The sequence below is a fragment of the Larus michahellis genome, chromosome 12 (assembly GCF_964199755.1).
Source record: "Larus michahellis chromosome 12, bLarMic1.1, whole genome shotgun sequence".
Classification (NCBI taxonomy): Eukaryota; Metazoa; Chordata; class Aves; order Charadriiformes; family Laridae; genus Larus; species Larus michahellis.
The window spans coordinates 4,168,670-4,449,332 of record NC_133907.1 but is presented as its reverse complement, the minus strand read 5'-3'; the positions used below and the strand labels follow the sequence as shown (position 1 = coordinate 4,449,332).

Below are 280,663 nucleotides of genomic sequence, written 5' to 3'. Positions count from 1 at the left end.
CCCTCCACCCATGGAGCAAAGCCGAGCGCTTCAACCCCAGTGCACAAGCGCGGTGCAAACCCTGCCTTGCAGTGCATTTGCTGTCGGTGCTGCATCCCGGAGCAGGGATGGGGATGAAGAGCCAAGGGAGGGTGGGACAGGGGGAAAAGACATGGCTGCTGGAAGGGGAAGGGTGAGAGCTGCAAAGCAGGGAAAGAGGGGAAGGAGAGCTGCGAGGGGGGATGGAGCAGCATGCAAAGCACCCAAAAATGCCTAGAGCAGGGGATGGAGGGGCTGCGCTGCCTGCACGGGCGATGCCGTACCACTTTGCTCCCCCTCCCCACAGCCGGCACCCGTCCCGCAGAACAAAAGCACCTTAACCCAGCCGGGGAGCGGGGTGAAGCACACGGGGTCAGTGCCCGGCTCCGCTTTCCCATGGGACACACACACACACAAAACCCCCACAGCGCAACCCCTCCTTTCACCCTGCTGCCCCGGGGACATCACGGGGAGCTGGTGACCCCCTGGCCCTGGGTCGTCACCAGTTGCATCTGTGGCGGCGCGCGGGGAGGAAGCGCTGGACATCCCTGGGCAGAGATAAGATCGGCGAGCGCGCCAGCTGGGTGACCTCTCCCCGCGCCCTCCTCGCCGGGGCTGGCGTCGGGCGAGCTGGACCCTGGCCCAGCACACAACCTCAGGAGTTGTATATTATTTTTTTTTTCTTTTTTTTTTTTCTCTCTCCTCCCCCCCACCCCCCCCTTCCCCAGTTTTATTAGGCTGGCGGCTCGCCGCCCCCACCCCGGCCCCCGGTTTCCCTTCCTAGCATCCCGCGCAGCCCAGCACCACACCTAGCAGAGGAAGCGTGGCGGGGACGGCAGCCTCCGCTCCCCAGCACAAAGGCGTTTTCCCTCCCTGCCCCCAGCCCGCACCCCTGGCTGCCCATTATTCCTCCCAGCCGGGTCCGACGCCGAGCTCCCACCCGCCTAAAAATAGACTCAGCACCACCTGGACCATCCCAAGGGGTCTCGGGGATTTGGGGGCTCAAAGGGGGGGGGGAGGGGATGGCAAGAAGGTAAGAGCGAGCGTTTCTGGCTGAGCCTGATGGTTATTTTTGGTGCTGATGGCTGCGGGTGGGTGCAGGAGCCCCAGGCTGGGTTAGGGGCTGTATAACCAAATCCAAGGGATTTACCCCCAAAATTTGCATCCAGGTTACAGAGGTGGATGCCGGCAGGGCCCCCGCAGCACAGCAGCAGCAAAGCCCCAAACCGTGTTGGGAAAATTGCTTTTCATTCTCATTTTGCAGAGGGTGCAAGGCACAAGGGGAGCAGCCAACGGGGCAGGGGCAGGACCTGTCCCCGTCCCTGTCCCCGTCCCTGTCCCCGGGCCCGGCTGCGGGCTCTCCACCCTCCTGCGGTGCCCAGTGCCTTCTCCACTCACTCACACGGACCAGCCTCCCTCCTAGATGTGTCCACGCCGCTGACGAACCAGTCACCACGCAATTACTGTAGGGCTGGTGCGCACAATTGGATGAATGAGACATTTCACAGGTAGAGTTTTGCTGTTAATTACAGGTAATAATTATCTCGAGGGCACACCACACAGGGACCCGGAGCGGTGCGGCCGGGAGGGATGGATGTGACCTCCACCAACTCCTCATCCCTAAGGAGATGCCCGTTACCAGGGGTGGCAGAGGGGAGGGGGATATTCCTGATGCAATGGGGGGGACCTGTGTGGGGCTTCCCAGGCCAGCGGTTCCCCCGGCACCCCAAGAGGTGCCCCCGCGCCGGCGGGTCCCGCAGGCTCCCTGGGGACCGGGGCTGCTGCAGCCTTGCTGGAACAAAGGCTTCCCAAAGAAAGGCGCTTCCTGGAGAGCAAAGGACTCAGGGCCGGGGCTGTGTGTGAGCCCTGCCGGGAGGCTGAAGTCATCTGCTGGGAAACACTCCGCGTTTCGCTGGAGCCTCCCTTTTTCCAGGGCCCAGCTCAGCGCCCGGTTTCCTTGTGCACAAATAGTTCAGTGGGTCAGGCAGAGCTGGCAAGCACCGAGTGAGCCGGCCAGGGGCCGCCGGGCGCCGGCAGACGTGGTATGGCATCCGTGTTAGGAGCATCCCGGCAGCAGCCACATGCCTGTGCAAGGGTGACATGTCCCCTGTGCCCCCAGACAGGGACTGGACTCTTTCCCACCCGAATTGGGGTTCTAGGTGGAGAACAGGTGGTGATGGTCAGCCCCAGCCCTGGGAAGGAGGGGAGATTTAAATTGGATATTAGGAAGAAATTCCTTCTGCCAGGGTGGTGAGCCCCTGGCCCAGGTTGCCCAGAGAAGCTGTGGCTGCCCCATCCCTGGAGGGGTTCAAGGCCAGGTTGGACGGGGCTTGGAGCAACCTGGGCTGGTGGGAGGTGTCCCTGCCCAGGGCAGGGGGTGGAACGAGATGGGCTTTAAGGTCCCTTCCAACCCAAACCATTCCACGATTCTATGATTCTATGAATGGCTGTCTCGGCTGTTTGCTGTTCATTTTCTCTTTTTTTTCACTTCTAGCTCCATCCGACAAGTGAAGGGCACTGGGGATATAGTGGAAGGGTGCCCTGGGCCACAGTGGCTCTCTGCCGCAAGAGTGTGCCAGCCCAGGGGCTCGCTGCCACCCACCCCAGCAGGTCCCCGAGGGCTGCGGGGTGGAGTTGGGAGCGCGGTGCCGACCGCGCTGGCCAAGCCCGGCAATCAGGCACCTCATCCGAGGAAGCGGTGAAAGTTGTCTTTCTTTTTCAGCTCTTTTCAATAACCAGAGGTCAACCTTGTTTATACAGGATTATAACTGGAACGACAACAGCCATACCCATTGTGCGAGCAGCGAAACCCACAGTTAACCCGAAAAAGCTGTTCGCTCCATACAAGCGCAGCCTCCGCAGTGCCCCGGGTGGTGGCCCGAGCCCTTGGTCCTCACCAGGGCCATCCTGCCTCCCCTTCTTCTGCCTTTTCCCTGTAACAGCCCCTTATTGCACAGCCCTGGCTGTCCTCCGATGGTCCCACCAACCCAGGGTGCCGCATTTCCAGCCACATCACTCCGTGTTTGCTCCCCCTGAAACCCAGGGGGGCAAGCTCCCACAGCCCCAATGTGAGCAAAACTGCTGCAAATCCCACCCAGGGGGCTTACGGCTGGGATAACGCAGGGAAAAGGCTTCGGCACGACGCACAAGGAGGGCTGAGCGCGGCGGGGCGTGCATGCTCGGGGCGCGCGTGTGCGCGCTGGCTGGAGTCGCTTCCCCGGCAGCTGATTGCGGCAGCCGTGGTTGCTTTAATACTTCGGTTCCCATCACGGAGAGAGCCCAGGCTTTGAGGAAGGAAAGTCTTACACTTCTACCAACTATTTCAAGACTCCCATAAACACATTTTTGGTTCAGCATTAATGAATTACCTCAATGCAGAGCTGCTCATGCCAAATACATGAATACAGAGTGTAGAAAAGCCGCTGAGAAGCAGATTTGGCTGCCGTTCAGCTGCTCCGATCGGCACAATTTCTTTTCTCGATTATAGCAAGAAAAATGCGCTCTGCCTGTGGCACCGCGTCCTCCCAGGAACAGGCAGCTGGCCGACAGTTGGGCTGTGCCGAGCCTGGGCACGCCGGGGTTAGTCGCTGCTTCCATCACTCGAATTGGCAGAAAAAGCTGCTCGCTGGTGTCTGCGCAGGAGACGCAGCCAAGAACCGGGATCCTGCTCTTTCCGCATGCCCAGGCTGGCTGCTCCGGACCGCCCGACCTCCTCTTGGGTGCCGGGGAAAGGAAAACTGCAATTAAGAGGATTTCTGAGCCTGTTTTTTGGGGGGGGACATGGGTCGGGGCTGCCTGTCTGTGGCCTCGCACCTACCTGTGCCCACAATCACCACGTCTGGATGCACCTCCACCATGGCCCCTCTCCATGGAGCAGTGAACCCTCACGCATGGCCTCGGCGAGCATGTCCCCTGCTTTCCTCCAACAGCAACGGCCCTGCCACACTGGGGACTGCCAGGAGATAACGTGTCCCCCTCAGGAAAAGTGCATCCCCCCCTTTTGCAGAAACCTTTCTTACTGGGGATCTCCCGGTTCCCAACCTCCGTGCCCCGCTGGGTGTTTGCTCATCCCTTGCTCTTCGAGCATCGTTCAACTGAGAGCACCAGGGAAAAATGGGCTCGTGCTTCGTCACGGACGAGAATGCCGCTTTCAGACAGGGGAGAGGAGGGGAATTAAGGAAGGCAACACAGCAATCACACCTTCACCGCTTCGCATGTCAGTCCTCAGGGGCGAATCAGCAAGGGCTGAGCCGCTTATTGCGTCTCTGCTCCCAAAAATTAAACTCCAGTGGGAAGTGAACAGGGAAGATGGGGTGGCCAGTTGCACCCCTGCACCCACCGAGCCCCATGACCGGCTGCAGGAGGGTCACCCGTCATCTTCCTCGCCAGGAGAGCTGCTGTAGCAGCGCAGGACGTCTCCATCTGGGAAAGGTTTGCTGTTCTCAAGAGCTGCTGTGGCTCCCGACATGTTTTAACTTAGTGCGAGGCATTACCTCACCGGGCCGCCGCAGATGGCAGATGGCAGATGGCTGCTGGCTGCGCCGCGCTCCCCTCTCCCCTCGCCCGGCTTCTCCTCTGCAGCCCCTGAACCCAGCGCTTTCTGCTCAGGTTTTCCACGAATTGGCCAGTTTGCTCACAGGATCCTGGGGAGATGTTTGCCTGGTTTCTGAGCATCACCCCAGACAGGGTGGAGGAAGGGGAGCCCTTTGCAGCATCCCTGGGGGAAGGGGAGCCCTGCAGCACCCTTGGAGGAAGAAGAGCCCTTTGCAACATCCCTGGAGGAAGAGGAGCCCTTTGCAGCATCCCTGGGATGGAGGATCCCTGGGAGCCCTTTCCAGCATCCCTGGTACCAACAACCTTTGCCGAAGCTTGCAGCCCAGTTCCATGCACACGGGATCTCATGGCCACCTCTCTTCTTTGCCAAGGCTTTCACTGCCCAGCAGAAAGGACGAGGATGTTGCTGAGAGCAACCTCACCTTCACACAGACAGGGAAACCCCCAAGTGCCAAACCCGAGTGGAAGGGAGGAATTTTGGTTCAGAAAGGGTTGGACGCTGCTGTGGCTCTGTGCCTCAGTTTCCCCATATGCAGGGCATGGGGCAACCCAGCCTCTCCTCAGGCCCTTTAGAGACAACAGTCTCCCCCCGGCAAAGGGCAGGATATATCAGGGTAATTTTGACAGAGTGCTTCTTTCCTGAGAGAGAACAATAATAATAATTACAACAATAATACTAAGAATAAAGAAAAGGGCCCGAGTGCTTTCCTTCCCTGCAAGCAGAGGAACAACTTTTGCTTTTTGGTGCTGTACTGGGGACATTAAGGGAAGGAAAATGAGCATGAATGTGCTGCAATTGCAGCTCAAACCCCCAAGAACTGCGACACCCCCCCCCCCATAAATTGGCCTAAAAATGAGGTTTAAAAGCTTGCCATAGGCAGCATCTTTTTCCGCACTTTCTGATTTCAGAGCATCCTTTGTGCTGCAGCCCGGGGAAAACGGCAGCGAGATCCCCCGGCAAAGGAGCTGGGGCTGGGGTATGCCACGAGTGGCTGCGGGGACGCAGGGTGGGAGGAGGAGGATGGCGTGAACACCCAGGGATGAAGGCTGCACTGATGCTGGAGATCCCTGCGGCTGGCGGGGCGCGGGGGGCTGGGGGCAGGAGGGAAGCGGCGGGGAAGGGCTCCAAGGGAAAGGCTTTGTTCGCCGGCCAGCCGGGAGCGTGCAAGGGCCTCCGGGTTCCAGTGTTTCTCCTCCACTTCGCTCCCGCTGTGCGCGGGAGCTGGGCCAAGGTGGAGCACGGCGGGGTGGAGCGGGTCCCCGAGGAAGGCAGGGGACAGGACAGCCGCGCATTTAGCCCTTAAATTGCCTGGGAAAGCGGCTCCATCTTTCCGTCTCCCTCCAGTGCTCTTCTCTCACCCAAACCAAGGACGTTTCCCAGGCTTTTTGCCCCAAACACCTCTGCCCTCCCCCTAACGACCCCTCTTGCACAGCCCGTTCAACCTTGCTCGGATCTGTAAGTGCTTGGGAAGAATAATCTCCCAACGGAACAGCCCTCCGTGGTGTGCTCGAGCTGGAGAAATAAGGTTAAAGGCTCTTATCTGATGGAGCCGCAGCCTTGCCAAAGCCTGTTGCTATCAGCTTGGGACACATGTGTTATTGGCAAAGCTTCGGGGACACAATAATACAAACAGTTTTCATTGTCGAGTCAACAATGATGGGAGAAGGAGCCTGGTGCTATTACCGGTATAAAAGGCGCACTGTAGGAAAGCTCAGGACAGGAGGATGCAGTCGGGATCAACAGCGGGGTTTAGCAGATTACAGTTATATTTGTACTCGGGAAGGAGAAACCTTCCATCCCCAGTGGGCTGGAGCCAGAAGGATGGAGCCGGGAAGCGGGGCGGGGGGGGGATTTGGCTGCAAGGAAAAACTCTTTGAGCAGCACTGCAAGGAGTTGCAGCAAAGTGCTGATGGCAGCGGGTTTGGGCAAGGGCAGGAGGCAGGTTTGCAGCGCAGCAGCCCAAGGTCGTGCTCTGCCGGCTCGTGAGAAGGGAAAAAAGTGGTGTCTGCCCATGACTGAGCAGGGGTTGCAGGGCGAGGGAGGCTGTGGCAACCCCAGGCTTTCGGGATCCCTCTACACCCTCTCACGGCAAAGTCCGTATATTTGAAGAAGCCCTCGCCGGCGTGTGTGGGGTGGATAGGCGATTCGGCACACGCTGCACCCAGTCCCTGCTGTCATTTGGGCAGATACGAGGACAGTGGGGAGAAGGCTGGTGACTCTACAGGGGCTAGTCCACGGGGGCCATGCAGTACCTGTGCATTTTGGAGGGGGAAGCATCCTTCCAACACCCATGTCACATCCCCGACGTTCCTCCTCAGTCTTTCTGGGCCCCTGTAAACCCAAACGGGGGATTTCTGGAGCACACACGCTCCCGGGCTGGGTTGGATGTGCGGGTGGATGTGTGGGATGGGAGGATGAGTGGGATGGGGACACCATCCTGCCCTGCAAAGCAGCGCCCACGGGGCTGCCACATGTCCCTGGCTCTGCCTGCCCCGGCCCCAGTGCTGTGCCGTGCCCCTGGGACCAGGCAAGGTCCTGATCCGCGATGCCACACACCAGTGAGGGCACAGGCTTAAGGGATGTAGCACCCAAAGTGCAAGACGGAGGGTCTCCAGCCACCCGGCTTGCAGAGGGCAGGGAAGAGGTGGTTCAGCAGATGGGACACCGGGACTGAGGCACGGTGCCATCCCGCACCCTTGGAGCTGGATGGTGAGGTGACGGGGAGCATCGCCTCGGCCGTGCCTGTGGCAGTGAGGAAGAGGAGGCAGGTTTGCCAGCTGTCGTGCCACGATGGCAGGGAGACAGTGGGCACAAAAGCCCCCACACCACGGCAGGGCTGGACCAAGCTGGAAAGCCTGGCAGGAGGTCAGGAACTTATCGGATGCTGTCAGGGACCGAGTGGGGCTGGGGCGGCCATTCCCACCGGGAGCAATGATGTCAGGCGGTGGCCGCGGCCAGGAGGCAGGAAGCCCAACGTAGCCAGCGAGTCTGTCCTTCCCGGCATTCCCCTTGTGTTCTCGTGAACAATGCACCCCCGTGGCAGGGACGCCCCGAGGCTGGCCCTCCCGCACCCGCCAGCAGCCCAGCGTGGCCACCTTGGACCCGTGCTGAACCCTGGCTGCTGCTCCGCGCTGGGTGCTGCCCCTCATCCATGTGGGATGTGGGATGGTGCTGGTATGGCACCTTTTGCAGGGGGACTTACCCAGCTGGGGCAGGGTAAATACCTGCCTCGAGCATCCAGCTGTGCCTGCCTGGTGTCCAGATATTCCATCTGGAAGCAGCAACAGCGATTACTCAAATGTGCCGAGGGAAAGCTCCAGCAGTCTGAGGCGCCCAGTGATGCCGTGAGGGGCACCCTGGGCTGCATCCCCAGCAGCGTGGGCAGCAGGGTGAGGGGGGGATTCTGCCCCTCTGCTCTGCTCTGGGGAGACCCCCCTGCAGTGCTGCCTCCAGCTCTGCGGCCACCAACAGCAGAAGGACACGGAGCTGTTGGAGCGGGTCCAGAGGAGGCCACGGAGATGCTGGGAGGGCTGGAGCCCCTCTGCTGGGAGGACAGGCTGAGAGAGCTGGGGGGGTTCAGCCTGGAGAAGAGAAGGCTCCGGGGAGACCTTAGAGCCCCTTCCAGTCCCTAAAGGGGCTCCAGGAAAGCTGGGGAGGGACTCTGGATCAGGGAGGGGAGCTGTAGGATGACAGCTAATGGTTTTGAACTGAAAGAGGGGAGATTTAGACTAGACATTAGCAAGAAACTCTTTAGTGTGAGGGGGGTGAGCCCCTGGCCCAGGTTGCCCAGAGAAGCTGTGGCTGCTCCATCCCTGGAGGGGTTCAAGGCCAGGTTGGACGGGGCTTGGAGCAACCTGGTCTGGTGGGAGGTGTCCCTGCCCAGGGCAGGGGGGTGGAACTGGGTGATCTTCAAGGTCCCTTCCAACCCAAACCATTCTGTGATTCTATGCAGAAGAGCATCCCTGGGCTGGGGGTCCACTGGGGTGAGTGGAGGCACGAGTCCCATCTCCACCCTTCCAGCCCAGGCAGCCGGGGCTTGGTTTTGCCTCCTGGCCCCATGAGCAGCCCCCTGCACCCAGCAGGCACTGGGAGCAGGCAGAGTGACGGCGGCCAAGCAGGGGGCTGCGAATGGGGTGGCTGGGACAGGGCAAGGCGCCTGGTCGCGAACACCCAGAGGGAGAGGAACTTCCTGAGCACAGCCAAGTGAAGGATGGCCCCAAGGACTCCCGCTCGGCCTCTCCCTTCACCCCACCCAGCACGCCCTTGTTTTCGCAGAGGTGCCTCCGCGCCGGGGACGCAGCGAGCTGCGTTTGCCAGCGGCTGGCAGCAATGTCCGTGCTGGTGCCGACAGGCCGGCTGGCATGTTTTCCCCCAGGGAGGCTTTAGCAGGAGGCTGTGCATTTCTGGGAATTGTGTCAGGCAGGGAAGGAGGTTATTGTTCGAGCTGCAAGTGTGCGGCGCGCTGATGAGATCAGGGCTCGGTGCTCAGCGGTGGGGCAGCTGAGCCGTCTGCAGCGCCGCTGATGGGGCGATAAACAGGAGAAGGCTCTGATCTGCGGTCCCATCACCGCAGGGAGAGCCGGAGAGGAGAGGGCATGGCAAAACCCTGGGGACCTGGCTCTGTTTGGCCTCGCCGTGCAGTTAGGGGGGGTTCAAATGGAGGGATGGAGACAGCAAGGCAGGGAGTGGGCTCCCTTCACCCTCCAGCACGCCGCGGTGCAGCCACTCACCCTGCTGACTTCAACCATGCAGACTCTTCCTCCCAGTTCTCCCAGCTCACCCAGCTGCCCCCTCAAGTACATGAATCCTGGCCCTAGGAGCCCTGATAGCTTTTAGGTCATGGGCGTCCTCACCATGGGGGGAACCTGCCCCGCAGGGCTCCCTGCAGCCATGACGAAGCAGCTTTTGCTCCAGCCATGGACGGAGGAGGCCGAACAACGCCTGTTCCCTGCCTGCATTTCACACTCTGCCTCGCTGGTAGGGAAGCAGGAGGTGTGTGTCCGTGCAGCCACTGCGTGGGCACCGTCCTTGTGTCCCCATGGTGTTGGTGATGGAGGGACCACCACGGCCACCAGCCCATGGCTGAAATGCCAAGACCCTTGTGCTTTGGCAGGGCAGCACAGGGGAGGGTATTTCTGAGAAAAGGCCCCTCTGTGCCTCAGCCTCCTCAACGAGCCTCTTCTTCCTCCCTCTCTGCCAGTTGATCCCTGTATTCAGCCCCTCTGAGGGCTCTGTCCCAGCCTTGGCTGCCCTGCCATCTGCTTGCTCCTTTGCAGACAGGATACGGGTCCTGTCGATCCCAAACTCTGTGGGAGACAATATCAGAGCCCTGTTTGCAAAACCACTGAGAGGAAGGGGCTGGGGGGTCAAACCCCTTTGCAGTCCTCTGCTATTGGTAAGAGAGAGGTACCACATTAGCCCATGAGAAGCTAACCATCCTCCTCCTCCTCCTCCTCGGGAGGATGCCTCCCTCCACGCGCCACTGCTTTTGACACAGAGCAAGTCACGAGAGCTCGAAGAGGACAAAGCTGCTGCCACCGAGGGGCACCGCCATCCGGAGAGCTTCCCCAGCGCCCTGGTCTGGAGATCGCGCTGGTGAGCAGGGACAACATAGGAAATGCTACATGGGAAAGCCCTGTGTGAGAGCCCAGGAGCCCCTGCCTTCCCACAGCAGACTTATCAAGGCACCAGTTCAGAGTGGCGCTTTCCATGGGCCAAAAGGGAAGTGCATACACACCAGACTTCTCGGGGTCAAGGATGCTGGGCAAGCAGCGAGCCGAGAGGCTGCAGGGGGCAAGGGAGGGAACCGGGGCGTGGGGAGGGAGACACAAATAGCAAAATGAATGGCTTGAACTTCCTATGTTTTATGGAGGCGAATAAAAAGAGACGGCGAGGGGGAGAGAAAGGAGACCTGAGCACTTGCACACGCTCTCACGCACACACGGACCAGCCCAGACCCCAGAGCCCGTTGGTGGCTGGTGTGGCACGTCAGCCTGCACCCACTTGGCTGGCATGGCTCTGGGCCAGCTGCTTCTCTGGCCCCGCGTCCCCTGAGAACACCTCGCGAAGCGTGACAGGCTGCTGCTTAGCACTCATCCCTCCCCCTGTCATTATTATTTTGAATGGCAGCCAGTATAATTAAAATCGTTAGAAGGAGGAGATTTAGGGAACATCCAAAGTGCCTCGGAAGAGCATCTGCAAAGCTGGAGGTCCAAACTCCACCCTGGTGCTTGCAATGAGCCAGGGCCCAGGGGAACCATCATCTCCTCCGTGTCCTCCCTTCCATGCTCCCTGTTTTGCAGGGTGGCAGAGGCTGGGCTACCACACGGGGTGGTCCTGGCCACATTCCCCTCCATGGCTGCTGCCTGCTGCAGCCAAATCCTGCAGCCCTTCCTGGTGCAGGACTTGTCCCAGGAGGTCCAGATGGTAGTGTCCCCAGGCATGGGCTGCTCACCAGCAGCGCTGGGACAGATGCGGTGGGAGGCTGTGGGGAGTGGAAGACACGGAGCCTCTGTGGGCTGCTCTGCTGAAGCGGCACGGATGGAGCCTGTGTTATCTCCTGGGAGCCATGGAGGTTTCTGTTGTGTTAGGAGGGCCTGCGCCACAAGACAAGGAGTGGAGAGGTCCTTTGACTCCTTAGAGGAGAAAACGGGATGGTCTGCAAGACAGAAATGCAAGTCACCATTCAGGCCAAATTCTCCAGGTTTCTTAAGTGTTTGGATGGAGCATTTTGGCTTCCAAGGTCAAATGTCCCTGATGCCAGGGCTAGGAGATGAAGAACTGACAATTGCAGCAAGGTGGGGGCCAAAAGGCAGGATCCCTGCCTCTATTCTAGGGCTGGCACAAGCTCGTGTCTAGGGGCTTGGTTCCCCTGTCTCTCTCCTCCTTCTCTCCCACGTTTCACCTGCCCTGGGGTCAGGGAGGAACAGCAGAATAACCATCCCCAGGGAGGTCAGCGCTGGGAAAGGCTTGACCACCAGTGCAGGAGGGTGGCTGGCTGTGGGCATCCTTGCCAGCAATGCTTGCAGGCAGCAGGAACCCCGCTGCAGTGGTTGCTGGGCTAGGTGGGGACAGCCAAGAGCCAAAACCAAACCACCCAGCAGTACCAGGAGCCCTTGGCTGCAGCCAAGGCAGGCTCACGAGGGTGAAAAGGAGGGGACATGCGTCAAAACCCACTCCCCAAACTCAGCGTTGCTCTGGCAAAGCCTATGACAGCTGCTCCCATCTCCTGACTGGCATTCGCGGTGCTGCATGAGGGCTCAGGGTCTACCAGCTATTTGCTGCATGGGGTCTCTCGCTACCAGCTCAGAGACCTGGTATGTTGCCCAGGGACAGCCAATCTTCCTGTCCCTACCGTGACCCCAAGGCTGAGATCCTGGAGACCTGGGCACACCTGAAGTTAGGGGGTGTCTCAGGACAGCGCTTCCCTGGGGGTCTCATGGTGGGTAGGTGGGCAAGGCTGGGCCCAGAAGGGCCTCTGGTCTCTGCTTTCTCCAAAAGTGGACAAGATTGACCCTCTGGTGGTTGGGAGCAACAGAAAGGGGGGGGTTTGGTGGCCAATCTCCAAACAAATGATGGTGATTTGAATCTGCTGGGGATACTGGAAGCAAAAAAAGCTCATCTGACTTGATCAAGCCCATCCGCCGGGTCACTGTAGCCCATGGGAAAACCAGGTGAGATTTTGTGGGTTTTTATTTCGCAGCAAACTCTTGGCTCCACCAGCTCTGCCTGCCAAGGGGAGCTGCCAGCAAGGCACCACGGACGGAGACTTTCACGGTGCCTCTCAATGTGCAGGGGTCAGATAAAGTCCCCTCCCGACCTCTCCCCCAAGCACAGCTCCAGTGACAGACTCGCCCCGCTCTGTTTTTAGCACATTCAAGTAGTTGCTTTCACAAGAGGTAAAACAAAGTTCATGGATCCGTTGACAGATCAGCCCAAGCGGGAATTTCTCTGGGAATTCCTGCAATAGCAGGTTGGCTCCCGCGGAGGTGGAGTTTCCTCTGGATCTACCTCCACCCAGGCTTGGGGAGCGCTCCGGCCACCGGCTCCACGCTCGGGGGGCTGGGCTGAGCGACGCCACCGCTGCTTCTCAGCCAAGGCCAGCCAGAAACCCTCCCCGCTCTGCAAACGCCTGTCCTGTTAACCCTTGGGAAGAGCGGAGCCGCAGGCTGGCAGGGTTAGGCTGCAGAGCCGGCCCGTGCCCGTGGGTGTGCAGGGGCAGGGGGCATTTTCCACTCCCACCCTGCAGGCAGCGTCCAGGGCTGCTGGCGTGAGGATTTCATGCCTTTGTGTTCCTTGGGGACCTGCTGCCAACTAGGCAGTCGTGGGGCCTGGGCGAGGACGGTCCGCCGCGGCAGGAGGCTGGCGTTGGCGGGGTGACGGGTTTCTCGCTCAGAGGCAGGGAGCGACGGGGTGACAGCGCTCGGCATCGGTGACTGTGCTCTCTGGAATCTGAGACACGTCCCCGGCCATACTTGTGGTCAGGAACCATCTTCGCGTTGCAGCGATACAAACCACATTCACAGTGGCAGCAGTGTCGCTCGAGCGCGCCTCTGACGCCAAGGACCGGCGTGACCCGACCCCACACACGGGACAGGCAGCTGCCCGTTTCCAAGGACCTCCAGAAGGTCCCCTTGTTGGGACTTGTTTCCTCCTCCCTCGCAGAGGTGGGCCTCTTCAAAATGGCACCCCCTGACTTCACGGCCAGACCCTGCCAAGGGATGGAAGCTTTCCAGATGCTGCAGAGGCTCCAGACGGCGGGTTGGAGGGAACTCGCGTTTGCAAACATGGGGCCAAGCCAAGAAGTTTCAAGGTAGCTCCAAGCGTCATGCCAGGGAGTGGGTCTGGAGCTCAGGTTTGGTCTGGGGCCACCTCTGCTGGTTTGGGAGTGAATCAAAACGTGTCTCACACATCTGGGGAGCAGCTCTTGCCTGAGGGGATCCCACAGTTCTGTCCAACTCCATGCGAGCTGCCATAAAGAACAGCAAACCGGCAGCTTTAGGTACCTAACAGGCGGTTTCGGGGGACAGCCACCCAGCAGAGTTTTAGCAGTGATCTGTTCAATACCCGCTACTTTTGTGTCCTGGTAAAGCTAAACTCTGGCCTCGGTGACTCAGTTGCCACAGGACAGCGCAAGGTTGGAGCCCTGGTTCCCAACACCTAATCCTGCAGCTCGAGGCTGCACGTAGCACATCTCTATGCTTTTGCTAGATCTCCAGCCCCGCCGGGGCAGGACACGGCCGCTCTTTACCAGCACAGTCAGGGCCTTCTCCAAAACATCCGCGCTTGGCGAGGGCTGCAAAGCCGGCTGTGCAGGAGGAGGCATTGCAGTTCTCCCTCTGCCAGGAACCAGCTGGAGAGAGCAACAATATTCAGCAGCGAGTCCCAACGCGCAGCTCCCGGGGGACGTGCCGCCCTCGCACAGAGTACGAGTGCCACCTACAGGGGGGCTCCGTGCCCTGGCCTGGGCACCCCCAAACCATCCGTCTGCTCTCTGCCCTTCTGTTAATTAGTCTCAAGTCCCTAAGGCCATGCTGGCCTCACGTCTCGGTTTAGCCAGGCCAGTGGGGCTAACCGTGGCGCCGAGGGCAACCCGCTGGGGGATTGCAGCCAGGGGTGATATTGCTGCCGTGCTCGATCGCTGCTGGAGCCGCTTCCCCGGTTGCTGACTTGTGTCCCCTTTCAGGCAGTGCTGCTGCCTGGGCCGCAGCGGCTCCATGGGCATCAGCCCACCTGCAGCTGGAACAGGGGGTGAAGCGAGGCCCACCTGTGACAGGGGACGGGCAGGTTATAAAGGTCAGGGCTCCCCCTTCCCTGCTCCCAGCCAGGTTGGGCTGTGTGTGGGTGACCACCCAGGGCCCAGCTCAGTGAGCCCTTGGGGAGGGGGGAGTCCATGAGGGATGGAATGGCCTCCACCTTGGGGACACTGTGGGGGAGCCGGCCTGGCTCAGCCGCCACGACGACAGATGGGGACAGGCGTGTGGTCTCCGCTGGCTCGGGGAGACCCTCAAACGGCACCGCGGGAGGGAGAGACCCCCGGGCCCCGGCGGCGGGCCAGCGGGGCGGCGGCCTGCGAGTCCCGAGGGGACGGACTACAGCCCCCAGCGTGCCCCGCGGCGGCGCGGGGCGGGCGCGGGGCATGCTGGGAGTTGTAGTCCTGCCGCTCGGCGGCGCGCAGGGCAGAGGCGGGCGGGCGCCTGGAGGACTACAACTCCCGTCGTGCCCCGCGCGCCGCCCGCCCGGACTGCGGTACCGGGGGCTGTGGTGGGCACCGGGCAGCTGCCGCCAGCTCCCCCCCGGCCCTCCCCGGCACCGGCCGCCGCGGGGAGCGGCGCCATGGGCGGGGAGGAGGAGATCGTGCGCATCGCCAGGCGGCTGGACAAAATGGTGGCCAAGAAGAGCGCGGTGAGTGGCGGCGGTCTGGCCCCCGCTGCCCGGTTGGGCTGAGGCTGGGGGGGCTCCCCCTTCCTCGGTTTCTGGTCTGGGCACCCGGGGCCTCCCTCTCCGCGGGGTCCCCCTCGGGTAGGACCCTCCTGCCCCTCTGTTGTGAGGGGGCCTCCCCCTTCCCCGGGGAGGGGGGGCCTCCCGCTCCCCCATTTTGGGTCCCTCCCACTCTATGCAGCCGTTATGGTGGTGGAGCAGAAGCTTGCCCCCCCACCCCCATCAAGGTGGGGTTCCCTCCCCAGACCTGGCTCGCAGGTCCCTCTCCCTTCCCCATCCGTTGCGGTGGTGTGGGATCCACCCCCTTCCATCCCACTGGCCGTTACTGGGGGGAGGGTTGGGGCTCCATGTTCCCCCCCTCCTCCCCACCTGCGCCCTCCGCCCCACGCCTCACCCACCCCCTGCCCCACAGCTCGGCGCCCTGGGGCTCACCCTGTGCGGCCTGCGGGGTTGTTCCCATCCTGGGGAGCATCCTCAGCCCCCCTCCCCTGCCCCCCTTGGGAGCCCTTTAGGGAGGGGGATCCTCACGCATCCCCCCGCCGCTGGCCTGGGGCTCTGTTTTGCCCCTAGAGCAAACCCAAACGCTTCTGTATTTACCTCCTGCATCCCCATCCCATGAAAGCACCACTTCTGCTCGCTCCTCCCCGTGTGGAGGGCTGGCCTTGCTGCTGTCTGCACCCTGGGGGTCTCGCAGGGTGGGTTGTAACCCGTGTGACTGTCATGGGGGGGGCAGTAGCAAGTATTTGCCTGCCTCGTGGGGTATGTCAGTTGGTGCTCGTATGAGTACACGCACCGTCACGCAAGTGCGAAGGCAGCGGGCTGGGTGACAAGGATTTGCGATGGAGGTAGGCTGCGTTTTTTGGGGTGGGGGAGAGGGCTTTTGGGGCCGGGGAGGATGCGGGGAGCGGGAGGTGATGGGCGAGGAGGAGAAGGGGTTCGGGAGTGTGGTGTTTGGGTGGTGGGATGCTGGGTGCAGTTGTCATGTGAACTTTTGGATGCTGTGGATAGGGGTGAGCACTGGCACTCTTGCAGCTGTTGTAACAACCCAGGAAAGCGTCTTTGGGCTAAACCGCAGCCTGTGATGTCTGTTCCCACTGACAGCAGGTTTTCAACGCCATTGTTGAAATAGGAAAGGAGCAACTTTGCAGAATTTGCTTCCAAGCTTCACTGAGAAAGAGGCAGCTTCTTAAATGAGCGGTATGCAATGTTTCCTCTTGGTTGGCATTTTGTGTGGTACTGAGCCATCCTGTGATTGTGTATTGGCTAATTTGTGAACTCTTCCTGCAGGATGGTTGCCTGGAGTACCTGTTTGTTGCTCTAGCTTTTTCGTGGATCCCCACTTACTGCCATTGTGCCAAGTGGCTCCGTTTCTGATAATGGAGACAGGAATCACACGGTCTTTTACTATGTTAAGGGCTGGATTTAATGGAGTCCGTTTTGCTGTTGGAGAAGCAGAAAGGTGTGAAACTGCCTGAGTGGGAAATCGCTCATTCTGGGTATGGTAATGCGTGGTTTATGCTGTTGTGAGTTGCTTGTGTGCACACTGAAAGCTTTGACTCTGCTTTGATTTGGCTTTCTCAGCATCTGTTCTGTAGGGCGGCACTGGCAGCTGGATTGTGTCCCGCGATGAATCGGAAACGGTCCTTCTGCGTAGGGAGGACGGGATGCGAGGACAGGGTCTGTCAGTGCAGGCTGCTTCGCTTCTCTACAATCGTAGGCTCTATAGGTCTTGTGCTGCAAATGGGCTTGGAGTGGTTGGTGTTTTAAATGAGCTGTTAAATGTGAACACTAGAAGGCCTTGTTTGATAGAAGGGGGATGGGAGGAAAGAGCCAGCTGAATGGAGAGGGACGTGCTCCAGGCTGTGTGCTGCTGGAGGGAGACTAGTGCTTCTCAATATGGGCACCTCAATACGAGAGAGATCTCGAGGTGCTGGAGCGAGTGCAGAGGAGGGCAACAAAGCTGGTGAAGGGCCTGGAGAATAAATCTTATGAGGAGCAATTGAAGGAGCTGGGACTGTTTAGTTTGAGGAAGAGGAGGCTGAGGGGAGACCTCATCACTCTCTACAACTACTCGAAAGGACATTGTAGAGAGGTTGGTGCTGGTCTCTTCTCACAGGTCATTAGCGATAGAACAAGAGGGAATGACTTCAAGCTGCAACAGGGTAGGTTTAGACTGGACATTAGGAAAAAATTCTTCACAGAGAGAATGGTCAGACACTGGAATAGGCTGCCCAGGGAGGTGGTGGAGTCACCATCCCTGGATGTGTTTCAGAGTCGTTTAGATGTGGTGTTGGGGGATATGGTGTAGGGGAGAACTTTGTAGAGTGGGGTTGATGGTTGGACTCGATAATCTCAAGGGTCTTTTCCAACCTAAATGTTTCTATGGTTCTATGATTCCGTCCATGCCATTTCTCTGAGTGACCACCAATTTTAGGTATTTACAGACTGCCTAGTTGTTTGGTTTTTTTATGGATCTGGGTTCTGGGATGCAGAGCTGATGCAAGGAAGCTTCATATAGTGAGTTTCCAGTGAACCGCTCTTCAGCTTCACTGCTTGATGGCGTTGCTCCTGGTATCAGCTCTTGTCCTGAGCACAATGGGGTATTAATACGAAAACTAGGAAACAGCTACGTGAAGTTTCATGCTGTAGAAAGAGGATACTTTTGGCTTTTGCTCTGGACAATTATTTTGAACTTTAGGTGTGTGACTGAAGTTCTTGCAGCTAAGCTAAATTGTTCTTGTGAACTAATATCAATAATCAGGGTCCCCAAAATTGTGAGTTCGATAGTAGGATTACTCCTGCAAGCCCAGTGGTGTGCCGAGGGGACAGTTGTGGTTCAGAGTGTATTTTTCAGGTGTTAAAAAATGTTAAGCTTGCCAGGTAAGGATAATGAGCTAATGCTGCAGTTGTACCATACACCAGCAAAGATCTGTGGCACTCCAGTACTCTTCTGTTTTGCCCATTCCAATATCTCAGGTGCCTCCACGTCATACGATCTACCAACTGTCCAGAACAGCAATCCCAGCAGTAATCGTACTGACGTTCTAGGGAAGGCTCGTTGGTGGTTTTTGCCTTTAAATTCAACTTTATGAATTTATTCCCAAGCTGTTGCATTTCTTTGCTAAAAGCTGAGGCACTCATTCTGTTTCACTTCTCTTCTCCAGGATGGTGCAATGGATTTACTGAAAGAACTGAAAAGTATGCCTATGACTTTGGACTTATTGCAGGTGAGTTGCACAGTTAGGGTGAAAAGCTGAAGTCTGCAACTGGATGGGTTCAAAATGTCTGAATAAACTTAATATATTGATTTCCTCTCACTTCTTGCCTCACTCAAAGCATCAAAATAAACTTGAAATCCAGAAAATAGTACTCAACCAGGGTTTTTGGACTGGCAATTAAATAGCTCTGGGCCACCATGTGCTGCCTGAAATTTGTGCGCAGCTGATGAGGCAAATGTGAGTAACTGCTCAAATCCTTTTTTAGGCTTCAAAAAGAGGAAAGACCAGATTAATGTAGCAAACACAAAGGGCAGTCATGGGAGAAGTTCTTTAAGTCTTTGTCATGGTGATATTCAGGACACAGGGGAGGTGTGAATGGAATTACAACTTAGAGATTAAGATATGCGTCTTGGATTTTTTTTTCACTCTGAGCTTGAGTGTCAGTTATAAGTGTGTGGAGAAGGTATTTGTGGGTGACTGCATGTCTGGATTCTGATTGGTTTGAGTAAACTGGAGAATGTCATTTCGCTCTTCCAAAGTTGTAAGGAGATAATAATTCTGCAAGTCCTTGAATACTTCATATCTTGCTCATTACTTTGACTTTGTTGTGCTTATTTCTGATTTCCAGTTAGTAACAAATAACGAATCTGTTCCTGAATGATTCATTTGAATGTTCACTTGCAGTCCACCCGCATCGGGATGTCAGTAAATGCACTGAGAAAGCAGAGCACAGACGAAGAAGTGATAGCGCTTGCCAAATCCCTCATCAAATCTTGGAAAAAACTTCTAGGTAAGAAAATCAGCATGTTCCTGTCAGATTCAACCTGTGAAGGAGCTGGCTTCAGCGAGAGGCTGGGTTTCTCAGGAGAGCTTATCTATTGATCTGAATAGAACATTCTAGCAAATCAGCTTTTACAATTGCACCCTCTGTCTTTCAAGTTTTGTCTCCTACCATGCATTCCTCTAGATTTAGCTCCTGTTTTTCAAGCTCATCCTTGAAAGAGCATTGTAAGCTTCAGGACTATTCTTAACGTGTACCTGTCCATATAATAATTAGCGGTGTTATTTGCAGAAATAATATCTACACTCTGAACCCTCCGCCCCCACTTGTGTTATGTGACATTAGTACAGCATGCGCTGTCAACCTTGTGCAACGGCTCGGAAAGAGAAGTGCTGGAATGCATTTTGGGTGATGAGTCGGAGAAGGACCTCAGTTTAACACCTTGTAGACAAATTTACACGGGCTGTTTCCTGCTGGGAAGACTTTCATGGTGATGAACACTGAGAAGCAGAAGCTTCTAATTCTGTCTGAGGAATTTTAATGCTGATATAGCACAAACTGATGTCAAATTAGGGATGACAAATATGGTCTTAGAGGTTACCTTTGTGATAAAAGAATGAGGCATCTGCAGCGCTGAGGTTGGAAGGGCAGCTCTGCCTGTGTCCTCCTGCGAGGAAGACTGCGTGTCTCCCACTCTGCTAGTGCAAAGTGCCCCAATGCAAAATTCAAACACTCCTTATTCTTTAAACAGATTTTTTTTTTTGGGCAGCTGTGTGTAAAAAGAACAAGAGCAGGTGGTGTTTGAGGCAAAGTGAACTGTGCGGCTGGCTCTAGTCTGCACCCCAGGGCTAAATGAGTGTTAGAAGCACTGTTTTCCTGCCCTGGCCGGCCTGTCACTTCCAAGTTAGGGTGGATGTGTATTGCCTAGGCTGAGACAGTTTACCTCTGTGTCAAACTTGTTCTACGGTGTGATGAAAGTCCTCTCCAGGGTTGTGCTATTGGCTTCCAACAGCACTTGGGAAACACTAGAAGTTGTATTCCCAGAAGGACTAGCCCGTACTGGCCCTTCGGGTGTTGTTGGCTGGAAATGCTGCTTTTAGTGGTGCTTTAGAGAACTTGATCTAACCTGTACCCGGCAGCCAGGGTGTCTCTGAAAGAAACTTTTGTGATGGGGCATGTCTTGTGAGGAAGTTTATCTCCTAGGCAGGGAGGGTGATTGCTCTTTAATGAGGAAAGCTTTGGTTTGAATTAGTTTCTACTTCGAGGTAAGGAAAAGGCCTGTTGGAAAGCATGGGAGGCCATAAAGGCGTTCTTTCTCCTGATTCCTTTTGGGCAATAATAACTTGCCTTAGGCCAATGCTGCGTAGCTTAAGACATTGATTATTGCGTGCAGGGTTGTAGCATAAAGACCAGTTCTGAACCCTTTAGCATCCATTTCTCTTCTTTTGAATATAGATGCTTCTGAGGAAAAAAGTGAAGAGAAAAAGAAAAGCCTGTCCTTGCCAACATCTTCCTCGAAGGAGACTGGTAACTCAAGAGACCAAAGGTAACTTCCCTTTGAGCAAAGATGATACTCTTACAGAATTTGAATTTTCTTAAGGCATCTGATATACATTTTTATTTTTAAGTGTCCGAGTTGGAAATTTTGCGTAGTCATATTCCTGGTCAGAAACACCAGAAGTGTAGGCTTCTTCAGAGGTGATCTGTGTGGGGTTTTTAATAAACTCTAGTGCAGAAATATACATCTACAAAATACGATGGCTTTAGTGAGTTTTTTGATTTTATTCACATCTTACTTCGTGCTTTTCTACTCTTGGTTATGTGTTGATTTTTCTATTAGTAAAACATTCATCTTTTTGTGTGTGTTGCATTTTTATATGATTTTTTGCTTATTTCTAACTTTGAACTCCTTAGAATGAAGATTATTTTTGGCCTTTGCAATCTCAGGTGATGGATGGGATTGATTCATACATCACTACAGTAAAACTTCCATTTCTTTGTCCTTGACAAGTCCTGGCAGAAGTCCTCTTTTTCCCTCTGGACTGATGTCCACCCATCTGGCAGGTCTGCTGCACGCTTGCTTCTTGCCAGGCCTTGAACGGTCCTCTTTCCACTGTCTGCGGCTGCGCTTGCCAAGCCGTGGAGTGGAGGCGGTGATCAAAGGGGAGGGGGCAAACGCGATTTAAAGCTTTGTTCCAGAGGCGAGAGACTTCTCTCAGCCTCACATCCCAGGAGGGTTTGTGCTTCATAGGTTTGACCCTCAAGTGATTTAGCCAATTTCCCAAGTTTGCCAGAAGATTTAGAGTATTAAGGCTATAGTCCTGCTGGCTTGCAGGCTCTTCCATGATTGCAGTGTGTCTCTGGTCACTTTTTTGTCACACTCCACTTTGCTTTTCCTTTTTTGTTCAGATCTCTCACGCTTTGGTGTGAGCCTTTGCAGTTCTACACAAAGCTGCTGCTGATGCTGAGCTACATAACTTTGACAGGCATCTTTGATTGTATGTTACTTCCATAAAATATGAAAAAGAACTGGAAGTAGTATTGAGGAGACTTCACAGCCAGAATTGAATTTTGTTGTGCAACATGGGAGCTTGGGCTGTCTAGATTTGTGTGTATGACACATCCCGTGGCGGTCTGGTGTGTGACAGTGGTACAGGATAAAAGCAGTAGGATGGAGTCTCCCCTGTGCTGTTTCCTTTTGCCCTGCTGAGGAGAGCTGAGGGTTGGAAGCCAAAGAGCAGTCAGTGATAGGAGAAGGGATTGCTTTGTAAGCTGAGAGTTGATCTGAGCAGTATCACCATCCTTGTGATGCAAATACCTTCTCTTCATGGTCCTTACACTCTAAAGTGCAGACTGGTGCTGCCTTCCCCAGGGTGTGGACACGGGGAGGATCAGTTGTAGGGCTGATGAGGGTAGGAACTGAATCAGTCATGTTAAAGATGTCCCTGCTTACTGCAGGAAGGTTGGACTAGATGACCTTTAGAGGTCCCTTCCAACCCAACACATTCTGTGATTCTATGGACAAGAGCCTTTGCGTGTGCCCTTACTGGTAAGGGGAGGCAGACTTCCCTCCAGGGTCAGGGCAGAAGCCTGTGTGGAGGTACTTGTTGGCTGTTCCTGGTGGGGAAAGAAGACACGTGTTACTGACTCTAGGAAGTAGTATTGCGGTTCAAAGAAAAAGGGAAGCTTCTGTTTTAACCTTTGGAAAATTGACCTTGGGGAATGTGGAGCCTGGAGGGAAGGAAGTGTGGGGTATTCCCTGGGCACAGTGGCAGTAGATACTTCAAGAACAAAACTAGCTGGTCCTGCTACGACATCTTGTTTGAAGGCTGAGGCTTGTAGTGGTTTCACTTGGAATAGGATCCTGGCTGTAGGTAGACAGGCAACACCTCATTGTCTCCTTGCTTTTGGACAGTTATCAGGGGGTATGTAGAGTGGAGCTTTCTGGCTTGGGCTGCTAACCCTCCCCTGTGCTTTGAGGATGTGCTGCAGCTACTGCAGGTTTGGTTTTTTCCCTTGTTGCTCTCGCTGTGTATTCAGCCTCCATCTTCTGAATGGCAAAGCATCCCCTTGGTTGTGCAGGATAAACAGAAGCAAATGGATTAAATCGCCTAGCATAGACAGGCAGAGGTGGTTAGCTGCTGGTGTCAGTCTGTTGAGCCAGGCTCTCTACAGAGACAAGAATGCTTATTCTCCAGTGCTGCAAAATAAACTACTAATCTTGCCTTGACAAAAAAAAAATATAATTTATTAGCAGCAAAGAGTCTTTGTTCTTCGACGCACGGGCTGTGATGAAGGGAGTCTGACTAGCTGCTCAGTGTGCGATAGCTGGTTCAGATGAGGCTGCTCTCAAGACACCAGAGAGATCAGCTTGTATTCAGATATTTCAGCCACTTAGTCTGATAGGTTTTGGCTAGGCCTTCCTCTTCTGTCAGGGAGAAATACTTGAATAGCTCTTGGCCTGAAACGTCTTGCTTTCTGGAACACAGATGTAGAAATCCCTCTGTAGTGACTAGAGAGCGAGCACTGCGAGACCTGAAGGCTCCGAGCCAGCCAGCGTGGAGCTGGCACCTGTGTAGTTACACACTGCATTACTGTAATCCAAAGCATATTCTGTTGTGCTGTAGTATTTTAGACCATTAGTGTAGTACATTTTAATGGGCTATGTCTAATGTTTCTCTGTCTCTGGCAGCATGAGCTTTTTCTTTTCCAGGATACTCTAAACTGCCTTTATTAGGAGGTTTTGGATCTGTGGCCTGAATTCAGCTCTTCCGTGGGATTTTCTTCCAGTGCAACCCTGAGTTCTGCTTGCAGTCCCTGGCTGTTGCTTTGCCACCATTTTGTTCCAGTGTAGCCTTTTTCACGTATAAACTTTTGCTGCCTGGATAGATTTACAAGCTCTTTCTCCTGTTGAACAGGAACAGTGTGAACCACAAGGATTTCCTGAAGTAAGCCTTCTAGGTGTGTTTGAGGCCTATTTCCCAGCTGTTCTAATTAGAAACTCACTTCTAAAGCTTAATAAATAACTTTCTGTACAGGTTTTGGAATGGCTGAGAAGTCTGTTTCATCTAATTTGTGAGCGATCAGTTGTCATCTCAGGGCATGTATGACATGTATGTGTATGTGGGCGAATATGTCTTTACTCATCAGCTAACAGAAGTGGGATAACCATGCATCTTGTCTAACTTTTCTTCCACCTCTGGCAAATAAACATACAAATATTTAAGTCAATGGCATTTGTAGATAGAACCTTCCAGAAAATGAAGCGTTACCTGTGCAAATATTAGTTTAAAGAGCTGATGTTAAGCATTGAATGTGACGGTCAGTGTTGAGGGTTCACACGCAGTGCTTTGCTCTGGGAGACCTTAGTGTCACTGTTGCTTGCAAAATGAGATAAAAGTTAAAGCGGGAAGAGCTCTCAGGGAAGCTTCTCCTGCCACCCCTTCCCAGGACAGCACAACCTCTGCCCAGGCTCTCCCTGACAGGCCTTTCTCTAAGCTCTTTTTTGACAACACCAAAAAACCGCAGGGTAAGACATTTCCACAGCTGCCCTTGGCAGCATCTTCTAATTCATAACTCACCTTTACAGTTTGAAACTTGCTCTCAGTCAAAACCTGTCTTGCTAAGACCATTTCTTCATGCTTTTGTCCTTTAGGAAGTATGGAGGATGTTTCCCACTGTCCTCCTTTGTAACAAGTTTTGCAGTATTTCAGGACTCGTCTCCTCTAAGCCTTCCCTGCTGCAAACCACTCCCAATTCCTTCAGTCTTTCCTTTTGTTGTAGGTACGTTTTCTAGGCTTTTTGCCTTTGTCCTTTGGGAAGTCTCATTTTTCCAAAAGGTTTTATGCAACATGATCAGCTGTGATTTTTTTTTTTAAATGAGTTATTCCTGTGTTGTGTATGCTTTGCTACGTACACCCCCGTGTGCGCTGCCCGGAATCTGTGCATAGCTGCTTAAGCACAAAAGTACCTGATGGTGATTTGTACATCCCAGATGGGAGAAGGTCATCTCGTTGTTTATTTGCAAGCTAAATTCTTTCTTTTTGTAATATGTGCAATGTAAATCCTATTGAATGTTTTGAGCTGCTTGGACACAAATCTATTCCTTAATAGCCTCCTGTAGCACTGACCAGTAAAACTAGCTGCTAAAGAGTGTTTTTATTCAGCTACTGGTCAAAGAGAAACACCGTAAGCTCACAATATAATCTCTCTCGTAGAGTGCATGTATTTTATCTGAGCAAGAAATTAATCGGCTGCTGCAGTTTGAGCCGAACAATTTTGAAGGTGCATTGGTGGGTGCTTCTTAAAAGGGCCGGGGGAGATTTTGAACTGTGGAAATCCGGTAGCCCTAATGGCGATCTACAGGCTTTGAGGCACTGAAGAGCCAGACTGGATTTGAACTTAGCAGCAGCAGGGTCTCCCAGGATAAGCCCCCGAAGTTGTCTGGCTCAGTTTGTACAGCAGCAGATTCGGAAGGTTTTCAGCTTAGCGCTGTTTTTCTGTGGGCTGACTAATCCCTTCCAGGACAGTGTAGTGGAAGTGCCTGTTCATAACAGATTTATTTTTGATGGCAAAGAACTGGCAGTAGTGACCCAGCTTAAAAGCAATTGTCAAGCCACTTGGATCTTAAAGGAGATGTAGCCAGTGTAGCATGGGTGAAATATCAGGGTTTCTTCATTATTTTTTTTTCCTTGGTCTCTTACTGCATTCATTTTACCAGGCATTGGCCATAAATACAGTGCATTTTATGGCCCAAACACCAAAGTCAGAGCAATCTCTGCTGAAAAATTTGCTGTTCTGCTGCCTAGATTTAAGGAAAGGGGTGGAAAAAAAAAGCTCTATAAAATCATCTGGGAATCATAATAGCCCAAATCTTTTACCGGCAGTTTTTGCAGGGCTAGCTCTATGCGCAGATGTTAGGCTTTGTGGGCAAGATGTCTTCAATGCCGTGGGTGTACACCCAGCTGAGCTGCTCAGTGAGGTTCCCCCTGTGGCACGCAGACCCCGCAGCGGTGTGTGATTCTTCACCTTGGGTCTCTGCAGCCAGCTCCCCTCGCAGGTGACCCGACTGAGGCAGCCACAGCAGGCAGGTGTTTGCATTCCCTTGCCTGTGCCTGTGATTGATTGCAGGTGGAAATGAAGTTATTTTTGTGAGTGAAGCAGTATTTATTAGTCCTCTGGCAGCCTGGCACCTGTGTGAGCCATGTGTGGCTGCATAGGGGTGATCTGTGAGATGAATAATCAGAGAGTCTTGTCCAGATTACAAGAAAAAGGAAGATCCTCTCAGGTGTTATGCTTTGTTGTTGGGGTTTTTGTAATATCAGAGCTGAAAGAGCCATTTTCTTTCTTTTTCTTAGCACGGCAGTGCCTTCTTCTGAAGGGGCTAGTGTAGGCTCCTCTGATTTCTGCCCCAGAAGGCAGCGTGCTGCACTCCTTGTTGGCTACAGAGAGCTAGAGTGCTTTTTTGTTCTCTTTCCTGATGATGACATCTTGGATGAGAGATGAAGAACCAGCTCCAGCACCTGCTGAGATTGACCTTAGCGGTGGCTTCTGCTCCCTTTCTGCTGAGAGCGGTTATGGACTTTGCATCTGTAAAAGTACCAAGCATCTGTGTGCTGCGCTACGCTACCGGGCTGAGAGAGTGCTGATGGTCTTGGGAAGTCCTGAGTATATTTGAGTTACTGATGGTGTCCAACAGCTTCATAATATTTTCACTTAATGCCCGGTGGTGCAGCAGCTGTGATATGTGTTCGATAACAGAAGTTGCTTGGCAGGCCCGCTTCGTGGATTAACCCTCTGATTGCAGCCAGCAGAGTCTGCAGGAGAGCTCGTGTCTGGGTTGATGGTGTTGGTTGCTGTATTGCACTATATGCTGATTTGGGGCATGTGTCTTTGCACTGTTTTCCTCTGACTGGTTTTGTATTATGATTAACAGGATGCTTGGCCACATACCTGCTGATCCCTTCTCTGCTCTCAGTGACCCGAACTGAGACATTCTGACAGGTGAAGTTTCTCTTTTAGCTCCAACAAAAGGCAGGAGCCTCCGAAGACTCCGACCACTCCCAAAATCACCACCTTCCCTCCGGCGCCCGTCACCTGCGATGCAGTCCGCAACAAATGCAGAGAAATGCTGACAACAGCTCTACAGGCTGATGGTGAGCGCTGGGGGAAACACTCCATTGCCTGAAGGGCTGCACAGCTCCTGGTGTGTTCTGACAGAGACCTCTGCCTGTAGGTCAGCGCCAGTTCCTCTTGGACATGCTCTTCTGTAGGAGCCTTGTCAAGGGATTATTGCCATCGGCACGGTCTTGCCACTGGTCACCCCTTTATCAGACCAGGCGGTGTTGCAGTGTTTGTAGGCGCTTGCTATAAAGTGGCAATGTGTCAGGCAGTGGCTGTTAAGGACGTGGGGTCTTCTGCTCTGCAGCCTGTGGTGGTCTGGCCAGAAGTTTCATCTTCAGGTGTGCAGGTATTTGCTTCCCTTTCTAGGCCTCAGTCTTGTCTGATTGCTGGAAAACAAAGCTGTAATCTCTGCTTACCCTTAGGGCACAAAATGAAGCTGTAACTCAATACTTGGAATTTGTCGGTAGTGGGGCTTATGCCAGTTACCATCTGCTCCTACGCTCCCCTGCCTTTGCAGGCTGGAGCCCCTTAAATACCGTGGTCCTCTGGATCTGGGGTGGAATAGGTCTCTCTTGCACTCAGACTGTGCCATCTCAAATGAGAGGCAACTGCAGGTGCTCAGCATCTCTGAAAGTCAGATTTTAAACACCTCAAGCTGAGCACATGCTTGTGTCCAAGTTGCAGATCCCTTTGGAAAATTAGGGCCGAAGCACTGCAGAGTTTTTTATTAATTTGGAGCCAAGGAATGTAGACAGCAGATGGAGAAGTTCACAAAGTCTTTATTTCTAGCCTTTCTGTGTGTGCGCATGTGTTCATATATGCTGCATTAAATACTTTGTATAACTCTTAGAAAAAGCCTTTCCATATGAAGTCTGGGAAATAGTCCCCGTGAGTCTTTCGCAAAGCTTATCCCTGTTCCCTGCTCTATGGTGTTACCATACCCGGTGTCCAAACTCATAGCAGTTATGGCATTCTATATGATGCTGTTTAATGGGCAAAAAGAAGCATGTGAAATGAGAGGGGAGGGGAAGAGTCCTGAGCTGAGAAGAGAAATGAAGGCTTGACTGATGCCGTTGGGCCCTGCCAGACTGTTGGTCTGAGTAGAGCTGCTTCTCATTGACGTGGATATCTGATGAGACTCAATTCCTGCCTATGTATGTTTGATTTCAACTATGCCAAGAATATACTGGAAAACCGTGTGTTCTGAGGGCTAGGTTCATGTTAGCTTTGTCTAGTGCAGTCCATCTCCTAGAGAGGCAGAGGGTATAGACTGGTTGGATGGGTCTATTTTCATCACTGCCCTTTTCCAAAGGGTCCAAGGATAGCTAGAGCCAAGGCCAAGATGCCATTTGATGGAAAGAGCATGTAAATCAAAATAGCAAACTATCTAGATTTGTCTCTCAGAAATCCTGAGCCTGGGGACCCCTTGCCTGGTTAGAAGCTGTTGACCTCCTGTTTCTCCTGTCTTACAGACGACTATATTTCCATTGGCGCCGACTGTGAGCACATAGCAGCCCAGATTGAAGAATATATCCTTACTGTACGGGGCGTCCTCAAGGGCCTGCAGGCCATGAAATTAATGTGCTTGGAGGAAAAAAATGGGACAGTCTTTCTTTGTATGAATGTTCTGCTGCACCTCCTCTTGTCAGGGTTCTGGGTCTGGTTCCAGCTCTGCTCGGCTGAGTCCTGGGTCACTAAGGAACCGCCGGTGTGGTATTGGGAGCTCAGGGCACACCCCTTGCTGGTGTGATAGACACGGTTATTTCCTCCTTGTTCACGCCGTAATGGAGTGTAATGCCCAGTTTGTCCTTCCCGTCCAAATGCTATTTCCTGCGCTCATCTCTGCTTCCAAATACATGCAAATTCCTTGTGCCTCCCCGTTGAGGAGAGTGTGCTGATAAAGCCAAAAGCAATGGGAAGGGTGGCGCAATGAGGATCAAGCTTTATGTCCATTTGAGATAAGGCAGGAGTTTGCTTGGTTTGGGGGCTGTGGGGTTGGAGGTGCAGCTGGCCTCTTAGTGGAGGGTTTTGTGGCTACCCGGCTGAGAGAAAGAGCGGGTTGAAGAACCTGAACATAACAAAGTAAAGATTATTTCCAGCAGAGTGAAAAAGCCAGAAGTGAAAGCCCCTGGGCTCTGGGATTGTATGCGCCTGCTCTCAAATCCAGTGTTGACCTCCCAGAGCAGACACTGCCGTTGGGTCCCGGCACCCTCACCTGTGTCCTGGCAGCGGGTAACGCTCCCCGCTACTCACAAGCAGCGTAGAAAGTGGTTGGAGGGCTCTGGGTTGATTGCAAACTCCTTGACTGCCGTGTACGCATATACCAAGATGTCAAGAACACCGACATGAAATACAAAAACCGAGTGAGGAGCCGCATCTCGAATCTGAAGGACTCCAAAAATCCTGAGCTGAAAAAGAACGTGCTATGTGGGGTGATTACCCCCGAGCAGATCGCGGTGATGACCTCGGAGGTGAGGAAACCTGAGGAACCGGGTTTGCTTCTTACAGGGGATGTGTCCTGTGGTTCAGCTTGAAGCAAGGGGCTGGTCTGCTGCCACGGTCACAGGTTTCTCAGCAGCCGCTGCCACAGTGCACGGGGAGCGAGCTAGCAATGGGGTTTGCGATGTGGAGAGTAGTCTGTTGGGCCTTCAGATCATCATGGGGGCCTAGTTATGAACCAGAAACCAGGAATGAACTGCTTTCTGTAGTAATACCTGTCTGCTAGGCCACCCTGTTCTGTTAACTCTTTCCATTGTAGTGGGTGTGGTGGTAAAACTGGACAGATGTGACTTTATTGCTTTTTTTGGAAGGAAATGGCCAGTAACGAGCTGAAGGAGATCAGAAAAGCCATGACGAAAGAAGCAATCCGGGAGCATCAGATGGCCAAGACAGGAGGGACGCAGACCGACCTCTTCACCTGTGGGAAATGCAAGAAGAAGAACTGTACCTACACCCAGGTTAGTCTTCCTGCTCCTACAGCCTCCGCGCCATTGACCTCTGCAGAGGACACGATCTGCCATGGTCACGCGCTCGTACCGCTCTGTGACAGGCCCAAATTTTGCCACTGGTGGAGAGAACCTTTTTGTACACTCGAGGCACTCTAAAATGTGGTGATTTTGCACACATCTTTCCTTGGAGCTTGTGTAACTTTTTTGTGGGCCGTTTGTACAAGAGCAGGGGTTGTGCGGCACCGAGGAAGCTTTCGAGCAGCACATTGAAAGCAGGTGCTGGGAATGTGGGGATTCAGACAAGAAAGGAGTGGGTGGTGTAGAGAAGAGAGACTGCAGAAACCGAGGCAGGCACGTTGATGGTATTAAAAGTGCAAATTCAGAGTAGGTAAGCTGTGGCTGGACAAATCCCAACTTACTTAAAATCAATCAGCATGAAACAGGTGAAACATGAGGAATAAACGAAGCAGTGATGTGAGCAGGCAGAGGGGATTTTTCTTCTCAATGGACAGCTGCTGGAAGCCTTGCACATTACCAGTGCTTTTTAGTTCCCATGTTTGCACCAGGCATCTGGAGATAAATGTGCCTTTGCTGTGAGTCAGTGTTTTAGAATGTGCAGATACCCAAAAATGCAGCAGCAGCCACACAATTGCTACTGAGTGGGTGTGCACAAACTGCGTGTGCAAGTGCCGAGCGAAACTCCTGCATATGCCTGGATGGGACATGCAAATGCAGATGAGAGCCAGGCAGCTGACCAGGGATTTTCCTTTGGCTCAGCCGCAGTCTTGCATCCCGCAGGCTGGCTCGGGCGAGAGGCCTCGCTCCGCGAGTGCCTCCCAGTAAGTCAGCTGGAAGCACTGCCTGGGCTGTCTCACTGGCCTCGGTGGCACGTGGGTCCCTGTCTCCACCTGCAGTGGACTGGACTCCGACTGTCTGGAATTGGGGCAGGTGACGGCAGCGTCTTTGAAACAGAAATATCAGAGGGTTTTCTCCAGTTTTATTAGTTTTCCAGTGAAATCACTGTTTGGTGACTGAGACGTTGTGCCAAGTGGATGAACTGGCATTTATGAAAGCGCTCGAAGCCAGGCAGTAATGTCGTGTGAGAGTTACAGAATTTAGCTATCCAGCATGCTTGCAAAACATGCTTAATTTGCATCATGCAAATACTGTGACCTTGCACATTGGGTAATTACACATGTAGATCACCGTAATTACCCCTTGGCATAGTTCTGCTGCCTGACTTGCACAGGGAGTGCCAGTATTTTCAGCATAGATCTGCCTTGTGGTATTCAAATGCCATGAAAACCTGATATATTTTTTTTTTAGCAAAGTATGTGTTTCTGGCAAGAGCTGGTCAGAGGCAGCAGCCACATCTGGGTTAAATATCAGAGTTTCTTAATAGCTCAAATACAAAACAGACTGGAAATGTGCAGAACCTGGTAACCCAGAGCATGTTCCTGTGAGGCCGGGACATAGGACTGGACTGTAAAAGAGCATGGCTTGAGTGCTTTTTTATATGTCGCTGTGGAACACGTGCTTGATGGGCTGAGGGTTTTGTTTTCCTCACCGCCAGCTCTATCCCTTCCTGGGGGACAGCACGGGGAGGGACCGGCTGTGGGTATGTCCACCTCCAGAGCCACCCATAAGGTTTGGGCAGCAAAGGGGGTGAGGGGGGGAATCTGCTGCCCCAAAACATGTCATTCCAGGTAGTGTCAGGCTAGAAGAGGGGTTTTATATATATTTTTTATATATATATATATATATATATATATATATATATACACACACAGAGAGAGAGAGGTGTATATCTGCGTGTAAAGCAACCAGACTCATTTTACAGGGAAGCTCCTTTTGCTCGGTGTCTCATTGATTTCTGACAATGTGACCCCCAGCATGTGACTCCCTGGTGGCCAGAGGGACAAGGAGCTCCCCGTGAACCCCCACGGGGCTATGCGCGATGTGCTCGGCTCTCATTTCTCTCGTGTCCTCCCCCAGGTGCAGACGCGCAGCTCCGATGAGCCCATGACCACCTTCGTCGTGTGCAACGAGTGTGGGAATCGCTGGAAGGTAGCACACCAAGGATATTACTGGCACTGAGGGGTGTTAGGGTGCTGCACCCACGATGCTGCAGATGCTTAGCTGCTGCCCTCAGAGGGGCTTGCCAAACGCCGACTGGCTCTAGCAAGTGATCTTTCCTCCCAGCGCAGAGGGAAGAGCTCCTGGGTTCATCCCATCTCTGCAGACAAGCTGGGGTCGAGTCTCACTTTTGCATTCCCTGCCTCCCTCCTCACGTCCCCTCTTCTGCCATGACCAGCTTCACAGTGCTTTCCCTGCTCCCTCTGTCCCCCGGGAGATAGTGGTGATGACATTCAGGATTTTAAAACTGCTCTTTTATGCTGGGCACAGAGCTCGGGGGTGAGCAGAAATCTCCCGGTCAATGGCGAGCAGAAATGGCTACCAAGTGCCAAAGAGTCACAGCCGAGAGATTCCGATGGGAGCTCTGTTTGCCCCCTGCTCCAGGGGCTGAGCCCTGCCTCTGCAGAATCCCCAAGCCCTTGCCAGCTTCAGAAACAAGACCATCACCCGGATAACAGTCTTCTAGGCAGCACACGCATGACCCACAACTCCCCTTGGCAGTTCTAAACCTTCTAATTGGGGTTTAAACTCCCTTCTCTTGCAGTTCTGCTGATATGTGCCGTGTCCCGAGAGCGGCAGCCAAACGCAGATCAGACCGCAACCTCCATACGCCAGCACCCGCGGCCATTGTGTATTGTGTCCCAAGTGAGTTTGCATTGTCACGCGCTGAGCGAGCAGCGGCGGGGAGGCCTCTCCCTCTCCGCCTGGGCCTCGGTGGAGAGCCACAGCGGTGGGCTGACAGGTTGGCAGGAGAGCTCACTTAAACACACTTAGTCGTTATTTTCTCATCTAAGCAAGTATGGTCACTTTTTTTCTTTCAAAACTAATATTAAACATTTTTGTCAGTTTTCTGACTTTTATTTGAACTGTGTGCGTGCAGCGCTTTGCTTTTGCGGCATGGGAGCTTGACGGACGGAGAGTGTCCAGATGGAAGAGGACTGAACAGTGCCTGGACCACCAGAAAGCGAGAAGCCGCTTGTAGGTACCCCCTCGGTGCATGATGGCTTGTTCTTAGTCAACTCATGAAATCTAAAACACTGGGCTGGCTGGGTGGGCAGTACTGGTCTTCCTCACCTGCCTGAGGAGACCTGTTGATGGAACATGGCTTTTGGGGCCCAGATCAGATGCTGCTTTCCATCTTGACGGCATTGATTTGTTTTCGCAGGGGCGTGCGCCTTGTTGTCTCAGGCCTTTAAATGCCAACAGCACAGGCTGCTGCGAGATGAGAATGTGCCACCCAGGTTGTAAGAGGCTGAACGCAGGGTGACACCAGCCACAAAAACCCGACCCAAATGGTTGGTTTGGGGGAGCAGGGCAGGGAGGAAGGTGTCCTCGGCCCAGGCAAGGCTGATCTTGATACAGGGAGAAGCCATCAATAAAAGAGGTGGAGGGAATCCAGTGGGAGCATTAAAAGGGGGTCCCAGGTGCTTTCCTGCTTGTGTGTGCTCTGCTCGTAGCTTGGTGGCTGAAAGGCAGCTGGAATTTTCAGAGGGACATGCCAGAGAGGCTCAGGAGGAGGGGAAATGCTGCAAATACAGGAAACTTTCCAGAGGCTTGGACCTGGAAGAGGTAGGGATTACAGATATCAGTGGCAGCTGTTAGCATGTAGCTCCAGAAACAGATGAGGTTTGAAGTGAGCTCGGAGCTAGTGCTTGGAAGGGGCGAGATAAAGGAGCTAGTAGCAAAGAAAGCCTCAGTCGCCACCTCTGCAAACGTGACCCTGTGAGGGGGACCTGCAGGATCAGGCTCGTTCTGGGAGGCAGCTAGAACCTGGTGGAGAAATTCTGCCTGTCCTCGCAACAGCTTTCAGCCTGAGACTTAAAATCCCTCTTCTTTTCTTTTCCTAGCCTTTAACTGGGGTGGTGCGGCATTCGGGGGACCCCAGTAAGCCTCTGAGTTTGAGGCCGCTCGAGAGAAGTCCTCTGCACTGCAGCTCTTGCGCTGACAAGCAGCGCAGGAGCATTTGCAGTCACATCTATGGCATCGCTCCCCTGTTCCAGAGTGAAAAACAAGTATTTCCACTGGCTTTTCAGCATGCCAGACAGCAGACATTCAGCAGAGACCTTGGAGATGTTTAGAGAGGAGTAAGCAGCCACATGAAAGCAGCAGGGAACGTGCTCGCAGCCCCTCTGAGGGCTGTGCTCCTCCGGAGGCAGGGATCCCAACAGCATCCTTCGCTCAGGGCTTTCACTTTACGCGGTGCAGCCAAGTCTCCCAAGAAGGAAAAGATTCAAAGACGCTGACAACTCGTTTAAGCCTCACGAGTTTTGCGGCGAAGGGGATTATTCAAGCCAGGCTTGGGAGGGAAGAGTGAGTGTCCTCGCAGTCATGCTTAAAAGAAAAAAAAAAAAACAAAACCCTTCAGGATCTGGACCCCGAGCTGGCCGAGGCCCACCGCCTCGTGTGCTGTGAACAGGAGCCAGCTCAGTGCCAGCTGCTGTTGCCTTTCTTCTTCTGTAAGGAGGGTAACTGGGCTTGGGTACCGTTTGCTGACAATCCTGAATTTAGGAGAGTCCCGAGCAGGAGCAGCCCCTCAAACCATTGTCTGTGCCACTTCCCGGGGTAACGGCAAGGAAGAGCGAGTGAGGGGAATGCTGCTGGATAAAGAGGTGTCTTGGAGGCACAGATTCACTTACAAGGTGTGTAAAAAATGCTAGGATTAGGACTAAGAGTGCATTATTAGATGGCAGTGGGCTTCCCTGGGCTGAGGTGATGTGCAGAGAGGCTCTGACCCGCCTGTCTCGCTCCTCAACGGCTCCAGGGATGCTCAGCCCCAGCCCGTGGGACATTTCCTTTCCTCCCAGAGCAAAGCGAGCACCCACAACCGAAACCTCCCCGGTGCAGGGTGGGGATGCTGCGGGGCTGCGGTGGTGCAGGCTCCGCACTCGCGCAGGGGTTGGCGGGGGGGAAACCTGCCAACAACCACCAAATAATAACAATACCAGCATTCCTCAACAAATGACTATCTCTGGTCTCTCTCAAAACTACATTTTCTTGAACTGTATTTCCAGCGTGGCAAGCAAAACTAAATTTACTGACATGGATTTCCACACAGTTGTGCCACAACGAAGGAAACAACAAAAAAAAAGAAGCTGAGAGAAATTTTTGGGTTTTTTTTTTTCTTTTTGTTTAAAAAATATCTTCAATAAAAAGAACCAGTGCTCGCTCTTTTTCCTTTGAAAGGGAGGAAGAGAGAAGGGGAAGGGGGAGATAAATAGGAAACCAGGGGCTGCTCTGGGTGAGGAAAAGCAAAGATGAGCGTTGGTTTTTCTGCAGCAGGACCCCGGTGATGGCTTTGTTTGACTGTGGAGGACAGGAGCTGCTGGCGGAGATCACAGAATCATGGAATTGTCTAGGTTGGAAGGGACCTTTGAGATCATCAAGTCCAACCGTCCACCTAACACTGACAAAAGCCATCACTAAACCATGTCGCTAAGCACTTAAATCTGGGTGCTGGGGCTCCAGTAAACCATTCCTTGTGCCATACAAAACCACACCGATGTTATAGATCTTCCCTGCGATGTTTCCCAGCCCGCGTGGAGCCCTGCCTGCTCGGTGCCAAGCTGCTCCGGAGGGACCAGGGCAGACCCCTGGGTTTGTCCCCACTGGTGGGACTGGCATGGGCCAGCTGGGAGACTTCGCTTTTGGGGTCCTGGTGCCTGTGGGGTCTCTGCAGGAGGACAAATAATACCTGCACGGCTCAGACGTGTGTTTTCCCCTTCCTTCAGGTCCGTGAAGTGAGGATACAGGATGCTCTGGGTTTGAGGTGACAACCCCATGGTGTCCCAGGGCTGGAGCGGTGCGATGGGGACTGGTGGAAGAGGCAGCAGTCGGGTACCCCCTGCCCACCCTCCGAGCACATCCTCATGGCCCCACCGTCCCTTCTGGCCCCCCCACAGCCCCTCAGGCAGCTTTGGAGATGGGGGGGGCTGAGTCTCTGCTGGGGGCAGAGGGGTTGCCAGCCTTCTGCACCATCCAGCCCCAGCACTGTCCCCCCCGATCCGCTGGGAATACAAAGGGGGCTGCACCACTGCCCCCTCTGCCGCCCCCATGGGCCACTTCAAACAGACGGAGTGATGTAAACCTGACGAGTTTTTATATGTACAGAGACGCTTGTCAAACCCCCCCTCCCGCCCCTCGAGTCCCCCAGTAAAAGCCAACCAAAAAAAGCATTTAAAATAAAACGTTAGAAAAAAAAACAAAAAAAAAAAAAGGAAAACAACAACAATCGACCTCCCCCCCACCCCAAAAAAAAACCCCAACCCAGTCCCCAACTGGGTCTCATGTGGGAAACGGGGACGTGCCATGTCCCCAGGTGTGTTGGAGAGGGGATAAAGTGACCTCTTCAAAATGGGGTGCGGGTGGAGCCGGGGAGGGGGAGCCGGGCCCTGGGCGCTCTCCCGCGGCTCGCTCCGGCCAGCGGCGGGGACGGGGCAGGGGTTCAGTAGTACGAGCCAGCCCGGGCTGCGCTGCCGCAGTGGCACCAGCCCCGAGGACAGTCCTGGAGGGTGGCCCAGAAACCGGGGTGACGGTTCACAGGTAAAAAGCTAAAAACTTGGGAGGGGGCTGGCAGGGAGGGCGGCGGAGGAGGCACCGAGCCCACCACCTCCGCCAGGCCACCGTGTCCCCACCGGCGTCCCCACGGCCGGCGGGTGCCCTTAGGACTCCGAGGAGGAGCGGGAGACGCTCTGGAGCAGCGATTTGTATATGGCAGAGTTCAGGAAGCGAGGGTAGGAGTCTCTGTGCATGAGCGTGTAGATCTGGAGCTGCGCGTCGTCGAAGGTGTGCGAGGACGGCTCCTGCATCTTCCGGTTGATGACCTCCCGCACCCGCGAGTCCAGGCTCACCTGGGCGGCAGGGAGAGAAACAGGGGGTGGGGGGGGTGGGTGAAGGACTCCCAGCCACAAGCCCCAAACCCCGACACCCACCCCTGTGTGCGCTCTCCCGGGAAATTGGGTACCAACGCGACACCGTGGGAAGCCCTCGGTGTGTCCATCCCGGAATATCGTTGCACCGGAGCCAGGGTGTTTTGCAGGGAGGAGCAGGGGGGGGGTCTCTCCGGATCCTCCCTGCGTCCCCTTGCTGGGCAGAGGGATGCGGGTCGGGGGATCCCACCCTGGGGATGCTGTGAGCCGGGATGCGGCACCTCCTCGGCCCGATGGTGCCCTCCTGAGGTTCCGGCCCCGCAGCACAACCCGGGCCCCGGTCCCGCTGCATCCCCGGGGTGCTGGGAAGGGGTGGGGGGGCATCCACAAGCACGAATTGAACCCATTACCCTCCCCCCAAACCCATCCCCAACCACTCACCCCATCCCCAAATTGCCGCAGGGCTGCAGGAGCAGCCGGGAGAGAGCCCTTTTCCTAAGAAACATCCCACCCACCCCAGCCCCCCAGCCCCATTTTAGCCTGAGCCGCCCCCTGAGAGCCGCGGGAGGGGCTCTGCCCCGTACCTCCTTGGGCGAGAGGATGGAGATGTAGTCCTCGTAGATCATCCTGGCCTTCTCGTCGATGGTGTGCTTGTTGCACTCGTTTTTGAGCTCCTCGCACGCCAGCCAGAAGAGCATGTTCTCCTCGCTGTACTCAGTCCGCAAGAACTCCCGGAAGACGTTGCGACCCGCCGGGCTCTTCATCAGCTTGTCGAAGGACTGTGCCCAGCCCCGCACCTCCTCCGGGCTGGGTTTGGCGCTGCCGGGTCCCCGCGGGTGAGGCAAGGGGACAGCGTTACCGTCGGGTCCCCGCCGCGTCCCTCCCCGCGCGGCTCGGCCATGCTCACCCCTGGTCCCAGAGCGACCGTGCCCCAATGCATCCCCCCTGCTCACGCCGAGGCCGTTCCTCCTCGGGCTCCGGTTATCACGGAGGCTTTCGGAGGTCGCTCGCAGGGTCTGTCCTGGCTCCGCATGGCCGGGCTGGAGCCTGGGCTTGGTTTCAGCTTGAATTTCCCCAGATGAGATGTATTTTGGTGCTGGCTTTGCACAGACCCAAAAGTGAGCACAAGCCCTTCCCTGGCGGAGTGGCAGCTCTGAGCCGCCCCGGGAGAGACCGGCATCAGCCCGTCATCCCTCACAGCTGGGGGTGATAGCCTGCTTCCTAGCAAACACTCATCACCTGCTAAAGCAAGGCAGGAGCAATCATTGTCCGTGGCTAATTAGCACGTCTGACCCCTAACCCTGCCGTGCCAGGTGCTGCAGGGCTGGGCTGTCTGCGGGGGTCGTGCTCGGCCCCCATGGAGTGGGTGCTGGGTGCGGAGCGTTCCTGGAGCCGGGTGCCTGCCCGTTCCCCTCCTCCCCGAGTGTAAATACGCTGTGTCCCGCTGTACATTTACGCTGCTGCCGCCTCCGCTTCTTTTGCAGAGCTGAACCCCCCCCGGACCAGCCTGTCCCCTCCTCTCCCTGTGGCTATAAGGTGCCCTCGGCAGCGGGTCTAACGGGCAGGATGAGGTTCTTGTGTGCCTCAGTTTCCCTTTGCAAGGGGCTGCAGCCCATGGCTCCGGGTTCCTTGTTCCTTGGTGGGAACCAGGGACACACCGCTGGAAGCGGCACCAGGAACCCCCGAGTCCTGGCGCCCCGATCCTGTTCCCTGTGTGTGTTCCGGCAGGCAGGATGCGGGGCTGGGTGCCATGGAGGGTGGCAGTGGGGACCGTGCCGTGCCATGCTGTGCCAGCCCCGCCGCCTCCTGCCCCTGCACTCACCATGCTTCACAGTTTGGGATGGTCTCCAGTTTGGTCTCCCGGGACGCCCTCCACGCTCGCTCCCGGTCCTCGTTCCTAACGGGGAGATGGAAAGGTAGTCAGGGGCGTTGGGGACGCACCCAGACCCCACCGTAGGGCCCAGGGATGTGGCCATCGGGGCTCAGCACCGCGCTGCGCTTGGCCCCTGCGCCCGATTATCACCATCTCCAGCCAGTGACACCCTGCCGGTGGCCAGGGTAGATGGAGAAAGGCGAAGGGCCGGACCCTGCACCCCCGGGACACCCCAGCACCGGTCCAGCCTGGAGGCTGAGTGCAGGATGGTGGCACCAGGGCTCAGGGGTGCCAGTGTCCCCTGTCCCCCCATCCTTTGCCCCCGGGGGTGCCGGCGGCGCAAAGGGCGAGCCGCCTCCAGCCAACTTCCCTCGGGCCCTTGAATTTCGGCGCCTGGCGCCAACCGCAGCGTTTCCTGCTTGCGACACCGTCCCTCGCCGCCCGCGCAAGATTAAATGTGCAAACTTCTCCCCCGGCGGCGCGGGCGAATGGGGTGGGTGAAGCCGCGGGCACGTCCCTGCCCGCGCCTGCTCCAGCAGCGGGGCACAGGGGGCATCTCTGCCCTGTCTCAGCTCCCGGGCTCTTGCAGAGACGAAGGAGGGACCCAGCGAAGGGTCACCCTGCCCACAGCTGAATGTCACCAAACCCATCTGGGAGGGTCCTCCCACCATCTAGGTCCTCCCATCGAACCCGTCCGGGAGGAAGACGGTCAGGGCAGGCTGTGCGGGGTGCTGATCGCCGCCCTCGCTGCCTTGCAAATGCGAGGAAACGAGAGGGGATCAGGCAAGATGGGGCGCCGAGGACCCAGTGGAGGGTTGCACGGGGCTGACATCGGTGCTGGGGACGCAGCAGGGCTCAGCTCCAGGGTTTGCTGCTCCTCCAAAGCTCGGCATCGTCGGTGGCTGTGAAGCCCAAAGCTGCTGCAAAGCCCGAAGCAAGCCATCAGCAATCTCAGAGTGGGCTGATGCTGGGGATGGAGAACAACAAGCGGGCTCTCCAAAATCCGGGCTATCCAGAGAATAAGGAGCTGGGGATCCTCGGAGAGGATGGGAGATGCAGCCACAGGCAAGGGGCTGGTTATGTCCTTGGTTTGGGCAGCGCTGGGAGCCCAGGGCCGGACTCTGCACCCGCTGCTCCAGGGCAGAGCTGCTGGGAAGGCTGCCACGGATGAGGACCATCCACCACCGCAACCATGGGAAGGCAGCCGCGAGGCTGGGCAGGGAATCCCAGCTTTCCTCCTGCCTGAAACAGGCAGCAAAATCCTCCTGCCTGTTGCTGGGGAGGGTGGGCTGGGGAGTCAGAGGTCGGGCAGCTTGGCCCAGCGCCGCGCTGTGCTGCCGGCGCTGTCAGTGGCTTCCCTGCGCGGCCCACCTGGGGACGTCCAGCCCCAGGAGAGCCAGAGGGCGGTTCCTGGTGCCACTTTCTGCTCTACCTATTTTAAAAGATTTGGCCGACAGGACGGAGTCATGGCGCACTGAGGCTCGGCGAGGCTCGGGCTCACCAGGCTCCGCACGGAGGAGAGCAACACACCGTGGCACCACTGATGTCCATCTGCTCCAACCCAACGTTTATACCCTTTTCTAACTGCGGCGCCGGTTTTCCCCTCATCTCCCAACGCAACCCAAGCAGCCCAGCAGCCCGGAGGCTCGGCTTGGTGAGCGGGGCCGGCTCCATCCCAGCTGCCCTCCCGCCCCCGCTGCCCGCAGGCACCGTCAGCTGCACCGCGGGCTGCGGAGCACCCAGGGATGAGTCTCCCTTGAACCCGGGATCCTGCCTGGGCAGCAGCCCAAGCGCTTGGTGCCGCACCAAGCACGGGAGACGAGCAGCACGTGGGTGACCCTGCCATCTCCCATCCAAAGGGGTCCCTTGACTATCGGACGACGGGACGTACCATGAGCAACTGCAGCAGCAGCACCAGCAGAAGCAGCAGGCGTTGGGGCGGTGGTTGCTGGCGGGTTGCACCGTTGTCGGAGAAGTCTCATGCCGGGACATCGGAAGGGGTGTCTCTGCGGACGCGGGTCCTGCGTACTGAAAGGCAGGAGGGCAGGGCGCAGGTCAGCGAGCTGCCCATGATTATCCCCTCCACGTGCAAGAACTCGGAGGTAAAGGAGGGACACCCTCCCCTCCCCCCCCTCCCCGTCCAGTGACTTGCTGTGATTTCTTCTTGGCTCCCCAGATGGTCACCATCTCACCTGCGTCCCAGCCTCATACACGGTGGACGGGGTTGGGTCGTGCTTCGGGGGCTCTTCTGCTGCTCTCTGCTCCTCCCAGCCCCCGGCTGAGCCGTGCCGCCGAGACCCCCCGGCTAACGTCCCTGCCGCCTCCTGGATGGAGCCTGTGGGGAGGGAGACAAGCGGTGCTACGTTACCTTTGCAGCGGGACCCCCTGGCTTTGAGTGGCTTTGGGGGGCGGGGGGGGGCTGCTCCATGGCAGGGAAAACCCTTTGCAGGCAGCAAGCTGGGGCATGGCGGGCGGACAGAAAGTGGGCAAGAAAAGGAAGTGCGAAGGAAAGGAGGAGGGGAGACGCGGCGGCAGATGCTCTGCCAGCCCCACATGTCGCCCGGGACCCCCTCCCACGCTCCCATCCCATGCTGCAGGGTGGGTACAAGGCTCAGGGCCGGCCTCATGCACCCCTGGCTGTGCCCCGTGCCGTGGGGAAGCGCAGCCGGAACCCCCTGTGGCATGTTCGGGCCTGGGATGGGGAAGTTGGATCCACTCCATGGCATCATGTGAGTGGAAGGAAACGGGGAGGGGGCAGTTTTCACAGCTCCCAGCATTAAACCAAAACTTGCCCCGTGCCAAGTGTTTGGCTGAGTCCAGCGCTCTGCACCGCTGCTGCAGAACGGTCCCCCTGTGCCCGCAGCCCTGCCTGTCCCTGCCTGTCCCTGCCTGCCCCTGCCTGCACCGCTGGCCCGGCACGGAGCAGGGATGCTCCTGCGCAGGAGCGGTGCCGGGGCTCAGCACCCACCTCGGTGCGGGGTGCTGGTAAGGGTGTGCTCACGGCCGGCTCTGCCCCGCCAAGGGCAGGAATGGAGGGGGGGGACAGCAGGCAGGGAGAGCCCCCGGCCGCCTCAGCCCCACCACCCCTGTCTCGAGCTGCTGCAGGTCTCATCACTTTGGGTTTGAGTCCTGTGTGGACTCAGCGAAGGGGATGGAGCCAGGGTGTAGGTCCCAGCTGGGGACAGGGCTGTCCCCAGAGCCCGCCCTGAGCCCACAGCTGCCCCAGTGGGTGCAGACCCCCCATCCCCGGCACAGCCATGGCCCAGCAGTGCTCCCCATGAGCAACTCTCCCGGGCCCTCGCAAACCCTCCCGCTGGCTCCCATCGCTCCCGCAGGAACGAAAAAGGAGAGAGTCTGCGTTTCACTCCCAATTGTCCCTATTTATAGCCCCGAGTGCTGGCAGGACGGCTGTGACCTTGTCACCCGCCTCAGCAGCAGGCTCCGCTCCCTCTCGCTACCCTCAGGTCCGTTTAACCCCCGGCTTTTTTCCCTTTCCTTCCCCAGCACCGACCGTCTTCCACTCCCGCTGGCCGCTCTTCCCCCTGCGCACCCCCGGTGCCATCCCGTTGCCAACCCCACCTGCCCCACGGTGCCACGGCCGTGCTGCCGTGCCTGGGGGGCTGCAGCCCCACACTGCTTGCCGGGGGGAGCCAGGCTCCGGGCACGGCTCCCAGCGGGGTTGCGGCACTGACTGCAGCGAGCGGTGACGAAGCTGTGGGAACGGGGGGAGCAGAAGGAAAACCTGAAGGCTGGGAAAACCCTGCTTCCAGCCAGCCCGCCCCGGCTCTGCTGCAGTCCTGGGGTGCAGAGCAGGCGGACGAGGGGTGGCCAAGGGACAGGGACGTGGGGACAGCGTGTGGCATTGCCCCAGGAGGATTCCCAGGCACTTTGCTTCTGCAGCGGGTACTCAACCTTGGTCGGAGCAGACCCTCAAGCAGCTGAGCCAAAACACCCGGGAGAGGGAACGGTGTGGAGCAGCATCCCCTGGCGAGGAGCATCCCGGCCCCACGCCCGCGGGGTGCACTCAGCATCCCCCAAGGAGGCAGGATCAGCTCTGCCCATCCTGGGTGCTGTGGCACCCGCCCGGGGACACCTCGGCTGCCTGGACCGTGCTGGCAGGGACACGGAGGAGAAGGGGAGGTGTGGGGCTGCAAAGGACCCCCTGGCCCACGGTGCTCTGGATTCGCACGGCCGGTTTCCCCACCCCGTGCACCCCTTAATGCCCCCACAACAGCCCACCCCACTGTGCCGGCGGGGGCCATGTGCCACGGGGCTGTGGGTGCCGGCGGATAAGGAAGCCCCGGTGGCGGCGGAGCCTCTGAGCGCCGGAGGGAAGGCGAGGGTGTGTGCGCGAGGCTGCGAAAAGAGGAAGGATGACAAAAAAGGGACATTTCCCCAGCAGAGAGAAGAGACGCCCCAAAAGCCGCCCTCGCCCCAACCCCGTGAGGTCCCCAAGCCCCCCCTGGGAGTCTTTGCCATCACTGCCTGGTGGCCGCAGCACCCAGCCTGGGAGTCCCCGTATGCTGGGTGTCCCCGGGCCATGCCAGCTCACGCGCCCATGACGTCCCCACCGAGCCTGGCACCGCCCCATCCTCTCCCTGAACAGAGAGGGGACCCCCCCACGCAGCTGGATACGACAAGCGCTCCCCAAAATGGTTTTGGAAGGGAAACCTCCCCTTGCACCGGGCTGCTCCTTGCCGGGGCGCTGGGTCAGCCCCGGCCCATGCAGCCGCACACGAAGCGCCCTGTGCCCCGCTCACCCCGGGCAACGCAGTCGCCAAAATCGCCCTGTGCCAGCTGCCACGGGAGATGTGGCATCGGGGTGCCCGGGTGGGTAAAGCCAAGGCGATGGCAAATACTGGCTACAGGGGTGACCCGCCTCCATGCACCCCACCTTCCCCAAGCGCCCTGGCCATGGACAATGCCCCAGGCAGCGTGGCATCCCCCTCCGGCCACCCCTGCCTTTGCAGAGTGGGGCACAAACCGGTGCCCACCCCGATGCGGGGTCACAGGCTGTGCCGAGCCCCCGCCGTGCCTATCCGACCCCGTGCCACGGCTGGTGGGAGGACCTGGGGGGGCACGGGGGGAGCTGCCGGTGTTGTGTCCCTACCTGCAGCCTGACCATCGCGGTGGCGGCGCCGGGTGCCGGCCAGGATGACCCCGGCCGGCTCAGGGGGCGTGCGGCATCGCCAGGATCACCGGGTGCGAGGGCAGGGAGGTGGGAGAGAAAAGAAGAGAGAAAGAGAAAAGAAAAGCGGCCGAACACATCCTCTCACAGGAAAGGGAGTGGTAAGGGAAGTGGCAAACTCAACCGAAGAGTTCAGACCTTTTTTGGGAAAGCCCCGGCAGGGCCCGGCTCCTCTCCTTGCCGCTCGCCGCGGGGCCGGCTGCCCCGACGGGGCAGGAGCAGGGCACAGCGATCCCGCCGGCGACCGAGCTGGGCCGTGCTCCTGCTTCCCACCCCTTGGATGGATACGGCGGCCGCCGCAGGCACCAGAGCAGCCGCACCAGGGCTCCGTGGCCGGGATGGGCACCTGCTGCCGTGCCGGCTACGGCCGGGTGTCTCGGAGACAGCCTGGGCACAACGGCACTGGAACAGCCCCGTGGCCAAGGAATCAACCAGCGTGGCTTCCCCCAGGTGGAGCGCTGGGCAGGATATGTCCCCAGAGTGGTCCCTGGCACCCAGAGAAAGCCACTTCAAAGGGACGGTGCTTTCCGCCACAGGAGGTGGCCCTGGGGCTCTGATGCTGCCCGCTGGGGGAGGACGTCGGCAGCAAGGGAAGGGGGCCAGTGCCCGAGGGTGGGCTGAGCCACAGCCTCCCCCCGCGCAGCATCGTCCCCAAAACGCGGGGCTGCGCCAGCCCCTGCCACGCACGGCGAAGCCCGGCTCCCTCGGCCAAGAGTGACTCACAAACAAAGTTGGTTGGGTTTTTTTTTCCCTCTTCAGAAAAAAGAAATAAAAAACAACAACAAAAAACCCCAACAAAAACAAAAAAAAAGAAGAGAGAGAAAGAAATCAGATGCCCAACCTCGTTTCGTTGATTAAATTTGCCCTCGGCACCGCTGCGGGTGGAGAGGGCTCCAGCCCCGGCACCACACCAGTGACCGAAACCAGTTTGTGGTCTCCGCCGGTGGCTGCCCCATCGCTCGTGCGGGCTCGCCGCAGGTGGAAAAGGGGAGAAAAGGGGAGAAAGAGGGCGGGGCGGGGGGGTGCCGGCACCCCCTGCATGGTCCCCCAGGGCCGCGGGACTGGGCCAGGCGCCCGGCCATGGCATGTGCCCGTTATCAGCCCGGCCCAGTGCCCGGCCCGGCTGCTTCCCTCGCCTTCCCCGGGGACGCCGAGCTGTTATCTCCTCTCTTCCCAACGCCGCACACCCCGGCACCCAGAAACCAACGCGGTCACACCGCCGCCGTCCCCAGCCCCCCCCGCCCCCATCCGCATGGAAACCCTCCGTCGCCCAAAAGTCACCCTCCGCTTCGGCAGCCCCTTCTCCTGCTGGCGCCCACCCCACCATCGCTGCGGTGCTCAGGGGCACCCACTGGGGCTCAGCGGGGCTCTGTTCCTCTCATCACCTGAACCTACTTTATTTTCCAGATGGTTTTCCAAAATTCCCTTTGCCGCTACCGGGCAGGGCCAGCTCCGAGAGCCGGGGGCTGCCAGGATGTGGCCACGTTCCCACCGGGGAGCCCCCAGCGCCCCCAGCTCGCCGGCCTTGGGGCACCCACCAGCAGCGAGGATATTTTTATCCTCTGGCTGCCTCCAGCCATGGTATGAGTTCTCCACCCCAGGACGGACCTTCCCTTCATATTTTATGGGCCAAAGCCAGGAGAGCAGCTTTGCAGAGATCACTCGGCCGGGGGCGATGCACAACTCCCCCCCCACCGGTGCCGAGGGAAAGACCGTTCCCAGCCTGGCTGAGCCCCCGCCGCACGCCAGCAATGCCTCCGGAGCAGCGCCGGATCCGGCCCCTTTCCGAGCCTTGGAGGAACCGCAAAACACCCGTCACCTGTGGGACGGGCCGTGCTGGCTCAGTGCGAGCAGAGCTGGGCAGCCCCAGCCGCCCGCATGCCACTGCGGGATTCTCCAGTGTCTAATAAGGGCTGAGTCCAGCCTGCAGCTTCCCTGCCTTCTCCCGGGAGGGACCCAGCACCTCCGACCTCTGCCAAATTTGGCTGAAACCAGCCACTGAGTGCAACCAGACTTGGGCCAGCCCCACAGGCAACCCGGGCTGGCGATGGGGGGCCAGCACCCCCCCGGGCCCCCCTCTGACGGGGTTACCCCGTGGGCAGGCACTGCCGCTGAGCCCCACAGCTGCCGCCCGCCCCCGCAGCCTGCCCCAGCCACCTGCCAGCGGCACAGGAAGTTTTAGGAGCTATTTTTAGACCCAGCTTTTCCCCCCCCTTCTTTAGCAATCTATTCAAAAAAGACTAAAGAGGTGAGGCTCACGTCCCCCCAGCTCTGTGGGGACGGGGCTGGGCTGACCCCCATGCTGCCAGCACGGGGGTCCCATCAGGACGAGGGGACGGCGATGCTCACATGGCTGCGCCCCGGCTGCCTCCCCGCCGAGCGCGTGTCGCTGATAACGCCGGCAGATGTGCCCGCGCACGTGGTGGCGGAGGTGGCAGCGAGCGGATGCCTTTTGGGGAGCTCCTCTGCCCGGCAGTGATTTTTCTGCCATTCCCTGAGACTGGAAAGGCAGGTCCTGCTGATGGGAACCGGGAGACGCTGCAGCATGTCCCAACACTTCCCTGGTCCATTCGCACCGCGAGGGCCAACAGCCCCGTGGGTGATGCTGGGGTCCTTCTCCGCACCGGCCATCTCTGCTCCCTGCCCCTCTCCTCGCCTGTAGCCGGGGTGTATTTCTGCACCGAGCACCCCCCGAGCCAAATCCCACTGCGAACCCTCCCGAAAGGACCACATGAACCTCTCCAGCACCTGCTGGGAAGAGGTGAGCAGACCTGCAGCTCTGCCCCGGCACGGCCACCACGGCCGAGACGGCCACCACAGGCTGCCGGGTGGCACGATGGGCACAGCACTGCCGGCACCCGCCCCTCCGGCCCCAGCTCTTGCACTGAAACGGAGTTAATTATTTCATAGCGTAAAAATAGCACCCGCCACAATCAGCTGGGGGATTTAATAAGGCAAGCCCTGACAATTATGTTTCTATTAGTAGAGGTATCGCGGCGTTGTTAAGGCAGACTCCTATTAAGCATTTGGTAATGATCCATGCGAAAGGAGACGAAAGATCACGGTAATCAATACTCAGCAGGGGCTAAACCATGCGGACGGAGCCCGGCAGCTGACAGGAGGGAAGGGAAGAGGAACGGGAGGGATACGGATTCGGCGTGGCTGGGGGGAGAGCTGAGTCGGAAGGATGGTGGGGTGCTCCTCGTCCACGGGGTGCTGCCAGCCCAGAACCTCCTCATCCCCATCCCAGCACATGCCAGCGTGGGCAGCACAGTGTCCCTCTGGGGACATTAGTGGTAATTTGGGGGACAGGGATGCTAGGAGGACCAAGGATAAGAAGACAAGAAATTGCCCTTTCTGAGGAAACAAGGAACCAGGCAGAGAATCAACCCTGGATCGGAATGAAAAGGAGGGACCGTGCATCACAGGGAAACGTGGGATCAAAGGGGTCTCTTACCACGGCTCCGAGCGCTCCCCAACGCAGCCGAGGGGCGATTTTCTCCCCAGCCCCAGCACGAGACCAAACCTCGTCGGCTGCATCCAGAGACCTGCACCAGCACGGGAGCCACCAGTCGGGCACAGGGAGGAGGTTTGGGCAGGAGGTGGGTCTGTCCGGCTGTGCTGAGGACAGGTCTGGCCCTGCTTCCAGCCACGCTCCCTGCCCAAAGCGCGGCATTGATGTGGGCAGGGCAGGGCTGAGCCCGGCAGCCGGCTCAGCCAGCGGCAGGACCGGCCGGGCCGGGGCCATGCCAGCACGACGGCTGGGGACAAGGCAGACCATCCCCCAAACGCTGCACCCTGGGCACGTTTGCCCACCGCGGTTTATTCACCCGGGCGGCAGTGGGCCCCGCTGCCTGCACGCTGCCAGCCCTGACGGATGGCTTTTGGGGTCTGGCTTCAGGCAGATGTCACACCTCACTGCTGAGCACCCAGGGACTGGACGTCCCCCCGGCCCCAGACCCAGTGCCACCATGGGTCCGGGGACCAGAGCTTGCAGAGCCGAGCTTTCGCTTGCACCAGTAAGAAAACTTCGTCCCATTTTAGACTTTGGTCCAATATTAAAACAGTGAGGGACTGCAGGATCTCCCAGGAGTCTGTCCTGTGGGCAAATACACAGGACAAGGGGGATGTGGTGACCCTGTCCCAACTCTGGAGCATCCCAAGGGACATCCGTGACCCCTGTGCTGCGGTCACCACAGCCTCGCCGGTGCTGGGGCAGCAGCGATGCTCTGCCCTGCCCCTGTCGTGACAAGCAACGGGGAGCTCTGCGAGCAACTCGCGTCCTCCGAGACCAGCCGCGCCGGTTATTTAAAACCTGACCAAAGGGGAAGAAAGACGGCGGGGTTCGGCTCGGCCATCCCCGGGGAGGAGCTGGCAGTGCAGGGAGGAAGGAAGCGCTGTCACCCTGTGTGGCCCCTGTACCACAGAGGCGGACCCCAGCCCTGGGGCCGTGCCAGGCAGCCGCAGCCGCAGCCGCTGCATCCCGCTCCGGCCGGGCACGCTGCTGCCGGACAGGGCTGTGGGAGCCCGGCCACAGGTGGATGCCCACTGCAGGCATTCGGGGCTCAGGCCACGGAAGGGTCAGACTGGGGATCTCAATGAGATCCGCGATGTGACAGGCCACGGTGACGCCCTTTGCCGAGCCCCCGGGATGCTGCAGGGCTCGGCTGTACCATTGGGGGACACAGCAGCTCGCCTGCCACTGCTGTCATGGCAATACATTTCCCCAGCCCCAAATCCGCTTCGCGAGCTCTCTCCTCACGGTGAAACCCACACCGGACTCCCAGGCAGCATCTTTCCTTGTTTTTTCTTGCTTTCCAAGGCTAGCCTGAAGCTTTCCCTTCCTTTTCCGGGGTTCCTGCCCGCTAATGCCAACATGTACCTATTTGCTCTTCTCCTGCCCTTTGCACTGAAACGCTGCTTGGGCATTTGCCTTCTGTTGGAGGAAACTACTTTAGCCCCAGTTGGGTTCATGCCTGCAGGAGGGGGAGCAATGAGAAAACCCAAACCCTTAACCCCAAACCCCTTTGCTGGCTCCCTGACCCCCTCTATACCGAACCAGCAGTAAATCCGTCCCCGGGAGCGGGCTGCCAGCGCACCCTCAGCACGCCAGCGCGCCCGGAGCCACGGCCACACGCGGGGACATCACAGGCTCCGCTCACCCTCTGCCCGTCCTGTCGCTGCCCCGGAGCCTCCGGGATATTTCTGCCTCCGGAGCAGGCAAGTGCCAACAAGCAAGTCTGGAGCGTGGCAAAGCTGGGCCCCCAAACCCAGCGTATCCTCAGAGTCTGAGCAAAGAGCCTTCAAAAGCTCGACTGAGGCTGTTTCCAAGCGGTTAGAGAACTGGAAGGGCGGCTTGTTATAAAACTCTACCATACATTTTCCTAATGTCAGGAAACCCCCTTTTTTCCATGTCTAAGGTGAATGTTAAACCTGAACCCCAAAGGACTTTGTTGTTGTTTTCGTTGCTGTTGCTGCTCCACCCTCCCTCTGGTTAAATCTCTGCTTCCACGAAATGGCCAAAGGCAGGACGGGCGAGAGGCAGAGCGCTCCCCGCCACTCCCGGTAAACTCATCTGGGACGGCTGGACCCGGAGGAGCCGATGGAGTGGCCTGGCGCATCACCCTCTGTGGCCACCCCAGTGGCCGGGGAGCGGGGGAGTCACAGGCAGGAGGTCCCTGTCACTCGTCTCCCCGGAAGAAGGAACCCAGTGGATTTCAAGCCAAAAATAACAGAAATCAAAAAGTACTCCGTGCTCCCAGAGAGTGCTTCCGCAGAAAGGCGAGGGTCGATCAAAGCTCAGGGGCTGCTGCCTTGTTTTACACGACGCTCTGGATACAGCAAGAGCCAGGATTTTGCCTTCACTATAGTTTTAGCCCAAAGCCACCGGTTCCCGTGTCCCCAGGTCCCACGCAGCGCCCAGACGGGCCGGGGGGCTGCGCAGGGGACTCACCCCGCGGCTCACCGATTGGCACAGCCACAAAGCAGGACAGCGGGGCCGGCGGCTCCTGCAGCACATACCCAGCAGCATTGAAGGCATCCGATCCCTGCGAAAAGTTACGGGTGTCCCGAAACCCCTGGGCACGGCCGGGAGAGCTCGACGGTGGAGTTATTTGCCGCAAACAACGCTGTGGCTCAATGCTACAGTTGCGGGAATAAGGATTTGGGACTTTCTGCAGGTCACCCTCCCTGTGTTGCATGGGGCAACCCATGACGAAGCAGCTGGGGAAAGAAAGGGGCTGGCCGAGCCCAGTGCTGATGGAAACGAGCTGGAGGAGGCTCGTGCGGCGCTGGGTGCAGGATGGTATGAAAAGGGAGATGCTTGTGGGGCTGGATGCCCATTCCCTGAGCTGGCTGGAGCAGGGGCCATGACGGCCACCACAGAGCAGCTTCCCGGTCTGCGATGGGGTTACTGAAGTCCCCACGAGCTGGTGAGTTCATCTTCTTCCCCTCTTACACCACAGAAGATGTCGGACACTCTTCCCCCATCCCGTCCTCCCCACGGGCAAAACCCACGCTGTAACACACGGGGGGATGAAAATAACAGGTGATAACGTCCAGTATCTTTCTTTCCCCCCAGATTAAGAGGCAGCTGTAAAATAATGCATACAAACAACTGCTTTCAGATCTACCCCTCTCTGAAGAGCTTTTGTAATGGAAATGCATAGAGAGATGTGCAGAGACGAATAAGGAACTGAGTAATAGGAAGTCTCGGCGAAGGCCGCGGGCACCGGCTCACCCGGAAGCCGCTGTTATTCCAGGCAAGAGCCCGAAGCGCTGAACCCCGCGAGTGCGTGGCACGGCGGCACGAAGGCAGCGATGCCTGCCGGCCTCAACCTGCCGCGGCCGCTCTGCTTTTGGGGTGCTCAGGCACCCCAAGAAACCGGCCCAAGGGGCAGGAGGAGCAGGAAGGTAAAGGCAGGGCACCCCATGGGATGGCTTAGGAGAGGCACCGGCACCGAGCACAGCTCTTACCTCCCCTTGAGCTGACTTTCCAAAATAGTTTTATCCAGAGGATAAAAATTTGGGAAAAAAAGAGGAAAAGCCACAGCAGCTGAAGCCCGTGCTCTGCGGAGGTCAGGCAGCGACACGGCGGCCGCTTTGCCACTCCGGACCTGTTGCTCACAGGGAAGAGCCCTGAGCCCTGGGCTCAACCGTCCCCTTTGCACGAGCCCGGTGGAAACTCAAGATTCTGTCGCCCAAGTCCAGCCTAAAAGTGAGATTACAACCAAAGATAAGCAAAGACAGGAGGGGATGCACCTCGGGAGGTGGCAGAGATGTGCTGCTCCTGCACCGCGGGCAGACTCAGCATTAATTATTCTGCCAAGATATTTTTCTCCCTTACCCTCTCTGGATTTGAGTTGCATTATCTGATTATCTGCCTTCGGTTCCTTCTTTTTTTTTTTTTAATAACAATATCAAGATGGGCACCCACACCCTGATTGAGATATATTCATGTCACTAAATTCCTGCTTCTCCACTATAATCTTATGAGGTGGAGTTTGTTTAATTGCTCAAGAACACGACTGTATTTTGATTAGCGGCTTGAGTCATTTGTGGGGAAGGGCTGACGCGGAGGAGCTAAAATCCTTGTAGGGAAATCTGATGTGGCGCTCTCCCTTGGGAGATATTCTGAAATATGTGCCCACTGGGGCGACCCATTTTCCCAAAGAAAAACGATATCCATCAGGCCAGCAAACGCCACGGGCTCCGCTCATCCAGCGTGACACGGGATGAGCGTCTCTTATCGACGGGGATGGTGGAGACGCATCTAGAGGGGAATGAACTCCCCTCGCAGCAGGGAAATCCCTCCCACTCACTTAACACTTTTTGTTTAGATTCTTAAATAAGGCCATGGATCTGTGCCAGAGCAGCCTCATGGAACCGGTGGGGAGAGGGAGCTTCCCGGGGGAACCTCTCCGTGCCCAGAGACGCACCGCGATCCACAGGCGGAGCAGCTGCGGCGGCCGCGCCTGGCCCTCTCCATCCCTTGGCCGTGGGGACACGATGACGAGCCGTGGCATCCCACGACGCTGCCCACGTGAGGGGCTCGTGTTGGGCGACAGTCGGATGTCACATCCCTACGAGGGAGAGCCGTGTTCCCAGCCACCACCGAGCCAGGTCCCTCTGACCAACCCTTTGGCCGTGCCGCTGCTGGAGGAGCTGGCAGGGATCGGAGCCCGCCATCACCCTGACCTCAGCCAACCTCCCCGAGCCCCGGCGTTCCCTGCCGCCTCGGCTGGCCAGGTCGGGGCTCCCCATCGCTGCTGCTCTCTATGATGAGGCATGGCACCCCTCTGCATCGGGGGCACGGGGAGCGCATGGGGAGGAAGCCGGCCTGGCCGAGCCAGTGCATGGATGCTCCAACACCGCCCTGGCACCCACCTGTGGGTGCAGGGAGGGCCGGGGCAGCCCTGGCCGGGGAGGCCTCTTGGGGGGCGAGGGGGGAAAGAACCTCTCTGCGAGTTCCCCCGCCTTGGGCTGGGCAAGCCCTGCTGCAGCCGGCCCTGCGGCTGGAGGGTGCCCCCCTCCTTCCCCCTCCATCCTCCTCCTCCTCCTCGCAGGAGCCCTGCCCTCCCCCGGGGTGATGCGGCGGGGAGGGCCCCCTCCCTCCTCGGTGCTCGGGGTCCCCCCGCCCCGCCAGCCGGTCCCCACGGAGCATCCCGCTGTTCCCCCCCCCCCTTATCTTCTCCCCCCCCCAGCCCTCGCACATGGGGCTGGTGACAGGCGGCAGCCGGACACACGGACGCACAGCCAGACACACACACACACACACAGCCCGACCTCTCCATCAACCCCGCCGCTCCGCGCTGCTCGGTGCGTGTCCGGGACCGGGGCGGGGGGGGGGGGTGCGAAACGTGAAAAAGGGAGGATGCCCGGGGCGGGGGGCGCATGCAGAGGGGAGCCTGCAAAGGGCGTGGGGGGGGTGGGGGGGTGTGCAAAGCGGGGTCCGCCCGGGGGAGCGGGGTCCGCCCGCAGCCCGCCGAGAGGGAGGTTCGGCACCGGGCGAGGGAAGGGGGGGGCGACGGGCCCGTGTCCGTGTGTCCCCCCCCCCCCCCACCTCCCGCCCCTTCCTCGCCCCGCGGCATCCCGCGGGCGGCGGCGGCCCCGGGGCCGGGGCGCGGGGTACTCACGGGCCGGGCATCCGCGCCGCCGCCGCGCAGCGCCGTCCGCGGCCGCCGCTGCCCCGCCGCCCCCCGGCCGCCGCCTCTGCGCTGCCTCCGGGCTCGGCACCGGAGGGAGAGGGAGAGGCAGCGGGAGCGGAGCGGAGCGGCGCGGCTGCACTGCGCAGGCGTCCCCCGGCCCCTGCGATTGACTTCCTAAAGCAATTGCAGCTTTGGCACTTCCTCACGTCAAAACACACACACACGCACACACACAGCGCCCAGCACCGGCACCCAGTATGGACACCCAGAACCAGCAGCCAGGATGGGCACCCGGCACCCTGCACCAGCACCCAGTATGGACACCCAGAACCAGCACCCAGGATGGGCACCCGGCACCCTGCACCAGCACCCAGTATGGACACCCAGAACCAGCACCCAGGATGGGCTCCCAGCACCCTGCACCAGCACCCAGTATGGGGTCCCAGCAACTGCACCCTGCACTGGCACCCAGTATGGGCATCCGAGACTGGCATCCTGCAGCAGCACCTACTACATGCACCCAGCACCAGTACCATGCACCCAATAGTGGCACCCTGCACCAGCAACATGCACCCAGTACTGGCACCCTGCACCAGTACCCAGTATGGGCACCCAACACCAGTACCATGCACCCAGTACTGGAACCCTGCACCAGCAACAGGCACCCGGTACTGGCACCCAGTACCAGCACTGTGCACCCAATACTGGCACCCTGCACCAGTCCCCAGTATGGGCACCCAGCGCCGGCACCCTGCACCAGCACCTATGACATGCACCCAGTACTGGCACCCAGCTCCATGCACCTAATACTGGCACCCAGTACCAGCTCTATGCACCCAATACTGGCACCCTGCACCAGCACCAGGCACCAGTACCATGCACCACATACTGGTACCCAGTACTGGCACCCTCCATCAGCACCCAGTACCCAAGACTGGCGCCTTGCACCAGCACTGGGGGTCCCCTCTGCCCCCACGGGCTCCTGGCCCATCCCCGCAGCATGGGTCAGGGCCGCCTGTGGACCTGCTCCCGGGAATGCTTCCCTGCCAAGAGTCCCTGCCAAGGAGCGGCTTTCCCTAAATCAGTGGTTTCTCCATTTGTTTTTTTTTTGTTCTTTTTTTTTTTTTTTTTTTTTTTTCAAAACGGGGATTATGCATCGCTAAAAATAAAGGGTGATAAAACTTTGGGAGAGAAAGGAGGCATAAAAATTTCATGATCTTGCCAGCCAGGGAAATTATCCCACTTTATTATTTAAAACCTCATTAAAAACCATTTCCCTGGGAGAGACAATGATCAAACCACCGTCTATTTCAATCCTCGAGACGTGCACTCTGCTACGTGGGGAACGCGTTTAAAATAGTCCCCTACATGCGACTTCTCAGCTGAAAACACCAACCCCGACCCCCGACCATGCGGGAGGATCGCACGGCACCCACTGCACCTCCCACCGTTTCAACCTGCTCTGTCCAATACTCCGGATTTTCCTCTTTTTACCCATCCAGCTCACTTCAGCGGGAGCCACACAGCGCCTGCCCGGGGAGGATCTGCCCAAGGACCTCAGTGGACGAAGCAGGGTCCTTCCTCTGATTGCAACTTTTCCAAATCTTCGGAGCAGCTCCAGTGCGGAGCCGTAGCTGCCAGGCTGCTCCCTCCCGCCGTGCGACTGGGCTGCCGGCCCCTCCGATTTGCTTCAGCGGTTCATTTAGCTGGAAGCTCACAAATTCCCGGAAAGTCTCCAACATCTTCAGGAACTGCTTTGTAATGTGTGTTTGAGATTTGTAAGAAATCCCCATGAACGTTTGAGCTTGGGATTCCTTGTGGTTCTAGAGCGAGTCTGTCCCTTCGGATGGTGAAAAGACCGTGAGTGTTTCGTTTAAAAGAAGTCACCTTTTTAACAAGAAAGTGTGGATTGCGAGAAAGAAATTGGAGCTCCTAAATCACCTGCAAAGTAGTGGTGTCAATGAATAGCCAAACTCACAGCAGTTTGTGCTCACAGTGCCACAGCTCGGCCTAGACACCTCCTCTTTAAATACACACACTGGGGAGGGAAGCCCATCTTTTCTATCTATTGCAAATGCGCCGATAAATAGCCAGGAACACCGCTCCGGTTCGGCTTTGAGGTTGGAAGCTGCTTTCCCCCAGTGCCAGCCTGGGCTGGGAAGCAGGGATGGGAGCAGGAGCTCCTGGGAAGGACAGGCAGCGTCCTGCCCGCACTTGGAGGCACCAAGGAAGGGACCGACAACCTGGCTTGAGCTGTTTCTGTGCTAAATGGTGACAGTCGGTGGCAGAGGCGCTGCCTGGAGCCCCCCTCCACCCCGTGCCGGTCCCGCAGCATCCTCTCCGGCTGCGCCCCAAGCTGTTAACACATCCTTGGGCTCTCCCACCCGAATCCTGTCCAGCCTTTGCCGTCTCCAGCCGGTTTCCAGCCCTCCCGCCCGGCTGCAGTAGCGGGGACCGCCCGCAGGTGCCGCCCGACTCCGCCGGGAGAGCGGCGGGTGCCCCGGCCCCGGGCCCCGGCTCCCGGCGCGGGGGAGCCGGGCGGTCTGCAGCCAGCGGAGCCTCCGCTGCCTGTCGCAGAGCAGCTCCAGCACAGGGGCACTGGGGCAGCCGGGGCACCATCCTGTGAGGTGCTGGTGCCGCCTCCGTTTGGTACCCGACAGGCGTTTCCGAAGGGAGGGCGTGTGCCCTGAAAGCACAGAGCAGGGCCTTCCATGGGCTTTGGCTCTAATTTTCTGGAGGTGTTGCCATAAGGCAGAGCTGGGTGAGCAGGAGTGACCTCTGCCTGGAGACCACAGGCAGCAGGGAACCGAGAATAAGACAAAGCAAGCACCTGAAAAGCATGTTTTCCTCCTTATGGAGAAGAACTCCAGTAACAACTACCTGAAAGGAGGCTGTAGCGAGGTGGGGGTCAGTCTCTTCTCCCAAGTAACAAGCAGTAGAACAAGAGGAAACAGCCTCAAGTTGCGCCAGGGGAGGTTTAGATTGGATATTTCTTCACCAAAAAGGTTGTCAAGCATTGGAACAGGCTGCCCAGGGAAGTGTCTGAGTCACCATCCCTGGAGGTATTTAAAAGATGGGTAGATGTGGCGCTGAGGGACATGGGTTAGTGGCGGACTTGGCAGTGTTGCGTTAACGGTTTGGCTCGATGATCTTAAAGGCTTTTTCCAACTTAAACGACTCTGTGATTCTGTGATAACTCCAGGCAGGGTGCTAGGGAGCAGGAAGCCTCTTTTGATGAATATCTGAGAGGAGTCAGCCTGTGTCAGGACTGAGATACAGCAAGGCTCCCCCGTGGGTCTGCAAAGCACCATTTGGTGGAGAAATCCTGTCAACGGTTGCTCAATATCCATCTCCAAAGCACTCCGCAGTATCAGCCTCGCTGGTGCGACAGAGTGGGCTGATCCCTCCCAGGGTGTTCCCAGTTAGTGTGCTCCTCAGGAGGCTGTCGGGTAACGAAACGGGATGCGTGGAGGCTGGCGAGGTGTTTTACTTTAAAAAACCCTCTTTCTCCCACCAGCTACCTGGGCCTTATAAAGCTTTCTAAGCAGCAGAGGGTAGTTTGACTGGAATGGCAAAAAAAGACGCACCTGGGACTGGAGCCCTGAGGAAGCGACAGTACTTGAGCTGCTACAGCCCAAGTGGGGGTTACAGGAGAAGCAACTCTCGTCTGTCACCCCACAGGAAACGCTTGTCAGAGCTGAGATTGTAAAGGTTGTGTTCGTCCTGTCCCTGAATATGCACCTCCTGTCTGCCGAGGGCCGTGTCTGCAAAGTGCTGGCACGTGTTGGGGCAGGAGGCAGAGCTGCCCTGGAGACCAGCCCTGCTCCGGGGCAAAAAATCCACCCCCTGTGTCTCAGTGCAGAGCTGTCTTTGTAGAATACCTGGTTTGGGCCGTGCAGTCCCACCACAGCTAATTTATTCCCTTTTGGGAAAGACATGGGCACCCTTTATAGCCTCTTTACTCTCTTAAGGCCCAGGGAACGTCAGAGCCGCATTTCCCATACTGATCTCTGCCTCAGGTGTGCCGCAAACCTGCGTATCTCCATGGCTCCCCATGACTGCTTGCTCACGTGCTGACTTAAGAGTCATTCTGGATGGGGTCACGTTTTTCCCACAGGGGCCTGAAGTGTAAAAATTGTCTCTCCTGTACTCAAGCTTGAAGATAAAGCAAGAATTTGAAGTTCTGAAGTGTGGCTCTCTGCAAGTTGTAGAGCAAAGTTTAAAAGGGGCTTTTGCACTACCAAGAGGAACACAAGTACAAATTCTATCACATTTAGGGGGAAAAGGGTCGATTATTTTGATTTCCTAATGTAACAGAGCTTGTGCAATCACATTGTATATCAGCACACTCGTATTCTTCCAAATTCTTCTCTTGAAAAACTTTTTAACCCTTTGGCCAGTTTTATCCAAAACTGACAGAGGTATAAATCTCAGTTCCTGCATTTACAAGCAACTGGGTAAAGAATGACCCTGCCAGGGCTGCAACTGTGAGAAAGACCAACACATGTTGTCAGACCTTATTAGACACTAGAGAATCTGCACGGAGCTGGCATTTGACTGACGCCCAAACCGTGGGAAAAGCTTCAGTCAGAATTTGTGCCCTCTCAGGCACCCAGGTCAGTCCCCCGAGAGACGGCAGCCTGTTGAAAGCCAGACTCCGCCAATTCTGCAGCGCACAGAGCTGTTTGTTTGTTTGTTTTTTTAATGCCAAGTTGGGAGGGGGCGGGCAGGGAGAAGGAGCTTAGCAGAAGTCTTAGCCAAAAGGGCTAGTGCTGGTGTTCCAGGATGGGACAAAGAGCAGCACGGCCACCGCAGCCCCAAACCCTACCTTTGGTATTGTAGCAATGTCCTCCTTGAAGGAATCACTGCGTATTATCAGCTCTGATAATTCGGGTGCCGGGTGGTAGAAGCTGACAGGGCCCTGGGGGCACTAATTCATGTTACCACTATGGTTTTCGTCAATGATCTACAGACTTTCCCTCAAACTCTGAGCACTGTTTGAGAGATGGCTGAACAGTTGTTATGAAGCACATCAGAAAAAAGTCAGGAAGCGGTGACAATAAGGACAAAACTGAGGTGGCTGGACTCTTCTGGTTACTTTCGGCTGAAACCAAAGCAGGCAGAGGAGATCTGGACAGCTGTGCCCTTTCCTCGATCACAAGATGGACAGTGCGAAAAACTGGACCAAATCCAGTCTGTTCCAACCTCTATCTGCTGTGATAGTTCAAAAGCATCTCTGACGTTTTAAAATGTAGGAGGAGTTGAAAGACACTTTGCAGACCCTCCACCTGTGAAAACAGGCACGGTTTGGTCTGGGCTCTGCACAAAGTCCGCAGACAGGTGGAAGAGCTCCTGCTGGTATTATGGAGAACTAGTGGAAATTCGCCGCTCTTTGGCTGCAGGGGAAAGGTGATGTAGATGATTAGAGATGGGAAGAGTGAATTTGAGGGGAAGGTTTGAGAAGTCAAGGTCAAGTGTCTATAATGAGAAGAACATACTTTGCACAAGAGGGGAAGGTAACGATATTCTTGGTTGCGTAATCTAGCCTGAGAACTATATTCTCTGATTTTTATTCTACTTGCATGAAAAGCATCTCTCCATCACTTCCTCATCTCTAAATTGTTTGGTAGACATGATTCATTAGAAATTCTGCTCTGTTGAATAGCAAAGTAATGAATCTTTGTGCTTTCCATTTCCTCCATCTGAACTGGAAAGTGTTTTTCTCACACAATCTCAGTCTTGAGCAGTAATAACAAAACCACAACTTCTGTTGCAGTTCTTTATTTGCAGGTTAGATTCCTCTGTGGACACATCTAAACACAAGCGTACACGACCTGCTGGCTACAAGACAGCAGACAAAGAAAATGATGGTTATGACTGTGTGAAGAAATATCATTCTGGTATTTCTGTTTTAACATAGCAAGGTCCAGGACTCACTGTCAGGAAAAACTGCTCATGGTTTTGAGGTTTCTCACTTAGATGCTAAGCTGAGAACAACTTCTATATGCAGAACAATGATTTTTGTATGCGATTTTTGGTTTAACGCCATATAATCCCTATTTCTGATTGATCAGGTGGTACCGAAATGGGTAAAGCTTTGATTATGGCTTGACTTATGTGCATGCAATTCCAGAGCAAACACAATCAAGTCGCAGAATTTATATTAGTAAGAGATCCTGGGCTAGCTTGTGTGGCCAACCTGCCCGTTCCTTTGGCTCTTCCACACTGCAAGCACTGAAGGCCCATCTACTACAGCTGAAGCTGTTGCACAGGTTTGGAAACATTTTTTTTAACTCAGTAGCTGAAAAATCTGGCTATTCCTGGTCCCTCGTCCCAATCCATCAGCTGTCTTCAATTATTCTAGAGAGTTCCTCAAAGTTTCAGCGTCTTCTAATTAATTTTCCACCTCTCTCATCTTCTAGTATTGCCTTTACGTGACTCCTCTGTAACACCAAAGCGATGTGAGATGATGGAGTAAAGGAGAGCAGGGTGCTGTGCACTGAGGACATGTTGGCTTAGATGCTAGTTCCCAAGTTACAGCTGTCAGCGGTGGATTCACCGCAGTCCAGGGGAATAAAGACAAAAAGGAATATAGATGTTTTCTTACTTTCCTCTCTTCTTTCTGTAATGGCTGTGGGACAGAGGAAAGATATTATTTGACATCGCTGAACTCTTAAGATGTTTTTCATTACAGAAGTGTCACAAATAAGAAACTCACCCCTGCCTTAAAATGCTCGGTCCAGTGCGGGAGGCACTGTTTCTGAAGGGAAAAGGTTTATTTTTTCTCAGTCTTGAATCAATCTTGGCTTTCCCTGCTGTGACTGGTGGAGGAGGAGGGGAGGGCTGGCAGGCTCGTGTGTGAGGATTCATTTCCTCCAGGTCACTGAACGACCATCAGCTAGCGCTAGGGTTCGGCTGCCATGGGCCCACGCCGAATTTCAAACGGAGGCCCCATATGAAATCCCTGCAGCCCGGGGTGTCGGGGGGAGGCACCCCTGCCCCGCTGCTTGTAGCAAAACCCCCACCTGCTTCTCCTGCTGATGTTAGGAGAGGTCTGAGCCCTGTTGGAGCACAGATCTTCTCACTTTCTGTTTTCCAAGACCTGTGCTGGGCACAGACTTAAAAGTATCCCTAGAACAAATTGACTGAGGCATCCTCTTTCTGACACGCTCCCGGATGAGATGAAGGGAGCCCTTTGCTCCCTCCCCTGCCCCTTTTCTCGGTGACACAGATATAGGCCATGCAGCTCTTCCTCTGTTTTGGCGAAGGGAGGGGCAGTTTCCTGTTTTTCTACAGAAATTAGATTGATCCAGGATGCCTTTGTGCCGCTGCTGGCCTTGATGCGTGCAGACGGGCTAACAGTGTACGTGGGCTCTGTGGCTTTTACTGCAGTTTTCCTGTTCGCTGCTAGTACCAAGCCTTCGCCCCTCCCTGCACTGCACCGTGGCTAGATCCTCGGGGTTGGGATGTGTGGAGGGACACCCCTTTGACCCGTGCAGGAGGCTCCCAAGCACCAGTAACAAGCTTTTCCTGCAAAAACGGGGTTTGCTTTTCCAGTGGCCCTTTCCAGGGTGTTTGCATGTTCCCAGCACAGTAGTGCAGCTCCATCCTGCTCCAGCCAGGGGACTGCTCGGCCAAGGCCAGGGCTGTATCTGGCATTAACATCCCAGGAATCTGCTCCAGGCTGGCAGGATAAAGTGGAGAGACATGTTTACAGCTGCTGGGGGAGGGCAGGTGGGGAGCACAGGCAGGGGGGCAAACCCAGCCCAGCCTAACAGTCTCACGGTCTAGCTGTCGCTGTCAAGGATTTGGTCTTGAATAAGGAGAAATGGAAAGCAAGCAGCAAATTGGCTTTGCTCAGTGCTTTGGCCACAATTAATAGGGAGGGAACTGGGCAAAGGTAGGGTATAATTAAGTTGGCTGATAGCAGAGTTCTGTCCAGAGCAGGAATGCGTTGCATGCTGTCACGCTATAATTAGCAACATTTTGTTATAGTGCTTTTCCTTTCCTTGAAGGATCTCAAAAAGCTTCACAAAATGCACTCGGTTAAAGTTGCCAGCTCCTCTCAAGGAGAGAGGCGCCACGTCTGCAATGCCCTGATCCTGCGCGGTGGGATGGCGGGAGGCAGGCAGAGGGAGCAGGATGAGGCTTTTCCTCCGAGCTGGGGGACACAGGGTCTCTCTGCCTGGGGTGACCAGTGAAATGGGTGATTTTGCCTGTGAGAAAGCTGGAGCAGGGAGAGGTGAAGTGGCTTTCTAAGGTCAGCAAGTGAGTCATGGGTAAAGCTAGGAATAGAAGCCAGCAGTCAGGCTCCCAGCTGCTGTACCTATGGTTATTTCTATTTATGCTCTTCACTTCTCTTGCCCATGGTTTACTGAGTGCATTCCAAGAGTAACTTGCCTGCCAAACTTCCTCCCCTTTAAAACCAGAAATGGACAGATAAGATAGTAGAAGAAATCAGTTTAACTGCTGGTATGTGCACAAACATACCTGAACCCTGTCCAAGTCATCAGCCTCTTTTTTTTTTTTTTTTCATACTCTTTTGGGGCAGGAGAAACCCCTCCAGTCTCAAAGTGCCTATAGCAGTTTGCTGGCAGGATATCAGATGATTTATTTCCTTCGCCTGTGGTCAAAAGAAGAAAAAATTAGAAAAGCAAAAAAAATAAAGAAGGCAATCATGTTAGACATAGCAAAACCCGGTCAAGTGACTCCAATATAAATCCCACGAAGGCAATGGGAGAATTGTGGCTCTGGGAATTAGAAGTTTAGACTGTAAACCAAAATAAAACTGAAACCCCAAATAAATGCTGCATTCTCCCCCAGTAAATGCCTTATCTCCCGCTGAATGCCTTATCTACCTCTCAGTGAAGGCATTGAGAGTTTCTTCCATCAACTTTAGCTGTAAATCAGATTGGGCCTAAGGCCAGAGTACCTGAAAAGCCCTAAAGCCAGGAGTAGGGATTTGGCTCCTCATTATTCTTGGGGTGAGCACAATTCGACTGCTGTGTCGACTGGTGTTCAGAGGCGGGCATTAAAAGGTTAATGCAGGTAGCAGGACTGACTTGAAGTCAGAGTGTTATATCAAATGGAAGCCTGGTAGCAGCATAAGCAACCAAAAATGCTATGCTGTATCTGCTATCAGTGTGCTACCTGAGAGCAGGCACTGAGGATGGAGCCAGGCTTGCCTCCTTCGCGACATGAGCTACCCAAATTCACTCAAACTGCCCTTAGTCGTGGATCAGCGGATGGGCTGCCCATGTACTTTTGCATCCCAGCACAGTATCCCATCACTTCTTCACACTACTTGGCGCTCTCTGCCTGGCTCTCCTTTCTCCTCTGTTTTCTTCTTTTTGTGTTTCACCCTTTATTTTTCTATTATTTGCAATGTTTTAATTGCAGTCTTCTTTTCATTTCCTAACTCGAGAGGTGATCTGCCACGTAAGGCACGCAGAAGCTACTGCTGCTGGCGCGAGTCCCCTGGAAGGGCAGAGAGGTGCCTCAGGCCGCCGTCTGAGCCTCAGGATGCAGCCGTGAGCTTTTCCCCCAGTGATCTGCAGCGTGGAAGCAGGGAGCCACCTGATCTTTGACCAGGAGGGATTCAGCACTGTGTGTTTTTTGTGTTTCTTCTGTTCTCTACTTTTCTGGATTCTTCCCAGCCTTCTCTGGGATCGTTGCAGAGGGATGAGACTGCAATAATGTTGGTCTGGTTCCCAGATACCTTTTATGCACAGGCGATCCACTTCTATGAGCTGACTTTTGCAGAGTGTCCCAGGTGTAAAAGCTGACCTCTCCCCTCTGCCCTTGCGGTGATTCCCTAATGCTGGAGCTGATGAGCAGTGTACAACCGAGCTCTCCCTCCTCCTGCCCGTCCTGGCTCTGCACACTGCAGTTCCAGGTCCTTTCACGGAAATTAACATTTACTTTAAGAATTAAAATAAACAAAAACAAATAAATCTCCTAACAAAATAAGATCAATAAAAACACAGCCAAGTGCTTTGTTTTGCTTAGAAGATGCATCTTTGTGCATATCCACTTGCGTGTTGCCAAGTTTTGGAAATCAGCAAAGGCTGACATTGTTTACTGCAAATTAAAGACCCTCTGGAGACACTCTGTCTTGCTTTCCAGTATAGCCTTGGGCGGGGGGAGGCAGGCAGTTGGACAGTAGCATAGAAGAAACCCTGTTCCAGTGTTGCTAACTATAGCATTAATTTCAGAGTCATAAATAACTTCAGTACCATGGTTACAGCACTAGCCAAGTATGATATCATTTAGTTTGGGATTAGGGAAAAATATCTTTCTTGAGGCTGCGGCTTCTAAAATAAGCAACTTTTCCAGAATGGGTTTTCTTCCAAAGACTACACAGAGAAACTCCAGCCTGTAGCTGTAAATTAGAAGGATTACTTTGCTAAAACTGGCTGGATGAGAAGTGTCAGCAGGTAAAACAGCTCAGAGGGTAGATTCTTCTAAGTTCCTCAGTGAATGACAGCCTGGCACTCTGTCGGTTTTCTTAGAAAACAGCACCTTCTGTGAATGAGAACAAGCATAGTCTTTTCCAGCCCGGCTTCTGTACTATGGAGAAATGCAGAAGATAGGTCCCTTCAGAAATCAGACGCCACTAATGGCCGTTAGAAAGATGGATTGAGAGATCGGCGCTGACAGTTCCCATGGCTGCGTGGGCAACAGTATAGTAACTGCGCAAGCAAATGACAGCTAGCGTGCATCCATTGGTCCAGTCGAACAAACAACTGTGATATTTGTATTACAAAATTTACACACAATTACATGCACATACAATTCTGCAGGACCATGCGAGCAACAGCGAAAAGCTGATCCTGAATATGTTACATATAGTACAACAAGTAACTCAAATGGGTCAAGGGGCTTACGTTTGGAGGCATAACAAGAAAAATTTTATGGGAAACAAACCCTTTAAACATTGCAAAAATGGTCATAGGTTGGTGATACAGGAAATCGGGCTCTAGGGCTCCTAGATACAAAATGCTAGACCACACAACCCAAAGCACTGATCCCATTCAAAATTGTTCAAAAAGTTATGACATTAAGTCTGTATTGGTAGGCTTTATGCCAGATTAGATATTGTCTTTCTTCCTGCTCCCGGCATAAAGCCAGCATAAACGCCATATTATGTACTCTGGCTAATTCAACAGAAACATAATTGTGTGCCCAGGCATGATCTGGATTGAATTTGTCCTGCTAAATGATCCAGTAGTGCTCAAACCTGGTATAAAGGACCATGGAATTGTGGTACAAACGTCCATTTCAAATATCATGACTTCTCTAATGTAAGGCAAGAGAACTTTGCCACATGCAAACATCTATAATAATTGTTGAAATGCTTTCCCTTAGTTTAATGCCAATTCACAGCACAGATTAGAGGGTGCCCCCGATGAAAAGCATTGGAGAAACTTGAACACATGGAGGAAAAAAAATTTACTTTTTATTTCTGCATTTCCTTTATGATTCTTCCATATGCTCATCTCCATTATGGTTCTAATCATAGAGAGAATATTTGAAAAGTGACATTTGAGGATAGGCTGAACAAGTCTGATACACTGCGTTCATTAGCCCTGTCCCTCACTGCTACGGCCTGATCCCCGCTGAGATCCCCTCTGGTGGCTAACTTACCCCCAGCTCCTGACAGCGGAGTCTCAGCTTTCAAGGCGATTGCAGGCTTCTGCAGCTCTGAGCAGGCTGAAGACCCTGGCCTCTTTCTTTTGCTCGTTGTCTATGCTAGGCTTGGCTTCTTTGAAAGTAAACTGTTATCCATCATGAAGATGTGGGAGGCCAGCATGGTTTTCATTTTCTCAGCAGCGGGCTCAGCAAATACCACATACCTTGCCCTCTCTCAGGCTGTGTTAGATGGAGGGATGCTTTTGGTTTGGGAATAGTCCTCTGTGTGTGTGAATCTCTCTGTCTTGAATTCATTTTTATTTCAGCTGAGAATTGGAAAGCAACCTAAAGGGGGGAAAAAAAGAAGACGACAGGAGAATTATATTCGTGTATGAAGACAGAGGTTTCTTGAGTTATCTGGTATACTTTACAGGAAAAAATATAAAGGCCATCTGGCCAAGTGAGTGGCTAGAAGAGATTTCACTGACATTAGTACTAAATTACAGTACCAATAGTTTCTTTATTATGGACAGTGAAAAAAAGTATTGCTTTTAGGCTCAGAAGATGTGCAGCTTGCTGACCCATCCTGTAACTCTAGCAAGATCAAATCTTTGTCATTTCTCATACTATGCCTGTTTTCTCCACACTGATTGCAGGACATCTGTTCCCTGCCTAATAATACAGGACCCTGACCTAACACTGGGATTTCTACCACTGCATAGGGCATCATGACCCAGTCTTATTTTATCAAGGTTATTTAGAGGTTCACTGTTTTGTTCAAATCCTCTGCTGTCAGGGAAAAGATTCAGGTCTGGGCCACTTGAGAACTTTTGCAGGTAGTTGAGCTGCAATATGCCAAACAGCCTGGTCTGTATTTGGGATGGGGCCTGGATAGTCCAAGGAGCCCCCTCTTCTGTAAGGAGAAACCATCTGCCAGAGCTGTGTGTGCATCTCTACTTGGAAGCTACTGGAAGCTGTTCTCAAGCGTAGTTTGGAAATATGCAGGCAATTACATATCACTGCTGTTGTACTAATACTGCCAACCGTGGGGTCAGGTTGTCCCCTTCGTTTTCCAGTAATTACTATTTTTAGTTCAGGTTTCATTCGAGTGTAATGTTTTTAGATGAGCCCAAAGATCCTCTGGCTGTGCTCTGTACAGCTTCATAGAAGACAGATGGGGCATTACAAACACAGTGTACTTAGTCCCCGCCACTTCATGAGATTCAAAGTCCAATTCAGTTCACTAAAGAATGATGTTTTCAAGTTCTGAGAAAAGCCGACTCTGGATGGAAGCAGAATATCCGCAGCAGAAACACAATTTAACAGGGAATAATTTCACCGATAATTTCACCTGCACAATAAAACAGGAAGATTGCAAATGTTCAAGGATCACAGGGAAAGTCTGCCATGGCTTGTGTTTTGTTTTAGTAGCTTGGGCCATGTCAGCTTGTCAAGTGCATCTTGAGAGATTCATGGCCCTCCTCAATCCCAAGGCAGTCTGTGACCTAAAAGAAACTGAAATCCAAGGAAGGAACCAAGCGGCCAGGCACTGGCCAGAGTAAGTCAGCGCAGCTCCACTGCGGAGCTGGAGCAACCCCAGTTCACATCAGCAGGGAAGCTGGGCTAGGCAGCGTTCCTGGAACTGCGGTTCAATCTCAGTCCAAACGCCGAGGTCACCAGTGGCCGTCCCAGCTGCAGCGTGAGCTGAGGGCATGAGTCAAAGCCACAAAAGGCTGACACGACCTTGCCAAGTATTAAAAGCGCAAAGATGCTAGATACTGCCTTGCGTGTGCTGATTACTTCCGGTTGAAGGTGATGGAGAACATACAAGCCACAAGCCACTAAATACTTGGGCAATCAAGAAATCCGAATACATCTGTTGTTCAAAAAGCATCATATATATTCTAACCTTCCACGTACATTGACCAACTGATCCTTAAAAGAGGCCTGGGAAGATCCCAAGTAGCACAATCCTAATTTTACTGAGGCCACAAAGAGTAATTAGCTGACTAAAGACTGCAAACATTGGCATCCATATTAAAATTGGGACTCGGAGAATTCTTACGCTCCTCGCCTGCTGCTGCTGACGTGTACCTGTAGCATGGCAGCTGGGGAGCACGGGCCAGAATCCCGATGTTGAGAAACCACAGCTCTCGAATAAAGGATGGCCACACAAACACAGGGGTCTCACATTTAGGATGTCGTCATGACAGAAAAGCCCAGACAGACGGGGTTAGGTCAACAACTTCTGAAAACAGTCTGTGTAAAACAGAAACTACTGTTGAATTTAGCTTGTTGCTACCGAAACGGGTTTCTTGGAGTCATACCGGTATTCTAGAATAAAACCTGAAGTCTAGCTGCTGGTTTCAGCTCTCAGTGTAAAACATAGCTGACTGCAGATTAACACAAGGCAGCTAATGGCTGCAGGTCAAAATTATACTAATGGTGGATTAAATACAGATATTATGGCTGAAATGTGGCAAGGTGCCTTCCGGAGCCGAAAGGTCTGTGGAGAAGGAGTCCAAACCCATGGACGAGCAACGGAAGCTGAGATTGTTTTTCACCAAGCCGTGTGAACCAAACCTGTCAAGTTTCACACGAAGGGCAGCCCAAGGCATACTCGTTTAGTTCTCAGAAACTGGAATTTGTGCATAAATATGTGACAGCCTGTGGTAACCAGAAACTATTCTTATCACAGGAAATGCTGTTGGTCAGGAGCAACAAATGCGCTTGGTCCCCACAGTGCTAACAAGCCTTCGACTTTGCCTCTGCTAGACAGATCCTCGGGTTTATTTCATTGGCAGTGTGCTTAATAACAAGAGATCGAGTAAATTGGTTTGACTCAAAGCAGACAAGCCAACAAGACACAGAGAATAACGTGTTCGGAGCAGAGGGATATGGTGGAGTCTCAGCAGTCTGCCTTTGCCTCAGCTGACTTCTCCTTAGATTGATCTGTACTCAGGTGAACATGACTAGCAGGAAGGTAAATTGATTTAATTTGCATATTAATACAAAGTTTAGGGTGTTTGGAGGGTTTATAACACACAATAGAAGGTGGGTGTCAGTTTTAGTGAGACTAAAAGAATCTAATTGAGTGTAAAGGAGGTTAAATTTCTGGCAAAGCTCAGTTTCAGGAGCTGCCAGAAGATGCCAACTTACCTCAATTTAGGACCCATCAAAGTAGTATTAAAGTTTGGATTTAAGCATTGAGTAAGCAGCTTTACGTGCCTGTGGGAGGGTGTGATATCCTAACAATAGTAGGAATGGTGCATGGTGCATGCAAATTACTCTGCTCTTCACAGTGGATTTTGGATGAGGATGGAAAGGAAATTAATTTCTTTTTGAAATAAAGCCCAAGATGTTTGTAGTTATTAAGATCAGTAAGTGATTTCAGTGAAAAATTGGCTCTTGTGCATGCAATAAAAAATTTGCTGTGCTGTATCTCAGAAAACATATTTTGTAACAGAAATAGTAAATTTTGGGGTTTCTGTGTTAACAATAACTGTATTTTAAAAAAAGGCAAACACAAAACAACAAAACAAAGCAACAAAAATCCAGGAAAAGGATTTTGACTGTAGGGAGAAATACTCTGAATTCCAGGGAAAAAAAAAAGAAGGAAAAAAAAAGGAAAAAAAAAAACAAAGAAAAAAGAAAACCTGTCAGAAAAATTATTTTAAAGAGGGGGTTTGTAAGCAGATTTAAAAGAAAAGCTGCTAAAGACAGAAAATGGCTTTCTATAAATGAGGAATCCTTTCATTTGTACTGCTCTTACAAAACAATGCAGGAAATCACACAGGATGCTGCTGATGAGAAGGAGGAAGTGGTTTTAAGGATGACATTGGACTCTGCAAGTGGGATGCCAGACATATCGAAGCGTACGTCTTTCTACCGGTTTAATATACCATGAACTGCTTCTGCTTTCTCTGCCTCTGCTGCCAGAGGAGCAGCGCACGCTACAATGAGCAACTCAGGGAGCTCTATTTGAAGCCTCGGTGGCTCATGACTAAACACGGCCAAACTGTCTCCTAAGCTCTTGCTTCAGGGTGGTGGTGTTACAAAACCTGTTCAGGAACCGAAACTTTTGAAGCCTTACCGAGCTGCCTGGTGAAGGCCCCACCTACTCTGAGTCCTGTTTGACCCACGACACATCATGTGGGGAGCGGGCAAGGCACGAGGCGGCCTTATTATAGAAACAGGGCAAAGTACTTGACTTCTGCAGAATTCAAGGCTGCCTTTGCCATTTTTAAGCAGTTACAGTAAACAAGATAATCCATGTTTATTGAGGTCCTTGGTGTGTTATTTTTCTTCTCACTCTTGATGTGGTGTACAGGTTCAAAGGCACCAGTACAATACCTCTTTGCCTCAACAGAAGCTGCATGAGGCGGTTTCTAAGAAGGCTGCATGTGCAGAGCCTTGCGTGATCGCTGTGATAGCGGGTGCACCTACTGTAACTGCAAATGAAAACAGTTTCAGTTCTAGTTAGTCATTTGCTACAGTTTTGAATACACTTAAAAATAACTATGCACACAAATAATTCATACGGATGCACCTACAGAATTTGTGTACACATTTGTGTGTGTATTTATACATATATATTTGGCAAACTTTCAGTGAAGGTGCCTGTGTATTTCTGTATGCAGTCTATGATCGTGCCTCTTTTACTGTATACGAAATGTAGCTCAGTTTATTTTCAGCTAATCTATAGCTTTTAAGCAGTTAAATTCAGGTCAGTAGCCACACGAAGCCAAAAAATCTTCAAATTCTATCAATCAGAGCCGTTAAATAAATCCAAACTCAGAGTAAAATAGTTATTCACAAGGCTTGCTCCTAAATGCTTCATTAAAATGTTGTATTGGCGAGCCTGTAACAAAATGCAGGCTTTCACCTCTGTGCTATTTGTTCCTCACAAACTGAAATTCAGGAGACTGACTCCACAGTACTTAATTTAATCAGAGCCAGTGCAGATCTAGCTGCCTGTTCATGTGTCCTGAGTCCCAAACACAGCAATGCATCAATGCCGTCAACTCCTGCTACAAAACCGAAATACATTTTCCTGCTAAGTGTCACCTAAGCATCAGAGGGATGAGTCTTAGAAGGGACACCCCCCCTCAGCTATGTGGCTCAAGAGATCCCTCGTTCAATGATCAAAAGATCAGTGGCATCTGCCCCACCTGTCCCCATGCACGTGAAATGTGCTGTGAGCCTTTGTCTTCCGTGCAAAACGTGGCTTTATTTCCTGACTTCTGTAGTGAAGCAAGAAACAGCTTTTTCATCACTAAGAAAATATTATGGACAAGACAAATAGGAATAAATATAGTCACAATTTAAAATGGCAATTTATAAAATACAACTCAATTTCAAATCTGCTGAAAAAAATGTACCTTTGCCTAATAAACAAGGCCCACCTGCAGTTTGGCTTTTTAGTTTCAAGGTTTCTCTTTGCTGATGGAAGTGGCCTTCATGTGGGTTAAAGCTCTATAAATGGTTGCACACTGAGGTTTAGCGCTTATCCAGTTTATCAAGAGGTCAGCCCCCGCTATTCATGTGGTCCAAGGTAAAACAACATTGGTTTTCATGATGGTAGAAATGAGACAAGCGAGGTCCTTGTTCTACAGCACTCTAAAAGTTATCGAAGAGCCCTAGAACAGGAAGACCTGAGGCTGAGGTTATCCCCACAGATGCCTTTCCTGAGCTAGTTCCATTCCCTGGGCAGAAGAGTGGAGAGCCTGGATTGCTTCAGTGCACTGCCTTCCCAGATGGAAAACACTTTTGCAAATGAAAGAAAGGTGGATTTCCCCCAAAACACTGTATCGCATTTCCTAGGGCAGTGCAAAATACGTCCCAAGACAGTCTGGATCGCTGCTGCTTCAGTGTGGTTGCAGTCACACAAGCTCAATCTGAACACGTAAACTCCCAACGTAAGTATTGTGGCTGCCTTGGCTCCCACAGCTGGATTTTCAACCTGGGGAAGTCTCAGGGTGAAAACGTCTTGGACCCTGTGAGGCCCTGGGCATTGCCTGAGTGGGTGGAGGCCCTGTGGCCTCACAATCTGGCCCCACACAAGGCTTGATTTTCAGAAGAGCTCAATTGCTATCTGCATGCTTGCTTTAGCAGCCACACTTTGGAAACAGCACAGCTCCTCAGAGATTGAACTGTCAAAAATCTGGTCAGTTGTGTAACAAAAGGAGCTGCCACACACTAATTCATAGTCATTTGATCTCCAAGAGAAGCCACTTAGCAGATCTGGACAAGGGCTGACGCTGATAAGGAAAGAACTCATTAAACTGATAGAATTAAAGATTCTCCCCGGCCTGTGATTTGCCACCTGTCACTCACTCTGTTGTTTCTGTAACTCAGAACAGTAGGTTTTAGGAGCAGAGATTGTGTGTTCCTACATCTTCTTCTTAAGGTTCTTTTAACATTACGTAATTACCAATAATACAAAGGGAATAGGGTATGAGAAGAGAGCTGTAGATATCCAGTTTTTGTGATGTTGCTCTTGACAGCAAAAAGCCCCTTCTATTTCAAGAATCCTTTATAGGAAGTATGTCTCCTAAATAAAACATAAGACTCAAAAAAAACCAAAACAAACCAAGCAAAGCTCTCTAGAAAACCTTTGTAACTAACACATTGCTAGAGCCAACCACAGGCAACATCACGGGCCCTTCTGTTGACTCAGACGATGCTAACTCTCCTTGAGAACAACATCAAGAGCAGGCATTTGGGTTCAAAAACCATGAGTGCAATTTCCCATGAACACTGAAGAAATAGGCCTGAAATACATATATATTTTTAAAATGATCTTTTTCCCCAGCAAGGCTCGGGAGAAATCACAGATTGAGGAACACAGCCTGGTTTAAAAGCGTTGGGGAATTACCTTTTGAATCCTGACATCGCAAAGTCCAGTGTCCTGGGAAAAGGCATCCCAGGGACATCTTTCCGCTACCAGCATTGGGCTGAAACGCTGCGTAACTACAGAAGCTGTTGCCCACCATTATATAGATGATACATTTATGTAAAAAGAGACAAAAAGGAAGCTCCTTTTCGGGGATGGAACCTGTCGCCTCGTTAGCAGCATACCTGGACACCCCTCCTCACCACACCTGCCCACCCCAGGGTGGCAGCTCTGTCTGAGACCTGTGTCAGCTGGCACGGTGCGGCCCGGGCCGCCGTGGCTCCCCACGCCCTGCCTTCCCCACACACAGATTTGGGGTTTCCTTTGAGGTCTAGACACTGCAACAGCACTAGCGCCTTCCTGGCTGCTGCACCGCGGCTCTCGGCAGCCTAGGGCCCGGCAGCCCCTGGCCCCAAAATGATTATTTTCTGTCAGGGTTTTCTCTCAACCCTCCCCACTCTCCCATGCTATTGCTTCAGGGCAGTGCAAGGAGGCCTCAAGGCCTCGGGGGCGGCAGAGGGCCGGCTCTACGCCCCTCACGGTGACCTCTTGTCCCGCCGGCCGGTCCTCCAAGGCCGGCTGGGGGTGTCGGTGTCCCCCTCCCTGTCCCCGACGGACGGCTCTTACCCGTCGCCCTTCCCGCCGGCGCGACGGGCCGCGGCCTGTGTACGGCCGTTGCCATGGCGACGGCGCTGCCAGGCGACGCGGTCACGTGACACCGGCCGGGCCCCAGCCGGGAGGTGGGAGAGCGACGCCGCCAGGCGGAGGGGCGTATCCGAAGGGCGTGGTTATACGGAAGGGGCGTGGCCTGGGCGGGAGGGGGCGTGGCTCGGCGTTGCTAAGGGGGCGGTTGCTAGGGGCCCGGGGGAAATGGCGGCCGGGGAGGGGGGGGGAAATGGCGGCGGGGCGAGGCCTGGGTCGTCCGTTTGTGGCGCCTGCTCTGCCAGCATACCGCACAGCCCCCAAGGCTGGTCCCTCGAGCTCCCCTGGAGCCTTTGTCATCATCCTCATAATAATATTAATGAACATTTTGGGCTTGAGCATGGCAGGCTGCCCCTCTGCGCTGTGCAGGCCTCAGCATGGAGGCCCTGCTCTTGTCGGGCCTCCCTTGGCACTTTGCAGCAATAATATTTCATAATTATCGTTATTTTCAGGGGCAAACTCATTTGAATTTTTCTCGTCTATCACTCTCTCCGCCTCCCTCTCATCGCCAGCAGAGATACGAGCCGCTTTGCGTGATTTAATTTACTGTGTGCTGGAGTTTTTTAGAGAGGTTTCCACTAGCGGCTCCTGCTCGCAGGCCTGGGCTGTATTTAGTGTTCTTTACTCCCTGCTCCATGTCCCAGCCATGGGCTACCTTTGTTAAGAGGCTCTGGAGTCTGTGTCTGTGTCAGGCAGCCTTTGTGCCCCTGTGGGCAGTTCACAGCCATCTTGTTTTTCCTTTGTATATTAAGAGTTGGAAGCAAATGGCTTGTCTAGCAGAAGAATTAAGGTTTTTTTTTATGTTAGTTAAGTGCTTTTTTATATTGGGAAAAGGCGTACAGTGAAATCTCAGTAAACGCGTACTGAAGCACACTGCTTCATGTGCCTGGGTTTTTTTTATTTTATTATGAAGACAAGCACTTTCGGGAACTCCATTTTTGTTTCCCAGCTCCTTTCATTTCTTTTGGCTGGGCATCATCAGCCAAATAGGTATAATAAAACCATTGAAGAAAGCGAATGTACAACAACCCGTTTTACCTGAGCAGATGTAAAATTGCACTCATTAAAGAAACACATTTAGGAATAAAATGCAGTTCAAAAAAACTCTTTTAAGAGCTTCCACTAGGGAAAAAGATTGCTTTGACCTTCAAAGATTGACGCAATGTGCAATGTTTATTAATCGTTTTAGCAAGAAAGTATCTATATGGGGGGATGTCTTGCCTTTTATTTGTCTGATTTTAAGAGTGCCCTTACCATTTCCTAACTTTCCTACTGAATAGGGTTGATGAAAAACTCCCCTACTCTGAGGTTAATGACTTGGCCACTAGCTTCTGCTAATGTCCACCAGAAGATTTCTCTGTGCCTCCGATGATGAGAGGAGCACCGTAAATGCTGCAAAACCCTGGGCTTAATCCCATTCACTGCCTTTCCAGAACAGGGAGGCGGCTGTGGGGCTCTCGGTAGCGCTTCTGTGTATGAGAAACGCTCTCTGAAGCTTAAGGGATTTTCTTGCACTGGGATTCACTCAAGAATCAAAGAAAATCAGGACCCCACCGGAAAACGGGGTGCTGTGGGGCCATTTTTAGGATAGCAAAATGATGGGAGCCTATGGCTGATTGAATCCCGGGGAAGAATTTTGCCCTCAGGTCCTGCTCCCACCCCCAAATATCCATCAATCCGCTGTCAGGGTTTCTAACACTTCCCATGCTTCAAGCTGCTGCCGAGACGGACGTGAGTCGTGGTGCTGGATTAAGAATTCGCAGCACTTGTGCCGTGTGTGATGGGGCAGAGAAGTGCGAGGCGTGTCACAGCCGCTGCTTATAGCGGCGATGAGCCGTCTGTGCTGCGTCGTGGCGTGTTTAATGGCTGTCTGTCACATGCAGGAAACAAAAATGCAACCTGAAGTCGGAGAACTCGCCATTGAAATTCTGCTGTGAAACGTGTTCCAGGGCACAGGGCTTTTGAAGCATCCCCGTCCTTCTCCTTGGGAGATGCTTCCTGCCCTTATGGAGGTTCTCTACAATCAAGATTTTCAAGATCTGCTTTCATGTTTTTGCTCACCATTTCTCATGGGTGTAGTTACTCATGCTGAGGGTCTTCCTTTGAACACCACAGCTCAAAACCATCATCAGCAACACAAACCGGTCTCTTTGCTGTGGACATGACTTTCAAGGGTCAGAGCTGCTCCATCTAAAGCAAAGATTACTTGGATTTTACCACACCATCCATTTCTTTTTGTTGACAAGACTCAGCATAGCCAGGCCGTAAGGAATAAAGCTGTCAGAATACTGTGACTCTCAGGTCTTAACACTCAGATTCAGCAAAGCCAGGGCCTGGGAAGGGTTTATGGTGTGAGTTTTTGCTGTCAGTCAGAGCAGCGGTTTGGTTTTCCCCTTGCCCAGCAGCCTCTCCTCCAGCCCAAGTGAGCCTGCCAGCAGAGGGAGCGCAGCACATGGGCTCACAAAAATAAGAGCGTGCTTAAAAAAAAAACCCAAACAAACCCAAACAATTAGCAGAATGATTATGGTCTTTAGCAGAATAAACAAAATAGTCAGAAGTCAGAAGCCTTTCCCTGGCAATGAGATCCAGCTGCAGGCTGGATGGGGAACAGGCACTGCATCTGACAGCGATCGTGTTCCTCCAGAGGGGAAGTCCCCGTGGCGAGGGTGTCCCCCTGTATCGCACAGGGCACTGCCGCTGGCAGGGGTGGACCCCGGTCCCTTTTTCCACCCTCCTAGGTAGATCCATCTCTGTAATTCTCCATCAGAGCGCAACAGTTTTAGATAAACCAGAATGGAGCTTCCTCTCCCATGGTGCAAGTGGGGACGATGGGCAGGGTGATGCTCTCAGACCTGCTGTGGTATCGTGTGTGCTCGTGCTCTGGCCGTGCTTCAGTTTTTGTCCAGAAGCTGGGAAATTTGGGGCTTGCCTGTGAGCAGGGTAGTTCCTGCAGACAGTGGGCTGTGCTCAGCATGGGAAGGTGGAAGTTAAACCGACTGTCTTGTTTGGGTTTCTCCCCTGGGACTTTATCATCTGTGGTTGATGCTACAAATGGGCTTTTCCAAAGGGCTGGGCTGGTGATACCCTGGGGAACCTGGCTCGCCCGCAGTGTCCCCTGGTGTGTGGGCATGGAGGGACTGGCAGGGCTACTCCAGCTCTGGGAGCTGAGGACCCTCTCCAGACCATCCTGCTTCCTGCGCAGATGGAGACCACCTGGACCCAGCTGCATCTGGAGAGCATCCCAACAGTGCTTGGCCATGTTAGTAGGCTGCCAGGTGCTGCGGGAGCCCCATGCTGCCCCTGTTAAGTGTAGGGGAAACAGAACACGTAGGATGTATGGCTGTTCTGCTTGCGGGGCGGCAGCAGCAGTGTGTCCTGCTGAGAGCATTTAGCTCTGGGACATGCTTCTCTCTGCCTGCACTCACTGGGGTGAGAGGCAGCTCAATGATTTCTGCCAGCATCTGGGCCCTCTCCACCAGAGTTAATGCTTGTGCAGTGTCTGGAAACAGGAGAAACTGCACGTCCAGACTCTGATCCCTCACCCAGAAGGAGGGGGAGTTTCGGTGGACTCACTTCAGCACAGCTGTGATGCAGCCAGGATCCGAATCTGGCACCAAACCGCTTTTATAGCAGGTTGATCGTTAGGAGGAGCTCAGTGTTTGCAGGGTATTTCCATGAGAGCTCTGCAGCCCTTAAAATGCAGCACATTGCTTTCATTGTGGATTAAAAAATGTAGTATCCAGCCAAGCTTTGGTAGTTTAGTTTTTAACAGGGATTTAAGCATTTTAAATCCTTTCAAAGCTGTAAGTAAGAATCATAATTTAAACTCTTGCAGACAGATGTCATGGGAAAAATATGAAGACTATTTAAAAGGCAGCCTGCCTGCCTGTCCATCTGTCTATCACCTTCTAATCTGCCTGACATGTGCAATCGCCTTTCTCTTTCAAAACACTCCAAGGCCAGGTCTGCACAGGGACTTGCAGAGTGACCTGAGGTTCCCTTCCCCGGGGTCCTGCTCGCTGCCGGCCAGCTGATGCTCGGTCTTGCTGCCGAGGAGCCACAGAATCATAGAATTGTCTAGTTGGAAGGGACCTTTCACATCATCGTGTCCAACCATCAACACGGACAAAACCCACCACTAACCCATGTCCCTCAGCACCATGTCTACCCGGCTTTTAAATACCTCCAGGGATGGCGATTCCACCACTTCCCTGGGCAGCCTGTTCCAATGCTTGATAACCGTTTCAGTGTGAAAATTTTTCCTAATATCTAATCTCAACCGTGCAGGCTTGCCATAAGGGTAGGGTACCACCCATGAAGCAAACACCTGCAGATTTGGTGGAGGAACTTAGCCATCCAAGGCACTCTTCCCTCTGAAGTGAGTGGGAGAAGGGAGGATATTTAACTTAACCACCGGATAGAGTTTCTTCCCTACTTGTCTGGGGGTGAGCCTGACATTTGCAGAAACTCTAGCGCCCTTTGGAAACAAGCAACACACCATGATATTTCACTTTTTTAGGTGACCAGATTGTATTTTGCCTTCCCCCTGCACCCCCCTCCCCCGCCTCGTTGTAGAGAATTAAATGATGCGCAGCCAAGTAAATCTCTTACTTGGTCAAGCCTTTCCAGCTGTCCTTCTCTGGCCGGGGAACGGTTGCCTTGTATGGGAGCCACGGCTTCCATAGAAACCCGCTCACTCCGTTGCAGATGTTTTTGAGGGAGGCAGGAGGAATCAGCAGCTCGGGTTGACACACACACATCTAATTCTGGCATTACAGAGGAGGTCAAAGGGGATGAACAGCACGGGAATGGCACATCTGACTTCTGAGGCTGGATTTAAATGGGTGAAAAAAATGCAGTCTGATTGCTTGCCTGAAAAAGTTTGGGAAAAGGGTTTTTAAGGGGTTTTTTTTGTAGATAAATGAACTGAGCCTAATTCTGTCTGGAGAAAACCATCTTGGGGCTGACTGCTGAAATGCCCATTGTGTCAATGGTGGTTTGAAAGAGAACCTGAGTTTATTTGGTGAATTTCATGAAGGGCTGAGGGATCTGAGCAAGAAAGTTCATTGCAGAAATTCCCAAGGCTCCATCATCGTGAGCTGCCGTGGCCGGAGGAGCATTTCCAGTAACTGGTCTGGTGTCTTTGTGCAATGAGAGGTGAAAGTGCCCTTTGCCTTTAGCTTATGAAAAGGATTTGATTGTGGTGCCTGAATAACGTTTCACAGGAGTAGGTAGCTGTATAACATGGCAGAGTGGGGCTTAGGACCAACTTCTGGATGCAAAATGCGGATGAGTTCAAATTAGAAATAAGGCAAACATTTTGAATAGCAAGAGGTTTAACCACTGGAGCACTCTGCCAAGGGGAGCGGCGAGTTTCTTTACCTCTTGATAATTCTGAGTTAAGGCTGACTGCCTTTCTGGAGGTGCTTTTATCCATCGCAAGTTCTTGGGCTCAGCACAAAAATAACTCTGAAGGGGGAACTCGCTGAGAAAATGTAGCGGTTTCTTTTGGCCTTAAGGACTTGAAAGGTTGGAAAAGGCAAGGTATGCTGTAAACTTGCCGTGCGTTACTGAGATTATCGAGAAAATGGTCATTACTGTCCAGGCATTGCTACTGACTCCCTGCCGTGCTTTTTTGCTGACTGCGGTCCGTGCCGTAGTCGCTGCAGCCCATCCTCGGGGCGTCGGGAGGGTTAATCGGCATTTGCAGAGCGCTCCGGGTGAATGCTGTGGTGAGGAGGGAGGGCATCATTTATTACTGCAGAGATTGGAAACTCCCTGATGTGATTATAACGTGTAGTGATGGAGGCTATTTTTATTGTATGTTGTGAATATTTCCTTGTATGGAATCACAAGGAGCTTGCTTGTGACTTGTAGCTCTGTTGAAAGCTCTAGCGACGACGTTCCCGAAGTCTTTGGTGCGTTCCCAAGCCAGTGCTGTATGCAGCAGTGTTAATTAGCCTTGGGGGGGCAATGCGTAATAACAATGAGATAACAAGTAACTGAAAATGCAGGAATTCCTGCAAGGCCTCTGGCCTCCACTCTTTGCAAGGGGAGAGGACAGAGTATCACAACCTCCTCTGTGTCTCAGTACCTGGCGTCTTGCACCTGGAGCGAGTAATCCCCATCCAAGTGGGAGGAAACTCTTATTTCTTGTTAGCGATCCAGACTGCTGCGCGGCAAATCCCTTCACCATTGGAGCTGCAGATATGTAGCTGTTAACGAGTTGAAATGGCATTAAAGAGGAAGTCAACCTTTTGCACAGTTTCCTCTTGGAAAGTGAGTGTTACTTCTAATTATAGCGATTGCAGTTTTTCAAATGCTCTCCCAGGGACCAGAATGCCGGGGGTGGGGAGGGACGGCTGGAAATGCAGACGTATTCCTCCTCTCCATTGATTCATGTTATTTATCTGAAATGGGAGCAGAGAGAAACAGTCTCCTACGATACCATCTTGGCCATTCTCCCCACGCTAGCCCCGGCGTTGAGCACAACTGTGTCCCTGGTACGTATCGGCCTTGATTGCAGAAACATCTCCCCGAAGTTGTGGTTGCTTTTCAGAGAAGCTCAAACGGTCTCTTTTTCTCCTCTTCCTCCAGCACTTCGATGCTCTGGCTTCCTTTTGAGGTGATGGGTTAGAACTGCCTTACCAGCGATTTTGTCCCAAGGCCAGACCCTCCTGCCGAAGAGCCATCATCCATGGACGAGTTGAGCCTGCCACCTTCTGGCCAGACTCTCTAAGACTAACCACACCTTGGGGCACAAAGCATGGGGGCAGAATGCTTGGGTACAATACAGAGGGCACCATGTGCTCCTTTCTTCCAACCCCTGCTTGGAGGGGAGGAAGAGATGGCTCTTCCAGGTCCTGAAGATCATGGAGGACATGCTGGAGGAGGAGGCCAAAAGGTCTTGGTCCCTCCATCAGCTCTGTTCCATATGAGGTTTCTGTTCCCAGCCAAGTGGCGATGGAGCTGCTGTGTCTCTTCACAGTTGCCTGTTTCAGCATTGCTCTGAGGTCCCTCTTGCCCCCTTACCCTGACCCCATGGCTGGAGCCACTGGTCACATCACTCTCCTGGGATTTGTCCTTGTGGCTCCCCTGCAGGGTGTGAGCATGGGGTTCCTCCTGTTTTGCAGAGGGAGGACTGAAGCTCAGCTCTGTCCGCTTTGAAGTGCTTGAATTTGGTGTCTACTTGTTTGGGGACCAGATTTCCCATGTGGCCAATGCAGAGGAGATGGACATCTTCTGAAGAGGGCACAAATCATGCTTGAGAGGTGAGGCAGGACCACGGCTGTGGTCTGGCTCTGAGCCTGGCCTGCAATGTGCCCTGGGTTTAGCCACATGTTGTCCCCCTTGGTGGCTAATGGCTGGGCTGGTTTTGGAAGCTCTTTTGCCATAGGATTTCACGGAGCTGTGTCCCTCCTTCTGCGCTGTATCTCTGGCTAATCTCATTGCAGCTACAATCAAATACCATCTCTATGGTGATGGCTCAGAGGCAAGCATCCCTACTCCAGGCTGTCCTCTCCCTGTCCAAATTCGTATCTCAGAGGAGCTCTCTGACATCTCGTGAATGTCTCACCACCCGCTCAAGCACAACATGGCAAAATCAGAGCTGTTAACCTCTCCTTCTCAGCTCAGTGTTTCCCTGTGCTCAGCAGTGCGAGGATGCTGCTTCTCTGCCAGAATCTGAGCGCTGTCTTCATCTTCGGCCTCCTCCTGTGGCTTCATATCCTGGACACCTCAAGGGCTTGCGTAACCTTGCTAAGCCTTTCCTAAAGCTAGACCTCCTACATATTCTTTCATCACATCCCCCTCCACTTGCTACAATATCCCTTTTTTGGCCTCAACAAACTCGCTGTGGGCCAGCTTGCATCTGCTTGGATGCTGCTTCAGGCATTGCTTTCCCACCTCTTCTGCTTCTCCTGCCTCACCCCTCCGGGCTGCCCTCATGTCCACAACCACCTGCTGCCTCCCCTTGCTTCGTAGGATCATAGAACCATGGAATGGTTTGGGTTGGAAGGGACCTTAAAGATCATCTAGTTCCAGCCCCCCTGCCCTGGGCAGGGACACCTCCCACTAGACCAGGTTTCTCAAAGGCCTTGAACACCTCCAGGGATGGGGCAGCCACATCTGCTCTGGGCAACCCGGACCAGGGGCTCACCACCCTCAGGGTGGAGAATTTCTCCCTAATATCTCATCTAAATCTCCCCTCTTTCAGTTCAAAACCATTACCCCTCATCCTACAGCTCCCCTCCCTGATCCAGGGTCCCTCCCCAGCTTTCCTGGAGCCCCTTTAGGGACTGGAAGGGGCTCTAAGGTCTCCCCGGAGCCTTCTCTTCTCCAGGTTGAACCCCCCCAGCTCTCTCAGCCTGTCCTCACAGCAGAGGGGCTCCAGCCCTCCCAGCATCTCTGTGGCCTGCTCTGGACCCACTCCAACAGCTCCGTGTCCTTCTGCTGTTGGTGGCCCCAGAGCTGGAGGCAGCACTGCAGGGGGGTCTCCCCAGAGTGGAGCAGAGGGGCAGAATCCCCCCCTCTCGCCCTGCTGCCCACGCTGCTGGGGATGCAGCCCAGGGTGTGGTTGGCTTTCTGGGCTGCCAGTGCACGTTGCTGGCTCATGTTGAGCTTCTCATCAACCAACACCCCCAAGTCCTTCTCCTCAGGGCTGCTCTCCATCCATTCTCTGCCCAGCCTGGATTTGTGTTGGGATTGCCCTGACCCATGCGCAGGACCTTGCACTTGGCCTTGTAGAACTTCATGAATTCAACATGAACTTCCCACCAGGGCCCATTGCCAGTGCTGGCTGTGGCGCTGCAGCCCTGCTCAGCCCTCATGTCTTGGTACCACTCAGGTGTACCCTGATAGTTGGTCATTTTATTTCTTAATTGTAAGCTGTTGGGGCCAGAGGCAGCAGCTTTCTTTGTTCCTCTTCTCACCATCTGTAGACAAAAAGGCCGCTGGTATTTGGGCCTAGGTCCTATTAAATAGCAAAAATGGGAAAACATCTCGCTTGCGAGCAGGGAGGAGGATGGTGGCTGGACAGGACAAAGTATTTCCCCAGAGTCTTGTCTGGGATTTGGCTCGAAGGCTGCCCGGCTGTGCCCGGTGATACCTGCTCGGCAGACTGGGAGACACGGGGCTGTTGCGGGCTGCTGGCAGCAGTGTGCTGTATCCCGGCCAGCCCGCCGCGCCGCCCCGGCCTGGGGGATACCAGCAAATGGATGGGATTCAGCAAATGGATGGGATTTCAAGTGCAAATAAACAGCCCTGGCTCTAAGCACAGAGAATGCGGCTTTTTCTTACAGCTGCAGGAGTGCAGATACCCCGGAGGCTAAACAAGGCACTAAATGGGGGCTGGTACGGGAGACTGCTTCAGGGGTGCGAGCCGGGGCTAGACCCTTTGCCTGTTAACTGAGCAAGGCTGGGATGACAGCTTCTGCCCCAGGGTCTGTGCTGTCACCAGGGGCTTGCTGCACTGATGGGGGTTAATGAAGTGATGGAGGGGCCCGGAGCTGGCTGGGCTCCCGCGTCTGCTCCCCAGGGTGGGCGGTGAGGAGGTTGTTTCTACCAATGTGACACGTGCTGCAGAACGGTTCTGGACCAGCCTCAAGGCAGTGTGTTGCAAAGGGGGCACTGCAGAATCAGGGCAGAGCTGCTGTGGTGTCCCAGAAAGGTGTCGGCAGAGCCCGTCTTTGCAATTTCCCTGCCAGCTGAATATTCATTTAAGCAATAGCAGAAAGCCCTGATGGGCCTGCTGAGATCTGCAGTGCCTCTGTTCGAAAGCAAAGGCTGTTCTCTTTCCATTAATTTATTGATGCTGGGCTCCAGCCTCCTCTCTGCTCACACAGAAGGATGAAAGCGGCTCCGTGTTCTCTTCTGGCAGGAGCGAGGCAGGTGTGTGTCAACGGGAGTTTTATGTTGAGATGTGAAGAGCTTATTTCTAAAGCAGCTCATCCCCGGCTCCGCCGTGCCGGTGCTGATGTGCATCCCTGTGAGCGCCGTTCACGGCAGCTCTCCGAGCCCCGGGGCCGGGCCGAGCTCATTGCAGCTCTCGCAAGAGCTTCCCAGATGAGTAATCCAGACAAAGGATGGTTTTAATGTGGCTGCAGAAGAGGCACGTCTACACCTCTTGCTGTGATCCTGTTTTCTCCCGGGGAAAGGTTCAGTTCAGGAAGGTCTTATTGATTTCTCTGAGATTTAAGGGTGGAAACAGTAACACAACCTTACTGCTGCCTTGCTGCACTCTTTCTCCATTCCTCCCATGCTCCCAGCTGGGATTTCTCCACTTTTGCTCTGTCTTCAGTGGGTTTTAGCTATGGCACTGTGAAAGCGGCGTCAGGTGTTTGTTTTTCCTGGGAATTTGTCCTATGGCCATGGCCTCCCTGGGGTTAAAAATAGCTGCTGGGCCCTGGGCAGTTTGCTTTGCAGCACATAACACAGCACAGCTGCTGGGGGACACGAATTGGTGACACAATCCCGATTTCAGAGAACTTGACTTTGGACCACATGATGCTACCCCAGAAGTTAATAAAAATGCTGGATGGGAAATCCTCATACGTTCCCAAATCCCCGTTGACATTCCTGCAGCACCATCCTGGAGGGATGCTGCAGATCTGCCCGTCTTTGGCCAGGGAAGGGTAGGTACCATGGCGTGGCCAGGTGCCGGCGTGCTCTTCAGGTCAGCTCTGCCTGCCCAGAGCCGCCCACACCTGAGGTGACCTGGCTGATCAGTGCCAGGCCAACTCAAAGAATCATAGAATCATAGAATGTGTTGGGTTGGAAGGGACCTCTAAAGGCCATCCAGTCCAACCCCCTGCAGTGAGCAGGGACATCTTTCACTAGATCAGGCTGCTCAGAGCCTCATCCAGCCTGGCCTTGAGTGTCTCCAGGGATGGGGCCTCCCCCACCTCTCTGGGCAACCTGTTCCAGTGTTTCACCACACTCGTCGTAAAGAACTTCTTCCTAATGTCTAACCTAAACCTGCCCTGCTCTAGTTTAGAACCATTGCCCCTCGTCCTATCGGTACATGCCCTTGCAAACAGCCCCTCCCAAAGAAGCCCAAGACAGTTTGGATGGGGCTTTCTTGGCCATCTGATGGTCTGCGCTTGAAGCATCTTTAGTGATTACCTGAATCAATAAAGTCTTCTCATTTTCTCTTGGCACATTTACCTCTTCTTTACTAAAGAGGCCTCGAAACACCCCTTTACTTTCTTAGGTAAAGGAGAAATAGGCTCATGGGCTCTCATTTCTGTCCCCACCTGTCAAAGCTCTTCTCTTTCCTGAGAAAACAGTAGGGAAGTTTCTGCTAATGTTCTCCAACTTCCTAATGCAAAAATTGCTGCAGGATATTACTTAGCATTAGCACCTCATTCACAGATGTGAGCACTCAGTAAGAAATGTTCATCAGTCACAAGAGCCAGTTCTGCTGCTCAGGGTACTAGAGTGAGTCAAAGATGACCTGGCTCTTCTGACACATAACACATATAGTAATGATAAAAGAAGCAAGGTTCCTTGTTAAGCATTACATTATCTTCCAGGAAGGTGCACTGCAGTCTGCAGGCAGTGGCTTTCTCCTGCTTTGTGCGAAGGCAAAGCAACGCGAGGGAAGAAACCAGTTTGCTCCAGAACGGCTCCCGCTGGTCCCTGTGCTCTGCCCCTTGTAGGGCAATTTGTGGTTCATACAAAAGGACAGGGCTGCATGTGGAGAGCTTCTCCTTGTCTTTGTGTTGTTAGGCTCTTGAGCAAACAAAGAAGATCTTTCAAAGCCAAGAGCCACATTGGGCATGAACGAGGGCTGGGATACAGCTTGGCCAGAGATGCTGTGTGCAGGAAGGATGGCAAATGCTGCCCGGCAATGGGGAGGCGAGCAGGGTCCATCCATCCCCACGCACCTTCCAGCCAACGCCATGGACAGTGCGGGCTCACATGGCTTGCAGAAGAAACCAGACCTAGGAGGGGGTCAGAGCCATCAGGAAGGTGCTGGAAGGAGAGTCTGGAGGTGCTCAGCACGGGAAACCTGCTCTGCTGTGCTGGGGGACCCAGCGCTCAGCCCTTGCTGAGTTCGCCCTGCCAAAAAACGAAGGTCTTGCTGTTTCCACTGAAATGAATCCTTATGGGAATCTGCTCTCTGATGCAATGCTCTGCAGGAGATTTCTTTTTCCCATCACTCTGCTTATTTCAGCTCGAAAAATAAACAGCGGCGAAAAAGCAATAGGCGGTAAAAATATCTAGGAGCTGCTGGAAGAGTTAAGAGTTTGCCATCTGTCCATGGGGAACGCGCCACGCTGGGTAACGCAGAATGCTGACTCAGCTGCCATACTTCAGCGATGAGGGCGGAGGGAAAGACTAAACAGTGCTGCCTCGTATTTTGGCTTGGAATTACATTAGAAATAACAAACATCTGAGCTCTAATTCTCAACTGACAATATCTCTAAATGGAAGGGAATGTACGGGATGGGAACCAGCAGCGGATGGCCAAAAGGAGTAAGCAGCTACTGCTGCGAGCAGAGAGAGAGAGTGGAGGGGGGGCACGGCCGGAGAGGGCAGGGGAGGGGACTGCTGGGGGGCTGGGGGTGTCTCAGCTTATGGGGTGGGGACCAAAGGAGCCTGACGGAATGTGTGTCCCCCTAAGAATGATGGGGGTTGCGAGGTGGAGGAGGAAGAGGACTGTTGTGTTGCTTCACTGCTCCATATCTGGGGATTATCTGAATTCTGGGCTCAAGCTTGAATTAGGGTCCAAAAAGTGCTTCATGTCCAAAGTGCTTGGCCTGAGGTGCACAACCCAGCGAGCTCTGCTGGCATCAGTCCTCCACCCACAGCAGGAGAGGGCTGGTGTCCTGGGGACTGCGGACAAGCCCTTGTGAAGCTGCGACAGTCTCCTGGGTTTGCACTGCAGCTCCAGGGCTGCTCTTGGGCTGCTTTGCTTTGGTGTCGCTTTGCTTGCCACCATGCCATCTCTCCCCGACCTTTGCCAACCCAACACAGATCCCCTTCGTGATGAAGTCTGCATTTGAGAGACCTTTTTGAACTCCTCATCTTGGGAACAGCAGAGTAGAGACGAGTGAAGAGCAGGTTTCCCTGTTCAGTGGCTGAACTAAAAATATTCAGGGGAAAAATGCATTTGGGGTTGAGCTGAGATCTAAAATATTTGCTGTGTTTTGGGCTTTTCAGAGAAAATGGATAACAACGTTTTGCTGTAATTCACAGCGGCTCCCAGCTTCCCAAAGGAAGTGTCTTGTTCCACTTGGAGGGTGATGTTGTCCTTTTTTCTCCCTCTTTCTGTTAAACCGACACATCTTTTTTAATTGGGAAAGATCATTTCAGTATAAACGGGTTTCAGTGCCATGTTTGACCATTTCCAAGTTAATTTTCGGGTTAATTTTAATAATACTGAGGATGAACCTTCCATCCCGGGTTAGGAGAGGGTGGTGCTGCCCATGTGGTCCTGCGAGACGCAGGGTCCCTCGCATCCCGAATGCCATGTGCAAGGGATGAAGTGCTAGAAATGTCACCTTTTTTGTCCCTGTTGCTTCAGCAACCTGTGTGTGCTGGTTGAGGCAGCTCCGTTTTGCCCTGGCAGCAAAATGCCTCGTGTCTCAGCTACGGCAAGCTGGAGGTGTGTGGTGAAGGGGCTGATGCTTGGGGACTAAACATAAAAGGGGCCACTTTCCCAGTTGCTTTCCCTGTGCTCTTTTCACCTTTCCAATTTGCTTTTTTTTCCCCATCTCGGTCATTATTTTGCCATTTCTATAGGGCTAGAGGCTTCAATATTTTGTTTTAAGGCTCTAGAAAAGAGACCTGTTTTGCTTGGAGGGCTGGATGGAGACGTGTGGCTCGGGTAGCATTCATGGGACAGTGTTGTTGCACGTTCTTAGTGCCTTCTGCTCCCCAGCTTCTGCATGCCATGCTGGGGCCACCCTTCGCAAAGCACGTGGTGCTTGGGACAGTCCCAGCCTCTGGAGATTGGTGGCTTTGAGCTGGATGACGCCGAGGTGGCTGGTGCGGAGCCAGGTTTCCAGTGCCTCCTTGCGTGTTTCTGCCTAGTGTGTGGCCTCTTGGATGACGAGGATTTTGCCATTTTTGAAGGCAAGCTGGAGGCTCTGGGAGCATCTGTGCTGGCTGGGGATGTCAGCCCAGCCTCTCTGCAGTGCTTCTGGGAGTCTGCAGGAGGCAACGTGCTCCCCTTGCATAAGCCTGGAGCCAACTGCTATGGCTCAGCCTTGGCTCTTCTCTGGAAGGATGGAAGCGTGAGAAGCATGCAATGGGAAAGGGTCCCTTTGGGTGTGCTGAAGAAGCCACATGAGCCAGCTGAACACCTCCAGGAGCTGGTGGCTGCTGGCCTGCAAGGCTGGGCGACCTTGTGCCTGTCACCAGCCCTGTGGCTGACTGGTGTGGGAGCGCTGCTCTGCCTCGCAGCCCAGGAGGAGCAGCTGCCCATGGCCACAGGAGCTGACTCAGCCTCTCTGTTGCTTTTTCTTCTAGGGGTTGTCCCTCTGAAAGCTAATTATTGCTCTTCTCCATCTCCCTCTTGTCTGGAGAGTTCATCCTTCATCCTTTGCAGACCGTCCCTGGTCCTGCTTTGAACCAGATGTATCAGAGGGGCACCACGGGGAACCCCCAGCAGTTTGATGTGCGAGACCAGAGAAGGCAGCATCAAATTTCCACGTGAGATCTGATTTCCCAGGGAGGGAAGAAGAGAGAAGCTCTGCAGGTGTTTGTTGGCTTCAGGATGGGTAAAACCACAGATCCAGGCACTCAGTGTGCTCAGGATGGGCACACCTGGGTCCCAGCGGTGTGCTGGGCAGTGTGACCTGCAACTCCGACGGCAATAAATGCGAAGGCAGAGCAGGCTCACCTCCATCTCCTCCACCTTCCTGGCTGTAATTTCCTGCAGCGAAGCAAACCATCGCTTTGATGGAAATAAATGCATAGCAGGCACGTCTCTAATCTGAAACCTGATTTATCCTTGGAAACACTGAGAATGGGTCCTTGGGCCATCTGTCTTGTCATGGGGATGCATGAATAGACCCATTCAGACACAAACACAGGGCAGGTATTGCTTCCTAAATATGGCTCCGATCACCAAGAGATGGATTCCTAATGAAATGAGCTCGACGAGGCAGGCAGTAGAGCACACGGGAGATAATAGCCTGAGTGAAAGAACTAGCCATGTATAGGAATTTTAATTAAACCTGACAAAGCCTGAGAGGAAAAGGGGAGAGATTGAGGCCAGCTGGCATAAAGATGCTGAACGAGCTGAGTTTGGTGAATACTGTTGACCTGATGCATTTTAGGAGGACTTGCACGTCTCTGGTTGCATGGGCCAGGGCCAGGGGGACAGATCCTTCCACTTTGCTGGGTCAAGAGAGATGCCAAAGTGAGCTGTAATCATCCTGTGCTTTGTACAAAGTCATTAGACCTTCCTTGGAAGTAAATTAGTACCAGGAAGCTCTGCCCTGTTTCTGGCAGCACCGGGAGGACAGGGTGTGAAGGGAAATGCTGGCGGGAGGATGGTTCGTGCTGCTGCAGAGTTTTCTGCCACCTCCTCGTGGTGCGGATGGGGTTGATCCACCCGCTGCAGCCTCCAATTGCTATGGTGCTGCCAGGCAGGTTTTGGGACCCTCTGCCCTTTGCTGTGTGCCCAGTTTATACTCCAGGGGGAATGAAGGGCCATGGAGCAGTCCTGGCACCCGGAGCCTTAACACTGCACAGGGCTTTGATAAGATTGGCGTTAAAACAAGAAGAGCTGCTGTCTTTGCACCCAACCTCCCAGGGACGTGCAGACCTCTATGAGCCAGAGCTGAGAGACCAGTTCCACTGTCAGGGCGGGCAGCTAACCCGGGCCAGCAGCTGGCTGCAGCGTCAGCGAGCTGGGAATAACCCAAGGAAGGGCTGTGCGAGCTCCCGGCCCATGCACAGCGCCTTTGCTGGGCTCTCTGGGGCATTTGACACACGAGCCGAGCCAGCTTGAACTCCCCTTTGGGCTATTAATGCAAACCGACAAGGCATTGGTGATACGTTTTTGTTTAGCTAGAAAAGCCTTCAGACTGATGCTGAATAAGTATTAAAAGGCCATTTCATTTTTATTTTTTTTCTTCTTTTGCAAACACAAGGCAAATTCAAACCAGCTGGCAGGGCTGGTGGTTTAGAGCCAATTGCAGCAGCCCCTGGGATTTCCCTCTCACGCTGGATCTGCCTGGGGCGGGAGACTGGGATGAGCCAGGTAATTTGGGCTGTGTCCTGGTGGTGTTGCCAGCGGGGGCGGCTGGTAGGAGGCTCTGCTTTCCCCTGCCCTGCACTGAAGCCCTCCACCAAGTGCAGCGAGCATCGTGCTAAGTGTATTACCTGCCCGGGGTGAGGGTGGGTCCCTGCCCAAATAGGGGAGCTGAGGGAACAGAGCTGAAGAAGGCAGGAAAGATGCTGGAAAGATGCACAGATCCTGCCAGCAGCCAGATACATCCCCAGGCATCTCTTGCCTCGCCTGGATGCTCAGCATCTTTGTTTGGCTCTGCTGTTCCCCTGCCCGGCCAGACCCAAACCCTCCATCTCTCTCCCTTGCCCGAAGGAAACCCGCTTTGATATCCTGGCCCGGGGACCAGCTGGTTTTTGCCAGCCCCGTGTGTGTGGCTTTGTGGCTCCTTTCCTGGCTGTTGAAGCCAGCTGTGAGGATACTCTGGGCATCGCTCCCACATCCTGCGCTGGCCGACAGAGCCGGGAGCCCAGCCTGCCCCAGCCCTGCCGTGCCCTGGATCCGGCCGCCTGGTACTTAGCCTGGTTTCATTGCACCTCTCGATGCTCCCCGTCCAGCAACTCACAGTGAGATGTGTCTCACTGGTCCTGAAATACTTTTTTCCCTAAGTGCAGAGTAATCGCTTCTTTGTTGCGGCTATTGTACTACGCAAAATAATAAAACTCCATTAATTAGGCACAAAACGAGAGCTGGAAAGAGGATGCGCGTTGAACAACGGCAATATCCCATGTAGGATGCCATGTTTTGCTGCCGCTAGCACTGCCCGCAGGAGAGGTCGAGGCTCAGCTTTTTCTGCAAACCCCCCGTGGGGGTCTCCTGGTGTCCCCCAGCCCTCCCCGTCCCTCTGCCTGGCACTGAGCTGTGTGCGCAGAGGAGGGCACGTCCCTGGCGCGTGTGCCAGAGCCCATCTTCACATGCCTGGAGCACTCTTGAAATAATCGTGCCCCAAACATTTCGACTATGAGCCTTTTGCTCTCCCCTCCCTGCTAGCATCCCAGCTCTGCGGCATCCCTGGAAAATGCTGGCTGTCGCTGTGGGACAGGCTCTCCTGCCTGCTCCGCCAGGCGCCGGTTGGTTCAAATTAACTTTGCAAGCAATGCTCCGTCTCATTTTCTTCTGAATCCAACAACCTCCAGGCTGCTCAGCGCCTGTGTGGCCTGTCCCCCTCTGCGCCTTTGGGACAGATATAATGAAAATCATTCTGGGTTGAAAATCACAGCCTGGGAGACCGGGTTTCTCCTCTTCTCACTGGGAACGCGGTTGGAAAGCCCAGGCGGCTGAGCGGAGGAAACTGGTTTTGGGGACCAGGCAGGGATGGGGAGTAGGGATGGGTACAAGGCTTCGGGAAGCGTGGCTGGGACAGGGAGATCCCCTGCAAAGCCGTGCAAGGCCTGAGCTTTTCTTTTCTGCAAACCGTGAGCGTGGGACAGATAAGCCAGCTGGAGAGGCCAGGGTGCAAGTAAAGGCTTGAAAGCCCCTTTGCACCAGAGCGGGCTGCAACCACCTGCAGAAATTACCTAGCAAACTTTCTGCCTAGGACAGACAGGGGCTGGAGGGTCCCAGTGCATCTCGGGTACCTGCAGGGATTTTAGGGAGAGCTGGGACATTCCTGGGAAGCGTTAATTATTGAGTGCCACACACGATGCCTGATGGTCTTGCAACGCACGGGTACCAGCCTGCTAATTACCCGTCCCTACATCCCCACACCCCAGCCCTCGCTTGCACCAGTGTGGCCGTGAGAGCAGGTTCACTAAGGAGAAGGATTTCCTGGCTGGAAAACCAGCAAAAATCCTCAGTCTGCAGGGACACGGTCGCCCCTCGGGAGGGCAGCGGAGGCTCCTGCGGTCCATTTGGGCAGCTCAGTCGTGAGCATCCCTTCCTCTGCGGCGCTGCAGGCATGGGTGGACACAGGACTGTAATTCCATTTCCCATTGTTTTGCACACACTGTGAAATTAATGCTTCTGAAAATGAGGGCTAGTTTCGCTAGAGAAGAGCTGAATCTCAGCCTGGCAGAGCCTGGCCTGCTTTCCTTGGTTTGGCCGAGGCAGCAAGGTGGGGTTAGCAGAGCTGAAACGCTCCGTGCTCCGGTTTAGTGAGGACAAGCCGAACGGGCTGTGCCAGCTCCAAGCTACATGCCCGGCATCCAAGCAATCCCGTCGGTGCACAGGCTCACCGTGGGACATGTCCCACTGCCCCGCCAGGCTCTGCAGCCTCCTGAGGAGGAGGAGAGGATCGGTTGGCATCACAGCAGTTCTCCTGGCTAACGCAGAGAGCGGAGATATCCACAAGCTAGAGCTGATCTGCGAAGTGCTTTGGCAGCGCCCAGCGTATCCGATGAATTCAACCCCCTCCGGGCATCTGGCTGCCTTTCCCAGGGGAGAGGGTGCAACTGCGCTTCAAGCAGCGGGAGGAAGGAAGGCAGGAGGGTGGAAAGGATGCCGCTCTCTCCAAAGCTGGCTCCGGAGCTGGCTGGGAGGATTTCTTTCTGAAATGTTGGCACAAGTTGCAGGGGAAATCACTCAGAGAGGAGAGGCTGGCTTATTTCTAGATTTCTCCTGGGTTTAGGTAGCTCCCGTTTATTGGCAGCCACTCAGGAGAGCGTGTTCATAACAACTCCACTCTGCAAAGAGCGGAGCGTGGAGAATTAACCAGTGTGTGTCCTCCGCGATGGCTCTCAAGGGGGAGAAATCCACTGTCAAGCACAGCCCAAAGCCCGGAGGAGCAAAATGATTTCACTCCTGCATTTTCATCTCCTTTCTATCAGCGGAGGACTGGAAGCACCCACGATGAACTTGTCGGTGATGAGCTTCGGGAACAATTATTTCTGCACGCTTTTCTTTCCAAAAAAAAAAAAAAAAGAAAAAAGTAAAAGCTTCTCTTTCAATTTGCTGGGTCAGCGCTTTGGCTGCTGTTGGTTATTTCAATTTATGCTTTTCTCCTCGTTAAACCCTGCCCTCTGCGGAAATGTGTGAGCTCAGGAACTTTGACACACTCGGTCCCTGCCAGGGCCCTGCCACCGAGTCTCCTTGTGATTGATTGCTGCGCAAAAGGGTCTGCAGATGCTGTGGTTACATGTAACGACAGGGAGCTGGTTTCCGCAGGCCGGGAAGATGCTATCTGCCTGGCATTTGCCTTGGATAAAGCCCCCCCCCGCCAAGGCCTCCCCTTCAAGTTGCACAACCAGCTGAGGCCACCCCAGATTTGGCTGTTCCTTTGCATAAGCGCTAAATGGAAGCAAACATTTTAGCAAGCCCCTTTGGACGTGCTGCTCGGATTAAAACTGGGCAGGAAAGCCAAAATGCATGTTGGCCGCCCCCGTGCAAGGAGAGGGGTTTGGTCAGACCTCCCTGGCTCCGCAACGCCTGAATTGATGGAGCCATTGAAAAAACTTGAGCCGCAGAAAAGGTGAGCACTGGCCCCTTGGCAAGGGGAGCTCTGGATGAATCAAGACGTGAAGTGGAGCAGTTAAAGCATTGGGATGTCCCCCACTGGACCCTGGTGGCTTGCTGGGCTGAACTGGGTGGACTTTGCCACTCCAGACATGACTTCTGCGGGGCTGTATGCATCAGCGTCTGCCTCCTCCATTTTTAGCTCTTTTCTTCTTCGTGGGATGTGGTCGAGATACAGATTTCCAGTCTGGGGCCTCATATTTATGTGCAGATTGTCTGGGCAGGAGCTTCCCAGGAGGTTTTTCCCCAATATGCCCCCTCCTAAACACACAAATACGTGAAAAAAACTGTTGGTACTTCATAGTGTAAATCAACCCTGCTCAAATGTGCTGTGAAATCTGGTCAGTCAAATCTTCCCTGCTGTAAATGACCGGTGTCTGCCGCAAGATACTTTCTTTTTCAATTTGCAGTACCTGGACAAAACAGTCTTCCGGGATTTGGTGAGATACGCTGCCCATCCATCAGCTGCTGTCGCCCTACACGGAGTCAAGCTTTATCCCAGGGAATCAATCCTACCTAATGTATAAATATTAGATCTGGAGTCTCAGCTGTAGAGGAGAAAGCGGAGCTGTCAGATAAGCTGCAATTAGTGCGTTTATCTACTTTATTTTCCTGTCGTTTCCCAAACTCCTTTTGCCTGCCTGCTCTTACTGCACGTTATTAAACCAGCACTAAATATTGATTAAAGAAGCAGAAATCCCAGGTGTTTGTTATCTAACGCTGCTGTGAGATGCGCGCTTCAACTGCCTTGAGGAAATCTGAGTTTTTTGGGGTTTCCCCCCACTTCTGAGTACATTAACGCCAGAGAAATGGCTTTTTAACAGGGGATTAGTGGGTTGTCCTTCTATTTTGCCTTCTGATTTGCTTGGCTTCACCGGAGGGGCGATGGGTCATGTCTTTGCAGTCAGCTCTGCTCTCTCGGAGAAACATTTACCCCCCTTCGCCAAGGGCTCCAGAACCTCTTTGAGCAAAACGCTGCAAAAGAGATAGATATATTCTTATTAGTCTTGCAAGAGAAACCACAGCAATCAATCTCAGCGCTAGACTAACTCCTTCCCTTTGTAGTTTGGATGTTTAGAAGTAATTTGGGGAGTAATCACTGCGAATGGCAGCGTGGAAGTAAATGCCTGCAATAAAACATTGCGGGGGTGACTGTTATCCTAATGGTGTTTCCAACAAACACTACTGAAATATGTTTTCTTCCCTAAAAATGGCAACAGAATTTTAATGCTCTTAGCGCTGACATGGAAATGGCGTGAAAATTAGCCCGCTTGCTTCTGAGATCATTATTCTTTATTATTGCAAGGGTGAGGTGGGTTCCCCCCTTCCTACTGCCCTGCTTACCCAGGAGTACGGCATTATTCTCTGCTCCATGATCTGCTCATGTTTTATTTCATGTTACGAAGCCCCTTTCCATTAAACCAATATAAATAATCGGTATATTCTTTCAGAGAGTAAACACGAACCTTGCAAGCTGGCAATAGCATTACAGAAAAAAGCGGCTGGCCTGCTCCCAATGGCCTTTCCTCCTTTTTTTCCAGATGGGTTCATCTCTTATTCTTTGTGAATAATTTATCCAGGCATGCCTGGAAATGTTCTTTAAAGAAATTATGACTGTCTTAAAACATCTATACCGGTGCTGCCTGTTGGTGCTGGGCGAGTAATTCTTTTCGCCCTTCCACCTAAGTGGTTTTCTCTCCGTGTGTGAGCAAGCCCATGGTGCTGGGATGCACTGGGATTTTGGGAGAGCAGCCGGGGAGGGTCGGGAGCTCGAGGTGGGTGGTGATGGCGTGGGCAAGGCGTGTTGTCCATCCAGCCCTCATCTAACTGCGACATGGGAGGGTGGCTGAGTCGTGCAGGATCCAGTTTGGCACTGGGCAAATCCTCCAGTGCCTGTGTGTCCGGGTTGATATAACTATCTAGGCCACTTTTCGGGGATCTCCAAGGAAAACCTTTCCTGTAGACAAACATTACCAGGGGAATTCAGTTGTATTTGTAAAATTTGCCCTGTGAAACCAGGGCAACTTCAGCCTCCGCATATTTGGACCAAAATAAATCATAGAATCATGGAATGGTTTGGGTTGGAAGGGACCTTAAAGATCATCCAGTGCCACCCCCTGCCCTGGGCAGGGACACCTCCCACCAGCCCAGGTTGCTCCAAGCCCCGTCCAACCTGGCCTTGAACCCCTCCAGGGATGGGGCAGCCACAGCTTCTCTGGGCAACCTGGGCCAGGGGCTCACCACCCTCACAGCAAAGAATTTCTTCCTAATATCTCATCTAAATCTCCCCTCTCTCAAATTAAAACTGTCCCCCCTTGTCCTATGGCTCCCCTCCCTGATCCAGGGTCCCTCCCCAGCTTTCCTGGAGCCCCTTTAGGACTGGAAGGGGCTCTAAGGTCTCCCTGGAGTCTTCTCTTCTCCAGACTGAACCCTCCCAGGTCTCCCAGCCTGTCCTCACAGCAGAGGGGCTCCAGCCCTCCCAGCATCTCCGGGGCCTCCTCTGGACTTGCTCCTGCGATCCAGACAGCTCTGGATGCTTGCTGCAGTTCAGTTGAGTACACAGAACATCAGAGCCAAGAGTGCGGGGCTGCAGGTGGACCTGCCTCTGCCTTCTTTTGACGGATGGGTGCATTTTAGGTGCTGCTGTTTGCAGATGGAGCCCATGGTGGCCAAGTCTTGCCAGCCAATTGCTTCCTGTTATTCAGCGTTTGCAAAGCAAAGTGGAGTGGATGGAGGAGCGGTGCCAACTGATGCTCTTGTGATCGTGTGTCTCCATCTGGCCAAACCTACCAGGAGGGATTGGAGGCCAGAAGGGAAAAACTCACCATGCTCATAATCAAAGCATCCAAAATCCCAGGACATCGTGAGCTACGGAGAACACAAGGCGGGGGAAATTTGGGGGAGGCTTCAGACGTTTGCTGTGCCTGGTGCTCCTGCTGGGAACACAGCCAAGCTGCATCCTCCATCAGAGGCACAGCAAAGCCCTACACAGCTACACGGCGAACACCTACCAATTAAATGCTGCGTAAAATGAAAGACGGTGTGTTGTTCAGCCCTCGTCAGCCCCTGCCGAAGGGTGGGCTGCTGTCATTAGCGTGTTAGCAGGACTCTGCTGCTCCCTAAGAGGGGACCTGGCTCTTTGCTTGGTGGCTTGTAGCAGCTACTGGTGTTCAGGGCTGCTTTTTCCATTGCATGCCGCTGTCAGATGCAAAGCTATTGAGGCAGGTGATGGTGATTGAACGCGATGCCTCTTTATTGATCCTCCGCTGCTTCCCAGAGCCAGGGCTGACGTTATCCTCTTTGGATATTCATAGTGCGGCTGCTGAGAGTTAGCTTGGAAATCCTTCCGGACAAAGGTGTTAGCAGCCGTCTGCTGCCTTCTGCAGCCCTTTCCGCTGCCAGGCTCCTGCGCTGAGCTCCTCGGCACAGGGGGGACGCGGGCTTTTGCTCGTCAGCCTGTGGACGATCACGGTTTGACCCCAGGATGGTGGTACATGGTGAGGAGGACGCATCCCGGTGTTTCAGCCTGCTCTGCATGCGGCTCAGGCTCCCTCCGGCTCCGCGCAGATGGGATGCTGACGTCTTCCTGGCGCTGGATGTCGGGCAGACCGGGCTCTCCAGGCTGTTCCTCTGGGGTTAATTTCTCACTTCCTGCTGGCTGTGAACGCCACCTCCCAACAGGTCATGTAATTTTGCCTTTTCTGTCCCATTTGCCTAATTTTCAATGGGAGCATCCCCCCATGAAGTGATGCCGAGGGAGCCCAAGTGACACCCCCCCCCTCCTATTTGTCACGGAGTACCCAAGGACAGAAAGAGAGGCCTAAGAGCAGGCAGGTCATTCTCCAAATACACCAGGAAAACAACAAAAAAAAAAGGGTGTTTTTAAAGCATTTTTTACTAGGTGTTTGGTTTGCAGCCAACAGCCTCATGCATCACCGCGTTCAGCTCTGTCTGTTCTGCGGTGCAGTTGCCCAAGAAATCAATGGCCTGACATACTTTCCTTTGCTAGAAAATACACTTTGGCTTGAGTGGGTGTGAAAAGGGAGAGCTCGCCAGACCCCGCGCGGTGCCGAGGGCAGGCTCTCCTCCCGAGCCCGGCCTTCAAAGAAGTCACAGGACAAAGACTTTGCTCTCCTACTCCTGTTCCGCTTGTGGGGGCCACGGGGCTTTGAATACCGACCAGAGGGCAATTGAACAGAAGGAAATGTCTTCTATTCTCTGCCTAAAAATAACCTTTTTCTAGTGCACGGCCACCTGAATTTGCTCTCCAAGCTGATTTTCTGGCTTTCTCTGTTTCTCCGGTTTCTCTGCAATTGTTCACAACAGAAAAACCCTGCTGCAGCATCCGGGCATGCGTTAATTTCTGCGGGGATGACCCGGCTTCGTTAGGGTGTATTTGTTCTGGCTGTGCAACGGGGAATATCTCTGCTCCGTTACGGACTCCTCCGGGAAAGTGGTGTCTGATGTCTGCCACTTCCTCGGTGAATCCCAGCCTTGCTGGGAAAGCCGAAACATCAATATAACTCCTGACCTCGCAGTGGTATCCCTCGGGTGGCCAATTGTTTAATACTTGGAGAATGGCCACCATAAAAAATAACAGAACAAAAGTCACAAAAACAACCTCCGAATTACCCTCTTCCCTGCCTGTGTTTTCACACGTGGGGACCATTTCCAGCCGTGCCCAGTCAGACCCGCTGGAAGCAACAACCGCTGGCCCCCGGGGCTGTCTGTGGCCACGAGGATGCGGTGATGGTCTCTCCTCAAAGGAGGGTAATTTTTTGAAGCTTTTTTCCTGTGGGCAAAAAGCCTCCACACGATCATCCATTTTCGGGAACTGGTGACTTTCATAGAATCACAGAATGGTTTAGACTGGAAGGGACCTTAAAGATCATCCAGTTCCAACCCCTCCATGGGGCAGGGAGACCTCCCACTAGACCAGGTTGCTCAAAGCCCCATCCAACCTGACTTTTCTGGAGGGAGAAACCCCCTGGGTTTGGGTCGGGGGGCTGCTTTGCTGCTGTCAGCCCTCTGCCATGGTGGAGGAGCCGTAGCTTTGCCTTGTAGGATGGCTGCTGCTGGCGTCGCCCGTCCGCCCGGGCTCCCTCCTGCAAGATCTTCTGACTCACAGCCCGTCTCTTTCCATCAAGTTTATTGGTTTTTCCAGAGCCCTTCCAGCGCTACCGAGGCAATGGCTGTCATTTTGAGGGAGAAGCAAGGATTAGTTAATGCCCGGAGGAGTGAGCGAGCCCTGCGGCTGGGCTGGCTCCAGCGCAGGGCTTGTGTGGGACCGCCAGCCCCCTGCATCCCGCATCCCTGGTCCTGCCAGAGCCTGGAAAAGCCCGGGAATGCCCTGCTGCCCTTCCTGGAAGGGCTCACTTGTGTTCCCAGCTGTGCTGGGAAGAAGCTGGTTTTCTTGGGGATGGGGTGGATGCTTCAGCGGTGGCTTCATTCATGGTGGAGCCGATGAGAGCCCCTCGCTGGGGTCTGCCCCGAGCAGGGGCATGGGGAGTGTGTGCAGCGCCGGGGGCGAGGGGGATAGGAAAAGCCCAGGGGGTTTTGCCACTTCTATGGCATGTCATATCCATGTCCTGGGTACAGGGTGCTCTCAGCCCATCAGAGGGACATGCAGGCTCCCAGATGCTCGTTTTCTGGGTGGATTGATGGCTCCTGGCTCCAGACTGCCCAGGAGAAGGAGAAGTGAGAGCCTGGGTGCCCTGCAACCTCCTCTGGGCTTGATGGGATGGATGCCCCATCCCTGGAAGTGTTCAAGGCCAGGTTGGACGAGGCTTGGAGAAACCTGGTCTGGTGGGAGGTGTCCCTGCCCAGGGCAGGGGGTGGCACTGGATGATCTTTAAGGTCCCATCCAACCCAAACCATTCCATGGTTCTATGATTCTATGATGGCAGCTGCTTCTGACCTGGAAAAAACACACATTCCACCCTGAGAGTCACTCTGCCATGGCTAAGAGCTGCTCCATGTCCTATCTCCTGCCTGGTGCGAGCTTGTTTTCCTCCTGCACGTCCGTCCGGCTGCTGGGCAGAGCTGAGGCGGTCCCCGGCACCCCCACCCTCTCGTGGCAGCACACCTCGGGGACTCCCCTCTTGCCTTTCGGGAGGATGCTGAGGTTGTTAATCCACTTTATAGATTAAAAGACTGAAATGGTTGGAGCTTGAGAAACCAGGGGCCCAAACCTCTGCTGCCCCAGCACTCAGCACCATGCCTCCAAAGTCACTGTCAATTTACAATATGAGGCCAAAAATGCATCATTCTTAGAGGAAAAAAAAAAGAAGTGCATCTGGGAAAAGCGAAAAAAAAGGTGTTTGCTTCTTTGCCACATTATAATTGGAGTGTGATGGGGAAGAGTGAAGTGGTGCAATAAGCAGAGTGCTCGTAAATGAGTGCAGCACCCGTGGAAGGGGAGGCTGATGACAGGAGTGCTGGCAGGACCGTCATCTTTGGGACCGGGGTAACAGATCATCTGCTTCAACAGCAGGGCAGAGGGAGACAGCGGGGCTCTGGGAGGAGCAAAACCAAATAAAAACCCCAGAAGAAAGGAAAGGCAGTAGCCAAAGAATGGAGCCATCTCTTTCTTCCTTGCCCAGAGCCCCCAAAGCAAATCTTTAATCATAGAATCACAGAATTGTTAGGGTTGGAAGGGACCTTAAAGATCATCTAGTTCCAACCCCCCTGCCATGGGCAGGGACACCTCCCACTAGATCAGGTTGCTCAGAGCCCTGTCCAGCCTGGCCTTAAAAAATTCCAGGGATGGGGCTTCCACCACCCCTCTGGGCAACCTGTTCCAGTGTCTCCCCACCCTCATGGTGAAGAACTTCTTCCTAACGTCCAGCCTGAATTGTCCCATCTCTAGTTTTAATCCATTCCCTCTAGTCCTTCCATCACCCGACATCCTAAAAAGTCCCTCTCCAGCTTTCTTGTAGGCCCCCTTAAGATACTGGTAGGCTACTAGAAGGTCTCCTCGGAGCCTTCTTTTCTCCAGACTGAACAACCCCAACTCTCTCAGTCTGTGCTCATAGGAGAGGTGCTCCAGCCCTCTGATCATCCTCGTGGCCCTTCTCTGGACACGTTCCAGCATGTCCATATCTTTCTTGCAGTAGGGGTTCATCCTACTCTTCCTAGAAGGGATGCACTCGCATGGTGGCAGAGGGACAGGGGCTTCCCCGCTGGCGGCCAGGGTTTGCACAGTGATGGAGATCTCGGCTGGCGGAGAAATCTGCTCTGCAGACTTGGGGGAGGAAAGAGTGGGGAGAGACACCGAAGAGCTGCCGTGTGAAACCAGTGAGCTCCGTGTCGCACTGGATGGCCGTGCGTGAGATACAGCAGCTCTCAATTTGAACTGAATATTTTCCAAGTATCCAAAGGTTTCGGGGAGCTGATTTTCATTACCAGGAAGGCTCCGGTTGCCCGGGGAGCCCTGTAGCCCCAGCCTGCTCGCTGCAGGTGCCTCCTCTCCAGGGGCTGGGAAGATGCTCTCTGAAATTTAACTGCAGCGGAGGGGTTGCTCAGGCTGTGGTCCAAGTAATTTCCAATCCTGGAGCCCCACAGTGTTTTTGCAGGATGCTTAACGCTTTCAGGAGAAAAAAAATTGCTCCCAGTGCTATAGAAATGGTGTGAGGTTTTGCTCAGCTACTCGCCTGGAGCAGTGAAATCCAAGGGAGCTGCTGTTTGAGCTGGCTCACTGTCCCTAAAGGATCCCGGCTCCCTTCTCCTCCGGCCTGGCAGGTTAGAGGCCGGGTGAGAGCTGACCCCAAACCTCTGTCCCAAACTCTACAACCGCTGAGCTAGAGCCTTGGCTGCACAGCCAGCCAGCACAGAAAGCAAAACGTTGCTCAGCCCCAGCTTCCCTTTGGTCTGTGCAGGTGACCGTGACCTAAAAAAGCTGAAGTCCTGCTCTTGTCCTCCCCTGAGAGATGCTCGATGTGCAGATGGGAGTTTTCTAAACGCTTTTGCAGTAGCTGAGGTAATGCAAAACGGTGTTTTTACTTTGCCCTTCACATGCCTCCCCTTGTCCTCGTCACTCCAGTTCCGTCCTGTCCCCTGCGTGGGTCGTGCTCCATCACTCACCTTCTCCTGCCCTCTAAGCAGGGGAGGCTGCGGACCTGGCCCTGCTTTGAAGAAGATAACGATGGAAGGAATGCCTGCTTTGAACAGCTCTGCCGGAGCGGTGAGTGGTTCCGCGAATTCAGCTCATTACAACGTGTTCTCACCAATTTCTGCTGCCCTCTTATCAGACCATCAGCCTAAACAGATCACTCTTCAGTGCCCGTCAGACACCGCCTCGTACCTCCGCCGCCGAAGGCTTGGGTAGCTGCAGCCTGACTCACACTGTGTGGGAGAAAGTAATTATTTCGGCCATGGCAAATTGGACCGGCAATAACCTTTCTCTCCGTTAACAGCAGTGATGCTCCTTTAAAAATATATTTTAATTGATTTTGGATAATGAGTTGGGCTTATCGGGGAGTGGGCGGCGGAGGGATGAGGGATGGGGAATAGCAGGGTGGAAAGGAGAGGTGGCCATTGTGTCTCGCTGAGAGGGGGCAGAAGGGCAGATCCTGCAGGCAGGGCATGGGCAGGGCACGGGCAACTGGTCTCTGGGACACGAGCAGAGGGATGGCAACACCACTACCAGTCTGGGCTCCTTTAGGTCCCACCAGGGGCAATTTCTCATTCCCAGAGCCTGAGCAAGGGCTGTATCTACCCAGGGCCTTGGTGAGCATCTCACGTGCATGTAAGGACTTTCCTTCCTCCTCCTCCCTCTGCCAGCCATTTCGGCAGCTTCTTCTCATTCCCTGCCTGTACCCGGCTGTGCTGCGGAGCCGCTTTGCCCTCTTCAAGAAGGAACAACGGCCCTTTCCCCACAGGTGTTTTGCTGTGCGCCAGCGAAGGGCAGTTGATGGAAGGCGAGCGGGATCTGAAAGTACAGTGACCTTCTCTACGAGGCTTTGTTGGTCCTCAGCGCTCGCCGAAGAGCTGTTCGGGGGTTTTCGTGTCAGATTGCTGTGCGCCACTGCAGCGCTTTGAGCACTTCTGCTCGCAGCGCGGGGAGATGCCTCCGTTCCTGTCTCTTGCTGGGAAGAAAATGCAACAATGCTCTCTAGAGGCAGAAGTCGTCAAGAAGAGGTTCGCTTTCCCCGGCTCTGCCTTTCACCGTGGCCTCACTGCTCTTTGCAGCTGCTTATTTCCCACAGAAACAGCAATTTCTGGGCATTTTGGCCTCTTGAGTCGTAGCTCGGGTGGTTTGCTTCCCCCTCCCTCCCCACAGGCCAACCTGATATAATTGTTGCGGATGTTTGGAGGAGGGCTGGGAGCAGTGGGGGTTATTTTGGGTCGGGATGGGGAGTATTTTGGGTCAGAATGGGGAGTATTTTGGGTCAGGATGGAGCTCTGGGATGAGATGGCTGAGTGGGGTGATGGAAGAAGGGCAAAGGACAGGTAGAGATGGGCTGCACTGCAGCATCGCTCCGGGGCAAGGAGAGTCTTTGGGGCTTGTGGTGGGATCTTGGAAGGAGGTGGTCTTCTGAGGACTAATTAAGCCCAGGCCTCAGGTGTGGGCAGATGCGGCTGTGGGGCTGCACTGGGAAGGTGGAGCCGCAGGAGCCCAATCAGGCACTAACTGCCCCTTAATAAAAGCCTGATGGGCCACAGAATCTGGTTTGGGAGGGTGGGTCAGGTCTCTTCTCCTGGGCAGAGCAGGCGGCAGCTCTGGCATGGGCTCACCTAGGATGTACTTTGGGGTGTGAAGAAGGGACTGGAGTTCTGGTTACCCAGAGAGGTTTTCAGGGGCTTTCTTGGAGTGTGGGGCTGAGCCCAGCGAGATGCTGGAGAAGCTCCTGGCATGCTTTAGCCAAGGCTGAAGGAGGGGTTTGGGGGGCAGCTCAGGAGGAGTTGGTCCCGGTGTGGCTCCTGACGTGGGAGCTGGTGGTGGGGATGTGCTGAAGCTGTGGAGATGTTCTACAGGGCTTGGAGCCTGAGGCTGCAAGAATTGGCAAGTGTGGGAGTGCCAGCACCTGGCTCAGGAGTTACAGACCCCATCCTCTGCTCTTCCAGAGACCACAGATGACATTTGTGTCCAGCTGCGTTGGCTGCCGTATGTACAAAGTGTTTGAATCCTCTGCCTGTGATCTTCCAAGGGGGAAAGGGGTTAAAAAGTGATGCCCTGCCCTGTGCAGGAGGGTGTCAGAGGTGATGTACAGGGCCAAGATAAGAATCCAGGTGAGATTTTTGGTCCTAATCCATGGACTTCTTCCTCTGGGAAGCTTCTTCATGTGGACAGTTGACCAAGGAGAGCTCAGACCATGGTGTCATGGTCAGTGGGGTCCCTTTGCTTATGCAAAAAGATGGGCTGATTCAGGTGGCCTTGCTGCCCTCCCACAGCAAGCAGGGCCAATCCCCCAGCTTGTACCTGGGGCTGGGCAGGAATGCAAAGCCCAGATAGTTTCTGGCCATCAAAAAAAAAAATCCAAATAATTCCTTTTATTATCCTGGCCAATTTCCAGTTCACTTAATTGCATTCTGCCAATCTACCCTCCAATCCCATATGTTGTTGTTTATTTTATTAGCTCATATCGCATGTCTTTCAGTAACAATGGCCCTGTGAATAGCCGAGCCCGACGAATTAATTGTGCTGGTGAAAGGCTCAGGTTAATGTATAAAATGTACTTGTGTCCCCTGGATAAAAGGAAACAAAGCAAATTATATTACTGAGCGAACTGGGCAAATCTGGTGTCCCCAGGTGACTGGGAAGATATGTAAAGAATTGCCTGGACAAATTGTTAAAAAAGGCATGGGAGAATACCTAGGCTGAGCGCGGTGGGCACAAAAATCTGATGTTTGCTGCCTGGAGAAGGGCAGGGGGCGGCTGGTCTGGCTGGTGTGGGTGTGCGGGGCACTGGGGTGAGCACGGCCACTGCTGGTGGCTCTTGGTGCTGGGCAGAGCCCTGGGTTACATCCCTGCACGGAATCGCAGCCTGTTTGCTCGTGAGAGCATTCCCACCGGCACAACGTGCCTCCAGGCAAGCTGGGTGCCAGAGCAGACCAGCCTGAGCCCCCCTGTTCAAAGTGGGGTTGAGTTCAGCCCCACAAAGGTTCCCATTAGACAGCCCTGTGCCTTCGTCAGGGAGAGCGGGAGCAAGGAAGCGGAGCCTGAAGTCACTGATTTGACCTTTTGCCATCAAAGGGACTTTGGGACCTGGGTGGCCATCAGGTGTCTGAAGTAATCCTGGGTTTTCGACCCACATCATGTGCTGAAGGTCTAGGGGAGAAGTGGGGCACCTTATGGGTGAGCCTTGCAGTCCTTTTGTCGGGTGTGTGGGTGAGGATAGTCCCCAGGGACATCTCGGTGCATGGCTGTACAGCACATGGGTCACCACAGCCCTGGTGCAGGTGGGTCTCATTAATGAGGTAACTTAATGCAGGTAATTGCAGTGAATAGCTCCTCCTGGCCGGCTGAGAGCTGGAAAAAGCAGGGCAGGTGAGAGTTTTGCAAAACTTGTATTTTCACGCTGTCTTTCCCAGCCCGTGTAATGCCCATGGTTAAAGGTGATGAGCGGGGTTGTGAGGAACTGGTGGGTTAGGGGCTGGGTGTGCACAGCTGCATCTTTTCTCATTGCTTTTTGCTCGTGGGATTAATGATACCTAACGCCGTTAGACAGCAGATGATACATTGCTTTATTTTCCTGTTATTTCCATAAATCAAGAACTCTTGTGCGGCTACAGCCCTGTATTGCAGGAGTGATGCAAAGTCCGTGCCATCTCATGGAGGTTGTCCTGAGCCCGGGAAGCGCATTGGGAACGGGACGACGGGGTGATGCTGAGCCCAGAGAGCTGATGGGGCCTCACTGCGGGTCCCCCGCCGAGGGCAGGACTAAAGAGGCAGTGATTCAGTGGCATTTGGGATGTCAACATTTCTTTGCTCGAGGGACAAGGAGCCAAAGCCCAACTGGATTTCCCTACTGCAAGTTCAAATCTAGCTGGTGGCGGTTCTGAATAGCGCTGGGTTGGAGTTTCATCATCAAAAATACGTGTATGCTGTCCTCCCAGGCAGCTGGACTGCTGGTACTTTTATGCCTTTTTTTATTCCTGCTAGTTTTTCTTTTGGAAAGCAAGTCCCATATTTCACATCTCACATTATTCAGGAGACCTGATGCACCTGGCCGCATCTCCCAGCCTTTACTCCGTGCGGTCTGTGAGTCTGGATGCGGAACGTGGGCTTCATGCTTCCTCCGTCATGCTCCAGTCTTTCGAGACCGGTAAAACATCAGCACTGGGGGCGGGAGGGGTTACACGTGCAGACTGCAGATATGCACGGAAGGGCAGTTTGTGTTAAATTGCACCAGATTACAGCATTTCTGTTGGAAACCCTTGGTCTGGTTTAATTTCGTGGGGTTCTGTGCTCTGTTGAACTCGGTTGCTATGGCACAGTCAGGGGAGCTCACTGCCTTCGAAACTCGAAGGGCTCACGGGTTGTGGATCTGACCTCCCTCGAGATGGACAGATTTACCCCAGTGTTGCCCCAAGCCCGCATTTCTGTCTCAGCTCTTGCGTAGGTTGCATCTTAATTTCAAGGCTGAGTGATGCATGATAGCAAACCCCCTGAAAGTCCTTGTTAAGTTTGGAAATTACCCATTGCAATTAAAAACTGTGGCTTGTTTCTAGCTCCAATTTTACTTTGCTTCATTTTCCAGTGCCGGGAGTTCATTGTGGCTTTCTCTGCTGCATTAAATAGATATCTGTTATCAGGGCAGCACCAGACAGGGCTGTCCCGGAGAGGTTAGAGGGAGATGACTGGATCTTCTGGGCTAGTAAATGGGATTCACAGGCTGCTTTGGGAAGGGGACAGGTAGGGATGGATGCTAAGGGAGCATAGAAAATAACGGAGGCCTGATGCAGGAGCTTTTTCCTTATTTCATGGATCTCAGCTCATCAATTTGGTGGTGCTGGACACTGCGAACATCTTGGATTTGCACAAAGACCCAGCCAAATTTTGCTTGTTCAAGACCGCTTCTCCATCTGCATTTTTCCCACCTTGTTAGTGTCGTTATGTGTCTGTGTAACTAGTGTCTTGTTTTATCTTGTTGTTAATTGTTTTATCTTGTTACCTTGTTTTATCTTGTTGTTATTACAAGGTGCTGAGGCCACTGGTGTCAGCCTGACATGGGCCCTTTGCCACTGCCCCATTTGCTTTCTAGGGGTGGGTGAGGGCTGCTGGGATGCTGGGGAGCCTCGAGGAGGGAGATGCTGAGATTGGAGGTGATGCTGTGCTTTCCCACCTGCTAATTCCGAGGACAGCGGTAGACAACGAGGAGCAGAGACTTGTCCCCAGCGAGATGCCTGGAGTGTGGAATTGCACAGGGCTAAAATCCTGTGTACTGGAGCAGCTTCCCTTCCCCTGGGGAGCCCGGTTGTCACCCTCTCTGACCCTTGTTAATTCTTTTCTCTCCCTCCTTTGCCATGCTGTGCTGTCAGGGCACAAGTGCTGGCCTCGGGGGCATCGTGCACGGCCGACCCCTCCTGGCGCTGGAGGCTGACGTGCGTGCGCTGCCTTCGATATGCGCCTTCTGCATCCAGACTCGTAATTTAGTGTTAAGTCTTGTTTAACCCAAACTCTCAGGGGTGTGCGCGGGAGTTTGTGGTGCTGTGGAGAGGACTTTGCATCTGGGTGGTGAGAAGATGGTGTATCCAAAGGGATGCTGGGGTTTTCCATCAGGTAGTGAGTGCCATCCGTTATCCGCTGCCTGTAACTCTGTTTGATGCACTGTGCTGTCAGCTGTTGAAATCTGATTAGCACAAGTGTTTCTTCCTCTCCTCAGTGATTTGCCATGTTCTTAATGGGATGCCCACTAATGACAGGGGAAGAGGCTAAACCAAGTTATTCTCCTGTCGACGGAGTGGCAGCTGGCATTGCTCTTAAACAGCGAGCAGAAGGGGGAACGTCCTTCGTGGAGCCTGCTGGATGGCGTCAACTAATTCTGGCTGCTCAGACCAGGATAAATGGGGAAAAGGGAGTCAGACATACACTTGCTCCATCCTAAGAGAGGTGATGATCTGCTCTCTGTCCTACTGCTGTTAGTCCTGGTGAGGGAAACTCAGTGTTCAAAGGTGGGTGAGGATGGGTGGTTTGGGACAAGCTGTTGTATGGGTAAGGAGAGTAGTAAGGACCCATTACTCTCCCAGATTTCTTCTTAGCAACCTCCACCTTCATAGCCCAGCTTGCAAGGGGCAGATGTATCCTCGGGGATGTGTTTTGCATGATTCCCAGCTGGTTCACTCTCCCTGTGTGTGACGGGGGAGCCAAGGATGTGGGATCGCCGGGCACAGGACCTCTTACTCCCAAGCCACGCTTTGCCTGGTGACTCGTAAACGTTCTTATAACCGCTGGAGCGATTTCGGAGCGTGCCAATGCAGCAAAAAGCGAAGCAAGCCCCGAGTCTCCTCCCCGGCTCGCAGAGTGCGTCATCAGTTATGTCTCTGCAAACTGGGATGGGAAATGCAAGTCAGATCTCCCCTCTGCCGTGCGCAGCGCTCGCATTCTGCATGCAGAGTGCGGATGTCTAGACAAGGGGAAACACGGCAGAGGCTTTGAGCCGATGCAGGAAAAAAAAAAAAGGCTCCTTTAGCCAAGTGCAAGTGCCTGCCCTTGTGCTCCGTGGGGAGTGGGCTAAAGCAGGTTTTTTCTTTCTTAATCTTATTTTTTCATTCTTGGTGTGTGCGTTTTGCTCCAGGACGTACTACACAGAGCCCTTTAGACTGTTTCCACAGGGCTTATTTAGTATCTTGATCCTCTGACAGTTCTTCCTTGGCCGATATGTTTAGCCGGGTTTTTTTCCGCACTGCAGTTTGGTATTAAATTTCACTGCGAGCCCTTGAGTGCTTTTATGGAAGGATCCCACTGTATGATCTGTTCACTGTGATAATCACAACCCTGTGCTAATTACTTGCATCACAGAGAACGTGCTCGGCTCTAAGGCATTTCTCCTTCTCTTTATTCCTTTCTCTCTCCCCGAGTTCTTCCTCCCTTCTGTGCAGCATCCCTATTCTGCGTTCTCATCCTGAATGCCACTGAAGAGTTGCTCCTTGCTAGAATATCCTGAGGAAATTGTTCGGAAAGCAATCCTGCGTATTACACATCCCATAATGATCCCCGATTAAAACTTGTCATGGTCCCTCGTGCTGAGTGGTCTGCTGCAGATGCTGGGATGGCATTTTCCATGATTGATGTCCCGCAGAAGGAGGTGATTTAATTCTGCTGAAGTCATACTTGTTTTCCGCAAGTCTCCCAAAGTTAATGAGACCAATTATTCCGAAGAGCTGCGACTTTAATAGCGCCAATGTATCACCTTGTGTTGAGCTCATTCCCCAGTGTGAGGCAGGGTCACGTAGCAGGGGGTGGTGAGGGCTTGGAGCATCCCCCCGGAGCCCCCTTCTCAGCTCCCATCTCAGCGCAAGGTGAGATGCCTTGGTCTGTATGGACACGGAGCAAGGCCAGGACAGTACCTGCTCGAGGGAATTAGCGATCCTAAAGCGTCCCTCTGACACAATCCAGGACAAATTTGCTGGACTCAAAAAATGTTGCGTTGTAAATAAAGGCAGAAGACTTTTGAAGAGCAAAGCCCACAGAAGTGGAGTAGCGTCATGCTTGCATGTTCCTCTGCTTCCATCTGCTCAAGAGCATCTTTTCCTCTCTGTATTTCCCAGCTCTGAGGATGCAGCCCAGCTGGCTGGGGATCTGGGACTGATGTTGATGTATTTTCCGTCATGGAAGAGACTGAAGATTAAAGACTTGCAAACTTTACACCCAAGCTTTCCCTTGGGCTCCGTTCGTACTCAAATCCTTTCCTCCCAGTTTCTATGATGTGACTTCTGTGAGCTGTAACTTAATCGGGATGTTAATTTTAACCTTTTCTTGAAGGATTATCTTCCACCCCGCTTAACTCCCAGAAACGCTGACACCCCGTGGGCATTCCCTGTGACCTAACATTTTTCTCCCTTCAAACTTCCCCGTGTCTTCGGAGTTCCGCGATGTTGCCACTTTCTCACGGTGCCAACTCAAATCCTGGTGCTCACTGAATAACTTTTCTGTAGGCTGGAATAAATAATTAACAATAGGCATCTCTGAGCTGGAAACTTGGCGTTATCCAAAGGGGGATGATGCACATGGGCAGCTGCTGACTAGTGGTGGAGCGTCTCTCCTGTAGCATCGTGTCACCGCACTGGGGGAAAGATGGGGGATTTGGTGGGAATCAGTGGGAAGGATGCGGGTAGCCATTCAGCCTTGGGAAAGCATGCCTTGCTCGCTGCCAGCCCCCATTTCAGGGAAAGAGGGATGGGGTTGAGTCTCCCAGGGCTTTGCTGGGCTGTTGGGAAGTCAATGGGACAAGCGGTAGGAAGGAAGAACTGCCGAGGCAGAGCCCGCGCTGCTTTCCAGGCACTGCTGCCGTGACTCATGGGATTAGATCACAGGTTTGCCTAAGCGACAGCTTTTGTAGGTTTTGTTCTTTTTAATTTAGATGACTCGTTTGTTTCCCACAGGGTGTTTTTGGGAGTCTGCCTCTCTGCTGTTTCTCTGTGAGGTTTGGTTTTTTTGGTTTTTTTTTTTTCCAATGTTGTCTTTATGTCCTTCTCCTGAGATGCTGGAGCAGGCCGGTGCGACCCACGGGGAGGGCAGAGCTGTCCCGTCATGGCAGCGTGGAGAGCACAAGGTTTTCCTGGTGTTCACAACGGTGAGGACAGGACTGCCCTAAAGAGAAGGTGCACGAATGCTTTGCTTGAAAAGAAGAAAAAAAAAATAAATAACTGGGCAAGAGCTGCTGAGGGCTTGTCATCTTTCTGAATCACTTTTCCCCGTGTGGGCTTTTTATAACCACTAAGAGCAGAATAAGCATCAGCCTCCCAGCGCCATGGGTGGCTTCCCTTTAGCGAGGAGAACTGCTACGGCCACAGAGTAACGTTTCAGCATGGCAACAGTACGGTTCAGAATAGTAATGAGAATACAACTGTTGTTTGTCCAGATGAATGCAGACAATGACGTGAAATGGCAAGAAACCCATTAGTCTGGAAACACGCTTTGCTTTCTCAGCGCCCACTTGAGTCCTCTGACACGTGGCAGTTCTTACTCGGAGCTTCAAAGGGAGCGAAGGCTGTGAAAAGCAGGTTATCCCCCATGGAAAGAAGAAACGGGTCTCTGGATGAGAAGTGTTAAGTCCACATTTGCTGTTTGCTGTGGGAAGGATGAGTTTGCCCACGGGGCTGTGGGAGCATCCCTTCGTGTCCTGGACCATCCCTGCTGGGCAGGCGGCCGGTGCCGCTGAGGATGGGCGTGGATGTACAGCTGAAACCTTGCCAAAAGCATCCTTGTCACCATTGCGGTGGCGCTCACTGATGAAATGAGTAAAACCCATCTGCCTGCTGGTTTTTCCTGGTGGAAACTGTTCAAGAACGATGCTCTTGGAAAAATGCAGTTACATAGAAGGGATGCCTTCAAATGGGTGCTTTCCATTTTTTCCATCAGCTATTGCAGTCTTGTTAAGTACCAGTTACTAATTAGCCTTCATATCTCATTAAAATCACAGTGTTGTTTGGTTTTTTTTTTTACCTACTGAAATCTTGTAAATAGCCTTTATTCTCGTCTTTAATGCACGTTGATTGAAGTATTTATTGGATGCCACTTATGCAGCTCTGTGCCTGCGTTCATTTTCTTCTTAAGACATTTACTAAACCACCGCTTAGAATTACTCCGACCCATCTGGCATATTAAGTGTTTGTGCAGAGTGTACCCGACTTCCCCATCCATGTCCTCAATTAATATTAAATATTCAAGGGAATTGAATTTATATTTTTTTTTTCCTCTTTGCCATCTGATCTTCCTACCATCTATAACGGCGTATTTGGGTAGAAATGCGGCTCCAGCAGTGGAGCGTTGGCTGGGAACTGGGACCTGGAGGTGAAACCAGGGTGCCCAGTTCTGCCCAGCGACAGATTTCGGCAGGCAGATGGCTCCCGTAATGGGTCTCTTCAAAGCCAAGGATATCAAAGTCAGAAGTTATTATTCCACCCTATTCTGGCATAGCAGGGAAGGGATTTAAATTCCCTCCTCTAGCTGTGTCGGCTCCCAAAGCTGCCCTGCATCCCCAGGGAGGAGCGAGGTTGGAAAGGATTAGAACTGAGATCCGCCGGCAGAGCTCGGTGGGGAAGCACTTGTACAAAACCTGTCTGCGTTAGGCATGACAGGGACATGATTTTACTTCTGTAGTCAACCTCACAAACAAAAATGAGAACAGAACGTGTCACTTGCCTGGTGATTATCCAAAGCAGGCTAAACCCTGTGCCAGCAGCAAAATCAGGGCTAAGAATGAATTTAGGTGGCAGTAAAATATTCACAGCGGGGTCGAGGGCGGAATGTAGTTATTAGCTTTAAAGAGGATCTCTTGCAGTAAAGAGGGGGTCTGGCTTTGTAGCTCTTCCTGGCAGGTAAGAAAAGGTCCTTCTTGGAGCATCCCAGCCATAAATCTGCCCACCTGGAGACAGAAATAAGAGATAGCGAAGAGGAGGATTTACAGCAATTCTTACTCCAGGATGTTGTACTGCGTGTTTCAAGAGTTCTTTATAGCAGCATCGTGGCGGGCTTGTAGTAATGTGGATAAGAAAACCTTGCTGTATCTATTACCCTTTCCATGAGAGAAGAAAAGAAGGAAGCATTTATGGAAGGAGAAAGCACGGGGCTTTTTTTCACCTTGGAGGTGACTGCGATCCCACGCGTGTGCTGCTGTGCAAGCTCACACGGTGACACGTGGCCTGTGCCCACGGGGGACGGGCTGTCGCTTGTGCCAGGGAATGGGCACAGCCTCCTGCTGTCCCACTGCTGCCACATCGGGGGACGCTGAAGGTGAAGGCTGTGCTGAAAGGGGGGTTCACGCTGGAAGCACCCCTCTGGTAGCTGGTGGAGGTCAGCGGATGCGACTGGTCCGTGTGTGTGTGGTGATGCAGCTGGGATGCCCCGCATGCAGGTACTGGGGGCTCCTGCCCACGCTGGAAGTGTTCCGGTGGCCATCTGGCTTTGAACAGCATCCCATGCGGGGGCTGGAAATACCCTCTCGCCGAGAGCGTGGCTGTGTTACGAGTCGCTGGTGATGGGCTGAGCCAGCGGAGTGATGCTGGAGTCACGGTGCTGGAGTGACGGTGCCAAAGCTGCGCCTTTGGCTTCGGTTGGGAAACATCCCCAATCCCTCCCAGCAACCAGACCACGCGAAATGAGCGTTTTGGCAGGAATCTGCATCCCTGGTCCGGGATGCTGCTGCTGCATCTCCGATGGGCAGGGATGGCACCGCTGCCGTCGCCAGCAGCGAGTGATGCTGGAAGACGTCCACCACGGAGGCAGCGCCGGCAGCCCTGTCCTGGATTACGCATGGCAAAGCTGCCGAGCACCGTCTCCGGCAAAGCAAAGAGCTTTTGCTCAACATATAGACCGACCCGCCTTTGTGTTAAGCAAAAGGGAGATCGCTCCTGCGAGAGGCTGTCACTGAGAAAAGCAAAAGCTGTTCACAGAGGTATCATGTGCTCAAGGAGCCCGCGTTTTCCTAACGAACCATCTGCTCAAAATCCTTTTCTGAGGGATTAGCCGTGACCCAGTCTGGCCAAACCGGTGATGGTGGCGTGTAAGCTCTGACTTGGTTTGGTTCAGCTGGAATATCTGGGAGGGGGAGCAGGGGTTCATGAATGCTCCCTGCCCTTCGTGTGACTGGCACGGGGATGCTCGGGGGGGAAATAACTCATTCCCCATCCTTCCCATCCCATGGGAACTGTGCCCTTTGGTTCCAGAAAGCCTGAGCGGCTGCATGAGAGCAAGGTCTCAAACCCAGCCTGTGTCTGTGGAGTGTGAGGAGGGTTTTTGGGAGGTGGCTGGTGCCCCATCGGAGGTGGTGGGTCCGAACAGGGCGCAGGGACAACCGCGCTCCGCAGCTCAGCCAGCCAGCGGCTTACGAAACTGTTGGCAGTTTCTTCTAATGAGAGAATTATGCAAACACTAAGCAAAATCGGCGTTCGAGTACTTTGCAGAAAGTACTTATTTTGCCATTTCGCAGAAAGAAAGATCTTGGAGGAAACGGAGAAGAATAAAACAAATCAAAATAATTAAAGCAAATATTCCACTACATTGCAAATGAGTCTGCAGCCTTGGACCAAAGCACTCCTAATTGGATTCTGAAGTCCCAGGATGCTCTCGGCGAGTAGCAGCTGGGGAACCCCTTTCCTTTCATTAACTTTGCCTGGATACAAACAGCAAGAAAAGAGGGAAGGGAGCAGGCGGTGCTGGAGGGAGGAGGTGGAGGTGAGGAAGGAGGGGAGAGCAAAGCACCTGGAAGCAGCGAGGAATCCCGGTGGAGCGGTGGCCGCTGACAGTTCCTCCTGGCCAAGATGGTTTGGGCAGCGACCGCTCCTGCCCATCGCATCTTCCTGCTCTGCTCCATCCCTTCCCGGAGCACCCCGGGCAATTCCTAGCTCCTTTCTCGTCTCAGTTGGCCATCCCCTGGGGAGAAGACGCTGCAAATGATTCATGTACCTTTTGCTTATTGTAGCTTGGATGATTTTGGGGCTGCGGAGCCATGCTCCTTGCCCGCTTTGCTGCCTGCAGGGGCCATGCGGGCGGGCTGGGAAGGGACGGTGAGCCGCTGGGCAGGAGCGGGCTTCGCAGGCTGCATTTTGGCACTTGATGTGTCTTTTGAAGTACCAGGCTGTATTTCTCCCAGCTACGTGCGATGGCAAGAGCAGCTTTTGTGATTTCCAGCTTTCTGTGCCCGAGGCACGGAGAAATAAGTCCAAGTTCCCCGGCAGTAACGTGGCTGGGATCCCCCAGGCCTGCTAATGGGCGCATCAAGAGGGGAAGGCTGTCAAAGCCGTCAGATTTTTTCAGGAGTTACTCAGTGCAAACACAGATACTTGAATGTCGTGGGTGGTTTTGCTTCGGACAGCCTGGGAGGTCTCAGTTTCCATGACTTCTCACCAAATTTCTCTCCTCTTGGGAAAGGAATGGAGCTGAACTGGCCCCGCTCATCATCGCGGGGTGGCCGACCTGAGATGCTGCCGTGGGAGTGGAGGGGCTGAGCTGAAGCCGTGGGCTCACCATGTATTCGGGCCAGTGATTCCCCAAGTGCCTGGATGGGAAAAAAATTTCCTCTGGTCCTTCTCCAGCCGTATGCTTTTAATCCTGAATTCCAGAGCTCCTGAGCTGCCGGATACAACTCTTTTTTTTTTTTCTTTTTTCTTTTTTTTTACAGCTAGCACAAATTCAGCCTGGAGAAGTGTTTAATTGGCTCCTTTCGGGTATTTACAACCTGATGCTGACCTGGACCTCAGCCCCTCCCCTGCAGCAGCCCTGCCAAAATCTCGCTTCTCCTCTGGGAGGAATTTCCCTGTGGGAAATGACACAAAGGATCCCGGTGTTTCTGTCCCAGCCCTGCCAACACAATCCCTACACCTTTATAGCTTTTCATCCCTAAATGGATATAACATTTTCTGAGGGGGGTTGCTGCGTGCACAGAGATGCGATGGGAAACGGTAAGGCAGAGAAATTGAAAAATACGGTCTTGGCAGGCTGAGCCCGGTGCGGGACTGGGATGGGTGATGCTGGGAAGCCGTGCCGGGAGCTGGTGAAGAAATGGCCCTTCACTGAGCTGCCGGTGACCCATGGGGTCCCTGAGCCAGACCCTGCGAGCCCTTGACTTCTGCCATTCGTCTCGGTGGCAGATGCTTTTCTTAGCCTCTAACGAAGGCGTCTGGGTGCTATTTCTGGAGCTCGTTAGGAGCGCTCGGAGCTTGGCTTTGTCTCTCAGACAGCCCGGTTGAGGGAAACCGAGGGGAGACGGGGTGGCACGGGGTCACACGTGGGTGCAGGTGCACACTTATCAGTGCAAACACAGTGTATAAAATTTACATTGATCCAAACAAGGCCATAGAAATGCAAATCAGCCGTGTCCTGCCTCATTAAAATGCTTCAAAATCTGCCTGTGCTTTTGTCAGGGAGAGCAACATCTCCCCCGGGTCGTGCGGGGGATGCGCGTGGTGCAGCGGTCCCACGTGCGACGGGAGAGGAGGCTCCACCGCTTGTCTGGGGACAAATCTTAGATTCTGGCCGAGGTTTTTCTTTGTGATAGAGTCGGGGCCGGTGTGAAGTCAGTGATCGTGTCGCCGCGCGGAGGGGAAGATTCCTGCCCCTAAAAAGACCCTGCTGATGTCTCCAGCGATGCCTTGGGATGCAGCTGCTCGAGGGGGAGCTGCTGACCCCATTTGGTGCCATGCTCCTCCCTGCCTGGTCCCGTCTGTTCTCCTCATGGCATTTTGTTCACTGAAAATAATATGAAAAAGAAGGAGGAAAATACACCCCCCCCCAGGCTCTCTGCTGTCCAAATGGGATCTGCGCAGTTTCCCCCCTGGTTTTGGGGTGGCCGGTTGCTGCAGTTCCCTTCCCACCACTTTCCCTTTCCCCAGGGACCCAACATCCCGGTTTTTGGGGATCCCAGGTAACGTTTCCTCCATTGGAGCCTTCCTGGTGCAAACTGCCTTTGCAGAGCCCGGTCTGGCCCCATTTTCCGATATTCATCATCCAAGCAACGAAGAGCTACCACGCGATTGCAGAGTCCTATGGAAACTCTGCTTTTGCTTCCCAAAATAGCAGAAGACAGTGTTTTGCACTAATAATGCCTTCTGCAACGGCAGTGACTGACAACAGCGTCTCCCGGTGAGAGATCCGAGTGCTATATTTCCGACAAAAGGAGACATTTCCATTCCTTCAGGAACTGCAACCTGTATTTTGCAAGTTAAATTGCTCCGGTCTGATTGAAATCCACCTGGTGACGAGCTTGTTATTTAGTGACACACTGCTCCAAATTACACACCCCGTACTTTTGATATTTCTAAATTATTTGTGTATTAGAAATTAATACCTAAGAAAGGCAAACACTCCGCGTGCTGACAGCCTGAGGGTTCACTGCCACCCCCTTCAATAATGAGGAACTTTGCAGAATGGCGGGAAGGGGGAGCGCAGGAAAGCCTTGAGCGATGCTTTACCCTCCCAGATGGTTCAAGGCTGGCAGGACCCAGGGAAAACTGCTTTTTTTGGATCATCTGGCCGCAGTGATTTTTGTAGCGTGGGCGGCGGGTGAGGGTGCATGGGGCTGGCAGCGGGCGCGGGGGCGGCGGAGAGCCCTCCTCCATCTGCGCTGGATGGCAGCCGGGGGGTCTCTTCCCAGATTTTGCCGGCAACGTGTCTCCCCACAACTCTCCAAGGCGACAGAAGGGAAAATTAATCACGAGGAAGGCAGGTCGGAGCCGTGCTGGAAAGCAGGCGCAAGCGACTTGCTGTCTATTGGGTTCATCGGTACAATTTCCTAAACTGAATTTTAATCGCTTCCATTAGTTTTTTCTCTCTACTGACATCGGGGGCTGATTTACCACGAGGTGGGGATCGCAGCCCATCCCGTGTCCCCACCTCTGCCGAGCAGGATCCTGCCTGGAGGCAGCTGCGTGTCCCTAATTCCCATAGAATCACGGAATGGTTTGGGTTGGAAGGGACCTTAAAGGTCACCCGGTTCCAAGCCCCTGCCCTGGGCAGGGACACCTCCCACCAGACCAGGCTGCTCCAAGCCCCGTCCAGCCTGGTCTCGTGGGCATCTTCTCATGGGAGCCTCTTCTCCCCTCTTTCATTGCTGGTTTCTGGTGCAGCCAGCCCTCCCACGGGCATCACCTCCGCATAGCTGCCGTGAGCAGGTTGCAAAGGGAGGTTTGTCCTTGTACCTGCTTATGTCCCTTTAATTCCAGGCACTCGCATGTCCCCCCTGCTCCTCCCGGCCAGGAGAGCACCCGATGCAGAGGGAGAAATCCCCGCTGATGAGTAGCAATAAACTCATCCTCACTCCACACTCTTTTCCGAGGGTAGCGATCGTGTCAGGACACAGCAGCCCAAATTGCTGGTGGGTGTTTTGGGTGGAGAAGAAGTCATCTCTTCCCTCGTTGTTCCCATCTGGAAAATTACACGCAGGGATATTGCCAGCTTGAAGTTCCCAAAGCCCGGGAGGCTGCTCCCCACCCCCCGCCATGGCTTCAGTCAAGGCTGGGTGCAGCCGGGTTTGCTCCTGACATGCTTTATCACCTCCTCAAGCTGCTCCTCGCCAGCACAGCAGTTAAACCATCCCTTTCGGTGAGAAATGCAGAATAACTCGGTGCTCAGCAGGTGTCTGGGAGCACTCGGTGCCACGATCCGCCTTGCTGGTACTGCTGAAACCTCATGAGATTACTGAAAACAGGCCGGGAAGGGATCTCACCCTCCTTTCATTTCCTTTATTTAACCTAATTATTGCTCAGAAACTTCACCTTTGTTTTCTGTATCATCACTGTCGGACTTAAACTGCTCCAGAGTTTGGCTGCTTGGAGCCATTGATGGGCAAATGGTTGGAGATCTCATGTCCGCTCATTGTAGCGCAATGAAGAAAAGCCCAGCTGGACTTAGAATCACAGAATCATAGAATGCGTTGGGTTGGAAGGGACCTCTAAAGGCCATCTAGTCCAACCCCCCTGCAGTGAGCAGGGACATCTTTCACTAGATCAGATTGCTCAGAGCCTCATCAAGCCTGGCCTTGAACAGCTTGAATAGACTTGCCTGGAGTATTGATTTCTGCAGCAGCTGCACCAGGAGAGACCTGCAAGAGAAAGGACCGTGCTGCTGGAGAGGAGCTACGTGTGGGGCTGGAGGTGGTGAACCAAGCTAGAAGCTTGCATGGTTGCAGGCAGGAGATGTGCTGAGCTTTCCACGTGGACCTGTCTGCCCTGGTGGGCTCAGTCATTGCTATTGAAATGAGATTTAGCATTTCTCTCCCCTCCTGTAGTTTTATTTGAGATGCGCAAGACAAATCTGGAACAGTTGGCAACTCTTTTGAGGGGACCTGCCATTGAGAAAACCCGGTTTTGAACAAGACACGCGCATGACAGCTGCCTGTCTGCGGGTTTTCTGCAGCTGCTCATCAACTTAATGGCTATAAATGAACTCCCAGGTGGTCTTAATGGTGTCGCTGGGATGTCCTTGTGCTTGGGAGCGACTTGGGTAGCCAGGTTTAGCTCTTCTTTTCTTTCTTTTTTTAAAATAGTCTCCGTTTGCCTTGCAGCTCCAAGGCTGGATGGGTTAGAAGTGCAGCATGGTCCCTCAGCTTTGCTGTGCGATTGCTATAGCTCAGCCATAAAAGGAGAAAAAAATATATCTAAGTAGCGAACGCACCAGCCTTAGCTGTGTATAAAACCTCCCCCGAACGTCACTATGCATAAGCTCCACCCTGGTTTGAAGACGTAAGGGTTTATCTGCAGTCCCCATCCCACGTGGGCTGGAGCTACACCTCGCGGGAACATCCCAGTAGAAATAGAGGCTGGTGACACCTGTGGGAGCCTGGGGAGCTCGGCGTGGGGCAGGACCCCCCACCCCGGCTCGGTGGGTTGGTGGCTTTTTTGGGGGGGGTGGGGGAGGGTATCTCTCCATGGGCTGCCCCGTGTGCTGGGCATCGTGTCGGGGTGTGGGGCTGGAGGGGCAGCAGCCCAGCGATGCTCGCCATGGGTCTCGGTGTGCCGTTCCTGCCGGGAGGAGCAGCCGGCAGCCGGAGCGCCGAGCGAAAACACGGCTCCGGCGGGTTGACTCACGCCTGCTGGTGTTCCTTGCCATGTGTTATAATCACCGAGGAATGCTTTGCCTGTGGTATCATTTTCTTTAAATATATCATTAGAGAAAATGACAGCCCAAATTGTGGGAGGATGCTAATGGCTCCGAAGTGGCAGACAGATTGCGGAAAATAGTTCCCTGCAAACACGTCGCAGGTAGGAGCCCATCGAGGAGGAAAGGAGACGGGCCGGGCACGCGGTGTGAGCAGGTCGGGGTACAACGATGGGACACGGCCACTAGCCTGGGGCTGGGTCAGCCCTTCTCCCTCCCACGGCCTTGGAAAACCCTTCCCTGCCTCTCTGCCGCTTTTCTACGGGGGAGTTTGGGGGGGGAACGGGGTGAGGAGGAGGCGGATGGCCCAGACAGGGCTGTGCAAGCTCACTGGAAAGGAAAAAATGTCGGTTTAAACACCCTGTGATGGAACGATGCCTTGGCAAACTGTAGCCGGGACTGGGTTGCCACGTGGCCGCTCGGCGCTGCCCTGAGTTGCATGCCTGGCATGGGGTTTCTGGTCCTGTCCCCCTGCTACCCCCAACAGGAGGTCTGGGGAGGAAAACCCTCCTCCTCCTCCTCCTCCTCCTCCTCCATCAGAAAGGTCTGGTGGTCCCCAGGAGATGAAGCTCCTGGCATGCAGCGTAGCACCAGGGCTCTTTCCATCCTTGCACAAGCGGTGCTGCCTCCCTTTTTTTTTTTTATTACATGAAGAATAGCAAGGAACAAAGTGTGTTTTCAGACGAGCTCTCACGGTTTGTTGTTTTTATCACTCCTCCATCCTCGAACTCTTGTATTTCTGCTGCATCTCTGTAAGAAACAATAAAAAAGAATGACCTTTAATATCTACACAGCAGCCCGCAGTTCCCGGGGATGCTCCAGAAACACCGCGTATCCTGGTGGATAAAGGTCTTCTGCCTTGTACTTCAAAGATATCTCACTCAGACCCCCTCTTGGACTTTAATTTTTGTTGAAATTCTTCCTCTCCAAGAGCAATTAGCAATGAGAGTTGCCCTCACGTCGGGACAGTTAATTGCCCCAACTCACATGCTGCTCAGATCAAACGCCGAGGGCCAGGTGGAGCCCCGCGATGCCCTTTACATCAGAAGAGCGGCGAGGAGAGGAGGGCTCCTTTGAAGGAAGAGCCTTGTGGAGATGGTGCTTCTTCAACTAAACCTGCAGCCCCGAGCCTGCCCGGAGGCAAGGACAGCTGGACCCCCCCATTAATGGGTGCGTGGAAGCCATTTCTGCCCATGGCACAGCCCTGTCGTCCAGGGATTTGTCACCCCACTGCTCTGATGGGTAATGCCCCATCTCCCATCCCACCTTTGTGCTCCAGCACACTCGGTTTTCCCCCTTGAAGGATTTCCCCTTTTCCTCTGCACTTGTAGCAAGCGATCCTCTCAAAAAAAAAAGTGGTGTTCACACTCACTGCTTTTAATTTCCTTTTTTACGCCCGGCTCTCCAGTTCCTTTCTCTTCTTCCCCAACTTCATGGTGCACGGGGAGGCTGTGGTGGTGCCTGTGCTGCAGCTTCCACCCGCAAGGATGATGCCTCCAAGCCTATGGCCCCGTGGGGGTCCGCATGGACCAGATGCTCGCTGCCATCATCCCCACAGCCCCACTGCCATCGCCTCCGGCAGCCCAGGAGGCATCCGCCACCTTCAAGACCATGTCAGGGGGGTTGGAACTAGGTGATCTTTAAGGTCTCTTCCACCCTAAACCATTCTAAGATTCTACGACAAGACCTCCCTGGTGCCATGCGGAGCTGCTGGTGAAGCTGTTGGGCTCGCTCCTGCTGTCTCTGTCTCCTAAGGATAGAAATTGCTCTTTACTTTCCCTTTTCTGCTGCTAAAGACCCGCTGGGGTCTCACCTGCCAGCGCCTTGCTGTGAGGTGGCCAGGGAGGGTTGGGGACTGGTAACACCAGCCCATCGCCTGCCATCAGGATGGGCTTAATGAGCCGCCAGGTGTGAAGTGTGGCGACTGCATCCCCTCCGAGAGAGATGCTGACCTCCGGCTCCTCTTCCACTCTCATTTCCTCTTACATTTAATTGAATCAAACACTTTCAAGGCAACTCGTTTCACTCGGAGGGAAGTAAAATCTTAGGGCTCCTTTTACTGATTTTGAGGGCACTTTCTGTACTACCTTCCCTCTCCCCTCTGCTTTCCTGGTGTCACAACCAGACACATTTTCCCATGCAGCTGCGTGCAGGGGCGGGGGCAGCTATCAGGTACTACCAGGTACCCACCCCCAGGCTGGCGGCACCGTAGGACACGAGGCTGCACCGGCTTTGGCTCTTCCACGGGTTATTTTCTGTGTCTGGATGAGTCTGTAACTGTTAGAGATAGAGCAGCTGTTGTGTCCTCCAGACAAGCCTTGATGCCTACATACCTGCCATGGCCACGGCTCAGCACGGCTTGGAAACTTGCAGATGGGCACAGAATCCATCCAGAGGAGAAAAATTGCCCCGTTTCTCCCGAATTGGCCAAAATAGGAAAATCACTGGGAAACCCCAAGGTTTCCCTTCAGGGAGGTGGGAAGCACCACCCTGTCCCTGGCTCCCCAGGGGACACGGGGCCATGCTGGTGGGGTCTGGTGGTGGCAGCTCAGCTCAGCTCAACTGAGCATCCTGGCCTCTTCCAACCATCCCTTTATCCGCTTAAAGTGGGGAACTGCTTCCTGCTCTGGTATCCCCAGGTGGTCTGGGCAGAGTATTCCATTGCCGCAGCGTAGGCTGAGAGGGATGGGAGGGAGAGCAGTGCACCTACCCAGGAGGTAGGTTTCGGTTTAGTTTCTCTAATTATTTCTTTGCGTATTCATATTTCTGAGAATGTGACATCCCTTCTGGCACCAGCCTGGGACGAAGGGCAGATTTATGCCTCCACCGAGGGGGATGCGGCTGTGCCTTCCCCAGACGTGTCTGGTTCTTGGGTAGGAATATTTACAACCCCGCGGCCGGCCGGCACCCTGTCCTCGCTTTCGATGGTGCGATGGGGGTTTCCAGCTCTTCAGCAAAGAGGGGGACCCGCCGTGCCGCCTCCAGCGCGGCAGATGGAGAGAAAAGGGATTTATTTACTATAAGCGGAGCTGGGAACATCCCCAAACGCTCCCCTCTGCCAGCAGCGGCAGTTGGGAAGGGAAAGCGCTTAAAAATGATGGAATTTGTTGACTGTCATTAATGTTTTATCTCCGCCGTGACTGCTGGGTGGAAATGTCGTTTCCAGCTAGTGGTGCTCCCAGGCAGGGAGTCTCCGATGGGATAAATCAGTTCCTGCTCCTGACGTGGGACCCTGAGGAGGCACCGTGGCCATTCTCCCAGCTTTCAGTTATTTCTTCATTCAAACTTGGCTTAACGAAATTAATTTACTTTAAAAAGGGTTTTCTTCTGAAGCCAGTAGGAATTTAAGTGAAACGGCACTGAGTCGTCCTGGTTCACATGGGAGGGATGGATTCATCACAGGGAAAGTGTTTTCTTTTCAAGGGCTGACACACAGCCTGTAATGTGAATAACTTCACACCTTCAAGCAAGGCCTGACCCTCCGAGAGGGTTTTTTTAACATGGATCTGGGAATTAAATAACATTTCTGTAAAGCTACAAAAATAAATGACAAACCACCGTGAATCTCATGTTCCCGTTCAGATAGTAAGGAAGCTGCTGGCTTTTTCTTGAACAAAATTTGGAACACCTGAAATGGCTGTTAAGGTGAAAAAGGGGTCAGTTGTGCGGAACCAGTTGGGAAATGAAAAGGGTGGAAGGATCAGTTGGTATCACCTGTGGCAATTTCCTTGTTGCTCTTCTGAGTTGGTGACCCTGGAAATAATTACGATAAATGTGAAGAGCTGATGGTGGGCAGGAGATGGGTTGGGTGGCCTGAGGAGATCTTCCATCGCTGGAGACTTTGCTCATCGCACAGGTACGATGTGGCTCCGTGCGATGGACCATGAGGCTGGAGAAAGCTGCTTTTGCCTGAGCTATTTTTACGTGCGTTGGCTTATGACTCTAATTCTACCTTAATTTTCCTTTGGCAATTCTTCACGCTCGGTGTTCGGTGTAGCAGGCGCGAGATGCTCTTTGATGCAATTACAGCAAGGAAGCAGGAGCCGGGCTGGAATACCTGATTTAAATTCCCAGCCTACTGGGAGGCAGATGAGAGCAGTCACTTGGACAGCTGCCGCCTCCCAGGTTTTGTCTCTGCTGTCTGTGCAGGATCGCAGGTTTGCTCCTTGGCTGGATGCTACCACCACGCTCCCAGCTCAAGGCTGACGGGTTTTTGTGTGTTTGTTTGGGGTTTGCTTTTTTTTTTTTTGGCCTTTTTTTTTTTTTGGCCTTTTTTTTTTTTTTGGCCTTTTTTTTTTTTTGGCCTTTTTTTTTTTTGGCCTTTTTTTTTTTTGGCCTTTTTTTTTTTTGGCCTTTTTTTTTTTTGGCCTTTTTTTTTTTTGGCCTTTTTTTTTTTTGGCCTTTTTTTTTTTTGGCCTTTTTTTTTTTTGGCCTTTTTTTTTTTTGGCCTTTTTTTTTTTTGGCCTTTTTTTTTTTTGGCCTTTTTTTTTTTTGGCCTTTTTTTTTTTTGGCCTTTTTTTTTTTTGGCCTTTTTTTTTTTTGGCCTTTTTTTTTTTTGGCCTTTTTTTTTTTTGGCCTTTTTAGTTTTTTGGGGCTTTTTTCTTTTGGGGGATTTTTTTTGGCTTTTTTAGTTTTTTGGGTGTTTTTTTGTTTTGGGGGGGATTTTGGTTTTTTTGTGTTCGTTTTTGTTTTGTTTTTCTTAAGTCTTTCTGTTACTTAACCGCAATTGAAAAGCGTCAATTACTGTCTCTGAGTGGGGGACGGCTGGGTTGATGAAATGGGTGTTCTTTTGCTGTTGGGCAAGTGTCAATCGTGCCAGCTAGTGAAGCTACGTGGAGGTGGCTTCATTAGCTGCCCGAGGGCAGGAGAAAGCCAGAAAGCTGGATGTGGTATGAACCTCAGAGTTCCGCTCTGAAGCCGAAAGGAAAACCCTCCATGGGGGGTGTTTGGTGGTCAACTACCTCCATGTGCTCATCCTGGAGGAAATAATTTAGAATTGAAATATGATTTGCAGCTAAAGTAATGATGGACTTACAGCCTTCTGTTTGGCTTTCCCTTCTTATTTCATCTTTCACCTCTTCAAAAGGTCCGTAAGCAAGTTGGGTGATTTGCTCGCGCTCCGGCTGTGCACACCAGCTCTCCTGCTTGGTCTGTGTGGGCTCCACAACCTTCCTCCTCCTCCTCCTCCTCCTCCAGCTGCTGCAAGAGGGACTCAGCTCCCGGCAGGACCAGATGTGCTTCTGGAACCCTCTAGCATCTCAGCTGCTGCTGATTTTATTTATTGCCGCTTTCACGAAATATATAGCTAGGGCTTATCCACGTGGTTGTCAGGAAAACTGGAGATAGAAGAGGTAGATAACAAGAGAAAAAAAAAAAAAACCTCTCGTAGTTGGTATGTAGCAGTTCTGTCCTGAAGTCCAGCCGTCTGGCCAGCGTTAACCATATCTCCTGGTAGCACTTGACGTACACGTGGGATCCCTCCTGCTGGGATACCTGCGTGTTGCGGGGACACACCAATGTGAAACATCTACTGTTTAAAGCAGCGCAAGAACGTGAGCCTAGGAGATAAATGACGATGTTGCAGAACACAGAGTGGAGAGACGCCAAAAAGAAGGTGCCACTCAAGGTTTTTCTATAGACTGTTTTTCTCGCCTGTTTTTCCCACGTCTCAAACTTCACAAGTGCTTAAGGCAGCAGCCGAGTGTATTTTGCCGAATCCAGCAGGACACTGTGAGTCCCTGAGGTCACCCCGGGGTGACCCACACCTCTTCTGGATTTGGGGGTGCTGCCCCACAGGGGAATCACCCCTCCAAGGGGAACGTGCCTGCTGTTTTTCTCCGGTAGCTCTTATTTCATATCGCCCTGAAAAACAAGTCAATGAATCCACGAAATGACTCACTGAAGTGAGGGCAGGTCAAATTACATGTTATTGTGTGCCTTGCTGAGATGTTTTGAATTAACAGAATTAGCTAATTGGGCAAGCTCTCCACTCTGTCCTGCAATTACCAGCCACAGGCGCTGGTGGGTGGGAGCAGCCTCAGGATCCGTCCTGATCCGGGTCCGGAGGAGTCTTGGAAGTGACAAGGAGAGAGTCCCAGCAGATGCTACTGTCTGCACAGGTCAGGAGGAGTCCTTGTTTAAAAAAGGCAAAACAACAACAGAAAAGAAAACCCAGCCTGGCTTACATCTGCGTGGAAAAGAGCAGATATTCAATTAAGGTCTAATCTCTACGTGCAATTACTGTGGCGAAAGCAAACTGGCTGGTTGGCTCTAAGTGTTGATAACTCGTTCAGCGCCTTGCGGGCAAAGTGCCAGAACCGGACAAATTGCAAAAGCCGATGGTTGATGTCCCCAGCTGCGAGCGTGAGCCGTGCTGCCCTGAGCTCCGCTGTAATCGCACCCTGGGGCTGTTGCCTTCACCGGGGCTTCTCCCGGGGACCCCTCTGGATGCCTCCGAGGGGAGGGAATCCCGGTGAAAGCGCGTGGCTTTCGTGTGGAGGAAAGCAGGGCTGTCCAGCACAGACACGGGATGGAGGGATGAGCGTGGTGGAGCATCCTGGACATGCCGCATCTGGCTGGGTGTCTCTGGCGCGGGTCAGTCTGGATGTCGGGGTGAATCGGTGGTGGTGGCCCTAAATAAGGGGTCTTCACCCCATGTGCGAGAGCCAATCAATGCAGGGTCCGGATATTTATTTCAAATCTGCAGAATCAGGTGACAGGTATTTAACAACAGCCATCACACCCCGCGTTTCAAACCTCCCAATACGGTTATGACGATAAAATGCATCTGAGCGGTCAATATTGATCCATTCACCACCCCTAACTATACACATGCATTGAAGCTCATGTTTAAATCATTTAGGGAGGTTACCTGATTAGCATGCTCATTATTCAGAAAGGGGTGTGTATTTTAGCATTATAATTACCCAAGGTTAGTTTGGGATACACTCTTGGCTCAAATTTGGTCCAGAAATTATATTGTTGCTATTTTATGCCTAAGTCAGCAACTGCAGAAGAACACATGAGACACAGTGTTTTGTTTCACATCCTACTCAAGGTTAGGTGCATTCCTTGATGCTTCAACCGTGTCCCAACCAAAACCTCTGGAAAAACTTTTAACTTTGTTATTTGGACACCAATGGCAGAGAAGTTTGGGGACATTCGGTGAATGGCATGAAAAAGCAGAAGAAACGAGTCGTGTTCCTGTCGGAGCCACATCTGAGACACAGCACAGCTTTCTGCGGTGGGGCTTGGATTAAGAGGGCATCTCCCTTCATGTCTCAATGTGGAATTGTCTCCTTGAGGGGCTGCGCCTGCCCCCAGCAGAGCCCTGAGCCCCATCAAAGCCCAGGGGAAGAGGAGGAGGGTGGTCCATGGGGGCTTGTGGCCACCCACGCTGCAGAGGGAGGAGGCCGTGCAGGTAATTCCATGTCTCATCTGCCCCGCAGTGGTTTCCCCTGTGATACCCTTCGTGTCGATGGCCGGTGCCAGGGTGTAACTCATCCCGGCGCAGCTCCGTCTTGGCAGCTCCCAGCCTCTAATGAGAGCCTCAGGCTGCAGGGGTGCCAATTAGGGGCTATTTATAGAAAGCTGTTCCCTGCTCAGATCCATGGGGAATCGCTGCGCTTCACTGGCGTTTCTGAGGAGGGTGGGAACAAAGCTCGAGGGGACCACAAAAAGGTGGGAGTCACCTTGGTCGTTATCTTTCATGGAGGCGGTTACTCCGGGAGACCATCAAGGGATGAAGGAAAGTCCTGCTGAGGTCCTGGTGACTTGCCGCCAGCAGAAGAAAGCTCTTGAATGTCACTGAATCAATGAGCGACTTCTCCCGCTTTCTTCTTACCCGTGAACAGGAGGTGAAACCTCCTTTGCCCTCTGTCCTGGCTGAGCAAGGCTGCGATGCAGCTTGGATGGAGCCTCGCTAGAGCTCCCAGCCTTGAAGGACATCCATCCCAGACAATTTATCGTCATTATTATTATCGTAACAACTGAAAAACAAGCTGTAAAAACCCCCCAGGAAGGAGATTTGCCTCCTCGGCAACAGGTAGAGAAGGGATTAGCCTCGTCTGTCTGTTCTGCTGCTCGTCTCCAGTGAAGGAGCTGAGGTTGGAAGAACTGCGGTGCTTCGTGGGGTGGCTCTGTGGGAGAAAAACAGCTCAAAAAAATTCCACTAGATGGATGGGGTCCTGGTCTGGACTGTCTGGACTTATTCCTGGTTTGGCAGTGGTGGAGGGACACATCCTGCCCATGGGGCAGCCCTGGGAGCCACGTGGGTGTTTGTAAAGACAGGTCTGTGCTCTTCTGCGCTGGCCTCTTCCCTAAAACCAGCTGGTGGTGGAGAACTGATGCTCTTCCTGGCTGTATGGAACAAAATAACCCTGTTTTAACACAGATGCTTTCTTCCAATTCCTCTTCGCTGAAGAAAGCAGTTTCCTCCCTCTCCAAGGTGACTATGACATTCCATGAGTCACTGCAAACCCAAGTTATGTTCCATGGCCAATACGTTCTCCCGTGTCCTTCTCCCACCTGCAGCAGCTCGACAAGCGTGCGTGGGCCTGGGGAGGAAAGCAGGACATCGGCCAGATGGTCCCACGTGGAGAGAGAGGTCCAACACCAGAGCAGTCTGAAACAAAAATGTACCTTTTCTTCATGATATATCCCCGTTTGGACGCAGTGGGGAAGAGCTGACAAAGCAGGCAGCAGGGTCAGAGCAGGCTGGCGAGCTCCTCTGCTGAGCATCACCAGCAGCCCGGCCTGGGGGAGTTACTCCTGACATATTTCTGGGCTTTCATTCAATTTGCAAATTAATTTTACCGTTCTCAATTGCATGAAGTGACTCTGGCATGTACCTGTGACTGAGACCGGGGTAACGTCCAGACACTGAGGGAATTGCAATGAAATTGTGAAATCCCTTAAGCTTATTAGTGAGCAATGGTGTCAGCTTTCAGCGCAGCGGAGTTGGAGTAGCAATAGCATAATTTAATTTTCCTAAAAGGTCTGTGTAACACAATGTCTGGCTGGCTTAGTACAGTACGAATGACAGATAACTCCTTGCCAAGGAAAGCTTAAAAGTTGTTTTCCAACAAACTGACTTTTTTTTCTTCGTTATTCCTTAGACTCTTATCTCTGATTCCAGGCTACGGGATGCTAAACTTGAAATATTTGGAACATTAAAAGTTGCGAGAAGCAGTCAGAAGTGGTCCCAGGACATGAGGTGCGGACAGCCGTGTGTGTCTGCAGGAGTTTTATGGTAATCAGGGGAGAGATCAGCTGAAATAAACTTTATTGGTGCGTTGCAGCATGGCCTTCCCATGGAAGCCGTGTTATGAATCAAAAGAGCAATGAAAATTTCGATGTCCCCTCCAGGTCCCATAAAATGACGGCAGGCTCTCTGGGTCTCGCTATCCCAGGCTGCGAAGTGCCTTTCCCTCACTGAGCTAGCGCGGCTGTAGCAATGCTCCTGCCGCAAAGTTTGGAGCATTTGGGGACTGGGTCGGAGACTTTATGGTGAGAATCACGCGTGTCCCCGCGGTCCTCCTCCGGTTTTGAGCAATTTCAATTTTTGTGGGTTTGCTGGAATCTTCTCAGCCTACCAGCTCTGCCCTCATCTGATGCGGTTGTGATCTGAGCCAGCACGGGGCGGGCTGCAGATTTCACCAATATGTGAAAAATTCAGGTTTTCCTTCGGCAAAAGCTCAGGAGCTCGAGCTCAGGCTTTGATTTCTGTGAATGTTCCTGCTAGGAACGGAAAGGCCAAATGGGAATTGCGGCATGGGATGTATTCGCTCTCCCACGTGCTTTCACCTGAGCTTCGTGAGTCAGGGGCTTGCCTTTCAAACCACAATAATAACCAAATAAAGTAAATACAGGTAGTTAAGAAACATTAGGGTTTGGCGACTACCAGCAATATCCTCATTTTTCTGGTTTATTAGGAGGATGGAGAGGGTGTAATTGGGAGCGCTGCTCCTGCCTCTCCCCCGCGGTGCCTTTCACTTGGTGGATTATTAAACAATTCAAGGAGACCGTGCACAAGCCATTTGTTTTACTCTGTTTTTTCCACTCTCTTTATTTTGTTTAATTTTTTTTTTTTTTTTAACATGAGCCTTCGGGAACATAATGCTAAAAATGTTATTAAGGAGCCATTGACCATACATGCCCTGCAGATTTATTTTTTTTTTTTTCTGATAAAAGCCACTGCCTATTGCTTTGGAGAAAGGAAGGTTAAATACAGGCCAGCTGAAAACATATTCCTGGGAAGAGTGGGTGAAGTTGCTAAATAAAAGACTTTTGGTCTATCAGTGACGTCCTTTGTCGGTGGCGTTATCGCTGGAGGTCTGCAGGGACACCAGGCTCCCGTGGAGATCTGTGGCTTTGTTAGATGGCTTTTGTCTGCAGAAAGTGGAATTAGATGAGACCATTGTGGCCTCAAAGCTTTCTGAATAACTCCATGCGTGCCCTGTGCTGCAAGATGTTGTGTGGAGGGGTCATGTCGTGTTTGCCCTGGGGAAAGGGTGATAAAAGGGAGACCTGCCGCAGAGGAGGGTGTTGAGGCAGATGCTTGCAGGGTGATGGGGATGAAGGTGACTGCAGCTGGATTAGGGGTAGGACAGTAGCTAACTCTCACCTGGGCATCCCTTGTTGTCATCTTCAAAGGAAAGGAGGTGTGACATGGTGGCCTGGGAACAAGGAGTCTGCAGTGCAAGGAATGTGTCCATCTAGCAGAGGTGTCTCCTTTCCACCTCCTTGCTGAGTCTTGGGTAGCATGGCTTTCCTCCCTGAATGTGCCCAACCCAAATTTTTTGATGCTGCTGGGACACCGAATATCTTGGAGACCTTACAGCGGCCTTCCAGTACCTGAAGGGGGCCTACAGGAAAGATGGGGAGGGACTCTTTATTAGGGAGTGTTATGATAGGACATGGGCTAACGGCCTCAAATTGAAAGAGGGTAGATTTAGATTGGATATCAGGAGAAAATTCTTTACTATAGGGGTGCTGAGACGCTGGAACAGGTTGCCCAGGGAAGCTGTCAATGCTCCATCCCTGGAGGTGTTCAAGGCCAGGCTGGATGAGGCTTTGAGCAGCGTCCCTGCCCAGGGCAGGGGATTGGAACTGGATGATCTTTAAGGTCCCTTCCAACCCGAACCATTTGGTGATCTAACTTCTGGATGCAGTCCTCCCCAGGAGGAGGTGTGCTGGACCGCTGATGGACAAGAGACAGGCAAGCACTGCACCTCCCAACCTCCCTAACGCCCGTCTGCCGACTCTCTGTGCACAGACACCCTCTCCGCGTCGCAGATCTCTGCGGATGGAGCCCGTAGCTTGTTGTGAGCCATGACAGCACATTTTCTAATCGGATGCAGAGCCCTTGTCAGCCCGGAGCTGGTTGTTTAGCTCGTGCATTTAAAACAAGCCGCTGCCAGTTTTAGTTCAAGGGTATTAGCGTTCGCGCATTTTTAACAGAGAGAAATCCTGCCTGATCCGAGCATTGAGTTTCTGCTGATGGAGTGATCTGTGCAACCACATGGGCTGAGATGCGTTACCTGATCATTATAAAAGTGTTACAAGAGCTGGATAAAAAAAGCTCTGCCGCTCTTCCAGAGGGCTGCTGGATGCGACTCACCAAAGCCTGCAGTTGTTATTTTCTGGCTGTAAATTGTTCCGAGCGACGGCGTATGAAAGACACTACATCAAACTAAGTGGAATCAGATAGATAACAGGCCTTCCCGGGGAGATGAAATTACTTGGCTTTTGACTCTATGGCTCTTGAACCTCCTGAGGCATCTTGCGTGTCCTGGGTACCAGCTCACCTGCTACGCCTCGGTGCTAATCCCGTCCTGTCCCTTGTCCTGGACGTACCCAGGGGCAGCATAATTGAAATGGTATGGGGTGGTGATACTCCCTCGGTGCCACAGCTGGCTGTGGGGACCCTTTTTCCCCCTCCTGTGGATGGGCTGGCAGTGGCCGGATGGAGAACACAGTATTTTGGGGGAGAAGATGCCCAGATGCTACTTGGATAAGCACCTGTGTGAAAAGCGGTGCCAATCCCGGCTCTGAAGTTGTCCTCCGCTGCGGTGGGAGGGGGATCGTTAGCTCTGATTAGAACATTTGTGATTCCAACGAGGCCTTTCATTTCCACCCTGGCTTCTGTTCTGCATATTCGATGCCATTCTCTAACGAGAGAGTGCAAATGTTAAGATGTTAGAATAATATTGCCCCAAGGTTCGTACACTAATGACAAGAATTATCACCATCTGAGTAGTTCAGGACTTAACAAAAGGTACAAAACAATTAAGCCGTGATTAACAATCAAGTGTTTCTGTAATTACCGAGCGAGATTTTGTGACACTGTTTGCTGCCTTTTCTAAAACAGCAGAAATCCAGTCGCAGAGACTGGTTTACTTAAAAAAACAGAAGAAAGAACACCCACTAGTGACACATGGGGAGGCAGCGATGGGGCTGCTGGCTCCTGAGAAGCCCCATCCCTGCGTTCTGGTGTGGAATCCGGGGCTCCCGGTGGGATGTGGAGCCTCATTAATGCGCACGATGAGGAGATTTGATACCTTTAGGTGACAGATTGTGTTGTGGTGCTGGGGACTACCAAATGAAAATAAAAGCATTAAAAGATGCTATTTCTCATGCCCGTCATGGCAGAGTCTTGTAATCTCCCTGCTACCCAGCTCTTCTGGCGGCAGGATCCATCCCTCAGTACCCTTAAATCTAAAAGGATGAATTATTTTTGCATGGGGAAAAGTCTCACCGAATAGAAGAGAATGGGCCTTCAATTTTTACACACAAAGGTTTCTGAAAGCAGTTTTCGGAATTAAAGGAGAGCGAGGGAATTAGATTCAGGGCAGGAGGAGAGGGAAGTTGAAATATTTAGATGAAAAGCATGATTTTCTGTGGAGGGGTAAGAAGTGGCGTCAGAGGTGGGTTCTGCACGGCGCTGGGTGCCCTTTGCTGCCCGCGCAGCCGGGAGGTGCCGCCACGTAAATGTACCGCACGACTGGATGTGTTGCATCCATTTAACTCGTCAGTCTATAAAGATCTGTCAAACGTATAGAAGAGGAAGGCGGGATAAATCACAAACAGTTTAATTACCGCGTAGCGCCATAAATATTTCCACTTGCCTCCTGGGGATTAAAAAAGTTCTTGTTTTCTCTCTTGCTGGCAACAGGAGAAGAGGCTGAATGGATTTTCTTAAGGCTGATGTTCCAGCCTGGCTGGGTCGTGTCCAGGGCCTGGTGAATCCCATGGGATGAAGGGGAATTCGGCAGCTCCTGAGCCTCGCCTAAAAGATCCCGAGGTCATTGGTAGGTTATTTATAAGCAATCAGAAATCAGGAGTGATTTGTTATTGCTGAGAGATGCTAATTCAGATTCTAGAGGGGATTCATTAGCTGAAATGGCTTTACTGTACGCGAATTGATAACAGCCCTCTGGGTGCAATGCTTCTGGCTTCAGAGGGGTGTCTGGTGGCTTTGGGAGCGGGAAGGAGCCCAAAATAGAAGCAGTCTGGTACCAATGGTTAATTGATTCGTCCTTGCTATTTTCCCCCCCTGCTCCTGATATTTTATTGTAGGGTCAAGGATCCCAGCCCATCCTGGGGTCTCCTAGATGGCCCTCAAGGAGGGAATCCTCTCCCCAGAGGTTTCTTTTTTGTAGCCAAACCCTTTTCACACCATATTTCCCCACCACCGCCCTCAATGTCCCCAGAGGGCTGTGGATCACGTCTTGCAGGAGGCAGCACCACCAGTTAGGAACCAACTGCGAGACAAGGACAGAAAAATACATAAAGTAATAAAATACCTAGGCAGCATGGCTACAAATGGGTTTGTTCCTCTTGGCAGAGGAGTTTAACTATTGAAGAAAATTGGGCAATTGGTGTTGCTGCCAGCTGTTGAGTGCTTTTGGACGGACAAGGTGGCAGAGCTAATTTTCAACCCTGCTGGGATGGAGAGAGCTGTAAATTACAAAGGGTGGAAAATGCCACAATAGGGAGATGAATGGAGGAGGGGGGGGGTGAAAAAGCTGGTTTCTTCCCTTGAAAGTGATATGAGAGACCTAGTTCTGTGCTAGAAAAGGACCAACCATCCTATTTGTATTTCATGAGTGCTCACTTAATGTTGGCATAAATAAAGTAGGCATCACTTCTTGCCGGTATACGCTTGGGAAAGGAGGAAAAAAAAAAAACCCAAACAAACGAACAACACCTCTGCCTTTATTTTCCCCCTTCCATTTCCTTCCCGGTGTAGCTGGTTTCACCGGCTCCTCCGGAGGATCAGCTCATTAATCAGCCGCTGCTGCTCTTTCTGTAGGTCATTCGCAGAAAGCCTCAAGGAGGAGCAAGGTGGATGTGAAACGGGGCTGTCAGGGGACAGCAGAGCAGAGGGGACATCATGTCTGTGGAGCTGGGGGTCTCAGCTCTGCCCGTCGCCTCTGGGACGTTCGCAGCGTTTCTCTCCCTTGTTGATTCCCTTGTGCCTAATGATAGGGCTTGAGCTCCCATTTGGCGGTGGCTATTTAGTGGTGGCTTCCTCCTCTGCCCAAGTGCCTGTTTTTACGAAACTTGCAGGAATTTAACGTTTTGGAGGTCGGGGTTCTCATTGCAACTGAGGCTGATGTTGCGCCACGTGTTAAGGAGTGATAGAGGGCATGGAGCAGGTCGTCAAACTGCTGGCACAATTAACTGCTGGCCCCAGTGGCAAACGCTCCAGCGTGATGCTCCATGGAGCAGCTCCGCCAGCTGAGCGGGCACCAAAGGCCGGTGCTGCGGGACCTGGGGCCAGCTCGGGGACCTGCCTTTGTCCCTGGGGCTGGATCAGGGACCTGCCCTTGTCCCCGGGGCCGGTGGCCTGGAAATGAGCTGGCACTTACTTGCGTCTCTGTGCCTCCCCGGCCGCAGCCCGGCTCGCTCCGACTGGCAGGGTGTCAGAAACGCTCCTGCCTGCAAATACAATCCCGCTCCGTTTGGCACTTTGGAAAAAAAGAAAAAAAAAAAAGTAAATGGGGGGGAGAAACACATGCGAAACGGAGAGCGACGCTGTCAGCGCTGGCTTTTGTTTAGTGTGAGCCCTGGCCGGTGGGTGATGAAGCACGCTGCGTTTGCCTTTGCTTAATGTTTGCCAGGCTCTTTAGGAGATGAATTAGCTCAACACAGATATAATTATTCCAGCAGGAGGATCACTTCGGCGAGGCTCCGACTGAAATTTCCCTGATGCGAGGGCTGCGGGGAGAGGGGATGGGGCAGGAGTGTGAAGATGATGGACGGCTCATGGTATTAACGAGCCCCACAACGTCAAGGGAAGAGTTCAGCATTTCGGTTTAGCTGGTGGAGGGGGGGGGTTGATTTATTCCGATGGCTTTTGGCCCGTGAGCAGGCTCTGATGTAAACCCAGCTTGAAAGACAGATACCTGGGGACTTCCACAGCAGAAATAATTTCCCAGGCTTGGGATGCTGTGGAAGCTGAAGCAGTGTTTGCTGCTCTGATGCCTTCCCTGCCCTGTTTCCAGGTGAGATTATTCCCAGCCCTGTGCCAATCCCGGATTATGGTTTGGGGAGGGGGCGTGTGCCGAAAAGGAGTGGATCCACCTTGGACATCACTAAGGGAGAAGTTCACTCATTTTGGTAGAACTAGAGTATTTTTGTAAGACTTCCAATCTGGTTTTAGAAACATAAAATGTTCGTGAATATGCCGTCTCTCTCCCTGACTTGTTTTATTATAGAATTATCTTGAATGGGAATAAAACCTTGGTCCGTGGCCATTCTGACTGTGCCAGTATTGAAATTGCAGGTCTGAAAAGGCTTTGCCGGACTGTTCTTACATGGAAGGAAAATGTGGTGCAGAACGGGTCCGTACAGTTCTTTTCGTGCCGTGAGTAACTGCGCGGTTGTGGTTCGTGCCCTGCTGTGCCATTTCCATCCCCTAAATCAGACGGCGTCCCCAGGAGCTGCCAGTGGGAGTGCAGCACCCCGGGGGGCTGGTGATTCCCCCCCCCCGCCCCCCGCAACGATGGAGGTGGGAATCACAGGGACGATGTGTCCTGTGGGGACCCTTTGCTCCAGCAGCGTCAGGATTGGAAAGATGGGTAATTATTAAAATAATAAAAAGATGGATATTTATTAAAATAATAAAGAAAAAATACGCGCTAAACGCAGCCATCAGGCTGTTGGTGACCATGTGGCAGCACGCGGTGCAGCCGGAGAAGAGGCTGGGATTTACCCCGGTGGCAGCAGCCAGGGCCGTTTCTATTTACCCCCCAGCACTTTCTTTCTTCTGCAGTGAGCTGAGCTATTTACTGAGAAAGGAAACGTGAGGTTTAAAAATAATACCGAATGGACGCGCTTTAGAGCAGGCGGCGGGAAATGCGGGAGGCAGCCGTGAAGTGCCGGTCTCCAAGTGCCTGCAGCATTTCCCCCGGCTCCACGTGCAACGCCCGGCTGGCCACCACCTCGGGACACGGCCGTGGTTGTTGCTGGCGGGGGGAGTAAAAGGTTTCTGTTTATCTTTGGGCTTGCTATTTCGAAAGGAAGACAGAACAAATACCAGTCAACAAAGCTTTTTACCTCTTTGCCCGTTGTGTAACGCCGAGGCCATTTGTGATTAATAGAGGGTGACCTCAGCTCCAGAGAAGTTGGAATTAAAGCCATGCAAATAATGGATTATTTTCCTGCCTTTGTGGGTGGCTCTAGGAGGATCAAGCGCTAATTTCATTTAGCGTTCATGTGCAAAGACAGTTTTTCTTAATTTTAGGTTGTTTGGTTTTTTTCCTTTTGTAACATGAAAGAATAACCTGGGCAAGGAGACGGCTTCAAAAGGCTACCATCTTCTGTCCGTTACAAACCCTACCGATGCAGGAAATACCCACCTGATTTTGGCAGGGTATTTGGGACGCTTGCTGGAAGGATGTTGCTTTACACATCTTGAGGTTTATTTTCCGTTTTCTTGAAGGTGAGTTTAATGGACCATTGACGGGAGGGGTGGTGGGCACTGCACATCCCTGGCGTGACGAGTCCTGCGGGGGCTGGGGGTTTGCAAGGTGCTCATCTCCTTTCCCTTGGAGTAACCTCCAGCATCCCTGGGCTGGTTCAACACCTTTTCCTCTAAAACGCCGCAAAGGCAAGCCCTGCACTTGGAGAGTGCTTTGGTAACATCACACAACTGACAAGTTTTGTTCCATCAGCTGCTCACAGAAGATAAAAGCCAGGAGGCAGAATGTGATTTGGGGTTTGATCCATATTTATGTTGGGTCTTCAAGTTCCTTTGGAGCATGATAATCCTTCCTGCTGGATTTTTGTGCCCAAGCTTCAGCCATTAGTGTCAGCTTTTAGTACCTTGCACTGAAGGCCTCGCTGTAGGATTAAAAAGTATACTGGAAACAGTTTTGTTGCAGGCAAGTTATTAAAGATTGAGTGATGGCAGAAGATGCCTTGAAAGCAGTGTGAATAGTTTAATATAGATATAAATATTAAAGCGTCAAGGGAAAGTGTATAAGAAAGACAGCCCCTGAATGGTATAAGGAGTAATAGGTACGTATTACATTTCGATAAATTCACTCAAAAGGATTCTGCCAAATTTAATTCAGACCTTACGTTTAGGTATATGGGGAAATAACTGCTACCAGTCATCAAAAAGAAAACTGTTGTGTTTTCCACTTTTTGCGCCTGAGTTTTTTGTTGTTTTTTTTTTCTAAGTAACTTGGGAGATGCGGATGCTGAACACAAGGGAAGAGCAGGTGGGGTTTGAAGGTGCAGCGATGCCGTCGGGGCCGCGCAGGTGTGATCTTGATTCCTACAGGTGGTCAGGGCTGGGCTCCTGCGCCAAGCACAGGAGTTGTACCCTGCCCGCACGTTCAAACCAAGTCTGGTTGTTTTGGGGCACGTAGCTCTGCCTGGTAAACAACTAGCTATTAAATTGTGCAATTTCCTGTTCCTTTGGGTGGCCGATGGGGGTCAGGGGTGTTGAAGTGAAAGAAGAAGTTCTCAGGAGGAGAGTGGAAGGATGGAGGGATGGGAGCAAAGGGATTTTGTTGCACGCAAGCCCTGCAGCAGGGAAGAGCTTTGCCGTAAGAGCATCGCTTCCCAGAGCGGGGCTTCGAGCAACGATCCCTGAAATCTGAAGCTGGGCACTTAAAAAGCAGTGAGTTGCAGAGTACCTGAGCCTCTTCTAAAAGGGTCATTTCTAACACCAATTTTAAAAGCAAATCTAATGGATGTCAGAGAAATAAAATACGCAAAGGTGGGCAACGGCTCTGTGGCTCGAACAGCCTTACTCTGTGCATCTCCTGGTGCATTCCCAGAGCTCAGGCTGCCCAGATACAGCACGCGCTCTGCCGAGGATTTACAGCTGGAGGCTTTATCGGACCATTTTGAGAACTACGGTGGGGTTTGGCTTCATGTTTAGCAATCTGAAGCTTTCCTTGTCTCCTGCATAGAACAGCAAACATTTATTCATTCCTGGGCTTTGACCTAATTCCTGGCCATAAATATTCAATTTCTGCGAGGGAGCAGAGAAGAGAAGATAAAGCTGAAGCCCCAATCAAATGACACAGATGTGAAAAAGCCTTTAATTGATTTGCTTTTGTCAGACATAATTAAGTCCTACATTTCATTGCAGTCCTTGGCTCACGTTCAGATCTCAAGAAGTCTTTGGTGATAAGGAGTATTTTGGCTTCAAATGAGACTGATGGGTTCTCGCAGCCGCTTGCACAGGAGGGATGGCATTTTATGTTGTATTGGCTGAAAGTAAAGCCATGAGGCCCAGCCAAAACCCGGCTTTTTTTCATTGCAACGAAGTGCCAAGATGTCACTCCTCCTTCTGTGCATCTTGCTTGTGCGTTCCTTCCACTTCGGTGAGCATCGGTTGCTTTGCAGCTTGTCGGCTCCGGGTGGGCTCAGCTGCCCACCCTGTCTGGCAAAGCTTGAACGTATTTGCTTAAGCACATGCTTAAATCTCACCTATATAGATATTTTTTTTCTTTTTCGTGGATAAGGATGGACTTCAACACACCTCTAAGTGCTTCATTGAGCTGAGGCCCCAGGGCCCCGTGCTGTGTCCGCAGAGCCCGTGCCAGCACACCCGTTATGTTTTGCTGGGAACAGCGTCAGGAATTTAGATTCCTTTACGCTGCTCATTGTCCTCCAGAAACAAGCAGCGCCTTTTCCCTGACGTATGAAAGGGAAAAAAAAGCAATTTTGCAGTATAAGGAAGGAGCCGGGTCAATGGTTTGAGTGGCAAAACCCAAACCAGTCCATATTATACTCTATTATCTCTGGAGTAGAGTCCTGCTGGAGCTGCCTGGGAAGGCAGGTGGTGAGTCTGTACGGGGAGTGTTTGGGCCATCTTTGTTAAGAGGCTGAAGATATCCAGGGAGCTTTAGATGTGAAGTCTCCTGTAAGGTTTTCATAACTCCTGGCAAAGGAAAGGGACTTGAAAACCTTCCTTTGCCTTGCTCTCTTTCTGTCTATTGTATTATTTAATCTCACCTTTGCTCAGTGGAGTTCTTATGTGCTGAAAGGAAATGAAATCTCTGCTGTGTTGTTATTGCTTTCTGCTTAGATAAGTAACATTGTGCTGAATTCAGGGTATCGCGTACCGGCTTCTGCCTTCCAGACGTGCTGCTGTGCGGAAACATGGCTCTAACAGGCGGGAAGTGCTCTGAGGTGTTGCAGAAAAATCTTTAAATCCCCACCTTTGGAGGTGAATCCTTTAATAAATAAACAAAGCTACTGGGTGTTTGGGGTGAGAAGGACTCCAGGAGTTGTCACCTACTTGGAACACCCCAGCAAAAGCTGAGTTTTGATTCGGTGGGGTTTTAACGGAGATACTTTGTCTTGCTTTTTGCCTGCTGGGCTGAAAAAGCTCTTTTCCGAAGGAAATATGGGTTGAATCTCCAATTTAATAACAGCAATAATGCCTGGACATGCAAAAGCTTTGGGTTTCACACAGCCCACAGAGCAGCTCTGTTGCTCTGAAAGCAGATCTATCACTAGCTGTGATATGAAATGTTCTCGTAGGATGGTCTCCCTTGCCTCCCAAATGAGGACAACAGAGAGAACCAAGCACGAGCTGAGCTTCCCAATATGTTGCTCACTGGGGGTGACGCTCATAGTCCAGCAAGTCTGGGAGATCTCCGATACATGGGAGGAAGGACGGGAGATTTGGTGAGAGCCTTAGGTGTGCTGAAGATTAGGAGGGAGCTCAGACTGCAGCGTGGATGGTTGCCCTGAGCCTAGAAGAACTTGAGGGGGGAAGGTTGATTTGGTGTTTGATCGTTGTGGGTGGCTGTGGACTGTTCCCACTGGTGAGCAGCACTGTGATGGACACATGCTCTCTACAGAGGTCATGAAGGAGACTTGACATGGTGGCTATCAGCAGCTGTGGTGCAGTTTTTCAATTGACCGCTGTGTCTAGACCCCATCTGTTTCAGGACATCGTTCTCCTGGGGCCCTGCTAGGATCCAAGAGCAGATTCAGATGACTGTCCCCGTGATCTCCGTTTCAACCTTGCCCTCCTGATGGTTGGCTGCTGACACTCAGTTCCTTTGCAAGTCCTGTGAAACGTGCTGACACGTTGGTTGTGTGCATTGACTCTTTCATCTCTTGCTGCAGAGGGCTGTTTCATGCTCTTGTGAGACTTCTTTGCTGCTTTTAAGTTGCCCACAATCTCGAGACAGGTTAGGACCTCAAGAAAGTGTGGAAAAGGATGAGTCTAATCCACTTTTTTTTATTAATTGAAGCAAAAAGAATATATCCTTTGGAGAGAGAATATTAGTTTCCACCAAGAATGTCCTTATTCAGACTTAATTTCTGTGCAGGGGGGGAAATTTTCTAATTTCTGTGGCTTAAGACAGGCAGATAGGTGCAGAAACCTAGAGAGACCCAACTCCTGTAAATAACTGATGCTCAGAAATGTGTTTGGGAAATGCTGGAACGCTGAAAATTTGGGAATCGCCTTCTTGGGAAGGGACATTGCCATCCCCAAAAGCAAGCATTGCTTTTGCCCATCGCTCAGTGAGATCTCTTGCTTCATGCTGGAGGAGCGAAGAACGAGCTTGGATGATTGCGTTACCTAACGAACCCCAGGGAGGTGGGAGAGGGGTCCTTTGCCCGAGGAGATGCTGCACCGCAGATCAGCTTGGGCTCTGCTCTTCCAGCTGGGGATCTGCAGGAAAAAATCCGCTGTCGTTGCAGGGGTCACTAAGGGTAACTTCTGTTGGAAGTCCTGTGCAGCCACTAATTAAAACACTGTAAGGGTTTCTTATAATGATTGCTAATAATTTTCTAACACAAAAGGTATTTTGACCAAAACAAACCCCAAGCCTATTCTGGACCTGGTTGCTGGACAGGAATTTTGTGGTTGCCTAGGAACTGGTGATCAGAGCCTGATTGCGTCCAATACGGGCTGACAAAGGGCATTTTCATCAGTATCATCATTGTTTATGGCCATATGGTCCTACAGCAGCTTCCAAAGGGCCAGCTCTCCAGAGCTGGGGAAAACTGAGCTTCAAATTGTCTCGAAGCTAAAATACGGGCAGAAAAGGTTTAGTGAAGGTCAGGAATTTTTAGGTAGAGATCTTCACGTGGACAAGTGCCTGGATTTCATTATAAAGAGATGTTGGCTTTGCCTCAAGGATCTCCCGGGTTCAGGAGCCAAGTCAGAGAAGATATTGAAAAAAGAAAAAAGCAGTAGTTTGCAAAAAGGAACTAGATAGCAAATGGTGTGTATCAGAAATTATGAAGCTTAGCCAGCTGATGAGGGATAATTATTAAAAGAGCTTGAAATCTGTGACTGTCAAGAGTAAGGGCAAAAAACTTCAAATATCTTTAAAAAGAGAAAAAAAAATAGTGCCAGCTGGTGGGTTCATCACTGGATGACACAGTTCAATCAGCGCAATAATATCTGGTCAGTATTTCTTTGTGGCATTTGGAAAGACAAAACGATGTGCTTTATCTCCCTAATGGGAGACAAAATCTTTCTCTAATCAGCAGGGTAGTAAATTATATCTGTGTTGTCAGGGGTTACACTTAGAAATCAGTGTCCATATAACTTGTGTTTGAGAGTCTCCGAAGATTGAGGTCTGCAGATGTTCATTTTTAATCAACAACAGAAAAGCAGGGAAAGGTCTAGTTTATATTTTAAAAAGTCTGTCATTATGCCACAGATAACCACAAGCTAGTAATCCCGGACAAAATAATGGCATAGGTGAAAGGGAATTCAAACGATGAAGAATTAAAGGCTAGGAATAAAACTAATGGGTTTATGAAACATAGGTCTTTAGAAAAAGTCGGAATTCATTAGCTTAGTCATGGTTATTAGGTAGCACTAATATGCCTGATGTTTTGCAAAGCGTTTGACATAGTTTCACACGGCATTTGGATTAAGCCACCCGAGGAGGCACGCTGGAACGGGGGCGGGAGCAGGGAGCTGGCAGGGCTGGGGGCTCGATACCCCACGGTGGGAGCTTTGCTGGGGGATTGGCAGCGATAAGGGCTTGGCATGTGCCGCCGCCAGGACCGGCACTGGCCTTTTCAGGACATAAAGCCTCTTGCTGTGCTATTTGTTATAGAATTGAGCTTTTTTTCTTTTTTCTTTTTTTTTTTTTTTTCCTAGGATGCTGTAATCTGTAAAAATTACAGGTGAGGGTGTGATCCGATTGAAAGGAACATTTTTTTAAAAGAAAATTAAAAAAAAAAAATTAAAAAATAGTGGCGTAGTCTACCCAAGTGGGTGTACTCCATCCAAGAAGGCACTTGAGTAAGTTCTCAGTGCCCAGCTACAAACCCCTGGGTATGGTAGGGTCTGTGTCCAGAGGCACCTTCTTTACAGTGCCCAGAGTAGCACTGCAGGCAGCATCTCCCAAAGCCAAGAAACAGGATCTTCACCTTTCTGTCCTCCCAAAGATGGTGAGGGGTCCATGTAGACAAAGGATCTGCTGAAATTGTCAGGGGGCGGGTGGGTCAGGAGGTTGCTGGACTTGAATGAGAGCTGGGAAACCACTGCCTGGAGTCAGACAGGTTCAGAGGAACGAGGTGTTTGCCTTTGCTTTCCATCTTGCCGTCTGTTTCCCGACACCTCAAGGACAGTGTGTGTGCATTGAAAGAAAAGACCTGCTGGAGCGTGCCGGAGTAGCCCTGCCCAGCCAGCCTGGTGGCTCTCTGGGGACTGAGACATGTGACAATGTCTGGAATAAAGTCCTCTGTCTCCTCGGCCAGGGCTGTGCCGGGCAGCCTGGGCTTTGTCACAGGGGTCACTTCCCCTCGCCCCCAGCCCTGCTGTGCTGGTGGTCCTCGCAGCGCTCTCCTCCTGCACACACACCATCAACCAAACCTGAAGTTACTCTGCAGGGGTCACTTTGACTCTGCAAAGGGAGATCAGTCCTGGTTTAGAGCCCTACCTCCCTGTGCAATTCTGCCTTCTCCAAGGGCTGCTCCCAGCTGTGGGCTATTGGAAGCACGGACCGATGCTGCCCAAGCCTCACCCTTCCTCACAGCATCACCCTGGCTATTAGCAATAAGCCACAAGCAAGCCACGAAGCTCAAGAAGAAACGCAAATCCACCCCAAAATAGGACCCATTCTTATGTTTCTACTTTGTTTCTAACATTCACTTGAAAGGACACAAGGCTGCTGTGGAAGATACGCCAGGAGAGCCGATGATGAGCACAGGCAGAGCCTCTCGGAGTTGCTAGGTGACTGCTGCCCTCAGGGCATGATCCCCCAATACCGCCTGCTCCCAGGATGAGTAATGCATCTCGTTTGCATCCATTGGACAAAAATGCTGTCACTTGGGTCTTGCTGGTTGAGTCATTCCCTCTGGGAGCAATGGGTTACGTGGGCGGCCGAGAGAGGCTGCTGCCACCCTGGAGGTGCTCAGCCCCCCGAGCAAACCTCTCCCACTGGGATGGGGTTGGCCCCAGGGAGCATCCTGGTCACCTGCCACTCCGTGGTCCCATGCTGAAGAACTGCTCTTGGCACACAAGCACCGCAATAGCCACAAAAAGATGTGCCTGTTGGCCAACACTCTTTGACTGACAACCAAAGACCTTGTCTGAGTTTTTTTTGGACTGTCCTTAGAGGGTAGAGAAGCCTTTCGCATCCCAACCATAAAGATGGGGAGAGCAAAATACGAAAATACAGGGGGGAAGGCAAGTGACCTGTTCCAGGCGCAGCCAGGACTGGGATGCAGGCGTTGAGCCCTCTGGGTGTGCAAGCGAACGCTTGTGACATTTCTGTGGACTTCTAAGGTTTTTAATTAATTTCTCGAGATAAAGACAGTTATGACATAACATAAAAAAAGTTGTTTGGCTTATCTCCCGTCTGGTTTCACATGTAAGACATGATTTCAGGTTAAATGCTGTTTTGGCAGTGGCCCAGTGATTTTAGAGGTGAATCGATGAACAAGTCCTTTAAGGTCACTTCTTCCACGAGGACAAACAGGAGATATTTTAGTCCACGGTGGCCAGTCATTTAATGCCTGAATGCTCTCTCTTAAGAACATATCACAAAGTAAAGGAAAACTTGGTTTAGTGCCTTTCTCTGGCCGAGTTGAAAAAACTATAAACTGTCATGTTTGCAAGCTGTTCCCCCTCCTTTGTGGCATCAGAAGGGTGAAGTGATGGTTGCAGCCAACGCGGTGGGATACAGCTCCCAGGACTTGTTGTACAGTGGCAGCATCCAGGAGGGCAGTCGGAGGCCACACCGTGGTAGATGCTGCACAGAAACAAACTGAACAGGGGGTCGTGCCTCAAAGAGTTTGCAATTAAAGGTAAAGGGAACAGACTGGGAGAGTACGAGGAATCAATGGCAAAATATGAGCCATTGCTTTCAGCAATGGTATTGTCCGTGCTGATGTCCAGTTGGGTTTGGGAAGCTTTTACTTAGAATATGGAGTAAATGCATATTAAGAGGTGAAGAAAAGGGTTTTCCACCAGGATTTTGGTGTTAAAAAAGCTGCTGCACGTGAGCTGGGAAACAGGGTCTGGAAGCGGAGCGTGGGCAGCAGAGCAAGGACTATCCTATGGCAGGGCTTGGGGGTGGGGGTTTCTTTTACAAAACATCAGGAGGCTTCGGAAGCCCTTGGTGAGCTGTTGATGTGATCTGCACAAAGGGCATAGCCTCACGCAGCTAACAAGCTCCAGGGCAGCTCATCTGCCTTTGATTTCAGGCTTTTCTCCAAGCAGGGATGGTAAATTGTAAGCAAAAATAATTCTTGTCAAGGATCTAATGATGCTTCAAGTTCCTGCAACCTTTCAGATAAACAGAGTGGAACAGTGCAGCGAATTTGGTAAGAAATCTCTAAAAATGCGCAGTGAACATAATGAAGCAAAATTGATCTGTTGTTTTCTCTCAGGAAACAAATACTACATAAGGAAGCAAAAAGAAGACAGGCCAGAAAAATACAGCTGTACTCTCAAAATGGGTCAGTCATAGGGACAGCAGCTGTCATCAGACATTAATGTTTTCACATCAAAAAAAAGAAGAAAAATTAGGAGCCGTATTTATGCAGCTGCATGTTAACATCTAAGGATGAATTCCTCCAAACAGCCTGTCTAAATATTCAGCCCAAAGCCACATAAATGCATGATCTGAAGAACAACCTTGAGACATGTGCGCTCGCCTTGCTGAAAGACAGGAATTTGGAAAAGGGAGCGTGCGTCTATGATTCAGAGCTGAGCGAGGTTCACTTTACACATAAAAGACAAAACCGGGAGTTAACCAGGAAAAAAAAGACACATAGCACATTTCAAGTGCACAATGCCCTTGAGGGGGTGGATGGCAAACTGAACGAAAGCAGCAGCTGCTCAGTTGGGTTGGGAAAAGCTTGGAGATGTCCCTCAGCAGGTCTGCAAGTAAGGGGTGATCCCAGGAGAAATGATCTTCTTGGGCCTCTTCATCCCTGGTTGAATCCCTCGGTAGAGTCCTAGGTAAATCAGTACAACAGCCCTGCTCTTCTCCAGGGGTGAGGGAGCTCCCAGGGCTGCAAGTCAGAGCTGAAGGATGGGGCCATCAATGGGTACATCCCAGCGTCCCTCACTGGGTCTAAGACAACATGAGTGGCGAACAGGTCTTTGCTTGCTCGTTTGTGGCCCGTGCAAAGGCAGTGGGTGGTGTTGGGTTCTGCCTTTGCAAAATTTCAAGGGGGATCCAAGGCTTGGACCAAGCCAGCTTCTTCCTGCAGGCTTAGGGATGTCCAAACGGGTGAGCCTGACCCAGCAAGAGGGCTCACAGTTGTGCATGGCTGGTAGACACCCAGGGGCTTATCGGGACCTTCATGCTCCTGGGGCTTTTGCTGAGCCTACAGGGTTGCACAACTGGTGGCATTTCATCCCAGACGTGAGGGTCTGCCACAGCAGGGAACAGGCTTCATTTGGCATCTGCAGAGAGCTGCACCCTTCCGAAGATGCTGTTTGGAGCCGAGGAGGGCACAGCCCCTGCTCCCGGCACTGATCCACAGCCTGAGGAGTGACCTGGGAACTGAGAAACACGATTTCCTAAAGGCTTCTTGGTGCTTTCTAAGTACACCCCATCGTCTAGGGCTGTGATGAAGCAGAGTTCTGGCTGGTGCTTTGCTCCACCCAAGGTGGAGGCTCAGCAGCGGCAAGGGGATTGCTGAGGATGAAAAAGGTCTTTGTGTCATTTTGGGGCGGGAGGAAGAGGATGGTCCTGGCTGACCTGCACAAAGAGAGAGGGAAAATGCTTCTGCCCAAAGCAGACGCTGGACTGCAGACAGGTTAGGAGACGATGGACGAACGTAGCCTTGCAGGGGGAAGGAGCTGGCAATCGCTGCTGTGCGTGTTTACGGCAGCGCTAGCAGGCCGCACGTTTATAGCGACACGTGTTTACTGCTGGCTCCTGCAGCTGCCGTAAAGAGTTTCAGCACTCCCGAATTCCCGGCTGGATTTCGAGAGCCCTTCACTGCATCGCATGGGCACGGGCGGGCTCCGAGAGCAGGCAGCTGCCAGCTCCGCTTCTCCGGGGCGGAAAGTGCAGAGCTCTCCTCCGGCTTCCAAGGGCTTCACGTGCCTCCTTCGGTTCCCTCCTTAGGTTTTGCCACATCTTGTTCTTAAGGGGCAAAAAGCCCAACAGCCCCCCAGCTAACTAGGAAATGATTTTTCGACACTCTCCTGGAGGACGGCAGCCGCACCTGGTATTTCTTAGAATGAAAGAAAATATTTTTCTTTCTTTCTTTGTTTCTTCCTTTTTCCTAGAAATTAATTTTCAATCACGCCATCTGGTTGCCAGAGGTGACATTTTCCACAGCTGAGGTAGCTGATGTCATGGGAGGACGCCGTGGAGGACTCTGAGCATTTCTGTTTCGCATTTCCTTTGTTTATTTTCCATCAAGGTCACCGCGTCTCTTACCCAGGATTTGGCTCTTACTTTAGCTGGAGCTTTCAAGAAAATGTTAGTGGCATCAATTCTTTCTGGGAAAAATGCCGGTCAAGGCTGACTGAAATTGCAGGAAAATTTGGGTGAAATTCATCTGGGATTCAGCTAGCAATTAAAAGGGGATATGAGAGTTTGCTTTGAACTTTTGGTCTTTGTTTGTTCTCTTTGGATCCTTGTGATGCATGTGCTTTCAGGGAAATCAGTGCACATCAACTGAACTAAAACCTCGGGGGAAGGAAAATAAAAGGAACTAAAATCTTTACGGAAGTATTCATCAAGCAAAACTTTTAAGCCCAGTACATTTCCATGCTGGAAATAAAGGCATCCTACAGACCTCTGAACTACCAGATGTCACTGTTAGTTTTACGTGAAAGTGCGGCGGTGAACTTCCTTAGCGGAGGATGCACGGGGTTTGTGTAGGCAAAGGAATGAGGGATGCAGGGAGATGAAGATCCCCTGTGCGAATCCATCAGATCCAGCAGGATGGATGAAAACGCATGTGCACGTACCCTCTGCACGCCCACTGCTGCGCACAACCTTTGCACGCTCGGAGCCGTGTGTTGCAGCCCCCAGTTTCCAATTTACACCCAGTGCGGCAATGAGAACAGGCAGAAACTGGGGTGTTGTGGAGCCACTGGCCAGTTTGCTGGTGTCCACTTCCACGCTCTACTTGATGTCTGGGTCTTGGTCCCAGGACTGAAGGTGTCAAACTCTTCCCTTGAAATACTGAAGATTATTGATTCCCCTTCAGCTACTCAAGTTTGGCAACATTTGGAAATGTCGTTGCCTGTCAGGAAGATCTTTTGTGTTTCCCGTCCCCTGGAGTGGAGGCTGCCTATCAAGTGTCTTTTCTCCGCAGTTCAATGTTTCTGGTAAAACCACTGATTTGATTTTTAGATTTTGTCTGAACAGAATTAGCACATATCACATGCTTGAGCTGCCAGTTAAGGGAAAAGCCGAGGAATGGTCAGGGGAATAAGACAAGTTATCCCTTCTGGGGCTCCATCAGCAGACCAAGCCTAGGAGGCAAAAGCCATTTAGTCCATGGGGTCTTGCTTTGCACATCACAGGGGTGACAGTGATGGAAGGCGAATGACAGGTAGGGCACTGGGACGGGATCTGCCCCAATTATGTGGCCGTGTGCAGGGTGAAGGTGCCACCCCATCGGCCGGGCTGTGACTGCCCTTGGTGGCAGCTGGTGGGTGTCAACCGGTGTGGAAATGGGGAGGATGAGGCGGTGGCTGCACATCTGGATGGGACCAGGATTGACCAGCTGTGTGCCATGGGAGATGGGAGGTGAGCAGGGGCTTGTGAGGGCACCTGGGCTCCCCCGCCGTGGTGGGGTGCTGGAGAAGGATGGTGCAGCATTTATATCTCTCAGGGAACGCTGGCAACAGCAAGGGATTCTGTTGATATTTAGTAATGACGTATCTGTTTCTCTTTCTTTTTATCTAATAAACGTGATCCCTCTCACAGGTAGAGATCTCAGCTGAAACGGTTCGATGCAGAATTAACTCAAGCACTAAAAGCAAAAAACAACCCAGAGAGGTGCATCTGTAGCACTGCTAAAGCTAACCCGCGCCATGTTCGAGCTTCAAGGGGAGACCATCAAGATGTTTTGCCGGGGAGACCTGCAAATCGGAATGACTCCCATCAGCTGACGATGACACATGGCCAGGGAAAGAAAAAGCCATCTCTTCTTGCTCTAGACAGGGTCATTTGCTGCCCTACCTCGCATTTGCAGAGGAGCGCACTAGAAGTTGGTGAGACGCTGAGCGTGAGTCTCCTCTCCCAAAACAGCTGCCTCCTGCAACGCTCGCTCCAACACCTGCAGGCTTGCAAGGGGACACGTGGTGACTGTCACGCACCGGGAATGTCACAGCGAGGTCAGGAAAGTGCAGCTCTGGGGCTTTGCAAGTGCTGCGAGAAGGTCAGCTCAAGGAAAGCTCACACCCCACTAACCTCCCCCTAGAGAAATGTTCCTGTTTTCTTTCAGGTGTCCTGGCTTCCACCCCAGGTGTGAAAAAGCCCATGTGTATTTGCTGGGATGAAGAGCTGACTAGACAGTGAGAACAAAGCCATATGCTACATGTCATCATTTCTGTCCTACACTTTCTAAATCCCCCACCAAGATCACAGTATTTTTCTCACTTATGAATTTCATGGGAGGGAAATAAAAGCCTAATAGAAGGCAGAATGAGCTCCATGATTTCTGTTTCAGCATCACCTGCTGGCTCCAATGGGATTTGCAAACCCATGAAAGAGCTCAGGAGATGTTGGGCAGGAGGCGCGAATTAGCCCATTTTGCAGGTTTGGGGATTTTTGATGGGATGCGTGGGTGCTGCTCTGTAATTGCTCACTGCCTGAAGGTTTAAATGAAGAAAACAAGGGCAAGGAGGACAGTAATAATGCAGGCTTGTTAAATCATTTAAATTTTACTGTTGTACTCTGAGATTCACAATGAGGAGGCAGTAAAAGGCATCCTTTGGCAAAATTTAACAACCACCCTTGGTGACTGTGGCATTGAACTGCTTTAGTATCTAGTTTAAAGTTGGTAGAAGCAACTCCAAGTATATTGTAAAATCTAATCCGTCTTATCTGAAAGATCAAAGTCTGCAGAAAAGCACAAATCCAAACCTCCAAAAGTATAATTGCCCCTGAGCTCCAGGAGCAATATTAAAAATGCCATTTCCCATCTTTTCCCCTTTCCCTTTCCTCAGCCCTCATTCAGATTTTCCTGAAACCAATAGATAGCATGAGATGATGCTCCAGCTTGTAGGGTGATCTCATGCGAAGCCAGGATCTCGACTGAGCTTTATAATTTTTGGACATTTTTTTTTAATTTCAAGAACAGAATTCTTGAAAGCTCTGGGAGAGTTGTTTCTTTTTTTTCTCTCGAGTCTGTCTTCTCGCCCGGATTGACCCTCAGTGCAGAATGGGGACATAATCTGACTGCACCAAACCTCAGCAGTGGGGAAACCTTGGGAAGAACTTGTAGGAACATCTTCGCGGAACAGCCAGTCCTGGAGAAATAGTGATATATGAACATGCAGTCAAAGCTCAGGCAGCACACGGTGGCTGTTCTGAGGTCATGGGACACGGGACGTTGGGACAGGGAGGAGAAATTGCTCCCAGCATTGTCCCTGACCTGTGCAGCATTTTTATTATGTTAGAACTAGAAAGCTTCAATCACACATCAGGGGTGGTATTTGGAAGCTTTCAACATATATAGTAATAATAAAAAATAAAAGATGTGTGGCAAAGGGTCTCCCAAAGCTTCCTCAGGAATTAATTCAGTGAGATCCCAGAGGAATTAGGTGTCTAAGACTGTTTCTGCATTTCTCCAAGGCAGCTCCGTCACTACTTTATCACTTTATCACAGGTTTGGTGCTCAGATGAACAGATGAAACCTGGGGAGGGAATAGGTTTTCTGCCCTACATAGTATGCTGAATGATTAGAAAACCTCCCTTACTTACTGGGTTGAATCTGAGACACTTCTAGGTAGTGCAAAAAAACCCAAATTAATAGTAAGATTTCACAAAAGCATGTGAAATTTCCCAGTTTCATGTGTCACAGCTGTTCTACCCTTTGAGGTTGCTGAGATCTGAGCAATGTGGTATCTGGGCATGTCCGTGGCCTCAGAAAGCTTTAGCGCTTGCAGATGCTATCAGAATTTCTCAGCAGTCTGGGATGGTTTCCAGGGGAAATCAGATCAGGTTTGTATTAGAGACGGACTGTTCGGAGCAGAGCAAGTGAAAATGCCGTGAGAGGTTGCGATGTGAACTGAGCAGGGGATGCGATAACTGGGAAGGGGTCTGGGGATCCTCATGGCTGTGCTGGTGCTGGGGAGGGGATGGGTGGGAAAGCCACCGGGGGTGGGTGCCCTCATCCGTCTGGCTCACTGGTGGGACGTTGCTTTCCAATTACGACGCCCTTGATTTGGAGAGCTCTCACGACTGAAGCTCCTCTGGCATGGCACCAGCACTTCGCAAGGCTGAGACATTTTTACCTCTCTGGGATGCTCCTTTACTCTCACCTCCTACATTTTAGCCCCGGGCTTCTGGTATCTGTCCCCCTCCATCCGTCTCATAAATGAGTATTTGCAGAGTTTGCAGCACTGTCTGTGTTTCTGCAGGAGAAGCATGGTGTAAAAAGTCAATCCTGATTCCTGTGATTAGTGTAGCTGGCAGATCCTGCCTCCAGCGCTGAGCTCACGCTGCCCTGGGAGACGGACTCAACCTGACACTGCCTCAGCGAAGGTGATGGAGAGGCAAGTCTGGAAAAAGCGGAAGATACGAAGCAAAATGGTCTTGAGAGCAATTTGGGGGAAGTAATGAGAGGCTCAGAAACAGTGACTGAGCTGGGGACAGGGCTGGCAGGAGCATCTGCTCCATGAAGGAGACGATAAGGTGCCGAAGTGCAGCTGTACCCCACTGACCACCCAGGGTGGCTTCTGAGACACGCGATGGTTAATGAGCAATCCGACCGTTTCTGCGGTGGGCCACTCTTCATAGAATCATAGAACCATAGAGTTGGCAGGGACCTCTGGAGATCATCTCCTCCAACCCCCTGCCAGAGCAGGATCACCCAGAGCAGGTGGCACAGGAACGCGTCCAGGCGGGTTTGGAATGTCTCCAGAGACGGAGACTCCACCACCTCTCTGGGCAGCCTGTGCCAGTGCTTTGCCACTCTCAGGGGTTCCTCCTCATGTTTAGGTGGAACTTCCTATGGTCAAGTTTGTGCCCATTGTGTCTTGTCCTGTCGCTGGGCACCACTGAAAAGAGCCTGGCCCCATCCTCCTGACACCCGCCCTTTAAGTATTTATAGGTGTTGATAAGATCCCCCCTCAGCCGTTTTTTTTCCAGACTGAAGAGACCCAAATCCCTCAGCCTTTCTTCATAAGAGGGATGTTCCAGTCCCCTCATCATCTTGGTAGCCCTTTGCTGCACCCTCTCCAGTGGTTCCCTGTCCTTCAGGAAGGTCTCAGTCTCTTCACCTCTGAAAAGCATCTGATATGACTCCTCACCGAGGCTGCCTTGCTCTGATTAGGCACATCTTCAGCATCTCCATCATCTTCCTCAACTGCTTGCTGCTCCTTGGGCTGAGCCGAAGGGGAAGCAGGGGACAGCATGGGGGAGCAGAGCAGGGTGTGGAATGGCTGATGCTGGAAGGCTGGGTGCAATGCCAGGGCGTCGCCCATCCCTTCCCACTGCCAGGAACATTTCCAGAGCACCGTTCTCATCCCTCCTGCTGCCCCCGGTCCCTCCTCCAATGCTAACCTGCAGCTTGGCACACTCATGCACAGATTGCATCGGGGCAGAGCTGCCCCTCGCCTAAGCTCCTCTGTCAAAGAAATCACCCGAGAGCACAGGCAGGGACCTTGTGGCCCTTCTCCCTTCTGCACAACCCCTTACTCAGTAGTTAACCCCTTCTCTCCAACCCCTAACTCGCTAGTTAACCACCTTTGCCAGTGCGTCTGGTCTTGTTCGTGCTCAGCACTGGCATCCCCTCGGTCCTGCAGCTGCTCGCCCTGCACAGGCTGCCTCCGAAAGCGTGGAGGGAGCCACGGCAGGGACCAGAGCTGAGCTGGTGAGTCCTGACCCGAGATAATGCACACGTGCACGGAGGGGTTTCAATTAGGGTTCCTAATTCCCTTTGACTTGGGAGCTTGGTCCCCACATACACCCCAAAGCATCCAGATCTCTTTGCAAGGATGCCCGGGAGCTCGGTGGTAGACATCTGTGTGAAGAACGGGTGCTGTGCTCGTTAGTGCCAGGAGCAAGGTACTCCCATACCACCAATAATCTCCCAGCTCTCATTTACTCCTCATCCCAGCCCTCGAGTCAGCGACAGCGTAAACTGGACGCAGGGCAATGCTGTGGTGCCCCATCAGCAAGGAAACTCTAGGGAGCTTTATGCCTCCTCGTTGGAAAATGCTTAAATCACAGCCCCAGATTTGTTCCCTTTGTGTTTCTGAGAGCCCAGTAGTGAAAACTGTGGTAGGGTTAACAACCTTTCACACAATTTTTCACGTTCAGAAGATGAAATTGCAGTAGGATATGTGTTTCTCAGGGACATTTCACACATTTTTTCACATGCAAAAGCCTGGCTCCGTCACACACGCTCAGTCCCAGCATTGCTGCTTTTGCTAAACCAGGTCTGGAAACCTCTCACAGCTCCCCGGCTACCACCGCGCCACTAGTGCAACAAGCTTTGTTGAGGCTGGAAGATCCCATGGAGGGGAACAGCCCCAGGTGACATGATTTCATCCCATGATGAGCACAAGTGATACTGGTTGGGTGGGCGAGGGATAAAAGGGCTGTGTGGGACTGAGGAAAAAGGTTTGGGGGTGTGGAGGTGTGGGGTATGTGGAAGCAGACCAGTCCTGGTGGGACCAAGCAGCTTCTAGGTAAGGCTTTGTCTTGGGGCAGGGTGGGAGAGGCTCTTGATAGAGGTTGAATGTTATTTTTGTAGGGGAATGGTACAATTTCCCTGGCTGGGAGGGACAGCTGAGCGGCCCAGGATACTGGTGAGCCCCTCTCATGGTCACCAGTGCATCTCTGCACACTCAATGTGTGTGTGCCCGTGGCCCTGTGGGCAGGCATGGCTGGGTGCAGTCCCTGGCGTCTCTGCAATGCCAATTTAGAAGTGTCTTCCTATTCTGTCAAACCTTCAGGCCCTGGTTTTTGGCTCCTGAGAAGCAGCACAGCTTTGCTGGAACCAACTTATCCCAGCAGGGCCGTTGACTCTCAATCCCACATAAAATTATGGGGAGCTGGAGCGTGTGTATGGTACTTCTGGCATGGCTCTTTGCATGACATCTTCAGAGTGAGCATGACAGCCGCGTAAATAGCATATGCGAGGAGACATTACATATCTGCTGCTTGTTGCATGTTATTTACATTCATATCCTCTATCTAGCTGATGGTTCTTCCTAGTTACAGATTTGTTAAAGGCTGGAGTCTTTTCAAGGCAGATATTCAAGCCTTTGAAAAACCAATGGGAATATATTTCCCTCTCCAGTTGCTTGAAATTTTCAGTAAACATCTATTGTTTCGTCTTGCCAGAAAATGGAGCGAGAGAAGGCTTCTGAGCCTGCATTTATGTGGGTTAAAACTGCGAAAACAAACTGCTCAAAAGCAAGTTATCAGGGATCAGCTGCTATTGATCCCAGCAACAGCAAGATCTTGAGTGACGCCTCTTTGGGGAAAGCGAGCTCAGAGGGAAGCAAACGGCAAATGGACGCTGAACGTCTCGGTGCTAGACTCTTTTGCGGTGAATTTGTTACTCTTAAAGCTGTTCATGATGTAAAATGACTTTGGCGCAGAGGTGATAAGCGGCTCCTTACTTTGAAGGACTTCCGTGAAAATCACCATTGGAGCGGAGAGATGTTTTCCTCCCTAAGGGGTAAGAGGTGAAAGTGCTGGGATGGAGCTTTGAGGGTCTGAATTCAGCATCTGCTTTTGTTTCTTACGGAGTACCTGAGTAAACCGTGCAACCGTCAGTTCCTTTCCCTGAATCGGAGACCCTTCCTCTGCCAGCATCTGGGCTGTGGAGACCCCCAGATAGTGAGCCCTGGGTGCCCATTCCCAGAATGGTCCTAAAAAAAAAATAAAATAAAAAAAATCAGTGTCCGGGGTGAGGAGCGGTTTCTGTCTTGTGAGAGTGGAGGGGTTTGCTCATTTTAAGGTCGATGGGTTTGAGACGCAAAAAGGACTAAGACTGTTAAAAAAGAATATAATATTGCAGAGAGGAGTGTTAATGGCCTCATCCACAATCCCCTGAAATGATCAGTCCCTGGAAAATTGCAAATAATGATGGCAAACAATAAAATATCAGTGAAGTGAGTAGCATCGTGTACTCTATTTTTCCTGTTAGAGCTTGAGGGATTTTGCTCTAAATGAATTTTTGGTGAAAGCGGGATCCACTCTAATTATCTGTAAGCAGCGAGGATCAGGCTCACCACCGCAGGCGGTATCCTTCAAAATGCAGGTGGCTCCTGGCATTAAGTGGATCTGGTTATTCCCCTTACCATGGGCTCTGGTAGCTCATGGGAGGGTGGGACCTCTGATCTTGGTGGCTGCTGTGCTTTGGATGTGACTGAAGGGCACGAGGAAGCCCTGGAAACATGGGAGAGACTGGAATAGCACCGAAGCAACTCTTCCTGTGAGGTCACGCTGGGGTTCTGGGAGCTAAATGGCTCTTTCTTCTCCCATTGCGTGGTCCCAGGGCAATGTAGCTGGAGCTGATGTATTTCTTGGTGTGGTAATTCCTTGGCTTTGGGAGCTGGAGAGCAAATGGAAGGAAAAAGATGGCTAGAAGAGAAGTGGAGAGATTCTCTTTGTATTTATGCTTGAAATAGGCATGAAGTACACTTGTTTTGTTGTCCTGCTATTTTAGAAAGAGGAATCAATCGACTGTGGCTCGGTTAGCTAGGTGCCCCTGGGGATTAGCTGCCTCTTGCATGGAATTGTTTTATTGTGTAATATGTCTATTCCTATGGATCAGTTCCTTGCTTGCAGCCTTGGGAATGGGCAGAGAGGTACGCAGCCAGCAGCAACGCTGGGTTTCCAGGGTTCGGAGGGATCAGGGACTGACCCCCTGGCTCTGGCCCAGCAAGAGCAGGCAGCTGGAGCTGCCTCTCGGGGCCATGGGGGTGGATGAGGTCGGGTCTCTGCTGGCTTGAGCTAAAGGCTGCGTGCGAGTGTCTGGGCTTATATTTATGGCTTGGCCCAAGAGTAGATGGGATGTACTGGGATCAGTCACCTGTGATCTGGACTGGACCCTCGCCATCAGCCTGCCAGGTGCATCCTGAGATCTTGTCTCAAATGTGCTCTCCCCGAGAAGTTCAGTGATCATGGAGGGACTTTGAAAGAGGTGGGGACGTGGCCCGTAACATCCCGTTGACTCCCTCCCCCTCAGCGGGTCTGGGTTTGAAGCAGTGTCCCAATGCAAGCTGCAGTCAGCAGGAATCTCTTTCCCACTGTGTGTATGTTCCCAGGCCCGTTTGCTGCTTCTGAACAGTTATTCTGTTTTTCTTTCTTTTTTCTGATGCCTAGCGTTGCAAAAGAGGTTCTGCAGAGATTTCTGCCATCTCTAAAAGGAGTCTGATGGAGCAAATACAGACTCCACAATCAATATGTATTATTGTACATATTGAAGAAGCCAATGTCCCCCTTCTTAATAGACGTTATTTCTCGTTCTTTGAACGAGTCCGCTGGCAATGGAGGGCAGATAATCCACGTCTGGGCACTCTCTCGCCTTGCGCTGTTACATGATTTATAACATCACACAAGGAACAGAATTTGTTCACCACCATCTCTGTGAAGGACCGCTGACTCCCCTTGTAGAGGTCACTCGGGGGAAGTGGCTTCTGGGGCTGGAGAGTGAATTTTTTCTCGTTTTGTTGTGACTTTTCATTCATTACTTCCTGCCAGTCTCTCTGATGCTCTAGTTGTTTGCCATAGATTTGTGATATTACATAAAGGAGTCAGTGTTCATATTCTGAACCCAACATCTCTTGCCCTTCTGGAGCTGGTGCAGGGCTGAGCAGCGACTTCCCTGTGCTCTTCCATAGCTTGACCATCCTAGACATCATTTTCTGTGTCTGTCTTGCAGGTTTTCCAGCTCTGGAATAGCGCTTTTGCTGTAACTTCTCTAGCTGTAATGCAGGTGGTTTGTTTTTGGTTTTTTTTTTTCCCCCTCATAGTGTTTAATGGTCTGCTGGAAGATGCAGTGCCTGCTGGCGCTGCTCTGCCTGCTCAGCTGCAGACACCGCTCGTGTCCCCGCTCAGCACCCACCCAGCAAAGGGACCAGCGATGCTCAAGGACCTCCTTGCTGTTAACACTGGCCTTGGCCGCTGCCAGGCTTTCCTTGACTCATACGAGGCTTAACGAAGGCAGAAAGCTGGGAGAGAGCGAGCCGAGAGCTCAGGGAAGCACTTGCGAGGCCAAGGCTGAAGCGGGTGAGATGGGGAACCAGAGGGAACGCTGGAGGGGTGAATCCTTGGGGGGGTTTGGGCAGCCAACAGCTGACTACTGAAAAGCGTGAACGGTTGTTCGGGAAAACAAGACCTTTTGTGCTTTTCTGCATAAATGTTTAACAGCAAAGAACAAATCCACCTGCCTGTCGCCTGTTTCTCACCCCACCGAACAGCTTGAGCCCAGTTTAATGATGCTTGGAATGAGCGGGTTCACCGACGGCAATGCACTGCCAGTGCCATCAGTTTTGGTGGGTGGGGGATGCGTGTGTTAACCAGCGGTGTTTCCAGCGTTGTGGATAGTGGTGGGAGAACTGAGGCTGCGCGTCTCCCTGCGCGTGCCTGTTCTTGGTTGCTGACTTTGCGTGTGATCGTTAATGCCCAAAGAACAAATTTCACCCACCATCAGTAGCTGGGGTGCAAATTTAGCTAATCAGCCTTTGGCACATGGTTGGCAGGTGCCCAACGTCCCAGGAGTGAACTTCTGAACCCCTTCGGAATCCCGTTTCTGAACCTTTGCTCTCCAGCACACTCCGCATCCCCCCCGCCCCAGCCTTCCTCCCTCTCCTCGCCAAGCCCAGGCGCTTCTTCCCTGTGTGAGAAATGATTTCACATCGTGCAGAATTAATTCTCCGCTCGTGATGGCCTTGATTAAACAGATTGGCAAACTGTGCTAAAGGTGGCAAAACAGCTCCGACATGCAGACGTCTTTGCCTCCTGAAAGGAAAGGCAAAAAACCAAACCCCTGTGGGCTGTCGCTATTATAAAATGCAGGCGGCTGTGGGCTCTTTTCTGCAAAAGCAGCAAAAATTCTACGCGCTTTGGAAGAGCGTCTGTAAAGTTAACCTGGTTGAAACAGTTGTAGATGTAATTATTGGCACTTGAACTAGACCAGTTTGAAATAATAAGGTTTGTTCATCCACAACTGGATAGACTGTACTGATGGTCCAGGAGCTTGGGGATAGATATGCCATAGGAATGTGGGGAAAACCCAGGGTCCTGCCTCTGCCAAGATATATCCATTAACCAAGCAGGGAACAAGCCAGCCTGGGCCCCACCTTCTGAAAATTTGCAAAGAAAAACCCCCAAATATGCACAAAGCTCACTTTCAGACAAATTTTTAATTTTTTTAATGGGTATTCTAATTATTTACCCAATTAAAAAAACTTTTGTATATTTTCGGTTTGAATCTTATTTTGCAGACATGCAATGGAAAGTGGGGTTCGGGGTTGGGGGGGGGGAAGGTACTTGCAGCATGAATGTGTTTGACTTGCATGTTGATGCTCTGGAAACTTTCTCGCGAATCCAGCATCTATTCATAGTATGTCATCTGCTGCCTTCCTGCGTGCTTTCTGGGCAATCATCGCCTGGAAGAAGGGTTGTATTTTTGGTTTGTTCTTTTTTGGCTTTTGTTACCTTGCTGTCTGCATAGAAACCTTCAAGCAGAAGGGGTGATCTGTTTTTCCAAGAAATTGGCTGGGAGAAGTCCTTTTGGGTCACGCAGGTGAAATCTTGGTGGCCTTTCTTCTCAGCCTTGGTGCATAGACCCCAATGGACACGGTGAAGACTTCTGACAAAGTAGTCTGGCAAGTCTCCTGCTCTTGAGATGACTGTCTTCCCTCCCCTCATCCCGGGGATCCTGAGAAGAGCAGAAGGTAAGATACCATGAGATCTTCATGGAAGATACGAAGGAAGGACAGATCTCTTCATGGTTGAATTAGGATTAGGACTGAAGGTGCAGCATGAAGATCCTGGGCTTTTTCCTGTGCGAGAGGACAGGGCTGAACAGCGTGAAGATGTTAGATGGATGGAGGATGAGAATTTTTGGCAGAGTTTTTGTCCCAGACACAAAACGTGGCTGGGCTGTCAATAGTTCAAGGTGGCAATCCTGATCCCCTTACACAGCAGTCATTCCAAAACACTAGGCTGTGTCGAGTCAAAACAAGTGCCGCAGCAAGATAAATAGGTGAACATGCTGTATTTGCCGCACTGAATTGACATAAAATAAGTATGTGGAGGTCTAAGTGCAGTTCTTGGGGTGGGAGCCAGCAGAGAGGAGCAGAGCTGAATTTGCAAACACTTTTCCCATCTGCTCCTGGGCTCCCCGGCCAGGCGCTCGCACTGATTTACTGCTGTCCTTCCATCAGCCTTTGAAAATCAATCCATTAACAATTAAAGTAATGTCTAGTCTAGTATTTATTTCACACTCTCTGGTTAATGGACTGATCAAAAAAAAAAAACTTCTTCAAGCACTAGGACTGCTGTATCTCTGGGTCATGCTTTCTCCCTTGTTCCCTGTTAAAGCTGAGACCTGCTTTTATGGAAGCATTTGGGAGAATTACTGTGCATTACCATACCGTACCATTACATTTCCTGTAAAGAAGGTGCAACTTCTGTGCTAAATATCCCCAGACATCCATTAAAACAAAATTGGAGCAGAAAGGGCTAGCCCTGAATGTGCCTGCTGGGCCCAAGCAGCTCTGTGTTGGGCTGTCTGTGGGCTCTGCAAGAGAAGCAGCATTTGCTTTTCTCCATCTTCTCCTGGGCAATAGCGAGTTGGATCCGACCCGTGTGTCTCCGCTTGTGCCCCCAACCCAAACTGCTGGGAAATGGCTTCTTCAGGGAAACACAATACATGGCCAGAGGCACCAGACCGTGAGGCTCCGGTTCTCAGCAGTCAATCAGCCCCTGACCTGGGATCAAACTGAGGACGGACCCCAAAGACCTCTTCGCACCCTGTTTGGGGGGTGTCACACCTGGGGGCCTCCACAGCTCGCGGGGGGCCGAGTTTATTTGGGTGAATGCCCCACGGCTTGGTTGGGGAGGGCAGGGACCTGCGGGGTCTGCGCGGATCCCCCCACCCTAAGGTAATGAATTTACCACTGCAGCGCCTTGAAATAAATGTGCTATTCTAACTCTGATCTGAAGCGCAGGATGGTTTGGGTTGCAAAAATGACCTTTAGCGAATGCCACTAGAGGAATACTAAAAAAATAACAAATTTTCTCCCCCTTCAGTTCCCGGTCCTCCTTGTATTTTTGCCAGTTTCTAGGTCAAATTCCCCATTTCTGCTTCTCCTGCGCTAGCACAGCGTTTAGGTTCCACAATTGCAGAGGAGGGAGGAATCCTCATCCCGAATCCCGCTCTCCCCAGTGCCCCGGAGCCTTCCCTTCTTCCCAGCGCCTCTGGCTGGGAGCCCACCCCAGGTAGGCTGCGGGTCCGCACCTGGGGGCTGCGGCAGGGGTTTGGGGGTGGGGGGGGAATGTGGCATTGCTGGACACCCCCCCCCCCCCCTCCTTACCGCTCCGGGGGTGGGACAAGGGGGAGCCGCGGCAGCTCGGAGCGCCGGGGGGAGGACGCTGCGCTCGCAGGTGTGGGCTCGCTTTCCCTTTGGTGCGTTTGCTTATTTATTATTTATTTCCCCCTCCCCTCTCTTTTCCTCCTTCCCCCCCCCCCCCCCCCCCCCCCCCCGCGCTTTTCTCTTACGCAGTGGGAGAAGCCAGGCAGCCGGGGCTGGCTCTGCCCAGCCGCCGTCCGTCCTCCCTCCCTCTCCCCCATCCCTCCCTTTTCCTTAAAAACCTGGGCTCCGGGGTGCAGCCCCCTGCGCTGGCAGCATCCCTGCCTGCGAGGAGCAGCCCCTTCTTTCCCCCCCCCACCCCGCTCCGCCCCGCCGCCACCTTCCACCGGCCGCCTCCGAAGCGCAGCCTCCGGCCGTGCCCGCAGCCCGGCTTTGTGTCCCCCCCCTCCCCCGGCCCGGGGGTGCCTGGATGCGGCCCCGGGGAGCGCAGGGCAGGGAGCCGCGCTAGAAGGGAAACCCGCCCGCAGGTAAGCAGCCAGCGGGGGTTTATTTTCAACTTTAGGCTTTTCCTGCCGTTTTACCGGGGCAGGGGGTGCGTGGGGGGGTCGCGCCCAGCGGCGGGACGAGCCCCCAACCCCGGCGGCTCTCGGACACGGGGAGGGTGGGGGAAGGTTTTGTGGGCGCAAAGCCGCATGTTGGGGACTCACCGACCCGGCAGGTGGGAGCATCCAGCGCTCGGGAGGGATGGCGTTGTGCAGCCTGCGCGTCCCCTGCGCCGGCGGTGTGGAGAAATGCCTGAGCTCCCTGTGTGCTCAGGATGCACCAAGCTCGCAGGGTTGCATCCCACTAAAATATGCTCCTGGGGAGGTTTTGCTGGGGGGTGGGGAGGGTGGCTGTGCTCTCCTCGGCAATAAATCATCCTTCTCCCCCAGCGTTTCTCATGCACATGCTTCGCCACCGTCCCGCACTACCCGTTTGATCAGCGGATCTTAAAATTGTCTCTTTGGTGCCCCAGGTCCTTGTCACAGGCTGGTGCTTCAGGATGGACCCGCTCTTCCCTGCCCATATTTTGGAAGACCCCGACCTGCGAAAGCTGCTGAACGACTCCTCCATGCTGAACCTGAGCTTTCTCCCCAGTAACTGGTTCAACAACGGCACGGGGGACAGCTTCCTGCCGCTGAGCATCAAGATCACCATCGTGGTCGTCTACTCCATTGTGTGCATTGTGGGGCTGGTGGGCAACTGCTCCGTCATGTATGTGATCGTCAGGTAGGACAAGCAGGCAGCACACCAGGGAGGCTCCGGGGGAGGGTGCTGTGCGCAGGGCAGACCTTCCCCCCTCCTAAATTCCTGCTGCGGGTGAAGCAGGCAGGCGCTTCCCTGCTAATTGCGGTGTGCTTTAGAGGTACAGATGTGGTATTCATCTTATTGTTTTGGTTTTATTTGTTTTTCTCCCTTCCTAGGCTGTGATGAAGGTTCCCACCAGCTTTCAGCTGCCCTCTGGTGCCTCCTAAAGTTTAACCCAGAGAATGGAACAGAGCGATCAGATCTGATAAAAAAAAAAAAATGGGATTTTTCTTTTTTTTTTTTTTTTTTTTGTTTTGCAAATAGCCAGGCCGGGAGCTGGATGTCCCTGGGGAGGGCAGTGTGCCGGGAGCATCCCAGCTGCCAGGGTGTGCTGGGTCTTTAATGGGACCTTCCCCTCCTGTGCTGTGTCCGGCACTGCAGCTGTGGCTGCAGGTGCTGCTCCGTCTGGGAGCTGGTGCTTTGCAAAGCTGCATCTAATCGGGAGGGGAAGAGCCTGCTGGGAGGCTCAGCCTTACTTTTACAGGGGGGGAAAATCACAATTGTAGTTACTCCAACTCTTTGAAAACTATAGACATACCTAAGATGTGACAGGATGCTGCGGAGATGAGGGCAACTTCTCTCTCTGGCTCCTCACACTGAGGTTGGAGAGCAGGGGGACCCTTGCAGAGGGACAGAGCATGGAGCCGCCACCGCTCTGTCCTCCCTGCACCTTCCTGGCATTTTAGGTGTCCTTGTCTGGTTCTGCTGTGGTTCAAACCACTCTTGTTACCTGGAATCAGAAACCCTGTTCCCCCCTGTAAGTACAGAATAAGTTTGTGCCACCGTTGGGGCTGTGGTTCTGTGTCAAATGCCAGCAACCCTCTTCTGGTCCCCGTACCCTCTCTGTTAGGAGTGAGCTTCCATTTTCTACACGTCTCAGAGCAGAATCCTGGTGCGGGTGGATGCTGCCAGCACAGAAAAGACAAGATCAATTTGTTTTCTCCTCCAACAGAGGACGAAAATATTTAGCAGGTATTCAGACGCTGATGAGATTAAGTCTTGCTCCTGCCAGGAGCCCTGCTGCTTCCAAAGCATCTTTCCCTTGAATACACAAAATTCGGCTGGGGGAGAGGCTGCAAAATGAAGTCTTTGGTATCACAGGCTGGTAAATGGCAGATAAATCTCTGCTATGAGGGCAAAGTGATGCGAGTGTTCATCAGGCTGCCTGTCCGTGCTCCTCCTGCTGGGGAGTTTGTGGCAGGGAGAAGGGATCCCGTTAGCCCCGGGGAGTCGGGGAGAGGAGGTTTGCGGTGCAGCGGTGCCGCTTTTGGGGAGCTCGTGTTTTGCTCGGTGGAGTAGCCGTCACTCGAGTCGGCAGGGTGTTTGTGGATGTGCGTAAGCGTGGTGGGGAGCGAGGCTCTGGGAGGGAGAAGTCCTCGTCCCACGGTGATGCAGCTCCCTGGGAACGCCAGCCAGCGCGCATGCGGGGAAGGGAGTCCATGCCCCATGCGTGAAACTTAGGCGTGTGTCAGGAGAAACCTTGGCAGAAATCTTCTCCCTGTCTGCAAAGGTCCTGTGGGACGGGGACAGCAGGACCCTGCTAGCCCCTGCCCGGGGCTCTGACCCATGGATCACCAAGAATATGAATATCCCAAAGTGGCATCCTGCTCAGGGTGGTTGTGTGCCACGGTTATGTGGGGCCACGCTTTTTCAAAATGGTGGCTTCTCTTCTGCTCCTTTTTTTGGCTTTCGTACCTTCCAGGTGGGTAAATGTGAGCCAAGAAAAGAAACTGAGATTTAGCGCTGGAATTTCCCCTGGAACTTAGGTTTTTTGCGTGTCCTCTGGTTTTACTGGTTCTAAACAATTGAAAACTGAAGGCATGTGTCACCCCCATCTCCTCCAGGCCTTTTCCACTTCTGTTCCCCCTTTATGTAGTAAATCCCTACATATACAAAAGAGCTAATAGAAGCTTTAATTCTTTGGGCCCTCCTTTTTGGGGATTCACCTGTGTTTTTCCCCAAAAACTTCTGTGTGAGCCTGGAGGGGCCGCTTGAATAATGTGTGCTGGGGAAGCTCTGACTGAGCTAGAACACGTGTAGAAGCTCCTGTTTCTCTCCATCGGTGTCTCCTGGGAGCTCAGTACTGGCTGAGGCTAATGCCGAGTTAGACCCAGGGAAATGACCCTTCTTGGTTCGCTGAGTAACTGCAACTTCTGGTCATTTCTGCCCAGGATTTTTCTCTCCTTGCCCCGTCTGTTAAGGTCAGGAGCAGGTTTGGTGATAAACTGGACTCAATGTCTCAAGCCCTTGACCCTGGCCATGTGTGCAGACTCATGCAGAGCTGCCAAATTACTGGCCGTGCAAGGAGGATGCTGGTGACTTCTCAAGAACAGTTTTTCTCCGCAGGCTGGAGCATTGGGGCTTCTGGGCTTCGTGCCTTGAACAGCTTCTTTTTTCAGTATGTTTAATGTTGGTTCTGGTAAGTCAACACGGGACTCTGAGACCCTTAATGATAGATCTCTTCTATTAATGGAAAAAAGGCTGGCAAACACTCTGTGCTGCACCGCTACCATCTGCAGGTATGGTGCACCCTACAAATGCTGGGTTTTTTTCTTCTTTCCATGCTTATAATTTCACCAGGGATAACCAGACTTAGCATGCTACACAACCTACAAGAAACTGATGTGTTATCTTCCAGAAAAAGAATGGTACAGTGACATAGACAGTAATTCTTTTCCTGTTTAAGAGAGGGAATTGGGAAATACAAAGGCTCTAATATCAGCACGCGAGGAAACTGGAGGCATCAGGAAGGCTTGATTTTTGTTCCTCTTGAATGAGTTTGTTGCAGCACCGAGGGAAAAGTTTAAAATCTTCCGGTATTTCACACCAAAAATACTAATTCAAAGCCTCCTCTGGGCTTTCCCCTCTGTTGTAGAACCCATCCTACATCTTTATTATATTTGGAGTGATTTAACATTTGGAATTATTAATTTCTAGAGACAGTCATCATGTGACTGTCAATCCCCTTCTTATGCTGAGCAGCGCTAATTGGATAAGACCGAGAAGGGCTCTCGTCAGGAACACGGTTTCCTGGACAGAAAAGGGCCTATTGTGGGAACCTGCCTCGTCCGCGGCTTTGTTCTGCTGGCTCATTGTGGAGCTGGCTCCTTGTCGGAGGAGACAATGCCTCCCCTCCCTCCTTCTCCTTCTGCTGCGTTTGCTCTCTTCTGCACATATTTCCTGTGCTGCTTTTTAATGAATGTGAAACAAGGAGTTGAAGAGCATGAGGCGGAGAGGGCTTGAGGGGGAGCGTGGGGGAAACCAGGCTGCTGAGGTCCCTCTTATCCATTAACCGCAGGCTGCAAGGCTGGATGCTGGAGAGCTTTGTTTTGGGGAAGAGAGGCGAAGGGGAAGGGGGATGTATTGTTCTTGCAATGGCCCTGGGGGTGGATGACCCATGGGGTCGTGGAGGCGATGCCGACCCAAGTGTGGCTGCGCAAGGTGTGACAGAGCCCCCCACACCTCCACCGATGTGCCAGGGAAGGGACCAGGGACAACACACAGCTTCTTGCCCAGGAAGTCCTGTGTTGTCCTTAGCTCCATCACTCTGCTGCGATGCTCAGCAGTGACGATCTGGAGGACTCCCGTCCTCAGCAGTGGCTCTGCTCGCCTGGATCAGGACCCCATGGGAATGATTCCGCGTTTCTAGGTCGCTTCTTTTTGCCGCGGCAGCTCTCTGTTGGGGTCCCAGCAAAGTACTGGGGATGCTCAGCTCACCCTATTGAAGAACACTGTTTCAGACCATTTTAAGCAGCTGTTTAGGCAGATGAAGGTTATCGGGCTCCTACGCTTCCCCTTCCTGCTTCCAGGTGAAGCTTTAGGAGGAGGGATGTGATGGGGAGGTGCCTGCACTGGGCGGCCGTTATTCTGCTTGAAAACTGCATCAATCCCTGAAAACAGGGGTGAGGGCAGCTGCTGTAATGAGACAGGGAAAATTAAGTTAATTATGACATTGCAGAGATGCTGAATTCTTAATAGAAAGCTTTCTAAGGGAAGAACCTCGACCAGCTGTGTGTCTCGGAGCTGAAATTGAGTGAGTGTTTAACGTGGCGTGGACCCAGTGGACACTGGTGGGGCCATCTGAGACCTCAGCTCTCTCCAGATTAGCCTCTTTTCATTTTTCCGGGGGGGGGGGGGGGGGGGAGGGGAAGACAATTTTTGCACTTTGTAGAGAAGAGAAACCCATGCCAAGGGCTGTGTGCTGTGCAGAGTGATTGATGCTGGGAGAGGATGGCAAGGTGAGCAGGAGACTCAAAGGGCAGGTCTGCAGCTCCCCAGTTTCCAGGGTCCCACGAGCCCAGGTGAGCCGTGTGTGGCCCCTGCTAACACAGCTCCTGTGACTCCAATGTGTGCTGGAGGGCTCTTGGTTTCTCCTGGCTTCGGTGGGATAAGTGGAATGGAATTACCCGGGTGCAGCAGCAATTCTGTGACGTTTAACGTGGGACTTGGTTCCCAGGGCTTTTCAGGGACTGGGCAATTCCCAGCAACGTTTAGGACACGAGTGGTTCAGCAGAGGCAGATCCAGCACATGAAGGGTGAGATGCATCTCGTCTCATGGACGAGAGCGTCTTCCTGCAGGACGGATGCTGGAGAATGCCCTTCTTAGACTGAAGCTCCATTTCTGGTGGCCATGTGCCTGCTCAGGGCTGCCTGAGGATCCCCGCAAGCCCCCAGGCGAGTTGCAGAGGCCTTTTGAAGCAGCAGTCACCCAGCCTTTTCCCTGGCCATGGCAGTGATTTGGGCCACGTGATGTCCCCGTCTGTGCTGGTTCCCAGAGAGCACCTGGAGGTGGGGGTGGCACCAGTGTCACCTAGACACAGCAGCAAGACTCAAAGGGCAAGAAAATCATCTGATGGGATACACCCACGGGTACTGAAGGAACTGGTGAATGAGGTTGCTAAACCGCTCTCTATTATATTCCAAAAGTCATGGCAGTCTGGTGAAGTCCCCACTGACTGGAAAAGGGGAAACATAATCCCCATTTTCAAAAAGGGAAAGAAGGAGGAACCAGGGAACTGTAGGCCAGTCAGTCTCACCTCCATGCCTGGTGAGATTATGGAGCAGATCCTCCTGGAGGCACTGCTGAGGCAAAAGAATAACGAAGAGGTGATTGGGTATAATCAACACGGCTTCACCAAGGGCAAATAGTGCCTGACAAACCTGGTGGCCTTCTATGAGAAGGTCACAACATCAATAGACAAGGGGAGAGCAACTGATGTCACTTACCTGGACCTGAGCAAAGCCTTTGACACTGTCCCGCATGACACCCTGATCTCCAAGCGGATAAAATATGGGTTTGATGGGCTGACAGTTCAGTGGATAAAGAACTGGCTTGATGGCCGCACCCAAAGAGTGGCTGTCAATGGGTCCATGTCCCTCGGGGATTAGTACTGGGACTGGTCTTGTTTAACATCTTCATCAGCAACATGGGCAGTGGCATAGAGTGCACCCTCAGCAGGTTTGCTGATGACACCAAGCTGTGTGGGGCGGCTGACACGCTGGAGGGAAGGGATGCCATCCAGAGGGACCTTGACAGGCTGGAGAGGTGGGCCCATGCCAACCTCATGAAATTCAACAAGACCAAGTGCAAGGTCCTCCATCTGGGTCGGGGCAATCCCAAGCACCGATATAGGCTGGGCAGTGGCTGGCTTGAGAGCAGCCCTGAAGAAAAGGACTTGGGGGTGCTGGTGGACGAGAGGCTCAACATGAGCAGTCAGTGTGCACTAGCAGCTCTGAAAGCCAATCATATCCTGGGCTGCATCAGGAGAAGCATGGCCAGCAGGGCGAGGGAGGTGATTCTCCCCCTCTACTCCACTCTCGTGAGACCCCACCTGGAGTACTGCGTCCAATTCTGGAGCCTCTACCACAAGAGAGAGATGGACGTGCTGGAACGTGTCCAGAGAAGGGCCACGAGGATGATCAGAGGGCTGGAGCACCTCTCCTATGAGCACAGACTGAGAGAGTTGGGGTCATTCAGTCTGGAGAAAAGAAGGCTCCGAGGAGACCTTCTAGTGGCCTACCAGTATCTTAAGGGGGCCTACAAGAAAGCTGGGGAGGGACTTTTTAGGATGTCGGGTGATGGAAGGACTAGAGGGAATGGATTAAAACTAGAGATGGGACAATTCAGGCTGAACGTTAGGAAGAAGTTCTTCACCATGAGGGTGGGGAGACACTGGAACAGGTTGCCCAGAGGGGTGGTGGAAGCCCCATCCCTGGGAGTTTTTAAGGCCAGGCTGGACGGGGCTCTGAGCAACCTGATCTAGTGGGAGGTGTCCCTGCCCATGGCAGGGGGTTGGAACTAGATGATCTTTAAGGTCCCTTCCAACCCTAACAATTCTATGATTCTATGGTCTGTCCCAAAGCCTTGCGGCTTGTCCTGGCTGGTGGCAGACTCCTTAACCCCTGCTGGTCAGTCATTGTCTTGCCAGGTAATTAATGGGCTTTTATGTGCCGGTGTCACTGTAGCGTCTGGCTTCATAGTCCAAAGTGATGTAAATTTGTCCTTAAATTCTGTGTGGTCGTTTTTGTTTTTTTTTTTTTTTGTGTGTGTGGCTGGTTGAACCATTAAGCATAAACTGGCTTGAACTGGGTAATTTGAGGCTGAGGGGGCCCTGCGAAGGTGACGAGAGCGGCAGGGACACGGGGAGCAGGGTGTGGGTGTACGGCTGGGAGGACACAAATCACGATGGTACGTGCCAGATCAAATATCAGCTTCATACAACCTCTGGGCTTAAGAGCAGGGTTGGGAGCAGAGATGCCAGCGAACCGGTGCCGACTTCCACCGTCGGAAAGTGAGAGCAGCTTGGCAAAAATCCTCCCTGAGCCTTTTCTGCTCTCTTTTACTTACTGTGCGTGTCTGGGGAGGGCGGCAAAGGCTGTCACTGATGCCAGGGTGTGGGGTGGGAACGGAGGGAGCTGCTCAAGGTGAACAGCACTGTCTGCATCCCGATGAGCTGGAGCTACGAATATCGAAACCAAGAGGCTCTGGAGAGGTCCTGGAGATAATGCTCATGGTTCCCCAGGGCTGAAGGCTGTGGTCCCTCTGTCCCTGGTGTCTGCAGCCCCGTGTCGGGCTGTAGGTTTGCTGCAGTGGCTGGTCGTTAGCCCTGGGGCACCTGGAGCTGCTCGCTGCCCTGGGTGGCTGGGCGGAAAGGAGGGAGCGATGCCGAAACAACAGGTTTTCAGCTCTCCCTGAGGCTCAGCCAGCGACAGAATCCGTCCTTGTGAAAAATGGGACCTCAAAGGCCAATATGTGGAAGAGCTGTTTCCTACCCATCTCCTCCTCTCCCAAACTGGGTTCCCCTGGCTGAATCACAGCTCTGTCCTGGGTAACGCTGCTGGAGACCCGCTTAGCAAAAAGGAGGGGGAAGCTGGGTGCTGAGCCGATACGCAGGTTTTTTTCCTCTAAGGCTTCAGCAGCCGGGAGAACAGGAGAGCAGAGCAAAGCCATTACTTTTGTGACAAAGGTGGAGCTGGATGGAGAGCCGAGAACTGCCAGAGCTGCCCTGTGGGAGATGCTCCATTAGGAAATTGCCTCCGTGACCGAGTGCAAGAAAGTGGCTCAGCAGGAAGCTAATGTCTTCTGCGGAGGCCACAGGCTTATCCGCATCGGAGCTGTGCCGTAGGGGGGAACCTTAGGTGCCTCCTAAAGCCCGAGAGTTTAATTTGTCTTTTTTTTGTGCAGATTAAGAAAGAGAACACTCTCAGTTCCCGGAGGAAAGGAGAAAAAAGAGGTTAATCCACAGAGAAGTGATTAATTGATTTTTTTTGTTTGTACTGAACATTCTGTAAATGTTTGGGAACATTGGTTGGTTGGGGTAATGGCTGTTGGCTCTCAGTGTGCAGAGAAAGGGGAGCTAGAAGTAATTAATTAGGTGTAAATTAATTTCCCCACCTTTCCAGTGCACAAAATCGGCTCTAAAATCCACTTGAAGGTGGGTTGAAGGAGGGAAGCGGTGGGTTAGCCACCTCAGCGTGTCCCCATGTCGAAGGTGGCTCTGCTGTCACCTGGGAGGGGGTGAGGAAAGGGGCAGCAGGGAGGGATCCGTGCATCGGGGGATGTACAGCCAGGCTGAGCAATCGCGTGTGGACTGACTCTTTCCGAGAGGTGTCTTGGAGGGGAGGGAAGGGTGAGGTCCCCTGCGATGGAGGGGAGCAAGAGGGAGGCGAAGGTTTGCAATCTGGGCGCCCCAAGCTCAGGGTTAGCTCAGATGCCCCAAACTTCTCACTGTGCTGGGGACAGGGGTGTGCGTGGAGGCAGCGTTATCCCCCGTGGATGCTGGATGGGTGGTAGAGGTGGGTGGGCTGCTGCTTGTTTCTCCCACCGGTTAAAACAAACAAACAAAACCCCAAAAAACAACAATCAACTTGAATTTTTTCCGTTTCACAGTGGTGAAGTTGGTCATCGTGGCTCAAAAATGCAGTTGTTATTCCCTCGAGTTATAACGTCATTAAAAGCAGTCAGGGTTAGAGGTGTGTGGATGAATTGCCTCCAAGCCCAGGCCTCCTGGTAAGGATGGAGTGGAACAAGCTTGACCTTTGGGAAGCCCGGGCGAGCCCAGCCAGGTCTGTGGTACACGGAGGGAGGCCGCAGCTCCCAGGAGACCTTTGCTAACGCAGTCTTAGGTGGCTGAATAATTTCCTGAAGCCTAAACTCACAATACTGAATTTTTTTAAGGGCTGATAAAGTGACTTGGTTTTAATTACCTCCCCGCTGACCTAGAGGGAAAAGTGTCTGAAACCATTCCCAGACCCAGCTTGTGCTCCCTGTGTTCATTGCCTCGTTTACGCCAACTGCAAGAATTCAAACAAAATAAGCAAAACTCGCCCAGCCTGAGATGCTGCTGCTCCGGGCTTCACAGCACTGGAGTCTCTCCGTTTCTCTGTAATTCTGCTTAGAGAATTCCAAAGCTTTAAACCTCTGGCAGCTGCCTGGTTGTGTTGGATTTACCGAGTGTTTTGCTTGTTCATCCCTTCACAATAGGAAAGGCGCTGGTATTTTTCCTCTACTGCTTTTGGTGGTATAACTTTATCTGCCCTGGGCAGGCTTTCGAAGAACCCACTTTCTTGCTCGGCTGCTGGGATTTCTGGGTCAGGAAGAGCCTGACGCTGGCTTATGTGGGGACATCAAGTGCTTCTGTCAATGTTCTCCGGCTCCAAAAGCTTCCCTTGGCTTTCAAGGTCACATGTAGGACCATTTGTTCTTGCTTTCTGAACATTCACTTTCCGAACTTAACTTTCAAACATCTGACTTCTAATACAAGCACAGCTTAGAGCTCTGAGAGGGGCAAAAAAATAGGCTTTATATTCTGGGTTGCGGATCCCCTGACTGTTATTCTTGCAAACCGATGTGTCTCAGCAGGGTTCAGAGTGTGGCCGTGATAACGTTCCTCCAAGCGTTCACATGATCTACCAAGAGCTGAAGATCACGGCGGCGGGGAGGGGGGGGATGTACAGTGCTGAGGAGTGCAGTTTGGGGGTTTGCTGCTCTGAATCAATTTGACAAAAAGAGCTTTTTTAGGTCAGATCAGACCCCATAATATTCCAACACACATCAAACTGCAAATAGTGCAGTAGTTTATGAGTTTAAGTGTTACCCTCAAATGAACTTGCCCTCCGCTAATAACACACATCATTGTCTACCATTTCTGGCAACGTTTCTGCAAAGGCCGTTAGTATAGTAAATGATAAATGAACTGTAGTTTTAAAATTATACCTATTTGAGCTCTTATTTTGCCCATGAGAGGAACATCCTGGAGCTGTAATGTTAGATTCAGTCACAGAGTCACCGTTGAGTTTCCATTTCTGCAGACTCTGCGTGTATCCTTGGGCAGCTGATCACATCTTTCTTTGCATCATTTCCCATGTGTAAAAAGGAGATGATTACCATTAGAGCAAGGTGAATCTTCTTTTGAGGCCGTCGCTTCATGTGATAAAAGTAATGTAGAAATGACAAAACGCCTTTGAAGTAGAGCTGACTCATGACTTCAGCTGCAAACTACCCCTTTCTTTAGAAAGCTCCATTGTGATATTTTGATTTCTGATACAAACCTCGTTCCTCACCAGTTTTTGGCTGGCCATCTTGCCCGTTCCGATTTGATAGCTCACATTAGCCATAGTCTTTGGCTATGAGCCCATACAAAATGGCTAATCAACTTACCCCTGGAACATATGATACCTTTCAAATCAGCTTACCGGGTAAAGCTTTCACCAATATTTATAATAATGAAGCCATATGTGATGAAATCCTAGATTAGCCTTACCGAAGTCATTTTTCAAAAACCATGGTCTAAGTTGACAGCTTCAGGCTTTCATGGCCCTCACTTGCAGTCTAAGCGAATAAGCTTCTCCTGCCCATGAAACTGGTTGCGAAGGCACCGTTTGTATTGTTGTGGGAGCTGGGTTGAGCTGTGTGTTGATAAGCATGTGGGAGGTAGAAAGGAAAGGGTGGTGGTCAATCTCTTGTCATGTAAGAAAAATACAGCATCTCCTTCCTAAAGTGGCAGAATGCCCTCTTCAGTTGACTTCAGTGGTCAGGTGGAGCTCTAACCATTGCTCGTTCCTACATTTCAGATTCACCAAGATGAAGACAGCAACCAACATTTACATCTTCAACCTCGCTCTGGCTGATACCTTGTGTCTGATGACCTTACCTTTCCAAGGTACAGACACGTTCCTGGGCTTCTGGCCCTTTGGCAATGTCCTCTGCAAGATTGCCATCTCTATAGACTACTACAACATGTTCACAAGCACCTTCACCCTGACGATGATGAGCGTGGACCGCTACATTGCTATCTGCCACCCTATCAAAGCACTAGACATCCGCACTCCCCACAAGGCCAAAGTGGTGAATGTCTGCATCTGGGCGCTGGCTTCTGTCTTTGGCATCCCAGCCATGGTGATGGGATCTGCAGAGAATGAAAACAACGGTCAGTAAAAATGCATCCAACAGGTGGGAGGTCTCGGTGGCCAGGAGAGCCCCTGGGCTTGGGGAGCCATTGGAGAGGGATACTAGTTTCACCAGCATGGTGAGCTCTCTGCTGTAAAGTCAGCTTAACTCTTTGCTTTCTGCCCTTACCTCTGCATCATTGCTTCTGCTTTTCTAGTATTAAACTAAACTGAACGTGCAGATGCTTTTCTTCTTGCTATGGGTTTGCTGATTTTCCTTTCCTTTTTATTTTTTCGCTTGCAGAAATTGATTGTCTAATTAAACTCCCTTCACCCGTGGATTACTGGGATCCAGTGTTTGGCATCTGTGTCTTTCTCTTCTCCTTTATGATCCCCGTGTTGATCATCACCATTTGCTACAGTCTCATGATCAGACGACTCAAGAATGTCCGTGTCCTCTCAGGCTCCAAAGAGAAGGACCGAAACCTGAGGCGCATCACCCGGATGGTCCTGGTGGTAGTGGCAGTCTTCATCATTTGCTGGACTCCCATCCAGATTTTCGTGCTGGTCCAGTGCTTGGGTGCCAAGGCAGAAAGCGAGCTCGAGCTGGCCATCTCCTGCTTCTGCACCGCGCTGGGCTATGCCAACAGCAGCCTCAACCCCGTGCTCTACGCCTTCTTGGACGAGAACTTCAAGGCATGCTTCAAGAAGTTCTGCTTCCCCACCGCCTTCAGGACCGAGCTCCAGATGTCCAACAGGATGTGCAGCATCGCCAAGGATGTGGCCTATGCCTGCAAGAACTCGGAGGGGACTAACAATCCGGCCTGACTAGGCATGGAAATTCCCATGGTGGCTGTCGCTCAGCAGAGTCCAACCACCCCCACGTCAGAGCTGACTCAGATAACGGCTCTTTAGCAGGACCTCAAAACTGCGAGGCCAGAAACCGAGGAAACAATTTTGGGGGTTGGGAAAACCGGATACTGCAAGAGCATGCGAAAAAAGTGAGCCCATTTGATGCATTTTTAATTCCAGTGCATCCCGCACTAAGGAACGCGTTTGAAATCAGCCCTTTGATTCCTGCAAAACCCTGGTGGTTTGCAACATTCTTGAGAATTCGGGAATTAAGGGTTTAAAACAGGCATTGCTCCTGGGACTTACACTTTTGCTGCTGGGAGACAGACAAAATGCGAAGTATTCCATTTCTTTTTTTCCTCCCTGAGTTGTTTAAGGCGCTAACAACTCGCGTGGCTCACCAGCCGTTCGTGTGCAGGTTTTTATTCCTGCGGCATTGCTCTGAAATTAGACTTTGCTGAAGCCAAAGTGGGCAGCAGCTGTCAGACAAAAAAACCCAAGATCATCTCCAGGATGAGTCATCGGGAGGGGAAGGAAGGATGCGGGGAGGGAGAGGAGGGAGCTGGTGGAAAGGGAAACTCAAGCCGCCCCACGGCTGGGAGCCTGGGGAGGACACTGTCAGCTCCCGCGGACGGGGTCTGCAGTAAAACCCCCCACCTGGAGAGAGGGGAACGGGGGGGTGAGAAGGGACTGTCAAAACTGATGAACGTAGCTCAGAAGAGGAGGAAGAAAAGACGGATGAAATGAAAACAAATCCTTGTTTACATGCTGCTATTGCTTTTTTTTTTTTTTTAAACCTTGTATTTCCATTGTAATAATGGACAGAATGTGTCTGTACCTACACAGCTCTATAGTGCTAGAGGTACGGCTGTAACATAAGATTTCATCTTGCCGAGCATGCCTTCGGGTTCTTCCTCAGTGAGAGGAGGAAGGAATGAAGTGGCCTATGTAGACATGTATTTATGTATAGCGGGAAGCTATTTCCGAGAAGTCGGAACAGCAGCTCCTCCAGAAGACATGGACGTTTCTGGTGGGAGGGGCAGCCCAGAACAGTCCCACCCGCTCCACAGGCGAGAAGTGGTGCACAAACCTTACAAAAGGTGGTTTGTTGGGGTTGGGTTTTTTTGTGTGTGGTTTTTGTTTTGTTTTTTTTTTCTTTTTAACGAAATGAGGTCCACAATGCTGAGAGCACTTGGGAAATGCTGCCCCGAGGTACCACCCCTCCTGCCAACCAGAGACTGATTTTTTTTTTTCCCTCTCCCAGCGGGGCAGAGCTTTGTAAAATGAAATGCCCTGTCATTTCATTTGATAACGAAAGCGTTCCCGAAGAGTTTAACCACCGAGTGCCCTCCGTGCTGGCAGGGACAGCAGACTCGTATTTTCCCTGTAGCACAACCCCCCCGGGGGAAATCTGGGCGGTGGTGCCGATGGGGAAGCGAAGCAACGACCTCCCTTTGGAGATGGGAGGCCAGCTCCAACGCGAGAACCGGCAGCGTTGTCCGGACTGTACAGATTTCATGTGAATATATTTCCTGTGCTCTGGTCTATGAGATTCTGTATTTTTAATGTATTGATTTGCCAATATTTTAATGCTGTCATGTTCTTTATATATGCTGTATAAAAGAATCCAATGCTATATTTCTATGTAGAGTGTTTCCCTTATGGTTGGGCTTAAAATATAGATGCGATTCCAGTGTCCCGCGTATAGGACACAGATCCCTTGTAAATCACTCCAGCTGGGAGGATTTTCATGCTGATTGGCATCTGATTGGGAATCTGGAGGGATACCAGAGCAAACTTTGCAATTAGCGCTTCCCCTGAATAAAGTAAGGGGGAGGAGGAAATCTGGGCACTTTAAGCACTTTGCAATGGATGTTTTTCCCCGAGCGCTCCCCAGGAAATCTCCTACAACCCCCAAACATGCGAAGAAGAACTCCCGGAGAACCGCGCTGCTGGCAAGCTGCATCCCTGCCCTTGAAAAGATGAGTTTGGTGGGCTGTTGTGTCGGTGGGTACAATAAGAGCCTTGGTCACCTGGACTCTTCTCGGCCCATCAGGTGCCGTAGGGGCTGACGGGGTGCTGGGTGCCGCGGTACGTGAAGCTGGGAACCACCTGCCGGGCTTTCCGTGCAGTGCCATTAGGGAGCAGGAGAGCGTTCGTTAGTGGCTGGCAAAGGAACAGCCACCCTCCCTTTGTAGTTCTTGGTTGGGTTTTTAAATAGATTTACATCCTCTGAAAAATATCCCGGTGTTTGGCGTTTTGGGGTTTTTTTTGTTTTTGTTTTTTTTTATAAGGATTTTGTTATAATGACTATGCTGCAACGATCTTACGTAATCAAGTACTCAATAAATGTGCGTTTACTCAGCTTTTGGGTAATTCTGTGGCCCTCGCAGTGAATGTGTTTCGGCATTCTGTTCAATGCTCAGTGGAGTTTGTTATAAGAAGAGCAACAAAAAACCTGAAAGCAAAAGCTTTATTGTACTGTGCCTATGGAGTTACAGGCTTGCGATCGGCTGGCTGGCTGAAGCGCAGGCTCTTTAATTCTCTTCTGAAATGGTCGTGTTGGTATGATTTTACAATTACCGCAGTGTAAATGACAATTTCCTAGGTGGCTACTTGTGTGCTTTAATAAAGGAAAATAAAACCCCCTGTGCTTTGAATGATGTGGAGTCTGAAAGACTTAGCTGCGTGGCGTTCCAACCCCGGCGCTGTCGGGATCTTTGCACGTGGGCTTATTTTTCCAGCCAAAACAGCTGCTGAGCGTGTGTAATAACGGCGAAGCACCCAATCCCTTTTTTATGGAGGTCAGCGGGAATGTTTGTTACGCGGGCAACTTTGTCTGCAGGCAGACTGGAAACTGAAGATGTGGAAATGCTGGAAAATTGGTGGTTGGAGATGAGCGGGAGCTGCCTGCGCCCTGCCAGCCTCCCCAGCCGCTCCGGGCATGGCAAGAGGCAGCTCTCGGCGCAGGCAAGGCAGGGATGCGGGCAGCTGCCTGCTCCGAGAGGTGAAGTCTGATGTAGGTTTAAACCGAGCTCTTCCCACATCTTCCCCCGCACACTTCCCAGGAGTTACGGGGTTAGGCACGATCATGGAGAACAATGAATTACGGAGCCGCTCTGAAAATAAAGCCGAAGCAATATTGTGTAGCCAGGAGAGATGGATTAGCCAGTGAGATGTGCAATAAGGAAAGTGCCTTCCCTCTGCACAGAGATCAATATTCCTACTCGGGCAGGTAAACATAAGGAGACTTTTATTAGCAGTGGTGATTTTCTTCCTTTTTTAAAAAAAAAAAAAAAAGAAAGAAAATTGGTGGGGGAAAAAATAGAAATCTTTATTTCTTTCCTAGTTCAGTTAATTATAAGTACCCAGGGGTGAGTTCTTACAGTGAAACCATAAACCAAAGTGCTTTATTCAGTATTATGGGATTTATTAATGTACTAAGTGTTCTCCCTGCTGCTGCTGGCTGGAGTCAACTGCTGGAAAGGCCGAGGAACGGATGAGCCAGGGGCTGAGCTCTCTCCTGAGGAGCTCCTTGGCTCATGGCACTGGCACAACTGGGCAAAGCTCTGGCTTTTGAAGGGTTCTCGGCTTTTGCAGGTGCTCTGCTCTGCCGGTGCCGCATCTCCCTTCCTCTCCCCCTGCCCAGGCTGTTCACAGCTGACAGCTTGCCCCCAACGTAGAATCGTAGTTTCTAAAAGCAGAAATAAGGTGCAGAATTTGCACCCTCAATCAAGTTTGGATGGTTTTGTGTCGTGGGAAGGACTTACCCGGGGAGGCGCCGAGTTATCCTTTGCTGAGCTACAGGTGAGGCTGAGGTTGGTTGGTTTGGGTGAGCATTCAGTCGAAATCACCCTCCTCACGCCCACTGCCCGCAGGAGCCACAAAGCCTGTTGCCTGCTCTGAGGGCCCCTGGCCCCCACGGAGCCTGGCCCCCAGTGCTGAAAACCATTTTAGCAGGTGGAAGAACCAAGAAACCCCAACTGCAGAAAGAGAAAAGCTGCTTTTGCCCCATGTGGTGCCCATTGCTCTGCGGCTCGGGACTTGCCCTCATGAAGACACTACGTTAAGCTGACCAGTTGCCATATCTATTTTTCCAAGGTGATTGCATGAGGAGCTAGACTGTAAATATGTCTTTTTTTTTTTTTTTCTTTTTTCCCCCAGGGGAGGATTTGTTAACTACTTATAGAGCTGTGACTGGGCTCTTATCTCTCCCCGGGTACTTTGGGATATTATTGCTGGGCAGGACAACGTGTTCCCGGAGGGGGATGCCTCCCACCCTGCCATGCTTTGTAGGGAAGGTGGGTGGTCTCCAGAGTTACAGCCTCTTTGTTTAAATGAAAGGGATCTCCATAAGCAGCTGGTGCTGGTGCAGCCTTTCCCACCTGCTGAGAAGAGGGACTCTTAGAGTAGCAGCAAAGCGGGCTCCACCAGAAAAACTCCAGTTTGCGTTCCCACTCATTTCCCTGTGCTTTCCTTCAGCTATTTTTGTGGCTGTTTATGCATAGACAAATTTCTCCTTCCTTCCACAAGGAGAACCTCCTTCGGACCGACGCTGAGCTGTAGCCCTCATTGTGCATTCATGGCTTCACCTCGTGTTTCCATGCGAGTCTCTGTGACGGCAGAGCTTCGTCGCTGTGACTTTGCAGAATCAGCTGAAGATCCTGCCTGATCTTCACCTCCCAAGCCCTGCCCAGGGCTGTCTGAAGGACCAGTTCTTACTCCTGGCCTTCTCCTGTGCTGAGGAGAACCACGAAGCTGAGACGGGTGGGACAGAGGGTTGCAGGAGGGAAAAGTGTCGCAGCTTCATGATGAAAAAGGTTTGTGAGGCGGTGAGGCTGGAAAAAGGGAGAGAAAATGGAAGGTGGACCTGAGACCATAACCCAAGAGTCACGGTGCTGCATGAGGATCAGAGATGGACTATAAGAAAGTAGAGCATATGCTGTGTGACGCCAATGGGTGTTTGGCATAGGGCTTTTTTGGGGATAGGGATGTGATGCTACAGGATCTGTAGCCTCCTCTTGCCACGGCTGAGCTGACACACATCTATTTTGAGTGGCCCACAGTGGCTGCATGCACTTGCCATCTTGCCCATTTAGGTTGGGGCTACACGCCACCTTTGCTCAAAGCATGTGATAACAGGTGTGTTAAGGATAACTGGTTTTGAAAAAAGGAATTTTAGGACTTTTTCAAGCAAAGGGACTGCTATTGGGATGGGAGCACTTGAGGTTGAAGAGCCCCACGGCTAGTGAACTCCCTTTGTTCCTTTTTTCAGTACCCTGAAGCCTGGATAAATTGCATGACAGAATGAAATAATCAATAAACAGAGCAGCATGGTTATGTATCTTGGCAACGATGATGCCAATCAACCATGTAAACCGACTTTGCGCTCTCTCTCTCCCTCAATGCAGTGAGATCCCAGCTGTCTGCAGTGAAGGAGCGATGCTGGCTCTCTGCGGTGCTGGGGGACACAGACAGCCCTTTCCCCACCTGCTGCTTCTCCTACCACACCCAGGGTTTCTGCTACAGCAACCCAAAAAACTTGATAAACGCTCCCTGGGGTAGAAAGTGCACAATAATATCCGATACCAGCTGGGATCACCTTCACCACCCCTGAAGAATGTTTCTCGTGTTTGGATTCTTGGGAATTTGGTCCTCCCATGGTTAAGCTGCTGGAAGGTCATCTGGGAGCAAACCCCACTGTCCCATGCTGGCATCTTCCCCAGTAATGAGCAGGTTGGATCATGTGTGGGTCCATGTAGCGTGCTGCTATGCAGGAGCCTCTTGCTCCTGCTTTGCTCTCAAATCCATGTGCCTTTTGCCATGCTGGGTGGGAAATCCTACCTGTAGAGCCCAAGCTATTGCTGGGGGGGTCTCATAATCTATGCAACCAGCCCACTCTTGCAGGAAAAGGTCTTTTTCCTCCAGTGTATGTTATTTCTGCCAGGGGATGTAGCTCCTGTGCGGATGGAGTCCTGCTGCCTGCCTGCAGTGGTCAGGGAGAGCATCTGCCGCGTCCCTCCCCTCCAGGCCGGCAGCCAGATGGGATGGGCTGGAGCCAAAATCCCAGCAGCACCAGCCCTGCCAACCAGCAGGTTTTCGGCGTAGTGAAGTGAAGGATGAATCTGCGAGAAACCAAGCAGGAAACTTGATTTTTTCCAAGGAAGCCACTGACAGACTTCTTCCCACAGTCTGGTTTTTGGTTGCATCGGATCACCTTTCTCCTGGCCACAGAGAGGAGAGCAGGCAAAGTCTGAACTGGCGCTGGCCCTTCTATAAACATTGATTTCTCTGTGTGTTTTCAGTCTGCCATGTGCAGTGAGTGCTCCGAAAAGCTCATGCCATGCTGATTCATTCAGCGATGGGGAATAAAAACACAGGCTATGTAGTCAATATGAAATCAAGATTAATGGCTTTTCAGCCTGATTTCCTCTGTGTGAAATGAATCCCGGGTTGTGATTTGGCTATCTAATGTTTGTTCAATGTTAGGCATTAATAGCAACTTCTCTCCCGTGTTGTGATTTGGCTATCTAATGTTTGTTCAATGTTAGGCATTAATAGCAACTTCTCGGCATGCACCGGTCATCTGTTCACATATTTTGGCCTTTCCCTCATCTCAGCCTCGCACTGCTCTACCTCTGCGTAACCGCAGAGAAAATTCCTGGGGATAATCACTTGCTTCCTGGGATTAAGTGTAAAAGAGCAGAATTTGAGAAAAAGAGCTTGGAGGTGGGTATGGAAAGCCGACCAGCGCAGCTCTCCCCACAGTTTGCTTTGGCATCTGCATTGGGGTTTAGCTTGAATGTGCTCGGCTGGAAAACTACCTCTTGTCTTCTGATGAGCGTGTGTTGGCGATGCCACTGAGCCCTTCTTCTGCCTTGGGACTACCTGCCAGGATCCTGCACGATGAGGGTGAGCCATCAGCTCTGACCTGCCCCATCCGCCGTGAAATGGTGGCTATTGGCCCCATCTCCCTGGCTCATGATGGGCTTGGAAGGAAGGAAGGAGCTTGGCGGAGAGTGACCCACTGTCTCCATCGCACAGCGAGGAGAAATGTAATTACATCCGTAGCATTTCCATCAATACAAGGCAGCAGCAGGCTGGGTCTCAGGGGAGGTTTTTCATTGCGTTGAAATCTGACTTCTTTATTAATTACCAGCCTCCGATCTCATTTGAGGGTTCAGTTTATGAAGCTGAATCCTTATTTCTCTGTTTTCCTTATTCAGCTGCCTCACTGAGTTCTGTACAGGGGATGGTTTGGACCTCACGATCTCCCGGGGCGTCTGTGCAGAGAAAGTGGCGGAGCAAGGGGAGGTGACGGGGATGTACAGAAATCCTGGCGAAAGACAGAGAAAGAAATTCCATATGAGAAAAACTGAAAAGGGGGAAAATGGGGACCGTTTCCCACTGTCAAAGGTCTTACTCCCAAACTATAGTTTATTTTCCCTTTGCCAGTAATTCCCTCTTCCCATGTGGGATGCTGGTGGCAGCACCCCTGCCCAGCGAGGGGACGCTGCGGTGGGGTGCTTCAGCAGGGCCACCATCAGCCTTCGGTGCAGCCCAGGCTGCTCACCTCCTCCCGGGAAAAGCTTTCCAGCCTCTCTCTCTTCATCCAGACCTGGCTGTAGGCGCTGATGGGAGTGCCCGGTTTTTTATCTAGACATCAAATATTATTTTTTTTAAAAAAGGGAAAATAGCCACTAAACAGCCCTTGAAGCTTCGGGCTAGCGTCTAGTTCCACTCGAAGAGCTTTGTTAGATAATTGTAATACTTTTCCGAGAGAAAATAGAGCAATTGAGGCTCGTAATTAAAAGCCATTCAGACAGCTTTGATCTTTCCCCCTGCATCTTCACTTACCAAACCCAAATGCCCACGAGAAACTCTTGGCAATATTTACTGTCACTGTTCTTGGCGTTTGCCTTTAAATTAACTCCTCTTCCTCCCTTCCAGCAAAAGGGAGGTGGGGGAAGAGAAATGCAGCCATGTGGCACATGGCTTTTTCAAGAGGGGTTTCTTTGGAAAGCTTTTTTTTTTGTTTTTTTGAAGGGTGCCTGTTGTCCTCTCTCTCCACGACAACAACAAGCATGGAGCTCCTCTGGAGGCCTCAGAGCTGCCCTGGATCAAGGATTTATCACCCCAAAACCAGCTCCGGGCACAGCCAGGGCTGCAGTTGTGGTGTAGATGGGGTAAGGCCCAACACGATTAGATGGGGTAAGACCCAACATGATCTGCCCAGGCATGGGACACGGAGCTGCCAGCGCTGTGTCCCCATGGCCCACACGGGGTCCTCAGATGTGCTCCTGACTCACGGGTGAAAGGGACCCCGGCCTGGGGAGTCCCCTTCTCTTCAGCAGCAGGTGGGAATGTCAACTCTTGCGGGGCTGAGACCCTCTGAAGGCACCAAACCCAGCTCGTTCCTCCCAGAACTAGCAGTAAGGCCGGAGGGTCACTGTTTCCTCGGGTTTGCAATGGGAGCATCAGCGGCACGTTAGCACCCGTCATCCCTAATCGAGATGACACCCAGGGGCTCCCAGCGTCCCGTAGGTGACAAGGCGAGTGCTACGGATAAGTCAGGCTGTTCAGAAAAGGGACACATTCTCTCTCTCGGATTGCTTCTAAGAGTATCCTCTAGAGATGCTCGTGCTTCATATCTTCTCTATTCCAAGTTTTCGCTCATCCATTTTTAATCTCTCTTTTCAATTTTTTTCCCGTCTAAAGATGCTTCTGAGAGCCGGGCCTTCATCCCTCAGTGGGGTATAATTTCTTTTCTCACCCGAAATCGTGACCAGCAGCAGGAGACAGTGCGAGACTGCGTAAGTACCAGGGGATTACGGCTTTGCAGGGGAACAAGCTGCAGCACAGCTCGGATGAGGACAACTGATCGAAGCAGCCATTATTACTTGCTGCAGCACAAAGACTTAAAAAGCAATAGTAATTTCCGATCCCCACCTCTTATCTTAGATGCCTGCATTTAAAGCCTGCCGTGGGAATATGAGCCCTGTATGAGCCCTAATTCCTCTTTCTGGGGTGGAAAATGCCTTCTTCTCCCTCTCCCGGGGATGATGAAGCGAAGTCCTCCAGGGCTGTCTGTCCTCCTGGGCACAGCCGGAGCGGGGAAGGTGATGTCCTTCCCGAGGAGGAGGCGGACAGGAGCCCACTGCCTTCCTCTGTGCTGCTGCAGTGGGTAGGAGCAAGTGGAAAAACCTTCAGCTCCTGCCGTAACCGGGGATCTGCGAGGTTGCCCGGCACCTTGGCACTCATTAAGACATCCAGGACTGTCCCAGAAGGAAATTTCCCTGGATTTGGGGCTGAGGTGGCTTGCTCACTCGATGCACGGCCGGCTGGGAAGGGGGTTAGGATGGGAGGGAGTTGTGCTGGTCACCAATTCAGCCTCCTGCAACCCTGCAGACCCTGGAAGGCATGCTTGGTTTGGAAGAGTGATAGGGGATTTGTTAGGTGAATAGTTAATTGAATGCTTCCGGCCTTTAATTTGTGGCTAATGTGGGCTGGTGTGATCCGCAGCAAGCCAGCCCCACAAACCTGATGAAATTCGAATGAACGAGCGAGCGTGCAGGTTTTTCCTGGAGTGAACTTGTGCGACGAGCAGGCAAATGCCTCCTCGAAGGTGGTTTCTGCTCTGCCAGGAACAGCCGGAGCAGCCTGGCCTCAGGTGCCACGCTCAGAGGGTCTGCCCTGGGCACGGACAGCCCCACTTCGGAGCTTTCCCCACCGAAACGTGGTACCAGCCTGCGTGTGAGGCTGAGCAGGGATTGCGGGAGAGCCAGCCGTGCCGAGGCAAAAGCAGAGAGTGCCGCTTAGTGCCGCCGGGCTGAAACACAGGGCCCCGCCGGACGCTCCACTGGCCGGCACACGGGCCAGCTCGGTGCATCGATGGGAGCCAGAGATCCTCCTAAGCACTGGAGGAGACCTTGGCCAGGGCAAGCCCCTTCTCTCCTTGTAGCCTTGCACCCCACGAGAGCAAAGAGGAGCCGACGCTCCCGTCTTCAGCATTTTACATGGAGAAAAGCACAGATGCAGGCAGGATGCTATCACAGGAGGAGAGGCTGAGAGCTGGAGCGGCTCATCCTCAGGGAGAGAGGGCGCGGGGGGGATCTGAGGGACATCTGAAAGTGATGGAGGGTGCAGAGAGGAGGGAGCCAGACTCTTCTCAGTGGTGTCCAGTGGCAGAACAGGAGGCTCAAACTGAAATATGGGAAATTCCATTTAAACGTAGGAAAAAAGCTCTTACTGTGAGAGTGGTGAAGTACTGGAACAGGTTGCCCAAAGAAGCATCCTTGGAGACATTCAAACCCAGGCAACCTGTTGTAGGTGACCCTGCTTGAGCAGGGGGGTTAGACTGGGCATTCTCCAGAGGTGCCTCCAGCCTCACCCACTCTGTGAGTCTGTGACAATCGTGACATTGGATTCAAAGGGGAAAAGCTCCAGCAAAGACACTGTCAGGTCTGAAAGCGGCTGACTTTCCACTTAACGAAATATATTAGGTTTTCCACCTAATGAAATATATTGCCTTTCCTACGGACCTAACACCAATAAACAAACAGTGGCGTTGCAGTCAGATAAACAATTTGAGTGTGAGGTGGCATCATTTGAGTTAGTTTTCTGCACTCAGAGAGGTTTTTTTTCATCTGGGGAGCCCATCGCCAGCAGATGGCAACCGTGCTAAAGCGGTGGGTGCCCGTGATGCCTGCCTGCGCAGGCTGGCTCTGCTCCCTGGCCTTGCCTGGGCTGCTCCAAGGGGACATGCAACACCTCTGCACTCCCTCATCTGCTGCTGGCACCTGCCTCCTTCCCTCTGAAGGTTGCTCAGGATCACGGCACCCAGCTTTCCTTCCAGAATCCTCCATTCTCATGGTCCCCAGTACCTCATCTGCCAGGTCTTTCCCCTCTTCTCTAAACTCTTTGAGCCACTCGATACCTCTTCAGAGCCACCAGCACCTTCTAAGTGGAGGTGATCTCTTCTCCAGGTGCCTCCCTGTTCCTCCTCTCATGTCTGGGGCTTGCTAAGTGATCACCCCACACACCTGCACGTGCCAGCACACACAGACACACTATCAGGACCGGGTTTTGAAAAATCCTTGCGTTTTCTGATAGTTGCAAGCTGCAGCTAATGAGAAATAGAGATGAGCCATGAAACTTGGGTCAGGGAACCTTGTGCGCACTAACTCTGGGGGGGTTTAAGATTGTGGGAATAAGGACCCACCACTGTGGACTCTTTCTCATGAGGCTGGCTGACACCAGGGATTCAGCTCTTGATCTTTACTGCAAGTTAATGTTAGTTAGTATAAAAAAATGGAATTCCTAGCAAAGTTTCAGCTAGAAGAATGCGTTCTCCTTCATTGTTCATCCAAGGTTAACACCTTTAATACTGAGAAGGCAACACAAGTGATCTTGTTTTCACAGATTGCTTTCAGCTTTCTAAAAGGGAAACATGAAATTGCCATCACGATGTATTGAAGGTTGTTAATTTTGGTGTCAGAGCCCTGAGAGCACTGAGAGGACTGAATCGCCCTGAGTGACCTCACCTGGGACTTCCACCCACACCCTCACCCATTGCTCCAGGAGCCCATTTAAGCAGAGCCCTGCAGCCTCCCTCCTTGTTTTTTGGAGGGATATCTGTTTCCAGCTCTGCCTCCTGGATGGACCTTGGACTCCTGTTGCAGCCTTGTCTTCAGCCCCCTTTTCTGAATAGACCTTGGATAACTGCTGTAGGTACGTTGCCCCCTGGATGGGCTCTGGTATGTGCAATCTAGCTGGTCTCTAACCCTGTCTTCTTTGGTTTTACCTGTCCTGTACTTTCCTGGTGGAATTTGGACAGGTAAGAGCTGAGCTTGGTGCTTGGGGATCTGGGGAAAGCTGGAGAGGAAAATTTTAGCTGAGACAACCTCCCTTTAAACCAGTAATATATTTGGCTATATTTACTTACTGTAGACCTACAAGACAGCTTACTGCTGTGCTCGGCTGGACAAGGACCCCTGGGAGCAGTTTGGTTTTTGCAGAGGTGATGAGGGATGGTAGCTTCTGGTGTTGCTTTGGCCAAAAAAGTCCACTCCCATTTAACTAGGTGCTTTGGTGGCTAATATAGAGCCAAAATAAAGGAGCTGTGGCGCATGCAGTATTCTCCTGGCTGCGGTAGATCACTACTAAGGACTGAATATGGCAAGGAGCCCTATTCACCTCCACACGTTGATGGTGGAGGTGAGGCTTTTCCATGACCCCAAAAGCTGGGAGGTATGGTGTGCTCATCCCACTACCTACCAGTGAAGGAGAAGTTCCCATGCTGGGAGAGGGAGAGTGGGGTTTCAACAGGTTTACGGTTGTTCTTGAAGCTTTTTGTACTGTATTTCTGATTTCCAGACCCTTCCTCGCAGGCTCTGGTTCTGTTGAAGTCCTTTGCTTTACTATTTACCTGTTAAAGAAGGAATTTTACCTGCAGTGCTTGCTAGGGTTTTTCTTGTGGCCTACAAAACACCTTGATTTTGTTATAAATATACAATATTTTATTTTACGCTAGATAAAATGCAATGTATACACAGCAAAGACATGGGACAAATACCATAAGTTTTCTCTGGTGAAAGAAGGACCAGTCTCTTTTTTTCACAGTAGGTTTATTTCATTAATCACTCTTCAGTAAGTATATATTTGACAACAGGAACAATTAGTTAAAAATAATTTCTAACACAAATTCCCACAGTTGCCATAATATTTGGATGGTGTGTTGTTTAACACTATTTTTGAGATGCAGATCTTGCTTTTGGTTTAAATTTAACTTGTGTTAACAGCTCAGGAAAGAGGGAGTTTGAGGTGGGGGTGGAAAGCAGACATCTCAAAATCAAAAAAAAAACCAACCCAAAGCCATAACACACATATGCACGTACATGGATGTGAAAATGGTTCATTTTCTCTTGCAAATACTCATCTTTCATCCTCTGTCTTTTGTTGATGTGTCCTTGAAAGTGCTTGTTAGCTCTGCTCCATGAACCAATCCTCCAAATAACACAGCTATTAAGAACCGAGCGTTACATTAATCTGAAAGCTGGTCCCCAGTATCTCTGTGCTGTACAGCAGAGGGCAATAAAGGACCACTATGTAGTAGAAATATACCTCTGGAAAGGAAGTTTTCTGTCCTAATGCTTCAGGGTGTGTGATTAAAAGCAAGAATATAGAAAAGCAACTTTGAGAAGTTGGGAGGTGCAGAGGGAAAATGCAGGACTGGCGAGTAAGCAGGACAAACCATGTGAATAATAATGATAAATGGACACACACGTTACGTGTGAATGAAAGAACAAACATTGTACATTCATGAGCCACCCCTTCAGTCTGCAAAGTTGCCCCTGCAAAGCCATGGGAGAGATCTGTGAGCCCCAAACCACTGTTCAAGAAGTTCTGCATTCCAGCATCTTCCGGAAACTTTTCCGAAAACTGTCATCCAGGAAAGCATACAAGAAAGGATTCAAGCATGAGTTGGCATAGCTTAGGCTGGTGATGAAGTAGGATATACCAATGACCATGGAGGTCTGGGGCAAGTCAGAGGTCAAAGCCACGATGGTGGCCAAGTGAAAGGGGGTCCAACAGAAGAGACACACAGCCAGGACTATGAAGACCATAATAGTGACTTTCTTCTTGGCTTTGTCCAGGGCTTTAGCATTAGAGTTCAAGTGCATGTTCCTTAGCTTGTAGAGCATCATGGTGTAAAGGATGCAGATGGTGGATACTGGAATTGCAAAGCCAAGGATGAGGGTATAGATCCTGCTGGCTTTGAACCAAAGCCTTTCAGGCTTGGGGAAGTTGAGACCGCAACTCTTGATCTCCAGGTCATCTATGTAGACATTGGCAAAGATGATGAAAGGGAGAACTATGATGGTGACTAGGATCCAGATGCACAAACTGACAATCCTGGCTGCTCGGTACGTACGATGTGGCATCCTCTTGGACCTGACCGTGGCCAGTACTACCAGATACCTGTCTATGCTCATCACTGTTAGGAAATAAATGCTGGAGAAGATATTATAGTGGTCTATGGACAAGATGACCTTGCAGAGGACTTCTCCAAAGGGCCAGTAGTGGAGGAGGTGTTCAGCAATATTAATGGGCAAGACAAGTGTGAACAAGTCATCAGCTATAGCAAGGTTCAGGATGAACATGTTTGTCACAGTCTTCATCTTGGGGGCCTTGAGGATCACATAGATGACAGCAGTGTTGCCTGTGAGCCCAACAGCACAGATCACAGAGTAAATGACAGGCAGGACAATGTAGAAATCAGCTGCCTGCTCTTGGAATGTTAAGTTGAACCTCATGCTGTTGTGCAGGTAGCAGCTGTTACCTGCGTTGCTGCAGGTGCTGTTCAGATCATCCCAGAGAGAGCCGTTTCCCATGCCTGCTGGTCACAGACTGCCCACGGATATGATTGAAAGCCCTGCTAGCCCAGGAGACAGCGCCTTTTTTCTGTTTGAGAAGCAGCTGCTATCTCATTTAGAAGTGGGTTATTTCCAAAGAGTGGCTTGTGAGGCAGCATGGACCATCAAACTCGCCTCTCTTGTCCCATGCCATTGGGGAATTTAGATTTTGAAGCGATTGGGGGGGGGGGAAATGATTGAAAGACACATAAGGCTCCATGAAAAAAAGCAAATGAGAATTATAACTCCCTGTGTTAGTCATGGAACTCATCTCTCTGAGAGCATCCCGGTGAGCTGTGGCTTTTCTTTGCTGGGGAAGTCAAGTGGCCTCAGTTCAACTGTCTGCAGCAAGAGTTCTTCCCAGGGCTGGCAGGAACAGGGAGGGCAGAGACGAAGCTTTGTGCCTGGTCGGCTATTCACAGCCCTCGGAGGACTCCAGGGATGGCTGCTGTTTCTCTTGCACAGTGCCTGCTTTTCCCCGCTGGAGCAGAAGCGTGGCAGCGTTTAATTAGTGCCTTTCTTTGTGTCGGAGTTCAGACTCTTTTCATTGACTGAGATTTCACAAACAATGAAGAAGTTTCCGACAGGGCTACTCCCCGCTCCCAGGGTCCCCTGGCAAAAGAAGAAGGCGGGGGGGGGGGGGTGGAAATAAAGTTCAAGGAGTATTTCCAGAACTAAGGGTTAACCCAAAATTAAAGTAACTCTTTAAGCAAGGGTAGGTTATGATCTTAGTCAACATGAAGACCATCCCCTTTACAGACACCTGTGGCAGCACACAAAACTTGGTACAGACGGACAGACAAACCCGGGAATCTCAAAAGTTCAGGATTATTCAGGGAAGGGGGGGAAGAAGTACCCTGAAAGCAAATCTGCTTTAGAGCCAAAGCCAGAATTACCCCATCTGTTTACACCTCTAGCGGTTGCCACATCCATCGCTACTGCCTGACCCAGGCTTCCAAGAATTCCTCCGCAGGGAAGCAAACAAACAAACAACCGAGACCCCCCGAAGATCAAAGATTTGGCAGCTGGTCCCCAGGCTCTGCAAGGAGAAGTGCCTCACTTCGCTTGGGGTGGTTTTTGTTGTCGCACGGAGGTAAAGTGAGCAGGAAAGGCGGGATTGGGAATGGGGAGGGTTGAGGTGTCCCTTACCTGGCGAGCGGCTCCGGCTGCCTCCTCCGGCCCCTGCTGCTCGGCACCGTTGAGCCTCTTCTCTCTAATCCGACTTGGAGGAGGGTCTCTGGGATGCTGACGTTACCCGGCTTTGCGATCGTATCAACATGATGGCTCTGTGTGTGCATCGCACATCTCGGCAATTAGCACTTGTTCACACCAGGGAAGGAGGGGAGGAAAAAGTTGGGGTTTGTTTTCCCCCCCCCCTCTCTGCAGGGCTCTTTAAATAGTAAATAAGGTAGATGGTGGTGAGCAGCTGATGCTCCAGAGCTGTTCCCCTCAGGAATGAGGGAGATGTTGAGGTGCACAGGCAGCACCCAGGGCTGGCAAGCTGTGGCTGGCTGGATGAGGGATGTGTGGAGCAGTGGGAAGCGGGGGGTTAAACTGCTTCAATAAGGAACGCTGGTTGGCTTTAACAAAGGAAGATGTACAATGGGGGGGGGGGGGGGAGTGGGAGGAGGGTACACAACATTACAGTGCTCAAAATGAACAAATAAACAGATGTACCTTGCCAGATCTGTGCTGGTTTCAGCTGTTCTGGGGGAGCGCAGCTGGCTTTCCCCTGCTGGGTCTTTGGTCCAGCTCTGGAAATGCAGCTAAAGCCTTCAGACGCGCATCACAAAAGGCAGGAGTCCTGTGAAGCTTGGCAGAAACACACCGCAGGTCACATACCAAAACCAGCAACAATGTAAGATCACTTTACCTTCATGTCCCCTATAAAAAGAGCATAAAGGAAATCAAGGGTCTTTTGATTCTCCTTTAGTCTTCTAAATGTATTCCCCAGCTGCGGGTTGCCTGACCTTTGTTTCAACACCAGGCGAGGCAAAAACACAAGCATCCATCAGTGGTACGCCTGGCGGTGTGTGCGGTGTCATTTAACCAAGCAGGTCACCTCCTTTAAATGAGCAATGTAGCGAAGAGCTGTGTTTGACTTTGCTCCTCTTCTGGGGATGTTTACCCTTTTCTGGCAAGATTATTGTGCACTGGTAACGGGGGTGGGAGCAAAACACTTCATTGCACTCGGGGAGGTAACTCCTTAAGGCTGTGGGTACCCCCGACTTTTCAGTAGGTGGTAATTTGTTTATGCTCAGTGTACAACTCTTACAGATGTTTTCTGTATTTGAACCCAAATCTGACAGTTTTCAACCAAAACCTGGCCTAAGCAAAATTGAACAGAAGATTGCCCGAGAAGATCCACAGGAATGATATGGATGATCTTTCCTCAGATGAAAGACCCCCAGAGGCGTCCTTCTGCCTGTTTTTTGGGAAAGCTGGCACAGTTTGTTAACTGCAAGGGAAAGAGGGTTTTCATAGGTCTGCAGGGAGAAGGCAGTTTTCCAGGAATCGCTGTTGCCTTTGTGACAGAGAAGGAAACGCAGGGAGAGAACTTCAGGAGAATGTGATGTTAAGTTTGCTAATCTGTAACTATTCCCCAGGGCAAAAGGGTGTAAAAGCTGCATTGAAAAATCCTTCCATCGTGACTTGCTGGTTTTCAGCATCGAGCACATCTCTCGGTTCCCTGGGAGGGTGCAAAAGCTGTCCTTTCGCGCCCCAAATGCTGTTATCTTGGAACTGCCTGTCAGGCTGGTGGCTGTGTGCCAGGTGCTGTGTGTTTAGGGACATGTCCCTAAGAGGCTGGGGGCTGTGGGGCTGGCTGGAATCCTGGGGATCAGACATGGGCTGTGCCCTGCACCGGGGCCGCATCCCTCCCTCCCGCCTGCCTCTGCCGCCTTCTCATTATCCCCGGTGAGCACGGTCTCCTGCGTGCCTTGGTTAGGATGTGTTTGATTAAAACAACCTTGTCAGGGATGAAATGGGGACTAAGAATTTAATCTCGTTGTCTGGTGTAAGTCGAGAGGCTTTTGTTTCTTTTATATCCCCTAGACAAATGGACGGCGCTAGCTTTGAGCTGTGCTCCTTGCCTAGCTCCTCTAACAGGTTTGCAGTAAAACTCACCTGCTTTGGGGAGAGCATTGGCAAACACATCTAAATTCACGCATGAAATTGCTTTGCAGCAGGAGCACTTCCATCAACAGAGAGAGAATCTGTCCCTTGTGTCGGCTCCGGATCCGACCAGAGGAGGCACGTTGTGTGCACTGGCATGATGTGGAATGGGAAGTGCCTGGAGGGAAGGCGGAGAGGATGTTTTATTCACCTTGTTTTCTCTGGCTGGATGTCCTTCCACTTGATTATCAATATTATGGTGGTACAAAGCCCTGAAAATCAAGCATTAGTTCAAGCTGCTGTTACAAAGGACGCGAGCTGTGTTTTCGCCCATTGCCACTTGGATCTACTCTTGTGCGAGCAGCTCCATCGCCACCACGGTGCAAGAGGGACAAAGCTCCCATCCTTGACAAATCCACGCCATGGAGAGATGGACTTTGCCTCCTGAAACCCATGTTCACACTATGCAGCTCGAGTCAGCTGTGCAAACAGAGAGAACAGGCAGCATATCAGGGAGGGGGAAATCCCTTCCAAGGCTAAGCTGATGGTGCTTTATTGCCATCATGAAGTTGACATGCTGCTGACTCCAGACAAAGACCATCCATCACTCTGGAGTTATGGAGTGCTGCGCTGCTGGCGGTGCCTGGGGGCATCGGGAAAGCCCAGCACCGGCAGGGGACAGGCAGGGCAGGAGCTTTCTTTGCCTGGGTTGCTTTTGGAAGGCACTGCAAAATATCTGCTCAAATGATGGGCTTATTTCCTCACCAGCTGTGTGAGTGATGCCACCTGAGCCCTCTGTGATGCTTCAGCCCTCCAGCAAGGGCATGTTGTCTAGAGGGCTGTGGTCTAAGGCAGACAGCTGCTGCCTCTAACCATGTTTCAGCCCTTCTGAGGGGGACTTCTCCAGGGCACTAGGAATGAAGCCGATGTCACCTCCCTTGTTAATCCACAGGGGCAATTAAAGAGGATGAGTTACTCTGGATCAGCCCCGGAGACGGACTCCCTCTTTCTTGTCCTTTTTCAAAGTCACAGTAATCTCAGATGGACTTAATTTTGAGCCTTTGAGTTGAGGATGCTTTGTATTCCATGCAGGAGTGCCAGGGGAGGTGAAACCAGGCTTGCTGGGAGGAGTGACTTCACCAGGGAAGGGAATGAGTGTGTTCTTCCCGCCAGGGCTTGCAGGGATAGCAGACATGCCCAGCCATTTAAAATGAAATGAATTAACTGTGGGAAAGAAAAGGGAGAACTGATTCTATTCTGTTCTGCTGGGGGTGGTGGTGTTGGAAGTTTCTAATGCACCTGTGCTACTGCTCCTGAGGTCACAGATCACCTGCTGATCGGGCAGTAGCTTTCCAGGGCTCTTTTGCCCCATTTTTGAAAGTATATCCTTGTGTCTGGAGTAGAGTTGAAGAGGAGCTGCTAAACAAAGCAAAATGAAGGTGGCTTCTCAGTCACCCAGCGGTACCCCTCAGGATGCACCTTGCTTTGGGGACAAGGTATGATCATGTCCCTGTGGTCACAGTGCTGGCAGTCCTTGCTCTTTTCTGGGGTAGGTTGTGAGTGTCACCTCCATGTCTGTGAGACACTCATCCATAGACAGTTTGCAGAGACAGAGAGAAGGTTTGACTGAAAAGCAGGGGCTCCGAGAAAGGTGTAATCACATGAACAGCTCAGATATGGATTGCCGCTCTAGGACTCCAGCGTTCCTGGACACCAAAAGGGATCGCTTTCTCCTCTGCTTCACTTTCTGGCTTTGGAGGAAGGGGTTGTGCAGTGCTGGGCTCAGCATCCCTCCCAGCAGCTGAGCCAGGGAGCTGCAGCTCTTTGCTTTACAGACCCTGGGCATGACCATGAAGCTCCTGCAGCCACCAGAGAAGTCCCGTGACTGGGTCCAGTTTGATAAGACTGCTTTGCTTCACCCCTGCCCCGCCAGGGGATTAACAGGGGACATTATCTTGTTTTGTTGGGCTCTTGCTGCTGTCAAAGAGTCAAGTTCATCTCAAGGACACAGATACACGATCAATACTCTTTCCTCACCAAAACAAAATGTTCTTGGCTGACTATCTTGCACTGGCTGGTTATTAGGGTGATTTATTTGTATGAGGTGTTCAGGCTTTTCAAAAGATGGTACAGCGCTGCAGGTTAATATCCAGAACCGATTATGTTGAGCAGCCTGTAAGTGACGGCTTTTGGTGAGTCGAGCTAGTGTGCGTGGTCAGGTTATTTATTGTAGGATAACTGCCACTGTACTGTAACCTCTGCCTTGGGGCTGAGTGTCCCCTGAGGTGCTCTGGTCCCAGCCTGGGGATGCAGAGAGGTTGGCCACCGCATCCCCCAGGAACCTCCTCCTCCTTGGCGGCTGGCCTCCCCCTGCAAACAGGGGTTTATGGGTGTTGGGGTGAGCTGGAAAGGAGAAACCTGAGCTCATTCATCACCCCTGGGTGAACTGCCACAAGCTGGGCTAGGTCCTCCAGCTTCCTAACCCTTCCCAGCCAAAGCAAGCCAGGCTTAGCTTAGGCAGGTGATGGTGCTCACCTTGTGGGACACCCCTGGGAAGCAGGCGAGGGGTGTAGGCCCTGATTTTTCTGGGGGATGAGGATAGAGCAGATGTTTCCTTCAGTGAACTGGTGAATTGTGGGTGAAGAAAGTGCCTTTGGTAATAATTGCAATGGGTCCACCAGCTGTTGACAAACCCAACCACAAGCTGCAGTGAAGGCAAAGTGGCTCCTGGAGGTGCTTTAAAGAAAATCAGAGTAATGATTCTTACTTATAAACAGCCTGGTTTTGTCAGGCAAGGGATGTACTAACTGCCCCATCTCCACCTCTGCAGGGGAGCAATCAAGACAAATGCCGTGTGAGTGTTTTCCTCTGGCCAGAGGTGATGGGGAATAAAAGCTGTAGCACAGAGAGGTGGTGGATGGGTGGCTGGAGCTGTTTGCTCTCTTCCTGCAAGCCAGGAAGGAAGCTCCAGCCCTCAGACCCAGCAGCTCTTGGAGACCCTGGCTCTTCTGCAGGACATCCCCAGCCCCGTGGTGCTGGCATGGGCAGCTGTCTTGGAATGCTGTTAACTCTAGAAACTATCAATGGCCATTGAGATGTTAATGGGATTCTGTTTCCCTGCCGGTTGCCTTTAGCAGATGAGCATGGCATGTCTGCAAGGGGGTTCTCCAGCACAGTTATTGGATTGCAGAGGTAATAAGCAAGACAAAGGGAGGAATCCTAATTTGAAAGGATGGGAGTAAAAGAAAAATAATGTTAGTTGTCCTAACAACTTCTTCTCCTGGGTCCCCATCCACGCTGGGCTTTCTAGTGCTGTGCTGCTGTGGAATTTGGATAATGAGGTGAAGTCTCTGTGCTCAAAGAGCAATTAAGACTGGCTTTGCTATCTCTTGTGCAACCCAGGGGAGTGAAGGCTTGTCTGGTTATCACAGGATACACAATTAACGGGGTAGTCTTGGGGAGCCAGGACAGCCCTGCTTTTCCTCAGCAGAGACAGTAAAATCAAGATAACAGAGACCTTGTGCAGCTCTTTGTTTCCTTGAGAGGCTGCCATGTCTGGTAACAGACCTTCGCCTCGTTACCTGTGAAATGCATATTAAAGTTGACACCCCTGTATATGCTAATGAAGCTTTTAGAGATCATGCTAAACGTACATGACTATAGCACTCATCTCTCCACCCAAATCATACTACACCTCACCTAGGGGAGGGAAACCTTGTAATTTTGGGGATAAAAGGGTGGAGAAAATGACTGTTAAATTGGGAGAGAAGAAACTTGATACCTGATGGAGCAGTCCATGGGCTGTGTTCTCTCCCTCCACCCCAGGCAGGGACGCCTTTCTGGGTCAGCGCGGCGCCTTTCCTCCTCTGGTGAATGTTACCCCGGGTTGTTGTACTAGTGTTATTTTTGCTAGCAATATTAACCTTAAGTAATTAGTGCTACTGTAGTTAGTGAATTTATCAATGGCTATCTCGAATCTGCGACTGTCGCTCTCAATAAGGTAACTTATTTGAATTATTTGTGAATCTGATCCAGTGAAAGCCCTTTGGTGGGACTCTGATAGTAAATCAGCGAAAGTCCTGGGACTCTGACAGACAAATATCGAAACTACAGTCCTTTCAACGCGACAGCTGCTGGCAGAAAAGGGTTGTGTAGGACACACGTGCTGTCTGGTGCTGCAACCCATTGGCATCCCGTGCAGGAGCTAGATATTATTTAGTTGCTCTTAAGCTGGTTATGATACAGCTGCTAAAAGCCCTTGGTATCTGTGCCACTTCCAGGTGATAGGAGTTGCCGCTTTGACCTTTTTTAATGACTTCTGAACTATTGCTCTGAAAAGTGGTGGCTTCTGTCTTTGCTTGACCTGCTTTGAAAGCCGTGAGGCTTTTTGCAAACAACGGCGCTGCAGTAGGGTGATAACGCATCCTCGGAAAACCAGCACGGAGCCCTTCAGGGATGCTCGCTGGCGAGCAGGCTCTGTGCAATATATTCCAATATCTCTAAGCAACAGCTAAATGTGTCACCTCGTCTGCTTAAGTAGCAAAGCTCCTCTGGCCTAAAAGCCTAATCATCGGAGGGTTATGGCGTGCAAATTGCTGCTGAATGAATTTGCGGCTTTGTTCACTCCAGTTTCCCCTCCCTGCCTGTGTTATGACAGTGAAGTGACTCATCTTCAGCTTAATATCATGTTTTAGAAAAATGTTTTAATATTTGGTAGAATGTTCATTGTTTAAAAAAACAACGCGTGAAATCTGTCTTCTGGCACAACGTTTTCCAGTGCAACTGTACAGAGCCGGCACCCTTCTCCCTATGCTCTTCAGGCCAAAAAACATAGAGTACAAGGTTTACAATACCATTGATTTATTCCAAGGAGAAAAAGTGAAGAGCAGGAGGCCTGATCTGAGCTTAGTGAAACTTGACTTTGGACTACAATCACTTATTACAGCTCACTTTTGCAATTAATACCAGCCTGACCTACTTAAATAGGTCGTCGTGATTCATGCAGCCATATATCTGCTGGCAAAAACTTGGTTTTAAGTGTGATCCTTCTTGGATGTGTCAGTGCGATGGAGAAAATGAAACCTGCATAACTGAGGTGAGCTTGATAGAAGTGGTGGCTATGAAACACCGAGGGGGGAAAAAAAATAAAGGAAAGAAAAATGGAAGGGAGTTAATTGCTGTAAAGTGAGGATCAGGGCTGGTGCCGTCTGCTCATCTGCACCCCGTGGTCATGGACATAGCGGGGACATTTGGCTCTGAGCAACTGAGGGAGGGACTGGATTCAGCATCTGTACCAGAAATAATGAAAAGAGCAGCAACAACCAGTAGGACCTGGATCTTCTCTCTTTAAAATCTAATTTGGACCCCAAAGCAAAGCCCCAACACTTAATTCCCTGTGGAACTGAAGCTGCCGGGTCGCTGACCGGGGTTTTCACAGCGCGCTGGGGAAAAGGAAGTCCCTATCAGAAACCCTATTGATGCAAATTTAATTATAGATAACCGCGCCCGCCGTAGAGAAGATGTTTCAGATGCTTGCGGAGGAGAAGCAGAAAAAGAAAAGAAATAAAAAATATATACCTTTTGTATTTTCCACCTGAAATAATTTCTGAAGCACAAAACTCCCCGCGCCAGGCAGGGCCTCCTGCCAAGTGAGTAATTCCAGACAGGAGCGGGCCGAGCAGGAGAAGGTGTGTTGTGTTGGAGGGGCTGAGTTATGACCAAATAGATCTTTCCACTTCTAATACCAGTGATCCTCGCTAATATCATTTTATCAATAGGGAGCACACTCGGGCTCTGAGAGACCTCTCCATCTCCACCTGCTTCTCAATTCCATTTGAAGGCGGAGGAAAATGATTTCCTTGTAAATGGCCCGTTTCCACTGACTTCTGCAAACTCTTGCTGAGGCTCCTTGCTGGGAAGTTGATTTTTTTTTTTTTTTGTAATAAGAATTGCTTTAGTCTTGTAAATGCTAAGTGATATGTTTCTCCGCCTCGGATGTCAGGAGGTTCATACCCTGTGCAGAAACGCTCCCCAACTGCATCAATAACCTTTTTGTGTTGCTTAGTGAGTCCCAGGTAACTGCGGAGTAGTTGCGTGTCTCTGCAGGTTATGTGACAATCAATTGCATATCTGTCCTCCAGTACATCCCAATTTACAGGGAAGGTGTGATGAACTCCTTATTCCGCAATCAGGCCCTGGCAGTGCCCGTTCTCTTGTGGGTTTACAGGCTCAGCTGGATAACACCATGCTCAGCAGCCAGGTTGTGCAGGAATAGAGGTGCTTTTTGGTTTTGAGGCTTTGAATCTCCCTGTTACCTGGCCAGGATTTGTGGTGAGAAGGGCTTTTTGGGCTGTAGTTGCATCTCCCTTGTTTTTCCCTGTGCAGCTCTGCAGAACTCCTGCTTGGTTTTCTCCATATTGTGTGGGGCAGCCCCGATCTTTCCAGAGCCCTGCGAGGGACGGGATTTTCTAGGTTGGAAAGAAAAACATCCATGAGAGAGGCAGAACATGATGCTGTTACCCATGGCTGGTGTTCCCGCCTCTGCTCGGTTTTCCCCCTTCCTTACTGACCTGGGACACCTGAATAATGGAGACTTTGTAATTTTGACTGCATTGAAATCAGTAAAAGAGTTTATGGGCTCCTTTCCATCGGGAAAACAAGCTCAATTTTGCCCATTATATAAGGGGAAAGTGATATCGGGCAGAAAGCAGTGAGAAAAAGACGGGTGATTAGTGGATCTTTTTCATGTGGCTGCAGGGAGGGAAAACACAATTGCCATGAGAGAGGTCGTTGCTTAAAGTAAAAGCAAAAAAAGTGACCCAAATGGTGACTGAGCATCAATCGAGGTGGCGTCCTTGTCGGTAATGGAGCATCTCCGATCTCTGCCTGCTCCTTCTCCCGCCGAGAGGCGCTTGTATCGCGGCCGATTGCGCCTGGCACTTACCTTTCGATTGCGCAGCCGGTTCTTAGACAACAGGTCAGCTCTTTTAACTCTCTTGAGCCTTCGAGTGAGGCCAGGAGATGTGGGGATGGGCTGGTGAGTGGGTTTGTGTTGTTTTGGCTGTTTGGCGTTTCGCTGCTTCCCCGGCGCTCCTCATCGGTGTCGGAGCTATTTGCCGGGCTCGGAAGCGATGCCAGGCGCGCCGCTTTTGGGGAAGGCGGAATAGCTAAAGGGAAAAACGGGCCGAAAATCACCTGGGGATGTAAAAATTACACTGGGACCTGCTCATGAGCAAAGACAGAGCCTGAAGGGGGCGGGTGTGTGTGTGTGGGGGCGGGGGGCGTGTGTCTGCCCTCACGGGGGTCACTTATGCGCAGAGAGCATCGTGTGAGCATCCACAGCGGGTTGTCACCCCGCGGAAGAGTGTTCCTGCCGGAGCCTCCTGCCAGGGGGGGATTTGACATGGCAGCCGTGTGGCCTGGGGAGGGGGGGGGGGGGTAAAAAAAAAAAAAAAAAACCCAAACCACAAAACCACCGAGGCACACTTTCCCTCTCATCTCCCTTTCTCGCCGGGAAAGGCAGGACGTCTGCCTGCTGCGTTTCACAAGTAGGAAATCAATTGCTGAGGGATTCCCGCTGGGAGATTTGTGCCTTATGAAATTCATGCCAGGTGGGGGGGGGACAGAGAGGCAGGCGAGGGGGGGGAGCTGGAAATGATAGCTCTGTCTTCCTCCCCTCTGCTGCTTTAATTGTTTGTAACGACTTAATAAGCAGCACTAAATAGGGAAGCCGATCCTTCCCCGCAGCAAACGCAGGCGTGCAGCATTTTATTAGCTTTTCTAGGGCCTCTGTTTGGAATTGCTTTTGCTGTATTTTCTTCTTTACGGGCTTGATCCAAAGCCCGGGGAGATCAGTAGGAAAACCGTCGTCTTTGAGGTGTCAAGGCTCCGAGCGTTGAGCCAGCACCAAATCCATGCAACGATCTGGGAAGAAAATAACATGGAGAAATGACATAATTTAAGCAATGGAGTGCTCTTTGCCTTGGCACCCTATGCGTAGAAATGCACGCCAGGGAGAGAAAATTAGGTAAAAAACCCCAAAATTTATAAAATTACCCAGTATTTTCAGAAGAATGAATGGAAATAGCTTTGCCCTTTAGGCTGGAAAGGAGGAGAAACACCGTGCCCATTGGAAGGGTGCCGACAGGGAGCAGATGCCCAATGACAACAGGCAGATGGAGAAGCAAAATCCCAAATGGAAGACTTTTAAGGTGGAACTTTTTGGATGTGGGGGTCTGTGGAGTCAGATCTTGCGAGTCCCAGGGCCAATGCAGGCAAATTCCCAGGGGAGCATCCTTGCCCCGTGGCCAGGGAGCCGCTGCCCAGCCAGTGGCAGCTCTGGTCCCACAAGGACAACTTTTTTCCCACCTGCTGGCTCGGCAGAGAGTGGGCGATACCCCTGAGTTGTTTAAAATTGAAAGGCACTTGGGTCAAATTGATGTATTTCTGCTCTGAGGGATGGAGTCTTGAGTTCTCCCTGGTTTTGCTTGAATTGGGTGGTATTTCTCCAAACTGCCTGAAGAAACCCCCAGCAGACCCCCTGCTCTTCTCACTGTGCCTTTCCCACAGCTCTGATCCTCCAGGTTTTTTCCCTTAAACTACAAGAACTGAAAAGTGGATGGTTTTTGCTGCTTCTTGGTGTTGTGCAGCTCCGGGAGAAAGAAACTTCCTCTTCTTCACTCTGTTTTTCTGCAATAAAGCGTTTGCTCTTCTCTCCAAAGGAGCGGGAAGAAACACTTTCATAAAAACTAAGAGAGCCCAATTGAATTCCCTTATTTTTTTGGAACAAAATAACAAAGTTATTTATGTTAAAAATAACTCAAAAGTTTTTTGAAGAGATCTTCTGAGAAAATATTTCTCTTGGTGACTGATTACAAGTGGGTATGGGAAGAAACTCTTTGCCTTGAACCACTCAAAACGGTAATTTTTTTCCAAAGAGTAGAAGTAATTACATTTTTCAGGACAAAAAAAAGATGCAGCGGACCAAACGAGCTCCAAGCCGATCTTCATTTGCTCTCGATGACCAAATTACAGCACACGGTTACTGCCAGCTCTGCTGGACAAAACGTTGCCTTTGGGTTATTAGGGGTTTTGTCAGAAATCTCTGTAGCATGAATAGTTCAGGTACTTGTCTGTCTGTTGGCTTCAGCTGTTCCTGCTGTCCATTTCTATTGTAAGGCAGCCCATTTAGTTGTGTTGCCCTTTAATTCAGACATGTGCAACTTTTCCTGCTTCTGGCCCCAGTTTCCAGCTGGATAGATGTTTTCTTATCTGGGAGTGTATTTGGCCGTGGGCACACAGGTGAGGGGAAGAAGTTGGCAAGGGATAATTTATGGGACTTCCTACAATGGCTGGAAAACCCAGAGTCCAGTTTCCATCTCCTTAAAAATGTCTGTTGTCTTTGTTTCTTCTGCTGCTGCGCTTGTGGTCTTTGCGCCTGGTCTGAATTTACTGCTTGGAAATGCAATTATATGGCTTTCAGTTATTTTTCACACGGAAGAATCTCGTGTGTAAAATGAAATAAATTTAACCTTCCAGTAATCTGAAGTCAGTTTTTACACTCAATGCTTAGGATTTCCCAGTTTGAACTGGGCAAGTTTACATTCATGCTTCATGGTTGTATTGTCATTTGTTTAAATGAACAGAAAAGAGCCGTGCCCAGCACATCCCTCCCTGACACACAGTGATGGAGGATGAGGTATTGCCCATCATCCTTCTGAGGCTATAAACCTTTGCCCTCTAATTTGTTCTCGGTAATGACTTGGAGGGCTCAGCGATGAATGGATGCTTTTCTCTTCGGAGTGGGCATTTATCACTCCGGCGTTACCCTGCAGCAATGCTGTGGAAGAAAAGTATGATGTAAAGTAACTCATACCATAGGACTGAGAGCCAACCTGTGGGGTTTTGTGGTGGTTTTCCCTTCTCCAAATATCTTTTCAAGCCCAACAGACACAGGGGGAGGGAGGAGGAAAGAGCAGGCATGTGAAAGAAGGAGATCCAGGTGGGAATAGTATTTATGGGAAGAGTGGCTGCACCTTGGCTCTGCCACTGTGTGAGCTATTGGAGTAGATGAAGCTTAAGTAAATAACTCTTTTACTTCTCTTGATGCTTCTTTTTAAATTTTCAGGCCCCCTATTGTATGCGTTGTCTCCTGTTTGTTGGTGAGATAGAGGAGTGAGGAGATATCAGTGTGTCCTGAAGATCAATCAAACCTGCCTATAGGCAAAGAGTCTGACTTGCTGGAAAGGAGCTTTCCATGTGTGAAAGTCATCTAGAAAAGAAATGATTTGGTGGCAGAGGAAGGAGGCAAAAAGATTGGGGAAGCAATCCCCGCCTGGTTTAAATGCCATAGTGCCCGCTTGACTGCCCGGGAGCCTGCAGAGATGCCCTGGCATCCATCGGCTGTCCTTGTCCTGGTTTGAGATAAAACAGAACCAATTTTCTGATTTGTAATTTTACTTTTAACTGGGCCTCTTCTAACTGACTAAAGTCTGAAATTAACAGCGTATTGTTCAGAAACTGTTCACTCTGAGTGATAAGACCTGATTATACCAAGGAACGGTGCGCACAGAGGCTCTTGCTTAGACTTACTGCTGTAACAACCAAGGTCGGCTCACTTCGCTGTTTGCCCCGTTAGAGGGTAGGAAGCAGAGAAGCGTAGAGGGGTCCCACCCGCAGGGAGGAGCAGACGAGACAGGTGACCCAAAACTGCCCAACAGGGTATTCCATCCCATCTGCATCACGCTCAGTGTAAAAGCTGAGGGATCAAAGGGGCAAGGCTGTTCTGGCTTGCTCTTTTCTTCAATGGCCGACGTCTGAGGAGGACCCTGTCTGTTCGTCTGCCTTTGATCCCGATCCAAGCACTCCTGACTCTAGTTCTGGAATTCAGCTCCTGTCCGTTGCCAACTCCGGTCTGGGACTTTCCCTGTGTCTGCTGGTGATGTGATCCTGTCATCCTGGGAGCTGGATATGGTTTTGTATATATTGTATACTTTTTTCCTTAATTTTTATTATTTGATTATTGTTTACTATTTTCCTATTTATTATTATTTTCATTAAAGTAGTTTAGTTCTTTTTCTAAACTCGTAAATCTCCTTATCTCTTCCTCTCCTCTCTGGGGAGAGGGGGGGGTGGGAGGCCCATCTGTTGTTCTGGTCGGCCAATCCGGCCAAAACCACGACAGTCCTTCTGCTGGGCTGTAAACGTGCTGTTGTGGGATGCGATCAACAGTGAATGCAGCTGGATCCTTGTCGTCCCCATCCCACTTCTTAATCGCTCCTTTTCCTGGTGCATCCCCATCATCCTTAGAGGCAGGGCTGAATCCGAGGGAAAGCGGAGGGTGGAATTGCTCCTTTTTACAGGGAGAAAAGGAAAGATTTGCGATTTGCTGAGCTCCTGTTTGCAGGAGGGCAGGGATGCTGGCAGGTCCGGGGGCTGTTCCTGCTGCGGTCCCCCCCCAGCCTTGCTGCAGGAGCTGTGCCTTGGGGCACGGCCACCTTCTCCCCCAGCGCTGGGGTCGGTTAAGTGACACCATCAGCTCTCCTTCAAGATGAAATTACAGCAGTTTGACATCCAGGTGGCTTCAGCATGGGGACCTGGCAGCGGTTACTGCCTGGCCAGCTTCAGAGCAAAGAGATGATCTGATTTAGCCGCAATCTCTTTCATTGCGGACAGAGTAAAATTGCCGCGTATTTGCTCAGCGCTAAAAATCCATCGGAAGCCGATTGCCAGGCTCTGCTGCGGCTGCTGAGTAATGGGATAACCCCCTGCAACGGCACCGCGAAATGGGAGGCTGGGATAGAAATATTAGAGAAATGACATTTCCAAGCGTCTGCGGGCTCTGACATTCTGACGTTGGCTTGATGCTGTGCGAGGGGTTGATTTTAATGACTTTAGAGGCATTCATTTGAAGGGTGGTGAAATGCACTTGAGGCGGCAATTGCATCTCTGGTCTCTGTCAGCACCTCTGTCTCCCTTCATGCTCCTCAGCACTGAAATCCTGGGAGGACTGAGCAAATCCGGGTCTCGGGGAAGACTCAGTAGTGTCAGATTTTGGAGAGATTTGTGGCAGGACACGGAAGCAGCATCAGAAGATGGTGTAACCCTTCATCCTTGCGCTCTCCTGCACATTGATGCAGCCTGAAGGAGGCGGGGATTCTGTTGAAGCATCTCCTGTACCTCCTGGCGGGGGGAAACAAGTGGCAAAGCCCTTAATTTCTTTATTTCTTGGAGCTTCAGGCACACATTGAGTGGTTGTGCTGCTCCCCAGGGCCCAGCCTCTGCTGCTCTTGGCACTGGCTGGTGTTTCCGAGCTCTCCTCTACGATTTTTAATTGTGAACTCTCCCTCCTGCCAGCCTCCACTTTGCTTTAAAAATTCAACACCACATCGGCAGCTGAACGGGCCCCAGAACTGAGAAGGTTTCGAGATGCCATTTGTACTGCAGACTTGTTTAAAGCAGGGGAAATGCAGTGTTCCTCCTGTGCCCAGAGCTGCTAATCTTGTTCTGAGCGTTGAAAACCTCTCCAGCTTCTCTCATTAGACCTAAATTTGATTAGTGTTTTGACTTCACACTTCTCTCACGCAGGCTGGACACTTCCTTGGATGGAAATGTCAGCCCTGAGAAGAGAAGTTTTGCTGAGCCCTGGCCATGCACACATCCCCCATCCCTGCTCCTAATGCTGCCTTTAATTATCTTGGGAATCTGAGCATGGTGGGAGCTGGTTGTGTCTTTGGGGGGCGGGGGGGAGGGAAATAAGGCACATGGGCAAAAGTGTAAATGCAGTGTCTGGGTGCCTGCAGTCTGCACCGCCGTGGGGATTCGGACTGAACGCATTAATGCTTTCCTCTGTGAATTGATGACTCCTCCTGTGTCGTCTCCTCCTGAAATGCCTACGTAAATGGCAATGGGATGCGAATGTGTTAGCCCAGGTGGTGAATTGAGCCTGACAAACAGCACCATCAGTCCCTGCCCTGTGTCCGAAGGTGACCGGGAGCAGATGTTCCAGCCTGGCGCGAGGATGAAACCCTGCCAGCTCGGAGGAGCAGCTCCTGAGCCAACTGTGTTGAAAGACTTACCCCCTTCTTGGCCGTGCCCATGTGCCTTTAATGCATCCTTCCTTTCGGGAAGTAGTTGGAATGTCTAAACATTAAATGGGTAAAAGTATTTGCGCTGTTTTCGGCTTGTCCTGTGACTTATTCTAGAGTGAGTTTGATTCTCTTTCTGCAGATGGAGAGTTACTCAATGTTTTTAGCATAACTTTTTCTTCTTAATGACAATACTGCCTGCCTTGGACTCCTGTCATCCCTCTTTTGGAAGCAGGCAATACGCTGGGACCCTGCACCAGGGTCCCGAGGGGGGTCAGCGCTATTGCCCTTTGCAGCCGAAATGCCCCACAGGCAGTGGGGTTCATCATGCTGCTGAAGGGCCCCCTCCTCTGTGTGGAGAATAAGGCGAATTCCAGCTCTAAATGGCTGTATTTTGTCTCGGGTGCTTTAAAAAAAAAAAAAAAAAAAAAAAAAAAAAAAAAAAAAAAAAAAAACCAAACACCCCCCCCCAAAAAAAAACACCAAAAACCAAAACGAACCCCAAAAGCCCATAACATTTTTCAATCAGCTCTTTGTTTTGCTGGTGTCAAATAGCCAACCCCTTGAGATGTGCCATTTTGGAGGGCGACCAGAGCTCCCCAGGGCACCTCAGGCTCCCGCTAATTACCTGCCACTACAACCCAGTCACTTGTTGATTTTTAAAAGCTGCTGGTGGCTGTGCTGGGCCGGGAGGCTGTCTCCTGTGGGAAAAGGGCTGGGGATGAGCGGTCAAGGGTGATTCACTGCAAGTGCTTCTGTCCCCAAGTTCTGGTCCCTGAGGAGCCGCCCTGGGCGGTCGCAAGGGGGTGTTTAACGGAAATAAATTTATTTCCAAGTCCTCAGGAACGGAGGTGGGTGTAAGCTGCTGTGTAAGGGAGCTCTGAGCGAGCCCTGCTTGAAATAATGCGTGTTGTGCAGAGAAATTCTGCTCAGATGTTAGCTCGGCTCTGAAGAGTGCTGTAACTGGACTCATCTCTTCACCACGGATCCGAGTTTAGGCACAGCATCCCACGGATGCGCTGCCTTGGGCTTTGGCTCGCGCACCAAGCTTGGAGCTGTGGTGCCACAGGGGCCTCATTAAGGAGCTGTATCTCTGCTTGGGCAAATAATTCGTGATGAAAAACTTGTGGATTTTGTCTCTTTCTCTGTGTTCCTAAATTACTTGCAGTTACTGTTCTGCTGCTTAAAAGTAGTATTTCCTGGGAGAAACATGTGTTGTCCTGGGAGCAGCCCAGGAGCAGCTCCTGGGGTGCCAGGCAGGAGGAGAGGTGGCAGCAGAGCAGGGAAAGCCACCGCTGCCAAGCAGGGACCAGCATCTGAGCCCGGCTCCTGGAGGAGGATGACTGGGCCATGGCGAAGCTGTTTGGTAGAAGTGCCCTTGGAGCACAGCTCAGCGTAAAGCAGTAGTCCAGCTCTGACGTTAATTCTGGCCAATCTGTCAAATCTGCCTGTGTGAGGTTTGGGGCTCGGAATTGCGTTTCTGGTCAAGTTGAGTTGGTTCCTCAGGTCTTGGCAGAGTTCTCTGGATCATGTGAGAAATAAGTTCCGGTCCAAATGAAATAGGCTCAGGCAGAATACTCTGTGAAGCAGGTTTTTATTCACGTTCTTGCAAGAGCGGGTGACCTAGCAAGTAGGCACACTTCCAGTTCTTGAAACACACCTTGTTATTTCCTAATCCCGGAAGAATTTTTCCCTCCCCTGTTTCCCATTGGTTAAGTACTCCAGGGTTCACAGTCTGTCCGAGGCACCTTTATGCTACACCTAAAGGGATTATCTGACTAGTTTATTTCTTTCCTTTTTGGTAAAAAAATTGCTCAATGTCATTAGTCCTGGTTAAATGTTTGACTACCCTTCTAGACACTAATCCAGTAGGAATCAGTTTGTCCTTTTGTCTGTGTGATGAGAGATGTTCTACAAGCCTTTGCTGGAGCCCCTTTGTCTTAGTCATTCCCTTATCATGTCACCTCTGATGGAAACGGCTTTTCTCCTCTGCAAAAGCAATACCTGCCTTTCTTACAATCATAAGCAAAACAAAGACAATTGGGTTATCTGGTGATTTTAAACACTTTTTTTTAAAATATAAATCTCTGTCTGTTCAAAACTTATTATTCACTTATTTTCCAAGGAAGTTTTTTGTTTGATAGTTTAAAGGTTTACTCAAAAGTAGGTAAAACCATGTAAAACCACGCAAGATGCAGGTCCTGCCAAACTCAAGCAGAGCTTCACATTGCCGCTCTTTCCCCCAGGAGACCCCCAGCTCTGCGCACCGCGGTGGCTGGGTTACCTGTGGAAGCCTCGTCCCAGCAGCATCGCTCGTGGGCCAGGTCCCACCTTGTCCCGTGAGTGTCCCTGCCTGGGTTTCACCCATGCACCAGGGCTCCTGCTGGAGCTGCGGCCACCCAAGGTCCCCACGGGGCTGCGCGGGACCCGGCGTGAATCGTTCGTTGGCTGCTCATGACGTGAAGTTGTGACATGCACCTCGGTGTCAACATGGCGATGCTTTAATGCTGCTGCTGTCGGCTTGTCAGGCAGTGCCCACGCACCGTGTCTGAAGACGGCCTGGGAGGAGAAGGTGAAGGAAAGGCGGGATGAAATGCCATGTGCCACTTAATGCTGTCAATAATCGCTCGGGAGCGAGATCTGCGAAGGGGCTCCTGGGCCCGGGCAGAAGGGACAGCTCAGAAGTGCACGGCACATTGGCGACGTACTAATAATTATCTTCACACAGGGGTGAAAAAGTATCAGTTTGTGTGGCCTAAATGTCTGGATCTGAAATCTCACGCTGCGCTTTGCAGAAGCCGCGCCGAGCTCGTCTTGCCCTGGAACATTATCTCTGCATCTTAACCAGGAGCGATATTAAAGTCCTGAACCTACTAATAACAGCCCGTCATAATCCGGGAGCGAAGTGGTGCAACACGCGTTCGTGGGGGATGAGGAGACCTAAAGCTTTCATTAAGTTTATTGCTCTTCTTGGAGAATGAATTCAGCATTAAAAAAAAATCCCTCCTTGGCGTTACAGTGCTCTCTCCTTGGCATCAGCTATCAATGCAGAGTATTTTATTGGCCCAGACTATCAATGCAGAGTATTTTATTTCTCCGTGTCGTTGCCGGCGGTACGTTCTCCCCCGTAGCTGGCTGCGGGTAGGTGCTAATTAAAGATGTACCGGGGTTGGGGGGGGGGGTTCATCTGTTTTGGTGCCTGAGCAGGGACTGCAGAACAGGGATTACGAGCGCTGACGTTTGCTGTGGTATAAAGTCCAAGGAGCAAATTCACCCCAATTAACCTCACACCTCTAACTAGGAGGATCAAGCCGTGTTACGCTTGTACCGGAGTCTAGTGACAGAGGTGGTCTCTGAAGGGGAACTGGGGCCACGGAGGACCTGGTGGTGCTCTTCCCTTCTGCTCTGTACAGACAGCGGGGAGTTAGATCAGCGGGAAATGAAGTTGGAAGGTGGCAAATGGTATCAGAAACCAAAAGGAGAAATGGTAGCGTTAGACCCAGGTTTGTGTCTAAATGTCTAAAATTAATAAAAGCAGAGGGGCAGGTGGTGGGACGATCTCTGTGCTCTGAGCTGGGTAATATTGTCTTGGTGTTCTTCCTGCTTTCGTCCGTCATGCTGAGCCGGGTTTTGCTGTCTGAAAAGGAGCGTGGTGCGGTGGCTGTTGTCTTCTCCCTTCGCCCATCGCCGAGCACGCAGAGCCCGGGCTGATGGTGTAGCGCAAAACCTGCAACTACGGTGGTGATCCTGAGCCCGGCTGCACCTGGGGGTGCAGCTAAACTCAGTCAAAGCTCGTTTCTGGTAAGTCAGGGCTGGTTTAAATTTTCTTGAGTTTGGCCTTATAAACTCCATCAGTTGTTTCTTTAAAAAAAAAAATAAAATAAAAATTAGTTGTTGGTATTACTTGTGTGGGTATCGCGGCCTGGGAACGGCTGCTTCCCCCAGGATTGTCATGAAAAGCCATCTATACCAGCTGCTCCGAAATAAACATGGCAAGAGAAATATAAAATGTGATGTATGGTGACTTTGGTGGTGAGTGGCAATCCCCAGCTGTGGTGGCTCCGCATTAAGGTGAAGGATGGGCAAGGGGTGGGCCGGATCCAGCACTCGCACCCCCCAGACTGCTGTTTGCTCCTGAGGAAAGTCTCTCGCGCAACCTCGGGCCCTCTCCATGCGATAAAAATCATTCCCACAGCTCTCAGTTGAGCTACTGGTATTTCCAGAGGCACAATCCTGCTGGCTGTTGAGCATCCGTGGAAGGTCCTGAGCATCTTCGCCCCCAAAACCACGAAATAGCTCAGGCTTTCCCTGAATCAGGTCTTTGCAGGAGGTTTCCAGTCTGTCTGCAGGATTTTTTTTTTTTCTCCCCTCAACAAACATGACTTTATTTACGTACAGTGATGCATTGGGGTTCCTTCCCTTCATGTGTGCCTGTGAGTAATCAATCATGCATACGGATGATGCTGTGTATAGAAAAATATATTCCTGGATTGTCCTTTTACTCCGCTGTCACTCGGACGAGCGTGCTCCTCATCTGTCCCAGCAGGAAATCTGCAGGAGTTTTGGCTCAGTGAGGCGCAGAAAGCACATTTTGTAAACCACCGTTTCACTGGCAAAACGCTGATTTCAATTCATCTTCCTGGGAGGAACGCGAAGGCTCATTCACAGAGCCGGGGCCGTGTTTTCAGCCGGCCTCTGATTCCGTGTCTCTCATTTCACACATCCAATTTCAAGGGCCATTACAATAGGCTCGTGTTTGCTTTGCTGCACGGAAGTGCCGTAGTTATTCACAGGAGGACAATAACCGACTGTCCCGTGGGAGCTGCCCTCGTGACCTCCCGCGTACGGATCCCCTGTGCGGTCACCCAGCCGCGGGATGTTTCTGGGGGCAAAGAGGCGCCCAGCTGGCTGGGGATGTCAACTACTGGAAATCACAGCGGCTGCATCGCTGCCACGGAGTTGTGGTGGGTTCTGGTAGGTGAGAATTAGGGCTCGTGAAGCCCCTGATTTTTTTCTTTTTTTTTTTTTTTTTTTTTCCCCTGCTCGGTAAGCAGGGAAAAACCTCAACCCAACCCCCAAAATCCGGCTCTTTGCTTTTCTGGAAAAAACTTATTTCAAAGCAGTCTTTTCCTCGTGAGCTTGCTGTTTGGATGAGCGTGTGAGAACAAGGAAAATCATCATGGATTGCCACAGTCTCTCCTTGTAGAAATTCCCGGGGGGGCTCACGCCCAGTTTTCAGGGACTCTCACCATCCTCCTGCGCTTCCAGCTCCTCTTAGGGAGGGTGAAGCTCTTGGCTACGCACCCAGACCCCAGGACGATGGTGTTACCTTTCCTGCTTGGCAAAATCTGCTGTGGAATGGCCACTGCACACACCCCCCCCCACCCCCTTCTACCATCTCGGAGACAAATCCCAGTCCCGGAGGCTGCAAAGGTCAGGAGGAATTTATGCACAGCCGCACACGAGGCCGTGCGTTCCCCAGTGCCCCAGACCCTGCAGCATCCAGCTGCTGCAAACAGCTGCCCAGCGCCGGCCCCTCCCACCCCCCAACACCGCTCCCCAGCTGCTCCCACCGCAGCTTTCATGGCCCAAAACTGCTTTAAAAATAAATCGTTGGGAGGGAAAGGCTCTGACCTGGGTATTGATGGACCGCTGCCTCCCTGGGCTGCTTTGAAGCTGCTCCCGGGCCGGGGGCTGGGGCTTTACATCTTGTCAGAATTAATTGGTTTCTCTTCCATACGCTTGTCGTGACAAATCCCAGCTCTTTCAAACCAGTGGCCGTTTTGCTCCCAACCTCAGTGGTATTTATGCGAGGTACAACAAACATCCTGGTTATCGCATCCGGAGCCCCATTGCATCTTCTTATTGTTGTCAATGAAACCAGCTATTAAATAATTATTCACTGCTCATGATTTATTTTCTGCTTTACCCCCAGCTTGTCTCTGGCTTCCAGTACCCCCCTGTCCCTGCCGCTATAGGAGCGGTGTGCCACGGCCAAAGAAACACGAAGGGAGAAACGTGATTTTTGCAATGCTCCGTGCAAACAGGAGAATGGTGGTGATGGAGCGAGAGCCTACGGCACGGAATGACAAACATTTCAGTAGATGTTTGAAGATGTTTTTCTTTTTTTTTTTTTTTTTTTTAACTCAATATGTGCCCCTGGGAGATGTTTGGGGTGGAAATCTGAAAGGTGAGGCAATTTTTCCTCTGCTGTAGGGGAGGTGGGAATGCGGTTGCTGCATCCTGGGAAGCGGCAGGTACCAGGTTGGTACCTTTGGGCAAGAGTCCCACCGCCGTTCCCACGACTCCTCGAGCAAACACAGCTAATGCATTTCTGGGGCGGGAGCTGCGGCTGTAACAGCCCCGGAACGTGGCAGAGCAGGTTTAGATTATTTTTAGAGGTTTGAAAACATTGTTCCCCAAACAATCTCCTTCTTCTGTCATAAATTGTGGAACAGAGAAAAGGGAAAATAGCAGAGGTTTGATTAAATTGGCTTTTTTCCCCCGTCTTAAAATAGTGTCAGCTTGATGCCTGATATTTTAGAAATTGGATTAGCAGCATCTCTTTCATCCCACCAGAGAGGTGGGATTTAAGGCTTCCAACAACAGAAACACTGGATGCGCAAGAGCGGAGTTTTCCATCCCTGCCACCCTGGTATCTTGTCGTACTATTTTAAGCAGCCTCAGCCAGATACATAAATACACTGCTACAAAACAACAACAACAGAGAGAAAATGTTCCACCAAACGGGGGGAAAAAATAAGAAAAGGGGGAGGCAGCCCTTTCTGAGGAGCTCGTGTTGATTTTGAAGAGTTGGATACAGACAAAAGATGGTGCGGTATCTGCCTTTCCTTGGGAAATGTAGCTGTTTAATAGAGATGTATAGAAACATTTAATGGAAATGTATCTCTGAGGCTTTTGGTATGGTTTTAGGTCTGGGAGAAAGAAGGCAAACGTTCTGTTTTCCTGAGATGTCGCCTTTGCCAAGGGGAGATTAAAATATCCCACGGAGGGTTGTACCGTGGACTGAAGCAGCACCCTGGGTGCCGAGGGATTCCTTGCAGGAAAACCTGCATTTTATGGGGGAATTTTCAGAAGGCAGCGAAAGAGCAGCCGCCTGTATTTGACAGGCAAAGGGGACTGGTGCGTCCGTAGCTTAATCCAGCGGAGTTTTTTTCCGTCTGCGATCGCTTGTAACCCGAGGCACTCCGGGGCTCTTGAACTCAGCGGCTGGGGAAGTTAATCAGCGTAATTAGTGATAAATGAACCTGTTCCCTTCCCCGTAGCACGGGTGTGATGAGCATTAGGTAACCCTGGGAGCACTTGCCAGGAGGGGGGCTTGTTATTTGGCGGGGAGGAGGAAGGAAAATATTGCTCGTAGTAACTAGGGCAACTCGGCTTCCCTGGGAAGAGGAAAAGCGGCAATTAAAGATGCGAGCGCTGCATGGGATCGTTTGCATCGTTAGCCTCAGCGTTTGCAAATGAGGCAGCTATCATCAGCTCCCCGGCACGCAGCACGGCCCTGACCCGCCGTGACCACCGTCCCGGATCACCGCGGGCCGAGCCAGGGAAAGCGTGCGTCTAAAATTGTCCGTGCAAAAGCGAAGGAGAAAACTCTTGTGTTCTCCGAGACCTTTTTTTTTTCCCTTCCTCTTTCCTTCTTTCTTCGTCTCTCCGAGATGTTGCGCTACCCAGCCGCGACCCTGCTGCTGCAGGAGATTGTATCTTCCCTTGTACGCGGGAATATTCTTAATAAGCCGTGCTTCTCCGAACCTTTACCCTCGTGTTTCTGGATTGTTATTGCAGGATAGAAGAAACTCTGTGGGTTAAAGAAAACCCCTAGTGGGCAGGGAATGGATTAGATAGTTAGGAAGAGTGCAGAGGCATTTTTTTTTTTTTTTTCTTTCTTCAGGCTGCCTTTTTTGTCCCCCTTTCAGAAGAGCTCACTTCACTTCTGTTGTTTGGAGCACACGCGTAGCCCTTTCCTGATCTCCCCGGGCTTGTTTTGGCTCTGGGTGTCATGCTCACTATCTGCTAATTGTTTTCCCTTTTCTCTTTAAATTGTTTACCTTAATTTACCGGTTGGAGGCTTTTCTTGTTGGTTTTTTCTTACCTTTTATTACTTATAGTAGTAATTAGTGTTTTTTCTGCACTCCCTTCATTCTCTGAATTCGACTTCTCACTTGCCTTGTGGTTGTTAGGTGCGGGTTTTGTTAGTATTAATTCTTTCTCTACCATTTGCCTTAGCTTTCGCAGGGAGGTGAGTATCTGCCTTGGGTTAAACTCGTGTATCTCACTGAAATGCTTTCCCTGATGCTGCCGGTGTCCTTGCACAGCTTTAGTGAGCAACATCTCGGTGGGGAGATTACAGGCATGTGAAGCGATGACTCTTCTTGAGAGGACAAGAACGCTATTATCCAGCTTTTTGGGGATTAATTGGCCACGTCGTTTTGGGGAGTAACTGGCTGAGATCAGCACAGAGGTGCCCGTTGCAGGTCCCAGGGGGAAGCAGCCGCTTCCCGGGGCTGTGTCTGTGCGGCACCGAGAGGATTTGTGTTGGGATGCTGGGGGCAGCGGGAACACCCTCCCCCCCAGATGCACGTAAGGAAATGGGGGTGTGCAAAAGGGTCTGAAAAGCCGACTCGCTTGGCTTAGATTGCCAAGGCACAGGAAAAAATATTTCTACTGGTATTTTGGAGACTTAGAGCTCCTTCTCGTATTCTTTGCCTGCCAAATCTTCCCCCTTTGTAAGAAAGCTGGAAAGCCAGAGCTCACGTGATGAAAATCCCTGATTAATTTTTCTTTCCCGCTGCAATGTTTTCATCACAGCAGGAGTCGGAGTAAAGGGACGTGTGTAACCTGCCTGTCTTTGTCTTAGTGACAGGAACGATGACATGGGGAAGCTGGTCAGAGGAGCGTCATTGCTCCGGCCTTAATTTTCCTTGCGCAACCGATGGTGATTTAATAAATGAGGCACAGCCAAGACCTTTTGCTCCCTCTTACGCTCATCAAGCAATCATCGCCTCCTCACGCTTCGGCTTCAAATACCTCATTTGCATCTGGCTGACCTTGACTCTCCTCCACGGAAGGGGAGATGAAGAGGTGGGAGGGTGAAGGCTGGGGGCTGGCTTTTAGGGGTGAATCATGAAATAGTGGCCAGTACAGGCTTGCGCATGGGGAGGTGTTGCGGAAACGTCCTGTCCTGTGCCATGAAAGATGATAGTAAATGGGTTAGACAGGGGATAAAAAAGGGGAGGGCGCCTGGGTAACTATTGTTAAAGAAAACGTGGAGAGAAAACTTGTAAAAAATTATGCCAGAGACCACCATTAACTGCACTGCAGGTCCACGGCTCTCTGAATAATTGACTACGTAGTGAATGCTAGAAATGATATAAAAAGCTCTTAAGTGAGCGAGGGCTTTTAGTGAATGGTTGGGTGAAACAAAGGAATACTGACTCTGCCAGAACTTTTATTCTAATTTAAGCAAGATCCTTTTTCTGAGATAACAGCTGCATTGAATATACCGAAATACCTTCTCCATTAGCTCTGGCAGGAACTGGATAAAGCTCTCATTCCGGTAAACTTTAATCCAACATGTGCCTGCATAGTAATAAATTAAGTGGGAGCCATCAAACTGTTGTAGGAGTAAGGAGAGTGCTTAGGGCTAGGATAACTAGCTCTTGCACAAGTAGGAAGAGTTAATTAGGAATGGATGAGCCATGAGTTTTAGCAGAGCAATTATAATTTGTGCCAGCTCAGGGGGAACATTTAACTGAATTAAGCTAAGGGTCTGTCTTCCTTGCAAGCTAAGCTTTAAAACAGACCTCTACTAAAGAGGATTTAGTAGTCCTGGGCCCCAAACAGACCTTTAGATCCAAGTTTTCCTGAGGTTTGAGAAAGCTCAGGGCTCGAGCACAATTTTATGGCCTTGGTCTTGACTCTGGGGCTGTAAACGCTCCTGTAAAATGAACGCCAAAGTTATAACTTCCACAGATTTCTACGAGCTCCAACGGAGAAAGGTCCACCTGGATTTTGGGGACCAGAGCAGAAGCGTTCTCGGAGCAGAACGCTTTCAAGTGCTACTGAACGGTATTAAAACCGCTTTTTATGAGGGGGTTAATTTCAAACACCAGTCTATCAACCTGACACCTTCTTCAAGAAGGAACAAACTTTACAAGGCATGTTTAAAACCGTTTCACTGGTAGGTTTATAGCTGTGAGAACACTAATAAACCAAAATGGCTATTCACTGTGCACTAACCACTGAGCAATTATATTTTGTCTGTAGGCAGCCTAACGAAGCCACCGGTTAACGACCTAGTGAGGATTTAAACCAGCCCGTTGCTCCATGGAGACATCCTTTTCTGTCCCTGGTTATCCTGCACCCAGGGTTTTCTGGAGAAGTTTAGCGCTGCTTGATGTTCAGGTAAAAACTGCCTTATTTTCTAGGAGCGGTGATGCAGTTTTTCTGCGGCGGTGTTTCACAGGTGTGTGCCCGGATGCCGCCACGTTGGGGTCCCATCACAAAGTCCAGTGTTTCTGCAGGAGCTGGTGAGCAGGGAGATGTCCGATAGCACAGCACATGAAAATGAGAAGAGTGGCATTATTTTTTTAGCATTTCCCTTGGGGCCAGACAGCCCTCCGCTGCCTGATTTGTGATGTGAACGTGCTAAGGGGTGTGTTAATGAACAGGAGGTGGGTGCAGAGCCCAAACGGTGACCCACAGAGCCCCACCGTGCCCTGGTCGCTCCCAAAAGCTGGTGTCTTTGGAAACCGGCCACCTCTTATTTTTTGCACTGCATGGAATGCTCCGAGCCTCTTTTCTTTTGTACGAGGCAGCCCGAAGGGTCATGCTGTTAACAAGCGAACTTGTACAATCCTTCTCCAGCTCATCAGCGAGGAGAGGACAAAGTCATTAGCCATCTGTGCGGGGGTAATTAAGCAGCGCGGCCTGGCAGGCAGCCAGCGAGCGGCTGGGGGGGCGCAGGACGCTCCGGGCAGGGGGGGCTGATGCTGATTTTCTTGTCAGGGACACAACATAGCACTGGCAAAAGGAGGCTTAGGATGTGGAAGGGCCAGTTGTTTCCTCCGGCCCGGGAGTCGTCCCATCCCTCCATGCCACTCTAAGCTCTCCTGTGGATATCAAAGCTCCCAGGTGATGGAGATGAGCACGGGCAAAGAATGGGATGGATAAGGATGATCTGATGGCTATCAAGTAAAGCAATCAGTGGTAAAGAATAGGTATACCAAGAGATTTTAGCTTGTTTTGAGCAGGGCAGGGTCAAAAGTTGAGGCGACGCGCGGTAGCCAACTGGGCTCGGAGACTGCAGCTGGTGCCAGTGTGTCTGTGTTCATCTCACCCTGCCTTGCAAAGGAGCCTGAGCAGAGCTGAGCACGGAGACCTCGGAGATGAGCACAGGCTCTCCCTTGGCCCTGTCTTGCTCAGGGATGAGCACAGGCTCTCCCTTGGCCCTCTCTTACTCAGTCCCTGATTGCAAGAGCCTGGAAGGTGCGGGCTCGGCATCCTTCTCTGCCCCAGCTCAATGTGCGTATCATGCTACCTATATGAATATCTAAGCTTTTATCTGTGTATTGATAAATCTTTAGATGAAAGATGAGAAGCTGCTGTTGTGGTCCTAATTCTAGTTGCTTTCAATATGGTTTTCCTCTGACAGTTAATGTATTGTCTTTTCGGTTTCTTTGAACAGTCTGTCAGGCTTTTGATACGTAATGAATAGCAGCATCTATTTTGCCGTCATTATACACATTATTATATGAAGTCTAGCCTTTTTGGGTTCTTTCTTCTCCGAGTCCTAATCACTATGCTCACTCCTATATGCTTTTAATCATTTCTATCGCTTATCGATGGACTCTTCAGTTCTGCCGCCCACGCTTTGAGGCAGGTGTCTGTGACTTGCTGCACCGTGTGCTAGTCATCAGGTCACTCTAAAAACAGCATTAGGCCATATAAAGAATAGCATTAGGATGTATTCAGACATATTTTCTCTTCCTCCCTCTGTGTACACACTAATGTTTTGTTATGAGCACTCTTGCTTTCTGAGCCCACTCTCTCAGCTTGATCCTTTTCTGGAATAATCAGAGTTATGTCAGGATTTAATCCCCTCTGAGGTCTGGCTTTTGAAGGGCTCCAGTCACACTCTCCTACTCGTCTCATCCTGTCCTTGGTGGAAATATTAGTTCGTCATGGATCATTTCTCAAGTTCGTGCATGCTGGCCCTGTTTCCCAAAGAAGTTTTTTCAGTCTTTGAAGGGTTTTCTGGTGTGGGAACGGCAATCCTCATGCTTGATGGGGGTGGCAGCTGCCCAAGTTGTGAAACGTGCAGAAAAATGCTGTTTTTCCATTTCAGGTGACTGTTTTCGATAACAAATGATGAGCTTTTGGGATTTCTTTTCAAAGGGAATTTCAATGAATCTCCGTCTCAGGTGAAAAACCACCCTTCCTGCTTGAAACGGGGGGAAAAGCATGGCAGGATTGCTAGAATGCAACAGGCTTGGGGTTTGGTGCGACGTGCAGTGACCGGGTTTTAGGTAGTCGACTCATTTCTTAGCTGCTGGGCTTAAAAACTCCTTAAATTCTACAGCTGGTCTCCTATTACCTGTCCAGGATGAGAACCCTGAGCTTCTGGGCTTTTTTTGAGTTAGCTGAACCCATCTAAACTGTGCTCAGCAGTACTAACTTGAGACTTCATCCTGCTGATTACAGACACAAGTGGATGGCTGCTTGTCCTGGTCCTCTCCACCTCTGGAAGAGATGTATTCAAAGAACTGGGTGCTCCATAGGTATCTGGTTACGTGTTTTCCTCAAAAATGTGGTTGGGCAAGGCATGTGGACCTCCTTTGGTAAGAAGGACAGGAGAAACAGCTGATGCTCCCCGTGCTGGGCCTCCCTACCTAGCAGTCTGGCGCAGATGTGCCTCTGAAGAGCTTAATAATTTGTCCTTATTATGTTCTATGTGTGATTTAATGAAAGAATTTTTAATGAAAGGCCCTTTCTGTACTGTAATTGAGCTCTTAATCTTATCTGAAAAGCAGAGCACAATCCCTTCAGAAACAGTGTTTGAGTAACAGCCTATTTGCATTTCCTGCGCCATGGTGTGGCTCACAGGAGCCGCTCGCTCTTTATTTAAGAGCAAGACAAAAAGCAGATTTCTTTGAGTCAAAAATACATCGGCGATGCCATATGGAGTATGTTTGAGAAGCAAAGGATCTCACTTCCCCAACTGAGCAAGCAAGAACTTCCCTGGTCCCCAAAAAAGCAAGAAGTGTGCTTTTCCTTAGCCAGCACCTGAGTCTTCTTGCAGCTTGGTGCTCAGCCAATGGTACATGGAGACGACAGCTGCCAGCAAAATGAGTTACTCTGGGCAGGTAAAAGTTGGCAGAAGATAAAAGTGGAAACTTCAAAACAGGATGCTGAAAAAACGGTGAGAACGGCAATGTGTTCAGTGAAAATCTCTCCATCCTGAACCTTCAAAAAAACCCCGTTTTTACAAAACTCCACAAAAATGTCCTGCTTTTGATCAAGCTGGTCTTCCTAAATAACCTTTCACAATCAGAATTATAAATTTCAGAATTATAAATGCAGGGAGTTTAAAAATGAAGGCTTAGCACAGGATTTTCCATAGTGACCTCAGTACGTTTTTTAATGTGCCGTAGGTTGGAGGGAGGCCGTGAGCCCCCACCCCAGGCTGATGAGACCCCATTAAACTAAACACCGACGGACACTCCCAAACCCTAGTGTTGGATTGGCCCAAACCCCAAATTTGGATGGGACTATGTGATGCAATTAGCACTGGAAAATACTCAAAGCTTGATGGTGGTTCATAATTCCCACCCCAAAAACCATGGGCTATGCAAATAGTGACCGGTTTCCTGCCTGCTCTGCGCAGAGCTGATGGTCATGAGCGGTAGAGCCTTGGGATGAATCGGCTCCTGATTTGTTGGGGCACAGAAAAACCTACATCTCTACTTCTTTGGTCTACAGAGCAGAGTGCGCTTTACTAGAACAAATACCTGGAGTAGCAAGGATGAAGAGTCAAGCCTTCCCCTGCCACTGGCTACCGGAGGCTACGGTGGTGCTAGGGTGGCTATGTTGATGCTGTGCTCGTTGCAAACACACGAGTCACATCTTATACAACTCCATGAAGTCAATGCAGAGGCTTCCAGGCGGAGTTCAGGTCAGCTGTGTCATTTACCAGGTGAGGGAGGATTAGACTCCACACCACACTTCCACAGATGGACAAGTGGATTGAGTTGTATCCATCAACAAGGTGAGAAATGTGTCGTGTTTTGTCTGGCCCTGCACAGTGGCTATGCTAACTTAAAGTGGCGCTGTCTTCTCAGCTTCTGCTTCTTCCTCCGCCTCCTTGCGCTGATGCACGCCTCTAGTGAGAGGACACATCCATTTCAGTCCTGTCACTTCATCTCTGCCACCCGTGCTTCCCTTTGTACTAATCCACTCATCCCTGAGAAGACCTCCACTACTGGAGTAATTGGCACTGGTGCCTCAGCCTTTGATGTGATGAGCAGTGGATTTTTTGCACTCAACATGTCAATTTAAACTGCTGCAAATAAAAGATCAATTCCTTCTTTCCTGGAGAAGAAATTAAGGAAAAACCTTTTTATGTTATGAACTGAGTGTAGAAGGCTGAAAAGGGTGAAGGTGGAGACGAGGTTGTCTCCTGAGAGAAGTCAATTTGTCAATTTAGCAAATTAGAGAGAATATGCTTGCACCTTTTAAGTAGTCGGGTACCAAAATAATGTCACCGAGTAGGCAAGGCTGGGGTGGGAGTCCCTTACATCGCTACGGATTTTGTCAGATCTATTCACGCAGGAGCCCATTTGCTGATGCCAGCCCCACGAAGCAGGGCCCAGGGAGATGGCCGGTCAAGGACAATTTCTCTGCCTGATTTTCCAGCATGTCGTTACAAGGCTTTTTGATAGGGTTCTCTGTTCCCTTTGCATCCCTGTGGACGGTGTCCTTGATGAGGCCATCCTGCCACACGCTTACTGCCTGTGTGGTGGCACCAATGTGGTTTTCAGGACGCACCGGTGCCTGCGAGGGCTCAGTCCCCTTTCCTTCAAAGCTGTGACAGGTATTGGGAATCTGGTGAATTATTCAGCAGCACCAAGGGCCCCGCAAGGGAATAATTAGTGGCTGTGGTTATGTAAAGCGAAAGTGGAGGATTTCATGTGTTTTGGCAGAGGAGCGGGTGCTGCTGCAGAAGCTCTGATGCAGGGTGCTGCACCTGGGGACGCCGTGGAGAGGGGGAGGAGGTCCCCTATGGCACCTCGGTCCCACCTGGCAGAGCTTCTCATCAAAAATCAGCCCAGACCCCATCCCCTCTCAATGCAAAGAACTGTTCTTTGTGTTTTCTGCCAGAAAGAGGAGGAAATGGCGGGGGGCAGGAGGGGAACCCCAACCAAGCAGTGCTTGAAGGCAAGTGGTCAATTACTCAGGGATGCTGTGTAGGGGGCTGGAGGCAGCCCCCTGCCCACGCTCATGGGTGCTCACGCAGCTTGTGCCACCCGGTGAGTCCCTTCCGCAACCGCCAACGCTCTCCTGATTATATTTCATTAATTAGTGGCAGGTTGAGATTCTGCAATCAGAATTGTGCCGGTGGAGGAACACGAAACAGCATGTTCTCTTGGTGTTGGAGCTCCTCTAACGGTACCCGCGACTACATTCGCCAAGGTAACGGTGGGGGGGGGGACGACGATGACTCAGAAGATGCGCAGGCAGCAGCTGCCAGCACGGTGCCGGCTCCACGGAGGCTGAGCGCTTGGACTTGGTGCTCCCAAGCACGGGCCTCCTGTCCCTGCAGCGTCTTTCCATCCAGGAATGGTGGAGAAAAGGGTGACGAGTCCCCGGGGATTGTGATGCCAAGAGGTGGTGAGATGAATTTCCCCCATCAGCCCTTTCTCGCTGTGTTATTTCCTCCCCTTGCGAGATGATGCGCTGGGATGTTTTCTCCTTCCTGCTCCTTCACCATTGCACTCTGGAAACCTGAACCTAAGAAACACGCGCGGGGTTTTGTTCTTTTTATTGACTCTGACCTGTACATCGGGAAGGCCTCTATAGCTTTCAGTGAAATTATATATGAATATATGAAATTTTGAGACTTTTTCTGTTTTTTGGCCCTGGTTTTGTGACTCAGCAGCCACGCGCCTAATTTAAAAAATGCGGTCAGTCCTGCCACCCCCTCGGGAGCTGCTCAGATAACTGAAGTTGAGCCGGTTTGTATCATCCAGGTATCTACAGCTTTCATTTCAATGCAGAATAATTTCCTCCTTTTCAGTTTCACAAGATTGATCTATTCTCCGGTTTCTGGTGCACCTTTAGTTTGGTTAGTTCTTGCTTCATGTCCCTGTGAATACTAAAAAGGAGGCTAAAAATAAATGCTTGAAAGCATCAGAAAAAGGTCTGGGGAAACTTAAAAACTCTCATCGTGTTTTATGGTTCAAGCCTCCCTCAAGTTCCTTCCATTTTTTTGGTGATTTTTTCCTTTTCCCCCTCTTTCTTTGCTATCTGTGCTTACGCTATCTCGCTGACAAGCTCATAAAAGAAACCCGAGAAACCGGCCATCCAAGCAGATAAGGAAACCGATGTTGTAGAGCGCAAAGGTCAAATAAATACAGGCAGCTCAGGAAAAAGGCTTTGCAAAACGGTGGGAAGCTGAACAGGTGAAAAGAAAGTGTTTTTTTTTTTTTTTTCTGAAACGGGATTACAAAGGGGAAAACGCTTTTCTGCAGAGAAATAAAGCACCTTAGCCTCCCAAAAGATCTCTCGATGAATTCAAGGCAATAAAAGAGAAGGAATAATAGCTTGCATTTTGGTAAATGCGAAGCCTTGCTGGGCCCGTGGAGCGCGGGAGCACAGGCAGCCGCCGCGGCCCTGGGAAACTCTCCTTGTGCATTTGGTCTTTGATTTCCTCATCTTTTTATGGCCTCTGCCACAGGAGGAATAATACGGGAATGCTCCCGTCTAGGGAAGCATTTAGTAAAGTGGGCGGTAAGGAGGACTTACATTTCCCAGTCTAGTTGGCTGCTGACCTGGGGTTGTTGCTTTGCTCCCCATTTCTGAGTAATTTAGCTTATTTCTAGCTTGGTAGGAAAGAGACAAGCCTTAAGTTAAAATGCAGTTAATTCCAGCCTCATTAGCCTGGATCTGTACTTCACTGTTCCTTGTCTCGTAGGCAGAGATGGAACTTGTGCCTGTTTCATTAAAAATGCAAAATGCCACCAGGTGGTCGCTCTCTGGTACGGGCGGTGACTGATGCTACAGCGTTTGTCGCGGCCGGCCGCAAAACCCTGACCCAGATCCATCCGAATGACTCCATCAGCCCAACCTGCCACCCCTGATGGGACTGGTGACAAGGGACATCGCTCGGTGCCTGGGTCTCTGTGTCCTTCTTGTGGCTTGGCCACGTAGCCTGGCCGTGCTGATCCCTCCTCGCCCTGCCCAGCTCCCAGCCCTCTCCCGGCAGCATGGGAGGGATGCGGGGCTGGTCTTGGGTCTGCTCCCACCAAACCACAGCGCTTGATGGTTCCCACGTCATTTCGTCGTGGCAATAAAAATTAATGAGCAATAAAGCTCTCTTCCCTCAATTATTGAACTACGGTCGCGTTCTGACATGGTGAAGCGCAGGCCTGGGCTGCGTTTAGCAGCTAAAGGAAGAGTAACATTGCAGAGGTAAAATGCAAAGGGAGATTTAAACCACCTGTGTTTGCTCTCTAAATCCCTTCAAACACCAATTATGATTGTCCTGATAAAGGCAGGGCAGCATTCGAACAGATGCTGGACACGGTTCCTCTAGCGTGTCTCTAGATAAGGTTACAAAGAAGGTATTGTTCCAGTCGCAGCTGAAATCGAAATCTCAGCAAGTGCAGCTCGGAGGGTGAAATGTGGGCTGGCACTGGGGGACACGGTACGGGATTTGTTTTCAAAGAATCCGGAAACGCAGAAAGAGAGGTTCCTGAAAGCAGTGACTCCACGAACAGCCTGCACCGAGGCATCTGGCGAGGGATTTCGCATTCAAACCCGGGGAGGGAGATCTCATCAGGACTTGCTAATTTTCATGAAGTCAAACACTTGGGATTCACTTGAGGCTGGCATTTTCCCAGAATAATTCAACACAAACACTGTATATTTATACATGGACACTTGACTTTTCTGTTGTTTGATGAGACCACAATTTGTCTTCCTCTTGTGGTCACTGCCGTCTTTCCTCTCCTGTGGTTTGCGCTCCTGCCCCCAGCGCTACTCATCTGTTATGCTTTGCGTGTTGTTGGTTCTTCAAAGGAAAGCAAACAAAGCTGGCTTAAGCAAGCCCGCTTTGCAAGCAGATTTTATTTGGACCAGCTCCTGCATAAAACCGGAATCCAATCTCATCTCCATTGTCATGTATCTCTATTATTTTTCCTCTCATCATTGCTTTTCCATTTCTTCTTCCGATGCAGTTCTCCTTCTTCAGCAACGTTATTCAAAACCACAGAGAATTCAGACACCGCTTCTTTTATACTCGTATCTGCGGTGAGACTTTATCTCAGCTAGATCCCTATTTAACATCTGGCTTTGCCTGGGCTGACAGACGCGTTCTGTGAGCTGCAGATCTTGTGAATCGAGGGTACAGAGATTTTCTTACCCTGTGAATCTAATCGACGTTCTTCTCGAATATCTCACTCAACATCTGAAGTCTCTCTCTCTTCCAACAACCTCCGGAGCTGCTTTTGGCTGAGATAAAGCAGAAGGTGCTGTTTGGATCCGCTCCCTTGCTGTGTGTCCCTCTCACGCAGTGCCTGGGGGAGGGTGTCTGGGGGGGCAGGCAGCTTGTCTGCAGATGGCCCCAACCCCCTGCACCTTTGCCTGCTGGTGTCCAGCCTGGACCACAGCAGGCTGGATGACACGTGGGACCTTTTCTTCACTGTGGACTCTGACAAAGCTGGTGTCTTCCATTTTAGCTGAAGATGTGGCCTGGGAGGATTTTAAAATTTGTTTTCTGAGAGCTGGAAGCTCAAGGAATTAAAAATCTGTGCAAATTGAACCACTGCTGACCTGCGGGATTTGGGGTTGCTGTGGTGGCTCTCTCCTGTCGATTGAAATACCCAATTGCTAATGGCCACGTCCTGATGTGCCAAGGTGGGTGCTGACTGCAGGACCAGAGACCACCTTGAGCTGAGGACCTACCCAGACTTCTCCTGTTGGGAGGCAGCAGCGTGGTGATGGTGGTGGCCCTGGTCAGGATCAAAGCGCTGATGATGGTTTCCAACACTAACTATGGCCTCTCTTAGCTGCCAGATCAACCAGAAGACCTTTCCCCAGGGCCAGATTAGTGCCACTGCCGTGTTTCTCTGAGGAGCTGGGGACTAACAACTGAAATGGGGTGTGTGACCTGCAAGGCTGGACACTGAGCTGGGATAGAGCGTGGTGATGTCTCTCCAGAGGCATGGGGTCTTTCGAAGCACAGGTCTCGATGTCCTGCAGAGCTCAGCATCCCCACGGCAGAGGCCCTACTGCAAAACCTTGTTTTGCTCACGAGCATCCCAGCAAAACAAATTGGCTGGCCTCGTGGCTCCGTCCCTAGCCGCAAGCAATGCCTGTGCCACTGACTGCCCACCGCCACCCCTGAGACCACCCCAGCGTGGGGGTACCCAAGTGCCCCTGCCTGACCGCGTGTGTGGTGATCCTGCATCTGCCAGCGATAAAAAGCCCTGCGTTAGCAAACCCCGGGTGTTGCAGCAGTGACGTTTTTTGGAGAAACACCAAACCAGCTATCTACCTTGACCTTAGCAAGGCTTTTGACACTGTCTCCCATAACATCCTCATTAGGAAGCTGAGGAAGTATGGGCTAGACGAGGTAACAGTGAGGTGGATTGAGAGCTGGCTGAGTGACAGAACCCAGAGGGTTGTGATCAGCGGCACAGAGTCCAGTTGGAGGCCTGTAACGTGTGGTGTCCCTCAGGGGTCAATACTTGGACCAATTTTGTTCAATATATTCATTAATGACCTAGATGAGGGGACAGAGTGTATCCTCAGCAAGTTTGCTGATGATACCAAGCTGGGAGGGGTGGCCGACACTCCAGAGGGCCGTGCTGCCATCCAGCGTGACCTGGACAGGCTGGAGAGCTGGGCAGAGAAGAACCTAATGAGGTTCAACAAAAGCAAGTGTAGGGTCCTGCACCTGGGAAGGAAGAATGCCAAACACCAGTATATGTTAGGGGCGGACGTGCTGGGAAGCAGCTCTGAGGAGAAGGACCTGGGGGTCCTGGTAGACAGCAAATTATCCATGAGCCAGCAGTGTGCCCTTATCGCCAAGAAGGCCAATGGCATCCTGGGCTGCATAGGGAAGACTGTGGCCAGTAGGTCGAGGGAGGTCATTCTCCCCCTCTACTCTGCACTGGTGAGGCCACAACTGGAGTACTGTGTCCAGTTTTGGGCTCCCCAGTTCAAGAGGGACAGGGAACTACTGGAGCGAGTCCAGCATAGGGCAACCAAGATGATTATGGGACTGGAGCACCTCCCTTATGAGGAAAGGCTGAAAGAGCTGGGACTCTTTAGCCTGGAGAAGAGAAGGTTGAGGGGGGACCTGATTAATGTTTACAAGTATCTAAAGGGTGGGTTTAAGGAGGACGGAGCCAGGCTCTTTTCAATGGTTCCCAGCGACAGGACAAGGGGCAATGGGCACAAGCTAGAACATAGGAAGTTCCGTTCAAATACACGGAAAAACTTCTTTACAGTGAGGGTGACAGAGCACTGGAACAGGCTGCCCAGGGAGGGTGTGGAGTCCCCTTCTCTGGAGATTTTCAAGACCCGCCTGGATGCAGCCCTGAGGGATGTGGTTTAGGCAATCCTGCTCTAGCAGGGGAGTTGGACTAGATGATCTCTAGAGGTCCCTTCCAACTCTGAAGATTCCGTGATTCCGTGAAAGCAGAGCTCTGCGTGGCCAGCTTGATGTCTGCCCTGGGGTCAGCAGTGACCTGCTGAGCTGGTTGCCACCACTGGTGCTTGCGTGGGACGCTGTGTCAAGGAGCCGTGCGTGGCCGCTGTGCACATGCGGGCACAGATGGGCACCTGGCATGGGAAGTCCCTTTGATTCCTCAAGCAGAGGCCAGTGCGTACGGCCCTTTTTGTTACACAGCAGGTTAAAAAAGGAAGCAGCTGAGATGTATCTTAACCAGGGAGAGATCTGGAGGTGGGGGGAGAAAGAAACGCATGTTCAGTTTGAAAGATGCTTTGAAAGGGAGTAAAACTTGCTGCCGGGCTTCCCTCCGAGAGCAAGTGCAATCTCTTTCTGTCTGTCTTTCTTTCGGTGCTGAGTTATTCCTCCATGGCCAGAAGGCTGCAGGCGTTTCAATTCTCTTCTTCAAGTCCTTCTTTCAAAAAAGGGCCCAAAATGTGTTTTCTTCTAAGACGCAGCAAATGGGAAGCGCACAATGCAGCCGGCTCCGAGCCTCTCTTCTCCTGTCTCGGGGAGAAAGGAATTCACCAAGCCCTAGAGCCTGACTCACTCACTGTGTGAGCATGAATTAACCAGGAATGTTCGAGAATTATTCCTGAATAATTCATGAACCTGAATTAATCATGCATTTTCATGAATTATTCATGAATAACTCATGGAAATGCAAGGTTTATTCATGCTCCAAAAAACCCAAGGCTTTTTCTCTTCTCTTCTGCTCTCCCTCCCTGTAAGAAACAGACCTGAAACCAGCTAAGGGGGGAAAAAACGTAATATAGGTATATGGAAAAATAACAGGAATAATAATGCTGAGACAAAACAACCAGGAAAAAGAAAGCAAAAGGTCTTTTTTTTTTTTTTTTTCCTTCCTTTGCAGTGGGGACGGCAGGTGGGAGCTCTCTAAGCCAGACAAAGGAGACCTGAGAAGGAACTGTGGTGAAGGGACAAGCCCAAGGCAAAGAAGTGGCCGGTCGCCTCCTCTGCTGGAGCAGGCAGCTGGGACCTGGAGAAACAGGAGACATTTTGCGAGACTCAACACCTGGAGCAGTGCTAACCAGGCAAGGACCGAGCTCTATTGCTATCAGGGTTGCGATATCTTTCTCTCTCTTTCTCTCTCTCTCTCTGTGTTTGTGCATCTGTGTAGTTTTGTTGCATTCATTAAGGTAAATGAGCCACTGGTAAGTGGGGCAGGAGGGAGCAGCAGCAGCTCTGAACATCAGCGTTTTTCCTTTAAATGTTAAAGAAAGCAAAAACCCTCTAGAGAGCTTTTTGGGGCCGTTTGGAATAGGGAGCGCTTTGAAACGGTGCTGCGTTTCGGGGAGGGAGAGGTCTCAGCTCTGCATTTACCCCGGTTCCTTGCTCTGTCACCTTCCCCGGGCTCAGGGAGGGCTGGGTGCAGGGACGGGGACGCGGGGAGCCAGGCAGTTGCCACACAGTTAATTTGTATGTGGTGCTTCCTTATTAAAAATAAACCCCAGAGTGTGTCTCGGCCGAGAGAAAAGGATTGGAGCGAGCAGATGCAGGTGCGGGTCCGTGCCAGCGGGTCTGGGGAAAGTTACGGTTCTGCAGGGAGCGTTGCTGTAGCTGATGGTGGTGGAGTGGGGGAAGGAGAAAGGAGAAAGTTCTCCAGGGTGAACTGAACCTCCCAAGAGAGAGGAACCAAAACCAGGCTTGACTTTAATGGGGGTGTGGAGGCTAAACAAGAGACTGCGGTAAACTGGGTTGTAGCTGCCTTTCCTGGCAGCTTGTCCCTGTTCTGCCTCTCCTCTCCTGGCCCCAGCTCTGTCCCATGGGATCTGGGCACCGTGGTAGTTCTCCACACGTTGCCCAGCACAAGGGCTCAGCCCCAGTTCCCAAAACCCTTCTGCCATAATCCTGCTGCAGGATGGTCTGGGGGGATGCTCTGCCAGGGCCCTTAGGAGCTCTGGAAGGTGGTCTCTGCCTGGTTTTGTCCCCATCCATGTGTTGGTTGAAACCAGGCAAGAAACCCTCCTTGAGCCCAGCAGCCCTTGGCTTCTCAGCTGCCCCTGTGGCTCAGGAGGTGTTGAAAGCCACCACTAGCCTGGCTGGGGTCTGATTGCTGAGCCCTCCCATTTCTCCAGCGATTTGAGCCTGCAGCTCTCAGGGCAGAAACAGGGCACGCCAGTGGGCATACCCAGAACCCAGGAGAGGAGCTCCTTGCAGCTTTGATGCTTGGCTGCCTTAGTTGTGCAGTTCACTGTGCCTCAGTTTCCCCACGTGTGAAACAGAGGTGATTTGCTGCCTTCCTTATCAAAGCACTTTGTCATTTACTGGAGAAAATAACTGTACAGGCAAAGGAATGATCATTTCCTGGAATACACCTGGGTCTCTTCGATTCTCTTCTCTGTACTGTCTTGATATCGTACAGATACGATCCTGCGCTGAAGCAAATTGTTGTAGACCCACTGAAGTCAATTGAGCTGGGCTGGATCACACGGGCAGAGGAACCAGCCTGTCTCTGCTCCGTGGCTTATTCGGTGTCTGCTCCACGCATCCTGTGAGAGAGCTGGTCCTGCCCGACCCCAGGTGACACGTGTCACGGCTGGAACTGCAGTTCCTCTTCAAATTAAGCCAGAGTACACCAAAGGTACATGGACCTGTGCCCAGGTCAGTCCCAGGACAACCTCCGAGGGAAGGGGTTTAGGATGAGACAAGCACAGAAGGGTAGGAGTAGGAAAAGAGAATTAACTGGCAGGAAAGATGCAGGGACAAGTATTTTATATCTGCAGGCTGCACTGCCTCAGGTAGAGCATCATTTGCTAATCCTCCCAGCCATGGGAGAGCGCAAAGCCGTGCTGTGACGCTCCCCTCCTGCTCCCCCTGCACCAGGTGGGCAGCCCCGATGTCGGCCAAGCTCTACGTCCTCATCAGCTGGCCCGACGGCAGCCGGGTGATCAACATCGAGAACATCAAGGAGCCCCGCAAGCCTTTCCACCTCTACGTGGTGGGCGAGCAGGTGCTGGCCCGCTGTCCTGGCTTCAGCGGGCTCTACTGGGGGATGGTGGAAGGCATAAGCGGTGAGTGACACCCCTCTGTCTTGGGCTTTGTAACTTGGGGCTGCTCAGGAGCGACCTTTAGAGAACGGGTCTGGTGCTGAAAAGTCCTCTTTTCCTACAGAGCATAAAGATATTTTAGAGAAGAAGCTGCTGGAAGACAGACAGCTCCTGGAGAAGTTAAGTGAGTAAGGTCTTTTGAAGATTGCACCTTTCTACCTCCGTTGGGATTTTGGGGTGGGAGGATGCTGAGAGCATTGTAGTCCCGGCATAAATTTCACAGCCCTACAATCAGGGTACAAAGCCCTGAGCGGGAGGTGGGAGATACGCAACACTGGTACCCCGTTGCACATCTTGAGTATCCACCTTGCTTCCAGAAGAAGAACCAGCCGTGCACAGCATGATGCCACCCCAGCCAAAAAAATCCAGGAAAACCTTCCCAAAATGGGCCCCGGGGAATGCATCTAGGAAATACCACGGTGACAGGACTTACCCTGCCAAGCCGCTGCTGAGGGCAGCCGAGGCCAGCCTGCCCCGTGACGCTGGCAGCTCCTCCATCATCAAGGACAGACGTGCCCTGGGCAACGCGGCTGGAAGCCCGCGCTCGCTGACGGGGCCCCCCCATCCAGCCAGCGCCTTCACACCCCCATCCACGTTTGTCACCATGGCCATGCCGGGGACTTCCCAGGGTGAAGAGGACAGGGCTGGTCCAGCAACTAGAGGTAAGAGTGGCTGTAAATTTGGACATTGGCTTTTAGCTTTCTCCTGCCTCATCCTGAATGGCAGGTTGGGATGGGGACCTTCGAAGCTGTCAGGAGACCTCTGCTTTGCTCCAGGGCTGTGTGTGCTTTCTCTCAGGGCTACAAAGGTTAGAGATGAAATTTTCTGTTCCTTTCCACCTGGGAGATCTCCAGGAGGGCTGTCTAAAGGGAGGAGCCTGAGTGATAGCATGTGGTGTCTGCTCTACCAGGCACCAACTCTTTTTCCTGGGCTAGCAGTTCTTTCCTCACAAGCCAAAACCCAATCCAGCCTGCCTGAATAACTGAAATACCCCAAAGCCTTGTGTCTCAGCCAAACCTTCTCATATTTGCCTATTTCCCTGCTTTTCCAGCCACTACTACGTACATTAAATGCACTTATGAAAATACACTAGTGCGTCATCTACCTGATGATTAACGGCAGCACCAGAGACACATTGGCTCTGCTTGCCTTGCCCACTGTGTCTTTTTGTGATGGGAACAGAAGGATCCCCCGAGATACCACCTTTTTCTAATAGCAAAATCCCTACCGTTCAATCCTGGAAAGCACGCCTGGATCATCCTGTTTGTGCAAAGCGAGTAACGTGTTGCCATGCAATCTAGCAGAGGTGCTGAGATAATCTGTTCTGGAGACAAAGGCATTCAGGACCTTTTCGATAGCTGGTTTGTTCAGCTTGTCTCCCATCCCTGCCTGTAGATTATGTTGCCCTGGCGATGAAGAGGAAGTCAGATGGCATCTTGTCCCAATGCCAGCAACGCATCTGTCTGAACAGGTAACACTTGGGAGAACAGTGCGGATGCGGAATGTTTCACACCATATACATTCGTTTCATAGCGTGGGGTGTGTCCGCTCCATTTCCATGCCCTGGTGGTGCTCACTTCCAATAGATGTTAATGTAGACTTAAACCCAAAGTGCAAAAGCTAATGGGACTTTGCGTGGGTACATACTGAAGAGGAATTAAGTCCCTTGTGCTCTGGAGCCCTGATCCCTTGGTGGGTCAAATGGGAGGTTTCCCATATCTGTGTGTCAGGGCTTGCTCTGCATGGAAAGGGGGGCGCACAGGAGGTTGTCCACATAAAGAACCATTGGTATTTCCTCTCAATCCACTTTATTCCTGCTGTAAATGAAAACGGAATTGACTTTGAATTCCAACCTTTGAATTAAAGATAATTCTCATCAGGAATGTATATGAATGTGAAGATGAACATGAAGTTTCTTGTGGCAGGCCTTTTTAGCTTGCTTGTTTCTTGCAGCTGTGAAGAGCGAAAGCTTGATGCTTTGCAAGAGACGGACGAATTTGAGAGAGTTCAGAAAAATTTTGGTCCTGGTGAAATGGAAAGGTAATTAGCAGAAGGCGGCACTTGTTCTTAACTGTATTTTCCTCCTCAGCACAAGAAAGAGCAGTGAGACCTCAGCTGGGTGAAAAAATGGTGCAATTTTAGAATGAAGAGCTGCTGAATGTCTATATAACCAGAGCCAGGTGTTTCTTTCTGATTGTAGGGCTTGGAGTTAGACATGCAAGAAGGCTCTAAAACACTGCAGAAACCATAAAGGTCTTGCCTATAACAATCAAAATGACGTCTGTCATGTCTGAACATGGTTGTGTGTTGCTTGCTTTATTGACTGTTACTTTGATGACAAGTATCCGGTGACGAAGCAGCTGCTAGGGACGGTTTTACTGCAAAGAAATAGGTGCCAAAAAATCGTGTTAGAGTACTTGCATTGTCAGTTTCTCCATGTCTGTTGTTTCATACCACAAACACGTGCCTCCTGGGACTCACAGGACTTTCTTTAAAACAGAAAAGAAAATTGAACCTCAAAGACCCCATGCGTGCATGACAAGGGGGGTTTGAGGGTTAATCTCTGAACATTTCTGGGCTACTGAAAAGTCCAGACCAAGTCATTCCTCTCTCCTGCCTTGCTCCTCACCCAGACGTAGCTGGATGGGATGACACTCTAGCAGAGAAGTTGTCCTGTCCCTGCTCGCAGGAGGCCTGTGATCACTGCTTGGGTGGAGGTGCTACGTCCTTTAGCAATAATGGTGAGGCCAAGGTGTCTTCTTGCCTCTACACATGTTGTACTCTGCGTTTAATTTTTCAGGGCAGAGAAGATAGAGCAGCTGGAGAGGATGGTGTTGGACCTCCAACAGGATGTCCTCTCTCTGAAGAAGAAGGTGCAGAGGCTGGAATCCCTGTCCTTCCAGGAGGAGCTCCACCGACAGCCCTGCGAGGTGGTGGAGCTCTTCAACGGCTACACCAAAGAACAGCTCAAAGAGACCATCCGGTTTGACCAGAAAATCAGCACTGCCTGCAAGACACTGCTCTACAAGCTCTTCACATCTGACTACATCCAGAGCCACTCCATCACGGGGCGGAGGGGCAATACTTTCCGAGAGGCGAAGCCCATGATGGATGAACGTTGCATCAAAATCATTAGGGTGCTGTTGAAACAGAAGTTTGGAGATCACCTCAGTGACACAGTGATCACGGAGAAGATACAAAATGTGCAGAAAGCCCTGAGGCAGAAGTTTAAGACAGAATGTCTCTGATGCGTTATGGACTTTGGTGTCTCTTTCTACCGCGCTCATCGGTGTACCTCAGCAGCCCTTCCAAAAAAGACGAGTCCGATTTGCTGCTGTTCAGCTGTTTTCCCCCCAAGGAGCCAACCCAAGCGAACACACGCTAAACAACACAAACCTTTCCCTGCCAAACCTCTGCCTGCATTAATCGAGCGGGAAGTTTGCCCAGCTTGGCTAGGCTTTTGCACATCTGCTAGCACTTTACAAGTTCCTTTCCATCCAGTCTCGGTGCAAACCTCACTGCAGGGTGCATGTAATGATCTCCAGGCCTTTTTGATGGACATGCGCAAAAGCTTGAAGGTTCCCTTTGCTTCCAGGTATGGGTCAGTGAGTCAGCTTTGTCCCACCTTGCAGTGGGTTAGGGATAGAGATTGATTCTGGGGCAGGGAGCGTAACCTTGAAAAAAGTGGGGGGTCCAGCTGCAGATGGACTTTGGTGTCACCCAACACGACGTCTCTCCACACGCCTGTGGCTGCCCCCTGCAGCCTGTGGGACAATGTTTGTTCTCTTTGCTCCCAGCGACCGTCCTTTCAAAACCGGATTATTTCCATGGAGAAATCCTGTACATTTTTATGACATAGGAGTGGGGGATGGCGGGCAAAATATGGCCCACTGTGGTTACACCTTTCCTTCAAAGATCAGACATATTATGGACACAATCACTATAATTTAAATACAGTATTAATGTCCTAGTTAAGAAATTCCAGGTACAACCAGGGATTTTGCTGTGTGAGAGGCTATAGAGAAGGGCTAGAAAGACATGTCTTTTCCTAAGTAGTTCAGAGCTGGAGTTTGGGTGGATTAAAAGCGGTTTTAACACTAAAAGAATAAGATGCTGACACCAGTCGGCCTAACAGAAGTGCTGCAGAATACCAAACATTCCCTTTCAAAGAGGCTTCTCAGACAAGAAATTGGTTTTCTAAGTTAAATTTTTAAATTATTCAGGAACGGAACTGTCAGTTGTTTTGCGTTAATCAAAACATTTGGTTTAATTTATATGTTTTGTTCTGTTTTCAAGTATTTAATTTCTTCACGGCTACATGAAAAATAATAATGCGAAATAAATGTATTGAAAAACAAGGAGCTGTTTTGAAAGAAAAAAAAAAAAGGAAATGTGTTATTTTCAGAATTTTCCTCCCCCCTCTGCCATTTTTCTAGCTGAAAAACAAAATCATTAAAGTAGGGTTAATGCTATGAAGCATTTTGATTTTGGTGGGAGATACGCTGGCCAACATTTTTGGCACTATTTTCATCGGATGTGTTTAACAGTCATGCTAAATTGCTGCAGCCAATAACTAAAGATATTCCTTCTGTTTTCCCAGTGCAAATGCTTTTCCTAACGCTCTATTATGCAAACATGCCAGCGATGATTTCTCGTTTGTATGGACTTTGACTTGAGCAGCAGCTGGAGCGGGTCTGCAGGGATCACTGAGAGCCAGGCATGCAGCCAGTCCTTGAAAATATGCTCCAACTGAGCAGAACTGCCCCAGATGCAGAAACACCCCTTAAAATACAGCTGCTTGCCAGAAACGCGTCACCTTCCCGCTGCGGGCAAGACCTTGGGTTGGTATCGCTGCTCAGGGAAACACCCCAGGAGATGCTTTTAATGATGACTTCTCAAAGAGATGGTTGAAGAGGCGCAAATAGCCTTATTCTGCAGGGCCTTGCTTTGACATCAGCCCTTGGGGCTTTCGCACACCTTCTCTGCAGATTCTGCTTCTCGTTTCCCCAGCGACATCGCAGCCAGGAGGGGAGGAGAGGACGGGTTCCTCAGACCCACCCCAGTGAGGGACCACCATCACCTCCTGCGTGACCAGGGCTCAGTCCAAGCCATTTCCCTGGGCGCTTATTTTCGCCTTAATCTTCCCTCCCGGTGCTTCATCAGATCCCTCGCCAAGCTGCAGCCCCGAAAGCGAGCTCACAAATGTTATTTATTAAAATATGTGCTGCTGCTGTCCTCCCCCGCTGAGCCCCCTCCGATGAGCTGCAGATCATTACTGCAAAAGGAGGGAGAAAAAAGACAGAGGGGACGGACATGCTGCGGGGAGTGACGCGTCTGGAAACCAGTTGTCTCTAATCAACTCCTCTGGAAGCCGATGAGCCGGGTGACCTTGCTGCTCTGAAAAGCCCTTTGGTGGCTCCCTCGGAGGTAAACTTCACAGCCTAACACGCTTGCCCATACTCAGGGAGCGTTCCCGGGAAGCGGGGTCAGTGGCGTGGGCTGGTGGGTGCTCCCCGGCTCCGTGCACAGCACAGCCATGGCACTAACGAGGCGATGCTCAAACGGGCCATTCTCGGCGATGAAAGTTGTCCTTAGCTACTCTCAAAGGCTTTGATACAGCGGAGAGGGCTGAAGAAAGGCAACGCGGGCGGCTTTTCGTTAAACTTCGTTTTTAAGGTATTTGTGAACCGGAGGCAGCGTTTCGAGGCTAATTGGGAGCACTCGCAGACGCCGACGATCAAACGTTGCTGTGAGGATGCTGATGCTCTCGCCTCCCTGAACTCCAGCTCCGGCTAATCAGCCTCGAGAGGGAAGATCACACAGCGCTGAGATGCGGCATCCCTTCGGGGATGAAGAGGTCAGGGAAGATCGAGGAGGAGGAGGAGGGTTTGTGCCAGAATGACTTCACTTGGCGATGTTCAAAGCTTCTGTCTCTCTCAAAGTGATGAAGGGCAGCTCCACTGAATTGCGTTAACCTCCCACTTTAAAAGAATTACTGGGAGAAGCCGGACAGGTCTTTCTGTGGAGATGAATCGCTCAGCTGAATCTGCAGCATCTTATTAAAAACAATGCTCCTGTTCAGCTTCTGGGCCCTCTGGGTGCAGGAGGACATGAGCAGTGAAAACTAGGGTCAAAACTCAGGGTGGTCTTCAAGGAAATTCAAAAAGGTTCAAAAGCAAGCAGAAATGGGACTTGTCAACTTTTGCAAATGTAAGACAGGCCAGAAACATCCAGTCCTCCCTCCTTTCAGCAGGAACCACAGCAGCGATGCCGTCCTCAGTGGTTTGCCTGATTGAAGCATGGACCTTACAGGGTTCTGAGGGTCCTTGGTCCCCCAGCGCCCCAAAACGCTGCAACGGGTCGCTGCCACCCACCGCAGGGTTACACCTCCTTTCCATGGGAACCGGCTGAAAGCGCTGCGTGGCTCGCGGGCAGCAGTGCTGCCAGCAAAAGACAGGTTTTCAGGGAAAAACGGGAGCCTTCCCAGCCTGCTGCGTTATCAACTTTTACGCTTCAGCTGGGCCACGGCACGAGGCTTCTGCGATTGCCGGTTGCAGAGGTGCTGCTGGCGGGATGGCTGACTTCACGCGGGGGGAGAAAACAGCCAAAACAAGAGGGAAATTCTCTGGTGTTTAACCCTATTTATTTCAATTTTACCTCCTTGACTCTGCCAGGGAGATTCCAGCACCCAGCACAAGGAGATTTTAATTTGCCCATTTTTTTCTTGGCTGATAAGAAACACACACCTCTAAGCCTCTGGATGTCTGCACCATGTGCATCCCCTGGAAACTGTGATGTTAGTTTAATGACAACACGCAAATGTGCGCACGATTAAAGGAACAATGTTAAAATGTAACTAAATCCCTTCTTGGGTTTTAATCAAGGTTTACAAAGCCTGGCTGGCTTTACGTGGGCCCCAGGCAGCCGCTGCAGAGGCCGCCCGGTGCTCCGAGCTTGCTCGATGCGCTTGGAAAAGTCTTCTGAGGCAGAATTAGTGGCTCAGTGGGTGGTGGAAGTGTCTTGCGCTCTTCATCTGGTTTGAGATCCTCCATCTCCCAGCTGGAGGAACGGGGATGCAACCTATAGATGTATCAGCTGGGGTGGTAATGAAATATTTAAAGGACAAGCCTTGGTCTGTATGAGCTTGAAGCTCTGCGCCAGCTCCTACTGGCATCCAACACGCAAATACTCAGTGTCATGAGAAGATATTTTGTTGTTGTTGTTCTGGTAAGCCTTTATCTTATTTAACTTCAAAAAACCAGTGAAACAGAGAAAATGCGCAGAGAGATGTGGCCCCAGGGCTATGTGGTGTGTATTGTATTTGCACTTCCAGAATATTTTTTGACAAAAGTAATTTTTTTTAAAATAATTTTACATTTTTCTTGAAAGCATATCTGCATAACTTTTTTTTGAGAGTGCATACACATACCTGGTAGGTGTGCAAATATATCAGATTTTATAACTTTAAGCAATCTTTCACGTCTCTGCTTCAGACACATATTCATCACACATAATTTTTTACCAGTATTTCTCTGTCTGCAGTACATGATTACATTATTCCGACTCGTACCTCTCCGTATCTCCTCCACCTATTCAAAGTCAAATGGAACGGGGGAGATCGTTATTAAATCACAGAAAGCATAGAAATAAAATTAACGAGAGCACCAGTTCTCTGTGTGCCGAATACACCGAGGAAATAAAAGGGACCTTCCACTTCTAATAAGATCTGGATATGAATTGCCTTGTAGGAGTTTAAATGAATTATATTCAGGGGCCAAAAAGAGAGAGCTTTGGGATGACTGCTCTCGTTGTCTTGATGTGCAGCACATCAAAACGTGCCACGAAAGCTTCAGAACCAGGTGTGATGTTCTGCTCAGAAAGTGAGCTTTGGGACTTGCTGAAACACTTGGGTCACAGGTCCACGTGGGACGCAGCCCCTCTCAGTGAAATATTAATCCCATTGAGGTTGCTAGAGCTCTTCCCGCTTCCTCTTGAAGGCTCAAGCCTTCGCTTCGGTTCTTGGCCAAGTCCCTTGATGGTAGAGGAAGGACCCTGCAGAGGAGAGGTGGCTTCTCATCCCCGTGCTTGCCCTACTGCAATCCTCCCAGGATTCCAGAAAGGATTTGGGGTATGGACGTGGTTTCTCAGCTGCTTTGTCTTGGCGCTGGAAGATGAAAGCTGGTGAGGAGCATGGCCCAGTTCATCTTCCTTGTAAAGCCCCAGCATCCTCTTGTCAACAGCATGTCCCAGGACACCTCACTTCTCGTGAGAGGCAGTTTGGAGACGTGCTTTATTTTAATCCTATGTTTTATTGGGTGGGTTTTTGTGTTTGGCACAGGGAGATAGCTGAAGCGAAAGGGACTGTGTGCCTAACTCAATAACGGAGAAATTAGCACCCCACAAAACCTAGGCCTGCGTGGTGCTTATTGATTGTTTCTCTTAAATATAAGCAGTGTAGCCCAGAGTGTCAGGTATCCGAGGGAAAAAGAGACTGCAGAATTGATGTACTCCTGGTAATGAATAATCGTTAAACTCCAAAGCAGTTTATTATTATTACCATTAATTCTAGTTGCACCGTGCCCAGAGACATGGAAGGTGGAGATAGATGAGTTCGTGACCTATATATTACAGGCTAGATTTTATCCTGGTAATATGAGAAAATCGATCATTTCCTAAGTGAGAAGACTGATAAAATCACTGACTTCCGAGGAGAAACATCATTGCTGTTACATGTTCAACAAGCTCAGAGGAATGGTGCTGGAGAAGGGTCGGATCCCTCTGCTGTGTATCTTAAATTCAATTTGCCCTCGCTTTCCAGGAGGAAGGAGGGAAGGAGTTAACACAGGCAGGATTCCCCCCTAACCGGCTCCTGCCCGGGTTGGACATCTCCCCGTCCTATTTGTTGTTCCCCTGTGGTTTTTCATCCTTTGAAGTCAGAAGAAATTGCCAAAAGTGAAGGAGAGCCATAGAAAGACTCCTCCACCCCACAGGTGGGCCAATAGTCAGAGGTTTAATGTCATTCCTTTAAAGTGGTTTGGACCAAGAGTAAAATACTGCCGTGATGTGGGAACCACACACTTCTTCACACTCCCAAAATTAGTCGAACGTGTTCCTTTGTAACTCACCTTGTTACGGAAATGCCCCGAGCAAGAGGGCTCGTTCCTGTCCCGGAAGATAAAAAGCAAAACTAGCTATAAGACACCCACAAAAAACATCTGCAGTAATTTGCCCAGCGCAAAAGGGAGGTGTGCAAACGTCTCTTTTTTTGGGGGTCTTTGTGTAGTGTATTTCTTAATTCTCTCTTGAGCTGAATCATGAAGAAGTTGGGTTTGCTTTCTACAGAAGTACTGCCTTTCCGTTTGGAGATGTTTCTGTATTTCTTGGCTTAGTGTGGAAGAAATGAATATCAATGTACTCATGACCCTTCCAGTGAGACCGTTAGAGTGAAAAGTGAAATAAGCCAGCTGAATGGGTTGTTTTGGCAGAGGAATTTTACAGCTTATTGTAGTCTTGCTGTTAATTCAGCTAGCTCCTATTTATATAATACACGCTGCTGGTTTAGCGTATACTCTGAAGAGTGGGCTGGGAACAGGTATTTTCAGGAGGGAAAGCCATTTCTGAGAGAATGGGGGCAGACCTGCTTTCTGGTGAATGATTTGAGAGCTGAGACTGTCTGTCCTGTGTTTTTTCTGCAATTTTCTGCAGGCCAGGACTCCCTCTCTTGTGCTTGCACAGCCTCGAGGGCGGCATTTACCAGGTCACTCGAGAGGCAGCAAGTCAAAGCGGGCTCAGGTGGGCATTTCCAAAGCACTGAAACAGGGTCACCTGCAAAGCTCACTTACCTTGTCCGTATTGTTTCATATGTTTTCAAATACTTTTGGAAACCCTGTGGTTTGGAGAGCCAAGTCCTTGCTGCTAATACAAGAAAACGATCATTTGCAGATTCTGATGTTGAGATTCACCCGCTTTTACCAGGAACTTGCAGCGGGCTCAGATCTGGCCCCATGTTCATTAAGTGAATGTAGAGAGTAAGGAGGGATGGAGAAGAAACGATCAATAGTGGAAAACCTTGTTTGCAGACAGCTCCGGGGGTGAAGGTTTATTTCCACACTCTTTGCAGACGAAGGCTGATGTTCAGAAGTGCTCAGGAGTAACGCGGAGCTGCCTCTGACCTCAGCACCTACCGGTGAACTGTATTTTGCAGCTTCTGGGTGCTCCAGCTCCCCTGGGGTCTGAGGCAAAGTTGGGCAAAGTCAATGGCAGCAACGTTAAATACCTTCTGCTGGTAGAGTTTAACTGAGTGTCATCCCTGGACCAAAAGAGCAATTCAAAGTCATGTCTACACGCTGTTCTCTCGGAAAAATAACCCACTAACCCTGCCTGCCCCTGCAAAACCGAGTCATAAATCTGGAGTAATCTTTGATGACAAATGGCCTGGAAAGTGGGAAAGGAGGAAGCTCATGTTCTCTTGTGAGAAGAAAGATAAGTTAATTCTCGATTAGGAAAGACAGCAAATGGAGGCGCTTCCAGCTGCACGGACATTATCCTGACATTGCCTGTTAAAGCTAAATGCCTAATAATGACAGTTACCGTGAATTAGCTACAGAATCTGTTTTATTGTGTTTCATAGTCCCTAGGGCCGACATGCCAGAAATTTTTAAAGAGAATAAAACCGTAGAACAGGAGGCCTCCACACAGGCTCATTTCTAGTTTGTAATGCCTGGTTATTAAGAGCACCACACAGACAAAAAAAATCACACATGATACCCATATGGTTCAAATTCATCTTCAGCATGCTCTGTCTTAATGAATAACTGCACGGAGAAGTGGATGGGTCCCCAGATGACAGATAGAAACATACCTGAGCGCAGGAATTGTTTTTTCATTTATAGGCTGAAAACTGGGATGATGTTTTTTGGTAAGCCACTGAACTGTCGGCTCTTCCCATCTATTTCACAGGATGCCAATGCAAGGTCTGATTTTCATTGCTGAAGTCAGTGTGAGTTTTGCTCACTACCTCCAACCATCGGAAGTCCAGATCGAAGGAAAAAAATAGTTATCAGAACTCAGCAGGATTTAATTTTCAGTCCCCGGATTTCAATTTGCCAACAACAATCCATAGGAAAAATGCAAATATGATTTTTCCCGCAGACAGAAATGAGAGAGGGTGCTGCGAGCTCTCGTGTTATTTGATCGCTTTAAAGCCTTGCCTGCAGAAAGCGAGTTGGTGAAATTCTGCTTGAAATGTGCTGGCTGCGTTTACAGGCAAGGAGATGAGATGAGTAAACGTTCCTCAGCTTGGAATAGCCTCCCCCAGACCTTCATGGTTATCCACTTAAACGCAAGGGCGAGATGGTTTTTTTTCTGGCTCGTCTGTGAATTCACCCTGTGTACTTGTTTAGCGATCCACCTCACCGCGGAAAAAAGAATCAAAGAGGTTTCAGCTCTTTCCCCCACCCCAGCCTTTTCTGTCTTGTAATGTTAATGAGTGATAATGCTTCATGATTTTTTTCACAGGCTATTGCTGCTGAAAATTGCTTTGGTGCATTGGGACTCTTATTAACTGGGTATATCAAGAGCTTTCCGCAAAGCAGAGGAATAAAGACCAAGGAAGTGTTGTGGCTAGAAATCCTATAATGGTCTGACCTTTATCTTGTCTCAGAATCAGCTTTTAAAGAGTGGGTCCCGTCGCCCCTCGCCAGGCACGCGAGGGATGAGCTGCACAGCTCCCTCCCTTCCCCAGAGCACCGTAACTCACGCCTCCAAAAGGCAACACTTTCCACCCAAATTGAGGAGTCGTTAGGAACTGGCAGCTTTTGCTTGTGGTGATTAACAAAGCTTAGGTCTATAAAATAAAAGGCTGGTGACTGTATTACCCGGGGTGCAATTAGTTGTGCAGAGAGGCTGGGGCAGCTCCGCGGCTCCATCCCTGCAACCTCCTCACTGCCGCTGCGAGCGTGTCGGGCTCTGGGCAGGGATCTCTGGGACTCAGGTAACTGATATTTCTTTTGAAATGGTGCTAGTCTGAGGCATTAGTGCAGCCAGGAGAAATGGGAAGGACTCTCTGAGGTACCAAATCGTTTGTCTGGGATGAGTCTGCGACAGAGCAAACCCCAGCCTCTCCTCCGGGCTCCAGGAAAGAAGATGGTTTGTACGCGGCGGCGTTATCCCCAGCACGTGCATCACCGTGGCAGGGAGCCAACGGCCGGAGCCCGTGCAGGGAGATGAGGGAAGATGCTTTCTGCAATCCTCTTGCCCTCAATACAGAACCATCAAGTCCTTCACGCACCCCTCCTCGCCCCCACAGCATCAGCACGTGCGTATATACACGCAGACACCGGGATTTCCTTCCCAGAACCTTTGGCTTCTTTCACTGACTTCAAGTCCCCAGCTTTTGTAGTCCCATGGGGGACTTGAGATAGGAGTGGCTCCACAAGTGACACTCTATGGCCAGATTCAAACCCATCGGGGCAACCGGTGTCCCGTAAGCGCTATGGAAGCGGTGAGAAACAGAGACGGCGTCGCTGAGCGCTGACTTTTTTTTGGCTTCCCATTTTGGTACTGAGAAAACGCTTTTGGCCTCTTCTGTCCCTCTGTGTTTCCCGAGGGGACTGGACGCAGGTGTGTCACAGCACACAAAACGAGAGCTATCTAATACGTGGGTGAGGTGTAATACCTTCACTGTCCATGTCCATTTGGAAGGACACTTTAAAGCAGCTTTATCCCAAGCTTGCAGAGGCACTGCCAAGGGATTTCTAGCCCCACAGTGTACCATCTCGGAAGAGACGGCATCTCTGGATGTTAAACAGCCTTCAAGGGAACAGGAGCAGCTGCAAGATGTTTTTGTAGACCAAAGGTGCAGTTCTGGCAGCACTAAATCTAAAAAGTCAACAAGCAGATTAAACAGTATGGTTCAGCTCTTAGAGCTGCCACTGAAATTGGCTACGAGAGACCATAATTGAAAGGAAAGACGATATTTCTAAATCTCACAAGGTTTGGAGGCTGTGTACGAACGCAGACTGGGTGATGGTGTGCATACCTTGGTGTGTGCGTGTCTGTCCTGCGATGAACCACTTGACCTTTCTTGTAAGCATCCACGGATCATTTTATGCAAGCGATTAGCACTTGCTTGCATCAAAATGTAAAACGAGCTTATTAATTATTTATTACATTGACAGCCTTTTACTTTGCCCCCTTGTCTGTGTTGAGAAGGTTGAGTATGTGTCTGGTTTGGGGTTTTAGTTACTATTTTTTTATTATCTCATGCAACATCCTGCAGGTGACCAGCATTTACATCCCGTACTTGGAAAAACGGTGATCTGAAGTATCTGTCCTCCACCATCTTCTACCGGATTTGGAGTCTGGCCTTGGTCAGAACCATCTAAGGTTCAGTTCAGCCTCTGAATGTTGAAATACTCTCCCCAGGGTTTGGGGGTTTCTGTGGAACGCCCCAGCCCTGCTGTGCAGTCTGTGTTTAACGAAGTGGATTCCAGCGCTTCCTGCCCGTGGTGGTTTTGGGTGGCACATAGCCCTGCACACTGCCGTAGCGTGTGTCCAGGGGGATGGATTTCTAGGTGAGAAAGCACAGCTAGGAACCAAAAAGACAGAGCTGGAACCAGACCCCGGTGGCTAATTGAGCTGCTGGCTGCCAGCTGGACGGGAGATCAATGGCGAGATACACCACAATAACTCTATGAAGAATGGAGACACGTGTTGCACGTGCAAATATGATTGGAAACGCCACCGCGAACTCATTCTTCAGGAAAAGGGCAGGGCAACAGCGAGCGCTCTCCCTTTTCATCTACCCGGAATAGAATAGATTTTGCTCAAGGTGCCAACCTTTATTTCTCAGAAACAATTTTACTTCTTTCTTCCCTGGACATAAATGCATCTGTTTTCTTTTGTTATTCAGAAAAAAATGAGGAAACAAACCCTCACTTATTCCCACTGTTCAACTTTGATAAAACTATAGCTTAGAAAACTCTACATATTAATAGTGTGAATCACTTAAGTGAGGTACATTATGTTTGCAATTTCCATGATGCTTTTAGTGTAGGCAACTTATCAGGGGCTGCCGTTTAATCTGTTGTAGCAATCTTGAACATTAAAGCCAGGTTATTTCACCAAGGGATGTATTCCTTTCACTGGGGAGGTTAATATCACCCATGATTATATTTGACATTTGGGCCTGGCATATTATTTTTCATACCGTGTCTGAATGCAACTACCCACTCTTCGCATGAACAGTGTTTGAAGTGGGTACATTTCAAATATCTGCACACATCCATGAGTGTCATCCTAACAGCCTCATCGCTGTAAATAAGAAAAGACAATTTAATGAACAAAATGGGGAGGGTGAATTCAGGAAATTAAATTTTCTGTAGTGGGTAAGCAGGCAAAGGATAAACATCGTTGTTGTGCATGCCTGCTGAAGAAACTACAGAAGGGGAGCGGGTGCTGTGCTCCTTGGAGGAGCATCTCCAGAGCATCATCACTCAAAAGCATCCCTGCAGAAACGCTACTGAAAACAGCTGATGTGCAACTGGGCCTCCCAGCTTCTTGCAGAGGTTCCTTTCATAATACGATCCACAACATGGCTTAGAGATCTGCTCTCACCAAATAACGAGGGTGTATTTGAAGAGACAGGTCCAGAAGCCGATGTCTCAGATTGAGCAACACTTTACATCCCTCAAAGCCGATGGACTCCAGGTGGCTGGCAACTTGAGTATGAGCCTAAAAGGACTCTTCAGAGCTGAAGATGGGAAAATTCACCTTGATTCTCAGTCCTGGCTTGGTGAAGACGGTAATTCTCAGTTAAGGTAAATGCCTTTCATTTAGCAGTCAAGGGAGCCTGTGTCATGGACATCAATGAATCGTCCATGTCTCCACATAAACAGATCTGCCAGCTTCAGCTGTTAATTCTCTGTTTGAATCCCACTTGCTCTCTTTCGTCTTTGGTAAGAACAGGTTATTGAAGGTGAAGCTCTAGACACTGTTCTTGGACATGGATGACTTGGGGAAATTTCTGCCACAAGATCTCGGCAAGACCTAGAGCTGAGCAAGATCTTAAGGAAACCAGGGCCTTTTTACCTAAAATGTTAGCTCTCTGGTCTCGTTGCTGTCATTAACTAACTGTTTGCAATGGGTGGAAGCCAGCAGGGCCTTGATGTAGCCTTTGGAGGTTGTTGCTGTGGGTTTTTTTAAATCACTGCTGTCCTATTTCTGGCTTTGTTTGTTCATCCTTAGAGCCTTAGTTGTGTCTTAATGAACTACGAAAACAGACCAGTGGACTGAAAAGGAAGAATAGGACATGAGGAGACAGCAGTTCAGGAGAGGAAAAGAGTAAGTGGAATTAAATTACCACCAATTTCTGAGGCACGACAATGCATTAGTGGATTTCATGGAGGATTCAAACAACTAATCTTGAAAAAATTCTCTTCCCAAAATTCCATGTCATCAAACGTCATTTCCACAGTCCTCTCCTTTGATTTATTTTCAAAGCTAGCTGATAATGCTCCCTTAATCTCTTCTGCCTTTGTCTTTTATCTGTTCCTAACACTGTGACTATAGTGGAGGAAAGACCCCAAACAGCAACGGCAGCAACTCTACCCTTCATTTAATGCAGTGCAGGTAATTTGAGACAAACAGGACTGTGCAGGACTACAATATCAGACCTAAGCAGCCAACAAAAAAAAAAACAACCCAGTTTCCAGGCTCTCCGAACACTACCTGGGTAAAGACATCAATACACGGGATCAGATAGCCTTTGCTATCAAGCATAGCCCAGTGCTCCTCAGGGAGACCATTGGATAACAGAGGGTCTCCTGCAAGTGGAAGCTCTACTTGACAAATCTGAGTAGAGCTAATAAAAATGTAGAGCTTCATTAAATGAAGCCATTTGGATTAATTGCAAAACTCCCTGAACTCAACAGAGCTAGGATTTCAGCCTGAAATTCCCCTGTTGCTCTTAGAGATACATTAATACAGTCACAGAGTTACAGAAAACGGGGCTGGTAGAGGACATCAGGCTACCACAGAAATCTGCCCCTCCACCTACCTGTATCTGATCTATCATTTCCTATCCTGTTTTCATAAATCTTATAAACTCGGAGACTTCACTGGTCCCCATGCAATTGGCTCCATTGCATCCGCGTCCTTACTGCTAGGGAGGTTCCTTCAATACCGAACTCCTACCTGGCGTGGGTTAGGGGAGCTCCAGAGGTGAGATCAGGATACAGACAACCTTGCCTGTCACTTCAGAAGTGGTCAAGTGGAATAATTTATGTTTTATAAGGCATACCTTTGGGCTACCTGATGGCTTTCTATGCATCAGCCCCAAATTTTTAAATACACCTGTTTTCCCCTGTGACACAGCGTTGCTTAACCAGAGACACTCATGGAGGAGACCAGTTCCTGTCAGGTGAACTCCCCTTGTAAAATGCACCTCTGGACCTCCTCTCCCCTCCTCCTTGTCCCCAAACACATATGCATCTGCATTCAGACCTGCTTCCAATGGGGACTGCTGTACTCATATTGTGGGTTTTTTATGACTGCAATTTTGTTTAACGTTGCCCCTGAAGAGCTCTGTAGTGTTTTTCAGAGCTCCAAGTACAAGAGCTCCTTGAATCTTTCCCCTAAGTGTTCCTATTGCTGTCGGAAAAGAATATTAGAAGAGTGTGGTCCTGACTTCCACTCTCTCATTTGGACTCTGCGAATCATGTTTTACAGCATCCCACTCCCATTACCGCCAGCTTGGCTTTCCTGGCGTTCCTTCTGCAGCATCTCATACAGCGGGAGGACTAATGAGTTTTGATGTCCCGCGGGTTTGTATCCTGTATCCCATAGTTGTCCCCTTTTATTTCAGTAACCTGGATCTTGTATCCTGCCCTCGGCAGCCATCCCGTCTGGATGAGACAGGGCAGTGGGAGGGCTGCTCTCCGGCCACAGGGATGCAGACTGGTCCACCAGCATACGCTGACTGGCCAGCAGCACGTTGCCAAGAGAACATGCAAGGGATGAAATTTTCTGGTTTGTTTAATTTGCTTTACTCGGGCCGTGCCTTTCACAAAACTTATATTTGAGACCCTTCCTTCCTTTCTTCTAGCCATCCTTCCGCCCAAAACGGAATAATTTTAAAAAGTTATTAGTGAACTGAACAGAGGAAGTAGCTGGATCAACCAGCACAGCTGCAGAAACCTCATCGCCTTTGGAAACCAGGATAAAAATCCAGTTGCAAAGATTTTGAAAGTGCAGGGGGGGGATTCACCAGAAAACGATGCTACAAATAATTCCTATCAGGGGATGCTTGTGAATGCCATTTGATTAGGGCTCATCAGCATTGTGGGGTGGAACAGCTGGGCTTGTTAACGAAAATGCCTTTTCTATCAACATGCAACTATTTTGCAAGGCGGGATTATTTTAAACAAAATAGTTATCTGTGAAGAAAAGAAAACATTTCTCTAATATCACAACATCTGATTGTGATATTAGGGAGCGAAATGTCATTTCGAAAGGACTTTTCGGAAGGAAAGTGGTTATTTATAGGCATACTTCATAAGAAGGGATCAGAACAATTGTCTGAATTAAGAGAAGCTCACTCATTTTTTCTCTCCCTTCCTTCTCCCGGGGCAAACAGCTGCTCTCAGGCTGTGCTCAGCGTGGACTTCTCTGCAGACCAGCAGTGCCACCGTGCCGGTGGCAGGCTACACAGGTGAAAGCTGCCATCGCTCCCTTCATTAAGGATGGTCCCCAGGGGAGAATGAGTCCTCAAGGCAAGGACGGGACTTTCCCAGTAGGTGGCAAAACCATCAGCTGGATGAGGCCCTTATTTCATTTCAAACTTATTTGGTTAGAGGAGGAAACTCTTGAGGTGGTAGTGAATTAAGAACATCTGAGAGTCTCCAATGCTGGTGACTTCCCTGGGTTGCTGCGCTCGAGCTGAGGGGCTGGGGTTACCGTCCAGGGGGTCCAACACAGGAGATTTTCCTCCCTCAATCATCTCCGAGTGGTGCCACCAGCAAACCCTGCCATGCTCCATCACTCCCGGTGCAAGGATGGGCTGTGCTGCCCCGGACGGGGGGTGAGCCCGGTGCCGAAGGAGCACATCCTCCTCCCCGGGCATCCTGCCCTGCTCCAGCTGCCGGGCTCAAAGCAGGTGGCTGTTTGTCGAAGCGCTTTAGTGAACTTCACTCCAGTCACGGGCTGAGCTACTGAGAGGCTGAGCTCCGCTTGACTGAGCCTTCCACATTCTGGGAAACGAGATAAACGCTGGCACAGGCTTTGCGTTGCTAATTAGCACATAGCAAACGAGCTGGTATCCCGTGCGACAGGCACTGGTGATGTGCTAACAACGCTGGCTGGTTTTGCCTGGTGATAACTGGGATCAATATTATTGAACATCTCGCCTGCGTAAAACCTATCTGGCGTGGAGGGGGCACGGTGATGAAGTGGGACATCACCACCTCACCTTCACTTCCCAGTAGTGCACCCCAACCTCATTCCCAGGCCAAGGGGCTGCAGGATATGTTTACCATGGACACGCGCAGCAGCAGCAGACATTTTCAGGCTGTGGTGTGGACTCGGCTTGTTTTTCTCCCCAGCTGTCCCCAAAACCACCCCAGAGTCCTGATTGCTCCCACCTCACCCAAACAGATTTGTGCCCGCAGCTCGGCTGGAGAGCATTTGGCGTCATCCCCGCAACTCATCTTGCAGCACGAGTGAAGCCAAAAAGTCGACTTAAAACATAATGGAGGGGAATGGTCCTGACGATTCGCTTAATGCCAGGACCGGGAGACAAAAATCCTGCAGAAAATGTTATACTGGCGGCACTTACTAGGTAGAAAAACAGTGTAATGACGGCACTTTCTTTGAGAATTAATTTGAGCCCGTTTAATTGCCGAGGGAGAGCTAAGGGTGAGCGTGGGACTGTGTGCTTAGATCTTCACACTGCCTTTCATTTTTGACTGTTCAAACCCAGCACCACTTTGAACTGGTTTTTGTACAAATAAGAGGGAAAACAACAGTAAGTCCTTCATCACGAAGTGCAGAAACATAATTCTTCTCTCAGGCTTCTTTGTAAGTCGTCATATATTACGGCTGCAAAAGCAAACGCTAGTCCACCTGTGTGCCCACTAAATCATATTAAGCTCCCATAAAATACAGTGCTCTTCCCACGGACACAAAGTTCTTGTTGAGAAGCCCAAGGATACCATGGATTGACCAAAGAAGTGAAGGACTTTACATTTTTAAAAAATAATCTTTTTTTTTTTGTTTGATATCCACCAAATGGAAGCCCTGTCCCTCCCTCCTCAGAGCCATCTGCTTCCTATTGCCGGTAATGAAGGCCAGGCTTTTTAGCTCCAGCCTCCAATTTTACTGTTCATTATTTGCTGGCTGATCAGGGCTGCTTCATTTGGGAAAATAACTGTTTCCACGTGCAAGCCTGGCCCCAACGTGCTTTGCTCCAGCTGCTTGACTGCTGTACGTGCGCGACCGCATCCGTGTGCCAGATGCAAACAGCTGTGAAACCCGCGCTGCACAAATGCAAGTGTTTTCCTTTTTGGTTATCCCTTCCTTAATCCTGACGGTTTGGGTGTTTGGTGACACGCTACGTGAGATGGTCGCTGGGGCCGTGCCGAGGCAGCTGGGTTGAACAAGCCTGTGGAAGCAGTGGGTTGAGGGGAGCCGTTCCTGAGGTGAGAGCTGGAGTTGCTCGGGGTGAGACAGGCAAAGCCCAGGCTGGGGGTTTCCTGTGGGGAGAAAAGCGTGAGCGACCCACACATCGGGCTTTATCTTCCAGGATCTGTCAGCGCAGCCCCATCCGAAAGCTGGCTGGGCTCTGGTGAGTAGATGAGGCAGATGGAGAACAGGAGATGGAGGTTCCCAAGGGAGGGGTACCTCGGGAAGAACTTGCCTGTGCTCAAAAATGTAAGTAGCTTCCTCAGTCTTGCAGGGAGGTGATGGGCTTTGCTTTAACCACAGTTGCAAATCCAGGTCAGAGCCGGGGTCCTGCCTGGTTGCCGCCAGGCAACACGACTTCAGTGCAGACAAGACTGGTGCCTCCTCATCCCATCTTCACCGACCAAAGAGGAATGGCCCAAAGTCCTCAGGGCATCTGTGCTAGCAGCGGTGAGGAGAAACCGAGCCTTGGATCCTGCCCTCCTCCTGTCCGGGCACGGCCACCTGGGCTCTTCCCAAAGCAGGGCTGGTCCCTGGGCTCCTGCCTCCATCACCTTTTTCTCTGAAGGTCTGGATGGTTCTCCATCCTCCCAATACTGACCCCAAGGCGGGGGGGGTGTCACCATTTCAGTCTCTCCCTTCTCCTCTCCTCTGACCACCACTTATTCCCCAAAGGCTGGGGCAGAACATTAGAGTTATAGATTTCTCCAAGAGCAGAATAATATTTTACAGGTGTAATTTTCACCATTTAAAGTCATGCTGACGCAGGATCAATAATCACCAAGAAGCGAAAGTAGTTATAATCCTCTGACACACTGAGGTTTTGTTCAGCTAAAGGAGAGCAAAGAGGTTTGTGTTGGTGGTGTTTTTCGGGGGAGGTCTTGGTTTGTGGTTTGTTTTCTTTTTTTTTACTTGTTTGTTTGGTTTTGGTCTTTTTTGTTTGGTTGGTTTTTTTTAAGACCTCATCTCTCTGAGCAGGGGCCAGAGAAGCTTATCTGGATCTCGGTGTTTCTCTCCCCTGGCATAAGTACCTGGTAATGACAACATATGAACAGCTTCTGCTGGAGGGTTTTGTAGCTGCATTCGGGCATCACTAGCAATTATCACAGCATCTATTACTTCTATTTAGATGGAAAACTAAAAATCCTGGTGCTAAAACTCAGACTATTTCCCCTCTTCTCCTCCAAAGCCTAAGCCAATGGGGACAAGTGCGTCCCAAGATCTGTCTGGGTGGTGGTGGGGCCCGAAAGGGACATAAATACTCAGGGCTTGCATAGGAGGTACCAAACCCACCGTTTGGTAGTTTTTTTAATGAGACTTTGAGATGGGAGGTGGCTGAAGTGGAGTTCAGGAGACAGGGGCTCTTTTCAAGGCACTTTTGGGTGGGTTGTGTGATGGCTGCCTGCCTCAGTTTCCCCTTTGGGAGAAGAACTGCCACTAAAAAGCTAGTTCAGGTGAAGTAGGGGGTGAGATATGTCAGTCTCACCATCCTGGTTCAGGAAACTTTATTTGTCGGCGATATCGGCGATATTGTTTTACACGAGGGAGCATTTATTGAGCGTGTCAGATAAATTCAAGCAGGAGAGTCCTTGGTAGCATCTCACCCAGCAAGTAAGGCAGATGTCATTTCCCCCCCCCCCCACCTTGTGTTATTCTCAATCCCGCCAAGTCCTAGGAAGGGATAGAAGCAGATAAAACTTCCTCTGCGTGCCGTGAATAGACGTTATTAGAGCAAGCTGGAAACGGTACCTCCTCGCATGTCAATATTTGACTGGAGGTGACGTGGGGGCGGCATCGATTGCGCTTCGGCTTTGATGCATTGTCACTTCAAAGCACGAAACTCCCCGAATAGTTCAGGCTCCGCGCAGATGTTGGCAGGTGATTATAAATCCATACAGAGACGGGGAAAAACCAGTCTTTGGGGAGAGCTTCAAAGCTGAAGCTGAGAATATTGCAAATGTTATGAAATATTTCAAAGTCTGTCAAACGGGAGCTACGCTTTTAGATTAGGTTACGGAACGCGTGGGCTAATTTTGTAAGACTCTCCAGCACTTCTTGTGGATTATGGATTCTCTTTTAATCTTTAAATAGCTGCACTTTTCGTTTTCAACAACAACAAAAAAAAAAACCAAAAAACCAAGCCACCTCTAAGAAACCTGACAAAAGCAAGTGTTTCTCCATACGCTTGGTTTGAAGGCAACTAAGGGCAACCCATTTGGGTTTGACTGCAACCCAAATGGCTGCAGCCAGGGAATTACACAGAGCCTTTTACTAAGAAAAACGGGCAAACAGGTCTAACGGGGGGATCCCGCACCAGTCCTTGCGCAGGGAAGGAACCAGTGCCAGGGGACGGCTCCCGTTTCGCTCCTCTTGCTTACTCACCTTCATCTGCTCAGCTCCATGTTTTCCCAGGCAGGAGAGGGATGCTCCTGCAGGAATGCCGTGCTCCTGTGGGATTGCAGGAGATGGAGCCAGTCGCGGGTAGAAAGGAGCGGAGGGTTTTTGGCAAATTCGGCAGCTTGGGAGAATCAATTATTCTTAAAAATTAAATTTGAACAGGAGATATTGATTCTTCCAAAGCAATCAAACCCCTGGTTGCACACTCTCAGTCCCAGGATAGTTTTGGTTGTTGAACCAGGATAAATCCTTAATGGGGTGAGACAAGTGGTTTGTATATCCCTGAGGTGCAAAATATTCCTGGTTCTGAAGTAGAGGAAAAAACCTCAAGAAGATACTTTTGACCTACTGTTGCTTTCAGGATCATCTCCTGAGATACTTATGTGCCAAAAAAAGAAACGAGTTTGTCTAAGTTCATTTTGCAATTTGTTTTAAGTACTTGAAAGCATTTGTTAAAGGTAATGCAACAACAGCTCATGCCAAACTGTTGGTTTTTTTTTTTTTTCAATCTCAACTCTTACGATATCTTTTTAAATCTGTAATTTAGCCAGTGGGTGAGTGACTGTCCTGTGTTCCGGCTGCACTAACTCATCTCTCCTGGTGGAAATAAAACGTACCTTCAAAAGATGGAGGTTTTTAAATTGATGCGTACAAAGAAGTTGGGCAGAAAATAATGGTCTTTGCACACAAAGACCTTTGTGACTTCCCAAAAAATGCCTATTCACACTCCAGAGAGAGTGAAAAGGAAAATCTCAGAACTCGCTGCTTAGTTACAACCCATCTTCAAATCTTTGTTCTTTTGGAAAAATGTCACTTTAGTTATAATCTAATTTTTGAGCAGAATTTTCTCCATTTTGTGAAGAAAAAAAAAAAAAAGAGGGGAAAAAAAGAAAAGAAACCCCAAACACTTCCCCCTCCTTCAAGAAAAATTCCTTTGAAAGCACCAACAACTTTGGATAGGGGAACCGACAGCCCGCAGAGTCCCTGCTTCCTATACCGCCTCCGGAAAGAAGGGAAGCGATGGCACTCTAGTAACACCTTTCTTCTTGCTACTTGGAAAATTGCATTTTGTCCGACATGGCACGGCACGCGCGGCCTTGCAAAGAGGGAAGGCAGGGAGCCAGCTCTGCAGCTGGTTGGGACAGCAGCGTGCAATAACTCTTACGGTAGTACACACAGTTACACACAGGATCAACGTTTTCCACCTGTACTCTTTTTTTTTTTTTTTTTTTTTTTTTGTTAAGGAAACTAATTTTTTTTGTTTTACAAAATCTTGTCCAGACAGCCTCCTTTGGAGAATTTGGGGGCTTTATTATAAATGTCAAGCTTATTTTGCTTAGGCTGATACCCGTTCCTCCCCAGTGTCTCACCATCAGCTATGGTCACGTAGCCAAGCTGGGGTACCATATGAATATTTAGAGTTGGGGTTTTTTTTTTAATTTCTCCAGCGTAAAACCGGACATTTCCACAGCGAGTTGGGCCCCGGGTGATGCTGAAGAGCCAGGAATTGGGTCAGGACGGGGGGGTGAGCCCTGCCTGCCGCGGGAAGGGCAGCACGCTTGCTGCCAGTTTTCAGAAGCAAGAAAAATGTGCTTGAGTTTTCCAGTTCAATTCTTCCCTTGTTCAGAAGACGTCAGGAATACGTTAACATCGCTTGGGCATCCAGACGCAATTTAACAAACGCAGCGCTTTATTATTGATAGTGGACTGGCAGACTTGAACGATCCTCGGGTGTCTCTTTACCAACCCCAAACTGCTGGTCTGTACCTACTGCTGCTAAATCCTTCGAGTAAAGGGAAAACAAAAAAAGGAGTCTTAAACTTTTGATTCCTTCCACGCTCCACCAGCCTGTTGGAAGAATATAAAATCCCAGATGTCCACCAGGCAAATAACACCTGAGATCAGCTGAGACTAATTGGGACTCTGACGGACGAGGCATGTCCCTGGGAAGGAGGAAGAGGAGGGGATGCTGCCCGTGGTCCTCTGCAGCTTTGGATGAATTACTGGACATTTTGGGGTCGCTGTGACCGAGGTCTATTTTTCGTGCAGCCTTTCAGCTGGTCTCCTGGGAGACCCCCAGCCTTGGCAAACAGCCGAGGGAGGATTTCTCCTTTCGCTGCCAGTTTGCTGGGCTGGTTTGTCTCCCTCCCTGCTAGGAGTGGGCGTTGAATTTACGATGTGAATTTTCTGGCGGCGGGTTCCATCTACTGATTATTTTTTTTCATTTTTAATACCTTTCTCTGCTAAATTAAAAAAAATCCTAGCAGGTTATCACATGGAGGGAAATAGGCTCTGGTGTTCACCCATGATGCCAAATTCCTTCCTCTTCCCTGTGTTTGCTGAAGATCATCCTCTCACTCATCAGCCTCGCAGGAGCAGCGTAGACCTTAGAGAGGAGCCTGGACCTTCTTCGTCTTCAGCAGAGCTTCTCCCTTAATTATCATAGAATTACAGAATGCTTAAGGATTGGAATGGACTTCAAAGATCATCTAGTTCTAACTTCGGCTGTGACTCGCCCACCTTCCAACCATACCCACCTTCACCACAACAGATTCCAACTGCCCTGCTTCCCGCCGTGAGTGACACCCGTAAATATTGCTTTTTTAAACTGCCTCTGCCCTCCAGCCAGGTGCAGCACCCGGCTAACTTTACTCCTGTGAGTCACACCGCAGATTTTTGGCTGGGAAGGATTTATTGCCTATGAGCCGGTGTAGAAGCCCACTCCCCACATCCCAAGGCCCGACAGGGCTGCTTCTGCTCCAGCTTCATTAGTGGCGTCAGTGTAAATATACGAACGGCTTTGGACTTGCAGGGAAAGATTTTTAGCAGCGTGCGTGACCACAGCCAACAGCTCCACTAATTAAAGCATAGTGAAGGACCGACTGCTAATGGAGTGCCAAGTGAAACACGTCTCTAGCGTTTTTTTTTCTTCTCCTTTTCCTTTCTGTATACAGAAAAAAATGAGTGGGCTTCTTGAACCTCCTCATTGTAAGCTAATGTGTCTCTTGCTTAAAAACCTGTCAAAATCAAGAGGAAAGAATAATAATTTTGATGTTCAACTACGTGATTTTTTTTTCCTTTAAACCAAAGCATTGTTTTAATTGATTTCAACCATCAAAGCTTACTTAGCAGAGATTAAAATTCAAAACGAGTTTAAGAAAAAATAAAGAACCGTTTAGCTTTTTTTTTTTTTTTTTGTAATTTCAGTTGTCTTTGTGGGAGTTAGTGCGAATGAAATAGAAAAATACATTTGGGTACAAGTGGTGGTAGAGAGCAGAAAACTGGAATTTGAGCCTAAAAATCAACACATACGCATAGCTCTGATTTATTTTTTTTTTTTTCTCCCCAGGAATCCTTTATTTAAGATACTTAAGGAGCCCGAGACATCACAGAGATGATGAAAAAAGTGCAATATTCTGCTTTATAGTAGGTCTAGACCTATGGAAGCAGATACGGCTTCTTTTGAAGGCAGTTTGCAGCATGGGAACTTTGGTTTGGTCTCTGCGTCAGCTTGCAACCCCGACCTCGTAGGCACCTTCCCTATATTTAGGCATTTAAAGGTCACAAGCGAGGGTCGTTGTGCAGGAGTGCACGAGAAAGCTCATTCGGGAGTTCATTTTGCAAGACTTGCTGGATTCCTTTTCAGTTAGAAAAAAAAGCGTTTCTCACAGCGGTGAGTCTTGCACTTTTCCTGGGTTTCCAAAATGAGCTCATGAGCCTTCAATAAGGGAAACTGCATGAATCACTAAAATATAATATTTGCTGATGAGTCTCCGTTGTGAAGCTCGCTCGCAGGCTGCGAGATGCACAGAAACTCCAAAATAACGTTTTCTCCTGATGACTGGTTGCAAACAGAGGGATAATAAGGCTCAGCCTTATTGCTTTCCCTGCCTGCTCCTTGGAGAGGTGGGAACAAGGTCCTCGGAAAGAGCCTCTTAAATCTGATTCCCAACCAACAGGTTGAGGAGATCCGCAGCAGGATGGTTGATGCTGATGCATGAAATGACATTTCCTTGGTCCCGGAGGGGGAATTGGCCTCAAAGTCCCTCGAGGAGGTTTTACAGCTCTTCCCTAGGGATTTCCAATAACAAGAGCTGTTCCCGTCTCAGCCAAAAGGCAGCAACACTAATGCTCATATTTTTGTTTAAATTTCCTACTGTTGGTGCCACCAAGGACACGCTTCAGCCGTGCACGGCGGCTCCGCTCCTCGAACACCCCTGGGTGGGATCCTGGGAGCAGATACAGGAAACCAACCGTGGTCCTCCCTGCATCCGAGCGGCGAAAGAGCTCAGGGCTAAGACAAGCACGTCTGCATGCATTCAGACGCAACGGTGCGCAGGAGTTATGGCGACATCCGCAGCCTAAGGGAAGCATGTAAATACGCTGGTATTTATGCAAGGATGCTAACAAGGATGTGCAGAATGCAAATCTGCAGGGGGTAGGATTAACATAGCATGTCTTTATGCTGCAGAGAAACCCCAGCAAGTATTTCTTTCCACTGTAAGATGAAAGACTTATAAAGGCGTAAAGGAGATTCATTGCCCAAGTTCGCTGCGTTCTGCCACAAGAAACTCAGCAGGAGGATGGGACTCAGCCCGCCCTGAGCACAGAAACCCGCGAGATGGGAGCTGGGGAAAGAAATAAGGCTGGGTCAGGTATAGTTAGTTAATGAATTAACTCTCCCCTCCCTCCTCCTCCTCCTCCTCCTCCCCAGCCTATAAGTGGCAGCAGCCTGGGAGGGAGCAGAGCTGCTCCTGGGTTGAGGTGGGGGGGAAGCTGGCTGTTTTGTAGAGATTTTGGGCAGGGCTCGCTTAAGCGAATACAGGCCAGGCTCTGAAGGGACAGAAGGTTTTTATTATTGCTTTTTCTACCTTGAAGTGTTGCCTTTAAGCCACCAGGAAGGTGTCTAAAAGCCTCTGTGGGAGAATAGGGAAAGCAAAGCTGCTTCTCCCCTGAGCAGCAGCATGAACTTATTGTGCAATCAGGTAATGCTTTAAAGGGTTACTTGGTGTTAAAAGTCAATATTCTGTGCAATTTTCTGCTGGGGAACAAACATTTTATGGCCTGTCACTACAGACAAAGCCCTCTATTTGCATCTGGAGTTGGAAAGGTTTACCTCTTCCCCTCTCGTCCTGTCTCCTGCAAAAGGAAAAAGGAAATTAAATAGGGACTATTCATCCTGGTAGTGATAAGTGAAAGAGTCCCTGTTTTTCCTTAGGGTTTCTCTGGAGTTAATTGTGTGATCGGCTAATCCAAGTGCTCTTGGAAGGAGCAGTAATTTGGGTCTATGCAGCCCATTTGTGCAACACCTGTTACTAACATTGTTAGAGGGCAGTGCTTTTAAAAAGATTGTCTTGGCCTTGGTTCTGTTGATGCTGGCTGATGCATTTGTTTTCTTCCCAGGGGACTGTCCAGAGGTGGAGATCCCTGAAAAAAATAGGTCTTCGTCTGAGAGGAACTTGATTTCTCATCAAACAAAAAATGGCCTTGAGGTGAGTGTTCCTGCTCCTAGCAAAATGCTATCCTGCCTCCTTGAATTGTGTGCTGAGGTACAATCCTTGCTACGTGTGTGTCATTCCCCTGGAAATAGAAGTCCATAGAAAAGTATTAGCTATTTTCTTCAGTGCTAAAGTTTTTCCTTCTTGAAATTTAACTTGATGGTTGCATGCATTGTTCCAGCGGTGAAAAAGTTTAATTCTCTCAAATTCCTTCATTTTTCTAAATAATTCTTCTGTGCTTTGGGTGTTTTCTAACAGCCCCTACTTTAGCAGCCTTTCCAAACAGCTCAGTGAATAGGTCAGAGCCCCTCACAAGTTGAAAAGCAGGCGATGGAGATTACAAGGACAGTTTCACCCGTCACTGAAGCACAGTTACTCAGAGAAGGGATGCAGCATCCCTTGGGCCGTGCTCCACCACCAGGACCCTCCGGCTGCGTGGGACCGCAAACTGGAAAACATCGATGCAAAGAGAGTTTTTGGGGTGAGGGGAGATGTGAGCAAGGTGGGTGGCTAATGAGCAGACTGGAAGTTGGCAGGAGCCTGAGTACAAATGTTTCCATGGAGCCTGTAAGGAATCCAGTGATCCCACCTATTCGCTATGGAAACCAGCAGCTGGATTCGGAGGATGCGCGGGGCGGCTGTATCCGAATCCGGCGCCGTGTTGAGATTGCAGATCCTGGCTTTTTGTGAGCCAAGCACGGAGACCTGAAGGAGCATCCTGTGCAGGGAAAATTAATTAATCCACCAGAGTGAAATCCCCATTGCAAAATATTCTTTTCCGCCTGGGCCTATTGACAGTTGGAGCCTGCAGGGTCCGCGAGCAGCCCGGGGATGACAGCCGACAAGAAACTGGGGAGCAAAACGAGGGAAGAAAAACCCAGTAGTGTTTGCTTGATAAAACTTAGTGCAGATGCTGCATGGGAGTCAAGAGAAATAAAACAAGCAAATATAAGGTGCCATGGGAGGGGAGGGAGAAGTGAGCATTTTTCTAATCCCTGAATTTGACAGCCAGCTTATATGAAATAAGCTCTGAAGGCTCCTGCCTTCCCCAAGGTATTTTCTTACTAAATAGATCTATAGATACACTAATTAGCCAAAGGAGAAGCACAGGAGTTAATCCCTAATCATGTAAATGTGTTGTTTAAATTAACTAATGCACGTGGCACTTGTTCTCTAGCGATAGGCACCCCAAGGAAAGACAGACACGAATGAGAATAATCATATTTAACAGTCCACTCCCATTTATCCCCCTAAACATTAATGGTGCCAAACCTTTCCATAATTCATTGTTGCTTGGCAGTGCAGTGTTATAAATTAGCTGGAATCATAGGCTGGAAATGATAGTTTTGCAAAAAAAAAAAAAAAAAAAGAATAAAAAAATAATAATGCTTACTTGGTGACTCAGTGAAGGGGTGTAAACAAGGGAGACGCGAAGCACCATTTTCTGTTTTGGCTGGTTTGGGAATCTCTGCCCTCTGGGAGGGTGCTGGGACCTGCACCCCACGGATGGGTGCGGGCTGGAGCTGAGCATCTACGGTTTGGGTGCTGACAGGGCTTTGCCCTTCTGCACGCTCAGCCCTGCCAGGGGGACTGCGAGAACGAGCGGAGAGAGTGGGAAGAAGAAAACAAGTCACCAAAGACTGTATTTTCAGCCATTAAAAAATTCTTCCCTTAATAAGGGCCTTATTGACCTTCTTAAAACAGCTACCCAAGCCACGATCCCAGCCTCGTGCGAGCAGGGTAAAAGAAAGATCCGGTTTCTGCAGGTTTTTACCAAATGCTAGTGTTTCAGCTCAGACATTCACGGCGAAGAGTAATAAACAGGACGTGTTTATATAAACCTGAGAGGACCGTAATGTCCTTTCCATGCCGTTTCTGGGAACTGGAAGCACCGCATCAGAAATAAAAGCCACTTTGTTAAGGAAAGGGCGGAAAAGGAGTGTGGAGCGAGGCCGATGGTGGGGTGGTGAGGCGCCGCGGGGATGAGCCCTGCAGAGCAACCAGCGTGGAAAAGGGCTCACAGGCATGGTCTGGCTCCTTGGAGCAAGCTGCGTTTTCTATTGGCAAGATAAAAATATCCACAAATGGTACATCAGAGGCATCTGTGGTGCTAGCGCTTACCTCTTGGACTGGGCGAAGGCTGCTTTTATTAAAAGGCAAGGCGCTGTCGGGTTTGTTTGAGGCCTCTTTGGAGGGAGGGGATGTTTGCAGAGGTTGTTCTTGCATGTTTTTTCAAGAGGTTTTTACTGACCAGCAGCAAACATGCCTTTATTGCAGCCCATTGTGTTGGGGTTTGGAGCCCCAAGGCCGGGGATGATGCTCAGGGCAGAGGATGCACAAGTTACACAGAGCAAAGCCCTTGAGGTGATGGTGGGTCCTGCAGGGCTCGTGGTCCACAAAGACCTTCACGCTTGTCCTCATGTAGCAACAGCATTCTCCACCACGAAACACCTCCCAGACTGATGGTACTTCTCCAGCATAAACGCAGTTATTTGAAAGAGTTGAAGAAGTAATTAGAAAAGAGGCAGGAGTTGATTAAACAGCAGAAGCCAGCATGTGACACAGCTGTGAAAGTGGGATTTTTTTGTCCTTGCTCTCCCGTGTAACTGGTGGACAGGGCTGAGGGCTCCCGAGGAGCCACGTGGCGGTGGTAGCCCAAGGAAGCTGAGGTTCATGGCTTTTGGGGTACATCTGCTTTGACTACCGTATTCCTGACTGCAAGGTACCGTGCTGCTCAAGAACTGATCAATACAGTTGTTAAATATCATTTTTCGGGAAACTCTTTGGAAATACGCTGCCCAGGGTTTGGGGGAAGTGCTGGAGGCAAACGCACTTGGACCTCTTTGGCCTCACGGGCTAAATCCGTCTATTATAAATCACAATTTGATTTTTTTTGAACCTGTTTTCCCCTCCTTTCCTGGGGCACTTGCACTGCGGCTTCCTCGAGAGCTTTCTCCTTCTCCTAGAAAGCAGGCAAGTAAAGCTCTTCACAAACCAGTCAGGGTTTCAGAGCATTTCTCAGAGTGATGAAAAGAAGGGTTTGCAATAACAAATCACGACTTTTGTTCTGGCTCCACAGCATCACGGTGTAAACCCCGGCCACAACCTGCGTTGGCTGAGCTGCTGCGGCTGCCTCGCCACCGCCACCCGTGGTGATGGTCACGGCAATTAGGAGTTGATTTTTCTCAATTCACTGGGGGGGGGGGAAATAATAAAAAAAAAAATAAAATCTGAGTTTTCTGTGACTTTTTTCCCCTCTGGTTGCTACGGTAACTGTTTTGTCAGGCCGTCGGTTTGGATGTTTGAGTGAGTGAAGGTTTAATTTTGCTTCAGCAAATTAGCCCGTTCCTCTGAGTGCGATTTCCTCTGGTGGAAAATTCCTGCTGTAGCTTCCTACTGCTTCAGAGAACATCCTTGGTAAAGATCGCATCTCTCTGATTTCACCTCGGAGCGTGAAACCTTTCATTTGTCCATTTACTGGACTGACTGCGATTCATTTCTCTCTTTTGAAGACAAATCTCTCTCTCTCTCTCCAAGCTTGTGCCCTGATGGTTGTTTAAAACCCCAGCCAGCTCTGAAATGAAGCTTTAGTGATAAAAAAGACTTAAGATGTGCCGAAAGTAAGTGGATTGCATGGGAGAAAATCATGAGTCTGCTCTGAATTCCAAGGGTGAAAAACCACGTCTGCAGGGATGTGTTGCTTTACCCAAACTAAACCAAACTTGTCTCTGCCCAACGCTGGCAGCGCAGGACTGCAAAGGACTTGTAGCTTCAATTACTTTGCAGTTCTTCCTAAACTTATCAAGAACTACATCAAACTAAGCCTTCTTTTTTTTTTTTTTTTTTTTCGCCTGGAAGGAGGCCTTACAGACTTTTTTGGAGTTTAATTGCTCTGAAGCTTAGAAAGGTAGTGCTAGTCTCCTGCTGAAATGCCTTGATGGCCGGTTTATTGCCATTTGTTTAACTGAACTGTAGTGGGGCAGACCCGGAGAGGCCAGAAAGTTTATGAACAGCTTGGGAAGGAATCTGAAAAGCTAATATTAGATGCTGAAAATACAGGATTCCGCTCCTTGGTCTCTCCTGTACACACATACCCCATAAGGAGCCTTCTTCACTGCAATCCCTGGCAGCCACGGTACTTCCCAGCCACCCGCCCAGTTCTGCAACTTTATCCAAGAGAAGAAGAACTTATTCCAAGTTCAGAGGAACAAGTGGTGAAGGTACGAGCCCATTAGGAGGAGAAGGGCATTTTTATATGCCGGCAGCAAAGCTGAAAGTCAGGAATTCTGTTTTAACAGGCCATTGCGTGCTCAGTCTTGAGGCTAAAATCCACCCCCCAGCAAGCTCTGGAGCACTATTGCAGTCTATTACAGCGGCTCTTGTCTGCTTGAGAATTTGCATTTTCCTTCCCAGTTTACATTTCCCTTGAGTGGGTAAGAGCACGCTAATTCTTCCCCAACAAAACTTCTTTTGCAATGTCAGTGCAGACAAAAAATGTGGAGTTCTTGTCTTTTCTTTTCCCCCCACCTGTGCCAAAAGCCTCAAGAACGGTTTCTCCTGCTTTCCGAGCACCTTCAACGCCTAATTTACACCCAGTTTCCAACTGGGAAAAGCTGAAGAGGCAAAGCGAGGAGCCCCTTGCCACCAGCAGCGTTTCCCAGCTCGGTGCATCCTCTCGCACTGCGTTTCGCGGCCGCCGATGAGCGATGGAGCTCTGCCACCTTGTGGGACTGTAACCCTGTCGCTTCGCCCGCTTGGCACCCGCCGGTCGACGTACCCAAAGGGTCCCTTTCCTTACCTGATACCTTATAGAAAGTTCAAAAAAAACCCAAACTGTGACACATTGGAAAACATCACTAGAAATCCTTTGATTGTAGTTCAACGATCACGGGGAATATGCTTTGGTGCTGAAAAGGTACAATTTCAGTGCAACCCCTTGGAAGAAACGTGATGTTTATATTGACTCCGGTGCTCTTCCCTGATGGCTTTTTAGGACTCTCTGTGCTCCCGTGCAGGCTCACGGGGGATGTGAGGGACAAGGCAAGGTCTACAGATCAGGACTGGAGGGTACGTGGTGTCTTGGTGCTCTTGCTGATTTGGGGAGGTAGAATCCCACAATGCTGCGGTGCCAGGGCATCGTGGGGGTTCCTGTGCGCTGACCTGGAGCTCACACCACCCATGGGAAGGTCTGGCGTTGCCTCCCTGTATCTCCCTCAGCTTCTGCTCCAATGGCATATGCAAAACCGGAGTTATTTCCTGCTGCAAAACGATGCCCTTCTCAGGGATGTAGCCAGCAACAAGTGCTGCCCAGTGTGATCCTGCCCTGGAGATGCTGAAATGAGTGTAGGGTGAAGATGAAGGAGAAGGACAGGGTCCTGCACTGCATGTGAGGATTGAAAGAGAAAGGGGATAGGGAGTCCTGTCCTTGGGGCTTACATCGTGGGGAATGGAGCAGCCGGGAAAGACCCTGGTGTGAGCTGTGGGCTCCGCAGGCAGGCAGCCGTGGTAGCTCTGGCTGCTGGAGGGGGCTGGAAGCTGGGTTTAGCCCCCATTCTGCAGCACTACAAGGGATGGTGTTGCCTGGCGAGGTTTTGACAGGCCATGTGGCCCCCAGCCTCATCCTCCTTCCCGGCCCGCAGCACCCCCCTGCAAGCAACAATTAACATTAATATTCAAATTGTCTTTTTGAGCCTTGAAAAGGCAAATAAAAGGGAAAGAACTAGCAGGGCTGCTGAGATTCACTAACGGGCACTTCCTTCCCTTGCCTGCCTGCTCACCTCCGGCCCGACGGTGCTTTGAATACCGATATAATTGAATTGGCAAGTGGCAGGAGAGACGTAGGTGGCCGTGCCCGGCTCTGCCGTTGGTCGCTGATTTGCGGTGTTCAGCTACAGGAGTGTGCTGCTGGCTCTAAGCTCCGCAGAGGTGGCAGCTTGCTGGTCACCGCTAGCACCAAGCGTGACTGTCACAGTCCTGCAAGGGACAGGCTGCCACTTGCCCACATCCCCCAGGAGTGAATTTGTCAGGGCTGTGCTGACCACGCGCGGCAAGCGATGTTGGTGTAATGGAGTTTAATTTCGAGGTTCAAGTCACTATCGTGTGTTTTGATCTGATGTTTAATCAGTGGGTCCGAGCTCCCGCTTCAAAGTCCGAAATCTCTTGCTGATGGAAGATGGGAGGGCCCTGGGCAGGAGATGGAGGTGCAGAAGCAGGACATCAGGCTTGCTGGTAGCTCCAGTTTGGTTTGTCTTATGACTTTACGTACTGATTCTTTTTGACAAGGCTGTTTTGCACTCGACATCTGCTAAAGTCTCTCTAAGAGCACCAAAGACAGTTTTGCCTGACAAAGGCTACTGAACCTCATTCCTTGGAGCCACCTCTGGCCTTCTCCAGCAGAGTTTAGGCAAGTGCTTAAAATGACACGCGCCCTTCCCAAATCAGGGCCAGAGAGGCTGATGTTTTCAGTGAGTGCAGAACATGCCACCCTCTGCCTTCGCAGGCCGATCGAGAGGGGCGAGCTGGAGCTGCCTGCGTCCACCTCAGTCACCGGTGGACCTTTAGAAGTCCTCGAATTCCAGCAATCCCTCAGAAGTCCCTCAGGCCTCGAAGATTCCTTCATCCCGCATGTAGGATGCTTTTGAGGATCTCTCAGGGAGTTTTATGAATCTGATCTATTGGGCAGAAACAAATACTCTGGTGATTATTCTGAAATAAAACTTTATTTTAGCAGCAGCTTATGTGCCCTGGGCGTGACAGAGATAGTCTCCTGTTTCTTCAAGTTTACCACCTGGGAAACTTTTCAGCAATAAATAGTCATGAGCTGCTATTCTGGATGCGTATGGTTGGTTTCAGAACCGTGTGACAGGTTAAAAATAAATAAAAATAGCTCTTCATGTCAAAGAACCTGTTTCTGATCTCTGCTGCCTTCCGCCTACGGGACTTGCAGGAGAATAAACTCCTACGGACTTGATTTGCTTTAAAAGAATATAGCTGCTAGATTTGGAAGAAAGAAATCTGCTCTGATTTTGTTTAGGTGGTTGCTATTGTTTGCTCTGCTCTTTTGGAACAGGATGAGTCACCCCCCGCAATCGGTATGTTCTCAGAAAATGTTCCAATTTGTCTAAAAAGTCAACAAAATTAGTTTCCAGCCAACTCTAGATAATTTGTGATATCAAGTCTCATTTGTGACAATACGGAATATAAAAATGCTCCCCCCCGGAACCAGAAGGAGTTGTAATTCATAAAGGAAGTAAAGCAAACAAGAGAGCTGGAGCTAACACCACCAAACTGTAGGCTAATCTGCAGGATTATCCTTTAGGTATTGATCTCAAGAAAAAGAGGAGCAGCTGCAGAATCCTCTCAGGGCAAAATAATTGTGTCTGAAAGCCTGTTTGCCAACTGATCTGTATCCAGAGCAAAGGAATTATTTTGGCCTGCGGTGGTGGGGGGAAATGTCAGACATGATAAGTTAGTTTGCTGCTGGGATGATGCTGGGAGAGCCTGGCCGCGGGCTGAGCTCTGCCTCCCTGCGCATCGCTGAAAACCAGCTGATTTCCCTGAAAAAAAAAAAAAAAATAAAATTTTTTAAGCCCTTGGAAAAGCCATACTGTCCTGTTCCCTTCTTAGGTGTTTCTTGGAGACAACTGATTTCACTCTGCAAAATCCTCCTGGCGCTGCTGGAAATGACGGTGCTCGCACCCCTCTGCTCCCACATTCAGCTGTGGCGGGGGGGGGAAGGCGTCCCATCCCCACGGTGGGGACAGCAGTGTGACACTGGGGTGACAGATGGTCTGTGGGGAAGCGTGAAGGATGTTCCGGGGTTGGGCTCAGAGGAGTCAGGGCAGAGCATAGACGTGGGTGATGCTGGCTGTTGGGCTAAACTGAGCCGAGATTTGGGCTGGAACTGGGAAATTGGTATTTTATGCTGTGTGTAAGCGAAGGGAGGAGGAGCAGAACAGGGCTGCGAGCGGGGGCAGCTGGAGGAGGGCTGCGCTCGGGCGTGCATCTGGGGGAGATGCTGTGTGGTCTCTTTGTGCCATCCAACAAACCTGGCTCTGTTGCGGCTCCGGGGCTGTAGGAAGACAGAGCAGGAAGGAATATTGCCTGTCCTGGAAGTGGGAGCGCCACAAAGCCTGCATTGAGGGAGGGGGGCTAAGCTGAGAGGGTCCTTTTTGTCCTTGGAAAACTTCCCGAGCAAGTCCGAGGTGCTTTGGAGTCATCTTTGCTTGCTAAGGGATGCATTCACGGAGCCTGACCTCATTTCCCCCGTAGCGCACACCGGTGTGTATCCTCTCCGCTTTATTAATCTGAAAGCGCTCTCGCTCTCCCATTTGTTTGAACAAGTTCCCCGCGGATCTTTCCCAGGCGGGGGCTGCACCGCTCTCTTTCCTCACGTGTCCCAAAAATAAACCAGCTCAAAATTGACTTCGGAGTCATTCGTTACTGCTCTTTTCAAACCCCCCTTGGAACAGAAGCCCAGGTCGGACCCCCTCAGCACTAATCCCGTTGTCTGCAGCTGGTTTTGTTGCAGTCTTTACCTGGGTGGCAGCTTCCCCGGGGCCATGGAGACCCTGCCAACCCACTGCTTGCTCCAGCTCCTGCTGCATCCCTGGTCACCCGAGGTCTGTGTGACCCTTGTTGTGGCTGCTTGGCTGGAAAAATTCTGCCCTGGCCTTTCAGTGGGGTTTGGATTCTTCTCCCCCTCTCCTGAAATGGGTCTGGACGGGGGACCCTCTCCATCCACCCCACCACCCGAGGGGCACAAGGAAGGAGGAACAGCAGATGCAAATCGAAAAGCCATCTAGGGAGGGTGAACGTGCGACTTAACGGTGCAGAGGGAGCCAGAGATGAACAGAACAGAATTTTTTGACTCTAAGCCATGAAGTTACTCAGCCATCCTCCTCCTCCTCTCTCCTTTCCTGCTGCGAAAGCTCTGCGTGGTGCCCGAGGAGACGCAGATGTAGGGATTCATCCGTTTGCCATCAGCTAGTCCTGGAAGAGGATTTGTATGAGACTAAAAATGTCAGCGTTCCTGGAGGAGGAACGGGGTTAAAATCCCATCTGGAGTTTGTAGAGCGGTGTTCAGAATTCAAGCGGTGGCACTGAGAGAACTGTGTCCCCTCATGTCATCACATGTGACCAGGAGAGCAGGGCAGGGGACCTGGAGACCAACCTGGCTCAAAAACGCTGTGTGAGAACCATCTTGCAGCTCTGGGGGAGTTTTAGGCAGGAAAAGGGAAAGGCAGGCATCTTCCTGGCCACCTAGCTCTGGATCTGCGTGTGGCGCTTGTCTCTGGTGTGTTGGCATGGCAGAGCTCTCTTACTTCTGCTGGGGATGCGGAAGAGCATGTTGGAGTGGTACAGGGCGGTGATGGGGACCACAGTCACTGGGGTTCGTGGTCTTCATCAGAGAGAGGAAGGAATTTCTGCAGTGACAAGTTAACGCTGGAAAATCCAGCTCAGAGAAGGACAGAGGAGGCTGCTGGGAAGTGTTTCAGCCACTGTCCTGTAACTTCAGCCAGAGGAGAAACCACCGGGCAGGACGTACTTTGCAGCACGTCAAGCTTGAGGCCGGCTTTGGGCCTCTTTTAAGAGCAAAGCTTTTCAGAGCGGGGACGAAACCGCACGTCCCAGGCTCTCGGGTCTGCGCACCTCATCAGCCCTCACATGCAATGAAGTTATTTCCGTCCTTTCTGTTGGGCTGCTGCTGGGAGCATCCCCGTGCCGGACACCGTGTCCCTTACATCAATAGGTGGCAGCAACTTCCCGGGTGCTGCTGGAGGAGCCTTTGCTCAGAAGAGCTGCAATAGTTATCTGGAGTTCAGCTTTCCTCTTGCCCGCCTTTCTCCCTGTTTCTCAGCCCAGCCTCCTGCCACAACCCAAACTGTAGATGGCAGCAGGAAAAAGATTTTCCTATTTCTTTGCGACTTCTGCTCTGCGTAGCATTTTCCTGCTAATGGCTGCTGGCTGAAGGAGCCCGTTGGCTCTGGGGTTTCTGGCCGGCTCACAGCCCTGCCTTGACTTTAGGCCAGTTTGCAGGCTTTGCTGAACGGCATGGAGGGAGTTTTCTGTGTGTCCTCCAGCGCTGTGTGATCTGGGTGGTGTGTCCATGGGAGACACCTGTAAGTGCCTGCGGGGGAGCACAGGGGGATGCTCCCACCAAACTTCACATCAGAGCAGTCCAAACGTTTTTGGTCCAAACTGGTGCATCACAGTCAAGAGATGTGGCTGCAGGAGACGGTTCAAGCAATAGTTGTGCTGACGGAGAAGTTGTGGCATCCCCATCCTTGGAGATTTTCAAAACTCGACTGGCCAAGGCTCAGGCATCACAGAATCATAGAATGTGTTGGGTTGGAAGGGACCTCTAAAGGCCATCTAGTCCACCCCCCCTGCAGTGAGCAGGGACATCTTTCACTAGATCAGGCTGCTCAGAGCCTCATCCAGCCTGGCCTTGAATGTCTCCAGGGATGGGGCCTCCCCCACCTCTCTGGGCAACCTGTTCCAGTGTCTCACCACCCTCATTGTAAAGAACTTCTTCCTAATGTCTGATCTAAACCTGCCCTGCTCTAGTTTAGAACCATTGCCCCTCGTCCTGTCAGTACATGCCCTTGCAAACATCCTGAGTTAACTTTGAACTTAGCCCTGGTCGGAGCAGGAGGATGGATCAGGGATATCCAGAGGTTTTCTGTGCTTGTCAGCCTGATCTCCAGCTCTCTGGTCTGCGTGTGCTAATCGTACTCATCTGGGTTAATGTAAAGTGTTTTTCTCTGCATTGTAACCGAACGCATGGAGTCTGTTACCCCTTCTTCAGCTGGGATAGATGAGTCTTCAGAAGCACCATCCGGGCTGTTCGACACCTTGCAAATCACTGTCTGTGTGTCCTAGATGTGTCAGCAGGACCCTGAGGTCACATCCACAAGTGTCTCCCAGGTACGGCCACGCCAAGGCTTCCTAAAGTGCTTTTTGAGGCTCTATTTAGTGAATTAGTTTAAAGCTTCACTCTTGGTTGATGTAACGGCAGTTTAGCAAGCTGGTGTCCTAAGGAACATGGGTCATTTGAAGCATATACTGCTCAGCGGAGGACGAAATTTTAACACAGTACATGCCGGATATGAAAAAAATCAAGATTAAGGTGAATCATAGAAAAAGCTGCTTCAAAATGAGAGCTATTAGCTCCTAGAGTAACTCATGGGGACCGAATATTTAGGCTATTTAATGCGCCATAAATTACATGGGGAATTCTCCTGCTTTAACTCAGTAGTCACTCGATTTAAATCTGCTTCCCTCCTCGGCTTCCTATAATTACAGCGTAGCTATCAGCCACATCCCCAGCCACCTGCAGCGCCTGTTCCCGGTGAAAGCGACTCCCAGATGTTCGACACCTCTCGGCACTGGGTCCCGCGTCTATGGGGTCCCTGTCGCTGAGCCGCCCGTCCCCGCTCCCACCCCGCCAGCGGCTCTTGAACCGCCCGGCTGCTTTTCACACTCCGTCTCTCTCTCTCTTTGTGGAGCTGGGAAAGGATCCAGAGCAGCTGTGTTAGGACCTGTCAATCTCAAATTGCAAAGTCATAAGGAGGGAAAATAATCATCGTAATAATAATAATAAAGTCATCAGCTTGTCTCACCCTCCAACGGAAAAAAAGGCTTTGGTTGGAGGTTTGCATTAGTTATAATTTTCTCCAAGCTGATTTCTCCCTGTGATGCCACTATACAGACTATAAACGATACTCAGGCAAAATCTCCTCTGACATTCATCTCTGTTTACAGAGCTCATCCAAAAACAAGAGGCCTTTTCTTCACTTTATTCAGCATCACCACGACTCGGTTGCCAAGGCATCAGCCTTTGATTCCTGCAGTTTGGCTCTAACCAGTGATGCCCGACACCTCCTGATCACCGCAAGGTGCGAGCTCGGCCATCCCAGCACCAACCCCGCAGCCAAGCAGCTCCGTGTCCCCATGGTGGGACAGCCACCTCCGCCACACGGCCTTGGTGGGCTCCTTCCCGAGCCTCACATAAGGACCCACCTTCAAGCTTGATTTGTCAAGGGCAAAAAAGCGGGTGGAAAAGGCTCTGGCAAAACGATATTTTGTCGGAGCTTGTGCGTATGTGGCTGGTCAACCACAGTCACCATCGTTCTCCTGGCTGAGTTGAAAGGACTGGTCAATAAGACCTTCAAACGGGGGGTGATGTAGTTTCGATGTGTTGGGAGCAAAGCTGAGGTTGTTTCTAGCTCTCCTGTCTGTTCCCCGTTCTCTCCCACACCCTCGCCACCTTCACCAGCTGATGCACATCTGTCCTCAAATACCCGGGGGTTTTCTAACAAGATAATTTCTAGCTGCAAAACCCACCACACCGAGTCAATCACCCACAGGAGGGCTGAGCTGTTCTCGGACGAGAGGTCTGTTAGCAGCCCCTCCTAAGACCCCATCTACGTGTTAACTGCTAAAGCCGCTGACGTTTATTAACATCTCCAAATCCAAGTCTGATCGATGGAAAAAGATGTTTCTCCTTTTCCGGTTTTCCACCAAAAAAAAAAAGAAACATCCTCTAAGCTGCACAGCACGCTAAGGGAAAGGAGCGGAGAGAAGCGAGTTGGGAAGGGGACAGGCAGCGCATCTTGATGCCTTTAAGTCACTCAGATGAAGTTCATTTCTCCTTGTCTGTACAAGGCTGGACTCTTTGCATTTTCATGGTAAATTTGTTTACCGAGCCGTTGTTGAAATTCTGGAAGCAGAGAAAATGCATTTGCTCCATAACCTTTCCGGATCTGACAAGTCCTATAAAATCTATTAAAGCCTTTAATGAAATCCCCGCTCAGAGCCAGCTCCCATGAATGAATGTGGAATCGGAATTTAAATTAAAATGTTGTTTTTGTAGTCTGTGGGCTTTAGCCTTGACAGAAATTAAAGGGACAGTTCACATTCTGGGGTATGTTGCTCTCTCCCTTTAGTTTTGTACCACCACAAAATGCCTCTCTTCATGGAGGATGGGCATTTGAATCTCTTTTCCTCTCACGGAGACTGTGGCTGGTTGGGAGCACCCAGCTGCAAGCACAAAACCTGGTACACTGGATAATTTCAATTAGAAAAGAGTAAATTGGTTAATAGGCAGCACTGTCCTTTAAATAGGATGCAGAACTCTCGTTAGCAAATGGAGGGGTGTTGGGTCTAATCTCCCTCTTTGAGGTGCACAGAGCTGGCCAGGCACGGACGTGCCCTTGCTGCAGGGGTGACCACCCTTGTCCATGGTCAAGGGCATCCTCAAACCTTTTCCTGTCTCTCTGCCATCAGTCACTCAGGGACACGCCATGGCTCGGCCTCTGGGTCTTGGTGCTACGGAGACACTTCCAAGCGAGCTTCGGTAAGGAGCCTGATGTAAATCCATTGGATGTGCTTGGCTTTGCATACCCAAGGATTTAATTTCCATATGTAAATACTGGTCTGCATGTGCAGGGGGTGTGCAAGCAATTAATTATTTTTGATCTTTTTCCGCACTGAGCAAAGTGAAATATCCCACGGTGAAACATGTGCATCTGAGCCTCAAAAATAAAAGGCTGCCCAGGGCTTTGATTGCCTTCTCCTAAGCTTGGACCCCGCACCAGCTTAACGCAGCGCGGTTCAGGGATGGGCCAGGGTCACGTGGGTCTCTGATACCTTCTTCCACCAAGGAAAATTTGCCAGGATTTGCTGGGTTCGGCTTCCCATGGGGCGATGCCACCAGCTGTCCCCACTGTCTCGGGGTGTGTGTTTTGCAACAAGAAGTGACAAAGTCTGCATTTGTTCCCTTGCGCAGGTTTGGCACAATTTGGTTTTACGCATTTGCTCACAACTGCATCAGCTCTTGCCGTCCCCTGCGAGGAGTCAGCTCTTTACCTGGGAGAAGGAAACCATCCATCCCCCTTTCCCGGGAGCCAAAAGGACCCTCCCAGCTGCAGCCGCTCATCCCTGGGCAGGGAGCTGATGAGAGGAGGCTGCAAAAGGTACCCAATTTGCTCTGTTTTGGGGATTTGAACTTTCAGTTGCTCTTTTCACAGCTTGCAAGTCCTTTTGTTTGTGTTTCTCCCTTTGCGAGGGTTATTTTTTTTTTTTAACCCAGAAAGGCCCTTGGCACCTGTGCTTCAGCCTGGATTTATGCCATGCGATGGGCTCCCCTTGCCCCATGGCAGGCTGAGGAGTCCCACCCCACATCCAAAAATGTGTTGAGGGTGCCCTGTGGTCCTGACCTGGGGGTGAGGGTTATTCAGCTGCTTCTTTCTTTCCTTTTCATGAGGGCTGCTTCCAGAAACGCATCCCCGTCTCCCTGGACCCGCACCGCTCCATGTTAGGCTACAGGGGCTCGGCACAGGATGGTAACTGTTATGAACGAGGCATTACAAGAAGGGTTTGCAGATCACAAATAACCGCATAATAAACACATGTAAACAGCCATTTGGTTCATGGCTGATAAACTTTCATGGTCCATTTTGTCACTGTGCGTGCAGAGGAGGAGGGCTCAGGACGCTGCTGGTCAGCCGTGGACCAGCGCTCGCCCCTCTGCCCAGCCAGAGGTTTGGGCGCCATGCTGAACCGTGCGCTCATTCCGTCCGTGCTCCAGTTCCTCCAGGCTGGGAGGAGAGCTCTGCCTCCAAAGTGTGGCACGAGACCAAGGAAAAGAGCGATTTCTAACATGGGTGACCCAGTTCTGTGTTTCCCGGTTCCAGAAGGACAGGGAACTGCTGGAGAGGGGACAGCAAAGGGCTACCGAGGTGCTGAGGGGACTGGAACACCTCTCTTATGAGGAAAGGCTGAGGGATTTGGATCTTTTTAGTCTGGAAAAAAGACGACTGAGCGGGGATCTTATCAACGCTTATAAATACTTGAAGGGTGGGTGTCAGGAGGATGGGGCCAGGCTCTTCTCAGTGGTGCCCAGTGGCAGGATAAGAGGTAATGGGCACAAACATGAGCATAGAAAGTTCCAGCTAAACATGAGGAGGAACTTCTTTGCTGTGAGGGTGGCAGAGCCCTGGCACAGGCTGCCCAGAGAGGTGGAGGAGTCTCCATCTCTGGAGACATCCCAACCCCGCCTGGACGCGTTCCTGTGCCACCTGCTCTGGGTGACCCTGCTCTGGCAGGGGTTGGACCGGGTGATCTCCAGAGGTCCCTGCCAACCCCTGCCATTCTGTGATCCTACAGAAAGAGGTTTCATTCTGCAGGATGCTCAGCACACAAGCAATAGAGGAGGCAGCTCCTCTCCCAAGGAACAGAAAGCAATCGCTGCTTGTATTAAAAGCTCTCTGGGGTAGGAGAGCAGCAGTGGGCTGAGCACACCCACGGGCACGGGGATTCTCCCCAGCTTCATAGCACTCCTTGCTCTTGCAACAAGGCCAAGCTTGGGAAGAGTCTCTCCAGAAGGGAGGATCTTGGAAGCCAGGAGAAGGCGAGAGTCTGTTTTCAGTGCAGAAAAGCAGGGGAACTCATTAGTGCAATGTGAAGGGAAACAGAAAATGCTTAAATTTGTTGGCAAAATGGCAGGAGGAGGCAAGGAAATGCTCTTTCCACGTCAACACGTTGTTGGAAGGATGGTGAAAAGTTTGTTTTGTTTTGGTGGCCGTCAAGCCTTTGCATTTTTCTTCTCTTTCCCTTTTCTTTAACTCAGGTTATTACAAAGCAATCCATGCTGTTTCTAAGAAAAATATCATTAAGTTCCATTTTGAAATGTCAAAACAAAATGTTTTGGCATTTCTGAAGCGAAACATTTCATTAAAAATGCTGCATCTGAGTGTTTTGACATTTTTTTTTTTTTAACTCTGCTCTCCTCCTCCCATTTTCTCAACCTAAATTTGTTAATATTTTTAGTCCTTGTAAAACTTAATTTTCCATCAAACATAGTAGTAGAAAAAAAAAAACAACAACAACAAAAAAAAAAACCACCCACAACAATATAAAATTGCTGCCTTGTGTATTTTGAAAGCTATGAGCAATGGGAAACCTGAGCAGCTGAGGTCACCGCTGTCTTACAACCTCAGTTGTCATTTCCATGGCGCAAAAGGAACGCGTAATCATGTAATTTTGTAGGAAGAGCTTTATTCACTTTTTTTATTCACTTAGAACCATAGTGGTAAGAATGCCCCAGATGCAAAAATCGACCCGGTGGCGGGGAGCAGAGCCGGAGCAGGTTGGGACCTGGGTGGTGGTGGTGGTGATGATGATGATGATGTCCCCTTGCTTTCCTCCTACCCCCTTGCTGCACCCCTGCTTCAAACGCCGGCTGCGTTGGAGCACCCACCCAAACGGCCGCAGGAATTGTCTTGGTGCTTTGGCCGGGAAAGCACGGGGGTGTTCAAAGGGGACGGGCAGCCCTGCGATACATCAGGGTGGGCCGCTCGCGCGGTGCTGGGTGTTTCTCACCTGCCAGCAGCAGCCCCCCCTCCAGCCAGAGCAAACTGCCGATGCTCGGAGGCTACTCAAATCTCCGCCGACTCGAATGCAATCAAAACCTGCCTTTAAAGTGACGCTTTTTGTGCAGGGGAGGGAAGAGCCGGCGGGGCACGTCGCTTGTGGCAGAGCGCGACAGTTGCCTACAAAGGCTGGAGGTGTTTGTCAAAGGGGACGGGGAAGGCTCTGAAGCCAAGAGATGCTTTCAAGAGGAGAGGGAGCGAGCGAGTGAGTGCGTGCTCCGGTCTGTGCCCCGTCACTTGGAGATGAAAGGATGCGAGACGCTGCTGTATTGGTGCCGCCGCAGCCCCAGCGCACAGTAATTGCGCGCCCTTCCCCTGCCAAAGCCTTAACACGGGCTAAATTAAAATGAAAAATGTAAGAAAAGAAGGAGTCTTTATATTTGCTTTCAAATCACCTGACTCCAGGAGTTCAGGTCCCGATGAGCATGGCCAATACGGGCTGGAAATAAATAGCAGTGCTTGCTTGGCTGCTATTGCTGGATGAGAGAGAAATTGAGTTTACACATCATTTACCCACTTGTCACAGCACCTCCCGGTTACCTGCTGGCAGCCAAACCAGTACTCCCACCAAGAGGTCTGACCAGAGGAGAGGCTTAAGCCAAGCAACACCAATTCTAGCTGGGGATGGTGGAAAAAAAGGCAGTTTTGCTGCCGAAACACAAAGGCAGGCGGGATCCTGCCTGTCTCTGCCCACTGCAGCAGGCAGGAGTGCGGGGGGGGCTGGCCGGGTCGTGAGCTCCGTCTTTGCCAGTCCCCACTTAGTTTGGTGCCGTTTCAAGGATTTGGATGAACCAGGCGAGGCTGAGCAGGTTCAATTTGCGAGTGTTGCTTTCCCGGGAAGAATATCCTGTAGCCTTACAAATGTCCATCAGGACTTCAGAAAAACCCAGAAGCTGCCTCAGCAGTATGAAATATTGACAATAATCCTAATCTGTTAAAGAAAGATCAATTTTATTTATTTATTTTTTAGATCCAGATCAGCCAGTTATCTTCATGCAAAAAACCCGGTGCTTGCTCTCGCTGGGAAAATGATGAGTGGCCTGGCTTGGCTTGGGGACTGTGGTCCCAGCTCTCAGCTCCCATTTCAGCATCCGCCAGGCTGGCTGGGCAAGCCAGGAGACATTCACATATGTCCTGTCAATGCTGGCAACTAGATACAGGCAGAGGGGCAAAACCCTTCTTGGTTTGTAAAAGAAAAAAAAAAACAAACCAAAACACACTTCTTTTTCTTCTTCTATAGCTGAACATTTAACTCCCAGGTGGTGGGAGATCAGGATCTCAACACCAGAGAGCTCCCTGAAAACACCCGGCATCGCTGCTTCAGGGAACACAGTCACATTCAAGGCTGAGTTTTTCCAGCACGCACAAACTTATATTTGCATGGAGATAACCAGCTGGCAGTAGTGGTGTCCAGCTGGAAACCTCGCAGAGATGAGACACCGGTGGTTTTTACAGGGGCAAGCTCAGGCGTTGGGATAGATCCTGGCTGGGACAACCCAAAAGATGGGTTCATTCAGGGGGAAAAACTCCCTCTGGTCTCCTCATCCTTTGGGTGACTGCAATTTTTTTGGACAAATACAGTCACTCTTCCAGCCTCTTTCGTGACTAATTGCCTTCTCAGGGCTGCAGCACCTTTGTCCTGCGTCACTCCGCCCCGGACCTCTGGACAAAACACCTTTAAAGGTCCCTTCCAACCCAAGCCATTCTTTGGCCGTGCTCATCCGAACCCGCACGTCTCCTCGGGGCCCTCCACTTCTCCTCTTTTTCTAAACAAACATTAAGAGAAAAGGGCGGAAGGGAGGTGGTGGTTCAGGAACATAAAGTCCCACAAAGAAAATTATCTTCCTTTCACTTGAGTTTTTTTGAAAGCTGCTGGGTTGCAAAGGCGGTTCTGTTGATTGCAGTTTCAGTCTCTGATTATGCAGTAATGGAAGCATCAGAAATCATCAGGCTTCCTTCCTCAATTTGAGTTTGCCCTTCATCCCGTGGTTTCAGGCTAAGGAGAAAATGGTCATTTGGAAAAGGAAGGAGGTGGTGGGGGGAACCCAATATTGTTTATCTTCCTTAAAGTCACAGCTCTATTTGCCATTCCCATTTTACTGCTTGGCCACTTGAAAGATCAATTAGTGACTGTCTCGTATGTGAGCGATAAAACCTTTCACAGGGAAACTTTTCCCTGGGCTGAAAAGTACTTTTCTGCCCTTCCTGCAGAAAGAGGAAAGGCCAGGGGATTCCTCAAACCAGGAGTTCCCGGGTAAGAAGATGACACAGGCTGGGAAGAGGCTTTGAGAAGGGCTGTCAGACCCGGCTCAGCGGATGCTGTGCTGAGGGTTGGCATCGGTGAGCAAGAAATAAGAGGTCTTTTTGGGGAAAAGCCAGCAGGTGGTTGGGCTGGGGATGTACCGAACTCGGTCCTGATCAGAAGCTGTGAGCAGAGGAGGAAAGCTCCTCTTGGAACAGGAGGTTTTGGTGATGGAGATGAACTTGCTCCTCCTCTCCCCTTCACTGTCCTCATCCTCTAAGAGTTGGGATCACTTGGGAGGGGACTAAGCAGTCAAAACAACTGCTTTATGTTTACTCTCGCTGGGGCAAAAGTACCCTCTCTGTTTTAAAGCTTTGTAATACGCGTGCACGTCTGTACACCCACAAGGATTTATAGACACTTGCGTAGGTAAGGCCAATCGAAAGTTCACAAAAGCAGGGGCAAAATAATTGCAAACCCCAATTTCAGGGCATCGCAGCTAAGCAAAGCTTGGGATTTTGGGGTATTGGAGCTGCAAAGGGTGACTCTGATGCCTTGGCACTTTGTCCCTGTGGGAAAGGCAAAGCTTTGACCATCCTAATGTGCCCGGGATGCTGCTCCTGCTCTCCCCAGTGCCCTGGGCGGCTGATGCGGCTGCACCTCTCGCAAGGCCTGAGCCCTTTTCTTTTCTCTCTCTCTTTTCTATTTCTTTTTTTTTTTTTTTTTAAAAAAAAACTCCAATCTGTTTGCACTTCTCCCCCCCTCCCCGTCGCCATCCCTTAGGCCTTCTGGGGAAAGAAAGAAACAGCCTCTCTGTTTTTAATCAACCTAATTAGTGTATCTTTAATACAATTAGAGGGAAATTTTACCGCTCCCCCCCTCCCCTCCCCGTGTATCAATTAAAGCCCCACAGTTGCAGAGTAAATTTCTAATCCATTTAGGACTGTCTCCCCCGGCTTCGCATCCCCCCCCCCACCTCCTCCTCCTCCCGCCTGGCAGAGTGTTGCTTCCTCCTCCGTTTTCTTTAGGAGTCTGTTCAAACAGCACATTGTAAGGAGTAAATAAATTACTCTCTGCCCCCTTGCCCTCTCCTCCGCGGCAGCCGGCCCCGTTCCAGGCAGCTGCCCTGATTGTACGGGCAGGCGCAGGGGGGGGAAAGGGGCTCGCACAAAGCCGGGGCTGCGGGGCTGCACGCTCCGGGTCAGGGGGGGTCGCATTGTTCATCCCTCTTTTCTTCTATTCTTCATCCCCTCTTCTGCATATTGCCTTTTTTTTTTTCTTTCTTCTTCTTCTTATTTTTTAATTATTTTTTTTTTAATTATTATTATTTTCCAGGTCTGGGGGTGTTTGGGCTGGTTGGGGGTTAGCGTCTGTTTTTGTGGCAGGTAGGGGGTTTATTCCTAGACACCTTCCCGGGTGGGTTTTTCTCCCCTCGGGGGTCTGAGCGGGGTGGGTTATAGCCCTGCAGCTCCTGCCCCCGGGATGCTGCGTGGGGAGCAGGGGGGTCGCGCTGTGCCCAGCTGCCTCCGTGATTCCCCTGTGGAAAAAGCTTGTCTAAAACCAGAGGGAACAGCCCCGTCCTGTGCCAGCATCCTACAGACCATCCAGGCTCAGCACCGGTGGGACCAGTCCAGTCCTACACCTCACCAGCAGCTCGGGGAGCGCGAGGTACCAGCTGGTGCAGCAGCACCTGAAGAGCAAGAGCATTTTTGGGGGGGTTTGGGTGTTTTGTTCTTGCAGTAAAGGCAGATGGCTGCTGGATCCCCAAAACCTGATTGAATGCCGCAAAACGAATGCCCAGCCCAGAGACCTGCTTAATTACTGCGCGTTCGTTTGCAAATTCCTGAGAGGTGTTGAGGGCTCTGGGCTGGGATGCCCGGAGTGGGGCATCCTGGGGGGATCGAAGCTGGGAGGGAACTGGGAAGGAAGACGCAGGACACGACCTTCTCCTCCTCTTTTTCCGCGCGGCTGTAAGAGTTTGCTGGCAGAGGTGAGAGCGAAGCGGTGGGTGCCGTGGGGCTGGGGGCTGACCCTGCGCAGTGCCTGGCCGGCATCCCGGCACGGGGCGATGCTCCGGGAACCCCACCGCAGCCGGCGACTGAGCTGTGCTCCAGAAAGTCCTGCCGGCAGCTCGTTATGTCAGCGCAAACGCAATTAGTAGCTTTGCTGCTGCCTTTTCGAGGTAGACGGGCGAGACTTCCCCTCTCTGCGTTTCTCCCCGGCTGGCCCACGACTACAAGGTCCTGCCTTTATGGATCACCGAGTCCCTGCGCTTTCTTAATGAACCTGCATTTAATGCTTGACTTCTCTGTGTCATGTTTAATTACAGCAGCTGTAACTTCCTCGTTGGTTGGCTTGAAATAATATCTAAGTGCTTCTGAGCTTTAGAGCCTTGTTATTCTTCTATAATTAGAGTTTTAAGGCTGGTGTGAGCCATCTCTAGAAAATAGGCAGCCATTTGCCATGCATGCTTATTGCAAGGCTTCGGGTTTCCCAAAGATGGGAAAGAGATGTTGTTCTTTAAAATCTTGCAGGTTTAGGTGGAAGGAAAAGTGGGCCCAAGGTGCAAGAGGCGGCAGCTGCGCTCTGTGGATTGATGGCAGTGGAGCATCTCGCTGAGCGTTTGAAAACTCAAATATGACCATGGAATAGAGACAAAAAAGTTCCTCGGGGTATATCTGACACAGGAGCGTGGGTTTTCTTTTGCTGAAGGTTGAGTTTGCCTCCTTTCTTCTCTGAATACACTACTTTTCCCCTGAGAAGGGCTGGGGTTGGGAGGGTTTGGGGTCTTCGCTGCCTCTTCATGTGCCCTCTGCTTTGGTCTGTGGCTGGTGACCCTCCTGGGAAAGGGAGACAAAAGTGAGACAAGGGACAGGGATGAGCATCGGCCAGCACAAATGATCTTAGAAACCTGAGGTGACACTGTGCCTCCCCGGGAGACGCAGGGCGAGACAGCAGCCAACTTGCAAAACAAGTGGCCTTTTAGGACCTGCCAAGTCGGGAGAGAAGGGGGCTTTGAGAGGGTAGAGATCGCCCCATTTATACCACATCTGCACTCCCGGCAGAGGGGCCACGAACGTTCCCCCTCTCAATCTCCCCCTCTATATTCACTGCCTTTTCAGGAAAGGTTTTTATTCTGGTGAAAGTGAAGGGATTGATGTCTTTTTCTTAACTTTATGTTGGGGTACCTGTGTCGTCCGGGCAGCTGCGGCAGGAGCTCGGGCACGTGGACCCGCAGCCCATCTGGAGGGGTTTGTGCTGCCCATGGTGGGGGGTTGAGCCGTGGTGACTCCCCAGCTCCGTCCTTGCTCTGCCTGGGGGGGGACACGGGGACTTCTTAGCTCAGGGACAGCTCCAGTCCCTGTGAGCATGGTGGGTTCTCTGGCAATGGCATTGCAGAGCCAGTGCCACCACTAGAGGCGAGGTGAAGAGCAGAGCGATAACACGCCTAGTTTTTATTAAACTCACGCACTTCTTGAATTCCTACAACTGGAATTCCTACAGTTGTATTCCTACAACAATAATGTCATACCTGAAAGGCCATTGAGTGAGTCCCATGGCCTCAGACTAGGCAGAAAAAGCCACAGCCTGTGGCAGATGTTGAGCCACCGCTGGGGTACGGTCTCAGCTGTGGGTACCTGTGAGGCTGCAGTCCCAGGGCAACCCAGATCCCATGGGATGAGACAAAAACCTGGGACAAGACCGAGCTGGAGATGTCAGGGTAGCACTGGGCTCACAGGGACCGGGGCAGCTGGACACAGGGCACCCCATGGGCCAAAACGCAGCATCTCCTCAGCGTGGCTTAGGGCCATCCCCTCGTCCCTTTGGAAAGCAGTTCCTTAGAAGGAAAGGGCAGCCTGCTGATCCATCCCACCGAAACAGGCAAGGACAAACCACCCTGCTACATCAGTTTGTGCTGTAAAACTTCCCATACAGGCCACAGGCCACGTTTGGAGGCAAGATTCCAAATCCAGCAGAGCTCAGGCTGAGCCCGTGGCGTGGGACCGGGCACTCGCGGCCATGGCGAAGCTCGTATCCTCCCAAGATCCCCACCGTACTACTTGTGCCGAGCATTAAGAGGGCTTTTTCCAGCGAGAAGGGGATGGCGAGGAGTGACAGTCTCTGAATTGCAGTTTGAAACGTTTACAGCCCAGTCAATCCTAATTCATTATTAGCTGTAATTGTTTCAAAGAAAGTGTCCACTGTTATGTAAAATGCAGTCCCAGATGCTCCTAATGGTTCAGGCTCTCTGATTGCTGTAATTTGCAAAGCTTTTCCCTTTTTTTTTTTTTTTCCTCCTCCCTCTGTAGTTATGATGTGCCTTTTATGAGCCAGCGAGGAAGAAAGAGAGAAAAGCACGCCATTAGAGGAAAATAATAATGTTGTACCTGAAAGGCCATTAGTGAGTCTCATATGAAAGTATGCATCTGGTCTGCGCCCAGCCTGGCCCGGATGCTCCTCGGCACCCGGACACCACCTGGGGACACACGGACCCCGGGGACGGGGACATGCGGGGCCCAGGGCTGGCTCTGCTTGCAGGGAACAGGGCTACGACCCGGGTGTGCATCCCGCAGCGATGCTGCACCAACCCAGGCATCGGGATGTGTAAATAACCAGCGCGCTTCACAATTAATTTTCACAATTAGACGCAGGCTCTGCACAGATGAGGAATCAGCTGGGGCGGAGCAGCTTTTGGCCGGCGAATTTAATGGGGGGGGCGGTTTTGCTGATTTTGTCTCTTTTTTGACATGAAGGGAACATCCGTTTCCCACTTCCATCCTCTGATGGTGCTTTGTACAAAGGCAGAGCTGCAGGGATGTCTCTCGCCAGGATACCCAAGCTGTGTGCTACGGGGCATTTCAAAGCTCTTATTGCTTGCTGTCTTTCGCCTCCACCTCTGCTTTCAGCTCAGGTGTCTGCTGTAGCCTGTCTGTGTCGATCCTGTCACCAGGAGCTTCTTAAGTCCATAATATCAACCTAATTTAAGGAAGGCTTTACTTGATGAGACAGGTTTCAGCTCCTGCAGAGGAGAGAAATGACGGGTGGTTTGGTGTTTCCATCACACCCTGCGCAAGGCTGAGCTCCCACGGGATGAGGCACGGTCCTTGGGCTGAGTTTGCCTGGATGAATTGCGCCAGAATTACGGTTGGGATCAGACAAAAGAGGCATTTTTAGTGTTTTTTGGGGGTTCTTTTAGGAAAAAAAGAAAAAAAATACCCAAAACTCATTGCGAAAGAGGCTAGAGGACATGAAAGCTGAGATTAAGTACAGTGTCTCCTGTGTCCGGCAGATGCTGCGTCCGTAAATTATCCGGGAGTGAAGTACTCAATGGATTGTGCTGAGGTTTCCCTCTTTCCGAGCCCAGGCTTGGAGGGGGGAATAGCAAGGCGGAGGAGCAAAGGCCAGGAGGAGCGAGCCAGGGTGGTGGGAAGGGAGGGCTGCCCTTTCACCTCTCCTCTCCCTCTTCTCCTCCAAAACTCTCTGCCCCGCGACCCAGCCCCGCCGCTTCCCACCAGACAGCCCTGCCTTGGCCCCCTCCCCAGCACCCGCTCCCCCGAGACAGGCTTTGTCCGGGGAAGATTGAGAGGGCTGGTGGAGCGGGGCGGCCGCCTTACCCTTTACCTCCGAGGAGGGTGGTCCTCCGGGGTCATTGCCGGGGGCAGGCAGGGCAGTGCGCCACAGTATTGTCTGCTCAGGAGCCTCGGGACGGGCTTCTAAGGGGGGAGAAAGGCACAAAGCATCTATACCCATCCCTCGCGTTTTCCAGCACCCATCACAACACCTTGCATATCGCAGCACCCATCCCTTGCATTTTTCAGCACTCATCTCCATCCCTTGCATTTTCCAGCACCCATCCCTTGCGTTTTCCAGCACCCGCACCCATCCCTTGCGTTTTCCAGCACCCATCCCTTGCGTTTTCCAGCACCCATCCCTTGCGTTTTTCAGCACCCATCCCCATCCCTTGCGTTTTTCAGCACCCATCCCCATCCCTTGCGTTTTCCAGCACCCATCCCTTGCGTTTTCCAGCACCTATCCCCATTCCTTGCGTTTTCCAGCACCCATCCCCATCCCTTGCGTTTTCCAGCACCCATCCCTTGCGTTTTCCAGCACCCATCCCTTGCGTTTTCCAGCACTCATTCCTTGCGTTTTCCAGCACCCATCCCCATTCCTTGCGTTTTCCAGCACCCATCCCCATCCCTTGCATTTTCCAGCACCCATCCCTTCGTTTTCCAGCACTCATTCCTTGTGTTTTTCAGCACCCATCCCCATCCCTTGCGTTTTCCAGCACCCATCACAACACCTTGCATATCGTAGCACCCACCCCTTGCGTTATCCAGCACCCATCCCCATCCCTTGCGTTTTCCAGCACCCACCCTTGCGTTATCCAGCACCCATCCCCATCCCTTGCATTTTCCAGCACCCATCCCTTGCGTTTTCCAGCACTCATTCCTTGTGTTTTTCAGCACCCATCCCCATCCCTTGCGTTTTCCAGCACCCATCACAACACCTTGCATATCGTAGCACCCACCCCTTGCGTTATCCAGCACCCATCCCCATCCCTTGCGTTTTCCAGTACCCACCCTTGCGTTATCCAGCACCCATCCCCATCCCTTGCATTATCCAGCACCCATCCCCATCCCTTGCGTTTTCCAGCACCCATCCCCATCCCTTGCGTTTTCCAGCATCCACCCCCATCACTTGCATCTCACAGCCCCCATCCCAGCCCCTTGCATTTCTGCCCCCATCCCGGTGCTGGAGATTTCCCGGTTCTGGGAATAGAGGCATAACTCTTACTCACAGGAAGGGTTTCATACGGGTTAACTCAGGGGCTGGCTGTCCGGCTCTAGCAATTAGCAGCATGCATGGGCTTGGAAGTGTCAATTAGGCTCTCGAGTTGTTGTTTGCTCGTTAACACAAGGTCTCTAATTACCCTGACCTGATGCTCTGGGGTTGCTGAGGTTGGCTAATCAAACATGTACATCCTTCAAAACAAACTTAGGGCTCAATATTGAGGGAAAATGCCTTTTCCGCAGCCAAGCCCGTGTTGTTTGGGGATTTACAGCAACATCACACTCTCCATCCCTGCAGAGGGATGGGGAGGAGGGAGCGAGTGGCCGGGCTGTCTGGGTGTATCACACGCTGCCAGAGGGGCTGAGATTGTTTTGTTGCCTCCCGTGGCCATGGCTGCGTGGGGCCGGCAGCCCTGGCTCCTGCGGGATGCGTTAATGCAGGTCGCGGCGTGGCCGGACTCGCCGGCCCCGGCGGGAGCAGGGACGGATGCGGTGACAGCAGACAGACGGCTTGCCAGCGTCAGGCAGGGCTGCACGGGGAGATGGGGGGGATGTGGTTGGAGAGCTCTGCTTTGCAATCCACCCAAATGGTGATTTTGGGGGGGTGAGGTGAAACGCTCTGAACTCCCCAAATCAGAGCTAGAAAATGGATACCGCAATGGTGAGCGCACAGGTCACATAGGAGCCAAAGCAGCCTTTCTTGCTTGATTTCCCCCCCCCCGTCTCAATTAACTCTCTTTATTATTTCATCACGGAAATTGTTTGTGCCTTTAACGAACAGGAGGAACATTTGCAAATGCCTTTTTGTCTGAAGGCAAAGCTGCTTGGTGTTACTGAACTTCAAGGGATCGTTCCCTGTTTCCGCTCCTCTCCCTTTCTCTGCTGAGGCAGAACGTAGCATAACTTAAAAGTCAGTGATTCAGACTGCAATTATAACCTAAAAGCACAAATAAAAGATAAGCTGGCATCCTACTGTTCCCCATTTGCATCTGTGTCACATGGGATGAAGGGAAAAATAAAATCTGCTTTTATAAAGTGTGGAGCCAGAGAATCTCGTCCAGCAGAAAGAAGAAAATAAACAGATTCCCTGAGGCACCGGCTGTTTGAGTTGCAAATGACAACTCGGTTGGACACAGGTTGGCCACCCCGGCCACGCACACGCACGGGGCCGTGCCATCAGCCTGACGCTGGTAAAAAGCTGCCTTGTGCTGGTTTTTGCACATCCCCTGAGCACCACACACCCCAGTGCAGGGGTTTCCCATTGCTCCCCCAATATTTGCCATGATTCCCAATGGTGAGGAGGGCTCGATGGGGCTGCCGTGGTTTGTCCGTCTCCCATCGGACAACCATCCCACGTGGCTCCTCGGGACCAGCACCTCCAACGTTATCCTCTCTTTTGGGGAGCAACGGCTCATTTTAGCATCAGCAGAGATTTGTAGTGCTTCTGTCTTGGTTAGATTGAAAAAATCACCTCCTCGGGTGTTCGAGGTTTCTCTGTTTACAGAGATGGTTGGGAACTCACTGGGGCCCTGTAAACACTTCTTGCTGAAAATATTTTTTCTACAGAATGTGATGGGCTTCGAACAGAAAAAAGAATCCAAGAAGGAGGCAGAAGGAGGAGGGTGTTGGCTGAGATAATGAAGAAAATCTAAGGTATCTTATTCGGGAGCCGGGGCGGGGGGGGGGGGGGCTGTGCTGTGCGTCTCTTGGGCTGGGGGGGAACCAGAACGCTGCGACCAAGGCTCAG

At 51.3% G+C, this 280,663-nt stretch overlaps 5 protein-coding genes and 2 long non-coding RNA genes across 20 annotated transcripts; 3 read left to right on the top strand and 4 right to left on the bottom strand.

The window, feature by feature from the left end:
• The first annotated feature begins 14,754 nt into the window (after window positions 1–14,754).
• On the top strand, window positions 14,755–35,909 carry TCEA2 (transcription elongation factor A2). Of its 6 annotated transcripts, none has more exons than XR_012589598.1 (12): window positions 14,755–14,977; window positions 18,178–18,240; window positions 18,916–19,021; window positions 20,468–20,558; window positions 26,534–26,667; window positions 28,108–28,164; window positions 28,952–29,106; window positions 29,446–29,592; window positions 31,579–31,650; window positions 32,264–32,364; window positions 32,600–32,697; window positions 35,448–35,909. XR_012589598.1 is itself a non-coding variant. In XM_074604860.1 (12 exons), exons 4-12 carry the CDS (start codon window positions 18,187–18,189, stop codon window positions 32,270–32,272), a joined length of 825 nt encoding a protein of 274 aa, XP_074460961.1. In that variant the 5' UTR covers window positions 14,810–14,977; window positions 16,115–16,210; window positions 16,301–16,509; window positions 18,178–18,186; the 3' UTR covers window positions 32,273–32,585. The 6 variants fall into 6 exon arrangements, 3 of the variants coding, with proteins under 3 accessions (XP_074460960.1, XP_074460959.1, XP_074460961.1); XM_074604860.1 differs by lacking the exons at window positions 32,600–32,697; window positions 35,448–35,909 and adding exons at window positions 16,115–16,210; window positions 16,301–16,509 and having other exon boundaries at window positions 14,810–14,977; window positions 32,264–32,585; XR_012589597.1 differs by lacking the exon at window positions 35,448–35,909 and having other exon boundaries at window positions 32,600–34,053.
• A 342-nt stretch (window positions 35,910–36,251) lies between these two features.
• Window positions 36,252–52,901, bottom strand: RGS19 (regulator of G protein signaling 19). Of its 3 annotated transcripts, none has more exons than XM_074604863.1 (6): window positions 52,780–52,901; window positions 40,650–40,792; window positions 40,349–40,485; window positions 38,407–38,481; window positions 37,169–37,403; window positions 36,252–36,566 (listed from the first exon to the last, which is right to left on the bottom strand). In XM_074604863.1, the coding sequence occupies exons 3-6, from the start codon at window positions 40,447–40,449 to the stop codon at window positions 36,378–36,380; spliced, it is 600 nt and encodes a 199-aa protein (XP_074460964.1). In that variant the 5' UTR covers window positions 40,450–40,485; window positions 40,650–40,792; window positions 52,780–52,901; the 3' UTR covers window positions 36,252–36,377. The 3 variants fall into 3 exon arrangements, with proteins under 3 accessions (XP_074460964.1, XP_074460962.1, XP_074460963.1); XM_074604861.1 differs by lacking the exon at window positions 52,780–52,901 and adding an exon at window positions 43,568–43,804; XM_074604862.1 differs by lacking the exons at window positions 40,650–40,792; window positions 52,780–52,901 and having other exon boundaries at window positions 40,350–40,476.
• A 5,655-nt stretch (window positions 52,902–58,556) lies between these two features.
• On the bottom strand, window positions 58,557–72,076 carry LOC141750197 (uncharacterized). Its single transcript, XR_012589604.1, has 4 exons — window positions 71,945–72,076; window positions 64,438–64,767; window positions 61,282–61,414; window positions 58,557–59,422 (listed from the first exon to the last, which is right to left on the bottom strand). It is a non-coding gene; the product is annotated as an uncharacterized LOC141750197 (long non-coding RNA).
• A 60,035-nt stretch (window positions 72,077–132,111) lies between these two features.
• LOC141750305 (uncharacterized) lies at window positions 132,112–158,955 on the bottom strand. Its single transcript, XR_012589634.1, has 3 exons — window positions 158,839–158,955; window positions 152,337–152,455; window positions 132,112–132,440 (listed from the first exon to the last, which is right to left on the bottom strand). It is a non-coding gene; the product is annotated as an uncharacterized LOC141750305 (long non-coding RNA).
• On the top strand, window positions 157,967–173,871 carry OPRL1 (opioid related nociceptin receptor 1). The gene is made up of 5 exons (XM_074605187.1): window positions 157,967–158,039; window positions 158,324–158,658; window positions 159,147–159,400; window positions 170,051–170,406; window positions 170,670–173,871. The coding sequence occupies exons 3-5, from the start codon at window positions 159,174–159,176 to the stop codon at window positions 171,191–171,193; spliced, it is 1,107 nt and encodes a 368-aa protein (XP_074461288.1). The 5' UTR covers window positions 157,967–158,039; window positions 158,324–158,658; window positions 159,147–159,173; the 3' UTR covers window positions 171,194–173,871.
• An 8,978-nt stretch (window positions 173,872–182,849) lies between these two features.
• On the top strand, window positions 182,850–230,426 carry LOC141750397 (uncharacterized). 7 transcript variants are annotated; one of them, XM_074605399.1, is made up of 11 exons: window positions 182,850–182,947; window positions 212,118–212,255; window positions 217,432–217,541; window positions 217,687–218,098; window positions 223,679–223,859; window positions 225,652–225,839; window positions 225,940–225,999; window positions 226,193–226,537; window positions 227,271–227,346; window positions 227,829–227,915; window positions 228,676–230,426. In XM_074605399.1, the coding sequence occupies exons 6-11, from the start codon at window positions 225,665–225,667 to the stop codon at window positions 229,121–229,123; spliced, it is 1,191 nt and encodes a 396-aa protein (XP_074461500.1). In that variant the 5' UTR covers window positions 182,850–182,947; window positions 212,118–212,255; window positions 217,432–217,541; window positions 217,687–218,098; window positions 223,679–223,859; window positions 225,652–225,664; the 3' UTR covers window positions 229,124–230,426. The 7 variants fall into 7 exon arrangements, with proteins under 7 accessions (XP_074461500.1, XP_074461502.1, XP_074461501.1 ...); XM_074605401.1 differs by lacking the exons at window positions 217,432–217,541; window positions 217,687–218,098; XM_074605400.1 differs by lacking the exons at window positions 182,850–182,947; window positions 212,118–212,255 and having other exon boundaries at window positions 217,509–218,098.
• NPBWR2 (neuropeptides B and W receptor 2) lies at window positions 183,804–187,088 on the bottom strand. The gene is made up of 2 exons (XM_074605406.1): window positions 186,781–187,088; window positions 183,804–186,243 (listed from the first exon to the last, which is right to left on the bottom strand). Exon 2 carries the CDS (start codon window positions 185,608–185,610, stop codon window positions 184,612–184,614), a length of 999 nt encoding a protein of 332 aa, XP_074461507.1. The 5' UTR covers window positions 185,611–186,243; window positions 186,781–187,088; the 3' UTR covers window positions 183,804–184,611.
• Window positions 230,427–280,663: the final 50,237 nt, after the last annotated feature.

Excerpts from the sequence above, each read along its gene's own strand:
- TCEA2 (XM_074604858.1), top strand. The coding sequence starts at position 14,909 with ATGGGCGGGGAGGAGGAGATCGTGCGCATCGCCAGGCGGCTGGACAAA. Across the intron at positions 19,022-20,467 it reads ATCTTGGAAAAAACTTCTAG|ATGCTTCTGAGGAAAAAAGT; the intron begins GTAAGAAAATCA and ends TTTTGAATATAG. Across the intron at positions 20,559-26,533 it reads GGTAACTCAAGAGACCAAAG|CTCCAACAAAAGGCAGGAGC; the intron begins GTAACTTCCCTT and ends TTTCTCTTTTAG.
- RGS19 (XM_074604863.1), bottom strand. The coding sequence starts at position 40,449 with ATGTCCCGGCATGAGACTTCTCCGACAACGGTGCAACCCGCCAGCAAC. Across the intron at positions 37,404-38,406 it reads ATCCCAAACTGTGAAGCATG|CGCCAAACCCAGCCCGGAGG; the intron begins GTGAGTGCAGGG and ends GGGACCCGGCAG. Across the intron at positions 36,567-37,168 it reads CCATCCTCTCGCCCAAGGAG|GTGAGCCTGGACTCGCGGGT; the intron begins GTACGGGGCAGA and ends CCTGCCGCCCAG.
- OPRL1 (XM_074605187.1), top strand. The coding sequence starts at position 159,174 with ATGGACCCGCTCTTCCCTGCCCATATTTTGGAAGACCCCGACCTGCGA. Across the intron at positions 159,401-170,050 it reads GTCATGTATGTGATCGTCAG|ATTCACCAAGATGAAGACAG; the intron begins GTAGGACAAGCA and ends CCTACATTTCAG. Across the intron at positions 170,407-170,669 it reads TGCAGAGAATGAAAACAACG|AAATTGATTGTCTAATTAAA; the intron begins GTCAGTAAAAAT and ends TTTCGCTTGCAG.
- NPBWR2 (XM_074605406.1), bottom strand. The coding sequence starts at position 185,610 with ATGGGAAACGGCTCTCTCTGGGATGATCTGAACAGCACCTGCAGCAAC.
- LOC141750397 (XM_074605401.1), top strand. The coding sequence starts at position 225,665 with ATGTCGGCCAAGCTCTACGTCCTCATCAGCTGGCCCGACGGCAGCCGG. Across the intron at positions 225,840-225,939 it reads GATGGTGGAAGGCATAAGCG|AGCATAAAGATATTTTAGAG; the intron begins GTGAGTGACACC and ends CTTTTCCTACAG. Across the intron at positions 226,538-227,270 it reads GGCTGGTCCAGCAACTAGAG|ATTATGTTGCCCTGGCGATG; the intron begins GTAAGAGTGGCT and ends CCCTGCCTGTAG.